At 40.9% G+C, this 234,022-nt stretch overlaps 2 protein-coding genes across 5 annotated transcripts; one reads left to right on the forward strand and one right to left on the reverse strand.

The window, feature by feature from the left end:
* Positions 1-46,621: 46,621 nt before the first annotated feature.
* Positions 46,622-187,572, reverse strand: stk11 (serine/threonine kinase 11). Of its 3 annotated transcripts, none has more exons than XM_063032486.1 (10): positions 187,132-187,572; positions 144,638-144,721; positions 140,418-140,507; positions 137,953-138,085; positions 134,026-134,162; positions 133,274-133,401; positions 127,969-128,026; positions 120,308-120,504; positions 100,474-100,707; positions 46,622-52,382 (listed from the first exon to the last, which is right to left on the reverse strand). In XM_063032486.1, exons 1-9 carry the CDS (start codon positions 187,491-187,493, stop codon positions 100,493-100,495), a joined length of 1,404 nt encoding a protein of 467 aa, XP_062888556.1. In that variant the 5' UTR covers positions 187,494-187,572; the 3' UTR covers positions 46,622-52,382; positions 100,474-100,492. The 3 variants fall into 3 exon arrangements, with proteins under 3 accessions (XP_062888556.1, XP_062888557.1, XP_062888554.1); XM_063032484.1 differs by having other exon boundaries at positions 46,624-52,386; XM_063032487.1 differs by lacking the exon at positions 100,474-100,707 and having other exon boundaries at positions 46,623-52,386.
* Positions 72,398-100,466, forward strand: LOC134337458 (uncharacterized). 2 transcript variants are annotated; one of them, XR_010016007.1, is made up of 2 exons: positions 72,398-72,603; positions 99,232-100,466. XR_010016007.1 is itself a non-coding variant. In XM_063032488.1 (2 exons), the coding sequence occupies exon 2, from the start codon at positions 91,908-91,910 to the stop codon at positions 92,778-92,780; it is 873 nt and encodes a 290-aa protein (XP_062888558.1). In that variant the 5' UTR covers positions 72,398-72,603; positions 91,388-91,907; the 3' UTR covers positions 92,781-95,226. The 2 variants fall into 2 exon arrangements, 1 of the variants encoding a protein (XP_062888558.1); XM_063032488.1 differs by lacking the exon at positions 99,232-100,466 and adding an exon at positions 91,388-95,226.
* Positions 187,573-234,022: the final 46,450 nt, after the last annotated feature.

A 234,022-nucleotide genomic window follows, 5' to 3' on the forward strand; every position in this document is an offset into this window, starting at 1 on the left:
AAGGTTACCAAAGATGATTTCATTCAGCACCTTGGAAGAAAGGATGGGAGAGAGAAAGATCAGTGGCAAGTCAGTGCAGCGGTTAGTGCAGCCGCCTCACAGCTGCCGAGTCCTGGGTTCAATATTGACCTTGATCGAACAATCTCTGCAAGGCCATGGAGGGTTCTGCTTGCTGCTTGGATTTCCTCCCACGTCACAAAGAAGTTCTAAAAACTCAAAGTTCAAAGTAAATTTTATTATCAAAGTACATATATGCCTCCATATACAACTCTGAGATCCATTTCCTTATGCATGTACTCAGCAAATCTATAGATTTGTAATAGAATCAGTGAAAGATCAACCAGAGTGCAGAAGACAACAAACTCTGCAAGTGCAGATATAAATAAATAGCAATAAATAATGAGAACAGGAGATAAAGAGTCCTCAAAATAAGCTCATTGGTTGTGGCAACATTTCAATAATGCAGCAAGTGAGTGTAGTTATATCCTTTTATTCAAAAGCTGGGGGGTAGCAACAGTTCCTGAACCCGGTGGTGCGAGTCTTGAGGTTCTCGTATCTTCTACCTGATGGCAGCGGTGAGAAGAGAACATGTCTTGGGTGATGGGGATCCCTGATGATTAATGCTGCTTTCCTATGACAGCATTTCATGTAGATGTGCTCAATGGAGGTAAGGGCTTTGCCTGTGATGTACTGGGCCAGTGGTGGGGAGGGCCTTACCCATGATGTATTGGGCAGACGTACCATTTGTAGGATATCCCATTCAGAGGCATTGACGTTTCCAAACCAGTCTGTGATGCAGCCAATCAATATACTTTCCACTACACATCTATAGTAATTTGTCAAAGTTTTTAAAAAGGCTCTTTTGCTGCTGTAAATGTCAAAAACCCAAAGGGGAGCTGATGAGAAAATGAGTTATAAGTCAAAAGTGAGAATGAAATTGAGAGAATTGCTCTGTTGGAGCTGTCATGTGTTGAATGTCCCCTTATATATAAATAGGTAGGAATGGTAATCAGAGATTAACATCTTGGCAGCTAAAGACATGATCAGAATGCTGGATGGATTAAATGAACAAGTATACATATTGAAGAGTAATTATGATGTACTGAGATGGGAAGGGGCAGACATGGGAGGAGCATCAAGAAGATAAGAATTTTAATCATCTGGGCGCAGTATGCACAGAGTGATTGGGAGCAGGACTCAGTAGGTATTTGTACATGGACAGCAGAGTTCTGGAAGATCTCAAGTTCATGAAGAGGAGAATGAGAGAAGCAGGTCTGGAGGGTAAAAGAAAACTCACAGATCTGGATTACAAGGTCACCATTGAAGTTCAAAGCATTTGTAACTTCGGAAGTTATTTCACAGAAACAAAATTAAGTCATTGACACCAAGATGAAGATGAAAGTGAAAGCTTAACCAGCGAGGTTGACCTTGAGCACAATGAAGAGATGGAGACACGCTAAGATTTAAGAAGGAATTACAGAGTTGATAATGGGGCATACACAGCCAGTATTGTAGGAACTCTGCCTCCGACAATAACAGGGTTGGAACGGGTTACGGACAGAAGTCCACGGAAGGTGCTTAAGCCCAAGAAGGAGAATTGTAAACATGACATCCCAGTGGGCTGATGTGGTTGATGACTTGGTACTGAGAACGTAAAAATTGGTGGGAAGTCTACCGTACGTTCTCCCCGTGACTGTGTTGGTTTCCTCTGGGTGCCTTGAACATTGAATCACAGTGGATCTAATTTGGTTTTTTTGAAACTGATCAACAGAAAAGACACTTCTGTGTCAAAGTGAAATGAAAATATAATGTGAACCTGCTTAAAGTGAAACCTTTTGCATCCCAATATATTATAAGGAAATATTTCTGTACGCCTCTCAATCACACCAAAGCCACTCGGCATCTAAACTTGAACTAAAAGAACAGGTGGATCTCTTGCATAATTATACTGCTTCTACCAACTTCCGTACTGGACACTAAGTTCTCTGGCTCTATATTGGCCCATGATGAAGCTGAATGAGTTTACAAATCTCGGCAGCCTTTTCCAGTCCTGGGCAGTGCCTCCCTCCAATACCAAGCAACTCCAGTTAGAATGCTCTGCATAGAAATATGTAAGTTCTAATTTTCTAATTTAAATTTAAAGTTTAAATTTAACTTAATTTAATTTAAATTGAAATTTTCTAATTGACATAAAAGGGGGGAAGCAATGAAAATAAAGACAGAGAACAAAAAGATAAAAGAGAAAGAAAAATATTTTTTTCATTTATATTTCTACAGAAATGATGCAATAATCATCATCATCATGTGCTGTTGGCGATCATAGTCTTTGACCTTGATTGCTCTTGGCAAATTTTTCTTCAGAAATGGTTTACCATTGCCTTCTTCTGGGTAGCGTCTTTACAAGATGGGTGACCCCTGGCTTTATCGATACTCTTCTGAGATTGTCTGCCTGGCATCAGTGATCACATAACCAGTACTTATGATGTGCACCAGCTACTCATACGACCGTCCACCACCTGATCTCATGGCTTCACATGACCCTGATCTGGGGGCTAAGCATGTACCACACCTTGCCCAAGGGTGACCCGCTGAGTCGCAGAGGGAAGGAGTGCCTTACACCTCCTTTAGTAGAGATGTATCTCCACCCAGCCACCCAAATTATTGCATGCAATAATAATAATTAAAAACTGAAAAGCGTGTCCTTATGTGCAAAAGTTAATTCTCAGTACTGGAAAGGTGGTTTGGTAGTAATCAGGCATCAATACAAAATTGCTTAGGCTGGAATGGATTATTTCTAATATTCTTGTTGAGTTTCTTCAGTGAGTTTAGAGCAGCAACTTTGCAGCTTTCATCAAAGTTGACTACAACAGGGTGCAAGAATCTTGATGAACCGGTCAGTGTTGTCCACTTTATGCATTACTAAAGGTGATTCTTCTCCCCTTCAGCGTGAAGTCCAACTGTATTAAGTTTAATGTGACCCCATTGTGAAAGACATTAAAAGGCTTTTTCAATCTCTAAACATCCTGCCTAATGTCTTCAAACATCAGTGTAATTCTTCTTACTGCCTAGAGCCATATAAGCACACCATTTTGTGTCCAGACAAGATATGAGATTGATAATTTGATTTTGCTGTTGTCACTTACTGAGGTGCAGTAAAAAACTTGTCTTACATACTGCGCATACAGACCGGTTCATTACAACAGTGCATTGAGGTACTACAAGGTGAAAGAATAACTAAGTGCAGAATAAAGTGCTATGGAGACCGTGCAGTTCAGGTACCACAATAAGATGCAAGGTCAGATCGATAATGATTGTGAGGTCAAGAGTTGAGTTGGGTTAGTGGGTCTACAACTAGAGGTCATGGGTTAAGGTGAAATGCATGAGGGAAAACTTCACTCAGAGGGCCGTGAGAGTGTGGAACAAGCTGCCAGCGCACATGGTGCACACGAGATCAATTTTTACTTTTAAGAGAGTTTGAATTGGTACATGAATGGTAAACGTATGAAGGGCCCGGAGCAGGTCAATGGGAATAGGGAGTTTAAATGGTTTGGCACAAACTAGATGGGCTGAAAGGCCTGTTTTTGTGCTGTAGTCTTCTATGACTCAAAGAGTTCATCTCATTGTAAAGAAGTATCATTCAATAGTTTTACAGCAGTGGGATAGAAGCTGTCCCTGAGCTTGGTGATACGTGCTTTCAGGCTTTTGTATTTTCTGCCTGATGAGAAGGGAAGAAGAGAGAATACCAGCTGCTTTACCAAGGCAGTAAGAAGTATAGATAGAGTCAATGGTGAGGAGGCTGGATTTTGGGAGGTACTGAAATGCCTACAGTTTATTGCAGTCATAAGTAGTGTAGTTCCCTCACTAGGTCATGATGAATTGCGATAAGGTGTTTTTTTATGGGAAGGAGTGGGAGAGGGGAATTAGGCATTTACATTCACTGACCCTTCACTAACCATTCAATATTCTTACAACAGCAACACACAACAGAGGCTGTCCTTGATACCCTGGTGGTATATACTTACATGCTTTTGTATTTTCTGCACAGTGGGATAAGAGAGAATGTCTGGGGGGTGGGGTGGAATCTTTGATTATGCTGGCTGCTTTACAGAGGCAATGAGATATAGACAGCGTCTCTGGAGGGGAGACTGGTTTCTTTGATGTAGTAAGCTGTGTGCGTAACTCTCTGCAGTTTCTTGCAGTCGTGGGCAGAGCAGCTGCCGTACTGAGCCAGATAGGATACTTTCAATGTGTATCGATAAAAATTGCTGAGGGTCAAAGGGGACATGCCAAATTTCTTTAACCTCCTAAAGAAGTAGAGACACTGGTGAGCCTTCTTGGCCTTGGCATCAATGTGATTGGACTATTAATTAGGAACTTGAATCTTTCCACCCCCATCACCCAGGTCATGCCTTGTTCTCATTGCTACCATCAGGAAGGACATACAGAAGCTTAATAAGGCACACACTCAGTGATTCAGGAACAGCTTCTTCCCCTCCGCCATCCGATCTCTGGATGAGCATTGAACTCATGAACACTACCTCACTACTTTTTAATTTCTAATTTTGCACTACTTATTTAATTTAACAATTTTATATATATATATACTTACGGTAATTCAGTTTTTCTCTGTTATTATGTATAGCATTGTACTGACAACAAAATTCATGACGTTGCTGGTGATATTAAACCTGATTCTGATTGTTGACCTCAGCACCATTGATGTAAATAGGAGCCCGTGCCCCACGCCCTTCCTGAAGTCAATGACCAGCTCTTTTGCTTTGCTGACACTGAGGCGAAGGTTGTAGTCATGACACCATGTCACTAGGCCTTCTATCTCCTTGTACATTTACTCATCATTGTTTGAGATACCACTATGGTGGTATCATCGCAAAATCGTGGATGGAGCCGGAGCAGATTATGGTCACACAGTCATGAGTTTATATGAGTCGAGTGCAGGCTGAAGATGCCCCCTTGTGGGACACCAGTGTTCAAACTAATCATGACAGAGATCTTGCCACGCATCCTTACTGACTGTGGTCTGTTGGCCGGTAGAATCTGGGATCCAATTGAAAAGGGAAGTATTGAGATCCAAGACTCAGAGTCTGGAGGCGAGTTTGTCTAGAATTATCGTACTGAACCCGCAATCACCATTGTGGACGTAATATCAGTCTTTCCGAGAGTCAACCCGTGGAAGCAACTGGTCTGCATGGTGTCCCTGGTTGCACCCTTAGATCCAATGGTGACCAAATGACAAGGGTACTTGCAGACATTTTTAACCTCTCCCTGTTTCAATGTGAGGTTCCCCAACTGCTTTCAGAAGACCGCTATCATTCCAGTACCAGAGTAAAACGAGGTAGCCCATGCCTTAATGACTACCGCCAAGTGGCTCTGATTTTTACCATCATGAATTGTTTCGAGTGGCTGATCGTGGCATGCATTAACTCCAGTCTCTCAGACAGCAGATCTATGGCAGATGCCATCTCCCCGATCCTACACTTGTCTCTGGAGCATCTGAACAGTAAAGATCCTTACGTTAGACTATTACTTCAGCTCTGCCTTCAATACATCATCATCATCACGAGCTGTTCTGCATGATGTGGGTGATCAACGTCTTCCTCTCTCTATCCATGACCACAGTTGCTCTTGGCAGAGTTTTCTACAGAAGTGGTTTGCCATTGCCTTCTTCTGGGCAGTGTCTTTACAAGATGGGTGACCCCAGCCATTATCAATACTCTTCTGAGATTGTCTGCCTGGTGTCAGTGGTCGCATAACCAGGACTTGTGATGTGCACCGGCTGCTCACACGACCACCCACCACCTGCTCCCGTAGCTTCACATTACCCTAATCAGGGAGCTAAGTAGGTGCTACACCTTGCCCAAGGGTGACCTGCAGGCTAGCAGAGGGAAGGAGAACCTCACACCTCCTTTGGTAGAGACCGATCTCCCCTCCACCTCCTTTTCAATTCATCAATGCTCAGAAATAGTTACATAAAACATCAAGCACAGATATTATGAAAAATACCACCAAGTTATGCTGCTATGTAAACCATCAACTGGTTAGTCCAGCCCTTGTCACTATGTATGATGGCTGCTGTATATTTTCAGGCTCTCCCAGGAATAGTAATAGATACATTAAAAGATTGTTTTGATTTATTTAATTTAAATTTTATTCATTTTTAAAGCCAGAGCTGCAAAGGGCTTGGAAGTCCTTGTCCAGGATTCCCTAAAGTTAACTTGCAAGTTGAGTCGGTGAAAAGGAAGGCAAACACAGTCTTAGCCTTAATTTCACAACAACTAGAATATTAAAGCAAGGATTAATGCTGAAGCTTTGTTCAGACTGCACTTGGAGTATTGTGAGCAGTTTTGGAACTCTTATCTAAGAAGGGATGTGCTAGCATTGGAGAGGGTTCAGAGGAAGTTCGCGAGAATTATCCCGGGAATGAAAGCGGTAAAGTATGAGGAGCGTGTGATAGCTCTGGGCCTGTACTCACCGGAATTTATAAGAATGAGGGGGATCTCAAGGTCCAAGCAGAGTGGACGTGGAGAGGATATTTCCTCTAGTGGGAGAGTCTAGGACCATAGGACACAGCCTCAGGACACAAGGACATCTCTTTAGGACAGGGATGAGGAGGAATTCTTTTAACCAGAGAGTGATGAATCTGTGTAATCCATTGCCACAGATTCTTGTGGAGGCCAAGTCTTTGAGTATATCTAAAGCAGAGGTCAAAAGGTTCTTGTTTAGTAGGTGTGTCACAGGTTAAGGGGAGAAGGCAAGAGAATTGGAATTGGAGGGATAGTAAATCAGCCATGACAAAATGGGCAGACTCAATGGGCCAAATGGCCTTTTTCTACTCCTATGTATTATCATCTAAAACAAAGACCGATATGGAATCAAGGGTTCGAGGGACAGTCTGGAGTGGAATTTGGTCAGAAGACCCGACGAACGAGCATGATGACCTTCTCCAATTGCTGTTTCTTACCATCTCTTTCTCCCCCTTGAATGTGCAAACAGTCTCACTAAGTGCAGGAAAGTCTGAGCATTCACTTAGAGACAGTTCCAGGGAAGATTCAGCTCAATATTGTATTCTTTTGAAGCAAACCCATTTGGGATTTAATAAGAGTTACAGAATTACTTAGCACTGAAATAGGCTCTTCGGCCTACCTCGTCCAGGCTGATTGGGCCCACATTTGGCCCACATCTCCCTCAACCTTTTCCATCCATGTACCTGTCCAAATATCTATTAAACATTGTTATTGTACTAGCTGCTACCACTTCTCCCTGCGGCTCTTTCCACATACCCACCACCCTCTGTGTGGAAAATGTTACTGGACGGGCCCCCTTTAAAAGGGGGTGGTATGGTAGTATAGAGGCTAGCGTAACACTATTACAGCGCCAGTGACCCGGGTTCATTACTGATACTGTCCGTTAGGGGTTTATACATTCTTCCCAAAAACATGTGGGTTCCCTTGGGGTGCTCCAGTTTCCTCCCACATTCCAAAAACGTACAGGTTAAGTTCAAGTTCAACTTTAATTGTCATGGATACCCATGAAAACAACGTTTCTACAAGGCCAAGGTGCAAAACACAGTCCCGACAGTCGTACACAGGTTAGTAGGCTAACTGGTTACAAAGGTGTAGTTGGACAGCACGGCCTTGTTGGGCCAGAAGGGCCTGTAACCATATAACCATAACCATATAACAATTACAGCACAGAAACAGGCCATCTCAGCCCTTCTAGTCCATGCCGAACTCTTACTCTCACCTAGTCCCACCAACCTGCACTCAGCCCATAACCCTCCATTCCTTTCCGGTCCATATACCTATCCAATTTAACTTTAAACAACAACATCAAACCTGCCTCAACCACTTCTGCTGGAAGGTCATTCCACACAGCTACCACTCTCTGAGTAAAGAAGTTCCCCCTCATGTTACCCCTAAACTTTTGCCCTTTAACTCTCAACTCATGTCCTCTTGTTTGAATCTCCCCCATTCTCAATGGAAAAAGCCTATCCACATCAACTCTATCAATCCCCCTCATAATTTTAAACGCCTCTATCAAGTCCCCCCTCAACCTTCTATGCTCCAAAGAATAAAGACCTAACTTGTTCAACCTTTCTCTGTAACTTCGGAGATGAAACCCAGGCAACATTTTAGTAAACCTCCTCTGTACTCTCTCAATTTTATTGATAACTTTCCTATAATTCGGTGACCAGAACTGTACACAATACTCCAAATTTGGCCTTACCAATGCCTTATACAATTTCAACATTATATCCCAACTCCTATACTCAATGCTCCGATTTATAAAGGCCAGCATACCAAAAGCTTTCTCCACCACCCTATCCACATGCGATTCTACCTTCAGGGAACTATGCACCATTATTCCTAGATCCCTCTGTTCTACAGCATTCTTCAATGCCCTACCATTTACCATGTATGTTCTATTTTGAATAGTCCTACCAAAATGTATCATCTCACATTTTTCAGCATTAAACTCCATCTGCCATCTTCAGCCCACTCTTCTAACTGGCCTAAATCTCTCTTCAAGCTTTGAAAACCTACTTCATTATCCACAACGCCACCTATCTTAGTATCATCTGCATGTTGTATCTCTAAATAAATAAACCTTTCTCCTTTCACCTTAAATCTATGCTTTCTTGTTTTCTCTACGCAACTCCCTTGTCCATTTGTTCCCCCCCCATCCCTCCCCACCGATCTCCCTCCTGGCATTTATCCTTGTAAGCGGAACATGTGCTACACATGCCCTTACACTTCCTTCCTTACCTCCATTCAGGGCCCCAGACAGTCCTTCCAGGTGAGGCGGCACTTCACCTGTGAGTTGGCTGGGGTGATATACTGCGTCCGGTGCTCCCGATGTGGCCTTCTATATATTGGCGAGACCCGACGCAGACTGGGAGATCGTTTTGCTGAACATCTACGCTCTGTCCGCCAGAGAAAGCAGGATCTCCCAGTGGCCACACATTTTAATTCCATGTCCCATTCCCATTCTGATATGTCCATCCACGGCCTCCTCTACTGTAAAGATGAAGCCACACTCAGGTTGGAGGAACAACACCTTATATTCCATCTGGGTAGCCTCCAACCTGATGGCATGAACATTGACTTCTCTAACTTCTGTTAATGCCCCACCTCCCCCTCGTACCCCATCCGTTATTTATTTATATACACACATTCTTTCTCTCTCTCTCTCCTTTTTCTCTCTCTCCTTTTTCTCTCTCTGTCCCTCTGACTATACCCCTTGCCCATCCTCTAGGCTTTTTCCCCCTCCCCGGGCCTCCTGTCCCATGATCCTCTCATATCCCTTTTGCCAATCACCTGTCCAGCTCTTGGCTCCATCCCTCCCCCTCCTGTCTTCTCCTATCATTTTGGATCTCCCCCTCCCCCTCCCACTTTCAAATCCCTTGCTCACTCTTCCTTTAGTTAGTCCTGACGCAAGGTCTCGGTCCGAAACGTCGACTGTACCTCTTCCTAGAGATGCTGCCTGGCCTGCTGTGTTCACCAGCAACTTTGATGTGTGTTGCTTTCTTGTGTTAGCCTCCCTGGGAATAAGACTGTGATGGTAATTGTCTTACTGTTCACATCAATCTTCCTTAAGAGACAAGAGGGAACATAGCCCATGTTACCTGGAACTGTGAATTCCTTCCCCTGTGTGGGAGTTAATTGGACAGGCACCATTGCACCTGAGGTATACTGGGTTAATGACTTTATCACACTTGTTAATTAATTTGTCTCAAATGGACAGATTCAGTGACTACTGTTGAAAGATTTCCCACAAGCATTGCCACTAGGGCTGTCATTAATATTTAATAGTTAAGCACAAAATAATCATTGGAAGTCAGCAAAATCACAGATCCAAGGGAAAAAGGCGAGGATCTATGGTAACTAATATTTAAATAACTGTATCAATGGCAACAAAGAATTTAAATCGGGTCAGCAATAACATTTCACACATAAAAGATAAGAGCAAGGTCAGGAAAGAATCATCATTTCCTGTGAGCATCGGAATATGGCGTCACAGTCGTGAAGTGGTGAGTGCGATGCTTCACAGCACCAGTTGTAAAATCGATCGCGGTTCCATTCTGGCTGCCATCTGTAAAGAGTTCCCATGTTCTCCATGATCAAAAAGGCAAGATCCCCACCAACCAGACCATGCTAGCTTCTTGCACTTACTGTCAGGCAGAAGGTGCAAAAGCCTGAAGTCCCAAACCATCAGGTTCAAGAATAGCTATTTCTCTTCAACCATTTGGTTCTTGAATCCATCTGCACAGCCCTAATCACTACTTCAGTACTTCTGTGACCACTTCGCAGTACAATGGGCCATCATTTTGTTTCTTCTTTTGTGTTCTTTCTTGCATAATTTAACTTTTTTGTGTTTACTTGTGAATTTTGTGCTTCTAATGCTAAGTGCCTGTGATGCTGCTGTGAGTGTTTTTTTAAGGAACCTATGCATACTTGTACTTACAGCACATTTATGACATTAAATTTGACTTTAACTTCAAGGACTTGAGGGCCTGAGTTGAAAAAACATCAGGTTTAATATCACCAGCAGATGTTGTGAAATTTGTTGACTTTGCAGTGGCACTACAATGCAATCTTCTTCTTTTTCATGTGCCTTGTGCATTACACGCTTGGGAGATCATAGCTTTCCACATCGAACGATCCCACACGGCGTCAATGATATCTCGCACACTTAGATCTGTTAGTTCTTTCACAGTGTCCATATATTTTCCTCTTTGCCTTCCTCTTTGCCTTCCTCTTCCGCGTTTCCCAGGCATACTGCCTTGTAATGTGAGGCATTCTATTTCTCCCTTTCTGATGACATGGCCCAGGAATTTAAGTTTCCTCTCATTTAATGTTCTCATTAAAGGTCTTTTCGTATGGGCACGTTGGAGTACTGGCTCATTAGTTATAATGCAATACATAGAAAAAAAAATGTGAATTACAGTAAGTATATATACATTAAATAGTTAAATTAAATGAGTAGTGCAAAAATGGAAATAAAAAGTGAAGTTGCGTTTATGGGTTTAATGTCCATTCAGAAGTCGGATGGCAGAAGGGACGAAGCTATTCCTGAATCACTGAGTGTGTGCCTTCAGGCTTCTGCACCCCATTCCTGATGGTAGCAATGAGAAGAGGGCAAGCCCTGGCTGATGTGGACTTGATTAGACAGACTCGGACCCTATTATCATCATCATCATTATGTGCCATGTCATATGCCACAGAAGATCATGGTCTTTGACCATGATTGTTCTTGGCAAATTTTCCTGCAAAAGTGGTTTGCCATTGCCTTCTTCTGGGCAGTGTCTTTACAAGATGGGGGACCCCAATCATTATCAATATTCTTCAGAGATTATTTGCCTGGTGTCAGTGATCGTATAACCAGGACTTGTGAAATGCACCAGCTGCTCATACGACCATCCACCACCTGCTCCCAGGGCTTCACCTGACCCTGATCGGGTTGCTAAGCAGGCGTCCGAGGATGACCTGCAAGATGATCTTATAGAGGTGCATAAAATCAGAAGGGACACAGCATAAATGCACATAGGGCAAGGGAGTATAAAACTAGAGAGTATTGGTTTAAAGTGAGAGGGAAAAGACCACTCACACCTTAGGAGACCTCTGGGGCAATTTCTTCACTGTGAGATTGGTGAGTATGTGGAATGAGCTTCTAAAGGAAGTTGTAAAGGCAAGTACAATAACAACAATTAAAAGACATTTGGACAAGTATGTAGACAGGTAAGGTTTACAGGGTTATGGATCAAATACAGGCAAATGGGACCAGATTGGTGGACACCTTGGCTGGCATGTTTTGAATGCCACCAAGTTTCTACAGATGTACTCTGGAGAGCATCCTGACTGGTTGCATCACCATCTGGTATGGAGGGGCCATGGCACAGTACTGGAAAAAGCTGCAGAAAGTTATAAGCTCAACCAGCTCCATCATGGGCACCAGCCACCCCAGCATCCAGGACGCCATCTTGAAGGAGCGATGCCTCAAAAAGGCAGCCTCCATCATTAAGGACCCCCATCACCCAGGAGATGCCCTCTTCTTCATTGCTACTATCAAGGAGGAGGTACGGGAGCCTGAAGACACACTCAATCCTTCAGGAACAGCTTCTTCTGAACCACCACCAGTTTTCTGAATGGACAAAGACACTACCTCAGTATTTTGTTTTTCTCTCTCTTTGCACTACATATTTAATTTAATTTTTAAAATATATTTCTGACTGAAAGTTATAGTTTTTAAAATGATGTATCACACTGTACTGCTGCTGCAAAACAACAAATTTCACAACAAATGCTGGCGATATTAAACCCGATTCTGATTCTGATCTCAGTAAAATTATGCCGTCGTGTACTACCCATTGTCACCCTGGAGTAAAGGCACTGGCTGTCGACTCTTCCCTAACTTTTTGCCTCTATGTCATCTATCCCTTTTGTAATTTTATATGTCGCTGTAAGATCCCCTCCCATTCTTCTGAATTCCGGCGAGCTGTGCTTGTGGTATTGGGAAGCCGGGTGGCTGTGAATAACACGCACGTCAGACAGAGGGGTGAGGAACAAACATGCAGCGTATAATTTTGCTCGTAAGTCATCGACCCAGAATGCCCTCTGACATTACCTTCAGCACCTAACACACAGGAAAACTTGACTGCAAACTGCAAAGGTCAAAATGTACAGGAATACATAGCACAGCAAGCATACTTCCAGGTGACTCAACCTCTCTTTACATACTAACTCCCTCATCTCCAGAATCAACAGCTTCTTCCGAACCACCATCAGTTTTCTGAATGGACAAAGGACCCATATACACTACCTCAGTATTTTGTTTTTCACCGCCTCCACAGCCAGTATGTCTTTCCTCAAGTAAGGAGTACAGAACTGTATGCAATACTTCACGTGCGACCTCACCAGTACCCTGTACAGCTGCAGCATAACCTCCATGCTCTTAAATTCAAAATAAGGAACTTACCATGTTGGTTACAAAACCTACTCACTTCTTGCGCACATCGATAGTGCGATGCATTGAAGAACTCGACACAGGCACTGATGTCCACCGAGATCCAATTCACGCCTGGCTTCTGTTGTTCATGATTCTCGTTCATGTTGGGATATCACATTCCACTCTCTGACCGTTGCTGCTGAAGTAGCTTTCTGACATGCCGGCAGGGAATGCTGCTCTGTGACTTGAGGGGATGTGTAAGGATTCTGACTGGCTGAATCACCGTCTGATCTGGAGGTTCCAATGCACAGGGATTGGAAGAGGCTGCAGAGGGATTGTCGACTCAACCAGTTCCACCCTGGGCATAACCCCCCGCCCCAACCCCATCTTCAAAGGCAGTGCTTCAAGAATGCGGCATCCATCATTAATGACTCTCACCATTTGGGACATGCCCTCTTCCCGTTACTATCATCAGAGAGGAGGTACAGGAGCCTGATGGTCCACCCTCAATATTTTAGGAACAGTTTCATCCCCTCAGATTTCTGAACGGTCCATGAACGCTACCTCACTATTCCTCTTTTGCATGGCTCCTATATTCATTTCTTATTGTAAATTATAGTAATTTTTCATGTCTCACACTGTATTGCTACCGCAAAACAACAAATTTCATGACATATGTCAGTGGTAATAAACCTGATTCAGAAACGTCCATCCACCACCTCACCAGGTCCCTCCGAAGTAACTCTCAACTTTTGACAACTCATTTTAATGTTAAACTAACAATACTTTCATACACACAGTTGTCAGCATCTGTGAGCTCCATATTAAATGTGATTTGAGGAATACAATATTCAATCATGTACAAAAAAGATCTAGTGCTTTTTGGGACCACCTGATGAAGAAAACCATTGAAATAAAACTAGAGGAAAATAATTATAACAAAGACAAAGGTCCCATCCTAAGCAAGAACTGGAATTTGATTGTAAACAAGCTGGAACAACAGAAACATGATTGGATGAGGACTAACCAATCAGGAGGGATGGACGACAGAATATAAATACCACCGGACAAGACACGCCCAGACAACATCCCTGATGAAGATGGCAGAGTTTGTCATCAAAACGTCAGTTAAAATCGATATCTGCACCTGGCTGGAAGCCTGAGAAGAGTTTATTCTTCATTCATGTATATTGATATGGTAGCAAGGTAGTTAAGTTACTGGACTGATATTTAGTGTGATCGGCTATTGATCAGGGTACATGGGTTCAAATTACACCAGACCAACTAAAATAATGATTAGAGAGGATGCAAAGGAGAAGGCTTTATATCCACAGTTATTGGAAGACAATGCCTCTGTTGGAATTTAGGAATGTGAAAGGAGATTTGATGTAACAAGAAATCCAACAGAATAAGCAAAGAGCTCAAGAACTAAGTGACCTAGATCGAGGTTAATCAGTGGAGAATTAAAGGGGAGTTGAATGAAAAATTAATATTGTCATCAGAAAATAGCAGGGATCTAGAATTCACTGCCTAAAAGAAGGAGAAATACTCTTTGGAGGAACACCTGGAAAGCTGTGATCAAGAGCTTGGAAGTAGGATGAATTCAATTAGGTTTTAGCTAGGTGTTATCAGTTACTCCGATTCTGTGTTTCTGTTCTGATATTATAATTACATATAACAAATATAGAGCCAATGAAACTAATATATATATAAGATACAAAGATAGATTATTAATATCATATATACATAGCATATACTGTATATAGTATGTTATATATAAATAGTATATATACTGTATACTATACAGTACTGTGCAAAAGGGGGTGTATGAGGAGTCTAAGGAGGGGTTGCACCTCTGGTGAAGGGGCTTGTCGTGTCCATTCCAGGGCAGCTCACCAACCTTTGGTCCCCTCTGGATACTCAGCTCTCACCTGCGACTCCAAGTAGCTGTTTTCATGTGACAGCGGCCACACCCTGGTACACCGCTACAACAGGCGGGCTAAACCAGGTGAGGGTAGCCTGTGGCCTCATATCCCGGTGAGTTAGGGACATGCCTGTCCCAGCATGCAAACTTAGCTCTGGTGGTCTGGGCGGATGAGATATACAGTGGTATGCAAAAGTTTGGCACCCCTGGTCAAAATTTCTGTTACTGTGAATAGCTAAGTGAGTAAAAGATGAACTGATTTCCAAAAGGCATAAAGTTAAAGATGACACATTTCTTTAATATTTTAAGCAAGAAAACTTTTATATTTCCATCTTTTACAGTTTCAAAATAACAAAAAAGGAAAAGAGCCTGAAGCAAAAGTTTGGGCACCATGCGTGCTCATTGCGGCCAAAAAGTTCTGTTTTAACTTCATCAGTCCACAGGATTTGTTTCTAAAATGAATCAGGCTTGTTTAGTTGTTCCCTTGAACCTTTTGAATAGATCTTTTTGGTCACAATGAGCAAAGGTATGTTTGGAGAAAAAAGGATGCAGAATTTCATGAAAAGAACACCTCTCCAACTGATAAGCATGGGGGTGGATCGGTCATGCTTTGGGCTTGTGTTGCAGCCAGTGGCACAGGCAACATTTACTGGTAGAGGGAAGAATGAATTCAATTAAATACCAGCAAATTCTGGAAGCAAACATCACACCATCTGTAAAAAAGCCGAAGATGAAAAGAGGATGGCTTCTACAACAGGATAATGATCCTGAACACACCTCAAAATCCACAATGGACTACCTCAAGAGGCACAAGCTGAAGGTTTTGCCATGGTCCTCACAGTCCCCTGACCTAAACATCATCGAGAATCTGTGGATAGACCTCAAAAGAACAGTGTATGCAAGACGCCCAAGAATCTCACAGAACCAGAAGCCTTTTGCAAGGAAGAGTGGGTGAAAATCCCCCAAACAAGAACTGAAAGACCCTTAGCTGACTACAAAAAGCGTTTACAAGCTGTGATACTTACCAAAGAGGGTGTTACTAAGTACTGCCATGCAGGGTGCCCAAACTTTTGCTTTGGGCCCTTTTCCTTTTTTACTATTTTGAAACTGTAAAAGATGGAAATATAGAAGTTCTCTTGCTTAAAATATTAAAGAAATGTATCATCCTTAACTTTATGCCTTTTGGAAATCAGTTCATCTTTTACTCACTTAGCTATTCACAGTAACAGAAATTTTGACCGGGGGTGCCCAAACTTTTGCATGCCACTGTGTATATATATATATATATATATATATATGTGTGTGTGTGTGTGTGTGTGTGTGTGTGTGTGTGTGTGTGTGTTTGTGTGTGTGTGTGTATGTGTGTTGTGTGTATGTACAGAACTCTTTGATACTCCCTGCTCATGCTTGAGTGTCTTTCTTCAGGGTAACTTTACAAGAAATGTATTAAGAAAGGGACTGCTAAGCAATGATTGGAGGAGTAATGTTCTTCATGCTCCATGCGTCAGACTCTTTGACTAGGGTATCTAAACCAACAGGAGGAAATCACATTTTTCTTTTCCTTTATTGCCGACGTAGAATGAGTCACAGCTGCTGACTGAACTGATTGCAAAGGCTTGAAGGAGATGATGTTTTCTTGCTGTCTTCGACACAGCATGAGTCACGGCGATTCATTAAATAAAGCAACTCTGAGTTGATAATAGTCAAAGTGCTTTTTGCTATCGTGATCCAGCTGAAAATGAAATATTTTTCTATTGCTTCTTGGGAGCTTCAATCACCATAAAATGAGGTCACCTTTTGAAATGAAGATGGACAGAATACAAAATCCTTCCATTTATGTTTGAAAAGGAAGGATTTAGTCAAAAGTTGAAAATATTCGAGAGTACGGTTAAAAAAAAAAGCCACAAGGAAATAAACTGATGGTTAGATGAGGAAAAAGGTTATTTCAGTACTTATAAAGTACTGTAAGAGTTTATGGTCACAGACAGATGAATCCAGTAGCTTTTGATCCTCAACTCCCCTTTAAAACTCCTTTCACATTAAACCCTATACCCTTGTTTTTGACAAGGAGAAAGATTATGACTCTCTATCCTACCTATAGCCCGTATAATTTTATATACCTCTATCAGATCACTCCTCTGCCTTCTTGATTCCAAGTAGAAACAAACCCAGCCCATCTGATCTCTCACTGTAACCGAAATCCTCAAACATCCAGGCAAATCTCCTCTCCACTCGCTCCAGAACAACCACGTCCTCCAGGATGGCACGGTAGCCTGGTGATTAGCAGTGCCAGTGACCCAAGTTTGTTTTCCGCTGTTGCCTGTAAGATCTCCCTGTGACCGCATGGGTTTCTTCCGGGTGCTCCAGTTTCCTCCCAGAGTCCAAAGCTGTACGTACCGGTTGGTAGGTTAATTGGTCATTGTAAATGGTCCCTTGATTAGGCTAGGATTAAATCAGGGGATTTCTGGGCAGTGCAGCACAAAGGGCCAGAATGGCCTATTCTGTACAGTATCTCGATAAATAAATAAATAAATAAATAGATAGATAGATAGATAAATAAATAAATAAATAGATAAATGGGTAAATTTATGTTTTTCAATATGTAATTGCATAAATATGCTTAAATCTAATTTAATTTGATTTTAATTATATTGAATTTTTATGCGGCATTTTCATGTTTAATTATAGTGAAGGTTGTTTCTGTTTAGTTAAAGTCATATGCACAAGTACATAGGTGCAATGGAAACATTATTCATGGCAACTTAACATAGCTTATCGTTATGCACAGGATATCTTCATCACAGGCAAGACCTTCATTGATTGATCATCTGTTATTGCTCCAGGATTAAAGGGCTGGGTAGATTATCCGGGAGCACTGCGGTCGGCCATATTGGTCAAAGTAAAAGACTAAGTCAATTTTATTGTCATTTGCACATATATGCACAGGTAAAATAAAAAAAACTTCCTTGCAGCAGCACCACGGGTACAAGCTTCACATAAGCAGCAATCACATGATGAACATATATTATACACTTTTTTTTTACAAGAAAGAACACTACTAGAACAAAGTAAAGTGCCCAAGTGGGCCAAATGGTCAAGGCACTGCTACTGTAAGTGATCAGGGTTGTTCCAGTTGGTTTGAAAACCAAAGCAGCTGTTCTTGTACATGGGGTTAGCTGTAAGAAGGTGGCATGGCCCGGAAGGAGGGGATCTTCGATGACGGATCCTGCCTTCCTGAGGCAGCAGCTCCTCTAGGTGCTTCCGATGATGGGATGCGATGTGCCCGTGGCACACTGGACTGACCCCTCCGCTCACTGAAGCTTCTTACGTTCCTCTGCAGTGCAGCTGCTGTGCTAGACTGAGATGCAAACAGTCAGCACACCTTCAATAGTTCATTCGTTCATTATGTGCCATGGCATATGACGTAGGCGATCATGCCTATGATTGTTCTTGGCAGATTTTTCTACAGAAGTAGTTTGTTATTGCTTTCTTCTGGGCAGTGTCAAGACTGGTGACTCCAGACATTATCAATACACTTCAGAGACTTCCTGCCTGGTATCAGATAACCAGGACTTGTGATGTGCACCAGCTGCTCATATGAACATCTACCACCTGCTCCCATGGCTTCACGTGACCCTGATCGGGGTCCAAGCAGGTACCACACCTTGCCCTGCGGGCTAGCAGAGAGAAGAAGCACTTCACACCTCCTTATCTCCACACCGCCATCCATACTTTCAGCAGTACATCTGTAAAAGATTGTTAGAATGTTCAATGACAACCCTCCTAAGAAAGATACTGGTACACCATCCTTGTGATGGCACCTTTATGCTGGTTCAAAGACAGATCACTGGATACGTTAACATCCAGGAATTTAAAACTGATGACTCTGTCTACTGCCGATACCCAATGCAGACTAGCATTTGTACATCTACAGAATACATATTTTTATCTGTTAATATTGTATTATATGCTGTATGCAATATGGGTATTGTGTTTAGCACCATCACTCCTGAGGAATGTTGTTTCACTTAGCTGTCTACAGACGCTCTGTTAATTGACTATAAACCTGAATTTGAACGCACGTTCACCCTCCTTTCCCATGCTGACAGCTTTTTAGTTTTACTGTTACTGAGTGAGAGGTTGTCGTTGTGGCACCAGCCAGCCTATCTTACTCCGACATGCTGACTTATCTCCACTCTGATTCGTCCAACAGCAGTGATGTCATCAGTGAATTTATATATGGCTTTTAAAGTTAGACATAGGCAACTCAGGAGAGGATAGAAGGTATCTAACCCCAAAGTCTGTTTTTTATTGTCTTTTACAATCCAATAGTTTTACAGTCACCAGTACTGTTACAAAAAATTTATAATTGGAACCGGATTTGTAATTGTAACTGGATTTGCTATTTACGAACGCAAACACGGGGAAATCTGCAGATGCTGGAACTTCAAGCAACACACATTAAAGTTGCTGGTGAACGCAGCAGTCCTGACGAAGGGTCTCAGCCCAAAACATCAACTGTACCTCTTCCTAGAGATGCTGCCTGGCCTGCTGCGTTCACCAGCAACTTTCATGTGTGTTGCTATTTACGAGTTTGAATTCCACAGTTCTTCTCAGGATTCAAACTTAAGATTATGGAATGTAGAATGTAGAACAGTACAGCGCAGGAACAGGCCACAATATTGTGCTGCACCTATTAAATTAGTAACCAAAGGGCCAACTAAACTGATCTCTTTTGCCTGCACGGTGTCCATATGCCTCCATTTTTGCCACACAAAGCCATGCTGGCACTCCCTAATTAGGCCATGGTTTTCCAAATGCTCATAGATCCTAGCAGTCAGTCTGGATAGATCATTGAGTACTGTGAAAAAGGCGTACGTATATATATACATACTCTAGCTACAGTGCCTAAGACTTTTGCACAGTACTGTAGTTGTCAATGTGGAGCGGAGAGTGAGTTCGTAAATCTGGTGAGAGCAAAGAATTTTGGGAACGGTGAAGGTGGAATACCGCAGGAGAGGTGAGGGACAGGTGGCAGAGAAGGAGTGCCAGGGATAGGGAGGGTGGCACAGGTGCAGGCACACCCAGCCCCGAGACTCCAGGCAAGGGAATTTAATTCCAAACAATTAGTTTTTTGATCACTATGGAATGTCTCTCTGGTGCATCCCATTCCCTCTCCTCCCCTCTCCTTTCCCCTTTTCCCAACCATGATACCCTTTTCCCTGCCCCCTTCCCACTCTCAGTCCACAATAGAGACCCATTTCAGAACCAAGTTTATCATTACTCATATTTCTCACGAGTGCGTAGCAATTAGTGCAACCCTGTAACAGCTTGGAGCAGAGTTAGGAGTTCCCTGGCTATATGTATGTGCCCGAGACTTTTGCACACTACTGTAGATTTAGACCTATAATGTTCGGAAATGCAAGGGGAATTTAAATATTAGTGCATTCAACAAGTTTGAAGGTACTTAAACTCACAGCCAGTGAGCTACATTAAGTTAATGGAGGTCTAAGACCATTTGAAGCTGCAACTGTTTCTCATTTGCTTTATTCTTGTGCTATAATTACATGACCAAGCTTAACGTTGACTAGTTTGTGTGTTTGTTAATTAATTACTTCAAAGTGACCTATAAAATGAAGAAAATGGAAGAAATTGCCTTTGCTTAAATTTACAAATTAGAAAATTACTATTTTAAATCTGTGAAGAAGAATCAGTCTGAGAAAATAGCAGTGATGCTACAATGGAGTAAACTTCCACAATTCAGCCTCTCCACCTCTAAGCACCACAGGAATGAGTCACCAAAGTCTTCTGTTGAAAAAAATAGAATTGTGGATTTTACCATTAAGGTTTCCCAGAAACTCCACAGTGTCGTTGTCCCACTCAAAGGGCAATGGAATGGAGACGTACTCTCACTGTCCACTGAGCGTACGCACATGGTCTTCTGCTCTTGTAGCCTACCCACGTCAAGTTTCAACAAGTTGTGCATTCACTGAAGCCTTTCTGCACACCAACTTTTGAAATGTGTGATTAACTTGAATTACTGTCGCCTTCCTGTCAGCTTGAACCAGTCTGGCCATTCTCCTCTGACCTCTCTCATTAACAAAGTGTTTTCACCCACAGAACTGCTGCTCACTGGCTGTTTTTTGTTTTTTTTTACACACCATCTTCTGTAAACTCTAGAGACTATTGTACGTGAAAATCCAAAATTGGTATGATTACATAGAAAGTGTAATGCAAGCAGACAATAAAGAGCAATGCCAAAATGAGGTAGATTCGAAGTCAAATGTCCATCTCATTGTACTAGGGAAGGATTCAATAGTCTTATGACAGTGGAATGGGATCTGTCCTTGTTCTGTGTGCTTTCAGGCTTTTGTATCTTCTGCTTGTTGGGAGGGAGGAGGAAAGAGAGTGTCCAGAGTGGACGGGGTCTTTAATCATGTCGGCTGTTTTAATTACGTTGAATTGTAGACTTGGCCAGCTTCATCTTACACACCATGAGGACATCTTCAAAAGGCAGTGCCTCAAGAAGCTGGCATCCATCAGTGGGAACACTGAACCTCTTCCTGTTGGTTCTCTTCATCCCTGTCCATTTCTCTGAAGTCCTCCGACTTTTCCAGTACTGATGAATGTTAATCCTTTTCCTCCACAGATGTTGCCTGCCATGCTGAGAAAAAAATCACTTTGTTCTGTGCCAAAAACCTCTATAATTTCTCTGTGACTCCCGACTGCAACTGTGTGGCACAAGGCCAAGTGATTAGGACGTTGAGCTCACGATCTGAAGGTCTCGGCCAAGGCAACGTGTTGCGTCTTTGAGCAAGGCACTTAACCACACACTGCTCCAGTCCACCCAGCTGAAAATGGGTACCGGCAAACGCTGGGGGTTAACCTCGCGATAGACTGGCGTCCTATCCGGTGGGGGTGGGGGGGAGTCTCGTACTCTCAGTCGCTTCACGCCACAGAAACTGGCATAAGCACCGGCCTGATGGGCCACAAGGCTCGGGATGGACTTTGACTTTGACTGACTGCAATTAAAGGAAATTCCAGCAATGTTTTCCATTGGACAGAAAAACATATTGGAATTCCTATAGCGGAATCACCGATCACCATGACATTACCCAATCATAACAGACAAGAGAATAAACACTGAAAATTACACCAGATCATATATGAACTGTAAGCAAATTTCAGAACCAGAATCATTTGTTATCACTGACATACACTGAGTGGTAGGTTTATTGGGTAAGCCTGCTCGTTAATGTAAATATATAATTAGCCAATCATGTGGCAGTAACTCAATGCATAAAGGCATGCAGATATGTTCAAGAGGCTCAGATGTTGTTCAGACCAAATATCAGAAAGGGGAAGAAATATGATCTAAGTGACTTTGACTGTGGAATGATCGTTGGTGCCAGATGGGGTGGTTTGAGTATTTTAGAAACTGCTGATCTCCTGGGATTTTCACACACAGTGAAAACAGTGAATTTACAAAGAATGATGCAAACAAAATTGTAGCAGCAGAGATGTGGTTTTTGAGGAAGATGCAAAGAATATCATGGACGAAACGAATATCTAGCAAGGATGTCATGAACAGAGCAAACACAAAAAGAGAAATAATGTATGAGATCATGAAACGGCAACGTAACTTCATTGGACATGCGATTAGGAAAGAGGAGTTAGAATGCACAGTAATTATGAGAAAGATTGAAGGGAATAAAGCAAGAGGAAGACAAAGACAAATGATGATGGAGGCAGTGGCCAGAGAACTGGAAATGAATACCAATGAATTGATCCACTTGACCCGAAACAGGAGTGCATGGGCCATGGCAGTCAAAGCTCAAACTGGGCACGGCACCTGATGATGATGATGATGATAATGATGGTGCAAAAAATGAGAAAACATTCAGTGAGTAGCAGTTCTGTGGGTGAAAGTACCTTGTTAATGCCAGACTGGTTCAAGGCAACAGTGACTCAAATAGCCAAGTGTTACAGCAGTGGTGTGCAGAAGAGTATCTCTGAACGCACAATATGTCGAACCTTGAAGTGGATGGGCTACAGCAGCAGAATACCACGAACGTACACTCACTGGCTATTTGATTTGGTACCTCCTGTACCTAATGAAGTGGCCACTGAGAGCACATTGTGAAATTTCTTGTTTTGCAGCAGTAGTACAGTTGAAGACATTGTGTCTGACTTTGAAAAATTTAGTCCTTCAAAGATATCTTCACTGTGTGAATAGCAACATTTTTGATGGTGTTAATGTAATTCATTCCTTCCCAGTTGATGCTCTAGCAGGTATTATTACAAAGGGAGATTACAGTGATTACTTGAAATGATTACAGGTAAATTTGCTGGCTGCATGAGGAGAGTTAGAGATCCACTTTCAAGATCTTCCAAAATGTTCTCACTACATTGCTGTTTTTGTCAGCCGCTCTTTCCTTCACTCCCCACTAACCTTATGCTGGCTCATCAATTTCTGGCAGGGAAAATTCATAATTATGAATTTCAGACAACCTGCTCTCTGTCTATCCCTCAAAGTCAAAGTAAAATTATTATCAATGTATGTATCTCACCATATACTGCCTTGAGATTTGTTTTCTTGTGGACATTCACAGGAAAATAAAGAACTATACATCAACAAGGAATGACAAACAACCAAGGTACAACAGAAGATAAATTGCACAAGTAAAAACAATAATAAATATTGAGAACATGAGTGATAGAGTTCTTGAAAGTGAGTCCACAGGTTGTGGAATCAGTTCAGAGTTGAGGTGAGTGAAGTTATCCATGCTGGTTTAGGAGCTTGATGGTTGAAGGGCAATAATTGTTCCTGAACCTGATGATGTTGGACCTGAGGGTCCTGTACCTCCTTCCTGATGTAGGAGCCTTGGGTTTTCATTCTTTGGTCTGTTTTATCTCCCTCTCACACACTCCCAACAACCACCCCCCTCCCACCCCCACCGGCCCCTGTCTCTCAGATTCCTTCCTCCCCCCCAAGCTTACAATCTGTCCATCACCCATATACTCTCTTCCCACTGAGTCCTGCCCCCTCGCTCTTCCCATCTGCCCAATTCACCTCCATGCTCCACCTTCCTTCCCATCATCTGCAGTACTTTTGTTGCCTCCACCTATCACCTCCCCACCTCAGTCGCTAACTCCGCCCTTCACTCCCCGCCCCCCCCACCATCTCTATCTGTCAATCAACCCTTCCTTACCTGGACCCACCTATCACCTCCCAGCCTCAGTCGCTAACTCCACCCTTCCCTGCCCACATGACCCCATTTGCCAATCAACTCCTCCTTACCTGGATTCACCTATCTCTTGCCAGCTCTTCCCACCACAGCCCCTCACCTTTTTACACTGGCTGTTTTCAAGTTACTCTTTGAATCAGGCTGAAGAGTTTTGATGTTAACCATCCACATGCAACCACACCCTGAGTTCCTCAAACATTTTGCGTGTGGTGCTCCAGATTTCCAGCACCTGCAGAATCTCTTGCGACTACCAAATGGAAGTTTTTTTTTGCCTGCTACGGCATTGGAGGTGCAAGCTGATAGTGTAACCGGGAATTAGGAAGAAGCATACAACAGCAGTCAGGAACTAACAAGCACAGACAGGCTTGGGCGGGAACAAGTTGATATGGACAATAACCACCTGGAACAAACAAGTACAGGTAGGAGACCCTTGCAAACAGTATTAATTAAACTTAAAGCTGAGAACAGCCAGAGGAAGGACTTGGAAGGAAGGTGCATGAGAGTGAGTGATTTAATTCTGTAATCAGGGACAGAAAGAAAAATAAAGAGAGGGAAAGAAAAACTTGATAGAATGCTCTGTTATTCAGCCCAGAGTTTAATCTATGTTGGGATTTGGGAGGAATGATTGTAACCTTCCTTTCCCCAAGTATATGCACTTCAGTGACACTCAACCTGTACACCGCCAAATGAAACAACTTTCCTCTGGACCAAGGTGGACAAACAGTGCATATAACTCACACATGTAACACGTTGAATGCATTATAATTATAATAACACACACAAACTGCTGGAGGAACTCAGCAGGTCAGGTAGCATTTATGGAGGGGAATGAACAGTCAACATTTTGGGCCAAGATGCTTCATAAGGGCTGGAAAGAAAAGGGGGCAGAAGCCAGAATAAGATGGTGGGGGGGGGGGAAGAGTGAGGGGAAGGAGTACAAGCAGGCAGGTGATAGGTGAAACAGATGAAGTGGAAGGTAGATGAAGCTGGATAGGGACGGTAGGTCAGATTGCCAACTGTCCCATATTTGCTGGGACATCCCGTATATTCGGGTAAATTGGTTTGTCCCATACGGGACCGCCCTTGTCCCGTATTTCCCCCCGCTAAGGTAGAGCGTTTCTATGAAATTGTTCGTAAGCTGAAATGGCGTAAAGCGAAGCAATTACCTTTAATTTATATGGGAAAAATTTTTCAGCATTCTCAGACCCAAAAAATAATCTACTAAATCATACCAAATAACACATAAAACCTAAAATAACACTGACATATAGTAAAAGCAGGAATGATATGATAAATACACAGCCTATATAAAGTAGAAATAATGTATGTACAGTGTAGTTTCACTTAACAGAATCAGGAAGATTAAGCCAAAACCGATTCGTAGAAAAAAATCGGCACGTACACGTATGCACACGTCACGCATGCGCACACAGGTGCCCACGCAAGGCTTCATGGTCATGGTAGTCTTTCTCGGGGTAAACACAAGTGTCCCGTATTTGACTGCTACTTTTGTCCCTACTGGTAGGTGGGTTACCTATCTTCCCTTTCTGGCTTCATCTACGCACCCACCTTCCCTACCTGTAGTTGGAATTAAGTGGTAAACAGAGCAGAGAGTATTGATATTGTGCACAATGGAATGGTGGAGCAAACTCAACAGGCCGAATGCCCTGATTCAGCTTTTACGTTTATGGGCTATGGCTGTCCTTCTATCCTGTCAATCCTTTAATCACCCCATTTCATTGCCGGAAATCGGCGGGGGAGAGAGAAGCAGCCCTCCGGTGAAAAATGATATCATATCCGTTAAATAGGGGCCGTGGACAATTCTGATTTGATGGAGATGGATGTGAAAGCACAGAGGAACATCTGGAGAAATTTCTGAAACGCTCGTTCGCTGCTGTCGTTACTGCGTGGTCGGGAATCTTTCGGAGGGAAGGCCTCAAAATCCCCGGCTTTGCCTGCTGTTGGCGACTGAGATGGAGGTCGAATCGTTCGGATAGAGATGGCGCTCAGTACTCGGTGTCGGAGGGCTGATCAGAGCTCGAAGTTTTCGGATGACTCAGAGTCGGACCGTGGTCAGGTATGGCAGGGAGAGTTTTTCTTCCTTCTCCCGTCTCCCGTCTGCGTGAGATGTGGGGCATTTGAGGGTCTTTGAACCTTTACTGTGCTCATGGACTTCTTCATCAGGTTATGGTATTGTTGCACTGTTGTAACTACATGTTATAATTATGTGGTTTTGTTAGTTTTTTCAGTCTTGGTCGGTACTGCGTTTTGTGATATCACACCGGAGGAAATATTGTATCATTTCTTAATGTATGCATTACTAAATGACAATAAAAGAGACTGTGTGTCTTCATAATCTAAATTATCCAGTATTATCTTCCGATCTGGTGGGTTTTGATAAACACAAGAGATTCAGCAGATGCTGGAAATCCAAAGCGACACGCACAAAATGCCGGAGGAGCTCAGCAGGTCAGGCAGCGTCCATGTAAATGAGTAGACAGATGACTTTCCGGGCCAAGACCCTTCTTCAGCCTGAAAAGGAAGGAGGAAGACGCCGGAATGAGAAGGCCGGGGGGGGGGGAGGGGAAGGTGATGGGTGAAGTATGGTGGGGAGGACTGCTTGGGGCCTTACAAACTCCTTACAGACAGCGACAGGAAATGAACTGTGCCGCCCCTTATTCGGCTCAGGATATCAAGGTGAATTTCAGCTCTATGAACTAGTAGTCATTGTGTATTTCTTTGGCAGAATATCTGTTTGTTTATCTGCTTATTTATTTTTCTGTTTATCTATCTATCTATTTATTTATAGGTAGAGTGCGAAATAGGCCCTTACGGCCCAACAAGTTGCATTGTCCCAGCACCTAGCCTAGTCTAATCACAGGACAATTTATAATGACCGAACAACCTACTACCTGGTATGACTTTGGACTGTGGGAGGAAACTGGAGCATCTGAAGGAAAAGCACGCACTCATGGAAAGGACATACAAACTTCTTACGGAAAACAGTGGAATTGAACTCTGAACTCTGACGCCTCATGCTGTAATAGCATTGCACTAACCAGGGGCGGTGCTGAGGTGGTGCGTGCTGGTGCTATAGCACCAGCAGAAATTACAATAACACCACCATAGCACCACCAAGAAATTACCTGAAATTTGACATTCAGGTTGCAGCTGCTTTGCTTTCTCTGTATAGTTTTGAATACGGCTTATTTCTCCAGTTGGGCGCCCCTAATTACCGTAGCACCCACACAGCAATGAAGTTATAAACTCTGTGCTGGTCTAAGGTCCGATCCACTCTACACTTCTGCTTATTCATTCGTTGTCAATGTCTTGCCGTTGCTGTCCTCACTCAGATCAGTTAAGCTGATCTAAGATCACTTCAGGTGGTGATGTCACTCACTCTCACTCACGCGAGAGATTGATAGTATACATACTTTGCGCAGGATCCAGGTGCAGATCCATGGTTTCGCGAGACTAACGGACGCAACACACACATATTGTGCTTTTACAAGCTAGCGTGGGCCTGGCACGTGCATTATTTTGGCCGGCATGAAAAGTGGATCGATGTTTAGTGAGAAAACAACCTCATCCAGAGGAATCAGTGGTGTCTCAGCCTAGGCCTGTCTTAATTGAAAGTGACATGCAGAAAGAAGTAAGTGGGGATGAGGACGACAACAGTTCATTGAAGGAGTGTGAGGGTGAAGTAGAGGAACAAGAAATGGAGTGGGATTCGGAAGAGAACGTGGATGAAACTGCTCTTAGTGCTAGTGGGAATACTGTTAGTGATGTTAGCCAGCAGCCTGAGGAAGGACCCAGTTGGCTAGCATTGAAAAAGTACCCTTCGCAACAGTCCGGCAATCAGCAAAGGAGTTTTATTCGTGGCTGGTTTGACCTGTACTCCTGGCTGGAATATTCGATCATGAACAAAGCTACATTCTGCTTTGCATGCAGACATTTCCTGTGTGGAAGACATGGGTTCCATTCTGAGTCTACCTTCACTGTCACCGGTTACCACAACTGGCAGAAAGCTACAACAGCTTTCAAAACCCACCATGTAAGTGCAGTTCATAAATTTGCTATGGAGGCATGGACCGAATTCAGATTGAGAACATGCAAAGATTGTCCAAGAAAATCGTGAGTATATGAGAGCAGTGATTGAGTCTCTACGCTATACTGCGTGCCAAGGCATTGCTCAGCGAGGACACCGGGAGGATGATGGATCTGGCAATAGGGGAAACTTTGTTGAGTTGCTCAGTGTAATTGGACAGTTTGATAAGACTGTAGCTAAAAAAAATAGAGGACAATTCTGGAAATACAAAAAACACCCATCATGATATCCAAAATGAAATTATGGGTATTATGACAGATATGATCAGACGTCAAATAAGTGCAGAAATCAAGGAAGCTGGACATTTTGCCATCATGGTGGATGAAAGTAAAGACTTGAGTAAAAAGGAGCAAATGTCAGTGGTGGTGCGGTATTTGAATATCGAAACAGTGCTTGAAGAATCTCTGCAGCTCAATGGAGTAATACATAAATTTTGTGGCTACCTTTAATTCCTCCTTTTCCCCAGTTTAAACGTTGAATTTTTAACTTTTATTTCTCGGATCTTAGAGGGGAATAGTTGTCATTATGTCATATCCATTAAGAAGTGGAAAGCAGCTCTTTGAATCAATGGAAAGGGAAAAACTTTGAAAGAAAAATCAGAAGATATGCCTGTCTGGGCTGAGCGTTTGGAACGTGCGTTGGTGGCTCTCGACAACAAAATGGACAATAACACTTCTGAGTTGAAGTCGTTCCGACAGAGTTTTCTGACTAAGGAGGAAAGTATTATTTGCTTGAATACTGAGTTTAAAGAATCAAAACGTCAGAATGTGGATATTTCAACCCGCTTGGAACAGGCTCAATGCAAAATTGTCGATTTAGAGGTGAAGTCTCGTCGGAATAATATTTGAATTGTTGGACTGAAGGAAGGTTCTGAGAGTGGGAATTTATGGGACTATTTTGCCAATTTGTTTCAATCTCTGTTGCTGGATATTCTACCTCAGCCTCCCGATATTGAAAGAGCTCATAGAATTTTCACTTCGAACTCTCAGATTTCAGGTAAACTACAGGCAATTTTGGTCAATTTTCTTCGCTTTAAAGTTAAGGACCAAATCATAAAATATCCAAGGAAACAGAGTTTTTAAATTTAAGGGTTCGGAGATTCGTTTTTACGAAGACTATCCACAGGAAGTTATGGAACAGCGGATCAAATTTGTTCCAGCTATGAAGATACCCCATGCAAAGGGATTATTTCCATCACTCCGCTACCCTGCCCGATTAAAATTATTTCCTAAAGATTCTACTCCATGTGTTTTTTTGGATTCCCAAGCAGCATTGGACTATGTTAATTCTATCTTGGAGGTGGCTGAAGGGTGAAGGATATTAGGTTTGCTGAATAATTTTCTGAAAGAAAATAGGCCTTGAAGATTTCTGATATGTTGAAGATATCCTTTGATCGATGGACTATTTAAAGAGGAGGAGAATTTCTTGGTTTGACTAATGAATAACTTTCCTGAAGCCCACAATCTTTTTATGAAGAAACAGAGAGAACTGGAACCAACTGCACAGCCCATGGAGTTGAAGAAATTGTCAAATACACGCTGGGCATGGCAGTATACAGCTTTGTGGGCTATAAGGAAATCACTCCCTGCAGTTCTAGCTACACTACAGGATATTATGGGTCAACCAAATGCATGGAGGAAAACGGAGGTCAGAGCTGTAAATGGACTGATTGACGAGCAGTCTGCTTTACTTCTCACTCTGTTTGACAATTTATTCCGAGTCACCAAGTTCATGTCAGACCAGCTACAATCACCCATTTTGGAGCTTTCATCCGCTGTGGACTTGGCTCAGTTTGTTATCGATGCACTCTCAGCAAAACGGGGAGAGGAATCATGGAGTGAAATTCAGGCAAGAGCAAGGAACCTGTGCGTCAAGGCCGGTACACAGAGCAGACCACATGAAAGGAGACCGGCCCAGCCACCCCGCCGCCTACATGATTTTGTTGTTGAGGCCAAAACTGAACGCACACCTGTCACATCCTCTGATGACCTTCGCAAGCACTGTTTCTATCCAGTTATAGATAGACTTCTGACTGAAATGAAAAGACGGTTCTCAATTGAAAACACAAAATATTCTGCAGATGCTGGTGTTAAAGCAACACTCCTTCTCCTTCTTCTTCCCGCCCTCCCCCCAGCTTCTTTAAAGGGCCTCTGCCCCTTCCCTCTTCAATCCTGATGAAGGGTTCTGGCCCGAAACATTGACTGATCATTTCCACGGATGCTGCCCAACCTGCTGGGTTCTCAGTTGAGACTGGGGGTGTTCTGACTGGAGTCTCAGCATTGAGTTCCAAACACAAGTTCTTCCTAGACAAGAATTGTCTTTGGTCAATGGCCTAATACTATGGAGTGACTGAAGTGAACCTGATTGCAGAGCTACATCAGGTTCGGCATCTGCTGGAAACAAAACAAAAGCAAGGACAGGCAGTGAATGACACAGTGGAATTTCTAGCTCTAATGAGACCCTACCGCGATGCATTTATAGATTTATACAAACTAATCTGCATATCACTGACTCTGCCTGTGACATCTGCCTCATGCGAACAGAGTTTCTCTTGCCTCAGACGCTTCAAAAACTACCTAAGGAATAGCAGCGGCGATGCTCAGAACAGCAACTTGGCCCTGTTGGCCATAAACAGCCGGAGGACCAAAGCACTTGACATCCAGAAAATCATTGATGCTTTCACCACCAATCACAACAACAGACGGATTGTGCTTCTCTGAAAACATCAATGGTGACTGCAGCTGATTTTTTAAAAAGTTGGGCCAAGACTAATGCTGATTATTATTATTATTTTGTGGTGGATACCCCATAGTCCTTATGTTTCCTGCAAATCCTAAAATATTACATTTACTGCTATTAAGCCTATTAGTTTTGCTTAGACTTCCAAGCGGTGATTCTGTTGATTTTTGTTTTAAATTCAGTAGCTGAATTAATTGAGGTATTGCATGGTCAGAGTACCATTTGTCCAACTCCTGGTAAAGCCTTGCATCTGTTGGTTGCCTTATTTGACTTTAATAACATAATCATAGTCATAGTCATACTTTATTGATCCTGAGGGAAATTGTGTTTCGTTACAGTTGCACCAATCAAGAATAGAGTAGCGGTGTATCTTTTGGCATTGTCTGTCTATGTAATGTGAATAGCAGTGGACATTGTAGGTTAGTGTTGTGTTTTTCAGTTGAAAAGCACGCATTTGACGCTGATTGCGGGATTGGTGCGTGATTCACGTTGTGCGCTGTGGGTCGGATGCTCTGTTGGTTTGTTTGTTTATGCTCTGTGTAGCCCAGGTTGTCTCCGATGCTGTTAACACTGTCACAGTTCACTTCTTTATTATATTTATCAATTGCTGTTGCTTGTGAATCATCATTGGCATTTATAGTAGGCACATAATGCTTGAAACTGACTTTTGAACACCACGCGTCTGGCCTTGCGAATACATATTACCATACAGTACATCGTTCAGCACCATCACTGAATAATTCAGCCCCACTGTAGCACCAGCAAGAAAAAATCTCTGGCGCCACCACTGGCACTAACCTTGGCACTCCTATATCCCACAAGGCTGTTGGACGTTAGCTCAGATGGAGTTCGTGTTATTCTATCTTGTTATTCCGCCTCCAAAAAAATGGAAAAAGTTTAAGTGACTTAAATCCTCTCTGTTTCAACCCCAGGGAGCTATAGACATCATTTTATAGTATTTTGCAATGAATCCACGTAAGCTAAGTCTATAGCAAATACTTTAATGGTGAACAAAACTGAAGATAATGGGAATACAAGAAATCAAGTAACACACAAAATCCTGGAGGAACTCAGCAGGTCAGGCAGTATCTATGGAGAGGAATAAACAGTTGATGTTTATTCATTTAAATCAAGTTCCTTTGTAAGTGTAAATGAATATTTTCTTTTCAAAGATCAGAATTAATAAATCATAGATTCGTAGAAAAGCCACAGCATAGAAACAGGCCCTTTGGCCTATCCAGTCTGCACCGAACCATTTAAGATGCTTAGTACCCTTGACCTGTACCCAGATCTTAGTCCTCCATAACCCTCCCATCCATGTCCCTATCCAAACTACTCTTGAACATTGAAATCACATCCACCACCTGCACTGGCAGCTCGTTCCATACTCTTATCACTCTCTGAGTGAAGAAGTTTCCCCTCATGTTCCCCTTAACATTTCACCTTTCACCCTTAACCCATGATCTCTGGTTGTAGTCTCACCCAACCTCAGTGGAAAAGTCTACTTGCATTTAGCCTATCACCTGCTATATCGAATCCCTCCCCCCCCTCCCCACACCTCAATCTTTTATGCTCTAGGGATTAAACTCCTAACATATTCTATATTTCAATCAAAAATGTTGGGTATAGGAAACTCCCTCTGCGTCCATTCCATCTAGGCCTTTGTCGTTTCAGTTTCAAGTAGGGATATGCTGGGTTTGGATCAATTGAGTTGCCAGTACTAGTATATCAGGCAAGGACAGAGTTTGGAACACTGGTTAATTGTACACCTTTTGAATAAAGTCTGGTTATTACTCTTCAACCATCAGGCTCCTGAACCAGCATTGATAACTTCATTCACCTCAACATTGAACTAATTCCTCAACATATGGATTCACTTTCAGGGTCTCTACAGTTCCTCTTCTCTATATTATTGATTGACTGATTGATTGATTTATTTATAATTATTTGTTCTTTTTGCATTTGCACAGTTTGACTTCTTTCACACACTGGTTATTTGTAAATTTTTGTTTGTCTGTAGTTTTTCATTGATTCTGTTGTATTTCTTTGTTCTACTGTGAATGCCTGCAAAAAGTGGATCTCGGGACAGCATGTGATGGTACACACATATTTTGATAATAAATTTACTTTTAATTTTGAACTTCGATTCCGATTTCCATGTGGATCTGTGTCTGTTGAATAGCATTGCTGAGTAGCTTCCGCTGGCTTGTGGAAAGATTTAATTTAACTTTAAGAAAGTAATATTGCTACTTCAATAGTATCTGGTGAATCCATTTCCTTTTCAACCGGGTTCAATACGGCAGATAATTCTACTGAAGAATCTTGTGTATGAAGGGTTTTGAAAATAGTGAACCATTAATCAATGAGTTGACTTTTACATATATAAGTAGGACATTTGGCATTTCCCCACTGACCACATCAATTTTCACTAATGCGCCATAGAGATCATCCTATCCAGATGCATCACAGCTTGGTATGACAACTGCTCTACGTGTGACAGCAAGAAACTGCAGAGTTGTGGGCACAGCCCAGCACATCACAAAGACTCCATCCAACCATAGACTTTGTGTACACTTCTCGCTGTCCCGATAAAGCAGTCAATCAAAGATCCACCAACTCAAGGCATCTCCCTCTCCTATGTAACTAAAGCCCGAAAGCATGTACCACCAGGCTCAAGGACAGCTTCTATCCCATTGTTAGAAAACTGTTGGATGTACAATAAGATGGACTCTTGACCTCACAATCTACCTTGTACATTATTGTCTGGCTGCACTGTACTCTTCTCTGTAACATTAACACTATATTCTGTATTCTGTTACTGCTTTTTCCTTGTATTACCATTGCGTACTGATGTAATGAAACACTTTTCCTGTACCTCAGTACACTTGACTATAATAAACTAATTTCATTCATTATGTGCCATATTGTATGACCTAGGCAATTATTAACTTTCCATGACTGTGATTGTTCTTGGCAAATTTTTCTACAGAAGTGGTTTGCCACTGCCTTCTTCTGGAACTGTCTTTATAAGAAGGGTGACCCCAGCTGTTATCAATACTCTTCAGAGATTGTCTGCCTGGTGTCAGTGGTCGCATAACCAGGACTTGTGATATGCACCACCTGCTCGTATGACCATCTATCACCTGCTCCCACCCGTGGCTTCATGTGACCCTGATCAGGGGGCTAAGCAGGTGCCACACCTTGCCCAAGAGTGACCTGCAGGCTAGCGGAGGGAAAGAGCACCCTACACCTCCTTTGGTAGAGATGTACCTCCACCCACCACCCTAAACCAATTTACCAAGTGAAAGAAAACGATGTACACACACCAAATTCACGGGTACATGAAGCCATTGGCCATTAAAATCCTTTGACTGTGAACTTTCACAGTGTTCATAATGGGTTAATTCATACTAATGCCCAGCTGACAATTCGGTGGAGAATTTAAGAGAGCTACAGCCTGTGAGCCAGCACTTTCTTGACTTACACACCTGTGCGAGACAACATAGGAATGAAGAATGTACTGGCAATTAGATCCCAATGTATTTGATGTAATGAGCTCTTTGGTCCTGTGCAGTATGCTGGAGAGCATTGGGCTTTGAGATTTTTAGAACACCTGTATTGGTTAGTTGTTCTTTAACTAGAGTCGTTAATTATTTAGAGTTCCTTGTGTGTTTCTTGACTGACTCATTCTTTGTAATGTGATCTACTGATGCTTTCTGCTTATGCTTGTTAACCATTTTTTGATAGGCTCAGGAATTCCATGTATTGTATTATTTAAGTGGTTGCCTGATTAGTGCTAATCACGGGGTCCTAGTTTTGAGAATGTTACTTCTCGCGGGATCACTCAGCTGAGCCACCTATGCTCCTTTGGAATTATTATGAATGAACTCTCTTCGCCATCTCTACATTGGAGTCTGTCTTTCCTCCACACTTGGGTTCCGATATCGCCAACGCATATCATGACACTTGACCTCTTGTTCTGCCCTGGACTCATCAATGAATTGAGGATAGTATTGGATCATCCTGAAATGAAGGGGCCAGTTGCGGATTCATGGATGAGAGGATGTCCTATCAAGAGTGGCTGAAGAAGTTAGGTCTATATTCTTTGGAGGACAGGAGAACAAAGGGCAATCTTAATGAAATACACTTAATTAGGTACATCTGTTCATTAATATAACTATTTCATCAGCTAATCATATGGCAACAACCCAATGCCTAAAAGCATGTAGTCATGGTCAGGAGGTTCAGTTGTTGTCCAGACCGAACTTCAGAATGGGGAAGGAATGTGATCTAAGTGACTTTGGAGTGATTGTTGGTGCCAGACAGGGTGGTTTGAGTATTCCAGAGATTGGTGATTCCCTGGGATTTTCAGACACAACAGTGTCTAAAGGTTACAGGGAATGGTGCGAGGAACAAAATAACATCCAGTGAACGGCAGTTCTGTGGGCAAAAAGCCTTGTTGATGAGAGAGGTCAGAGGAGAATGACTAGACTTGTTCAAACTGACAGTAACTCAAGTAACCACGTGTTACCACAGTGGTGCGTAGAAGACCATCACTGAATGCATAACACACTGAACCCTGAAGTGGATAGGCTACAGGAACAGAAGACCACGAGCATATACTCAGTGGTCACTTTATTATGTGCAGGAGGAAACTAATAAAGAGGCCTCTGAGTGTATACAATATGCTTAGAGTCCAGGATGCCGAGCAGATGCCGAGATGCTTCCTCTACTGGAAGAACCTCAGATATGGGGACACAGTTACAAGGATGGCAGGGTCATTAATAAATCTGTGGTGCATCAGAATCTCTTGCCGAGCTTGACGAATCAGTGGGTTTTTCATTCCCAGCTCGCCGTGGAGGCTAATCATTGCAGGCAACTAAAGAGGACGTAGATCTGTTTCTGAAAGATCTGTGAATTAAAGGTGGTCGGGAACCAGAACAGGAATAGCTGAGGTATAAGGTGAGACAGGATAGGCTGGAACTTCATTCTCTGGAGTGTAGGAGTCTGAAGGGTGGCCTTATAGAGCAGGGATGGCCAACCTGGAGCCAATTGGCCCCTTGCTTGTAGTGTTAGTCCATGGCATAAAAATAGTAGTCAAACCCTGTTATAGAGGTACATAAAACCATGAGGTGTGTACATAAGGTGAATGGTCACAATTGTTTCCTCAGGGTAGTGTAGAAGTAAGGGGTATCTATTTATTTATTTGTATTTAGAGATACGGCGCAAAACATGCCCTTCAGGCCCAGCGAGACGCACTGCCCAGCAACCCAATGATTTAACCCTACAGGACAATTTGCAATGATCAATTAACCTACTAACCAGTGCATCTTTGGACTGTGGCAGGAAACCAGAGAACCCGGAGGAAACCCACACGCACACAAAGAGGACGTACAAACTTTCTGACAAAGGACACAGGAATTGAACTCTGAACTCCGATGCCCAGAGCTGTAATAGCACTACTGAGGCATGGGTTTAAGGTGAGAGGGGAAACACTTAAGGGGGAATCTGAGGGACAACTTCACATAGAGGTTGGTAAGTGTATGGACCAAGCTGCTTAAAAGACGTTTAAATAGGTACATGGATAAAAAGGGTTTTGACAAAAATGGGCTAAACACAAGCAATGGGACTAGCTCAGGCTGATATCTTGGATGGCAAGGTTGAGTTGCACTGAAGGGCTTATCTCCAAGGGGACTATTGAACAGGATCGAAATAAGCTGCAGAAAATTGTAAACTCATTCAGCTCCATCATGGGCACGAGCCTCCCCAGCATCCAGGATATCTTCTAGGAGCAATGCCTTAAAAAGGTGGCATCCATCATTAAGGTCCCCCATTACCCAGGCCATTCCTTGATCTCATTGCTACCAGCAGGAAGGAGGTACAGGATCCTGAAGGCACACCCTCAGCAATTCAAGAACAGCTTCTTCCGCTCTGCCGTCAGAATGGAAAATGAACCCATGAACACTACTTCATACATTATTTTTATTTTTAGGTTAGATTATGAGGACACTCAGTCCTCGTTTATTGTCATTTAGAAATGCATGCATGCATTAAGAAATGATACAATGTTCCTCCAGAGTGATATCACAAAAAAAAACAGGACAAACCAAAGACTAACACTGACAAGACCACATAATTATAACATATAGTTACAGCAGTGCAAAACAATATCATAATTTGATAAAGAGCAGACCATGGGAACAGTAAAAAAAAGCTACTTATTTGATTTAACCATGATTCACAGTTCTGTTCCTCTATTATTATGTATTGCATTGTACTGTTGCCAAAAAGACAACAAATTTCACGCCATACACCAATTGCACTAAACCTGATTCCAAAGCTAAACTAGTTTGACATAAGAGATTTCTGTAATTTAAATTTTGTTCATTGTTTTTAAATATCTATGCTTTTAAAACCAATAAGCGAAATAAAAATTACCAGAAAAAATCATTTAAAAATCTATTTATCTTCCGAGTTAATTTAAAATAATATTTATTAAAATAAAGAACTGAACAAACAAAGTGACCCACCGACAGTTCCAGACGCCAAGGGCTCTTTTCAATTCTTTCTAAATATCTTTAGTTATCCGAGACGTTCAGAAACAATTGAAAAAGTACTTGGAATCCAGAGCTAATTGTGGGTCGGTGGGATTGTCTGACATGATCTGTCTGTGGGACAGATTCCTCTCATAGACTGTTCCACTTTGCAGGGCTTTACATTTGTTTGGAGAGCATGTAGTTACAGGACTGGATCAGACATAATTCAGTCCATTGCTAATCACATTATTAATCTATCTCAAACTGCAGAAATTTGTTTCAGAAATAATTTCTTGAGCACTTTGATGTGCTAAATCTTTATTCAGTATAGCTTTAAAAAGTGATGGAAAAAATTGATGGAAGAAAAAGTCATGGTCGACAGCACATGACGTTCATGAGTTACGTCAAGGGATGGACAGGCAAAAGTTCTGAAAAGCTTATTAGAAATTCTCAGATTAAAGTCAGATGGAAGACCATGATTGCCCACGTCATACAACACAGCACATAATGATGATGATATACACACATAGAGATCAAAATCAGGTTTAATATCGCCGGTACATGTCGTGAAATTTGTTAACTTAGTGGCAGCAGTATAATATAATGCATGATAATATAGGGAAAAAAAGTAAATCGATTATACTAAGTATATATATGTATATTAAATAGTTAAGTTAAAAATAGTGCAAAACAGAAATAATAAAGAAAGTGAGATAGTGTCCGAGGGTTCAATGTCCATTTAGGAATTGAATGGCAGAGAGGAAGACGCTGTTCCTGAATCGCTGAGTGTGTGTCTCAGGCGTCTGTACCTCCTTCCTGATGGTAACAATGAAAAGAGAGAGCATGTCCTGGGTGGCGGGGGTCCTTAATAATGGACTCCATCTTTCTGAGGCTCTGCTCTTTGAAGATGTCTTGGATACTACGAAGGCTAGTACCCGAGTAGGAGCTGACTAGTTTTACAGCTTTCCATTGCTTCTTCCAATCCTATGCAGTAGCCCCCTCCCCCATACCAGACACCGATGCAGCCTGTCAGAACGATCTCTATGGTACATCTGCAGAAGTTTTAGGTGACAAATTAAATCTCCTCAAACTCTTAATGAAATATAACCACTGTCTTGCAGATTAATAAGATTAAGTTTACGAGAGGCAGAAGATGGTTAAAATCATTCTGGCCATGGTGGCATTTCAAAAACAAGAGGGCATAGGTTCAAGGTGCGGGGTAGCAGTTTAAGGAGGTTCTGAGGGAAAAGTTTTTTTTTTATGCAAAGAGTGGTTGATACCTGGACCGCTCTGCCAGAGGAATAGTGGACATAGATACAATAATTATGTTTAAGAGTCATCTAAAGAGACACTTTAATAGGTCAGGCATAGAAGGATATGGACATAATACAAGCAAATGGGACTAGAGTAGATGGTGAAAAGGACAATACGGACAAGGTGGACAAGGGGCACATTTCTGTGCTGGGTAACTCTAATAGAACCAATCTCTACATTTGTGGATTTCTTTCTCTCATTTGCAAAGTCAATGTCAGCCACTTGATTAAATGATCTCAAATTCTTTGGGAGACTTACTATAAGTTGAAACAATATCGAAACCCATTTTAAAAGGACATACTCATTATTTACCTCGATGTAATGACTGCATCTTCAAATGGTTGTTTCTTAACAATGAGCTCTGCAGAAAGATGAGCTCAGAAATTAGACAGACCAGGCTGTGAAACAAATGTGGAGAATGCTTCAGAGAAATTTGAAGTGCTTAATGACCTTTCACTTAGCAACTTTTTGACTGACTATGGATTTATTATCAGCTGCTTTTTGTCCCCAGATTCTGTTTTGTATTCCAGACTTGGGACGGCATGGTAGTGTAGTGGTTGGCACACTATTACAGCGCCAGCAAACCGGGCTCAATTGCTGATGCCACCTGTAGAGAGCCTGTACATTCTCCCCGTGACTGCCTGGGTTTCCTCCGGGTGCTCTGGTTTCCTCCCACAGTCCAAGTCTGTACAGCTGAGTAGGTTAATTGGTCACATGGGTGTAATTGGTTGGCGTGGGCTTGTTGGGTCAGAGAGTCCTGTTACTGAGCTGTATCTCTAAAAATAATTCAACAGTTTCCCACATGGATCACAAAATCGATTACCTCTGGCCCATTTTCCTCTAATATGTTAATTGAATGACATCTGGGGGTTGTGGGGTGTGCAGCAGAGTCCACATTTTGATACCATCTCAAACACGTACATTTGCTGTGGAGTGTTCGGTGCGGGTCCCTCTTGCCCTTAGGATTCTAATGTGTCTGTAAAGCCTGTGAGATTTATTGCCTCCTTCTCTGGTTGGATTCCATGTTTTCACCGGGATCCCAAACTGCTCTCCCGCCTCCCTCATTGTGATTTCATGTTCCACTTTCATTTTCTATCAGATTCCATCTTCAGACCTTCGTCACCTCCAGCCTTCACCTAGACCAAAAGAGTAGAGGGGAAATAGCCAGCATAAAGAAGTGGGGGAGAGGGGCGCAGCAAGATCTGGCAAGTGATTGGTGGATCCAGTCGAGGAAGGGTGATAGGCAGATCGACTAGGGAGGGAAGGATGGGAATAAAGAGAGAATTTAGGTGGATGCAACCAAGAGCTGTGCTCCTGCTCTTCCACTGCACTCTCAACTCTTGCATCCCCAAACCAGTGCTAAAACCCATCGATTCTATTTGTCACACAATTTCCATTGAAAATAACCCCATATGGATGCATCATGGCTTGGTTTAACAACTGTTCTGCCCAAATTGCTTACTTACTGCCCATTATGCTGCTGGTGTTCAGGGCAGCAATGAAGGTCCTCCATCTCAGACTGCATAGAAGGATTCTTCTTTGCTGTTTCTGTAACATTGTGGACTGGTGGGCCACTCTTAGTCCTGGCCTCTACCCTTTGACCTGCTTGGGATGGGTGACCCTACCAAGAGCCAAAGCACCAGGCTCTGACTCCAGCCAACATAGCTCTCCAGATCATTGAGGCATGCAATATTTCAAACCCTACGACAAAGGTCATGGTCCTGTTGGACATATTCTGTCCAAGACTGAAAACAATTTGAGAAAATTATGTGTTCAGTCTAGTCCATTGTGAAAGCCAGCCTTCCCTCTACTGAATTGGTCTACAGTTCCCTCTGCTTCAGGAAAATGGCCAACATGATGAGAAAACCCTCGCACCCTGGTCATTCTCAGAAGATACAGAAGCCTGAGAGCACATAACACCAGACTCAAGGACAACTTCTATCCTGCTTTTATAAAACTCTTGAACAAACCTCCTGTGCAATGATGAACTGCTGATTTTTCTATCTAACTCATTGTATGTTGTGGAATCGACAGTACCATGGAAAGATGGTGTCGAAGAAGCTTATGAGAGGAAAAAGACCAAGTACTCTGAACTGGCAACTGAAGCTGCCCAGAATGGCTGGAAGACCAAGATTTTCCCTGTAGAATTGGGATGCAGGGGATTCGTTGCTACATCTACGACCAGTCTATTGAAGAAGATGGGGGTGAGGCGTCACTCCCTCCAACAAGCAATCAAGTCCTTGTCAAATGCAGCAGAAGAAAGCAGCAATTGGATTTGGATTAAAAGGAAAGACAACAACTGGGCTGCAAGATGAAGATAGGAGGGTATGAGGGGGGGTGTATCTGGGATACCGGGTAGCACCGTTAAGCCCTCTGGAAACGTCATGGGCTTATCAACAAAACGTCAAAGAAGGAGGGTGCCCACCTGATGACCCCGATGATGTACCTACCCTCCCTCCTTGTCACCACTCCAAGCCCACTGCCAACATCGAGAGTGCCAACTTACCACAGGGATTGAAACATCAAGTCCTAGTAGCTCTACTCTACTAACCCCTGCACCTTATTTGACTGCCTACACTGCACTTCCTCTATATTCTACATTCTGTTACGGTTTCCCCTCTGTGCACTTGTGTTTAGAATAATCTGTCTGGATGGTATTCAGGCAAAGCTTTTTACTGTATCTCAGGACGTGTGATAATAAACCAATTATTGATTCCTTCTGTAGGAGCCATGTACCTGTTTTCTATCTGAATTGTATTTTGTGCTAATTATGTTTATTATGGGTAGTTAGTCATGTGGGTTGGGGGTGGTAGAGACGAAGAGTTTAGTTAGGTATTCATGCTTTGTCTTTGGGGTGCTAGTCTAGTTAGTCTAGAGCTGGGAGTGAGCTAGAGGTGGTATCTTTTTTGTTGACCACTTAGGATCACATAAGACCACTTAATTACATTTAAGAAAGCTTAAGCATGCTTAAAGTTGCTTGAATAGACTTAAATATGTTTGAATATTCTTGAATACATTTAAGAGCACTTGACTTAAGTATGTTTAATATGCTGAGACCGTTCATTTTTTTATATCACGAGTTTTAGTTTCATTAGCTTTTACCACTTCAAGATTGTTTGTTTTGCTAATTTCTTAGTAGAAGATTGAATGTATTCTTCGACTTTGGAACCCTGTTGTTGGGTTGAAGAGCATGTCAAACAGGATCAACACTCCCCCAGTCCACTGTAGATTTGTTCGAGTATCTGCAACATTTTCCAAATATTCATCTCCCCACAGAAACCCCAATCCAGACCAACCATCTGCCACTTGAACCTCACAGTTCAGCGCTCACCCCAAAAAATGACCCATTTGACTACCTGCCCCCTTTATATTTTATTTTACTTAGAGATACAGCTGGAACAGGCCCTCCTGCCCCATTGAGTTGCACATCCTGCAACCCACTGATTTAACCCCTAGCCTAATCACAGAGTAATTTACAATGACCAATTAACCTACCAACCGGTTCATCTTTGGACTGCAGGAAGACACTGGAGCAGCTGGATAAAACCCACACTCACAAAGGAGGAACGTAGAAACTTAATTACAGTGGACATCATAGTTAGGCTCCAAACTCCAGCATCTGAGCTGTAATACCATCGTGCTAACTGCTATACTACCATGGCACCCTCAACATCTCTGAAACCCCAACCCTTCTCTATCAAGACTCAGATCTCAAATGATTTGATTTCCATCATGAAGTGCTTGGCCCGAAACATTGACGCTTTAGTCCTCTCTATGGATTCTGCTTGAGCCGCTGAGTTCTTCCAGCATTTTGTGCGTGTTTTGCTCTGGATTTCCAGCATCTGCAGAATCACTTTGTTCTCATCTGATTTCCCTTCTGTGTTTGCACTGGGCAATGTTGTCTTCAATCTCACACTCTACTTAATTTTGCTGAGATGAACCTTTGAACAAAACTAAAGCAGATAGCATTCACTTTCTAGGCATTAATAATTTAATTCTGGCCCATTAATGTTCCAGCACCTAGTACAAAATGCTAAGTAGCCATTAATATCATTTAGAGAAAAATAAGTTTAAACACAAAGATGCAATATTAAAATGCAACCAGGGTTGACACTTTAACAGTCAGCCATAACTATTGTTAACAACGTCAAATGTCTTTACAATGACAGCCTTACTAAAACAAATGATAAAATGTTGACAGGCTTCTCGCCTATTAAACAACATTGGCCATACGGACTTTGACATTCAAGTTAATTATTTACTTCCAGTTTCTCCAAATTCATTTAATTTTAATGGAGACACCGAGCCATGCATGATTTCCCTGACATTGTCAGTCAGCAGCTCCTCCAGGGCTTAGAATACCAGAAAATGTTATACATTTAAAACAATAATTATCTGCAATTTTAATTGCCTTCTCCTTGCTGTCTAGAGGACTTTGCTGCGTGCAAAAAGACTGCTGCCTTTCTCATAAAAGACGCTTTGAGATATTCCTGAGAGATACAATAAAGCATTGCACAAATGTACTAATTTATTAAAAGCAACCAATGGCTAATATCTCTTCCGAAGCAGAGTGACAAGTGAACAAATTTGCTTTAGAAAATCGCGTTTGCTCAAAACCACATGCTAAAATAACACTCTGCCAACTTGCCAGTTTTTTTTCCGCAGCTAGATATTATCTGATCAAACATTGCAGTTAGCTCCTCTCCCCACCACCTTCTATCTATTACCTCAGCCACCGCACAGCACTGCAAACACATCAGAACACTTTTTATAATGCTGTTTACATTGTAAATACATGTATTTATGCATTTTTGTACACTTATTCCATATCTGAACTTGTAACTTTATTTTTATTCTTCATAATTGTTGAATATTGTTGTTTTTCTGTTGCACATGTTGCCAACGCACCACAGCAAATTCCTAATACATGTAAATTTACACTCAATGGCCTTCTTTATTAGGCATCTCCTGTACCTAATAAAGTGGCCACTGACTGTACAGTATGTTCATGGTCTTCTGGTGCTTGTAGCCCATCCACTTCAACATTTGATACATTGTGTGTTCAGAGATGCTCTTCTGCACACCACTGTTGTAATGCGTGGTTATTTGAGTTACTGTCGCCTTGAACCTGTCTGGCCATTCTCCTCTGACCTCTCTCATTAATGGGCATTTTTGCCCACAGAACTGCCACCTACTGCATGTTTTTATTTTGTTTCTTGCAGCATTCTCTGTAAGCTCTAGAGACTGCTGTGCATGAAAATCCCCAGGAGATTGGAAGTTTTTGAGATATTCAAACCACCCCATCTGGCACCAACAATCGTTCCATGGTCAAAGTAATTTAGATCACATTTATATCCCATTCCGATGTCTGGTCCGAACAACAACTGGACCTCACCTACCTCTCCCGGTTCTCCAAGATCCCCCTGTATCTCTAACTATTCAATTACCTGCCAATTATCATGTATTCCAGTAGTTCCCAAACCTTTTTGGGTTACAGTCTCCTTGGTCCCAGACCACATCCCCAGCATTCCCTCTCAATTTCTGACCATTACTTAAAATCTATAAAAAATTTTGAACCATGATGCACAGTGAAAGAAAATAGGGACTGCAAATAATCGTGAAAATTATTCAAATCTATTTAAAGCTACAAATAAAATTATTTCCTTATTTAATTACAGTAAAAATAATTGCCACGAAATTAGTAGTCCAACTATTCATTACTTCATTGCTTGTCTGCCTTTCAATGAGATGGATGGGCTTAGCGCAGTGATATCAGCTTCTCAACATCAGGATGAATGTCATTCTGAAGTAGTCTCAGTTCCCCATGTTCAGTAATTTGCCGTCTGTTTCATCGCTTTAAAAGAAGTTGAATAACTGCACTGAAACTTGCTCCACTAAATACGATGTTGGAAAGGCAATATAGAACATCTTGACCTTTTTTCCACAGTGCAGAATAGAATTGAGAGATTTCTTACTGCAACAAAAAATCTCCACATGAGTTTTTGAACTTTGGCTTCAGCTCAAAGTAATTTTGTAGCGAGATCAGTTCTTCCTCCATCCTTCTGTTAATTCCTCTTTACAAGTGTTCAGGAATGGATTTATTACCCAATCTGAAATTTAGACTGAGAGGAGATCCTGAAATCTCTCTGACATGTCTTTATGCAGCTCGTGCAGGCGGGCACAGTATACTTGAAGATCATCTGGTACTCCTTTTTTTTCTAACTCAGAGAGGCTTGGAAATTGGAAAAGGTCAAGACAGTGAATGTTGCACTTAAATAGGGTTAACTTGGACAGAAATGTGGAGACGACTGATTTGACTTTGTTAGGTTTCACATCATTTCCTTGCAAATGAAGACAGATTTCATTAAACTTTGCTGATAATTCTGGCAAATAAGCGATGTCATGTCTAATATTAGTGGGTTGATTACTGAATGAAGCAACTGAGTCTTCTAAGAATTTTATCAGTTTCAAAGAGCGCATAAAAACATCTCAGAGTTCTCAGAGTTTCCTTTTGAGAGCCATCTGACTTCTGTGTGCAACAGCAAGTGTTCAAAATGTTCATCATTTTCAATACAAAACTCTCAAAATAGTCTAGAATCGAGAGCATGGGACTTGATTTTAATTATCATTGCGATAACAGTAATGATTTGTGCAACTGATCACTTAGGTGTTTTTGGGGCAAGATGTTGTGTGTAAATTACACAGAGAATGATAAATATGTTAAGTACAGCTTTTTCCAAGGAAGTACTAATATCATGGTGGCATCCTGTCATTAACTGTGTCCCATCTCTTGTGCAAGCAAGAATATTGGTAAGCGGAAATGTCCTTTTCTTTGAAAAATTGTTCATCAATCCAAACTATCGACTCTCTTTCCATATCTGTTTCTAGTTCACTTGCAAATAACAACTCTTGAACCATGCTTTAATCTTTTATAAAACAAACATAACCAAGAAGCTAAGCAAAGTTGAGCAAATTCTCTCGTCCTAATTATGTTGCACAAAGTGTCTTCCACATTCTCAGACATTTCATCTATTCATCTTTGAACAGAGTTGTTGTTAGGCAGGATTGCTTTAATTACTTGTCTGGTGACTTATGCAAAACCATACTCAGAACCTCACTTACTGCTGGCAAAGTAAGTTGTTCTCCAATTATATGGGCTCTCCAGATTTAGCAATTATATAGAAACATAGAAACATAGAAAATAGGTGCAGGAGTAGGCCATTCGGCCCTTCGAGCCTGCACCGCCATTTATTATGATCATGGCTGATCATCCAACTCAGAACCCAGCCTTCCCTCCATACCCCCTGACCCCTGTAGCCACAAGGGCCATATCTAACTTCCTTTTAAACATAGCTAATGAACTGGCCTCAACAGTTTGCTGTGGCAGAGAATTCCACAGATTCACCACTCTCTGTGTGAAGAAGTTTTTCCTAACCTCGGTCCTAAAAGGCTTCCCCTCTATCCTCAAACTGTGACCCCTCGTTCTAGACCTCCCCAACATCGGGAACAATCTTCCTGCATCTAGCCTGTCCAATCCCTTTAGGATCTTATACGTTTCAATCAGATCCCCCCTCAATCTTCTAAATTCCAACGAGTACAAGCCCAGTTCATCCAGTCTTTCTTCATATGAAAGACCTGCCATCCCAGGAATCAATCTGGTGAACCTTCTTTGTACTCCCTCTATGGCAAAGATGTCTTTCCTCAGATTAGGGGACCAAAACTGCACACAATACTCCAGGTGTGGTCTCACCAAGGCCTTGTACAACTGCAGTAGTACCTCCCTGCTCCTGTACTCGAATCCTCTCGCTATAAATGCCAGCATACCGTTCGCCTTTTTCACCGCCTGCTGTACCTGCATGCCCACTTTCAATGACTGGTGTATAATGACACCCAGGTCTCGTTGCACCTCCCCTTTTCCTAATCGGCCACCATTCAGATAATAATCTGTTTTCCTATTTTTGCCACCAAAGTGGATAACTTCACATTTATCCACATTAAATTGCATCTGCCATGAGTTTGCCCACTCACCCAACCTATCCAAGTCACAATTGCTTGGTGCTGGTATAACTCCATATTTCAGATACGCCACACTATACTGACTACACCTCTTTTTTGTTTGGTCAGCTTCTGCCATTTTCATTATGGATTAACGACCATGGTCAATCGCCTATTGTTAAGTCCAACCTCAAGCGCTGAAATGGGGGTAGGCATGTTCATGAAACTAGTACGTAACTCTTTAATATGTAACATTTCATTCTTAATATCAAATGCACAATGGTGACATGAAATGACATGATATTCCAAAAGGAATCCTTAACACCAAACTTAAACCACAGAATACGGCAATGCTCTATTTAGAATGAAGCTTTGAAAGAAATTTTGGTGCTCTCTTGTTTTAAGTGTGGAAAGAATACCACAGAGAGGCATTACCTTGCCGTATGCTTCTCCTAACACATTTTTGTTCAATTCCTATATGCCTTTTCAGGGTCTGGTATCATGTTCTGAGTAATCCATTTCCTTCTACCATCAGATTTCTCAACAGTCCATAAACACTACCTCTCTGTACCTTTCCTGTGCTCTTTTTTTTTTGTAATTTATAGTACATTTTTTTAGTATTATTAAGGGTTCCACCCATCCACCCAGCATCCCTTTTGACTTTCTACCATCAGGCAGGAGAGTACAATGTATAAAGACAAGAACGGTCAGAGTGGGAAACAGTTTCTTCCCTCAGGCCCTTAGGCTTTTGAGCACCCTGCCACATTGTATTTGAAGTGTCACCAGTTAATTTGTTCTGTAGCCAACAATATTTAATTTATTCCCTTTACTTTGTTTATTTATGTGTATTTCATTTGTAGATTTTACTCTTACTTTAATGTTATTGTGTGTTCTATGTGTACTACTGTGCTTTACACCCTGGTCTGGAGAAATGTCTCATTTGACAGTATACATGTACATAGTTAAATGACAATAAACTTGCCTTGACTTTTATGTCTTGCACAGTACAGCTCCCACAAAATAACAAATTATGTGATGTATGTCAGTGATAAAAAAAATGTTGATTCTGATACACAAACATGAGAAACATCCATGGACGATGAATCCTAAAGATAAAACCTCACATGACCCCGTACATTAGAGGTAAAGCCCTCCCCCGCTCAGCACGTCCACATGAAACACTGTCGTAGGACAGCAGCATCCATCATCGGAGATCCTCACCACCCAGGCCACGCTCCTTTCTTGCGACTGCCATCAGGTAGAACATACAAGACCCTCAGGAATCGCACCATCATGTTCAAGAACAGCTAATACCCCACAACCATCAGGCTGTTGAACAAAAGGGGATAACTACACTCATTTGCCAATCCACTGAGACGTCCCCACAACCAGTGATCTACTTTTAAGGACCCTTTATGTTGTTATCTCATGTTCTCATTATTTATTAATATATTTGGGGACTGGTGAGTCCTGGGCTGGACATCCTGCTCATTTAAGGAAGGTGAAACATCTTCTGTAACTTCTCCTTTCTGTGACCATAGCAACACCTTCATGTGTTGTCCCTGTTCTTATTGAGTTTGTCGTGTCATGGCACAACTGAGTGTCCAGCGGGCAGGCTGGGCTCATCAACCTTGGCTGGCAGCCAGCCTAGGAGATTCCAAACCCGGGTAGGTGGGACTCATTGGCCTTGCCTATTCAGTGTGTCTAGGAGAAGGAAAACTCCAATACTCAACCTACAGCCTTGCGGACGTCGCAGCTCGCTGTGCCATTGTGGAACATTCCTTGGCCTACAGAGCGGAATCAGTCCACACGCACCAATCCTCACAATAAACATGCGCAGTGCAAGTAGGGAGCAAAGCAATGGAGAATTTATTTTCTCTCCTGATCTTCACAAGTGAAGAACCAGACATCATTAATATGTTTCGCATTTGCAGCTTGTTGTCTTCTGCACTCCAGTTGGTCTTTCATTGATCCTGTTATAGATTCAGGACTCAAAGTAGATTAAAATAATGTATAAATTATACATTCTTGAGATTTCTCTGCTTACAGGCAGCCACAAAACAAGAGGCCCAAAAGAACCCAATCAAAAAAAATTAAAGACCAACACCCAATGTGCAGAGAAAGAGAAAAAAACCCACAAATCATGCAAACAAAAGAAGCGATCAACAGCATTCTGAACCCGATTGAGTCCTTAGATCTGAATCCCTGGAGCAACCAGAAGTAGACCCAAAGCCTCAGGCTCAGGTCATCCTATTAGCGGAGCAAATCGCTGCAAAGCTCATAGACACGAAGCACATAGCTGGGGCAGCCTCGCAGCCTCAGAGTGAAATTGGCCCAACCCTTACCTCTGGTCCACGAAACACTGACTTTCCAGTCTATCTGGGCTGGTATTTCAATTGTGCAAACAGCAGACTGTGCCTCGAATTAGGACCCAGGTCCTGCCGCAGCGAAGCGTCCTGGGCCTAGACCTCACAACCCAGCCCGAAGCTGCTCTCGACCTCTCCAAACCAGCTCGGTGCTAAGAGAGATCCAGCCTCACACCCGGGTTAGCTGAATGGGCATCGAAAACCCTGCCTTGACTTCTCCACTCTGAATAGCTCAATCCAACTTCTATAGATTTGCAGAGCATGCCTTTGAATCTCAGGGTTCTATATAGTGACATATATTTACTTTAATAATAAAGTTTACTTTAAACTTTGAAATATTGTACAACATAATTGCAATCTACATTGAATATCAGACCTCCATTAATCTAAAAGAAAAATGCTTGTTGGATTTTGTCAACATTTTAAATTCAACAAGTGAAATTTGATACAATTAAGTATTACTTTTATCCTGTAAACTCTCTAAATCTTGAAAGCACACGGGTAGCTTCTGCATAAAAGCTACCACTTGTTGAGGGTGTTTTATGTCATCACAAAGGCACTGCCCCCCTTTCTGATGTCAATGACCAGTTCTCTCGTTGATATTGAGAGATAGCTTGTTGTCATGACACCAAGTCACTAAGCTTCTCTCTCCTTCCTGTCCTCTGACTCATCGCTATTTGAGCTGCGGCCCACGACAGAGGAATCATCTGCAAATTTGTACATGGAGTTGGAGCCACATTTGAACACCCGGTAGCTGTTGTGTGCTTCTTCAACAATTTTTGCATTTTCATTTTTGGAATAGAATATGGGTGGGTGTGGTGGTGGTAGAAATTAAAATGGCATATAAAGGTTACTTTTAAATGCAACAGACTGTGCCTTCTGTAAAAATTTTTAAAAACAATATTCAGGCTTCATCTTGGCCAGTAATGGGTTTAATGGTTGTCGTCCAGGAACTGAATTAATTCCCTCGCACAGTTAGCAAATAGTTTATTCCCTAGAGTAGCTCTTATTGACTCCAAGAGAGCAAAAGGTAAGCACATACCTTCTATTTCTAGTGCAATGCAAGAAGAAATAGGGTGCAGATTTAAAAATTCTACTCAGTGTCTCCATGATAATAACACTGGCAGCCACTTAAGTAAAACAAATCCACTTAGTGTCCACTTTATTAAATAAACCTGTACACCTGCCCATTAATAATGCAAATATCAAATCAGCCAGTCATATGGCAGCAACTCAATGCATAAAAGTGGTTCAGTTGTTGTTTGGACCAAACATCAAAAAGGGGAAGAAATGTGATATAAGTAACTTTAACTGTGGAGTGATTGTTGGTGCCAGATGGGGTGGTTTGAGTATTTTAGAAATTGCCGATCTCCTGTGACCTTCAAGTGCAACAGATTGCACAGCTCTAGAGCAGGGGTTCCCAACCTGAGGTCCATGGATACAATGCTTAATGATATTGGTCCATGGCATAAAAAGGTTTGGGAAACCCTGCTCTAGAGTTTACAGAGCATGGAGCAAAAAAAAAGAAATAAAAGAACAGTAAGTGGCATTTCTGTGGTTGAAAACACCTAGTTAATGAGAGAGGTCAGAGGAGAATTGCCAGACTGGTCCAAGCAGACCGGAAGGTAACGGTAACTCAAACAACCACACATTACAACAGTGATCTGCAGAACAGCATCACACACAAAATGCTGGAGAATTCAGCAGGTCAGGCAGCATCTACGGAAATGAATAAACAGTTGAGAATTCAGGCCGAGACCCTTCTTCAGGACTAGGAACAAAGGGGGAAGACGCCAGATTAAAAAGGTTGGGGGAGTGAAAGGAGGCAGGCTAAAAGGTGATTGGGGAAGCCAGGTGGGTGGGAAAGGTCAAGGGCTGTAGATGAGAGAATCTGATAGGAGAGGAGTGTGGACCATAGGAGAAAGGGAAGGGGGAGGCAATCCAGGGAGGTCACACAACACGTCGGACCTTGAAGTGGATGGGCTACAGCAGTGGATTCTTTAGGTATACCTAATAAAGTGGCCACTGAGTGCAATGCTTTGGTACCACTACAGTGTTTTAATATTTCAAAGAAGAGCCAGGACTATCATGCACAGAGGCTTCATTAGGAAATAATGCAAGAACTGGCAGCCATAAACACTTATGAATTGCATTGGTAGACCATTGTAAGACAGCCTGTTACAGAGAGCTTTTATTGTCACCAACACATAAATTGAATGTATTACTGCTCACGCAGCACCTTGCCACGCCCGTAATCAATCCAACAGTGTTGCAAAAGTGATCCAATCCCCAATGCTGACTGCAAATCATTTACCTGTCATCTCTGAACCTTGGAAACATCCTGGTAGCCTCTGCATAAATGCAGCAGATGTCTGACTGTGTGTTTCATCATCAAAACCATTTTTTTTTTGGCATTCTCATTTTGGAATAGAATACCGTGGAGGGGGGCAGAAATTAAAATGGCGTGTAAAGCACAGGAGCACACCGCAAATTATAGGAATGCTTGTGTCAGTATGCCTAACAGGTGGGAAGGTAACCGTGGGATGATTTGATAAATGAAATTATTTGTAACAGTGACGTGACTGAAGCTGGGATAAACTGGCAGTGGAAAGAAAACACTGTTCAGAATAGGCCTCAATAAACCGAGGCCCTTTCTTATAGCTCTTCATGATTTCAAAAATCCTCCCAAATGGTACATTTAACTATACACGTGTTCCTGTCACTGCCAACTACAAGTGGCAGCAAGACATTTTCATTTGGTAAATGTTGAATTTCGTAGTGAACCTGCTACAGAACAACGCAGGTTAACATACACGAGGTTTTTCAACCCATCGCCCTTTATAATATATTCCCTTTCTCCAAGCCCTTTACAGCATGCATTTACACATCACAATGTGTACTATACTGCAGGTACAGTATAAACAGAAAGTAGTCTAAAACATAAAGTGCTTCTACTTGGCTTTGCACAAAGTTCTAAATATCCATGGTTATACGGTTTTCTCAAACTCAGGTTTGGTGTAATAAGTAGCTGGCGTTGGTTGGTTGGCATGCCGTTTTCTTTCGGTAGGAGGTTGGGTTCGTTTCTTATTCGTTCACCGCTTCTTTCTCCTCTTTTCCGTTGCTTGCTTCCGGTGCTGGTCCACACAAGAACAAAGGCAGCAGCAGCACCACAATCCCCCGTCTTCAGAACTAGCTGCAACAAATTGAGAGAAACGTGTGTGAGTTAAAGGTGCGCATCGATCAGCAATGGATTGGCTTCGGTGTCGGTTGGTGATTTATCGACAGGGTTTAAGAGAAAAACAACTCTTTTCATGCCGAGTACATATGACCTAGTATTGACTACCTGTGAGAGAGGGGAAACAGATTCAGTTAAAAGGGAGTGGGATAAGTCCTCAAACACAAGAGATTCTGCAGGTGTTGGAAATCCAGAGAGCAACACGCACAAAATGCTGGAGGAACTCAACAGATAAGGCAGTATCTATGGAGAGGAAAAAACAGTCAACGATTCAGACCGAGACCCTTCATCAGGACTTTGTATAATGACGAGCCTCGGCCTAAAACATCAACTGTTTATTCTTGTCCATACATACTGCCTCATCTGGTGAGTTCCTCTAGCATTTTTATGTGACACTTTTATGTACTTGACAAAGAATAGCCCTCCCAACCACAGAGCACTTCTACGTGAAATGCTGTCATAGGAAAGGAGCATCCATCATCAGAGATCCCCACCAGCCAGGACATGCTCTCTTCTTGCTGCTGCCTCAGGACTCACACCACCAGGTTCAAGAACTGTTACTACCCCTCAACCATCAGGCCCTTGAATAAAAGGGGATAACTACATTCCACTTCACTTGCCCCATCATTGAAATGTTCCCACAACCAATGATCTCACTTTCAAGGACTCTTTATCTCATGTTCTTGTTAGTTATCGCTATTTATTTATATTTGCATTTGCGCAGTTTGTTGTCTTCTGCACTCTGATCTTTCACTGATCCTATTATAGTTACTATTCTATAGATTTGCTGAGGATGCCCACAGGAAAATGAATCTCAAGGTTGTATATGGTGACATATATGCACTTTGATAATACATTTTACTTTGAACGTTGAAGTTTATTGAGGAGAACCATGGAAGAGGACTGATGGGAACTTTGCTACTAGAAGCCAAGTACAACATACGCTCAATGGCCTCCTTAATGCTAAATGAATACCTTGACTGTTATATTTGGAAGTGCGGGCACGTGGCCAAGTGATTAAGGCATTGGACTAGCTACCTGAAGCCGAGCCCCAGCCGAGGCAGCGTGTTGTGTCCTTGAGCAAGGCACTTAAGCACACATTGCTCTGCGATGACACTGGTGCCAAGCTGTATGGGTCCTAATGCCCTTCCCTTGGATAACATTGGTGTCATGGAGAGGAGAGATTTGCAGCATGGGCAACTGCTGGTCTTCCATACAACCTTGCCCAGGCCTGCACCCTGGAGAATGAAGACTTTCCAGGCGCAGATCTATGGTCTCGCAAGACTAACGGATGCCTTTTTATATTTGGAATTAAAAGTCCTGTATCATCAGTAATCTGCTATGGATTTCCCCTTGTACTACCTTGATGTGATGAGGTGAAACGCTCGGACACAAGACCTGCATGACCCGCTGAATTCCACCAGAATTTTGTGGGTGCTACCCTGGATTTCCAGTATCTGCAGAAATTCTCCTGTTTACAAAGTGCTTCCACCTTATCTTGGTAGATGACAATAATAAACTAGTTACTAATTACCCTAAGCTCATGATGTGCTGCAGGAACCAATAATAAACAGCATGGCATTTAGTTTTGAACGAAATTGGATACCTTCAAGCATTATGGCTAATGACTGATATCTATTCAGCTAGCCGATGCCGAGTTGTTATTTTCAGATCAGTGTGACTGAAGAAAACCCGAGTGGTTATCTGATGGAAATTGTATGAGAGTGAACAGAAGATGAGAGTTCCCAACCTTGTTTATGCCATGGACTAATACCATCGAGTAAGGGGTCCGTGAACCCCAGGCTGGGAATCATGAGAGACTATCTTTTGTTAAAAACATCCACCACAACCAAACTCAGAAACAGGACTGAATTAAACTCAGAGAAGGACACCACAATATATTTGACAAGTTGGGCATGGTTTACACATTTAAAAAAATATATATATTTTATTTAGAGATACAGTGCAGTAACAGGCCCTTCTGGCCCAATAAGCCTATGCATGTGACCAATTGACCTACTAACCCGTAAGGCTTTGGAATGTGGGTGGAAAGCGGAGCACCCGGAGAAAACCCAGATGGTGACGAGCAGGACGTACAAACTCCCTACAGACAGAGGCAGGGATTGAATCTGCGTTGCTGGCGCTGTAATAGTGTTACACTAATCGCTGCGGTACCATGCGGCCCTTCTTCACAGCCGAACACAGTTCAATCCGTGCCTTGCCTCAGCAAGACCCTTTCCAAGTGATATGAACATTTACAATGGAAGCCGGCATGTAGAGAAAAAGCTAAGGGTGTGCGTATGTGTTTCATACAAACATTAAAAGTTAAACTGTAAGACACAGTAACTCCACAAAGAGGATATGCAAAGGAGAAGTGTAAGTTATTACCCAGCTGAAATTCTTATTTCTTTTAGATTATGAGAACACTCAGTCCTCTTTTATTGTCATTCAGAAATGCATACATGCATTAAGAAATGATATAATGTTCCTCCGGAGTGATACCACAGAAAACAGGACAAACCAAAGACTAACACTGACAGAACCACATAATTATAATATATAGTTACAGCAGTGCAAAGCAAAACCATAATTTGATGAAGAACAAACCATGGACACAGTAAAAAAAAAGTGTCAAAGTTCCCGAGTTGATCGACTCCCGAGTCCCTGATAGCAGGCGGCAAAAGGGAGAAACTCCCTGCCATAAACCTCCAGGCACCGTCAACTTGCCGATACCTTGGAAGCAGCCGACCACAGCCAACACTGAGTCCATCCGTCCGAAAACTTCGAGCCTCCAACCAGCCACTCCAATACAGTCTGCCGAGCGCCATCCTCTGCCGAGCGCCTTCGACCTCGCCCCGGCCGCTGAAACAAGCAAAGCCAAGGATTTTGGGGCCTTCTGCTCCGGAGATTCCGGTTACCACACAGTAGCAGCGGCAGCGAAATGGGCATTTCAGAAGTTTTCCAGATGTTCCTCCGTACTCTTACGTCTGTCTCCATCAAATCAGGATTGTGCACGGTCCGCTACTTGACAGATAACAGATATTCATCACCGGAAAGGCCGCGCGCCCAACTGTTGTGCTGCCATCTTCTCCTCCCACATTTTATTCTTCTTTTAATTCCTCAGGTAAATATCTCTCAAGAAAGCCAAATACCAGGAGCTGGTGGAGCAGTGCCAGAGACAGGGGTGGAGGGCACAATGTGAGTCTACAGAGGTGAGGATACGGAGGTTTTGGTAGTTGCTCACTGTGCTGAACCTACTCTCTCCTTGGAATTACGGGGGCTGCAAAGGAAAGAGTCACTGGGATCATAACAGAGGCTGCTGAGCGAGCCTCCAGATGGTTATGAATCAAGAGGTGTGACCTGTAGACCAGTGCTGCTGGGACATAAGCCAGAGTAAGTTCAGCACTGGCTGGGTTGCCTGGGCGAGAGTGTCTGATGTTGAAAGACCAGAAACACCCAGTGACCCCGGGTTCCATCACTGATGATATGTCCCAGTGCATCCTCGGATGTGTCCCAGCATCAGAGTTCAAATATACAGCCCACTTTGTGCTGTTCTCAAGACAGATCCATTTCCAAAGTAGTAAAATACAGCAAGATAACTCTGGGACTTGGAAAGAATCACGGCGAAGCCATCTAAAGGCGGCAATTTCAATTACTTGGCCTTCAGTGTGAGTGGATCCTAATGTCATAGCTGTGCCAAGCCAAGTGGAGGCACTTAATAAATTATATTTGACACAGTTTAATACCTTTCTCGTTTACAAATTGCAGCAGAAATCCAAGTAAGGTCATAACAAAAGCAACCCAGGCCGGCTGGTGGCGCAACAACATCGGCGACGGACCCGGGAGTGGAGGTTCCCGAGTTTGAAACCAGTCGGGTCCGCTCCCGAGCATGCTTCCCATCCGTGCCAGGTTGAGTGTCGAGAACGCAACTCGACCTCGTAAAACAAAAAGGGAAAATACGCGAAAATGTCTGTGTGAGGAGTGGCCCGCCACACAGTCTCTCTCTCTCCCTCTCCCTCTCCCCTCCCTCCCTCTCCCCCCTCCCTCCTCCTCCCTCTCCCCCTCCTCCCCTCTCCCCCCTCCCTCTCCCCCTCCCTCCCCCTCCCTCTCCCCCTCCCCCCCTCCCCCCCCTCTCCCCCTCCCCCCCTCTCCCCCTCCCCCCCTCTCCCCCTCCCTCCCTCTCCCCCTCCCCCTCCCCCTCCCTCCCTCTCCCTCCCCCTCCCCCTCCCCCTCCCTCTCCCCCTCACCCTCCCTCTCCCCCTCCCCCTCCCCCTCCCCTTGTAAAAATGTCTGTGTGAGGAGTGACGTGTCACACAGTCTCTCTCTCTCCCTCTCGCTCCACACCTTGTAAAAGCCATGAAGAATCCATCATCACGGACGCACGCACGGACCCACACACGCAGACGCACGGACCCACACACGCAGACGCACAGACTCGCATGCACGCAGGCACACGCAAAAAAAAAGAAAAGCAACAGGGTAGCGTAGAGGTTAGTGCATTGCGATTATAGTGCCAGCTGCAAGATTGGGATCAACTCCTGCTGCTGTCTGTAAGCAGTTTGCACGTTCTTCCCACACGTGGTTTCCTCCCAGATGGTCTGGTTTCCCCTCACATTCTGAAGACGTATGGGTTAGGGTTGGTGAGCTGTGGGTGAGCTACATTGCCACCAAAAGCCTGGCGACCCTTGCACAATCCTCGATGATTTGATTAGCACATTCCACTGTATGTTTTGATGTATATATGTGACCAATAAAACTAAACTTTAATCTTTAATCTTCGGACCAGAGTTTGTTTGCCAGTTGCAATATACACTTGAGGCTGCTGGTAAAAGGAGGTTTAACTAGTGACTGTTCTTTCAACATTGAATGTACAACAGTATGGCACAGGAACCCAGCCCTTTGGCCCAAACTAGCTAAAAAGTAAATCAAAAAAACCCCGAAACCTAATTCTTCCTACCTGCACAATGTCCACTTCTCTCTATCTTCCTTATATCCAAGTGCCTATCTAAACGTCTCTTAAAAGCCTCTAATATATTTGTCTCTATCACCATACCAGGCAGTGCAATCTAAGCATTTACCACACTGAGTGAAAAACTTACCCTCATATCCTCTTTGAACCTACCCCCTCTCACCTTCAATGCATGCCCTCTGGTATTAGATATTTCTACCCTGGGAAAAAGATACGGTCTGTCTACTCTATCTATGCCTCTCCTAATCTTACAAATGTCTATCAGATCTCTCCTTAGCCCTTGGTGCTCCAGAGAAAGCAACCCAAGTTTGTCCAGCCTCTCATGATAGCACATGCCCTCTAAACCAGGCTGCATTTTGGTAAAACTCTTCTGCATCCTCTCCAAATTGATATTTAACTATATCCTCAAATTAACTGTTCTTTTAATGCATCCACATAAATGTTACAAGAGGTGACTTCCCTTCATTCTTGCATTGAACTGTATCAATCTATTGAGAAAACTTCTGCCCAAGAAATCCGCAGCAAATTATAAGCACAAGAGATTCTGCAGATGCTGCAAATCCAGAGCAGCACGCACAAAGTGCTGAAGGAAATCAGCAGGTCAGGCAGCATCTATAGAGGGGAACAACCAGCTGAAGTCCAGCAGTCCCAGCAACTGTTGCATTTCCTTTGTGTTATTAGAAAAGGTAAGGCAACCATTCAAATTTACTTGCTTAAAATTCATTAAACTCCATTATCTTTCAAAGTTTAAAGTGCAACATACATTTATTATCAAAGTATGTATACTATATATAAACTTGAGATTTGTTTCGTTACAGGCAGCCACAATGCGAAGAAACCCAATACAACCCGTTAAAAATTGACAGTTAAACACCCAGTTGTGCAGGAAAAGAAACTAATTGTGCAAACAGTAAAAGTAAGCAAATAGCATTCAGAACTGAAGTTCACAGAAGTGAGTCCACAGCCAGTTCGTTGCAGGCCGTGACATCAGGTCAGGGCAGAGAAAAGTAAACCTTCTGCTTGAAGGGGCGTCCATCCGAATCTCTAGCAATTTCTTATTCCACCAATGTTACTTGTTCTCCTGCATATTCGCAACATTTTCAGTTTCTATATTAGATTTCTGATAAAGGCAGGAATCCCAAGTGACAAAATAATGAAATGGAAAATATTCCACTGGTAATTTGTCTTGTGAAATGAATACAAAAATATTCAAGCACCCAGGATAGAGATGCTATCTGAATAATTGCATTCACTATTCACCCATGGATTAAAATTAATTTACCAGACCCAGAAATAAGGCTGAGTGCTCTTTGGATCTTTGACATTAAAGTACATTTATGATCAAAGTAATGTATGCAGCATAAAACTCTGAGATCCGTCTTTCCACAGCCAGGAAACAAAGTAACACCATGGAAGCCGTTCGAGAGAACATCAAACATCCAGTGCGCAAAACTAAAGAACAAATCACGCAAAAGGCAAAAAAATGATCAAAAACACAGAATATAAAACATGAAACCACATTGAAACAGTCAAGAAATGTTCAGTTTAATTCGATTCAGTTCAATTTGGTGCTGTTGCAGTTCATTGTCACAGATATTAAAGTTTTTATGTAAAACTACCAATCTTCTGAAATATTCAATCACTTTCAACAAAAACATTACAGGTGTAGGTGTCTGAATACCCACAATCAATATTTTAGGAATGGTGTCTTCCCCTCTGCCATCAGATTACTGAAGAGTCCACAAACTCATGAACACAATTTCACTATTCCTCTTTCACACTAATTATTTATTAATTTACTTTACTTTATTGTCACCAAACAATTGATACTAGAGCATACAATCATCACAGAGATATTTGATTCTGCGCTTCGTGCTCCCTGGAGTACAAATCGATAGTAAATACTAAAAATTTAAATTATAAATCATAAATAAAAAATAGAAAAATGGAAAGTAAGATAGTGCAAAGAAACCGAGAGGCAGGACCAGATATTTGGAGGGTACGGCCCAGATCCAGGTCAGGAGCCGTTCAGCAGTCTTATCACAGTTGGAAAGAAGCTGTTCCCAAATCTGGCCGTAGGAGTCTTCAAGCTCCTGAACCTTCTCCCGGAGGGAAGAGGGACGAAAAGTGTGTTGGCTGGGTGGGTCGTGTCCTTGATTATCCTGGCAGCACTGCTCTGACAGCGTGCGGTGTAAAGTGAGTCCAAGGACGGAAGATTGGTTTGTGTGACGTGCTGCGCCATGTTCATGATCTTCTGCAGCTTCTTCCGGTCTTGCACAGGACAACTTCCATACCAGGTTGTGATGCACCCGAGAAGAATGCTTTCTACGGTGCATCTATAAAAATTAGTGAGGGTTTTAGGGGACAGGCTAAATTTCTTGCTTTATTTATTGTAACCTTTAATAACTTATTATGCCTACATTATACTGCTGCCACTAAACTACAGATTTCATGATTTATGCCAGTGACAATAAACTTGATTCTGATTTTTTTAAAATTCGGCCTTCACAAATACAACAAATAAATCGGCATGCCACAAATACTTCTTATATTTTAAAACTGCAATTTGATTAGCTGCTTGGCCGGCTTTACGTCCTCACACATACTCTAGCGCAGATGCCCAACAATAGCGGATATCAGGAAAGATCAAATCCACAGCACAAGGAGTGCCAGATGTTTGCATGCAGCTTTCCCTGATGTTCAGCCGTTCACTGCAAAAACTCCAGACCAAATGCACAGTCTGAAGCCGCAGTTTTCAATGATCAGTGAAAATGGTGAGATGAAACAAATCTCAGATATTAGAGTCATAGAGAAGTACAGCACAGAAACAGGCTCTTCGGCCCATTCCATCTGTGCTGAGCCATTTAAACTGCCTATTCCTATCGACCTGTCCTCCACATTCTGCCCTGATGGTTTGATTTCTAATACTGCGTTCTCAGCAGCTTGGTAGTCATAGTCATACTTTATTAATCCCGGGGGAAATTGGTTTTCGTTACAGTTGCTCCATAAATAATAAATAGTAATAGAACCATAAAGAGTTAAATAGTAATTATGTAAATTATGCCAGTAAATTATGAAATAAGTCCAGGACCAGCCTATTGGCTCAGGGTGTCTGACCCTCCAAGGGAGGAGTTGTAAAGTTTGATGGCCACAGGCAGGAATGACTTCCTATGACGCTCTGTGTTGCATCTCGGTGGAATGAGTCTCTGGCTGAATGTACTCCTGTGCCCACCCAGTACATTATGTAGTGGATGGGAGACATTGACCAAGATGGCATGCAACTTAGACAGCATCCTCTTTTCAGACACCACCGTGAGAGAGTCCAGTTCCATCCCCACAACATCACTGGCCTTACGAATGAGTTTGCTGATTCTGTTGGTGTCTGCTACCCTCAGCCTGCTGCCCCAGCACACAACAGCAAACATGATAGCACTGGCCACCACAGACTCGTAGAACATCCTCAGCATAGTCCAGCAGATGTTAAAGGACCTCAGTCTCCTCAGGAAATAGAGACGGCTCTGACCCTTCTTGTAGACAGCCTCAGTGTTCTTTGACCAGTCCAGTTTATTGTCAATTCGTATCCCCAGATATCTGTAATCCTCCACCATGTCCACACTGACCCCCGGATGGAAACAGGGGTCACCGGTACCTTAGCTCTCCTCAGGTCTACCACCAGCTCCTTAGTCTTTTTCACATTAAGCTGCAGATAATTCTGCTCACACCATGTGACAAAGTTTCCTACCGTGCAGTGCTTACTGTCCTCCTAGCTCTGAACCAAAAATAAATTACTTTGAAACATTGCCAATATGAAAACAAAAGGTTACAAACTTTAATTTAGCAGTATGGAGTCCAAATGTGTACTAAACCTTCTCACAGCATAAAGCTACAAGAATTCTTCAGCTGTGAATTCAATATCGACAAGATGAAGTTAGCTCACCTACCGACACATTAATCAACAGAGCAATATATAACTAGCTGCACTTGCTTGGCAGAAGATTGTCTAATGCATTAATTAATTTTTAAGGAATAGTTTCCAAGGGGACTTTATTGAACCTTATTGAATTTTGAAAGGCACAGGTAGAGTGGGCATGGAGAGGATGTTTCCAATAATGCGAGAGTCCAGGACCAGTGGGCACTGACTCTGAACAGAATGACATCCCTTTACAACAGAGATGAGGAAGAATTTATTTAGCCAGAGGGTGGTGGATCTACGGAATTCATTGCCACAGACGGCTGTGGGGGCCAAGTCATTGGGTATATTTAAAGCAGAAATTGATAGGTTCTTGATTAGTCAAGATGTCAAAGGTTATGGGGAGAGGGCAGGAAAATAGGACTGAGGGGGATAATAAATCAGCATGATGGAATGGCAGAACAGACTCGATGGGCTGAATGGCCTAATTCCTCCTATGTCTGATGCTCTTATGGTTTTACTTTGGAAAACGTTGTGCCTTTTATCATTTTCTGCATTAATAGAAATCTATTGGATTGATCCACAAAAATATCACTTGTGTTAACCATGGCCTAGTCAAGTTTTGGGTCAAGGGCTACTCCAGAGATTTAGTGTCAAAATCTAACCCAAGTCCCCAGTGCATTATTGAGGGAGTGTTTCAGATTCCCGGAAAATATTTTAACTGAGTACCCAGTTAGCCTTCCCCAATAGAGAAAAATTAATTCATCTGTCAATAGTCCAGAGAGCTGTAGAGGTACCCAGATCAACCTGGCTGACACATTTTCTATATTACAGCAGTGGCAACATTTCAAAAGTAGCTCAATTGCTGGAAAGTAGATTGGGGTGACAGTGTTACGCAAAGCAGAGAAACACTGAAGACAATCAAATTTGTTTCCTGTGAATGTACGTGACAAACTAAAGATTTAATTCTAACCTTTGCAAAACATCAATGAGAAGTAGATACTTACATTCACATGGAAAATGATTTAGTATGTTTGAGACTGAGATTAACATAATGTTCACAAGCTCAAAGTAAATTATTATTGAAGTACATATATGTCATCATATTCAACCCCGAGATTCATTTCCTTGTGGGCATTCACAGTAAATACAAGGAAGGAAACACAATAGAATCAATGAAAAGCCGAACACAATACAGACAGACAAAACCAATGTGCAAAAAGACAACAGACTGCACATGCGAAACAGAAAAAGCACAACATAATAATATTAATAAATAAATAAACAATAAATATCAAAAATATGAGATGAAGAGTCCTTGAAAGTGAGCCCATAGGTTGTGGGAACATTTCAATGATGGGGCAAGTGGAGTTGAGTGAAGTTACCCCCTTTGGTTCAAGAACCTGATGGTTGAGAGTTAATAACTGCTCCTAAACCTGGTGGTGCAGGTCCTGAGGTGCTTACACCTCCTTTCTGCTGGCAGCAACAAGAAGAGAGCATGTCCTGGGTGGTGAGAGTCCTTGATGATGATAAAGCAATAAAAGGAAATACAAAATGACAAAAAGTAAAATCAAACAAATAAAATACATGAAATTCTGACAGGACTTCATAAGTTAAATATAGGAGAGTTATGAATGAAGGTAGGCAATTTAAAATACTTGTATTTTGGTGTCATAAGTAATACACTACGGCACTCTGGAAAGGCAAGATGAAAGATGCATTTATCTTTTCAGATGTCTAACGTAATGCTTGGTCATGGGTCTATTCTAAAATACCCTGAGCATCTGAGCAACATTATCTGGCAGAAGTGACATCATTTTAATGATGGTGGCATAATTTTAGAGAGTGGTGGATGCATGGAACGTGGGGTGGTGGCAGAGGCAGTTACATTAGGGGTATTTAAGATGGACAGGTACAGGGATGATAGAAAAATGGAGGGCTGTGGAGGAGGGTAAGGTTAAATTGATCTTAGAATAGGTTATAATGTCGGCTGAACTTCGTGGGCTGAAGGACCTGTTGTGTTCTATATTCTATGTGAAAAGAATAAAATTAATATTCTCTGATAAGTCTTGGTTTTCCAGAAATTAAACCAAATATGCATACTGCCATGGCGATGAGCCTCTTGCTTGGAAACGACTTTCTGAAGATTCTACAGGGTTGTGTGTTTTCACACTCAGCAGTACCCTCTGAGACGATAAATCACAGGGAGGAGCTACCTGGCAGAAATGCAACTTGTCTGTAGTTTTGATAATGAGGATACATGCAAGGAATAGCTAGATATGGTACTAGACTCATAGAGTGAGACTGAGGAATGGTCTAGGTTTCATCTATGTACCTATCCAAGAGTGTCTTAAATGTCCCTAATGTATCTGCCAGTACCACACACCTTGGAATACATCCACGCCAACCAGTAGGCACTCATCCCCTATTAATCCCATTGCCCAGCCCATGGCCTGTGCTAGCAAATTTCAAATCCTCATTTAGAGAATTTTTTCTTTTTTTTTTGAGATACAGTATGGATTAGATCCATGTGGCTCCAGCCCAGCAAACCCCGATTTAATCCTAGCCTCATCACACGACAATCTACAATGATCAATTAAACAGTAGGTCTTTGGTCTGTGGGAGGACATGCATGCAGCCACGGGGAGAAGGTACAATCTCCTTACAGGCAGCGGCGGGAATTGAACCTGTGTCACTGGACCTGTAAAGCGTTGTGCTAACCACTCCACTACCGTGCTGCTCTAAATGCTGGCAGTGGCTCTGCTTGCACCACTCTCTCAGGAAGCGCATTCCAAGCTCTCACCACTCTCTGGTTGAAGGTCTCCCTCAGATCTCTCTGCTGAAAGGTTTTAAACCTCAAACTTCCTTAAGAAAAATAAAATGTGATCTAAGTTACTCATTAGGAGCCGTTTTATTGCATACTTTTTCTTCCCAGGAAGAAGAGGTAAAAAATGCATGAGGAACCAGGAAGATCAGAGATCATCTGCATGGAAGACAACAGAAGAACGGAAACAGGCAAGTGTTGTTGAACAACCGCGGTTCACTTTGGTTGCTTTCATTCTTCATCTGAAACAAACTCTTCCAATCGACCCAAATTTTTGATTCAAGTTCTTCGCAAAAGCTGTTATTTTCTTGTGAAACAAATGCAAGTTAACAAGTTTAACTCTGCAATGATGGTGCAAAATTGTAGCCACCCATGAGAAAAGATGCTTATTCAATTACTGGGTGTGTTGTTAGAGACAGCAAGTTTGACAGAGACAAATTTTGAGCTCTTTATGCCTAACATATGATATTATATAATTACAAAGATTTATTTGCTTTCTTGATGTCTTGTACATATGCACACAGTACGATTGCATATACGCACTGGACAACTGGGGGTTGGTCTCATTTCTTATAATTGGATCCTTTCAGGTTCCTAGCTCTGTGACTGCCAGTAAGCAAACAAATCTCAAGGTTGTATAATTTAAACATTCTTTGAAAATAAATGCACTTTGAAATATCTTTGAGCCATTCAACGCAATGGCCATTCTACCAGAGGATCATAAACACAAGAGCTTCTGCAGATGCTGGAAATCCAGAGCAACACACACAAATTGCTGGAAGAACTCCGCAGGTCAGACAGCATCAATGGAAACAATTGCCGAGACCTGAAGAAGTTAGAAATTCAAAGTTCAGAGTACATTTATTATCACAGTATGTACACATTATACAACCTTGAGATTCGTCTCCTTGCAGGCAGCCACAAAACAAAGAAACCCGAAAGAACCCATTGAAAAAGAAAAAGGTCAAACACCTAATATGCGGAAGAGAAACAAATAGTGCAAACAATAAAAGTAAGCAAAGAACATTTAGAACTGAAGTTCATGAAAGTGAGTCCACAGCCATGAAGCCAGTTACGGACGAGCCAGGAGCCTGCTCGTTGCAGGCCACAGCCTCAGTTCAGTGCAGAGATGAGTACACCTCACCGAGCACTGAGCTGAACGTCGACCCATCCCTCTCCTCTGGCTCCGACACCCTGACCTTTTCAATCTGGCCCAGTACTTAAATTGGTGTCGTTACTCACTCCTGCACCCAGGCCCTGCCACTCCAATACGCTCTCGGACCCATAACTCACTGCCCCGACCTTTCCAATCTGGTCTGGCGCTTAAGTAGGTCAGAGATCGGCTCTTGGGTCCAGGCCCCAAGGGTGTCAGTCGGACACTGTTTATTCATTTCCATAGATGCTTTCTGACCTGCTGAGTTCCTCCAGCACTTTTTCCATGTTGTCCTACCAGATGAGTGATCTTCATCCTGTGTGGAAGTTTGCAAAGCCGAATTCTTCATGATTGCTAGTCACTTTGTTCTGAATTGATCAATCAGCCAGGCCTTAATTCATACACCTTCAAAACAAAGTTAGATTCGACAATCGAAGGATTTTAAAATCACAAGCCATGTTATGTTGTTGCAATAGACTCAGCTGCTATAGATACGGGATTCTTTGATACAATCCAACAGAAATCCACCAAATTCCCTTCAACCACATTAAGCAACTCCTAAACACTTACAACTGCAATTCTGATCAAAAATCTTCAGACTGAGAGGCCACCTCTGATTTATTCTCCATAGATGCTGCCTGACCTGCCAAGTGTTTCTTGCATTCTCTGTTCCTATTTCAAATGCATCACACCAACAACTCCACTGTTTTTCTCAGTTGATGTGCATATAAAGGATTAGCTTTATTTGTCACACATACATTGAAATACACAGTGTAATATGTCGTTTACATCGAATCAAATCAGTGAGCATTGTGCTGGGCAGCCCACAAATGTCAACAGGCTTTTGGTGCCAACATAGCCCGCCCTGAACTCACTAATCCTAAGCGTATGACTTTGGAATGTGGGAGGAAACCAGAGCACCTGGAGGAAACCCAAGCGGTGATAGAGAGAACATACAAACTCCTTACAGACAGCAGCAGGAATAGCGTTACGCTACGCTACAGTGCCACTCCTCTAGTGGCGCAATGGTAGCGTAATAATCCAAGCGCTGATTAACGTTCAGATTTTTATTTTTAGGCTTTTAGGAAAAAAAATAATCTAATATTAAATATATGAAGGTTGTAATCGGCATGCTAAAAGACAGCTCCTTAGGAACAACTGTTATAGAAACAGGACACAAACAGGAAACACAAAACAAACGATTGAAAGATAGTAAGGCTGCAGCTTTGTCAAAGAATCTTTATTAACCTCATGAAGGTTTTTACAAGGTGCCTTATTTTTTTAATGTAATTGCAAATATATCACACCTGTAGGTGGGGAATTGTCTCGAAAAGGAGGACTCATGCAGATTTCTTCCTCGGGTTCTTCCACTAGTGGACAGGGAGGGGCTAGGTTGGTGCCCCTCAATTTTGTAGTGGGGGGGCACATGAGTGGCAGCAGTCCTATTGTTTTTAAGAAATGTAATGAAATGCTACTTACCATATTGACTGTGAATGTAAGAAAGTACAAAGTTCAAATTTTATTACAGGAGATTCATTTTCCTGTGCGCATATTCAGCAAATCTACAGAATAGTAACTATAACAGGATCAGCGAAAGATCAACCAGAGCGCAGAAGACAACAAACTGTGCAAATACAGATATAAGTAAATAGTAATAAACAACAAGAATGAGGTAATGAAATAAAGAATCCTTGAAGTGAGATCATTGGTTGTAGAACAATTTCAATAATGGGGTGAGTGAGTGTAGTTATCCCCTTTTATTTAAGAGCCTGGAGGTTGAGGGATAGTGACGGTTCTTGGACCTACTGGAGTGAGGCTCGTGTACTTCCTACTGCTGGCAGCAGCGAGTAGGGAGTACGGCCTGGCTGGCTGGGATCTCTGATGATGGGTGCTGCTTTCCTGTGACAGTGTTTATGTAGATGTGCTCAATGGTTGGGAGGGCTGCACCAGCGATGTGCTGGGTCCAATCCACTACCTTTTGTAGGATTTTCTGCTGAAGGGCACTGGTGTTTCCATACCAGGCTGTGATGCAGCCAAGCAATATACTCTCTACCGCACATCTATAAAAGTGTCAACAAACAAGGCATTGTGCAGTTTATTCTTGTAAATTTTTTTTTATTACGAATGAAGTTTATTTTGATTATAAACAGTTTTCTTCCTGGCAGTGCATAATGTACTGCAGCAATATCACCAGAGTATCTTTTCCAGTCACTCCCTATGGCAGAGAGGTAAGTTATCACAGTACACTGTTGGACGAACATCAATTACACTAAAGTAGCTACCACCATTGTAATGAACAACACTGCCAGTAATTGGGAGAGAAATAAAGATAGGAATGAGGTTTCAATCATAGTTCCAATTTACTAATGGACCTCATCCACAGTCCTGGCAGTGGAAAATCTAAAACATGCAACACAATGGAACCACTAATATGTACTGACATCACTATGATTTGTTAATGGAGCTCAAATTGTCAGTCATTGTAGACAGTCCAAGCACAGAAGTAGTGTGAGAATAGGAAGTCAAGCTCTGTGTCAATATCCATGGATCGGTGTCAACACGATTTCCAGGATTTTTTTTAAAACAGTTTGTTCATCACAATAGAGACAGCTGTCAATACTTAACCTTATGTTTAACCTTGGCAGCTGACGAGCAGCAGCAGCCTGCTGCAATACTCTCAGTGGCCACTTTTGGAGGTGCAGCAGCCTACCAAATAAACCCAGTGCGGTCTTCTGCTGCTGTAGTTCATCCGCTTCAAGGTACACTTGGCTGTGAATTCTTTCATTAACAAGGCACTTCTGCCCACCAAACTGCTGCTCACTGGACGTTCTCTGCACCATTCTCTGTAAACTCTAGAGACTGTTGTGCGTGAAAATCCCAGGAGACCAGCAGTTTCCGAGATACTCAAACCACCCCATCTGGCACCAACAATCATTCCACAGTCAAAGTCACTTAGATCGTATTTCTTCCACATTCTGATGTTTGGTCAGAACAACAACTAAACCTCCTGACCATGCCTGCATGCCTTTTCATTCTTCCTTTTTAATTTCTTTCACTGACTCTGTTATGCTTGTTATTCTATTATGGTTTTGTTGAGCATGTTTGCAAGAAAATGAATCTCAGGGTTGTATCTGGTGACATATGAACTTTGATAATAAATTTAGTTTGAACTTTGATGTATTGAGTTGCTGCCACATGATTGGTTGATTAGATATCTGCATAAGGTGTACCTAATAAAGTGGTCACTGAGGGTATCGGTCAACAGCATAAATGAACCGCATAAATCAAGCCACTACAGCTCACCCCTCCCCAACAACCTGGAACTGCCAGAAGACCAGGAGTTTAGAGCTCACACCTCAGCAGAATTACAGTGCGACGTGTGACTTCTCTATCACAGCCTCTGAATCAGAATCAGGTTTATTATCACCAGCATGTGATGTGAAATTTGTTAACTTAGCAGCAGCAGTTCAATGCAATACATAATATAGAAGAGAAAAAAAAAATAATAAATAAAACATAATAAATAAACAAGTAAATCAATTACGGATATTGAATAGATTATTTAAAAATGTGCAAAAACAGAAATACTGTATATTAAGAAAGTGAGGTGGTGTCCAGAACTTCAAAGTCCATTTAGGAATCAGATGGCAGAGGGGAAGAAGCTGTTCCTGAATTACTGAGTGTGTGCCTTCAGGTTTCTGTTCTTCTTACCTGATGGTAACAGTGAGAAAAGGACATGCCCTGGGTGTTGGAGGTCCTTAATAATGGACGCTGCCTTTCTGAGACACCGCTTCCTAAAGATGTTCTGGGTACTTTGTAGGCTAATGCCCAAGATGGAACTGACTAGATTTACAACCTCCTGCAGCTTCTTTCGGTCCTGTGCAGTAGCCCCTCCATACCAGACAGTGATGCAGCCTGTCAGAATGCTCTCCACAGTACAACTATAGAAGTTTTTGTGCGTATTTGTTGACATACTAAATCGCTTCAAACTCCGAATAAAGTAAAGCCGCTGTCTTGCCTTCTTTATGACTACATCGATATGTTGGGACCAGGTTAGATCTTCAGAGACCTTGACACCGAGGAACTTGATGCTGCTCACTCTCTCCACTTCTGATCCCTCTATGAGGATTGGTATGTGTTCCTTGGTCTTACCCTTCCTGAAGTCCACAATCAGCTTTTTTGTCTTTCTGACATTGAGTGCCAGGTTGTTGCTGCGACACCACTCCACTAGTTGGCATATCTCACTCCTGTACGCCCTCTTGTCATCACCTGAGATTCTACCAACAATGGATGTATCATCAGCAAACTTGTAGATGGTGTTTGAGCTATGCCTAGCCACACAGTCACGTGTATACAAAGAGTAGAGCAGTGGGCTAAGCACTAGAAAGTTGAGGATCCAATTACAGAGGGAGGTACAGACTCCCAGGTTCTGCAACTTCTCAATTAGGATTGAGAACTCCTATCAATATGTAGAATTTGGAGCATACAGTACTGTGCAAGTCTTAGACATTATATATATATATATATACACACATTATATACACATATACACATATACACACACACACACACATTTATATTAAATAGCTAGGGTGCTTAAGACTTTTGCACAGCACTGTAGTAATTTTATGTATTTAATTGTATTGCTGCCACAAAAAAAAATTTCATGACGTATGTGAGTGATGATAAACCTGATTCTGATATGGGTCTCTATTGTGGACTGAGAGTGGGAAGGGGGCAGGGAGAGGGGAATCATGGTTGGGGAGGGGAAGGCGGGAGGGGGAGGAGGGAGCACCAGAGACATTCTGTACTGATCAATAAACCAATTATTTGGAATCAAATGAATTTGCCTGGTGTCTCAGGGCTGGGTGTGTCTGCACCCACACCAAACCACCCGTCCCTGGCGCTCCTTCTCTGCCGCCTGTCCCAAATCCCTCCCGCGGCACTCCACCCTGGCCATTCCCAACATCTTTTGCTTCTGCCAGATTTTCAAACTTGATTTCTGCTCTACATTGACAAAAACAGTACTGTGCAAGCCTTAGGCACCCGAGCTATATACATGTACCGAAGACTTTTGCACAGAACAGTAGAGCGCAGGAACAGGCCCCTTAGCCCATCATGTTGTACTGAACTAATCAAACTTGTAATAAAACTAATCCCTTTTACTTGCACAGTGCCCGTATTCGCTGCACATTCTTGTGTCTATGTAAGAACCTCATTAACATCTCCATTGTATATAATGGGGGGATGGGGGTGGGGGGGAAATTAGGTCAGGAGCTAACTAACAGAGATGCTGCAAATGCTGGAAATCCAGAGCAACACACACAAAATGCAGGAGGAACTCAGCAGGTCAGGCAGCATCTACGGAGGGGAATAAACAGGCAATGTTTTGGGCCAAGACCCTTCTTCAGGACAATTGATATTAAGAACTTTTACAATATTAACAATTGATATTGGTTAGAGGGACCAAGAATAATGTGACCAAATTTGCATTTGACACAAAGATTAGATTAGATTAGATTATGAGGACACTCAGTCCTCGTTTATTGTCATTTAGAAATGCATACATTAAAAAATGATACAACTTTCCTCCAGAATGGTATCATAAGAAAACATAGGACAAACACGATGGATGGGTTTGTGAGTTGTGTGGAGAACAGGATGGGACAAGAAGTTGGCAAGTGAACATTATTGACGGAAGTTAGGAATATATTCAATTTGGATAGAATAATGATCATGGAAATAAGTTAAACAGAGTGAAATTGCAAAATGCTGCGGTACAAAGAGAGATGAAAATCCAAAAAAAATGAAACACGGTTTGCATGCAGATACAGCAAGTATTTTAGAAGCTAACAAAATGACAGTCTTTTTTGCAAGACGGACAGAGTATAAAAGTAGGAACATTTTAGTGAAACAACTCAGAACATTGGTGAAGCAGCCATTGCAGAACAGAGTGCAGTTTGTAGAAATGGACTAAGTTGCTTTGGAGTGGTAAGGTTGATCACTGAGATGAAGTATTTAGGTTGGCACAATAGTGTAGTGGTTAGCATAATTTTATTACGGCACCAGCGACCCAGATTCAGTTCCTGCCACGGTCTGTCAGTTGATTATATATCCTCCCCGTAATTGTGTGAGTTTCCTCTAACATCTCAGAGGTGTACAATTTAGGAGGTCATTGATCACGTGGGTGTAATTGGGTGGCACAGGCTCACTGAGCCGGAAGAGTTTGTCACTGTGCAATCTCTAAATAAAAGATAACTTACTAAATAAATAAAAATAATATAAAAGAAACAATCGTACAAAGAGATATTGGGCTCTATACACAGAGCATGGAAGAATGAGAGGTTGTCTTACTGAAATGTAAGATACTGATGGGGTTTAACAGAATGAGTGTTAGAAGGATGCTTCCTTTAATAAGGGCACCTCAAACAATGGAGCATCGGTTAGTCTTGCGAGACCATGGATCTGCGCCTGGAAAGTCTTCACTCTCCAGGGCGCAGGCCTGGGCAAGGTTGTATGGAAGACCAGCAGTTGCCCATGCTGCAAGTCTCCCCTCTCCACGACACCAACGTTGTCCAAGGGAAGGGCATTAGGACCCATACAGCTTGGCACCAGTGTCGTCGCAGAGCAATGTGTGATTAAGTGCCTTGCTCAAGGATACAACATGTTGCCTCGGCTGGGGCTCGAACTCACGACCTTCAGGTCGCTAGTCCAATGCCTTAACCACTTGGCCACGGGCCCACCCAACAATGGAGCAGAGTTTCACAGTAAGGGTGAGCTCACAGAGAGCGGTAGGCAGTGTCCATTATTCAGGGAGCGGTGTCTCAGAAAGGCAGCGTCCATTATTGAGGACCTTCAGCACCCAGGGCATGCCCTCTTCTCACTGTTACCATCAGGTAGGAGGTACAGAAGCCTGAAGGCACACACTCAGTGATTCAGGAACAGCTTCTTCCCCTCTGCCATCCGATTTCTAAATAGACATTGAACCCTTGGACACGACATCACTTAAAAAAAATATATACAGTATTTCCATTTTTTGCACGTTTTTTAATCTATTCAACATATGTATACTATAATTGATTTACTTATTTATTTATTTTCTCTTCTAGATTATGTATTGCATTGAAGTGCTGCTGCTAAGTTAACAAATTTCACATCACGTGCCGGTGATAATAAACCTGATTCTGATTCTGCATCGACTGGGATTCTGTTCCCACTGCTGCCTGTAAGGAGTTTGTGGATTCTCCTTACGACCATACTGGTTTCCTCCGGGCGCTTCTGTTTCCTCCCACATTCCAAAGATGCACAGGTTAGGGTTGGTAAGTTGTGGGCATGCTATGTTGGTGTTTGGAAACAGGGCAACATGTGTGGGCTGCCCCAGCACATCCTTGGAAGTGTTGGTCATTGACTCAAATGACGCATTTCACTGTAAATTTCAATGTACACGTGACCCAAATAAAGCCAGCCTTCTTTAAGGCAGAGATATTGTAATTCTCTACTGTACCTCAGAGAGTTGGAGGAGCAAAGTTACTGAATGTTATCTTGAATCCTCATAAATTACAGATCTCAATGATCAATTCCTACAGAAGCAATTTTTCCCCATCAATTCCAGCTGCCCTTAATTGAAGGGAAGGTGTGGAATACAAGCGCTAATTTGTGAAAGAAAAGCCTCCCTCCCTGATTCAACCCACACAATACCCTTGAGCTAATCTTCTGATATTTCTCCCACACAATGAACGAACATTTTGGCCTGATTGCATATGACAAGCAAGAGCGAATTCTCTCAGCATCCTTGATAACCTGAAAATTATGAATGTGCGACACATACAAAAATTACAATGCTTTTTCATAGACTCATTGATAACAACAGCAAGGAAAAAAAGGCCTTCAGCCTAACGAATCCATACTGACCAAACCAATTTAAAATAATCCTCAACCTTCACATCAATTCCACCTATATTCTATCACTTTTTCCGTAAACTTGGAGGCAGGATTAGAGTGAAACATTTTTCTAAATGTTAAAGCACATGCATTTTTATATAATTCTTTATTTTTATTGAATTGCTTACTCGTTATAATTGTTGAATGTTACTATTTCGCACCAACACACCACATGCCAATGTATATGGGGAATAAAGTTGGTCCTTGATGAACAGCATTGGGAAAAGTTGAGAAACCAGAGCAACCGGAACATTAAGGAGTCGGTGTATACCACACTCAAGACTACCCTGCCATACAATAAAATCATGGTCAGTCTGATCTTACCCTCAAATCTACATGGAGCACTCTCAGGAAAGCAGAATCCATCATCAAGGACCCTCCCCCAATTTCAAAGTTAGCTGTCTTCTCGCTTCTGCCATCAGGAAGGAGGTACAGGAGCTTCAGGATTCACACCACCAGGTTCAGGAACATTTATTACCCCAAACCATCAGGCTCTTGAATCAGAGGGGATAACTTCACTCAGTTTCATTCACCCCAACACTGAACTGTTCCCACACCTATGGACTTAACTTCAAGGATTCTTCATCTCATGTTCTTGAAATTAATATTTATTATTTGTTATTATCATTTTGCTTGTTTTGTTTCTTTGTATTTATTGTGAATGCCCACAAGAAAATGAATTTCAGGGCTGAATATGGTGACATACAGTATTGTGCAAAATTCTAAGGCACATATATAGCTAGGGTGTCTAAGGTTTTTGCACAGTACTGTATTTAACAACGTGGAGCAGAGAGCGAATTCATAAATCTGGTAGGTGCAAAGGATGTTGGGAATAGTGAGGGTGGGGTGCCGTGGGAGGGGTGTGGAACAGGTGGTAGAGAAGGAGGGCCAGGGGCGGGATAGGAATGGCACATCCCTGAGACACAAGGCAAGATCATTTGATTCCAAACAATTGGTTTATTGATCATTACAGAATGTCTTTCTGGTGCTTCCCGCCTCCTCCCCTCAATACATAAAATTACTACAGTATTGTGCAAAAGTCTCCCACAGTCCTCCATCCTTGCTATTTCCAACATCCTAGCTATATAAATGTGCCAAAGACTTTCACACAGTACTTTGTTAATAACTTTACTTTGAACTTCTGAACAAATCTACCTTCTTGTATGGTCCTCATAACCGTCCCAAGAATCAAAAACCTATCCCACTTAACCCTGAACGTATAAAATATGTCAGCATTTTGGGGCACAAAATTCCAAACACTGATAGGCTTACCAGAGCAGAAATTTGTCCGTATTTCAGTCGAGGTGTTTAAAAAGATCTTACTTAAAAACTGAAAATGCAGCAACTAAAGCACAGATGCTACTCAACACACTGACAGCAATATAAAGTTTCAAATCAATTTCTGTTTATCAGGATAATTAGAACTAAAAGAAACTTTAGAGGAAGAGAAGGGGCTGAGGGCAGAGAAAGAGAGAAATATGGTGAAGACCAGCAAAGAATCAATGGCAAGTTGTAATGGTGCCAGGTGATGGAGTCCACCCAAACAAACATGGCTCCGTCAGCCTAAATATCACCAAGGATCTCACGTGGTCTGTACGTACCGGCTGTGTGGTGAAAAAGGCACAACAGCACCTCTTTCACCTCAGACTGTTGGAGAGGTTTGGTATGGGCCCCCAAATCCTAAGAACTTTCTACAGGGGCACAATTGAGAGAATCCCGACTGGCTGCATCACTACCTGGTATGGGAACTGTACCTCCCTCAATCGCAGGGCCTGCAGAGAGTGGTGCAGACAGCCCAGCACATAATAGATGTGAACTTCCCACCATTCAGGACACTTACATAGACAGGTGTGTAAAAAGGGCCAGAAGGAGCTGATTCACCCCAACCACAAACTATTCCAGCTGTTACCATCCAGGAAACAGTACCACAGCATAAAAGCCAGGACAACCAGACGCCAGGACAACTTCCACCAGGCCATCAAACTGGTTAATTCATGCTGATATGATTGTATTTCTATGTTATATTCCTATTATTATAAATTACTATAAATTGCACATTGCACATTTAGATGGAGACATAATGTAAAGATTTTTACTCCTCATGTGTATGAAAGATGCAAGTAATGAAGTCAATTCAATTCACTGCAGTGTTTACAGATGAGTTGGAATATCGATAGTTCCTACATGCCCTTACAAAGAATTTTTGAAAAAGTATAGAATCAAAATTACTCAATTAATTTAACTGACAGAGAACTGGAGTCCATACATCGTCATGTGTCTGCCAGCTCCTAAGACAGCAACCCATCGATCCGATTTCTCCATCGTCGCCTTATACAGAAATTTTGTTGTTTTGCAGCAGCAGGACAAAGAGATCAATATTACTACAAATTAAAAGTAAATAAATGGCACTAAGGGATAATAATATGGTAATTTTTTGTTTGCTCAGTTTCACCATCATTCTGTACTGGTGATTGTTCGAGCCAAATGATGACAGAGAAACCTGTGTGGGAGAGTCTATAAAGTGGAAAGGCCATTGCACTGGGGAAGTTCCAATCTCTCGACCCCAGTGGTACGAGCAAGTGTCACAAACTGGGGTCTTCCTTGGCTGCAGTGGACGACCATGACATGTTCTATTCCTTGTCATGCCTTTCGGTCTCTATGGTGCGTATCATCCTATAAACTGCAGTATTGTGTACAGTTCTGGTTACCATCCTACAGGAAGGATGCAATAGTGATAGAGAAAGTGCAGAAGAGATTCACCAGGAAGCTGCTTGGAATATTTATAAGAGGAGATTGGAAAAGCTGAGTTTATTCTATCTGGAACATGGTAGGCTGAAGGGTTATCTCATAGAGGTTTATAAAATTATGAGGGACACAGAAAGGACAGATAACCCACAAGACCATAAGACATAGGGGCAAAATTAGGCCATTTGGCCCATCAACTCTGCTCCACCATTCCATCATGGCTGATTAATTATCCCTCTCAACCCCATTCTCTTGCCGTTTCCTTGTAACCTTTCAAAGGACTCAAAGTAAATGTATTATCAAAGAATGTATGTAGTATACAACCCTGAGATCCGTCTTTTCCACAGACAGCCATGAAATAAAGAAAACCGTAGAACACATTCAAAGAAAAACATCAAACCCCACTCCCCTCGACCCCTATGCACAAAAAACAAACTGCACAAATGGCAACAAAAAAAAAACACAGAATATTTCAGATCAGCTTAGTGTTCGTTATCTGCAGGCTGCCCCAATTCAAAAAGCATCCAAAAATAGCAACAAAAGAGTGACTAGAAAAATAAAACACATCATAACATGAATTAGAGTTCAACCTACAAACTGCACCCATTAAACCTTGCTCCGGCACCATCCTCTAACAGCATCAAGAGAGAAAGAGATATCATTCATACACAAGGATCTTCCCTCGGGAGCAGTGAGAGGGAGAGACCATCACACGCAGATTTAAAGTGAGAGAGGAGAAACTTAGGAGATCATATGCTAAGTTTTTTCATGTGGAGTGCGGTGAATATCTGGAAACAGCTGTCAGAAGTAGTGGTGAAGGCAGTAGATTGACAACATTTGGATAGGTCGATAGAACATGGAACACTACAGTACAGGAACCCGTAGGTGCACAGCCAACACCAAAATTCACAAAAGGTTAGTTCTGACACATGTACATCGAAACATAAAGCAAAATGTGTCACTTGTGTCAGTGACCAGCTCAGTCCGGGGATGTGTTGGCGGCAGCCCAGAAGTATCGCCATGCTTCTGATGCCAATATAGCATGCCTACGACTCACTAACCCTAACCCACACATTTTCGCAATATGGGAGGAAACTCACGCAATCACAGGGAGAACGTACAATCTCCTTACAGGCTGTGCTGGGAGATAAACCCTATCTTACGGTTGTTGCTGAAAAGCATTACACTAACCACTACTCTACCAGAGCACCCATCAGTACAGATTTAAAATGATCAAATACAGAGAATATATTTCACTTCTAACATAAGCCAAATTAACATGCCAGTTCATCCTTACACCTGGCACAGGAAAACAGAACATTTCTTTCTTTAATATCAAGTTGCTTTGTATTTAAGTTTGGCTTATTAGCAAAACTAATATGAATGGAAATTGGTCAAGGTTTTTGTTTCAGAAGGCTGGCCTTTATATTGCAAATGTCAAAGAAACAAAAATGTGGACAGAAAGACTGTGGTGAAGCAGGTGCATGAAATCCCTCCAACTGCTTCTCATTCACTTGGACTGGACAGCCACTGCTGCTTCTATAACTAGTCAATGCTGTAGCAGATTTCCTGTAATACCAGTCACACGTAGTGTATGCAAGCACAGATGAGAGATAAATCCCCTTCCAGTCTTCGCTTCTGCCTGCCGAGAGCCATCTGGACTTTCGCAGCACAGCAGGGCTGAGATCAAATACACAAAATGGACAGGAGCCTGAACTCATACGCAATTGCATCCACCCCCTGCTACCACCCCAACCCTGCACTATAAATTTGTGATCATTTTCAATAGGGAATGGATATCATCACTCGGGTTCCCTGGCGTTCTCTATCATGTCCCCAATCAGGCAAATGACAGAAGGCAAATTAGAGAAAACATTGATTGGCACAGTGCCCATGCCATAAATACCTAGGTACTGATAGGAACAGCTTTCATGTTGAAAGCAATCTTCTAAAGAGAGGAAATAATGAAAACTCATCGGTAATCCATTAAATCAGGGGTTTAATGCCCTGGACCAATACCATTAAGCAAGGGGTCCATTAGATCCCAGGTTGGGGACCCCTGCATTAAATGGTATTCATATCACTTCTTTTTTCACTTTCCAAATACTCATTAGATCATAAGATACAGGAGCAGGATTAGGCCATTCAGCCCATCGAGCTGGCTCCACCATTTCATTATGGCTGATCCAAATTCCCTCATAGCCCCAATGTCCTGCCTTCTCCTTGTATCCCTTCATGCCCTGACCAATCAAAAATCTATCGACCTCTGCCTTATATATACCTAAAGACTTTGCCTCCACAGACACCTGTGACAAAGAATTCCACAGATTCACCATCATGGCTAAAGAAATTCCTCCACATTTCCATTCTAAAGGGACACCCCTCTATTCTGAGGCTGTGTCCTCTGGTCTTAGACTCTCCCACAACAGGAAACATCCTCTCCACATCTACTCTATGGAGTTCTTTTAACATCCAGTAGGTTTCAAATAGGTCACCCTTCAATCTTTGAATTGTAGGATATTTTGGATGTAGGTTTTCATACATGGCTGTATAGTTAGATAGATTTCAAAACAGAAAATGCTGGAAACACTCAGCAAGTCAGGCAGCATCTGTGAAAAGAGAAACAGTTAATGTTTCAGGTCCTGGAACCTTTGACAAAAATAGATGTAGATCATCTGGAATGAAAATTATTTTCTGTGTATGGTATTGAATATTATCAGACATGCTATAATTAAAGGTTTCAGCACAAAAGTTACCAAATTATTCTCAAAAGTAACAAGCAAACTTTTCATGGCATTTATACATGAGGTATATAGTGCACTCAGTGGTCACTTTATTATGTAATCTAGTGTGATCTTCTGCTGCTGTAGCCCATGCACTTCACTGGAGGTGACAGCAACTCAATGCATATAAGCATGTTGGCATGGTCAAGAGGTTCAGTTGTTCAAGCCAAACGACAGAATGCAGAAGAATTGTGATCTAAGTGACTTTGACTATGGAATGATTGTCGGTGCCAGATTAGGTGATTTGAGGTAATCTCAGAAACTGGGGATCTCCTGGGATTTTCATGCATAGTCTCTAGAGTTTAGATAGAATGGTGCAAAAAACAAAAAAAAACATCCAATGAGCAGCATTTCTGTGGGTGAAAATGCCTTGTTAATAAGAGAGGTCAGAGGAGAATGGCCAGGCTGATTCAAGCTGACAAGAAGGTGACAGTAACTTAAATAACCACATGTTATAACAGTGGGGTGCAGAAGAGCATCTCTGAATGCACAACACATCAAACCTTGAAATGGATGGGCTACAGCAGCAGAAGACCATGAACATTACTCAGAGGCCACTTTATTAGGTAGAGGAGGTACTTAATAAAATGGCCACTGAGCATATATGCATATAACAAGAAACTTAAACCTTGAACTCAAACCTATACAAAATTAAAACAGGTTTCTTTGAAGGTTTTCCAATCACAAATAAAAACATAAGCAGACATCATTAAAGTCCAAGTTTCACAACAGTTTTTTTTTTAATTTTTAAAACAATCCAACAATATGTTTTTAAATATAAAATTTGGAAACCTCAAGTAAGCTGAAACAGCAGGTTACATCTCTGTGGAGTAACGTGAAGTTTAGAAGTTTGCACAAATTCAGCATGTCATCCAAAACTTTGACAAATTTCTATAAATACACTGTGGAGAGTATCCTGACAGGTTGCATCACAGCCTGGTATGGAAACATCAATACCCAAGAATGGAAAGTGGTGGACACGGCCCAGCCATCGCAGGAAAAGCCATCCCCACCATTGAGCACATTTACAGGGAGCGCTGCCACAAGAAAGCAGCATCCATCATCAAAGACTGCCAGCCAGGCCTTGCTCCCTTCTCACTGCTACCATCAGGAAAGAGGTACACGAGCCTTAGGGTCCGCACCACCAGGTTTAGGAACAGTTATCACCCTTCAACTACCAGACTCCTAAACCAGCGTGGATAACTTCACTCACCTCAATACTAAGATGATTCCACAACCTATGGACTCACTTTCAAGGACTCTACAACTCATGTTCTCAGGATTATTTATCTTTTTCTTATTATTAGGTTTTTTTGTGTATTTGCACAGTACATTTTCTTTCACACATTGGTTGTTTGCCAGTCGTTCTGTGTAGTTTTTCCATTGATTCTATTGATTTTCTCTGTTCTGCTGTCAATGCTTGCAAGAAAATGAATTTCAGTGATATCTGCGTACTTTGATAATAAATTTACTTTTAACTTTGAACCTAACAATGTTTCTTTTTAATAAATTGGGAAATCTCAAGCAAGCTAACAGCAGATTACAACTCAAAGGACTAACGCACCATTCAGTGGAAAAGTACAAGTGAATTCATTTGCTACCTCTATGGCAGAGCAGGAACTGTCTTGCAGCGTCAGCAAAACATGTAATTCATCGGCTGGTACATCAACACAGCTTGGTCTGCTTTGTTTCCATCCAGGGGGTCAGTGTGGACATAGTGGAGGATTACAAATACCTGGGGATACGAATTGACAATAAACTGGACTGGTCAAAGAACACTGAAGCTGTCTACAAGAAGGGTCAGAGCCGTCTCTATTTCCTGAGGAGACTGAGGTCCTTTAACATCTGCCGGACGATGCTGAGGATGTTCTACGAGTCTGTGGTGTCCAGTGCGATCATGTTTGCTGTTGTGTGCTGGGGCAGCAGGCTGAGGTTAGCAGACACCAACAGAATCAACAAACTCATTCGTAAGGCCAGTGATGTTGTGGGGATGGAACTGGACTCTCTGACGGTGGTGTCTGAAAAGAGGATGCTGTCCAAGTTGCATGTCGTCTTGGACAATGTCTCCCATCCACTACATAACGTACTGGGTGGGCACAGGAGTACATTCAGCCAGAGACTCATTCCACCGAGATGCAGCACAGAGCGTCATAGGAAGTCATTCCTGCCTGTGGCCATCAAACTTTACAACTCCTCCCTTGGAGGGTCAAACACCCTGAGCCAATAGGCTGGTCCTGGACTTATTTCATAATTTACTGGCATAATTTACATATTACTATCTAACTATTTATGGTTCTATTACTATTTATTATTTATGGTGCAACTGTAACGAAAACCAATTTCTCCCGGGATCAATAAAGTATGATTATGACTGTGACTGTGACTGTGACTGTGACTGTCCCAAATGCAGTGACCTGGACTCAATCTAATATCTAGCGCTTTCTGTGTGGTGTTTGCATTTTATCATTTGACCATGTGAGTTTTCTCCAGGTGCTCCATATCTTCACACATAGATTCATTGGCCACTGTAAATTGTGCCTAGTGTCCAGGTGAGGAATACAATCCGGAGGAAGTTGATGGGGACATGGAAAGACAAAAGTAGTGTAAATGGTGAGCAGCTTCAGTTTCCTAGATGTCAACACCATGGTGGATCCATCCTGGATCAGGTACATTGATACAATCAAGGCGACGGCACATCAGCAGCCCGACTTGAGTCTGATGGACAATGGAGAGCATTCTGACTAGATGCATCCCATCGCGATATGGAGGCTTCAATACAGAGGACCACAAGAGGCTGCAGAGGGTTGTAAACTCAGCCAGCTCCATCACAGGCACAACCCTCCCCCTCCACTGACAACATCTTCAGGAGGCAGTGGCAATCATCACTGAAGACCTTCACCATCTGGGACATGCCCTCTTCTTATCACTACCATCAGAAGCCTGAAGACCCACACTCAATGACTCAGAGACAGCTTTCTCCCCCTCGGCCATCAGTTTCTGAATGGTCCATGAAACCCATTTCCTCGTTGTTGCTCTATTTTTTTTATTATTAGAGGTATAGCAATGGTAACAGGCCTTCAGGCTCAGGAATCCGTGCCAACCCAATACACCCATGCTACCAGTAAACTTACTGATCTGTGCATCTTTGGAATGCGGGAGGAAACTGGAGCATCGGGAGGAAACCCACGCAGTAAATGGCAGAACATACAAACTCCTTAAAGACAGCAGTGAATTTGATATGCGCAGACTCATGGAGTAATAATGCCCATTTCTGAGCTGATTCAAAGTTCTAAGTAACTTTATTATCAAAGTACATATATGCCAACATATACAAGCCCTGGGATTCATTTTCTTAATAATAACCACAACAGAATCAATGAAAGACCACACCAACTTGGGCATTCAACCAGTGTACAAAAGACAATGAACTGTATTAATACAAAAAGAAAAAAAAAATAAACAAATAAGCAATAAATATTGAGACCATGAAATGACAAGTCCTTGGAAGTGAGCTCATAGATTGAGGGAACATTTCAGTGATGGGGCAAGTGGAGTTATCGCCTTGGTTCAAGAGCCTGATGGTTAAGGGGTAGTAACTGTTCCTGAACCTGGTGGTGTGAGTCCTGAGGTTCCTCCATGATAATGTGGAAGCAACATGTGCAATCATCTAAACTTCGAAATGCAAACTCAAAGTACAAGTCAGGCTCTGCAGTTTGTCTTAAGAGTAAAATTCAGCAGTGTCAAGAAAATCATTCTCCCCTTCTGACGGGAAGTTAGACGTCAATAATACAACCTTAAGTGGTCTGGGAGGAGTCTGCATGGTCCCACTGTGTTTGTGTGGGTTTTCCTTGAGGTGTTCCCGTTTCCTTCCACATCCCAACAAATGCCGATGTTGATAGCTTATTGGCCAGTGTAAATTGTCCTGGCAATGGTGAGTAAAGGAATCTGGAAAGGGCTCAGGAGAATTTTAGGAGAATAAACTGAGATTAATGTAATTGGGTACTTGATGGTGGTCAGGGATTTGCTGGACACATTTCTGTACTGCATTCTCGATGACTATACTATTTTCTTTATACGGTATATTTTGCCGATTAACCAAAGTGGTTTTTAGTTCTGATTTAGTGAATGTAATCTCATGACTTGAAGCCTACTTCAAAGCATTTACTTAACTCCACCAAGCAAAGAAAATGCATTTTTGTAGGATGTAGTTATCCCCAAAGAAATTCAGTTTGCCTTTCCACGTCCTAAGCTATTAAATTACTAATTCTTAATAAATTAAACATTTTATCTATCCCTAGTTTCACGCTTTGCAATATGGCTGTGAAAAGCTTTTTCACAAATCCCTCTTCTCTAAAAGGGAGAGGGAAAAGATGCAAGGAGATTAACTCTCGAAAAGTGACCTTGGAAAAATTGTCGAAACTCTCTCCGAGTGAGTCACTCACACAGCACCACTACCACCGCATTAATGAGCAAGTGCCAGAGGAAATCTTGAAGCAGGATGATATTTTTCTACTCTCCTTCAAGATTCAGGTTTATTTGTCATCTGTACATCACAATATACAGTGAAATACGTCATAAACACAAGAGATTCAGCAGACACCGGAAATCCAGAGCAACACACACACACACACACACACAATGCTGGAGGAACTCAGCAGGTCAGGCAGCAGCTATGAAGAGGAATAAACAGTTGACATTTCGAACCAAGACCCTGCATTGTTTGCGTTAACAACCAACACACCCAAAGGTGTGCTGGGGCCAGCCCTCAAGTGTTGCCACACATTCCAGTGACAATATACCATATATCCAATGTTCAAGAAGAACAACACGGAACACAATCAACAAAACAACAACAGCAAAACAAGCTCCGTGTTCCCTCCCACCTGGTACAAACACAGTCCTTTTACCCTAGACAGGAACTCTGCCTCCAGCAAGCTCAGACTTCCAGACATTGGGCTTCGATTTCTCCAGTGCTCTCTCTGAGTTTCACACACTCAGTAGACTAAGCATTAATCTTCTGTACATCTTAAGTTTAACGAAGTTATCCATTTTATAATAACCCTATGGAAGACACACAAGCAGTGCAGCAACAGGAACTAGTACCACCTGACGCTGCCCGAGAATCTAGCAAATTATATGTGTACTGTATCAGATGGATTGCTGTAATTGCACAATTTGTCTTATTATGCACAATGGCTGTTTATCAGTCTCTGTTGTGTAGTTTTTCATTGAACCCACTATGTTTCTTTGTATATACTATGAATGCCTGCAAGAAAATGAAAGTATATGAAGACATATACATACTTTGATGATAAATTTACTTCTGAACATTTTGAACCATGATGTACAAGTACAAGGACATGAATAAGAGGAGAAAGATGCTGGAAATACAAATTTAGAACCTTAAAAAAATGGAGTTAAGGAAATACCCAGCACAATGGGCAGCATCGTACAGAAAGGAAAAGAGTTTTTATTATTACAAACTGAAGTCCTTTCATGAGAACTGGTCAGCTGTGATATGAAATGGAACAGCAGTTTATCTGAAATTGTTGAATTTGTTATCAGGTAGCGAAGGCTGCCACAGGCTGTGTTGAGCTTTGTTGGAACACTGCCGAAAAGCAAACCCAATGGGAGGAAGGAGGAGAGGGAATTCCTGGGGTGGCTGGGTGGAGTGTTTCATTCTGCTGGTTGCTTTACTGAGGCACCAAGAAGTATAAATACGAGAGCACAGAGGGGTGCAACACGCACAAAATGCTGGAACTCAGCAGGTCAGGCAGAGTCTCTGGAGGAGAATAAACACAGAGGTTTCTGTTGTACGCTGAGCAGTGTCCACAACTCTCTGAAGTTTCTGGCAATAAATTCAGTGGGAGCATCATGACATTACTCTCCTTCCAATCTCTGCTGCCCTCCAACTCTTCGATCCTCCTTCCGCTCTCCCTACCCTTTTAATTCTGGAGTCTTACCCCTCCCTTTCCAGTCCTGACAAAGGCTCTCAACCCAAAACACTGACTGCTTATTCATTTCCATAGAAGCTGCCTGGCCTGCTGAGTTCCTCCAGCATTTTGTGTGTGTTGCTCTGGATTTCCAGCATCTGCAGACTTTCTTGTGTTCACTCTCCTTCCTTTCCCAGACTCTCTCATCACACAGACAAGCAGTCACATACATCTTTACAAAGGTTCAAAAGATGTAAAAATGGCTGCAAGGAGAAATGGAAACAAACCATCCAAGGGGAGGGAAAGAGGACAGCTGATAACTATTTTAATAAGTAGAGTCAGTGAATACAGATGCCCACTTCCTCTCTCCCACCCTTTGACACAGAAACCATCCTGCCTGGATGCATCGCAGCTTGGTACGACAACTGCTCTGCCTGTGACCACAGGAAACTGCAGAGAGTTGTGGACACAGCTCAGCACATCAAGGAAACCAGCCTCCCCTCCGTGGACTCCGACTACACTTGGTAAAACAGCCGGCATAATCAAAGATCTCACCCACCCCAGAATTCGCTCCTCTTCCCCCTTCCCATTGGGAACGAGAAGTCTGAAAGCACATGCCACGAGGGTCAAAGACAGCTTCTATCCTGCTGTTATAAAACTATTGACCGGTTCTCCTGTACAACTATATGCCCCCTTGACCTCATGATCTACCTTACTGTGACCTTGTACCTTACTACCTGCACTGCAACTCTATTTTTTTTAATCTACAGCGCAGAATAGGCCCTTACACCCCTCAAGCTGTGCTGCCCAGCAACCCCCAATTGAACCCTAGCCTAATCACAGGACAATTTACATTGCCCAATTAACCTACCAACCAGTACGTCTTTGGAACTGTGGGAGGAAACCAAAGCACCTTGTTCTGTAGGTAAAAATTCCTTGTTTACTCCTTGTTATGAAGGAGTTTGGGGGAGAATCAGAAGAAACCCGCACGGTGAATGTACAAGCTCCTTACAGGCAGCGGTGGGAATTGAACGCGGGCACTCTAGTTATTGTTTTACCTTGCACTACCTTAGTCCACCTTTGTAATGAATTGATCTGTAAGGATTGCATGCAAGTCAAATTTTTCACTGTACCTCAGTACATGAGACTATAATAAATCAATTTATCAATTTCACCAGTTTGTAAAAGAATTATTCAAAGTAAACTACAAACTTGATTAGTACCTGCAAAATATCAGAATACAAAATGAAGACATTTACTTTCTTGTTACCACTGGCAGATGCCAACAGCTATATTTCCTCTTTTTCAGTTATAATAAACTCCAAGGCAGGTATGAATTCCTTTTGGTGTAAAGTCCCATCAGCACTCCTCCCGACCTCCCCTTCCCTCTATTGTCTATTCCTCGACTTAATATGTAGTTATTTTATGTAAATTATAATCATTACATAATGTAATTAAATTCTAAAATCTCGGTTTGCTGATAAAATACATCGATTTCTCTTGTTGTAGCCATCTCCAATTCTTATTAGGATAGTTCTGTGGTGGAGGTTGACTTGGATGCAGTTATTCAAGCCCTGCTCTCAGCTCTCCTCTCCTGACATCTGGCATCTCGCACAGATGATTCAGACAGCACAGACTCATTCATACATGGTGCTACAGGTCTCAGTATGACTAGGACCCAAGTCCATAGATAATATTTGTCTCATTCCACCAAGATGCAACACAGAACGTCATAGGAAGTCATTCCTGCCTGTGGCCATCAAACTTTACAACTCCTCCCTTGGAGGGTCAGACACCCTGAGCCAATAGGCTGGTCCTGGACTTATTTCCTGGCATAATTTACATATTACTATTTAACTATTTATGGTTTTATCACTATTTATTATTTATGGTGCAACTGTAATGAAAACCAATTTCCCCCGGAATCAATAAAGTATAACTATGACTATATTTATTTTCTAATTACCAAAAACAAATCTGGCACCCACAAAACCACTCTTCTAGATTCAGATAACTTGAGAAAATTTTACTTGTTTCCACAACTTAAAAAAAAAAGTGAAAACAACAGCATCAAATTGTCCGAAAATGTATGTTTTGAACTGCAGATGGCAAGCAGAGTACAGCTTTTCTCTGCATTTCAGCACAGGTTACAATAATAAACCAATTATTAATTAATAACAAAAAGATTTACGGTGATATAGTGCTTTTCGTGATATTAAATATTTTAGACCAGTTTCCCTCCCACTGCCTACAGACATACCAGATAGGTTAATTGGTCATTGTAAATGACCTTGTGATTAGGTTAGAGTTAATCACAATAGTGGAGTTTCTGGGGTGACATGGCTCAAAGGGCCGGAATGACCTACTCTGTTTTGCATCATTAAATAAATAAACAGCTGTAAACTTCAAAGTAAATTTGTTATCGAAGTACATATATGTCATCATATATAACCTGAGACTCATTTTCTTGTAGACATACTCAATAGATCCATAGAATTATAACCATAACGGAATCAACTGAAGACCCCTGCAACTTGGGCATTCAATCAGTGTGCGAAAGACAACAAACTGCAAGTACAAAAAGAAAAGAAATAAACAATAAATATCCAGAAAATGAGATGTACAGCCCAGGAGTCCTTGACAGTAAATCCATCGGTTGTGGGGACATTCCAATGGCAAGTGAAGTTGAGTGAAGTTATCTCATTTTGTTCAAGAGCCTGATGGTTTAGGGGGTAATAACTGTTCCTGAAGCCGATGGCTTGAGTCCTGAGGCTCCTGTACTTTCTTCCTGATGATGGCAGCAAGAAGAGAGCATGACCTGAGTAGTGGGGGTCACTGCGATAGCGCTCTGTGCAGCTGTGCTCAATGGTGGGGAAGGGTTTACCCATGATGGACTGGGCCGTATCCACTACTTTTTATAGGATTTTCCATTCAAGGACATTGGTATTTCCAATGCCTTTCAGCAAATGAAGTGTAACTATTCTACTGATATAGCCCTCTATTAACTTGAGTGTATTTGCTGAGACTGAACAATTTATGCTTATGGCATTTTTAGTCAAATTATAAAACATATAACTTGCCCAAGTAAAGTTATTTGTCAGTGATAGTGATTAAATAATGGATCAATTGACCAAATTGCATGCTATAACAGCATTTATTATTTCACCCCCAGTCTTTGGTTTTAGTGTTAATTATTTGCTGTTTTACTCATCTGTTACAACTTCTGTATATAATACAGTTTATGTTCGGTAAAAACTATGCAATATTTTGTACAAATGATCGCCACAGTCGCAAACGTCCTAACTCTTAAAAGAAAGATTAAGCAAGGATTAAGCTACATTCAGTGACAAGGAAAATTACCATCAGTGGCCACTTGATTCGGTCCATCACCAGGTTCAGGAATAGTTATTACCCTTCAACTATCAGGTTCTTGAACAGAGGGGATAACTTCACTCACCCCAAACAATGAACTGTTTCTACAACCTATCTTCAAGGACTCTTCATCTCACGTTCACAATATTTATTGTTTATTTATGTTTGCTTCATTGTATTTACTGTCAATGCCTGCAAGAAAATGAATCTCAGAGTTGTATATGGTGACATTTACGTACTTTGATAATGAATTGACTTTTAACCTTGGACTTTAATGTAACTGTCCAGTATCAGACTTCTGAATGGCTCAGGAATCCACGAATACTAACTTCCTATTCTTCTTTTGAACTATTGTTGTAACTTATAATTAATGCCCTTTACTGTATTGCTGCCTGAAAACAACAAATTTCATGACACATATCAGTGATAATAAACCTGATTCTGATCTCTAAGCCTTTAACCACTGCTCAGACATTGAGTGGACCCAGAAGCTGAATCTGATAAGAGTTATGGACAGCAAAAGAATCAAGTGAGGAAAATGGTTGAGGCACAAGATTAAAGTCTTAGTAAATTATACAACAGGTTCAAAAGGGCTACAGGGTGTATTCCTGCTCACATTCCATTTGCTTTACTACAGACACAAGTCTTAAAAGGTGCAGTTCAGCACTTTGTACAAATAGAGGAAAACTACCTACACGTAGGAAACAGCGCAAACTCTGAACGATGAAATATTCAAGTTATTGCTATCTATCAGAAAGTGACATTAACTCATTATTATTCATAGCTTTAACAAAAAAGCTAGACATAAAAATAAAATCTGTCCACTGTCTGACTGTCCTAGAGTGGGAAGACGAGGAAACTGAAACAGGGGACGAGAGATACTGCAGATGCTGGAAGCCTTGAGCAACACTCAGAATGCTGGACTAACTCCTGACTTGCTGAGTAGCTCCAGTATTTTGTGCGTGTTGTGTAATAAGAAACCAGCTCTACAGAAATTGGAGAGGGTAAAAGCAAAGAGCAGTGCTAAAAGATATACAACTCGTTAATTAGGTTACAATCAGATCATTAGAGTTATAGAAAAGTACAGCACAGAAACAAGCTATTCAGCCCACATGTTGAACCATTTAAATTGCCTAGTCCATTAGCCCTGCACCCCGACCACAGCGATCCCCTAAAGCATTGAAATCGAGCTTGCATGCACCACTTGCCCTGCCAGTTTGCTGCCAGGTTTCAGCACTCGCATTTTACTAAGAATATTGAGGCAAAACACTAAGATGGCACCAAGCACTAGATTAGTTAATTCTCATATACGCCAGGATGCAATGAAATTCCTTGTTCAAGTGAAGCTCAGAGTATATGTGGCAATAATAAATACACCAACGACAACAAACCAATGGATGGTGTAAAGTACAGTTGTGTGGAAATTGGGGGGGGGGAAGGTGGGGTTAAATTATAACAGCAGATTTGAGGAAATGGGTTATGTTAATTTGATCAAAGATAATTTAAGATGCTTGAAAGTCATGAAGGTTTTGTCATTTAAGAACATAAAATAGTACAGCACAGTACAGGCCCTTCAGCCCACATTGCTGTGCTGACCATCAAACCCTGCCTCCCATATAAGCCCTCACCTTAATTTCCTCCATATACCTGTCTAGTAGTCTCTTAAATTTCACTAGTGTATCTGCCTCCACCACTGACTCAGGCAGTGTACTCCACGCACCAACCACTCTCTGAGTAAAAAACCTTCCTCTAATATCCCCCTTGAACTTCCCACCCTTTACCTTAAAGCTATGTCCCCTTGCATTCAGCAGTAGTGCCCTGGGGAAGAGGCGCTGGCTATCCACTCTATCTATTCCTCTTAATATCTTGTATACCTCTATCATGTCTCCTCTCATCCTCCTTCTCTCCAAAGAGTAAAGGCCTAGCTCCCTTAATCTCTGATCATAATGCATACTCTCTAAACCAGGCAGCATCCTGGTAAATCTCCTCTGTACCCTTTTCAATACTTCCACATCCTTCCTATAGTGAGGTGACCAGAACTGGACACAGTACTCCAAGTGTGGCCTAACCAGAGTTTCATTACATTGCGACTCTTAAACTCTATCCCTTGACTTATGAAAGCTAACACCCCATAAGCTTTCTAACTACCCTGTGAGGCAACTTTCAGGGATCTGTGGACATGTACCCCCAGATCCCTCTGCTCCTCCACACTACCAAGTATCCTGCCATTTACTTCGTACTCTGCCTTGGAGTTTGTCCTTCCAAAGTGTACCACCTCACACTTCTCCAGGTTGAACTCCATCTGCCACTTCTCAGCCCACTTCTGCAACCTATCCATGTCTCTCTGCAATCTTCGACAATCCTCTACACTATCTACAACACTACCAACCTTTTTTAAACTTCTTGTGAGACTGTATGCTTTTAAGATTGCTGAAAGAATAAGAGAAGCTGGACTAAAAGCTTAATATCAGTCGGTCCCAAGCTACAAACTGCCAGGAAATAAGCAAGAAGACATAACTTAATCTCCCCCTTTACTGCGCCCCCACTCAAGTGACTAGTTACCATAATAAATGCACGTAACACAGAATACAATGCAGATAGGGAACAGACGCGTGGCTCCTACAATTCCTTTATGTAGTTGAGTAATAATTTGGGGTTCCTTTACTAAGGATGCTGAAAATTAGTTTATCACCAAGACATACTTTAATCACTGTGAGTCAGCAGTCAGTGAGTCATAAATGAATAGGGCAGAAGGATATAGAGCCAGTTAATAGTTTGAGTTTCATTACACTGAAAACAAACAATTGAAATAGTTTAATGAATTGCCTGCTAGTGTTCCCACACATGCAATGTCTTATTTTTAATTCAACATTTCCAGAGCTTCACAAGTGCAATCAAGTGGTGAGAGCATAAAGCTATACAGCAAGCAAAGAGTCTCTGTAGCCCATCTCATCCATGTTGATCAAGGTGTTTTTCTAAGCTGCACTTGGCTCATATCCCTCTTAACTTTTCCCTATCCATGTACTTGTCCAAAAAGTTTTTAAACATCATGGCTAGTTCAGTCAGGAATCAAGACCAGATATGTACATGGGTGAAAACTTTTTTTTAAAACTGAAGACAGAGATTACTAAAATCTGTAATGTTATTTGCAGATAAAGTAGCTCAGCACTGAGTGCCAGGTATGCCAATTGTATAAACTGTACTAAAAACATGGGTCTTGGTTTAACCATAATCTTGGTTTAGCTGTTTCTGGGCATAAACAGCTTCATTGTTTGAAAAATTGTGTAATGCTTAGTTTCATCCTTCTGATTTGACCTTCCTCTTAACAGAATCTGGTCAATGGTTGAGTTCTGATCCCAAAAGAAAAGAGTTCGTCCGCCTCGAGCAATTTCGCCAAATAAACCTTCTGAACAGAGAAGGCAAAATCTTTTTCAGCGTGTTGGCGCAAAGGCTTACAAAGTATCTGAAACAAAACCATTTCATTGATACATCAATCCAAAAGGCTGGCCTAGCGGGTTTCTCGGGATGCCTTGAACATACCAGCGTCATATGACATCAAATCCAGATGGCTAAGAAAGAAAGAAAGGATCTGCATGTCCTGTTCCTCGACCTGGCCAATACCTGTGAACCAGTTCCTCATTCCCTACTGTGGACTGCTTTTGAATTCTTTCAGGTGCCTGCAATAACAAAAAGTCTGGTAAAACTCTACTTCCAGGATCTGCAAGTTTGTCTCACAACATCAGATTTCACCACAGCGTGGCAACCACTGGAAGTAGGAATCATGGCGGGGTGCACCATCTCCCCATTGGCCTTCACCATGGCAATGGAGTTCATTATCAGAGCCTCAAAATGGGTTGCAGGAGGAAAGCAGCTATAGTCGGTCAACGGCTACCACCGATACGAGCCTATATGGACGATATAACAATACTGACGACGACCGTACCCTGCACCAAGAGACTTCTGGAAAAGCGTCATCAAAACGTCACATGGGTGAGGATGAAGATCAAGCCCAGCAAGTGCAGAAGCATCTCCATTGTCAAAGGTCAAGTCACAGATAAAAGATTTCATATTGATGGGACACCTGTCCCGACCGTGTCAGAAATGCCAGTGAAGAGCTTGGGTCAATGGTATGATGCTAAACTCAAGGACACTGAGCAGTTTAAACAACTAAAAAAGGATACCATCACGTACATAGCTCGCATCAACAAGACCTGGCTGCCAGGAAAACTCAAGCTGTGGTGCTTCCAGTTCGGCATACTCCCAAGACTCATGTGGCCTTTAACAGTGTATGAAATCCCCATCAGCAAGGTGGAAAAGCTCGAAAGAATGATCAGCACACATGTAGAACAGTGGCTTGGACTCACACGATGCTTAGGTCCTGTTGGACTGTACGGAAACGGCAAATTGGAATTACCAATTGCAAGTCTTGTGGAAGAATTCAAATGCACCATAGCAAGATTGGTCATGACCCTCACTGAATCTGAAGATACTGTTATTCGAACAGCAGCCTCCCATGTGGCAATGGGGAGGAAGTGGACTCCATCTGAAGCCATACAGAGTGCTAAGTCTGCTCTTTGCTTCAGGGATGTGGTTGGCCAAGTCCAACATGGGAGAGCCGGGCTCGGGCTCATCCCAAAAGCTCCTCAGTGGCACAAGGCAACATCAGTGCAGAAGAGACGGCTCCTGGTGGAGGAGTTGAGAAGACAGGAGGAGGCAGAGTGAAACGCCAGGGCCGTCTCAATGGCCAAGCAGGGCCACTGGATTAATTGAGAGAGCCTGGAAAAGGGGAAACTTAGCTGGCGTTACATCTGGGAGATGGAGGGATCTTGGCTAAGTTTTGTCATCAGAGCCACTTATGACCTCCTACCCACACCCCAGAACCTGAACCAGTGGTGTGGAGAAGACCTCGCTTGCTTTCTTTGTCAAGCACCTGGATCACTAAGGCACATTTTAACAGGATGCACCACGAGCCTCACCCAGGGGCGGTACACTTGGCGGCATAACCAAGTTCTCAGACAGCTGGCAACAATCTTGGAACAGAGGCGAATCACATCAAATGCTCTCCCACAAACATCGGCAGGAAATGTCCACATCACACGATTTGTACCAGCAGGCCAACCTCTAGAGCACCATATAACATCAAAAGATGTAAGCGTTCTGCAGGTTGCTCAGGATTGGAGAATGGACGTGGACTTGGAAAAAAAAAGCTTGTGTTTCCCCCAGACACTGCGGCTACAACACTCCAGCCAGATGTGGTCCTGTGGTCCACAACAGCCAAGCTGGCATATGTTGTGGAATTGACAGTACCATGGGAAGATGGTGTCGAAGAAGCTTATGAGAGGAAAAAGACCAAGTACTCTGAACTGGCAACTGAAGCTGCCCAGAATGGCTGGAAGGCCAAGATTTTCCCTGTAGAAGTGGGATGCAGGGGATTCGTTGCGACATCTACAACCAGTCTATTGAAGAAGATGGGGGTGAGGGGTCACTCCCTCCAGCAAGCAATCAAGTCCTTGTCAAATGCAGCAGAAGAAAGCAGCAATTGGATTTGGATTAAAAGGAAAGACAACTGGGCTGCAAGATGAAGACAGGAGGGTATGGAACTGAGGGGGGTGTATCTAGGATGCCAGGTAGCACCGTTGAGTCCTCTGGAGACACCGTGGGCTGATCAATGAAATGTCAAAGAAGGAGGGTGCCCACCTGATGACCCCGATGACGTACCTACCCTCCCTCCTTGTCACCACTCCAAGCCCACTGCCAACATCGAGAGTGCCGATTTACCATAGGGATTGAAACATCAAGTCCTAGTAGCTCTACTCTACTACAAGCAGATAACTCAAATATTGCCAATTATTTTAAAAAACATTTACACCAGAAATTGAAAGACTGAAATAAAGCTTGCTGAAATGAAACTGGATAATAATTTATCATCCTGACATTCTTATACAAAATGGCTGAAAATTTTAAAAGCTTTAATTGGAACCAGCAGCAGTGTAGTTCTTCCCAGGGATAAAGACACTCATATCGAGACACTATAGTGTTTAATTATTTCTTTAATTTTGTGCTCAGGGATAATGTTACATTCCCACTTCTTATTTTCAACGGCTGCATCAATAGCACAATGTGTATTAAATCTCCCTTTAATCTGCCCCAAAAATCCACTTGCATCCTTAATTTCACAATGACAATTCAATGTCACTACTTTCAGTTTAGAAAACAGGAAAAATTATTATCAAGCCCAATTTGCTTATCAATGCAAACTTGATTAATCTGCAAACTAATTCCAGATGCCCACTTTTTCACAAGCATAATATTTTTTGTTTTTAAGACATTGAACAGAGTTAAAATTAACACCTGACCTAGCATTCAATTGCTATTTGGAGAACAGTTCTAAACTTCAGCTATTCGTTGGATATAGAGGTTTTTCTGACTCATTTGTTCACAGGACCCTCAGGTCTTATTCTCTCCAACCAGAGGAAATATGTTTATTTATACCTTATCAGTCTCTCTTACAGTCTTAACAACCATGACCAACTCCCAACAATCTAAATTGAACAAATACAACCCAATTCATGCAGTCTCTCCTTATTCCACAAGATGAGGTATTATAGCGATAAATCTACGTAGAACTATTTGCAACTCATAAAGCTAAAGCAACTTACTCTAGGTACAGCGCCTAGAATTACTTACAATATATAAACACAAGAGATTCTGCAAATGCTGGGAATCCAGAGCAACATACACAAAATGCTGGAGGAATTCAGGCCAGGCATCATCTCTGGAGAGGAACAAACAGTTGATATTTGGGGTTGAGAACCTTCATCCGGACTGATGAGTCTCATCCCAAAAAATCAAACTGTTTATTCCTCTCCATAGTTGCTGTTCTTCCGGCATTTTGTGTGCATTACTCACAATATTCCAGGTTGAACCGTGGTCACCTGCAGTCCTCGCTAAGTGACATTGCCAATCGGCAAACGGATTCAGAAATTAAAATAAAGTTTGTCAATTACGTTACCTTTGTAACTCTCCTGTGGCAGTGCGGCGCAGAGTCAGTTGCAAGCTTTATGCCACTTAGCTTTAGATACTGTACAATTATAATGGTGCTAGCTAGCTAACTAGCAAATAAATGCCACAATAAACTTGTTCTGTTGACCATAATCAGAATGAGACATTTTAATAAGCATTGCCACATCACATATTTCATACAAGTTATTGAAGTTAAAAAAATTAATAGTAAAAGTGTGCCAATTGTTAACCAATATATAACATAATTAGATCTCACATTAGAGAAGAACTTCACAGAATGCAAAGCATTTTGAAATGCCCACGGATCACGAAGATGCTTATTAAAAGGTGAATTGAGAAATTAAGAAAATTCATTTTCCCCAAGCATTCTTACTTTCTGATACAGGGAGTTCTCACTTCCGAGGATTTTAATTTTGCTTGCATAATTTCTTTAAAATTACAGACAGCTTAAAATGAGGGAAGTTCTTGGGATTTCTGAAAAATCATGACTGAACATAATTGTACTTCATTGGATGTCTTGGTTTGTAACAAGAATTATCAAACATTTGTTGCTGTAAAAAACTAAATTACTGATAAATGGCAAAATTTGATTTTTATTCAGGATGCGCTGGTAGCAGCGATATGGGTCTGAAGGTATCAATAATTTCATATTAATACACCAAAGCACAGCAATGGGTCTAGGCAACACTCATGCTAACATGACAATAGTTCATCCTGCCCTCTTCACTCTTTACTTCAGAAGCACATGATTCTAGATATAATTATGACCTCAACAGAGAAAAATAAATGTTCAGACTTCAAAGGTTATTTCACCTGTGATATGTAACTTCAACAAATACTTCAAGTAAAAAGCTTATCTTAAGAAGTCAAACGGACAATATTTCAAATGCAGCTATGATGTATATTATGAGGTTTTGTGTTGTCCATGGTGTACAACCGTATTGATTCACTCCCTAATCTGTTGTCTCTCAAAATACTGAGGAAATTGAATTGAGTTATTCTTTAGAAGATGCTGCCTACTCAGAACACAGGATAAAGCAATTCCATTTTTGTAGCACTCTTCATATCTGTGTTAGTGTTCCACAGACCCAATTAAGTATAGATGAATGTGGCAACCAGTTCTGTCATACAAAACAATTTAGGAAAAATAGTTGAGGAGTGAAAATAGCAGAAACCATTCTGTTCTTCAAATACCGCTCCTGAATCTTCTACAACCAGAAACAGGTAAATAAGGGCAATATACCTTGCACATAAGTGCCATGGAAAATATTTGGTGCACACAATCTACAGGAAACCAGATGCCCAGTGCTGGTGAGAGTTGGCAGGACAGACTGAAGTTCATTAAATGAGTAAGGAATGTCAAGATAAATAACTTTTGCCATTTATTTTAGATATAGTCTGCAATAATTTTTGTGTGTGTCATTCACTGCTGACTTCAACGCATTTCTTAATACAACTCAACCAATGTGCTTAAAGGAAAAGTCCCAGCATGGTATGCTAGAATTCCTCCTGCTGGCATCTGCTCATCTCATCTACAATGGAGCTAACCATGACTGTTGTAATTCAACATCTGGATGCTCAATTTTTCAAACTGTCAATACCTTTAAGAACTATTTTGGATCATTTTATTCAATCAAAAAAAGTTCAATTTCAGAAGCTTACTTGTTGTTCTGTAATCTTGCTACTGTCATGCATTTCCTTGCAAACAGAGGAGACCTTTCTGTGTGATTGCAATGGAGATGGTTGAAATGTCTTTTATTTAAATAATTCCAGCATTGCTGTGCCTTCTAAGTATTACTTAATGCACTTTTTAAAAAAAATCAAGCCAAGACCTTTGGTACAATAGCCCACACCTTGTGATCAGATAGTATGTAAAATGTTGCAAAATAATATGAAGCTGGCTTTAAAACTGAATATGCAACTACAAAAAGGTAATTAAAGCACAGTGCTTAATGATGAAGTATAGCTAGCTGTTATCAATGAAACATTCGCTACAAGGGAAACCAGAGTTGTGGAGACTGACCTACACTTCAGTGTGGTTTATTAAAATTACTTCATGCACCACTAACCAAAGTTTTAAAAAAACAAATGCTTTATTGCACAGCTTAAAGCACAAAACTAAACAAATCTACATTTAGAATTAGCATTTGTTCAGTAACTTTACAACAAGAACTAATTTGAGTCATTAATCACAGTATTTGTATATGAAGTTGTGGTTATTCGTAGGACAATTAATTTGAACTCAAATTACTTTTGCATAACATTTGTATTCATTACTTCACTCACATCCTTGTCTAAAATACAAATGTCAGTTTACTGAACCAATTTCATTAAACCCTATATCTGAACCATCTTGAAAATAGACTGAAGCTGTACTAAAAATGGCAGCAAGCTGCATCATTTTGTACAGTAAACTTTAGTTTGATTTAACAACAGCTGTTAAAATTGAAATCCGTTTGGGGAGGGAAACAAGAACAGAGCTGAGAATCTTGGAAAATTAAAGTTGCTCTTAGCTGATAGAAGGACATTCAAACATATTTTACAGCAATAATGAGAGCATCAGCTATTTTCAACGGGGATGGTGAATAATTCTACAACTCCTTCCACCTTTCAAAGTTAAATCACTGAGATTTTTTTTACAATAAAAAGAAATTTAAGATGTCTCTAGAATATCTATGGGTAACAGACTTCTGCCGGATGCTCTGGATTGGATGCACTGACAGAGTTATTCAGGAGTTTTTTAAAAAATTATTTGTTCAGAATTATTCCTTATGTTTTGGCCAATTCCAGAAAATATTAACATATGCCACATTACTACTGATGGTTTCCATCAATAAAGAGTAAACTTACACAAATCAACCAACTTTCCTCACAGTTTGCCTTACAGCAAGGGTTCCCAACCTTTTCTATGCCATGAACCCTCACCATTAACTGAGAGGTCAGTGGACCCCAGATTGGGAACTCCTGCCCTATAGAAATATGAAAACCCTGAATATCATTTGCACTTTAATCAGTTACAGTAAAATGTTAAAATATTTAGTTGCAGGGTCATGAAGACAAGAATAGCTTTTTTAATATAAATTTCCAATGAAGTCCATAAATACACACTCTTAGTTATTACAAACGTGGGTGCTTTTGAATGCAAAGGGCTTTCAAGTCATTTTATTTAATTTAATACAACACCTGCAAAAACAAAAATATAGGCAAAATCATTTAAATTATTAACCAAATTTCTACAAAATTTGAATCAGTGTGACTTTTGGGATTTTAGCTATTGTAGCATGCAGACTACTACTGTCACAGTACAACACTAGAAGAATGGGGAAAAGTTGTTTTAATATTCTTTTACACTAATTAGCAACTGTGACAACTCTTTAGGAAGCACTACATAAACACACATATGCAATGGTGAAGACACCTCACTAAATTGTGGTTAATAAATATAAATCAAAGATAAAATACAATGGCATTTCTGTATGAAATTATACAAAAACAAAATGGTGTTCATTTACAAATAATTTCCATTTAAAGTTTTTAAAAATGGTCTTCAAAGCAGCTGTGAACTTTCAATCACCAACTATTTTCTACTATACAATTTTTCAACATATCAAAGTAATGATTTTTTAAAAAAATTATTTGCCAACTTAAAGGAGCAGAACGTCCTGGGTCATGGCTGGATTGAGGCAGGACACCCTACATATGATTATAATGCTAAAGGCGAGACAAACATAAAAACAAACCAATCAGCAGGCTTTGTGTTCAGATGATACTGGCATGTCAATTCATAGAGAAGAGACCATTGTAGCAGTTTCTAGGTATAAAATGGTAATTCTTTGATGGAGACATGCAGAAACTATTAAAGATGTTAATTAATAATCAGGTAATAATATTAAATGGTATTTTAACAAGGGCAAGAAGTAATCTGTTAAAGAAAGTCAAAACAAATAACGTACTGCTCCTTTAATACATTCAATTTCATTTTAAAATTACAATCCTGCACTAAAGAATTAGAATCCCGAGAATAAAAGCCATGGACCTCACAATATAGAGGAGTTCCTACAAGACACTTTTGTTACAGGTTACAAGATCCAAAACAATCAGATATTCAACTCTACCAATCAGATTGATTATGTATTTCTTCGTATTTCAGGATGGCAGCTGCAAGTTACAGTACTCAGGACTTGTACATTGGGTGTTACCCCTAGAAGGTTCATGTGTAGCACCAATGATGTCTGCTATGTAAACACCACGTATATCTCAAATCCTCCAGAAGTGTCAGTCTGGTTTAAAATGCAACTGGACCATGAACAATTCTCCAGGTACTTTACACTGTCGTGAGAGAGTGCGATAGATTTTAACTTTCACCATCAGGCCACCATTAGTTTGCCATTTAACACGTTGCTGGATTGAACTTTTTACTGACTTCAAGCAGACTCAACCGGGTGCATATCTGACAGCTGCCCCTCAATGGGCTGTTTTCCACCCAAAGTTAAAATCCATCACATCATATTTAAAACATTGTTTTAAGCAGTTAGACATCATACTAGCTCTCTGATAGCAGGAGCTTATGGCATACTGCTGACTTCAAATGTAATGATAGATCTTACTAGTTGTTTGAACACTACAGATGCTCTTTATACATAAACTTTTACATACAAGGAAACCTAAGCTACAGGAAATTGAGAAAAGAGAGCTTGGGAGAGGGGATGGAGTAACATATTTGTAACTAAGAAATTGTAAAAGTACAAAGTAGACTTTTTACCTAAAATTCACTTTATAATGAATGGGATTGATTGTTTTTTTAAAAAAATGAACTGAAATAAAAGTAATGCTATTCCACCACAAGTTCTAGTTTGTTTACAGAAAAATAAAATTCACCTTCAAGTGTACAAAAAAATACTGAGAGAAACAAAGGTTGTTCTCAAAATATGTGAACAAAGGTTATAAGACAATAATCACCCAGTGCAAAATACAAGTGACCAAATATATATATATATATATATATATTTACTTCTGCGAAGTTTCAATGTATTGATCATATCATACTACAATATTGTACATTGTAATACGAATATGGCAAGTGGTGACTTTGTGTTGGGTTTCCATTCAAATATAGTTCAATTTTACCTTTTTTTATTATTATGTTTGAACTGGAAAGGCATAGTTTAAAACCATCTGTCACACTATTAAGTGACAGTTAAAAAAAGTCAAGTTCATTATTATAGTCATATCTCACAGAGACTAATGACTGGCCCTATTCTGATTGCTATGAATCAATGCAAAGTCTCTATTCCTTCATAAATGTATATACATAATTGGACTGTCACATTAAAGTGTGCACTTAAGATAGAGTCCAGTTCAAATATAATTTAATGGAAGCTCCAGTACATACCACAGAGTTTACAGACGGGTCATTGTTGTTTACATGCAGAGAGTTTCCGAACTTTGCTGCTACTGGTGGAGGCTTTGCGGGATGGATTGGAAGAAGAGCTTGACCTCCGTTCATTTTTGACCTTGCTGTTAAACTGTCCTGCCTCTGTACCATTCATGCACATTGCTTTGTGGCTGCCTTTGCTCCTGTTTTGGCCGTTTTGCTCAATCTCTTCTTCAGGCACCTGCACCTGTCCTGTGAAAATAATAGATTATTTTTTTGAGAACTGGGAGGCAATTCTAAGTGGCTTTTTTTTTCTGTGGGTAGAAAAGTAAATCACAAATAAATGGACCATCCAAATGGCACATAATTTTGGAATTAAAAGAGCACTAAAGGATCAACCACAGCAAAGCCATTCTTTAAAAATATCCACTGTCCTGATTAAACAGCAGAGACAAGTGGACATTTGAAGGACTTTAATTAGGCAAAATGCTAATTAATTGCTAACCTGTGAGTCACTTTTCAAAATAAACTAGTCAAACTGAGCATCTGTAAAACAGATACAGAATTTTACGCCTATTCTAACTATCAAACAATATCAATACTAGTCATCAACCTCAAATCCAGGGATCGCCTCCAAAGCATTTTCAAACTCACTAGAACTTCTATTTAGAAAATATAATTTTGAGTTAATTTTCTTTGGATATTCACTTTTGAGAAATAAAAGTAATACTTGGAGCATTAAGCCAAAAGGGAATAGACTTATGCAGAGTAACATGCATCTGTAAAATACAGTAGTCAGTTTTCAACTTTGGACATCCAATAGAAAGCACACTGATTTTAATTTCTGCTCAAAGGAAAAGTGGAACAAGACTCACAATTCAGAAGGTGTGGAGAGCAAATCCAATTATTGGACATGGTGGAGGGGGTGGGAGGAAGGAAGAGATCAATTAATTAAATAAAAATGTTGCATATACAGCTAGCAGTAGTACTGGCTACAGTGAACCTAGTGGGGATTATTATAAAAGCTTGTCTCATTCTGTGATGTTGATTAAGGAACCTGTTATTCTGTTCCAAAATAGTCCTAAATGTGACTTTAAACTCTTAATGTGGTTGATTCGTTACTGCCCTTACAGTGTATTCAATTCAAAGGTAGTAAAAGCCGACATTGGCAGCAAGGCTCACTTCCTAAAGATCAATATCAGATCTGTGCCAGCTGTGTGACTGGACAACAAGTTTGGAAAAAAATTGGAGGCATCTATCATATAAAACATTGTTTTACTAACTTTTTAAGTGCATGCCAGCCCAAAAAAAAAGCCACTGAAATTGATTCCACTTCTCTCTCTATCATGCCAAAACTTCTGCAATGTGCTTGAAATGTTTTAGATGCTTCAAATGCTTCTGTTTTCAGGCAGTTTCTACATTTTTGCATTTAACTGAATTTTCCTGACTCCCCTTTATGGTGGCACAGTAACATGGCTAGCAGAGGTACTGGTGCACAGCTCCAGTGACTGCGTTCAGCCCTGACATTTGGTGTTGCCTATGTAGGTTGCATACTTCTCCCTATGAATTTCCTCTGCAATCTTTGGTTTCCATCACAAAGATGTGCAGATTGGTCAATTAAGTTGGTAACTACAAATTGCCCATGGTGTGCATGTATGTGGTATAATTTGTGGGGGAGATAATGAGAACAGGGGCATAAAAACAAAAAGCAACTCATGAAGAATTAGTGTAGATAGATTAATAATAGCCAATGTGGACTCTAAAGGCTTGTTTCCAATGAATTTTATTTTAAATCAATATCCCTTATATATTGGCCATTCAGGTCCTTACTAACAAAACCTCAGTGTTACATGAGATTAAATCTCCTGTTTTCCTTCCATAATGAAAACAATATATCCAACATTCTTCAAAACTAATCTTCTCCAATTACCGCAATACACTCATAAATTACACCTGCATTCTTTCCAAGGATGTTAGGTCCTACTGTACAGTACATAAAATGGTGTACAATGCTCTAGCAGTGACCTAATTCCAGTGTGATCTCTGCTCTTTGTCTTTTATGCCTCAGGAAATAAAAATATCTTGTGTAACTTTAATGGGCAAGTTAGAGTTCATCCATTATAACTAATCCAAAAACCTACTTTTGCTATCATTTGATAATCTGTAAATCACACATAATCTTCTGTAATCACAAATTGCAAGATAATTCATGATAGTTTCAGGTTCTAAATTCATAAAATTATTTAAAGCACTAAGTGCAGAAAAATAGTCATCAATCAACCAACACCAGGGACCCAATGAATGGTATCCTTGCAGGGATCATTGTATTGCATTTATTCTCCCTAGTTTAAAACCTAAACACAGAAATTATTTCACAGATACATTTTCACAAAACTGGAATCATATGTGTATGATTTATTTAACAATACTGCAAGATGGCACTGGATAACAAAGATTTTGCCTCTGGAATACTTTTGGGATTTTGGGTTGCTGATCATGTAAATAACCACGCAATTTCCTGATCACACACCATTTTTTTAAAAATCAGCTGTATTTGTTATTTCAATTCAAATTCAAGTCAGAATAACTGATGCCAAGATTAAGGAAAGTATCAAACAGGAAGGACATCAATGACAGGCAACTCAAAGAACTTCTAGGGGGACTGGAGAAAATCTCATGGAAGGCGCTCATGGATGTTATAGAAAATTTGCCTGGCAACTACAGATCACCAAACTACGTGCAGCCAGTTGACAACATGCTTCAAGCATACAAAATCATGAAGTGCAACATGTCATTATAGATTCATTTTCTGCATTTCAATTTAGACTTCTTCCTGGCAAATCTTAGTGCTGTCAGTGACGAGCACAGTGAAGCTTTTACCATGACACTACAACCATGGAGAAATGGCATCAGGGCAACTGGAATCCATCAGTGCTGGCTGATTACTATTGGACACTTAAGTAAGAAGCCTCAGACACTGAGTACAGTCGAAATTCATCAACAAAACACTTCGAGCTTTGCAAAGCGTCAGCACTGTTATGCAATTAAATGTATTATATTCAATAAAAGCTAATCTCTTGTTTCTTCAAATTCCTACAGGATACAAGTAATCTGAAATTATACTTGTGTTCAGCTTCAAGTCGTCTATCATAAACTAAAGAAAAAACTGAGGAAGCAACACTTTCAAAAAAAATTGTTGTCCAGTGCAGTCAACAGAAATAAAAAAACATCAATTCTACTTGCCTTGCAGAGAATGAAGTGGACAACTAATAATCACTGGGATAATTAGAATAGATGATGAAAGATGATGGAGTCTGGATCTTGGGGTAATGTTCTCTAATTCCAGTCTCACCAGCCAGTGTCAGCCATTTCAGACCAATAAGAATAAATTCATTCAATGAAGTTGGCAAATCTTTGAACGTTTCCATTGTAGAAAATGGTAGCTACTCAGCCAGAGGATATTCAACATAGAAATTGATAAGTTTTGGAAACAAGACTCAAGAAAGTGGACACAAGGCAAGGAAGAGGAGATGTAAAATAAGATCACCAGAAGTATGAAGGTTGGGGAGGTTACAGAGCCACATGCCCAACTTCAGCTGATGACACTCATGGAGTCCATCATCACACTGCTCTTAGAAGCATTTAACAGACACAACTATACATAGAATCTTACGATATTATATCAACATAGTGGAGTCTACTGATGCAAGTAACGTGCTGATTGGAAAATACATTGTATCTTTCCCACAAGAGGATCCAAGGGAAGACCAAATCATTTAAAAAGTGCATCATGTATTTGACTTATTTCACCCTCCAAAGCATCCTGCTCATTGGTGTGACTTCCAATTCAGCCAGACAAAATATATACCCAACTGTAAAATTCAATATTTAATCATAGTGCAGCAAACGACATGATTTTGATAGCATTCCTAAATCGATGCCAATCATCAACCATTATCCAAAAGACGAGCATTTGGTTCATTTGTTCCGATTTAATTGAATCTACAATTTTCACTATTTACTTCCAAATATGTATGTGAGTGAATTCTGCAAAGCATTAAAACCACCAGGAGTCAGCAGGTCAGGCAGCATCCACAGAGGGAAATAAACAGTCAATGTTTCAGGTTGCGACTTTTTATCAGGATTATTCATCTTCCTTCATAGACGCTGCCTGACCTGCTGACTTCCTGCAGTGTTTTGTGTATTGTTCAGATTGCACGATGTATTACAGATCATTTTTCAGAATTGAAGTCAACCTCACCATGCAATTTCATATAGACAGACTTTATATAGAAGAGTTGCACGCTGTACGTGAAATTTATTAAATGCTACAATCTTTTAAAGGACAGGGTTAGGTTCACTGTTCGGGAAAGTGTACACTTTTGAATTTTTAATTTTAAATGTACGAATTCCGTATGGTCACACAATTTTGTGTTTGTCAAAGAATGTTAATAAATTACATAAGCTCGTTAACAGTTTCACATTTAGTTTAACTATAGCTAATAGCTCGTACAGTATTAAATTGTACTCCCATATATTTTTCCATTCACTCGTAAGCCTCTTCTTCTCTAGAGTAATGCAGCACAGCCTGCAGTTTCTTTGCAAGTATAACTTTCTACGCTACTATTCTCATGCAGATTTTGGCACTTCTTCCAATGCCTCAAAGCCTTTGTGTAAGATTTTATCCGAATATCTTTGCCTCTCACAGTTCTCTCAAAAGGCAAAATCTCCATTGTAACAATGTTGGGATTGCTCTTGATTAATCGCAGAGAGAAAATAATAATTGCACAGTCAAAAACTGAGTTTTATGCACAATGGACTGGAGAGGGTAAAGGCATCAATTGAAGACACATGATATGATTTTTTTTAAGAAGATAGAGGTAGTCTCTGTTCCTGAGAAATGTCCATAAGCTTATTTGTGCACAAGTCATAAATACCAGGTTTCTATATACACCAATATTGTATTTCTCTACATACATTTACTCTAATCCTTTCATTTCACTGAAAATTCATCATAACAATACCAGTACTTAAACTAATGGTATATATACCACATTTTGTCATTAATGAATAACATATAACATTTTATTGCAATGTAGAAAATGTTTTTAAAATGTGTGGGAGAATTTGCGTAAAGTCAGATTTCTATAATCAGGTAATCTGTAACCCAGGAAGCCCCATATTCGGATATTTCCATTCCAAGAAAGATTCCTCTTTTCAACAGGAAGTACTCTATTTCTTTAGAGGTCTCAAAGAAGGAAATTACAGGAATCTAAAGTTAGCAATAATTTCATGAAATTAACCATGACATTATCAATTAACAACCAATGAAACTGGTCACTGTGAATAATGTAACAACAAAATCTAAGAGACTAATACGGTTGCAACTGTAGCACAGCTACTGAACTGAGACATATATTAGTAAGAAATACTTTTAAAAAACTTGTGCAATGCTTTGTTTACTTTGGCAAGATTAGCCATGTATTTAAGGTAATTGAATATGCAATTATGACAAAATCAACTAAATTATAGTTAATGGTTTTACTGCCCACATAAATCAGAAGAGTCATAATTAGAATTTTAAAACTATGCTTAATTATAGATTAAACTTCAAGGAACTCAAGGAAATAATGTCTTCTATTTACAAAAGAACAGTTCAATATTTGGTAATGATATACAATAGTAATGCAATGTTTGAATAAACAGCATAATTAATAATGCTTCAGGATCAAAACTTCAAAACAGACTGTTTTGATGAGAAATTATCTCCATCTCGCTGTGGTAACTGATTAGTTATCTCATTCTGAAAAAGCTTAGCAAATAACATTTTAAATAAAAAATTAAACCAAAATACATTCAAAGTATGAACTACTTTGTAAGTACTGTCACTGCTATGTAAAGCCTCGTTACATCAGATTTCAGAACCTTGCTTACCTGGCTCCAAGAATGTAATAAACAAAAGCATACTCAGGCTTGGATTTCTGAACAAATGCATAAAAAAGACACTTGGCCCATTTCTGACACCTCCTTCCCCTTTCTCAATCTCTGTCTCCATCTCTGGAGACAAACTGTCTACTGATATCTTTTATAAACCTACTGATTCCCATAGCTATTTTGATTATACCTCTTCTCAACATGTCTCCTGTAAAAATGCTATTGCTTTTTTCAGTTCTTTGGTCTCTGCTGCATCTGTTCCCAGGGTGAGGCATTCCTCTCCAGGACATCAGAGATGCTCTTCTTCAAAGAGAGGGGTTTCCCTTCCTCCACCATTGATGTTGCTCTCACCCACATCTCCTCCATTTTCCAGACATCTGTACTCACCCTATCTTCCCGGCACCTTAACAGGGATAGAAGTCCTCTTGTCATAACCTACCATCCCATGAGCCTCCACATCCAACACATCATTCTATGTAACTTCCAACATCTACAAAGAATTTCTACCACCACGAATCAATTTCCTGGCACTTATCCCTGCAAGTGGCCAAAGTGCTACATCTGCCCATTCACCTCCTCCCTCACCTCCATTCAGATCCCCAAATAGTCCTTACAGGTGAGGCAACACTTCACCTGCATATCTGTTGGGGTCATCTACTGTATCCAGTGCTCCTGATGTGGCCTCCTCTACATCGTAAATTGGAGAACTGCTTTGTCAAGTACCTCCACTCCATTTGCCAAAAGCAGAATTTCCTGTTGGCCAAGCATTCTAATTCCTATTCTGACATGTTGGTCCACAGCCTCCTCTTGTGCCACGATGATGCCAATCTCAGGGTGGACAAACAATACCTTATATTTCATCTGGAAAGCCTCCAACCTGATAGCATGACCATCAATTTCTCCTTCTGATAAATGTTATTGCTCCTCCCCTTCTTTTCCCCACTCTGGCCTCTTACCTATTCTGATCTGCCTATCAACTCCTCCTGGTTCCCCTCCTCCTTCCCTTTCTCCCATGACCAACTCTCCTCTCCTATCCGATTCCTTCCTCTCCAGCCTTTTATCTTTCCTACCCACCTGGCTTCATTGATCACCTTCTAACCATCCTCCTTCCCCTCTCCCCACCTTTTTTATTCTGAAGTCTTCCCCCTTCCTTTCCAGTGCTGAAGAAACGTCAACAGCTTATTCATCTCCATAAATGCTGCCAACTTGCTGTCCCTCCAGCATTTTGTGTGTGTTGCTTTAGATTTCCAGTATCTGCAGAATTTCGAGTTACTAAAGCTAGATGTTTTCTCTTGCATTAATTTCATTCTTCTCAACTTGTTCAAAGCAATCAATCCAATGGCAAAGCACTCAATTTCTGTAGCAGAAGATTTTTATCATAAGGTAATTAATAGTTTACAGAATGAGCAACTCAGTCAGGTCTGCCAACAGTATTCAACTGCCTTTGATCTATTTCCCTCACTTATCAAAAAATACTGGTCCTAGTTTTGAAAACTGCAGATTAGTTAAGCTTTAAAAATAGCCTTTTGGTAAAACTGTTTAGAATTCCATTATCCTATGCACACAAAAAAAACTTTCTGATTACGCAGATGGCAATTTTTCAAGACGCACATCCAGTAGTAGAAATCTGGCTGGTTTGTTTGGCTTCAGAATGAAAAAAAGTTATCCTTTTCATCCTCACAACCTTCATTAAAATTGAACATGACAACATTTCTGAATAATAAAGTGGTAATTTTATGTTCAAAGTAAAATTTATTGTCAGAGTGCGTATATATCTCCACATACAACCCTGAGATTCTTTTTCCTGTGGGAATCTATAGAACAGTAACTATAAACAGGACCAAGGAACAACAAACTGTGCAAATACAAGTGTAAATAAACAGCAATAAATAAAGAGTATGAAATAACAAGTTAAAGAGTCCCTAAAGTGAGACCATTGGTTGTGGGAACACCAGAAGTAAAATGAGTGCAGTTATCCCTTTTGTTTAAGAGCCTGATGGTTGAGGGGTAGTAACTGTTCTTGAACCTGGTGATGTGAGTCCTGAGGCACTTGCACCTTCTAGCTGATGGCAGCAGCAAGAAAGGAGCATGGCCTTGGGTGGTGAGGATCCTTGATGATGGATGCTGCTTTTCTACGGCAACATTTTTTGTAGATTACTCAATGGTTCAGAGGGCTTTACCCATGATGTACTGGGCCAAATCTGCTATCTTTTGTAGAATTTTCCTTTCACTGGTGTTCCCACACCAGGCAATAATGCAGCCAGTCAGTACACTTTCCACCAGTCATCTATAGAAGTTTGCCAAGGTTTTTGATGATATGCCGAATCGTCGCAGACTGCTGAGGAAGTAGTGGCACTGTTGTGCTTTCTTTGCAATAATATTTATATGGGTCCAGGACAGGTCCTCTGAGATAGTGACATCCAGGAACTTAAAGTTACTGACCCTCTCTACCACCTCCCAGCCTCTGATGAGAACTGGCTCATGGACCTCTAGTTTTGCTCTCCAGAAGTCTACGATTAGCTCCTTGGTCTTATTGACATTGACTGTGAGGTTGTTGTTATTATTACACCAATCTGCCAAATTTTTAATATCCCTCCTGTATGCTGATTCATCACCACCTTTGATACGGCCCACAACAGTGGTGTCATCGCAAACTTGTATATGGTGTTGGAACTGTACTTAACCACACAGTCAAAGATGTAAAACAAGTAGAGCAGAGGACTAAGCACATTTTAAAATCAAAAATACATTTCCCCCCAAATAACTATAAGCAAAGTAAACTTAAGTATTATAATTAATATAACCTAGAAAGGTTGCTGAGCACTATTGCTATGAATTCTGGTCAAAGTTTTGTCTCAAAATTGTTACTAATTGTTTTTATCTTGTGTTAATGCCTACAACATTTTGCATCCTTTTTAATCCTGGGTGCTAAAAACCAGTACAGCTTTGTTAGTCCATTAAGACAAGATACAATCATTGATCTATGAGAAACTAAATATCAATCGCTGCCTTGAGTATACTTGGTGTCCAAACCTCCACAGCCTTTTCAGGTGGAAAATTCTGAAGGCTTTAATATTCACAATCCACAAGATGAATTTTTCTCATTTGAGATGAATGTTTAATGTCATACTTTGAGACACTGATTCTAGATGGTTCGTCAAGAAAAACTTCACTTTTTTCTTCCCCTGCTGTATTTCAGGTGAGCTCCCATAATGATTTTAAATTAAAAACTCTAACATACATACTTTAGGAGGTCAAGTGAAAGGAGGAAGTGAACATTTAATGTTAGTCCTCTTAATATCATGGAGGTACAGAGGGATATTGGGGTCCAGGTCCATATTTCATTGAAAGTGGCTATGGTGGGAAAGAAGGTGTATGGAATGCGTTCCTTCATTAAGTACAAGAGTAAGGAATTCTTGATACAGCTACGCTAGTCAGAACCACTAGAGGTATTCTGAGCAGTTCTGGTTGCTCCATTATACAGGATATGGGGACTGCAGAAAGGGCACAGTGGAGGATTATCGGGATGCTGCCTGGATTAGAGGGCATGAACTATAAAGAAAGATTGGACAAAGTCGAATTGCTCTCCTGGACTGAAAGCTAAGTGGAGACCTGACGGAGGTTTTAAAATGGTGAGAGGCATGGATAGGGTAGACGGTTGGAATCTGTAGAAATGTCAAACATCAGAGGACATGCTTTCAAGGTTAGAGGGGGAAGTTTTAAAAGCAATATGAGAAGCAAACAATTTTTTAAAAAATATAAATGCAGAGATCGGTAGGTCTCTGGAATAGGCTTCTAAAGTTAGTAGTGAAATTAAGCAGTTTGGAGATTAAGAGGCTTTTAGATAGACAGATCAATGTAAGAGGAACGGAAAATGCACAAAAAGAGGACATTTAATATAAATTGGCAACAAAATCTGTATAACAAGTGCTGTGTTAATTCTATACAAATACATTCACTTAATACCTCCTTGGGCAATTGGATTCTCAATTTCCTCACTTGCAGATCACAGTCAGTTCAGATTGGCAACAACATCTCCATGATCTCCATCAACACAGATGCAGCACAAGACTGTGTGCTTAGCACCCAGCTCTACTCGCTTTACACTTATTACTGTGTAAGCACAGATCCAATGCCGTATTCAAGTTTGCTGATGAGATCATTGTCATAAGCAGAATCAAAGGTTGTGACGAATCAGAATATACCAGGGAGATTGAAAATTTGGCTGGGTGACGCCACAACAATGACAACCTCTTACTCAGTGTCAGAAAGACCAAGGAACTGATTGTTGGCTTCAGGAGGAGGACACCGGAAGTTCATGAGCTAGTTCTCCTCGAGGGATCAGCGGTGAAAGGGTCAGTGTTCCTCAGTGTCATCATTTCAGAGGACCTGTCCTGGGCCCAGCACCCAAGTGTGATTACAAAAAAAGCACAGCAGCACCTTTACTTCCTTTGGAGCTTGCAACGATTTGGCATACCATGTAAAACTTTGACAAACTTCTATAGATGTGTAGTGAAGAGTATATTGACTGGCTGCATCATAGCCTAGTATGGAAACACCAATGCCCTTGAATGGAAAATTCAACAAAAAGTAGTAGACACAGCCCAGTCCATCACAGGTAAAACCCTTCCCACCACTGAGCACATCTACACGGAACGCTATCACAGGAAAGCAGCATCCATCATCTGGGACCTCCACCACCTTGGTCATGCTCCTTTCTTGCTACTGCCATGAGGAGGTGGTACAGAAGCTTCAGGACTCACACCACTAGGTTCAGGAACAGTTATTACCCCTCAAACATCAGGTTCTTGAACCAGAGAGGATAACTTAACCCAATTTCATTTGCCCATCAGCAAACTGTTCCCACAACCAATAGACTCATTATTTATTGTTTATTTATTTATCTTTCTTATTTTCAGTTTGTTGCTCTTTGCACATTGGTTGTCTGTCTTGTTGGGTGCAACCTTTCATTGATTCAATTGTTTCTCTTGGATTAACTGTGTTTGCCGCAAGAAACTGAATCTCAGGGTTGTATATGGTGACATACATGCACTTTGACATTCAATTTACTTTGAACTTTGGGGACAACAGTAAAATTCCTCTATTACAGATCACATAGTTCCTCTACCTGTACACAATATTCTGCATTCTCAGAAGTGGCCTACATAATTTCAGGAAAACACTTTTATTCTTGCACTCAACTCTTCCTGCAAAAAAAACTGTATCTTCTTTGCCTTCAAGACTGCCTACCAGAAAGTTAGTGTTTAGACACTAACACCATTCAATCTTTCTAAGCCTGCTGGTATTAAATTATCAGATGCCTCACCAGCTAAAACTGCAAAACATTGGATTTATTTTTTTTTATTTAGAGATACAGTGTGGAACAGGCCCTTCCAGCCTAATGAACTGTACCACCCAGCAACCCACCAATTTAACCCTAACCTAATCACAGGACAATTTACAATGATCAATTAACCTGCTAAGCAGTACCTCTTTGGACTGTGGGAGGAAACTGGAGGAAACCCATGCGCACACGGGAGGTGCGTACAAACCTTCTTAGAGGTCGCTGGAATTGAACTCCAAGCTCTGAGCTGTAATAGCACTGCGCTAACCACTACACTACCATTGAGCCCCTTTTCTTTGTCTGCAGAAGTGGTAACCTCCACTTGAGGTTTCAAGTGAGAAGATTTTCACAGAAAACTACTCATTTTCAAAAGAAAGAGAAAAAAAAAAGTCTAGGAAAACATACACAAACAAGGTGACGTTCCTGGATTAAAGAGTTTAGATCCTCCTTTGGTACTTGAAAAGAAAGAAGACAGGAAGTAAAGAACATTTACTATTCTTATTTAGCTGTTCAGATTGAACTTTACACAGTGAATATCAAGAATAGAGTTTAGAATTCAGGATTCAGATTTATTTATTGATTGAGCATCGAAACATACAGTGACATATGTCACTTGCGTTAACAACCAATACAACATAAGTACATGCTGGGGGCAGCTCACAAGTGTTGTTACACATTCCAGCACCAACATAACATGCCCACCATGCTTGGTCGAACAGAACACAGAACATAAAACGTAAAGAGCAAAAAACTAGCTACTTTTAAAACCAAGATAAACCAATATTCTTGCAAGTAGGTCAAGGGTGCTCCAACAGTCGCATTATAGTTCTTTTTTCTTCTTAAAGTTAGTTTAACATGTAGCAGTCAAATTACCAAGAAATGGCCATCAGATTTTAGAAATGTGGGAAAGCCAGAAAACAGAGGAAGTTCCCAGCCTATAGTTAGAGAGGAGGACAGCAAGAAATTTGGTGCACATTGGTTATTGCACTGATCCCGTATTCAAAAATAGGCGAACTATACATGAATGTTAAAGGTCTATTGTAGCTTTACAAATGAAGCTTGCCGTGATAAAATTAACAGGCAATTACTCTACCATATGTAGAAAAGACACAAAAGATTGAATCCTACAGGAAATCTTTTAACGGTTTAAGTTGCACTGGTGATGCCCAGTGACTTCTATTGAGAAGCAAAATACAAAACAAAGAGAACTACTAAACAGCTTATTAATAACACTTCATTAAAAATGATCACCGCCGATAATGAAGAGGTGCGCAGAGGTGGAGAAAAGGGGAGACATTCATGAGGAAAAGTCTTGATGTCCAATAGATTTAAGCACAAGGCCAAATTGGAAAGGACAGGTATGGGCCAAATCGTGGCGGCAGGGTCCAGGGCCCAGAGCTGTCTGAAAGGGAGAAATGACCCGATATTTGGACGATTTAAGCGTCAGGCCAGAATGAAAAAGGTCAGGATGTCAGGATTGACCGGGGGCGGGGGGGGTCCAGATTTGCTTGCTGCTCTGTGATGTTTACGCAGCTCTTCACTGAACTGAAGCTGTAGCCTGCTCCAGCTGCAGTGATGCCTGGCTCCGTGACTTGTTAAACTCCAGTTCTGAATGCTATTTGCTTACTTTAAGTATTTGCAAGACTTTTTTTTCTCTCTGCGCATTGGGTATTTGACCATCTTTTTTTTAGTGGGTTATTTTGGGGTTTCTTTGCTTTGTGACTGCCTGTAAGGAGACGAAGCTCAAGGCTGTTTAATGTATACATACTTTGATAATAAATGCACTTTGAACTTCGCTCACAAGTTGCTTTTCAGGAAACAAGAACATTTTGAAGAGTGGTACTTGTTGGAAGGTGACACTCTTTTCAATGCACTTCAGTAAAACTCAGGACATTTACCTATCTGAAATTCTATTCATCACAGACCACCTTATCCCAAAGTATTCCCTTCCAAGCTTTTACCATGTTACATTATTATATCCTCAGTCCGATCTAGCGACAGTAAAACATTGGGATTTACTTTGAAATTCCAGTTAGTTGATATCCAAAGTTGATATAGGACAGTTGTCAAAAAGCAGATTTTCAGTCACACAGAAGAAAAACATGATCAATATTTGCAGGTGAAATTTTAGAAGAATAACCATCCCAGAAAATTCAGAAGACAGCAATTAAATATCATAGCAATGGGCAATCAGCCAATGTAACTTACTAAAGGAAAATGCAACCATCTTGAACAAAATTAAATGTAATACATTTTAAAGGCTTGGTTTAAAATAGCCAGTCAATCTTTTGCAGTCCTGCTAATAGGCACATTTCCACAAGTCAAATTGGCATTAATGTGGTTTTTGGATTACTACTTGCATTATTTGCATTATACAGGCCATGTTGACTATAGCGCAATTGCAATTAGGAAAACAGATTTAAAACTGTGCCAAAACTTTCTATTATTTGAGGTTTCTCAGGAACATAACTATTGCGTTATAGTAAAACTCGCAGTTTGCTGAAACTTCTATTATTTGATGATTCTCTAAACAAATCCTGATCTATCAACAGATCTATGATAATGTACAATGAACTCAAAATATAATCACAAATATATCCAGCTCTATTTTAAACAGCAAAACATCATTGTGTCGTACAGAAGCTGCAAGGCATCAGACCACAAGACAATACAGAGGTTAGTAAAAACCAATGAGAGGATCACTAGGGTCTCCCTCCCCTCTTAGTTGTGTCATTTACCAGGAGCATTGTATACAAAGGACCTGAAGCATTATTGAGGATCACTATTACCCATCCCACAATCTCTCTGACCCACCACTGTCAGGAAAGAGGTACAAGAGCATCAGGACTAGGACTGCCAGTCTGAGTAACATCTTCCTCCCCTAGGCTACGAGACTAATGAATCCCCTGCTACCACTGAGGTCTACCTCACTAGGACAGAGAGCTGTTTACTGTGTTTTTTTTAAGCTGTTTACCAATGTGGTGCACTTCACATGCATTTAGAATTTTATTTTATTAACTTATTTGTGGTAATATTGTGTCATGTCTGCTGTGTGTGATATATATGCTGTGGGTCAGTAGTCTATGGGAAGGTTGGTTTGTTTGGTTGTAGGTAAATACGTACAGTCAGATGACAATAAACTTGAACTTCAGATTTGTAACACTAAATTTTCCCCCATGAAATAAAATAATACACCACTTCTCCTGAGTACCTTAGCAAGATCACAACTTCCATTCATATACACAACATACACAATATGACCGACACATCCCAAGATGGAGCTTATCAGGAATTTTATCAAACAAAAAATTGACACCGGGAACCACTGACACAAATGATCAGAGACTTGGACAGAGGTAGATTTTAGGCATTGTCCTAAAAGAGGAAAAGAAAAGCAGAGAGATGATGCAAGGAATTTCCAGAACTCCAGATATATGCTGTTAGGAACACTAGAGGGAGCAATTAAATTTGGGGACATTCAAATGGTCAGAATTACAGGGGGTTAAGAACCAAAAGTGGCCATTGATTTAGATAGATGTAAAGCAAAAGTGCTATTTCCAAACAAAAGAGTATTTTAAAAACAAGATCCTCAATGTTGATGAGCAGAGGGATCTTGGCGTCCAAGTTCGTCGCTTCCTGAAAGTGGTTGCACAGTAGATAGAGCGGTTAAGAAGGCATATGGACACACTTGCCTTCATTAGACCAGGCATTGACTTCAAAAGTCCAGGAAGTTGTGCTGCAGCTTTATAAGACTCTAATTGGGCCACATACGGGGTGGTGGTAGAGGCAGAAACACAGAGCCCTTAAAAGGATGTCTAAACAGACACATCTTTGGAAGGATATGGCCATTGTGTAGGCAGAAGAGATTAGCTTAGTTAGCCATTTGATTACTCATTTAATTGGTTCAGCACAATATTGTGCACTGAAGGGCCTGTTCCTGTTCTATGTTCTAAGGTGTTGGCTAACAAGTACAAGGAGTAAGTAAGCAAGGCTTCGAAGCAAATTAGAACATGGGCAATTTTAGACGAATACAGGCCTATGGAGAGTACACCAGCTAGATTAGTCAGCAGTTTATACTGAAAGTAGAATGGCCTGGTAGAACTTTATGTAGCCCGGGAGATTCATTGCCTGCCATATCTGTTAAAGAGTACCAATTAGACTTGAGGAAAGTTGTCAATGTACAGAGTTCACTGTGAATATCAATCATGCAAATATGATATAAACCCAAATGGATTGCAACAACAACAGATATATTAACAATTTATGACAACTAAGTATCAAATTTCATCCCATTCTAACTCTAGGACATAAGATAGCATAATTTCCAGCAAAGTCTACTTCACTAATTTTTCTAACCTGATTTTCTTCCAGATCAGTATTATTATCAAGCCAAAAACCCACAAGTTTGCCACCAATCTGAGAGAAGCCTAATAAAACTATATTAGTAGGTTTCCTAACAGCTACTAGTTTGGTTAACTGAAGACTATAAATGTCCAATACAATCTAAACCTGGCCCAAGAAGTCATTTGCAAGATGCCTTTAAAGATGGACAATTGGGAGACTTCCGGTAGCGCTCATGGAGTGAAGTCGCGTTCTTGACTCGCTCCATTACCTCTGAGTTTTTTCTCTCTATGGTCAGCTATACTTTAATTAACTATTAAGGCATCAATTTTTACAATACTTTGAATTAAACTGAATTCTCTGACAATTGGATGGAACTTAGATCTGCTATGTCTAAGAACGGGAAAGACGGCAAGGATGGTAAACCTCCGGTTAAACCGAAAGCTACGGATCTCCCTCCGACTGAATCACCGGTGACTTTGGAAGCTATATCGGAGTTAATTCAGAGGGAAATTTCAACCTCTGTTAGGGAGATGATTCGTACAGAAATTATGGGCTTTGTTAAAGACCTGATTCATATGGAAATCTCAACTAAGTTCCAGAAAATTGCCGATTTAATTGATAAGATGCAAACATGTATTGCGGAACATCAGTCGGCTATATCTGGTCTTCAAAAATCCGCGCAACAAAGTGAGCTTAAGATGGGGAAAGTCGAAGAAACAATTAATGTAATGAAGAAGAAACTTGACTTTTTGACTTTTAAAAACTCTGACTTGGAATCTAGAATGCGACGGCAGAATTTACGAATGATTGGCGTCAGGGAAGCCGTGGAAGCTAACAACCCTATGAAATATTTCTCTCAACTTTTAAAAGATGCATTCCCTACTGTATTTCCTGACCAACCACCGCTACTGGATCGTGTTCACAGAATCCCATCATACTCGTCTAGGTCAGATAGACCTAGGCATGTTATCTTACGTTTTCATTACTTTCAAGATAAGGAGAGACTGTTTCGATTCGCTCGATCTAAAGGTTTCATTGATTTTTCGGATCTTAAGTTCCGATTCGTGGAAGATTTCAGTAAACCAATCTGGGACCAACGGGTCCGTTACAGATCCGTGATGTCGGAATTCTATAAGATGGATTTAAGACCAGCGCTGCTGTACCCTGCACGTCTAAGGATTCGCATGTTAGATGGAGCTCTTCGTTTTTTTGATTCTCCATCGGATGCCCAGAGTTATCTGGATCAACTTTCATCTTCAACATCTTAATTGCCTTTTTTTAATTTTCTCCGTTGATCGGAGGCTGTGAATTGGTTGGTTTTAACTTTTCTGTGCCCTATTTGGGCAGAAAAGTTTACTTTCGATTTCTTAATATGGCTGCTAAACTTTCTTTTTAACTGCGTCATTTCTTTCTTTTCCCAGGGGATTCTGGGTGGTTACTTCCCTTTTGTCATCTTACGTATTTCCTGTGCGGCCTTAAATTTTGTAGTTTTTTTTAAATTTTATTCTGTTTTGCTTTTTATAATCATTTTATGTTAATAATCCTATTTTTTTTGTTGCTGTGTCTATTCATGAGTTTGAGGTTTATTGTGGTTTTTTTTAATATATACTTTCCGGCTTTTGTTCTGTTCTGTGTGTATTTTAATTGAGCTAACTTTTTTTTACTTATTTTTTACTGTTTTACAATTAGCTGATCCTTTTCATATTTATACCTTTTTTTTAGGGAGCGTATACCGGAAGTCATGGGGGTAGTTTTAGCGCTTGCTTCTTTCTGGCGGGTCTGCTTTAGATTTCGCCTTGGGGTCCTGGGGTGGGGGGCGGTGGGAGGGGCTTCACGTTTTAGTTTGTTTCTCTTTGGGCTATATACATTATTGAAGTATTGGTTACGTCCTTTTCCCCGGTATCTTTTGTATGTTCTGTTTCCTCTCCGGGTCTGTGGGTCGCGCCTATTGTCAATCCTCCTTGTTATGGGTTGACTTTAGGATTTATGGAGTCTATTATTAATTTTGTCTCCTGGAATACTAATGGTCTTAATCATCCTATTAAAAGGAAAAAAGTTTTTAAAGTGTTCCGGAGACTTAAAGCACAAATTTTATTTTTACAAGAGACCCATGTACGGAGGGGGGACAGACTACGTTTTTTCAAATTTTGGAAGGGACAACAATTTCATTCGAACTCCAATGCTAAGATTCGAGGCGTCTCTATCTTTATAGACTCCTCAGTTACTTTTATACAACAGGATATTATCTCTGATCCGAATGGTAGATTTTTATTGGTTAGTGGTTTATTATTTAATAAAAAAGTAGTTTTGGTTAATGTTTATGCTCCTAATATGGATTGTCCGGAATTTTATAAATCATTGTTTGATCAGTTTCCGAATTTGAACGAGTTTTCATTGATTTGGGGCGGAGATCTTAATACCTGTTTATCTCCAGCTTTGGACCGTTCGGCTCCTTTACGGACTTTACCTAATAAATCTGCAAATTTGATTAATTTTTTCCTTTCTGATTCTGGGTCGACGGACATTTGGCGTTTTCTGCATCCTCAGGAAAAAGATTTTTCCTTCTTTTCACATGTTCATCATTCCTATTCAAGAATTGATTATTTTTTCATTGATTCTCGTCTCATTTCTTCAGTGATTAAATGTGATTATGATTCTATAACCATTTCGGATCATGCTCCACTTAAGCTTTCTATTAAAATTATGGCCAATATACCAAACAATAGACAATGGCGTTAAAGATGGACAATTAAAACAGGCCTTTTCGCCCTTCTCAGCTGTGCCGAACCATTTTTCTGCCCAGTCCCACTGACCTGCACCTGGACCATATCCCTCCATACACCTCTCATCCATGTACCTGTCCAAGTTTTTCTTAAATGTTAGAAGTAAGCCTGCATTTACCACTTCATCTGGCAGCTCATTCCACACTCCCACCACTCTCTATGTGAAGAAGCCCTCCCCGCCCATGTTCCCTTTAAACTTTTCCCTCTTCACCCTTAAACTATATCCTCTGGTTTTTTCTCCCCTAGCCTCAGTGGAAAAAGCCTGCTTGCATTCACTCTATCTATACCCATCATAATTTTATATACCTCTATCAAATCTCCCCTCATTCTTCTACGCTCCAGGGAATAAAGTCCTAACCTATTCAACCTTTCTCTGTAACTCAGTTTCTCAAGTCCCTGCAACATCCTTGTAAACCTTCTCTGCACTCTTTCAACCTTATTAATATCCTTCCTGTAATTTGGTGACCAAAACTGCACACAATACTCCAAATTCGGCCTCACCAATGCCTTATACAACCTCACCATAACATTCCAACTCTTATACTCAATACTTTGATTTATAAAGGCCAATGTACCAAAAGCTCTCTTTACGACCCTATCTACCTGTGACGCCCCTTTTAGGGAATTTTGTATCTGTATTCCCAGATCCCTCTGTTCTACTGCACTCCTCAGTGCCCTACCATTTACCTTGTACTTTCTACCTTGGTTTGTCCTTCCAAAGTGCAATACCTCATACTTGTCGCAGATCACATCAATTACATTCGCCAAAAAAAGCAATCCCTGCCTCCTTTGGGAATTGATGATTTATCAGTCTAGTACTAAGTACTTCACCAAATGTGTCAGAAGAAAAATTATTTTAATGAGGCTTATCCCAACAGAAGACTTCAAAAACAATGCAGCTTTTGTGACAACTTCAGAATTGTTCTTCACCTCCTGAACAGAGATGAGGACCTTCATTTGACAAACAAATTGGATTGACGAGATTTGAAAATGTAACTAAGATGTCAACAGCTCATCAACTGCATATTTTTCAAAAGATCCTCAATTTACAAAACCCAAGGAAATTGAATAAACTAACTTTCAATCACGAACCACAGGAAAAGTTTATTGTATGTGCAAGTGAAGTCAAAGCCAGAATAAATCAAGACAACCACAAATGGGATTGTTCAGGTGAAAACACTACTAACAGAAACAAATATTTACAGCAATTTCATTTGAAATGCCTTTTAAAATAGCAGAGGGATGATTAAGCATTGAGCGTGCTATACCCACACAAATGAAGTACAATTTCAGTGGCATCCAAGTACCAGAAACGCCTATGCAACTTCAGAAAGCAATGTACGATATTGAAGGCCACAATGTAAACATTATAACTCGGACCAAGCTACTATGAAATTACTATACTGCTTAATTTGAGTATGAGGGCAATATATAGGTAACAACATACCCGGTACTGTAAAATCCTGAGTATAAATTATTTCGTTCTCCACATCTTCACTGTACAGATCTTCTTCATCTTCATTATAACCATGCAAGTCTTCCAGGTAAGGCACCACTGTCATACTTCTCCATTTGTCCTTGGTCTCTGGGCTTGGAGGAATAGGAACCGGATTTTCTGTCTGAGGATGTTTTTTTCGAAACCAACTGGAAATTTCAAAAAGAAAATAATGTTACTTTTGTTGAAACTGATGACTTTGCAAGTTTCTGTTTCTTTCCTCTTCTCAGCGCCACTTCCCAACCCATCCTAATACATCGGTAGAGCTTTTCCATTTCCAAAAAACAGCAATTCATCTATATTAAAATGTGATCAGTCTTTATTTAAAACTTGCATTGAAAAAAAGCAACCCTGCAGTATAATGGAAAGACTTGCACTAAATAACCAGAAAATGGGTAAGATTCATAAAACCTTAAGGAAAATTTCTTAGTAAGTCAATAATCCAGTTTTGAAAGCTATTTTTAGCATTGCAAAAATATACGAAGCCAACTGCAGCAAAAATGTGAAATTCAAATGTAGAATGTCTACTTTCAGTTAACGTCCTCATTTCTTGTCTGCTCAGTTCAAAAAGCAATGCCTCAAAAAGGCATCATCCATCATTAAGGACTAACTTCACCCAGGACATGCTCTCTTATTACTACCAGAGAGAAGGTACAGGAGCCTGAAGACACACACTCAACATTTTAGTTACAGTTACTTCCCCTCCACCATCAGATTTCTGAACGGACAATGAACTGACACAGGAACACGAGCTCACTATTTTTGCAGTACTTAATTACTTCATTTTTTCATTTATATATTTCTTAATGCAATTTGTAATTTTTAATGTATTGCACCAGAAAACAAGAAATTTCATGACATATGTAGTGATATTAAACCTGATTCAATGAAGCAGCTAATAACTTTAAAACATTTTAAGATCAGGTGGGAATACAGTTCAGATTTCAAAATATGATACTTCATAATTCTGCAACTTTAGGCAATCAGCTCCTTTCATCAATTCTAACCAGCAACTTTCTGATTTTGACGCTCTCCTGGTCAATAGAAATATTTTCAGTCAGAAAAGAGGACAGGTCATTACTTCCAAACTGACTAATGGGCATCTACCTGTATTAATCACATCTTCCATCAGTCGAGGCACTGAAGCCCATAACCTTCAATACCCAGGCATTTCAAGCAATCACCTCGACACCTCTTTTGAATGCTGTTGGCAACTCCACTTTGGCTACCTTCTTTGGATCTTCAAATTTAAAATCTTCCTTTCAACTCCTCTGTAGAGTGCCAGATCCTGACTGCCAATTCTCCACATCAGCAGAATGACCCTTGTTTCAAAGCCTAAAGAGAGATGGTACTAGTGTGCTTGAAGAACAAAATTCCCTTTTTAAACCTAAAGTTCAAATTGAAACTTATGCCATTCACCTCTCTTTGTAACATCACCTACAACCAATTCTAACATTCATACTTGGAAGGCTCATGGCAATCATGTTGAAAAGCTGATTTTGGGAAGAATCAAGTGATGGTTGAATGATTTTTCTTAATTGTTTAAAAGAATATTGGGAACTCTCCATATTATTCTTAACTTTGTATCAACCCCACAATGGAGAGAGAGTGGAAGAATAAGAAAATCAGCCATGTAAGGGATCTATATTTTCTATCACAAGTTTAAGCTGCACAGTCTCATGATTAAATAGTTATGCTCTGCACTTCTTCCTCCCAAAGAGTAAAGAATACATTTGACTAAAGAATAGATTTTATTATTCATCTTACAACTTGAAACACACACACACACACACACACACACACACACACACGATGGAAAGTAGAACACTATTTTTGGATGCACACTTGAAAAGGATTATTTCAGTAGAAAACAAAACAGCATTACATAAAGATTTTAAGCAAGTTTTGTTTCATTATTTGTCTACAATTAGCATTTCAAACATCTTCCTTTCTTGTCAGAAGCACAAAAATTCCCTGGAGGGTAAATTATAGTACTCAAGCCTGCTCCCTTTGACTGATTTATAGTGCTAACATCAATCTGACATCCCGTGCAAGACTCCTTCATTTTCTAGTCGCTCACTGTAATGCCTCATCGACTAATTCATTCACCCTTGGGCTGACATCCCTCATGCAGGAAGTCAGTGATTTTAGAAGTCTTTTCTTATTTAGGGACCTGTACAACCAGCTGGCTTTTGATGTACTGTAAGCACAGGAATTAAGCATTTATTTTTCAAGCAACAGACACTATTCTACATATTTTCCTTAGAACCATAGAACATTACAGCACAGAAACAGGCCTTTTTTCGGAGAATGTTTAGACAAATATTTAAAATTCCAAGTATATGAGTGTAAGATAAGTTATAGAAAATATGCATATACAGGCTTTGCGAGTAGTAAAACACATACACCAGCATTATAGTTCAACTCAAGAGCTATATTCTGAGGACTAGTGCCAGGCTTTAGATATTTCAGAAAGGAAAGGCAGGGAAGCAAAAAAGGTGGTGGCATTGCACTGTTGATCAGAGATAGTGTCACAGCTGCAGAAAAGGAGGAAGTGATAGAGGGGTTGTCTACAGAGTCTCTGTGGGTGGAAATTAGGAATAGGAAGGGATCACTAACTCTACTGGCTGTTTTTTTTATAGACCACCCAACAGTAACAGGGGCATCGAGGAGCAGATAGGGAGACAGATTCTGGAAAGGAGTAATAACTACAGGGCTGTTGTGGTGGAAGATCATAATTTCTCTTTTAGAAGCTTTGTGTATGACACATGGCTCCGAGGTTGTAGACCTAATGGGTTTTTTCCCCTCACTTTTTCTGCTTAGTAGGGTTTTTTTTATTATCACAAAGTTTTTTCAAACTTTAAGATACTGTTTTTTCTCTTTGAGATATTGCAAGTGTTCTTAATTTGATGTACTTTGTTATTTCTTTTGTATAATACAACAATAAAAATATTTGAAAAGAAAAAAAAATTCCCAGATATTGATTGGCACCTCCCTAGAGTGAGGGGTTTAGATGGGGTGGAGTTTGTTAGGTGTGTTCAGGAAGGTTTCTTCACACAATATGTAGATAAGCCTACAAGAGGAGAGGTATCGGGAAATGAACCTGGTTAGGTGTCAAATCTCTCAGTGGGAGAGCATTTTGGAGATAGTGATCACAATTCTATCTCCTTTACCATAGCATTGGAGAGGGACAGGAACAGACAAGTTAGGAAAATGGTTAATTGGAGTAAGGGGGAAATATGAGGCTATCAGGCAGGAACTTGGAAGCATAAATTGGAAACAGATGTTCTCAGGGAAACATATGGAAGAAACGTGGCAAATGTTCAGGGGATATTTGTGTGGGGTTCTGCATAGGTACATTCCAAGGAGACAGGGAAAGGATGGTAGTGTACAGGAACCATGGTGTACAAAGGCTGTTGAAAATCTAGTCAAGAAGAAGAGCTTACAAAAGGTTCCAAAAACTAGGTAATGATAGAGATCTAGAAGATTATAAGGCTAGCAGCTAAAAGCTTAAGAACGAAATTAGGAGAGCCAAAAGGGGCCATGAGAAGGCCTTGGCGGACAGGAAGAAGGAAAACGCCAAGGCATTCTACAAGTATGTGAAGAGCAAGAGGATAAGACTTCAGAGAACTGGACCAATCAAGTGTTGAATATGTTGAGTGAACTCGGCCTTTTTCCCTTGGCGCGACGGAGGATGAGAGGTGACCTGATAGAGGTGTACAAGATGATGAGAGGCATTGATCATGCGGATAGTCAGAGGCTTTTCCCCAGGGCTGAAATGGCTAGCATGAGAAGGCATAGTTTTAAGGTGCTTGGAAGTAGGTACAGAGGAGAAGTCAGGGATAAGTTTTTTTGTGCAGAGAGTGGTGAGTGTGTGGAATGGACTGCCGGCGGCGGTGGAGACGGATACAAGAGGGTAGGCATATGGAGCTTAGAAAAACAGAGGGCTATGGGTAACCCTAGGTAAGTTCTAAGGTTAGGACATGTTCGGCACAGCTTTGTGGGCCAAAGGGCATGTATTGTGCTGTAGGTTTTCTATGTTTTTAATGTTTTTCTATGACTGCTGATGAAAACTGGAATTGATTCTCTTAAAATTTAAATGACTGGAAGATTATATGATTGTGCTGTTTAAAATGTAGGGAAATGATAGATAAAGTGAAAGAATTTTATTTGGTGAAGCAATCAGAGCAAGGAATCAGTTGGGAATGAAATTGTGGAACAAATTTGCCACATAATGAGAAAAAGCAAAAATTTTGTGAAGGTTGAAGATTCCAATTCAGTTGTAATTTTAGATGTCAAGGCCAAATTTTGTCATTAGATAAATGTTATCAGGGAACAGAGGCAGATAAATGAAGTTGTAGAAAAGGCTGAAAGATCTGTAAGGCTTACTCCATTTACTAAACATAAGAGATTCTGCTGATGCAGATCTTGAGCAACAGACACCAAATGCTGGAGGAATTCAGCAAGTCTGGCAGCATCTATGAAGAGGAATAAACAGTTGTTGTTTCAGGCCGAGATTCTTCATCCGTACTGCAAAGGAAAGGGGAAAGAAGCCAGAATAGGAAGATAAAAGGGAGGGAAAGGAGTACCAGCTGGCTAGTGATAAATGACTACTGAGGAAACTATTTCCTATGTTGTATTAGAGTTTCTACGATATTGTTAACAATGAACATACATCTCTTATTTGAACAGATCATCTTTCCATTCTCATTCCCATCCCATTTTCCTACCAGTTACAAGTTTTAAAACATTTAATTCCTATAACTTACTTTTCAAATCTTTTTATCTCATTCAGTTTAACTAAGATGCTGAGATTCTTCTACAACTAAACCAAACCAACAATAATTCAAACTTAATTTAAAATCCATGCTCCTTTGAAAAGCTATCTACAGTATTTGAAACCACTTGTTAAAATAAGGCACTCACTCCAACAAAAATCTTAAAGGTTACTCAGGCTGCCTCAGTAAACAGTACTACTGACAGCAAAGTAAAAGTAACCCCCCGCTCAGACATGCCATCTGGTAAACAACAAGACTGGCTCTAAATATTGCTCAATGGCAAATTAGGGAAAGAGCTTCTGTTAACTTATTTATTATTCAGCAACTGTCAGTCAATTTTCATTTCATCCATCCTTCTCTGTCAACCAACTGTAGCTTCTGAAAACCAATTAGCTGATATGCAACTCTGTGTGAAACCACTAAGCCACAGGAGATGGTTAAAAAGAAACCTTTAATCTAAAAGGGCATGGTCTAGAATGTGTGCAATTTCTTAAGTCTAGGTTTGGTCCTTAAAATGTATTACTTTTTCTTGGAAAGGGTGGGGAGTAGGGAGTGAGGAAACTGGACAAGGTAATTATTCATCATTGCAATTTGCTAATATAGTGCGATAAAAAGGATTAATATCTTCAATTGAATGTTTTTAAAATATCATGAAATTGCCCACTTACACTCTGTGGGCAATTTATTAGGTACATACATCCTGTACCTAATAAAATGGTCACTGAGGGTAGGCTCATGCTCTTCTGTTGCTGTAGCCCATCCACTTCAATGATCATCATGTTCTGTGTTCAGAGATTATATAAATAAATGCTCCTTATTTTTACACTACCTATCCTAGGGAAAAGATTATGACCATTCACCTTATCTACACCCCTCATGATTGTATATACCTCTATAAGGTCACCTTTCAGACTCATACACTCCAGAGAAAGAAGTTCCAGCCTATCCTGTCACCTTTTAACTCAACTATTCCTGTTCTGACTCCAGATCACCTTAATACACTGATCTTTCAAAAACAGATCTACTTCCTCTTTAGATGCCCCTAATGATTAGCATCCATGGCAATCTGGGAAAGAAACTTCCAGTGATTCAACATGCTGTGCAAGAAATGCAGTTTTATTTGACCCTGCCATCCTTGCAACAGTGTCCCCATATTTGAGATTCTCCCAGTAGTGGAAACATCTCAGTATCTGCTCCGGCCTGGACCATAAACATGTTGTACACAATCAGTGGCCACTTTACTAGTTACTTCCTGTATAGAATAAAGTGGCTGCTGAGTATGTTCATGGTCTTCTGTTGCTGTAGCCCATCCACTTCAAAGTTCGACGCGTTGTGCATTCACATCTGCTCTTCTGTACAGCACTGTTGTAATGAGTGGTTACTTAAGTTACAGTTGTCTTTCTGTCAGCTTGAGCAAGTCTGGTCATTCTCCTCTGACCTCTCTCATTAACAAGGCATATTTGCCCACAGCACTGCTGCTCACCGGATGTTCTCTATGTTTTTCACACCATTCTCTGTAACCTTCAGAGATGGTTGTGTTTGAAAATCCAGGAGATCAGCATATCCTAGGAGACCAGATGTTTGGATGATTTAAATGCCAGGCCAGGTGGATTGAAAGGGCAGGGTGTTGGGACCAGAGGCGAGGGTCGGACTGGTTCTGCTTGCTGCGCCGTGACGTTAACTCCTTTCTTCACTGCACTCAGGCTGTGGGCCTGCTGCGGGCTCTGCAACTCTTACTCCACTATGATGCCGATGCTGTGCCCTGCTCCGGGCTTCATACCCAAGGACTCGTTTTCATTCTAAACGCTACTTACTTAGTTTTTCTTCTCTCTCTATCTCTCTCTCTCTCTTTGGGTGTTTGTCATTTTTTTTAAGGTTCTTTGCATTTCTTGGGTTTTGTGGCTGTCTGTAAGGACGTGAATCTCAAGGCTGTATAACGTATACATACTTTGATAATAAATGTACTTTGAACTGTATCTGGCACCAACAATCATTCCAGTCAAAGTCACTTAGATCACATTACTTCCCCACTCAAATGTTTGGTCTGAACAATAACTGAACCTCTTGACCAAGCATACATGATTTTATGCATTGAGTTGCTGCCACATGATTGGCTGATTAGGTATTTGTATTAACAAGGTGTACAGTGTACCTAATAAAGTGGCCACTGAGTGCAGAGGAACACTTTAATCAAATATATCAACAAAAATAAAAAAGGATTTTTTTGGAATCAGGAAAATATGTAAAATAATGAACTCTCATCAACAAAGAGTAAGGGAATATATTGATAGGCATGTTGAAAAATAATACTCCATTGAGATGATATCTTTAAGCATCAAATTTACAGCTGAGACCTAAATCAGGCCTAGCGTGCTTTTCTGATCTTCTGCATTTACGCTGGTTTATTAACAGTACCAGTGCATAAGCAGGAAAGGTTACAAGGAATCAAGATTTATCCACTACGGTAGGGGCAAATGGGTCCCAAAAAAAAAAATAACAAATTAAGATTAAAGGATGTAACTTTAAAACAGATACAGTCAGAATTGGTACTAGTTCAATAGGCCAGATGACTGCCCCCCCCCATACTCTTAATTTGTGTGGATCTAATAAACTCTAATTTGGAGTGGAGACAGTGATTTTGCTGGACAGGCAGCAACGATGCAAGCTACTGTGGTGAAAAATGAGAATTAGCACTAGGATCCACTAATGTGCATGCAGACACTAATCAATGAAAGCCTCAAGACAACTCCTAAAAACAGATTTTATTGTGGCAGAAAGTTTGTATTTATTACTAACTTTAGAATTTACCTAATTTGCTTATGTTAAGAAACTTACTTGTGCTGTCTAATCTGTTGTATTGAAAACCTTTTCACAGGATCATATTCAAGCATTCCTGCAAGGGCAGATAAAAATGTGTTAATAATAAAAATAAAACAACAATGATTTACTTCAAAAACAGCAGAATTTCTTTCTATCTTAGCAACATACTACTGTGGAATTTATTGAAATTTGCAATTTCTAGGTCACTGTTACAATGCTGTAGCACAAAATGAAAAGGAAGCAAGTAAAATTGCATCTCTCCAGTTTCCCGAGAGTCTGATATCATCGTATGTTATACTTGCAAAAGCAATGAAAAGACTGGTTGCCAAAGTTCTGTGTTCCCATTAAAACCATTGGTAATAATTCCAAATTAATAAAAGAAATCAGTAGAGCTGCTTAGAATTGTAAATAATAATGGTAGTAAACATCACATCAATATTTTTTAAGAAAGCAAGAAATTGTCAACACCACAATTTAATGGGATTTCATTAACCTAGGAATAAATGCATTTACCATGTAGGGAGTTACTTATTTAATTTTAAAGAATGAATTGTTACTGTAAGACTTTAAATCATACAAAAGGTGAGTCAGTTTTATTTGTAGAACTAAAGGGATCAGCAGTTGATTGAAGTAGGATTGGGTTCACTTTTAATTGCTAGTTTTCCATAATCCTTCAGAAAGCAAAGAACTTGCTTAGGTTCAAACAATCCAGCTTATCAAAAATGCAAGATAGATCACAAAAGTAAAATACGGATTAACAACACAAGAATAAACTGCAAGGCTGTACTAGGTAGTCAAAATAATGCACAAAAGGTACATTACAAAAACAATTTCTCCAACTTGCAATACCAACGCCATCCAATATTCAAGATGTCTGAGTTGGACTTTTATTCCTATAATTTTTATAAAGTTGTTATACAAGAAAATAATTAAAAACTCTAAAACCAGTGCCGTTTCATAATCAGAATGATATTTTTCTACATGCAGCAATAATCGTCAACTAAATTTAATACAGATAACAAAGCAAAAGATATGAAGGCAGCTGTAAGGGTTGATAGATATAAATGAATGCATTTCTTAGAGCGCACCCTTACATTCATGCTGTTTTGCAACTTTAAACCTTTTGTATATTTTGAAAGAATCTTAAAAAGTAGTAGATTTAAAAAGACAAATCCTGTTTGATAGATGCCATCTTTCAGGGTGCTATGTATGGAGTAACTCACAGAGAAAGATTAACATGTACATTGGAGATAGATGCCATCTTTCAGGGTGCTATGTATGGAGTAACTCACAGAGAAAGATTAACATGTACATTGGAGAAAGAATAGAAGTATATTAAATCAGAGGAAATACAATTAACTCAAGTGAAGCATAAATATTGGCAAAGATATGCTGGGACAAATATCCTACCTCTGTGCTTCAAATACTGTGAAAGATTTACTTAGGTGTAATCTGATTTGCTGCTAAGGAGAAGATTTACAAAGACATATCACATGAAAAAAAACAAATCACACATTTCTATGAAATTTTAGCTCATTTTTCTCTCATTTTTTCGTGAAGATAGCACCAGTAGACAACATGACCAACATCAATGTTCTGCTGACAGTTCACAAAACTATCTCTTTTACTACTACTTTTTTTTTTAAAGTATGATTCTACTACTAAGCTGTGCGCAATTGGAAGCTGTGATTTACATTCTGATGGCATGTTCTGGAGCTGATTGAGCGATCTGGCGCTTTGCTGCCTCTGAAGAATGGCCTTGCTAGCGGCACTGTGCTGTACTCAACTAAACTAAATACTACTGGTTTGCTGTTTGACATTCTATGTGTTGTTCACTCGCTTTTTGCTATTTGCGCAATTTGTTTTTTTTGCGCAATTGGGTGTTGATGTTTTTTTTTGAACGGGTTCCATGGTGCTTTTTGTTTCGTGGCTGCCAGGTGGTGGACGAATCTCATAGTTGTGTTCTGTATACATACTTTGATAATAAATATAACTTTGAATCTTCGCCAGCACACATTACAATATCCTCTGAACAATCACATTAATGCTATTCAGGAGAGCAAATCTGATTTCCAAATACCCTCTGAAATAGCAATCCTAGAAATCCACTCTGTCCAAAAACAATTACAGATAAACCATAAATATGAGTCTACTTGGTGATACAGCATCCTGCAAAATAAAGGAAACTCACTCTACATACTTTGATAAGCTAATAAACTTCAAGACGGTTTTATTTTTAGTAAATAGCATATTTAATCCTAATTCTGGTAAATGAAGGGAAAGAAAGAGCCAACAAAATAAAAACTGTCTTGTACAGTTATTCAATAACACAATAATTAATAAAAGGCAAATTTACAGAGTACCTTTCCACTACCTTTTCTTATAATCTTAAACACAATTCAGAAATATTTTTCAATACTGAAGCAATTCTTACCAACAAGACTCCCCATAAATTATATAGGCACGCCACCTAGTGTTCTGTGTCAGCTCTACATCTTCTGCAACTGGATCAAAACTGAAATAATCTAAAGTTTGCATTCCATGCATTGCTTAAATATTCTGAGTGCTCTAATGCCAAACTGCATTTCAATATACAAGACTGAAGCAGGTGAGCAATAAGCAAGCATATATAAAAAGCAAAAGAATACTGCCCATGAATTGCTTACCCGTGTGGCCAGGGATAACATTTCTGGCATTTGAATATATGCCACAAGAATTATATTACTGTTCAATCATATTAATTTTTATAAACTTTATTCAAACTGGAAGAGGACAAACTTGTTACTTTGTAGATGTTACAGATGCTGCATTGGAACATCCAGCATCCCTTGGAGCACAGGAGAATGAGGGGAGATTTCATAGAGCTATACAAAATAATAAGTGGTATAGATAGGGTAAAGGCGAACAGGATTTTTTCCCCACTTGGGTTGGGTGAGACTAGAACTAAAGGTCATAAGTTAAGGGTGAAAGGTGAAATATTTAAGGGAAACACAAGGGGGAACTTCTTCACTCAGACTGTGGCGCAAGTGTGGAGCGAACTGCCAACGGAAGTGGTAGATACAGGTTCAAATACAAATTAAACGTTGTAAAATACATGGATGAAAGGAGTATGCATCTTTATGGTTCAAGTCAACACACGCAAAATGCAGGAAGAACTCAACAAGTCAGGCAGCATCTATGGCAATTAATATACTTTTTGACGTTACGGGCCAAGACTCTTTTTCTGGACTAGAAAAGAAGGGGGAAAGATGACCAAATAAAAAAGGTGGGGGGAGGGGAAGGAAGATAGCTGGAAGGTAATAGGTGAAGCCAGGCAGATGGGAAAGATAAAGGGCTAGAGACTGATAAAGGAGAAGAGAGTGAACCTTGGGAGAAAGGGAAGGAGGAAGGGACCAGGACAGGGGGGTGATAAGCAGGCGAGAAGAGGAAAGGGGCCAGAGTGGGGAATCCCAGATCACAGGAAGGATACATGGCTGTGGTAGCCAGTACGGGTGAGTACATGGATGAAGCGTCAGAGGGCAGCAGAGATCACAGAGAGGGTGCAGATGGAACAAGGCAGAATAACAGTTTGGCATGAACTACATGGGGCAAACAGCCTTGTTCTGTGCTGTGGTGCTCTATGACCCTGCAATGCATTTTTGCCTGCTTTTGATCTGAGGGACTCAAGCAGGCAGTATTCAGCGCCCATCCTGAGAACATTAAGCTAACTGTTAACCGTGGAAATGAAGTTACAATTGGCACAAATTGGGAAGGGGATATCTTAGTACTCTTGAAACCAAGTTCTGACGGATTGTGATAAATTTCTTAATAATAAAGAACAAGGTAGAAACTGAGAAATTTCACATAAAATCTCAGCCATTATATTATAAACACTCCAGAAAATATGTTTATTAGCATAAATAACTACATTTTCCTCGTCAGACCTACATTAGCTTGTTGGTGCATCTTAGGGCTGTTGCTGCCACTAAACATGTTTTATTAACCTTTATTCAGGTTGAAGAGACACGTAATAGTCACAACAAAGTCAAATTTCGAATGGACTTCTCACAGCTGTAGCAAACCACAGATGCTGAAACTCTAAAACAGACATGCCAGAGGCCCTCAGAAGATAAGACAGTGCAATGGATGAAAAAAAACTAAGTCAGCAAATCATCAACCTTAGAAGGATAAACAGATCAAAATGCTAAACAGACTGCAAGACAATAGTCTTCATCCACCAGTAAAACTTTAAGTGAACAACTCCCAAAATTATTCAGGTGACATATTTAAATTGCCCAAACATAGATGTACTGTTTCACAGTGTAAATTTTATTTTTTTTACTATGAGATTTAAATAACAAAACTGTATTTCACTATTTCAGATAGTTGTATTGAGACACAAGAGATTCTGCAGATGCTGAAAATTCAGAGCAACACACATAAAACACTGGAGGAACACAGATGCTGCCTGAGCTGCTATGACAATGAATAAATAGTCAGTATTTCAAGCCAAGGTCCGAGTCCCGATGAAGGGGTTTGGCCCGAAACATCGGCAGTTTATTCATTTCCATAGGTGCTGCCTGACTTGCTGAGTTGCTCCAGCATTTTGTGGCTTGCACTGTATCGACAGATTTTGTTTTAAGTAATTTTAACCAAAATTCTTGAGCTCTGAAACACAAATAATGTTCATTTTTACATCTAAGCTATTGGGAGCTGCTTGGATTTTGCTTTACAAAAAAATTTTCCTGGAATATAAATTATTTCTCTATCAAGAAATACATAAAGCTTTATTTTAAATTTTGAAAACATTTACGGACTTAACAATACTTCATGCCCCCTGCTGCATCTTTACAGTACTGCTTTCAGTCTACATGCAAGGGATAAACAATACACTATCCTTCACTTATCTCAAGTATAGCCCCAAAATAAATATTCATATTTAAACATATTCAAAGCTGGAAACTTATTCAACATGATGGAACAATTTAACATTCGGTTTATTCCCTCCAAGAAATCTTTACCTTTCTTTTGTTGATGTAAACCAGCACTTCCCCCAATTTCTACTTTAAAAATATTATGATTTTTGTTAAAGTTTTATAACAATTTTACTTGCCAAGAAATTGAATCATATAGCTTCTTACATTGTGTGATCATGTCAAACCCCACCTTCCCCCCCCCCGCCCATTATACTCAATGGTGTTCCAGGTACAAAACAGGTATCACTCAGAAGAGAGTGATGCTTAAGCTGAATAATTTGTGGTTGTGACAGTCTGGAAGCAAATTGAAAGTTCGTTTCCAGGTTTTCACAGGTTTTCACAAAGCTCTATTTTTCTGTACTTACCTCGTAATAAATCTGTCAACAACGGTCCACATTCTTCTGGAATGGTATACTCCCCTTTCCCTATGTTTTCAAATAATTTGTAGATGTTATCCCCCTCAAATGGATAAAGACCAGTTGTAATATTGTATCTGAAAAAAAAAGACGTTAAAGGGAGTGTGTCACAATATGCAACTGCCCAAAACTTCAGTGGCAATTCAGTGCCCTTTATACTGCAAATCTGTAGCCTAATATATTAATATATGGTAAAACAAGTATGCAGATTTCTTTTTAAACAAGCTGAAATAAAATTAAGAGATTAATTTGCAAGGATTGAAACTTTCAATGTCTCCACCAGATTTGCAGAATGTACTTTGGAAAAAAGAAATACTAATTCATCACTATAGTAGGCTATTCTCCACGGTTTTGTTATATATCTTTCAGTTACTGGTAAAATTCAGTAATGTGAAGTTTAATTGAGCATATAAAATGGATAAACTGAAAACTGCAGATTCGAGGAATGTGACGAAAATACTCAGCAGGTTACACACCATCTGCAGAGAGAGAAAAACCAAAGATAACGTTCCCGGGCAAAGACCTTTTATCAAAGCCTGTTCCGAAAAAAAGGTTAGCAATACAAAGCACTTTAGTAATCAAAAGTTGGTTAAATATTTCCGTAAGGGAGCTTCAGCTTTAAAATGCTGATAAATTACCCTGCAAAATGCAGATTTTTTTTTACATTTTATACATCAAAAGTTAAGTAGAACATTTCTTACAATGTCACCCCTGCAGACCAAATGTCCACCTTGAACCCTGAAAATGTATCTAGTCCATTTGCAATTTCTGGAGGCTGGAATGCTGGTGATCCTTGACTCGTCCTACATGTATCATCCTCTGCAAAAGGGTGTAATGCCTGAAATAACGAGAATTGAAAAGTTATTCTTTTTAGATAAATGTGGAAAAAGAAAGGCACATTAGAATTCATGATGTTCCATTTTCAACAACAAATCTCATCACATTACAAATTCAGTTCTCAGTTGAAATATTTAAAATCAATGTGCAACACTTTAAAATATTGAAAAACAAACAAAATGCAAACTTTGCTGTTTTTTTTTTAAATGGTGGCCTCTGACCAAGGGCAAAATTAATGCTCTGCCTTCACTTTAAAGACAGAAAAGAACATATTCTCCCGGTTTAACTAATAAAATTATGACACTAAAAATGTAAATCTGCAGTAAGCCATTGATCTTTTGAAGTAGACTATTATGAGCTCTAGGAAAAGTGAACCAGTCACCAAAAACTGAATTAACGTTTGAACAAGCCTGACATATAAGATACATTTAGGAGTCATCCATAAAATAAAATAAAAGATCATTCAGTTATAGCAATCCCTGAAACCAGATTATATGGCAGTTTTTCCCCTAGCATCACAAAACTGAAATTTGTTTCAAATTGGAGTAAATCATAATTGCACATTTCGACATCAAATCACTCCAACTGGAGAGCTCAATTGCTCACTTCCTAGCGTAGGGTTTTTAAAACTCTTCCTCCTTTAATCAAAAATAATGTCAAAATCTGCTCTCTAAGTACTTTCTGAAGGCACTGCATTTGGCCTTAAACCAACGCATTCCAGGAACTTTGAAACAAATTTGTCCAAGAAAAATACTTCCCAAACTTCAACAAAAATAAGCATACTGTGAAACGTATCAAAGTCCAGTATAGATAATTGCAAGATGAATGATTTGCTGACCAATTATTTGCTGATTTTCTTAACTTTAACTTTAGTTATTCTTTACATACTATTTGGTACCTCTTTGAAAGCAAAAATCAGTCTTAATTGAGGCAATGATCAAGTACATTTATTTTAGCTAAAAGAACATTAAAAGGACTCCAACCACAACAATGCAAGGTTAGAAAGAGAAACCATGCTTCGCTAATGAAGAGATAAATAAGACTTCTTCCTCTTCAACTACTGAAGAACATCGCTTGTAGACATCGGTTCAATAACAGTATAATTTCACCAATCCTTCACTGACTCTGCATTATCAGTACGAGTACCCAGGATGCACTTTTAAATGATATGCAGGAACAATTTCATTCAAATCACATAGCACCTGAAACACTCAGCAGATTAAGCACCAATTGTAGAAACGGGTATAGACTGATACTTCAAGTGGAAAATTCTTCCTTCTGAGTCCCTCTTCAGGTCTTCAACCTAATTTTTTTCCCCTGCCTCTTTCCACGAATGCTGCTTGACCTGCTGAGTGTGTTTCCAGAGTTCAGTTTCTATTTCAGATTTCCAGAATCTGCAGTTTTTTAAATTCTGACCTTTCTACAACCTGTGGGATAAAATTGATAATATAGGTAGATGCAGAAAAAGGAAGAAAAGGTGCAAAAAAATTAAGCAAGACATTTTTATTTTGAGAGGATCAGTGGTGGTTTTGAAAGGAAGTGATCGAGAAAGAATGCTGGAGGTATAGTTCAATTTTCAGAGGTTTTTATGGCAAAGGTATTGGAGCAGGAGATGGGTTTAATGGAACAAAATTAGTTCCAAAAATAAAATGAGAATCGAAGGAAAGACATGGGATCAGAACTAGAGCAAGAGCCAGAGGACAGGGTGGAGAAGGGAACTGGTGATGATAGGATTTAATAGATTAATGGGAAGAAATAGAATGACTTTGTAACAAGGAAGGCCATGAGCTCAGAGAAAAGTGAAGGGACAGTAAATGAATGAAAGGAGCCCCTGCACTGCAGCACTGAACCCTCCAAAACTCATCATTAACCTTCCCCTTTCTGTTCCCCCCACCTTCATCAAGCAGAAGATACAAAAGCCTAAAAGCACATACCACCAACTCCCAGGACAGATCCTACCCTACTATTATAAGATTATTGAACAGTTCTCTTGTACAAAATATTACTCTTGACCTCACAATCTACCTCATCGTGGCCTTGCACCTTATTGTCTGCCTGAACCAATGTTCCCTGTAAATTTATTTATTTATTTATCTTACCGCTGCAGGGACCACCACAAAGCAGTAAAATTGCTCTGAGCAGGATTTTTTTTAAATCATTATCTTTATTTATTTTAAACACACACAGCCTGAAAACTGCAATGCACTGTAAATGTTTTTAAATATGCATACCATGAATATTTAGAATGAAAATTGAAAAATTACACACTTTTGATTTTATTTATTATTTGAAGGGTGTAATGAAATACAGTACAACAAAAAATCTTTCACATTTTGTAAACTTTTTCTTGTCTGTCTTTAGTCCAGCTGGGTGGCAACAAAGGCTATGTGTGTGGGAGCATTTCAGTTACTGCGCGGCCATGCACCCGCACAGCTTAGCGGGAACGGTGGCCTGCACTAAACTTTCTGTGTACCTGTAACTTTATTTTGCATTCTGTTGTTTATCCTTTGTACTACCTCAAGTACTGATGTGATGGAATGATCTACATAGATGACATGCAAAACTAAGCTTCCACTGTGCCTCAGAACATGTGACAATAATAAATTAATTCACCAATTTTTTAACAAAAATTTGTAGAACTAGAGTAGAGGCGAGTCATCTTCAACCCAATGGGGACTATTAAGAAAATTCAAATTGCTGAAAACAATTTCAAGGTGAATCCCTTGGGAAAAATTCTTTGTAACAAGTTTTAAAATAGATCAAGCACTATTCTTTGAAACTGTACATTTTATTTTCATTAATGCAGTTGCTGAATTTGGGAACAGGGCTTCACTGTACCAAATACAGTCATCGGTGGAATCGGCCACTAGCAAGTTCTGAGTAAGTAGCACTGCACTGAGTAGCCCCTTGTCAATTCTCTGGGAGCTGCCTTCCATTGAAAGATAGAACCTGGAACCATATTGGATGAAACAGACTGATCTGTGTGCAGGCAACCAACAAGCTTTGATGGTTTGCCAGTTCAGTGGAAGATCCTCCCTAATTGAATCCTATTCTTAAAGGTTTATAAGTGGAAAAATAATTAGATCACAATAAAAGAACAAATTAATGGAAGTATGGAGACTATTACCAAAAAAATCTTCTGGGGGACCAAGGACAAACTAGCTATTTCTCATGACTATGGCAATTATCCAAATTCTGAAGAGTAATTTTTCCTCAATTCATGAGATTTAAGTCTACAGAGAATCAGGGAAAATGAGGACATCAAGGACTTTACAAGCATCTTACAAAGCTGAAAAACACCAGGAGTCAAACATGGATGCATTGTTGAGCATCTTTCTTGATCCAAAGCTGTAGCACCTGGACTTAATGACCATAACCTGATAAAAATGGTAGCAAAACTATCAATACAGGTGCAATGAGCTAAGTGGCTTCCATCTGTGTTGTTATTCTGCCTTGCTGCCACGAAGGACACAACTTCCATTGGAGATGACACCAAGGTTGGGTCATGTTATGAATAGTGTGAAAGGTTTTGCCTGAATGGGACTATATAGTTTTTGGCAAAATTACAACTCACTAATGATGTCCACAGTTAACAATGTTCTGAATTTTTATTTTTCTTGAGGTAGATAGAATTATTGAAGATGAAAATGCTCCCTTGGTTTATTAATTATCATGACACACTACATTAAACAGTGACTTAGGAATGGAACCACATTCAAAGAAAATAAGTAGCAATTGATATTGGGATGCACTTGTACAATACAGTACACAATCTGAAGAAGGATACATACTTCAGCTACTCCTAGGTCTGAGATTTTCAAAGTGCCATCCGTCGTTAGCAGAAGGTTCCCTGGTTTAATATCTTTGTGGACTATCCCTTGACTGTGCAAATATTCTAGACCATCAATTAACTGGCAGAAGTACCTGTGAAAATTATTTTAAGAAACAAACATATTACACAGCAACAGCTGATGAAAAGATGTTTTGGCCTTTAGAGCGTAAATATAGATGAGAAGTACCAATATTTACTAAAACAAAAATATTCTTATATAATGGCTAAGAATATGCATGAGATATAAAGAAATAATTACATTCCCCCCGTTTCTGTTTACAATATATCCATTGGTAGGGGGCCTTAATCAGTTTCATTACAGCAAGGTCTATATAATAGAAAAGCAGATCTATCCTCCAGACATAAACAACAATTATTTACCATTTCTATCACCTTCACTCTTGTTTATATTTAACATTACACAAGCTCGTTTAGAAGTTAGCAAGATTTATTTAGTGAACCACTGAGAATATTTTTATTTCTAGGTAAAATCAAACACGGCATCAGCAACAAATGTCCTAGGACAACAGCAAGGACAAAACAAACCCAGAAAAGGTCCATAGTTTTAATTATTTATTAGTAGTCAGAGATCAATGGAAATGCAGATTCATTCTCACTGTTCTTGATGTTGTAGAACAGTGGCAGAACTCAAGATAAGTACATTTTCACAGCAAGAGAGGTACCAGAATAAATCAATTGTCTGCTCATCATGCTGCTCTTTTAGTACATTATCCAGAATATAAATGTCCAGGGTTTTTATGTTAATCATCTAGTAATAGAACTCTTGATTAATTGGCATTAATAACCAGCACCCATTTGGCACAGTCTCTGCCACATAACATAACTTCTACTGTATCATGCAAAGTTAAACTGAAGTGATTGAATTAAGCAAGTCTGATGAGAATTGTTCACTTGTGTGTGAAGTAAGCCAGAGACTCATTCCACCGAGATGAAACACAGAGCGTCATAGGAAGTCATTCCTGCCTGTGGCCATCAAACTTTACAACTCCTCCCTTGGAGAGTCAGACACCCTGAGCCAATAGGTTAGTCCAGGACATTGCCTGGCATAATTTACATATTACTATTTAACTATTTATGGTTTTATTACTATTTAATTATTTATGGTGCAACTGTAATGAAAATCAATTTCCCCCAGGATCAATAAAGTATGACTATGACTATGACTAATATAATGATTTGTATCTGATGACATCATACCAGGCATTTAATAGTCTGCTTTTGATAAGACTGGAAATACATTTAAGTATATGCAAAAATACAATAATGAGCTCGAAATACAAGGTACTACCTATTGCAGCAACATTATTATCAGTAGATACTGTGTTATGAAGTGAACTTGCCAGTACAAGTGGTGCACGCGAGCTCAATTAGCAGTCAAGAGAAGTTTGGATAGGTAGATGGATGCTAACGGTATGGAGCACTATGGTCCTAGTGCAGGTCAATGGGAGTAGACAGTTAAAATGACTTAGCACAGACTTAGAGGGACATGTTTCAGTGCCGTACTTTTCTATGACACTAACTCAGAAAGTAAAACGTGTGGGATAAATTTATGTGAATAATTAACCCCATTGAGAGAGTATCCACAGCAGATCTAAATTTCCAGCCATCAGTCATATATGTTGGTAACAAGATAGTGCCTTGTATTATTAATTCTCTCTGGGTAATAATCACCTACACTGGAAGATCATAATAGATTCTATTTCATGCACTTCTTTTGTCCAGTAACAAAGTGGATATATTAATATTTTGTTATGCATTCCAGCTATGTATATTAAACTTTGCTTAGCCAAACTTAAGTGTGTTAATTAAATTGTATAATCATTCATTCTATCATGTCCTGCATTAGCCCATTAATAATTATTTTGAAACCCAAGGCTTAAAACAAAATGAGAGCATGATGAATTAAACTTTGCAAATCTATATTCAAGGGGTAAATTTTTAAAATAAGGATAAAAGTGACAACAAGCCAACATTCAAATCAACTGAAATTCTTACAAATACTTTAAAACTGATCCCTCTATTTCAGTGGTGACGGTCAACAGAACATCAAACATTTAGGAAAATGTTCTGCATTGAGATAACATACAAGAGACCAAATTTCATGATATATGCCAGTAATATTAAACCTGCTTCCCATTTTGATTCTGACCTTTGTTCTGGACTTCAATTCTGAGTCAATAACTTGACAATGTTATTGACATGGCACTTTAAATGAAAAATGAATTGTGTAAACAACCTAGTTTTTTTTAAGATGACTTTTTTCTGGTACTCAAACTTTCTAAAATGTAAGAACAAAGAACAATAAATTATGGGGGAACCAAGTATTTGAATGCCAGATCCAAAAAGATATGTAAAATATGCACGCTTAGAAGTCTTTTATAGCATATAATTAAGGTTACCTACCCATGAGCTTGAAAGACTGGAAATTTCTTATCATTGACGCTGTCCAACATTTCTTGCATTCCACACACACAATATTCCATTACCATATACGTTGGTCAAGTCAAGGAAAGAGTGGCACAAACTTATGACCAAATCAAACATTCGGGCATCTTATGTAGCTAAACAGCTAATATGTCATGACTTAAAAATATATAAATTTCACATCACTCAGTCAGTAATAAAAGGGATCTTGAAGGATCTGATTAGTCAGATCGCTCGAAGCTGCCATACAAGTTAAGGGCTGGTCAGAAGGTGTATAGTACATTGGCTTCATTAATCAGAGGACTGAGTTTAAGAACACAAAATAATCTGTAGATGTTAGGGTCAAAGCATCCTCCTGACAAAGTGTTCCGGCCCAAAACGTCGACCGATCTTTTCCACGGATGCTGCCCGACCTGCTGAGTTCCTCCAGCTTGTACTGAGTTTAAGAGCCATGAAGTAATGTTGCAGCTCTATAAAACCATGGTTAGACCACACTTGGAATAGTGTGTTCAGCTCTGGTTGCCTCACTATAGGAAGGATGTGGGAGCTTCAGAAAGGATACAGAGATTAACCAAGAAGCTGCTGGGACCAGATAGCATGTCTTACAAGTATAGGTTGAGCAAGCTAGGGCTTTGGAGAGAAGGAGGTTGAGAGGTAATTTGATAGAGGGGTAATAACGATTTTTCCAAGGGCCAGAGACATGTCCCAAGGGTGGAAATAGCTAATATAAGGGGACAAAATTTAAAGGTGACTGGAGAAAAGTATTGGGGTTATGTCAGAGGCAAGTTGTTTTTTTTTTCAAAAACACACAGTAGTAGGTGCGTGGAATGCCTTGTCCTGAGTGGTCCAGAGTGCTGGTAGAGGTCGACACCTTCAGAACAATTAAAAAACTTTTAGAAAGGCATGTGGATGATAGAAAAATGGAGTGCTATGTCAGAAGGAAGGGTTGGATTAATCTTAAAAGGAGATTAAAAGGTCGTGGGCTGAAGGGCCTGCACTGGGCTATAATGGTGTATGTTCTAACGTAATTTGTTTCTTTATTATGTAAAGCAAATGTGCAAGTAGTAATTATTTTGGCATGTGCTGTCATCTCATCCTTTATGATTTACAATGTTAAAACTTGACAGTCCTTAAAACTTGCTTGAAGTTAACTAGTTCTCTTTGAAATATGGAGGACAGCATGTGTATAAACGTCTCTCTCCAGCAGGTTTCATCATGATCATCATGACTCCAGTATTTTTACTATTTTTTAAATGTTTCTTAATTATACATATGATTTTTTTGTCTTCTATCGCTGAGCAGCAGTGAACCATCTGATTGGCCTATCAGAATTACCTCTGGGAACTAATTGACTTGATCAGCATTTCTGATCTGGTTATTGTTCACGATTGCATTTAATATACAAAAAAATTACATTGTTTCAAATCATTGGAAGGATGAATGGGAACAAATATTTGCACTTGAATAATGGTTTTATCGACAGAACATTTCATATGTCATGCAGAAGCAGAGTGACATGAAACATCACCAATAAAGGGCACTTCGTGAATATTTCAAACTAATCCAATTAATTTAAATGAGATATTAAAATTATAATAAGTACAAAAGAACTGAATGAGCAATCACAAATCTTCATCAATGAGGATGTACAGGAGCCTGAAGACCCTCACTCAATAATTAGGAACAGCTTCCTCCCCTTCACCAAAGTTCTGAATGATTATGGACCTGTACCTTGTTGATTCATTTTTTGCACTATTGAATTTTGTAATTTATGTATTTGTGTGTTTGCACTGTACTGCTGCTGCAAAACAACAAATTTGTGTCAGTGATAATAAACTTGATTTGAAATCTGTTTCTATTTTACAAGAGTTGTGTATCTTTAAGAAATGCTTTTCTTTCACATTAAATTGGTAGATATTTTCTGCTTGAATACAATTTCAGTTCACATCCAAACCCAGGAAGACATGCAAGGAGATATCGGACCAGGTTTACCATGAAGACATAAAATCTTGAAAATTACTCCATGGAAATGCCCTTCTGCAACATATCCCCAATGCAGTTGTGACTTGTCTAAACAGTTGACATTATAGATGCTCCCTGACTGCTGATTTCCTCCAGCATTTTGAATGTACTGCTCTGTATTTCAGCATCTGCCAAATCTTTTGTGTTTGTGACTTGTCTAAGGAGACTTCTTTAGATGATCTCTGCCCTCTGGCAACTGGAACTGACCTACTTAGTTTATCAGATGCTAAAATTCTCATCAACGCCAAAATGGGATGTATAATGCACCAATACAAACAGACTTTTCAATATTTTTCTGCAAGTAATTTTAATACAGGTGCACACACAGGACGAATGGAGAAAACAAAACATTGTTTAAAAAAGTCACTTTGAAAGAATTGCCCTGTACATATACAATATTTAAAATTAATTTCTCAAGGCCAAGGTAATTGTCACTAGTCCTTATCTTGTGGTAATAATTCAACTGCATCATAATTTCAGTGCTTTTACAGCAAGAATAATGTGCAGGCAATCAAAATTTACATCAAATTGCAGATTTACTCAATGTAGAGTCAGAAAAGTGTGCAACAAGCATAGTCACAAGTGTAGTCACTAGCAATTGCTGCTTGTTTTATAGTAAAACTGTCAATGCTTGCCACCTTCAATCTATCAATACAGCTTCAAATTATAGATTTTTTTGAACATTTGAAACTAGCTTAGTATAGCTAACCTTTTAAATAAAAAGCAACTTAGTAACTATTTCAAACAGAAAACTTATTCAAAGGTATTCATTTCATATTCAGTCAATAAAGAAAATCTTAAGTTAAAAGTTGCAGGGAACCATATATCATTGTAATTGTATTCGAATACAATTAGAATGAGGGGTGGTCTCCAGATGGTAAACACTGAGCTGAACTGAATATGCCTGGACTTCCGATTTTATGTTTCATATTCTGCGTTTTTTGCTTTTTTTTGGTTGCCATTTGCACGATTTTTTTGCGCGAGGGAAGATTTGATGTTTTTTTTAATGGGTTCTACGGTTTTTCTTTGTTTTGCGGCCAACTGTAGGGAAGATGAATCTCAGAGTTGCATACTTGCTTTGATAGTCAATGGATTTTGAATCTTTGAAACAAATACTCATGCTAGGATGGGATCTTAAAAGGTAGAAAGCTCTGGACAAGGTGGTCCCAAATTTGCTGACACAAATCTACAGAATCATTCACTATACTCCTCCCCTAAACTCAGTGTGGGAGTGCTGAAATAAAATAGGAATTTGGTGAAATTCTATACCATTTCTGCTATATATCTGTAAATTCACTTACTTGAATAAAGATGTAATGGTTGTGAAAAGATAAGACAAAATTCAGCAAAGTAATACAACTGACAAAGAAGAGTTCGACATGCTTTTAGTTATCAAAAAATATTTACAAACAACTTAGCATTTTTTAAAATTGTTAATTATTAAAGTTAACTCTTTTAGTTCTGAATGCTTCCAACCATTAGGGACTTCACAGATGACAAAACCAGGAGGATACCTTGTTACCTGCATTCCTGGATTGTTCTCATCAACTCACACAGCATCTATGACATTAACCAGGCCCTGACGTTGCTCCAAAATGTAACCAGTTAACTTTGAGCAAAGCAAGTTCAATTTTGTTTGATCATGAGAGGGCAAGAGCATCTTCATGGCAAATGTAGGAATGAGCAAAATTGGAGCTACTGTTTTACTCAGTCATGAAACTCTATTGGAAGTTAATGTATCTTCATTTCTGAAAAATTAAGAATGAGATTAATATAGGCAGATTTTTATGTATTTTCAATCACTTATGGTGATTAAACATCAACATCTACTGAAAGAAGAATCTACAAAAAGTACGTGAATTGTCAACTGAAAGTAATGGGGCATTTACAAAGCAAATATTAAGTGTACTTGACTTTGATGATGAAGAAAGCATAAGGAAATGTTCATTTAAATGCATGGGAAATTAGTGTACATTTTTGGCTAACTTGGCCATATATCATTCAAATTTCCAGTATAATAGCCAATAGTTCTCATGTTTCAACGCATCATTTTGTATATTACTTTGTTTACTCCGATCTAAAGAATTATGGGCCTCAGGTAACCCATGAACTTATAATTTAATGTACAAGTCTACTTTGAAGAATTCAGCACTAAATATGCCACACAAAAAGGATATATCTTTTGTTTTTCATCATTATACAGCACATCTACCAACTGGATTACATTTTTGTGTCGTAGTCTCCTGAGCAACTGGATTTCCCTGTAAATAAAAAAAAAGTGATTTTTAAAAAAAATTGTTTTACATTAGTATGGTCTTTCCTCTTAAGGCTATGTCAATAAATATGTTAGTCCAGAATCAGTAGCCAGTGGCACATGTTTGGTGTCAATTAAACATCGTGCTTACCTGCTCTGGACTCTCTGGCATAAGAGTCCAGTTAGAAGCAAAGCAGAGAGCTAGAAACACATCCCGAGATGTCCAAGTTCATATGGAAGTGCCAAAATTATTCATAGTTACAGAAAACTGATAGAAACCAAATACTCACTGCCAACAAGTTGCCACAAAAATCTTTTTTTTTAAATTTTGAGACAATAAAGTTCAAAAATAAATATTATGTGCTCAAACAGATGTTTTGTTCAAAACTTGGGTTTACGGTTTATATTAAATACCTCTTGCAATAAGAATTTAGTTGCATTTGTAAACATCATTCATTCTTCCCAATTAGTGAGTGGCTACTGCTGCATACAAGTTCCTAAATAAGGAAGCTGCACACATTATATTAATGGCATATAATAATTTTTGCTTTTAAATAATACATGTGATGAACAAGAGTAAGATCAGTCTGCATCCAGGTAGTACATAAATTCAAAGTCAGAAATGATGGTGATCCCAAGATAAATATTCCAAAACCTGAAAAAATCTGAAATCCAAAACACTTCCGGTATCAAACATTTGGGATCAGAAGTACTCAACCTGTAATTTGTTTTGGTGGTATTGGGTTAAATATTGAAGGTTTTTCACTATAAAATGTATATTATTTGAACCACAGCTTCTATGAGGCAAATGTAGTGTAACCCTGAAATGCAATACAAAAATTAAATGACATCATAAAACCACCAAAAGTTAAAATGATAAAATATTTTAAAGAAGCATAAAAGGAGGAACTGTGTGCGGCAAGAAGGGTGAAGTAAAGTGGGAATGTTAATGAAAGGGTGGAAGGGAGGAAAAAATTAAATTACTAATAAAAGATAATAAAGGAAACAGGAATAGTTAATAGGCCAAGAAAGAAAAGGTGAGGCAAGGGAGGGTGCAAATAATAGCAGCAGAACCATTAGTTGAAATTTTAACTCAGTATAAAGTCCAAAAGGCTGTAAGCAGAAGAGCGGAGACCCTTTGAGTTTTATTGAAGCATGCTCGAAATCAAAGTCAGATAATCGGACAACCAATAGATCAAAGTTATGTTGCAGACTGAATGATACTCTACACAGTAGTCAATGCTTTTCCCTTTGAAACTACAAAGAGTATACCAAGTTTAAAGTTCAAAATTGAAGGTAGTGCAAATAAATTATGATTTCAGCTGGGAACCTTTAGTGAGAAGAAAGACTAGCGGTGACAGAGGAAGCTAACCGAATGGAGCAAGGTATCTCAGAGCAAAGGGATAATGACATTATGCTGGAAGTAGCAGATATGGTTAAGTGAAATGTTTTGAAGGATATTCGTTACCCTAGGTAATTTCTAAAGTAAGTACATGTTCGGCACAGCATTGTGGGCCGAAGGGCCTGTATTGTGCTGTAGGTTTTCTATGTTTCTATGTTTCATTGGCCCATTTTATTGCCCTTGTTGATGTAATGAGGGGAGGGAACATTGACTCAGACCATGAGAGGCCTGCATTGCGCATTCATGCCTTACAAGGCACAGACTGGAAGTCTGTGTGGGGCGCCACTCCTTGCACAGACACTACGGCAGTGGTCCCCAACCACCAGGCCGCGGACCAGTACCAGGGCGCGAGGAAACGATATGATTTGGCGATATGAAATGATACGAGTCAGCTGCACCTTTCCTCATTCCCTGTCATGCATTGTTGAACTTGAAATAATCTACCAAATCATACCAAATAACACATAAAACCTAAAATAACACTAACATATAGTAAAAGCAGGAATGATATGATAAATACACAGCCTGTATAAAGTAGAAATAATGTATGTACAGTGTAGTTTCACTTAACAGAATCAGGAAGATTAAGCCAAGACCAATTTGTAGGAAAAAAAATTGGCACATACACGCATGCGCACACAGGTGCCCACGCAAGACTTCATGGTCATGGTAGTCTTTCTCGAGGTAAACACAAGTGTCCCGTATTTGACTGCTACTTTTCTCCCTTATTTGGGAGTGAGAAAGTTGGCAACCCTACTTGAACACCCAGCCCCCCTCCCCCACCCCCTGAGTCAGCTGGTTCGCAATACAAGAAAGGTTGGGGACCTCTGCACTAGAGCAATGTGTGGTTAAGTGCCTTGCTCAAGGACACAAACACGCTGCCACAACTGAGGCTTGAACTAGCGACCTTCAGATCACTAGACGAACGCCTTAACCACTTGGCCACGTGCCCAACACTAAGATACTCAACAGTGCTGTTCAGGAGGAATTTGCAAGATCCAAGTAAAGACGCAGGTACTGTGAAGGCACAATATATTTCAAGTCAACCTGGTCAATGATTTCATCTCTCTTGTTGGTATGTCAGAGGTTTGGGCAGAGTGACCTAGATGAGCAACTATATGGGGTACGATGTGGCATAGCGGTTAGCTATTACATCTCAGGGTGGAGTTCAGAGTTCAATTCTGGTATCCTCGGTAAGAAAGTTTGTACATCATATGGGTTTCCTCCAATAGTTCAAAGACATACCAGTTAGTAGGTTAATTGGTCAAAGATTCAAGATTCAAAGATTTAAAGGACATTTATTTTCAAAGTATATATACAACCCTGAGATTCATCAATGTAAATTGTCCTGTGTAGGCTAGGGTTAAATCAGTGGGCTGCTGGGCAGCACAGCTCGAAAAGCTGGAAGGGCCTGTTCTGCGCTGTATCTCTAAAGTAAATAGTTTTTTTTAATTCTATAGATAACATACATTGAAAAAGTATGCAAAAGATATAGAAAAAGTTTTTTTCTCTGTTTTCCATAGATTTTCTTCAGCAATAACTTGGTTAGGAAAATAAATAACTAAAAAAAAGTAAGATAGTAAGATCGCAAACAACAGGAATTCTGCAGATGCTGGAAATTCAAGCAACACACATAAAAGTTGCTGGTGAACGTAGCAGGCCAGGCAGCATCTCTAGGAAGAGGTGCAGTCGACGTTCCTGACGAAGGGTCTCGGCCTAAAACGTCGACTGCACCTCTTCCTAGAGATGCTGCCTGGCCTGCTGCATTCACCAGCAACTTTTATGTGTGTTGCTAAGATAGTAAGATAAACTTTTGCCTTTACCCAAACACTTGGACTTTTATTACCCAAATAACCAACCCTTGATTAAAGGAAGAAAGCAGGAGATTGATAAGATGAAAACTTAAAACAAAACAGATTTCTCTTATAAAACCAAAAACAATACACTTCAATTATTAACACAAGAAAGTCTGCAGATGCTGGGAATCCAGAGCAACATACACAAAATGCTGGAGGAGGTCAGCAGGTCAGGCAGCAATGACGGAAACGAATAGATAGTTGACAATTTGGGCTGAGACTCTTCTTCAGGACTGAGAAGGGAGGAGGAAAACATCATAATAATCAAGTGGGGAGAGGGGTAAGAGAAGGAAGCTAATTGGAAGATGATAGGTGAAGCCAGGTGAGTGGAAAAAGTCAAGGGCTGGAGAAGGGGAGGACAGAAGAGGAGAGTAGATCATGGGACAAAGAGGAGGAGGAGGAGGGGACCAAGGAGGGAAGTAATAGGCAGGCTGGAAAGGGTAAAATGTCAGAGTGGGAAATATAGGAAGGGGTGGGAATTTGTTTACTGGAAGGAGAAATCGCTATTCATGCCATCAGGTTGGAGCTACCCAGACAGAATATAAGGTGCTGCTATTCCACGCTGAGGGTGGCCTCACCCTGGCACAAGAGATGGCCATGGAGCGACACATTATTACACATTTTTAAGATTACACTAAAACCCTTTTCTTCAAATTTAACATTGCCAAAGTATGCTTTCATCCTTCCTTTCAGGAGCTACATCCTGTTGGAAAGGCATTTATCCAAATTGTGCATTTAAACTAAGTCAAACAAGAAAATGTAGTTAAAAAGCTATCAACAGTTCAGTTTCCATGCCACAAGAGAGCAGTAAAAGAGCATCCTATTCCATGAGAATTTAAAACCAGTAATGAACTTTACAATGGAATCAACACTAGAAATGACTCACACATTATGTTATACTTAAATGTGTGAACGAGGAGGTCTAGTAATTAAAGGATTAGGACAAGATGTATTTTTAACCACATGTTTCCTGTCACTCTGGATCTTGCATACTTTCCAACAGGCAACTATAGTGCAACTTGGTTTAGGAGTTCCTCAATTACATGAAATTTTGGTGGGAAATTTACAGAGTACAGATCTTCTTTATATTGGATAGTTGTTTTGCAGACAGGATTTTGACTTTGAACATAAAACTGTACAGCACAGGAACAGGCCCTTCAGCCCACCATGTTGTACTGAACCATTTAAATTAGTAATCAAATTGCCAACTAATCTCTGCTGCCTACACTATGTCCATATCCTTCTATTTTCCTCATATTCATGTGCCTTTTTAAACATCATTTAACGTAGATGCCTCTACCACCACCCCATTCCAGGCACCCACCACCCTCTGTGTAAAAAAAATTGTCCCTCACATCTCCTTTGAAATTACACTCTCACTTTAAATACATGCCCTCTACAATTAGATACTTCAACCATGGGAAAAAGATACTGTCTGTCTACTCTAGCAATGCCTCTTATAACCTTATAAACCTCTATCAGATCTCCCCTCAGCCTCTGCCATTCAAAAAAAAATAAACCAAGTTTGTCCAACCTCTTGATTTGGTACAATCTCTCTAATTCAGGCAGCATCGTGGTAAACCTCTTCCACACCCTCTCCAAAGCCTCAATATCTTTCCCGTATTGGGACGACCAGAACTACTGTATATGCCTAACTAGAGTGTTATGAAGCTTCAACATAACTTCCTGACTTTTGAACTCAGTGCCTCATCAAATAAAGGCAAGCATGTCATATGCCTTCATAACCACCCTATCAACCTATAGTATGTAGCCACTTTCAGGAAGCGATGAACCTGGACCCCAAGATCCGTTTGCTCATCAACACTGTTAAGGGGCTTGCCCTTAACAGTATACTGATTCCTTGCACTTGATGTACCAAGGTACAACACTTCATATTTGGCTGGGTTAACTTCCATCGACACACATCTGCAATTTACCTATATCCCGTTGTATTCTGTAACAATCTTCTATGCTATCCACAACACCATCAATGTTCATATCATCTGCAAATTTACTAAACCAATCATGTATATTTTCATCCAGGTCATTTATACAATCACAAACAGCAGAAGTCCCAGCACAGATCCCTGGGAGATGCCACTACTCACAGACCTCCAAGCTAGAATAAATCCTATCAATCAGTACCCTCTTCTATTATATGGGCAAGCCAGTTCTGAATCCAAATGGCCAATGCACCATGTATGCCATGTATCTTAATCTTCTGGTTGGGCCTAACATGAGAGACCATGTCAAACGCTTTACTAAAATCTACGTAGACAACATCCACAGCTCTACCTTCATCAATCACCCTTGTCACAAAACTCAATCAAGTTAGTAAGACACAACTTGCCCCCTCCCCCTCACTAAGCTATGCTAACTCCCTCTAATTAGGACATAGTTTTCCAAATGCTCACTAATCCTATCCTTAAGAATTCTCTCCATAACTTCCCTACTATTGATGTGACACTCACTGGTCTATAGTTTCCAGGATTATCCCTGGTTTCCTTCTTGAAAATGCTTTTAACATTCATGTTTGTTTGATTGACATTCCTGTCAAACACTAATCAACCATTCCAAAAATAAGTCAACGTCTTTAATAATTTTTTCATAAAAAGTAGGCACAACTTCAGCAATATTCCTTAATCTATGTATCACAATGTGACAGCATTAAACTCTGCTTATTCATTTTCTCCCCAGTTATTTGATCAACTAAATAGAGTTGGGAATTTTAAACTAAGTCTTTAATATTTACTTCTTCCACTTGCATCAGCCACTCTGTCATGTCTTGATAAGTAATATCTCCGAAAAAGTACTTCCTTCTATTATTTCGGAAGACCAAACGGGTTTTATTAAAGGTCGTTACTCTTTTTATAATATTCGTACATTGTTAAATATCGTTTATACTCCCTCACAAAATGTTCCTGAGTGTGTTATTTCTTTAGATGCCGAGAAAGCTTTTGATAGAGTAGAATGGCCTTATTTATTTAAGGTGCTTGAAATGTTTAATTTTAGCTTGAAATTTATATCCTGGATTAAACTGTTATATCACTCCCCTGTAGCCTCGGTTCGTACTAACTCCTTAAACTCACCTTTTTTTCCTCTCTTTCGTGGTACTCGACAAGGCTGTCCTCTTAGTCCCCTATTATTTGATATTGCATTAGAACCTCTTGCAATTGCTATTCGAGAATCTTCAAATATTACTGGGATAACTCGGGGATTAAAGTCCCATAAATTATCACTCTATGCTGATGATTTACTTTTATATATTTCTAATCCTGAGAGATCCATTCCTGCTGTTTTAGAGTTATTAGCACAATTTGGTCTTTTCTCAGGTTATAAATTAAATCTTAGTAAGAGTGAACTTTTTCCGATTAATAAACATCTTCCCTTATATTATAAATTTCCATTTAAATTGATTAATAATTACTTTTCATATCTTGGGATTAAAATTACTTGTAAACATAAAGATTTATTTAAGACTAACTTTTTACCATTAATAGACCATATTACTCAACTTTCATCTAAATGGTTTCCCTTATATTTAACTTTGATTGGTCGTATTAATGCAGTTAAGATGTTTTTTTTGCCAAAATTTTTATATGTGTTTCAGGCATTACCAATTTTCGTTCCTAAATCTTTTTTTGATAAAGTTGACTCTAAAATTTCTTCATTTATTTGGCAGAATAAGAATCCGAGACTGGGTAAAATACATTTACAGAAAGCTAAGAGAGATGGAGGTTTAGCATTACCTAACTTTAGATTTTATTATTGGGCTATTAATATTCGACATATGAAATTTTGGTTACTTGACCGGGACATACTATCTATTCCTAAATGGGTAGCATTGGAATTACAATCTGTTCAGGGTTATACACTTGGTTCTATTTTAGGTTCCTCTCTTCCTTTTGATTCGAAACGTCTTAAGCAGGTCTCTAACCCGATAGTTAAATATGCTTTGCGCATTTGGTTTCAATTCAGAAAATTTTTTGATCTTAATCAATTCGGGTTAGCGATTCCTATTTTAGGTAACATATTTTTTCCTCCCTCTTTTACGGATCGCGCTTTTCAAACTTGGAAGACTAAGGGTATTTTACGGTTTTTGGATTTATTTTTAGATGGTTCCCTTATGTCTTTTGAACAATTATCTAATAAATATAACTTATCAAGAATACATTTTTTTAGATATTTACAAGTTAGAAATTTCCTAAGTACTATACTTTCTTCCTTTCCAATGCTTCCTCCTATATATATTTTAGATTCGATAATTAACCTTAATCCATGTCAGAAAGGTGCATCGGCTATGATTTATAATATTATTATGAAACTTAGGAAAGCTCCATTTGATAAGATTAGGGTAGATTGGGAACAGGAATTGGGGCTTACCATTTCTGTGGATGATTGGGGGCAGATTTTACAATTAGTTAATACTTCCTCTATTTGTGCTAAACATTCCCTAATTCAATTTAAAGTGGTTCATAGAGCACATATGTCCAAAGATAAGTTAGCGCGTTTTTACTCGCATATTAATCCTTTCTGTGATAGATGTTCGGGGCAGATAGCCTCTTTAACTCATATGTTTTGGTCTTGCCCTACTTTGGAAACTTTTTGGAGAGATATTTTCAATATTATTTCTAAGGTATTAAATATAGATATCTCTCCTCACCCTATTACTGCTATCTTTGGACTACCTAAAATTTCTAGTAATCTTTCCCCTTCAGCCCGTAGAATGATTGCATTTCTTACTTTAATGGCGAAAAGATGTATTTTACAACATTGGAAAGAGCTTAATGCTCCAACTACCTTTTTTTGGTTTTCTCAGACGATTTTATGTTTGAATCTGGAGAAAATTAGAAGTAACCTTTATGATTCTTCATTTAAATTTGAACAGATTTGGGGACCTTTTATTCGATATTTTCATTTAATGTAATATTTACCCTTCTTGTTTTTTCTTCACTGTTTTAATGGAGGTCGGGATTGAGGACGTGATTTTAAGTTTAACTCTGTTTGGTTTCAAGTTAGCCCATTGCTTTGCTTTGCTTTTAGTTAGTTGCACGGTGGGTTTTTTTTTGGGGTTTTTTTTTCTTTTTTTTTCCATTGATATATATAAAATCTAGTATACTATTATGTTATCTTGGTTTCTTATGCTTAAATTACATTGTTTGTAGTATTTTCTTTTTGGTATTGTTATCTTTTGGAATTTTATTATACTTTAACATTGTATTAATGTTTATATGGCTTACCTTTTTTGTATACTTACTCAATAAAAAGATTTAAAAAGAAAGAAAGATAAGTAATATCTCCTCCGCATTGATGTTTGAATTACTTCACTGCCCTTTCCATTTCCCAAACCAAACAAACCACGTCTCGCCAAGTGGTTGTTGCCATTACGTTTATTTTGCTCACTCAAACATTTTGAGGATTTTCAGTAGAAAAATCAAATGTGCAGCTTTTCTGGAGTTCAGTTCCTCAAAATGTTTTATTTTGTCATCACTGGGAAAAGTCCATTTGTTTATAGCTGGGTACCATTTCCTATTCATATGCTTATGATGAAATTATGCAGGAGCAAATTCCATCAACTGTACCTCTTGCTACATATACTTGCAGCTATCAACAATCGCTAACATGAATTGTACTGGACATAATATTCTCCACTACAACCTCAAAATGCAAACCCTTACACCTTAACTCTACAATTGTCACATACTGCCAACCACTACACCACAAGAGCAACATCACTATCACCCAAAACACAATGAACAAATATTAAAACAGCTCTCTTTTTTGGGGGAACATTTTGCACATAGACACAGTGATAGCCAGCAGGGTCCAGAATTTGCGATATCCTCTTACCACCACCCCTCATGGGGGAAAAAGGATTTGCTGAACTGAAGCTACCATTATGGAGATAATAGGGCTGAAACCATAGAAGGTGACAGCAACTGCATTCCTGATATAAAAACATAAAGTGTCAGCAAAAGAACCAAGTACAGTCAGGGTTAGGAAAAAAAAAACACAGAGAAAGCGAGAATGGGGTAAATTGGGAGGAGAAAGAAGTGAAAGGATAAATGATTAAAAGGTATAATAAGCATAAATGCAGAATAGTTATCTAAAGTCACTGAAGAAATGTTTCAGGCTTGATAGAAATCTTCCATTTCAGAAATGTTGCTTCTATGAAATTATTAATGTTAAGTCTGAATAGCTACAGTAAGTCTATTTGGAAGAGGAGATATTATTGAACAGAATCTAGCACCCCCAGTCATGAGCACCAGACTAGCTTGCCGGTTAGCGCGACAGTATTTCAACTCGGGACATTCCAGAGTTCAATTCCGGCACCGTTCAGTAAGGAGTTTCTGTACACACAACTCCACCCCCACCCATGGAATGTGTGGATTTTCCCTGGGTACTCTGGTTTCCTCCCACAGTCCAAAGATGTACCAGGTAGGTGAATTGGTCATTGCAAATTGTCCCGTGATTAGGTTAGGATTAATCAGGGTTGCAAGCGCAGGGTGGCTCGAAGGGCAAGAAGGACCTACTTACTAAATAAATGCCCAGAAGTTGCAGCCCAGAATTAATGTGCAACTCTATTCATGCACTTGTCGATCCAACTTTAATTCAGTAATTAATATCTCAGTTTCCACCACACCATGAGTAAACACCACAGATGGTGCTGAAGTGGAAGATCAGGCTCTATCATGCAATCAGTTGTTCCCTTCAGTGATGAAGAGGCCCTAGGGCCGCACAGCAATCTGACAATCTGCCCTCAGGAGTTTTCCACCAACGATGCACCTTGTGACTCTGGTATAAAATTCATGGATATTTAGAGAGTAGGCAGCCAATGAATGCCACAGTGCCAGGCAAGAAGCAGAAGACCACTGGTGCACGAGGCAACAGCTCTGGACTGCTCTGGAGTATCTCTGCATTATTTGGAGGTAGGCTTCAAAGTGTGTAGTGATCTGGTGCTCAACTTGCCAATTATTTTTCCAGAGCACCTAGACACTGCCTAACATGAAAAATTGAGGAGAAGAACATTCCGAGTGGGAAGTAGGATATACCCAAATTGCACCTTTGTAAGCTGACAAGAACACTGTAGTAAATTTATAAAATTTATGAGAAAATGGAGACAAATAACAAAGTGGGTGGGGGAAGAAAGGGGTGCCTTAAAAATGCAATCAAATTGTTGCTACTAGTTTCCAGCAGACAGAAGGACATTAAAGGCGGCACCATCCCATTGGTACTCCAACCACAACTAGCCAGGTCTGGAGAAAGCTTCTTGGAGGTCAACACAAGGTTTGCAACCACTACATAGAAATGAAATGTTTCAATGGGTCCAGAAATTATTATCCCTGCAAAGAATCTAAATCAATGTTAAACTTGCAAGTTTTCCAAGGACTCAAATAGTCAACCAAGTTATAAAGAGTCAAACATTAACACTCTCGGGCTCACTCTTTTGGAAGATTCATGTTTGTATATAACATATGCCTTAAGATTCTAATTGGGCAACAAAATAAAAACAGGAATTTTTTTCAATAGTGTTTAGCTAGCATCATCATTCAGGAAGGGGTTACATTCCTAGAAAATGAGCCACAAGGTGTTTCTCCATAATTCAAACCCATGTTATCTGAACATACATCAAGATACCCAAATGGATATTTTAAAAAAACCTAACTTTGTGTTGTTTTATTTAACTTCCATTACAAACCATCACCGCTGTCTCCTCACCCCCATCCCCAAAAGCTTCAAATGAATTCCATGAGATTTAAATGGGTAATTTATGCTGAGTTTCAAATTTTTGGGTAGTAATTTGTGAATTCTATAAGGGTAAATTTCAATAATGCAAAATACCTTCATGCAGAGATCACCTCTAACAGCAACAACTTGAAATATTTGTTCCTCATCTCTAGCCAATAATTGGCTGTTGAATTTAGTTGCAATAACATGTTACACTTGCCTGGAGTCCTAATACAGTTTTTTTTAAATTAAGTATTAGCAATATCAAAGCTCTGCTGCTTTTTATGCAACACACATCAAAGTTGCTGGTGAACGCAGCAGGCCAGGCAGCATCTCTAGGAAGAGGTACAGCCGACGTCGACTGTACCTCTTCCTAGAGATGCTGCCTGGCCTGCTGCGTTCACCAGCAACTTTGATATGTGTTGCTTGAATTTCCAGCATCTGCAGAATTCCTGTTGTTTGCTGCTTTTTATGACTATTTTGGCCATATTAAAAATTTCCACACTACAAAATTCATGTTGAAAATTACTGGCAGAATTTCCGTCTTTTATAAATTTCCTGTATTCATCTGTATTAAGTTGAGCTCAACTCGTGCGTTATCCCAAGGAAAAAGATTAATATTTAATATTTTATTTTGCTAGATTCTACAACATGGAATGAGTTGATTCACACAAGCCATTCACACAAATGCAAGTATTTTCCCTGCTGTGATGGTTGAGATACATCATAATGTGCCACTCTGTTAATGGACAGAGTACAATAGTTTGCTATTCTGCTGATTCAGACTGTCAGTTCTATTTTGCATTAGCTACAAAATGAAAAGAAATTTTGATTACCATGTTCCAGTCTGAAACAGTCTATTAATCCAGTAAGCAAAATACCCTGCTAGGGCCTAGAGCAGGGTCCAGCCCACTTTTCTGAAAAGGAAGTATCCAGTAGAGTGAATTCATGCTGGCAAAGGATATCCAATGCAAATATGCATTTCTGTTGAAACAAGCACCAGAATGTTGCCTGATGTTGTCTTTTGCATCACATGCACTTTCCATAAAATTTTAGTTGAAAATATTATGTTTCATAAACTAATTAAAATGTGCAAACTGGAGAAGGAAACTAAAAATGGACCACTTTTATTACTTTAAATTATTCCACAACAGGAGCTATTTACAGTATAACATTTTTCATTCTGGAGTCAATGCCAAAATGTTACTTTTCACATAACAATATTACATAATACATAATATCAATTTTAATGTACGAAACCCAAAAGAATATAATAAGTTTTGTTATTTTTAGTTAGGTTTGGATTTAGATTTTAGCAAGTACTAACACACCCTAAAGCTAGAAAAACTTAGCATGTCTTGAAGCATTCTTGGCGGAATTAACAGCATGTTTTCAAAATAGATATTACAAGCACAGGCTCAGTTTTTGTTGCAGCAGTCTTTCTAATGGTATGCTCTGCCGGACATATTCCTTCACAGTTTCAAATCTTTCCCCTACAATCACTACTAATAAAGTTTTTAATATTGAAGCCACAGGATTATGTCGGATCTGAGATCTCAGTTTATGACAGAAATTATGGTTTAGCTCCTTAACCAAAGAGATTTAAAGATCAAGAAAGGAATAGTGAGGATGAAGTCAAGTCAAATTAACTATAGGAATGAAAACAGAGAGAAACTAAAGGCGCCAAAAAAAAAATCAAAACTGAATTTGCAAGGAAGAGGAAGAGAGAGGAAGAGCAAGAGTGAAAGTAAGACCTTAGCTAAATTGCATTCATGAAGAACTGGCACAGCCTTAGCAGACAGAAAACTCTGCCACTAAGTGGAAACATTCTGTAAGGGTATTTTTTTTTTAACTCCAATCACAATTCCAACTGCTGGAATGAGTCTTTATAATTTTACTGTTGAGTACTTGCATTTAACTGTAAGTAAATGGACCAAACTTGCAAAGACAGCAAATGCTTGAAACTGAAGAGGCAAGTACAGGCGAGAGAGACATCATGGTGGCCAAACATTTTAATTCCAATTCCCATTCCCATTCCAACCTGTTGGTCCACGGCCTATTCTTGTGCTATGATGAGACCACACTCAGGGTGGAGGAGCAACCCTGAATGGAAAATCCTGCCTGACTAACCTACTGCAATTCTTTGAGGAAATTACAAGCAGGGTAGACAAAGGAGATGCAGTAGATGTGGTGTACTTGGATTTTCAGAAAGCCTTTGACAAGGTGCCACACATGAGGCTGCTTAGCAAGATAAGAGCTCATGGAATTACAGGGAAGTTACTAGCGTGGGTGGAGCATTGGCTGGTCGACAGAAAACAGAGAGTGGGAATAAAGGGACCCTATTCTGGCTGGCTGCCAGTTACCAGTGGAGTTCCACAGGGGTCAGTGTTGGGACCACTGCTCTTTACGATGTATGTCAATGATTTGGACTGCAGTATTAATGGATTTGTGGCTAAATTTGCCGATGATACAAAGATAGGTGGAAAAGCAGGTAATGTTAAGGAAACAGAGACCCTGCAGAGAGACAGTTCAGAGGAATGGGCAAGGAAGTGGCAAATGAAATACAATGTTGGAAAGTGTATGGTCATGCACTTTGGTGGAAGAAATAAATGGGTAGACTACTACTTAGATTGGGAGAGAATTCAAAATGCGGAGATGCAAAGGGACTTGGAAGTCCTTGTGCAGGATACCCTAAAGGTTGACCTCCACACTGAGTTGGTGATGCAGAAGGCGAATGCAATGTTGACATTCATTTCTAGAGGTACAGAATATGACAGCAGGGATGTGATTTTGAGGCTCTATAAAGCACTCGCAAGACCACACAGAGTATTGTGTGCAGTTTTGGGTTCCTTATTTTAGAAAGGATATACTGACATTGGAGAGGGTTCAGAGAAGATTCACGAGAATGATTCCAGAAATGAAAGGGTTCCCGCATGAGGAACATCTGGCAGCTTTTGGGCTGTATTCCCTGGAGTTCAGGAGAATGAGAGGATCTCAGAGAAATATTCTGAATGTTAGAAGGCCTGAACAGATTAGAGATGGCAAGGTTATTTCCCATGGCAGGGGAGTCTAGGACAAGAGAGCACGACTTCAGGATTGAAAGACACCCATTTATAACAGAGATGCGGAGAAATTACTTTAGTCAGAGGGTGGTAAATCTGTGGAATTTGTTGCCACGAGCAGCTGTGGAGGCTAAGTCATTGGGTGCAGTTAAGGCAGAGATAGATAGGTTCTTGATTAGCCAGGGTATGGGGAGAAGGCAGGGGAGTGGGAATGACCTGGAAGAATTGGATCAGCCCATGATTGAATGGCAGAGCAGACTCGATGGGCCGAATGACCTGCTTCTGCTTCTATATCTTATGGTCTTAATATCTTATATTCTGTCTGGATAACCTCCAACCTAATGGCATGAATACTGATTTTTCCTTCCTGTAAACAAATTCCCACCCCCCCTATTCTGACCTTTTACCTCTTCTCGCCTGCCTATAACTTCCCTCTGGGTTCCCTCCTCATTCCCTTTTTCCTGTGGTCCACTCTCCTCTCCAATCAAATTCCTTCTTCTCCAGCACTTTACCTTCCCCACCACCTGACTTCATCTATCACCTTCCAGCTAGTTTCCTTCCCCTCCCGCCACTTTTTATTCTGGCATCTTCCCCTTTCCTTCTCAATCCTGAAGCAGGGTCTCAGCCCGAAATGTTGACTGTTTATTCGCTTCTATAGATGCTGCATAACCTGTTGAGTTCATACAGCATTTTGTGTGTATTGCTTGGGATTTCTAGCATCTGTAGATTTTCTTATGTTAGGACAAATTACCAGTTTTGTAAGGTGAAAAGTCGATTAGTCCAAATCATGCAGCATCATCACATTTCAATTCTGGATGACTTACAGTAAAATCACTCTATTATTGGTATTGGAGCAGTCTGCAAAGAGTCACCACATTCACATGCCCTCTTAGTGCCATGGTGAGTGTAGACATCTAGAGTTAATTCAATTTTGTGAATTTTGTGAAAGCTACTTTCAATAACTTCTCCTAGTGACAATGACTGAAAATTTTAAAAATCTCCAAGAGAAAATGTACTCAAATAAATTGTTGCAAAGAAATGCAAGGCTATAGGATGTCATAATTGTAATTGCTCAAGTTATATGGTCAGGAAGGAAGACCTCACATACCACCTCCAAGAATGAAAGAATGCAAGTACCTACATTTCGTATTATTATTGCTTCCACTGAGTGTCTGAATACTGTTACGTACACGCAACGGTTTAAATGAACCAGCAGCAATAGAGCATACCTGGAGTCTGGTTTTGATGTTAAAACCACTATTTATTGGTAACTACTTAATATAGTAACTTAAACCAGGTAAATCCAAAGTCAGCAGTAATATATATAACTCGTTCAAGCTCGGGTGGCAAGATTTAAAGTCTTACGATGGTAATGTAAGGAAGTTCAGTTCAATGCACGGAGTTGGTGGGGGAGAGAGAGGTGTTTGTAAGCCGAGGTGAAATCCACAATAGGAGAAGAACGAATTAACAGGTGCCGTTGGTCTTCCGTTATCGGACTCCGAATCCACTCTCGAGTTAGCCAAACGTAGCTCATCACAAAGGGGACCGTCTTTGAGGGAAAACTACCACCCAGGCAAGGGTAGGCACACCGGTAGCCTCCACAAGATCAGCCCTTCTACACACCATGATAGCCACTGATCAATTATCCTGATCGATCCTCAATCCACCCTTGTGGGTACTTGAAAGTTCCACCCAGTAACTCTTCTGTCACTGGCTTCCTTACGTTGACCAGTCGCCTTAATTGGTGTTCCACTCTGTGTCCATGAGAGTCATCCGACCTTGCTTAAATAAGCACGCTGTGAAGCAACTGTAAACTTCGAACTGCCCATCACATAACCACCTCTCTCTCAGCATAGCAACCCAGAAGCAGGTAGCAGTACTGTAGTCAGTTTCTCTCTCTCTCTCTCTCTCTCTCTCTCTCTTTTAAAGGCACAGTCCATGTCCGTCACAATACTGAATATTATTTTTAAATGTTTGAAGGTGAATGATGGTGCAGTGAAGTTAAAAATGGAATCAAATTCTAAAGATGAGGCAAAATTGAAGATACAAATCAATTTGCAAATTAAATCTAGGAGTGCTAAATAAATGTTGAGTCTTTTTAAAAACTACCACATACATGAAGGTTTTCATGTACCCATATTATTGAACTTGGTCAACACACATCAAAGTTGCTGGTGAACGCAGCAGGCCAAGCAGCATCTGTAGGAAGAGGTGCAGTCGACGTTTCAGGCCGAGACCCTTCGTCAGGACTAACTGAAGGAAGAGTGAGTAAGGGATTTGAAAGTTGGAGGGGGAGGGGGAGGGGGAGATCCAAAATGATAGGAGAAGACAGGAGGGGGAGGGATGGAGCCAAGAGCTGGACAGGTGATAGGCAAAAGGGGATACGAGAGGATCATGGGACAGGAGGTCCGGGAAGAAAGACAAGGAGGGGTGGGGGGGGACCCAGAGGATGGGCAAGAGGTATATTCAGAGAGACAGAGGGAGAAAAAGGAGAGTGAGAGAAAGAATGTGTGCATAAAAATAAGTAACAGATGGGGTACGAGGGGGAGGTGGGGCCTAGCGGAAGTTAGAGAAGTCGATGTTCATGCCATCAGGTTGGAGGCTACCCAGACGGAATATAAGGTGTTGTTCCTCCAACCTGAGTGTGGCTTCATCTTTACAGTAGAGGAGGCCGTGGATAGACATGTCAGAATGGGAATAGGATGTGGAATTAAAATGTGTGGCCACTGGGAGATCCTTCTTTCTCTGGCGGACAGAGCGTAGGTGTTCAGCAAAATGATCTCCCAGTCTGCGTCGGGTCTCACCAATATATAGAAGGCCACATCGGGAGCACCGGACGCAGTATATCACCCCAGCCGACTCATAGATGAAGTGTCGCCTCACCTGGAAGGACTGTCTAGGGCCCTGAATGGTGGTAAGGGAGGAAGTGTAAGGGCATGTGTAGCACTTGTTCCACTTACACGGATAAGTGCCAGGAGGGAGATCAGTGGGAAGGGATGGGGAGGATGAATGGACAAGGGAGTTATTACACTTATTAAGGGAGCCCTTACATTTCCTCCCTTACCACCATTCAGGGCCCCAAACAGTCCTTCCAGATGAGGCAACACTTCACCTGTGAGTCGACTAGGGTGATATACTGCGTCCGGTGCTCCCGATGTGGCCTTTTATATATTGGCAAGACCCGACGCAGACTGGGAGACCGCTTTGCTGAACATCTACGCTCTGTCCGCCAGAGAAAGCAGGATCTCCCAGTGGCCACACATTTTAATTCCACATCCCATTCCCATTCTGACATGTCTATCCACGGCCTCTTCTACTGTAAAGATGAAGCCACACTCAGGTTGGAGGAACAACACCCTACATTCCGTCTGGGTAGCCTCCAACCTGATGGCATGAACATCGACTTCTCTAACTTCCGCTAGGCCCCACCTCCCCCTCGTACCCCATCTGTTACTTATTTTTATACACACATTCTTTCTCTCACTCTCCTTTTTCTCCCTCTGTCTCTCTGACTATACCTCTTGCCCATCCTCTGGGTCCCCCCCCACCCCTCCTTGTCTTTCTTCCCGGACCTCCTGTCCCATGATCCTCTCGTATCCCCTTTTGCCTATCACCTGTCCAGCTCTTGGCTCTATCCCTCCCCCTCCTGTCTTCTCCTATCATTTTGGATCTCCCCCTCCCCCTCCAACTTTCAAATCCCTTACTCACTCTTCCTTCAGTTAGTCCTGACGAAGGGTCTCGGCCTGAAACGTCGACTGCACCTCTTCCTACAGATGCTGCTTGGCCTGCTGCGTTCACCAGCAACTTTGATGTGTGTTGCTTGAATTTCCAGCATCTGCAGAATTCCTGTTGTTTGCGTTTTATTGAACTTGGTCTTTGGTTTATTATCTTTACTACTGTTTGTAGTGAAAAAAAATTACCCTGAGATAAGGAACTCAAATCTTCCCAAGAGGAAAGCTAAAGAACAAAAAGGGGTTAAATAAAAATCACCTAACTTTCTTAGTTAATTTTTCCCGGTGATTTGATAGTGTCATCTCAACATACATTTCCATTGTATTTGTATTTCAACTGAATCCATTCTGTCATGACAATTTTCCTTTTAGTTCAAATGAAAACTATTAAAACATTCAGAACTATGTTTAAAAATTCTTTGGCTTTAACAGCAAATAAGCTAAACTAACACTCCTCAACAAATGGTGGTCCGTAACCAACTGATGGTTGGAATACAACTTTGCAAGTACCCAGGTAGGAAATAATTTCTAAATACAGTATTATTGGATTTTGTTATAACTTTTACTGATGCAGGATGAAATATAATGCAGTGAAACACACAAATTAAGAGCCTCAAACCTACTCTGCCAGTTAATAATTCAGTCACGACTGGATTGTCTGAATTACCTGGTAACCCTTCACCCCTTTATGTATCTATACAGCTCTTCCATAGAAACTAATGCAAGGACTCAGCTTCAACCACCCTTTAAGGAAGAGGAGTTCTAAAATTTACAACCCTCAACGAAAAGAAGTTTTGCCTTAACTCTTATAATTGGACAAACCTTTATTCTAAAAGTAGTGACCCACAGTTCTAGATTCTACCAACACACATCAAAGTTGCCGGTGAACGCAGCAGGCCAGGCAGCATCTCTAGGAAGAGGTACAGTCGACATTTCAGGCCGAGACCCTTCGTCAGGACTAACTGAAGGAAGAGTTAGTAAGAGATTTGAAAGTGGGAGGGGGAGGGGGAGATCCAAAATGATAGGAGAAGACAGTGGGGGGAGGGATGGAGCCAAGAGCTGGACAGGTGATTGACAAAAGGGGATATGAGAGGATCACCCGCCTCCTGTCCCATGATCCTCTCACATCCCCTTTTGCCTATCACCTGTCCAGCTCTTGGCTCCATCCCTCCCCCTCCTGTCTTCTCCTATCATTTTGGATCTCTCCCTCCCCCTCCCACTTTCAAATCCCTTACTCACTCTTCCTTCAGTTAGTCCTGTCGAAGGGTCTCAGCCTGAAACGTCGACTGTACCTCTTCCTAGAGATGCTGCCTGGCCTGCTGCATTCACTGGCAACTTTGATGTGTGTTGCTTGAATTTCCAGCATCTGCAGAATTCCTGTTGTTTACGTTCTAGATTCTACCTCTCTCTTTCCTTAATAGCGCAGTTTCAGCAAGTAATTGAAGACAGGAAATGAAATGAACTTAGCAGAACACACACAGAAAATGGTCAAGAGTATGGGAGGAAATGTCAGCAATTCTGCACATAAACAGCATTTCCTTCCAATAGCACTAGCAAGCTCAGGATTTCCCCACACATTTAAATCACAAGCTTGCCAACAGCATTTATTCTTGTAACCACATTATTAATGTGGCTCGTCCAATTTGCCTACTAGTCAGTAGGAACCTCCAAGTCATTGATGCTGTGATCTCAATAGTGGTAATGTCATTTTGTATCAGTAAAGATGGTCAGACTCAATACTGCTGGAGACTGTCACTGCACACTATTTGTGTATCACAAGTGTTACTTGCCAGTTATCAGTTCATGTCCGAACATTCCCTAGTTCTTGCTATATGCAAACCGAGATGACTATTTTCTGTAGGGTTACAAATACAACTAAACATCAGACAATCATCAGCTAAATCACCCTGACCTTCTGATGGAAGGAAGATCATTGGCAAAGCAGCTAAACATGATTGGGCCGAGGATAGCATCCTGAGAACATCCTAAGATGATGTTTTGTATGACGGACACAAAAATATAAGTACAAAGGAGTAGAGCCTTAGTCTACTCAAAATCTTCCTTGCCATTCAATGTCCATGGCAGATCAATGCTATCATCAGCTCCCCTTCTTTGACAGTAGGAGGCAGATTCCAGTGTTGCAATTTGGTTAAAGGCACAGCCGGCCCTGGAGGACAAGCCTTTGGAAGGTAGCTGAGATGTCATCTGGCCTCACAGCCCTTTGCTATGCATATACAGTGCTCACAACAATTTCTTAATATTATACAGAACAGATCCAATTGGCTAGACTAATTTCTGAAATGGTGGGGATTTTAGGGGGGGGGGGACGGGACTACAATGAATTATCCGCCTAGCAGTTTTGACTTAGTGTGGTTTTAAATGCTTCAGCATTTATACATTATCCTCTGCCATTAGAGAAGATGGAGCTGTTCTTGGAACTCTCTTCTAGAATTGCTTTGAAAGAAATAAATAGCATTTACTCAAAGGAACCTTAGATCCATCACAGATCTTATGATCATGTTTAGAGGCAGACTCTCCAATAACAATACAATACAGAATGTTCCAGTGAGAACCCCAAGGTTAAAATGCAGTCCAGTCATACCAAATGTTCACAGTATTGTAGTAATTTTATGTATTGCACTGTACTACTGCAGCGAAAGAAAATCATGACATGTAAGTGATGATAAACTTAATTTTGATATGGGTCTCTATTGTGGACTGAGAGCGGGAAGGGAAAATGTAGGGGGGAATTATGGTTGAGAAAAGGGGAAGAGAGAGGGGAGGGAGTAGGAAGCACCAGAAAGACATTCTGTAATGACCAATAAACCAATTGTTTGGAATCAGATGACCTTGCTTAGCGCCTCAGGGTCTGTACCCGTGCCATCCACACCCATGCCCCGGCACTCCTTCTCAGCCACCTGCCCCACACCCACAACCAACCTCCCCCCCCCCACGCTGCTCTACTCTCACCAGTGCCATCATTGTTTCCTCGTGCCAGATTTACAGACTCTCTCTCCAATGCACATTGTCAAATACAATACAGCAAAAGTCATATACAAGACTTTTGCAGAGTACTTTTGCACTGTACCAAGTGAGGTTCCTCTTACGCATTCAGTGGCCTTCATGCACAAGCATGCCACATGCATTAAGGACAGTGACAACATTTCCTATTGTGGAAATTGTGTTATACTTAATCTATCCCATTTATTCTTAGAATTAATGTATAGAACAATGTAATTTCTAGTCCAATATTCCTTGGATCTCCAGTCACCGTGCTCAATATATTGCAGCCTTTTCTGGCACATATTACAAATGTCAGGGAGAAACAGAACAGCCAGCTGTGCAAAACCATTTTGAGATGGAAAGTAGACAGAATTAGATTAAAGAGCTGTCAAGAATCTTCAAAGTTAAAATTACTTAAATTTGGTTAGCCTCTGGTACTTCATCAATAGCAGGACAAATGCACAGTCATATATCCTGGAATAGGAAGAACACTTCAGTAAATGATAGGGATTATAAACAGGAAAGTGAATGAAAAAGACCAAAAGATATAGAAGAATTAGGCCATTTGGCCCATCAGGTCTGCTCTGCCATTTCATTATAGCTGATCCAATTTTTCTCTCAGCCCCAATCTCCTGCCTTCTCCCCATATTCCTTCATGCCCTGAACAATCAAGAATCCATCAACTTTTGCCTTAAATATACATGAAGATTTGGCCTCTACAGCTGCCTGTGGCAAAAAATTCCACAGATTCAACACTCTCTGGCTAAAGATATTCCTCCTCATCTCTGTTCCAAAAGGACAACCCTCTATTTTGAGCCTATGTCCTCTGGTCTTAAACTCTCCCATCATAGAAAACATCCTCTCCACATCCACACTATCAAGGCCTTTTGCCATTCGATATGTTTCAGTGAGGTTGCCCCTCATTCTTCTGAATTTCAGTGAATACAGGCCCAGAGCCATCAAAGGCTCTTCATATGACAAGCCATTCAAACCTGGAATAATTTTCATGAACCTTCTTCAGTTTCAGCATATCCTTTCTAAGGGGCCCAAAACTGCACACAATACTCCAAGTGACCAGTGCTTTTTAAAGTCTCAATATTACACCCCTGCTTTTACATTCTAGTCCTCTTGAAATGAATGCTTACAACTGCATTTGCCTTCCTTTCCACAGACTCATCCTGAAAAATTAACACTTGGGGAATCCTGTTCAAGGACTCTCAAGTCCTTTTGAGCCTAGCTACTTGTATTAGCTCTCCATTTACAAAACAGTAAACTCTTTCACTTCTTCTACCAAAGTGCATGACCATACATTTTCTGACAGAATATTTGGATAAGTGCATGACCATACACTTCACAACAAAAAAACCAGAATGAATATTTGGCTTTGGAAATTATTATGCCTTTATACTGCATTAGTGCATAAATATTTGTTTCAACTGCACCTAGCTAGAACTGAAACTCAACAAGAACTGTAAGATACAAGAGATGAGGCTTCTTCCATTCAAAAGCATTTGACAAGTATTTAGAGAGAAAAGCTATGGGTCTTGTTTGATAAACATGCTGGACAAACTATGAATCAAGCACCTTTTCATTAAAAAGTAAAATGAAACAACATAATACCTATTATTAAATGTCAATGTAAAATAGAAAACCAAAATGGGATTTCAGTCACAATTTATTCTGTAAATATTTTAGAATGATTTGCTGCTTTGAATTCACTTGAGACTCATCTCTGAGATTACTGATCCCTATAGATCATTTAAAAACAGAATTATGCACAGCCTATTAAAATGATAATAATGGGATTGAAAATGGAAGAGGTTTTGTTTTACTGTGTAAAGTTACAAATCCATGTGCTTTTCTTTAAATGTCAACTTAACTATAAGCTAGTAAAGCAGACAAAGCCATAACATCACCAGCATCATATAGCTCCTCTTAACTATCTAAAATAATAACTCACTAACCAGTGTATGTCAAAACATGTTAGAATATATACTACATAAACAAATTCAGACCGCAAAAATGGGCAAAACCATGACACGATACCAACAATATTATGAAACAATTCACGAACATTATATTTAAAACTCTGAATCTAATTTCCTATTGTTTGTTAAGACAACTCTGGTTTTGCTAACACATCAACCCATGATTTTTAAAATCTCCACTATACAGTAACTTCTAATAAATCAATACAATTATAACACTAATTTACTTGCAATAATACCCATAGACACTTGTATTTCAATAATTCTGCTGTGTAAAATATTAAAAGAAAATCCCATGAACCCTGACAAGAATACAGTAAATACAAAGATGCTAGATCCCGGCTCTGCCTGCAAATCTTCCCAAGTTCCAGACCTCAACACCAGCCCGCAATGCAGACCGCAAACATTGTACTCTGTAAACCAACCCATTTGCAATCCAAAATCCAACTCATATTCTCAACAAATTAATGAAGCAAAGAACAACTGGATGGTGGATCATCAGAGTTTATAAATCACAATAAGATGTGCAAGAGTTATGATAATTTATAAAATTTGCATTGATGGAAATTCCAGACCTTCAGAGATCTAAAAAAAATTAAAATCTAGTGGACAGGCTTCTAACAGAACAGAGAACAGCCAGAACAATAAGAAAAAAAAAATTCTTGAAACCTTTTAAGTATTACATGACCAATGTTGATTAGTTTTATTTCTTTTTTGTGCACTGATCTGAGCAAGGTGAGGGTGAAAATAGAAATCAAATACTTAATTTACATTTTGATTTTATTATTCTTGCTAATTTGTATTTGACAGCTGAGGGTGGGAATAAAATGATTTTATGTTGCAGATAAATGATTCTTTCCATGTATTCCATTTGAAGTTAACCACCTGCAGTGACATCGGATACAATGGAAAATGAACATTAAAGGTGCTACAACTCAAAGCTGTAACAAGATGGATAGAGGCTGAAGAGAAAACTTATTTAAAATCTCATATTTTGCTTATATAGTTATATTCCCTGCAGGAAGAGTACTTTAAGATTTTCTGTTATTACCATCTTCACAGGCTTTGTGCTAAAGAGGCATGTCTTCAATCAATATGGCAATGATCTCCAGGGTCTTTGAAAAAGAAACTTAATTAGATACTTTGTTTAGATAGTATTGTTAGCTGTTTATATATCACTTGTTTTTCCACAGAAAGCATAACATACTTCCAATGGTCTCCAAAGGGCTAATTTTAACAGGGCTTGGTGTTAATATTCTACAATGTGCCGGCAGTGAAATGGGGTTGTGAATAAGTTAGCACATTTTCTTCTGTTGATTTGCAACAAGTCTTAAAACAAACTCTACACAATGTAAATCTCAAACCTATGGTATTAGTTGGCAAACTGAAGTGAAAGCATGTTTATTATGGGGGGGGGCGACACATAGGGTGATGGTTCACCAGTGTCATTTTATATCTGACCATCTTGTCGAACTTGTTTTTTTCTGCTTGTTGCCCTTCTGGAATGTGTCTTATGTTGCTTTCAATTTGCAGAGCTGCCTTTGTGTAGTTTTTGAGACTGGAAATGATATTTTGAGGTAGGCAATCATTTGTTGAGAAGGCTCTCCTGCTCTGAATAATCCCAAACAAATAGTTAACAATATCACTGTACAACAAAGATTTTGCTTCCTGAATACTTTTTGGGTGTATGTTAAACATTTTGTGCTGCTCATGAAAATCACCATGAAATTTCTCTCACATATCATTTTTTTAAATTGCCTATATTTGTTATTTCAATTCATAATTCAAGTCACAATAATTGATGCCAAGATTAAGGATGGCATTTTTGTTGGTCCACAAATCAAACAAGTCATCAATGACTGGCAATTCCAAGAACTTCTAGTGGAACTGAAGAAAACTGCATGGAAGGCATTCAGGACATTCAACGATATCGTTGAAATTTTTATTGACAACTGCAGACCACCAAACTATGTGCATCTGGTTGACAACATTCTTCAAGCATACAAAATCATGAACTGCAACATGTCACTAAAGATCCTTTTTTTTTGCATTTCCATTTAGACTTCTTCCCTGCAAATCTTGGCACTGTCAGTAACAAGAATGGAGAAAGGTTTCACCAGGATATTGTGGTCATGGAGAAATGGTATCAGGTCAACTGGAATCCATCAATACTGGCTGATTGTTGTTGGACACATAAGCGAGAAATCTCAGACAATTACTACAAATGAAAATCATCGATTTTCACAGTGTGTGTGAGTGGCTCAGGGTAGGAGTGGAGCTTTGAGGCTTTGGCTCAAGAGGCTTCGGCAAGCAGAGGCTGAGGACGAGCCTGCTTCCAGTGAGGTAAGGCCCGGTAAGTTCCTTTAATTAATTTAATTAACTTAGGAGAAGGTAATGGAGGCAGCAGTTAGGGCAGTCGAGTGCTCCGAATGCAGTAGGTAGAAAGTCAGGGACAGCACAATTGTCCCTGATGACAACATTTGTAAAAGGTGCATCCAGCTGCAGCTCCTGACAAACCGAGTAAGGGAACCAGAGCTGGAGCTGGATGAACTTCGGATCATTCGTGAGGCTGAGGCAGAGGCAGAAATAGAAATAGAAATAGACAGGAGTTTCAGGGAGATAGTCACCCCTAAAAGCCAGGAAGTAGGAAGCTGGGTGACTGCCAGGAGAGGGAAGGGGAGTAGACAGAATGAGCAGAGCACCCCTGTTGCCATTCCCATCAATAATAAGTATACAGTTTTGGATACTGTTGGTGGGCACGACCTACCAGGGACAAGTTGTAGTGGTCATGTCTCTGGCACCGAGACTGGACCCTCAGCTCAGAAAGGAAGGAGGAAAAAAAAAAAGAGGAAAGCAGTAGTGATAGGGGATTCGATAGTTAGGGGGACAAATAAGAGGTTCTATGGGAGAGATCGACTGGAGGGGTGGACCAGAAAGTGGCAGATGAAATTTAATGCAGACAATTGTGAGGTGTTGCATTTTGGAAGGACAAATCAAGGTAGGACATACACAGTAAATGCTAGGGCACTGAGGAATGCAGAGGAACAAAAAGATCTGGGAGTTCAGATACATAATTCCCTGAAAGTGGCTTCATAGGTAAACAGGATTGTAAAGAAGGCTTTTGGCATCCTGGCATTCATAAATCAAAGTATTGAGTATAGGAGTTGGGATGTTATGGGGAGGTTGTATAAGACATTGGTGAGGCCAAATTTGGAGTATTGTGTACAGTTCTGGTCACCTAACTATAGGAAGGATATCAGTAAGATTGAAAGAGTGCAGAGAAGATTTACTAGGATGTTACCAGGTCTTCAGGAGTTGAGTTACAGGGAAAGATTGAACAGGTTAGGACTTTATTCCTTGGAGAGTAGAAGAATGAGGGGAGATTTGATAGAGGTTTAAAAAATTATGAGGGGTATAGACAGTAAATGTGAATAGGCTCTTTCCACTTAGATTAGGAGAGATAAATACGAGAAGTCATGGCTTTAGGGTGAAAGGGGAAAGGTTTGGGGGAACATTAGGGGGAACTTCTTCACTCAGAGTGGTGGGAGTGTGGAACGAGCTGCTATCTGACGTGGTAAATATGGGCTCACTCTAAGTTTTACGAATAAATTGGATAGGTACATGGATGGGAGAGGTCTGGAGGGTTATGGACTGGATGCAGGTCAATGGGACTAGCGGAATAATGTTTCGGCACAGACTAGAAGGGCTGAATGGCCTGTTTTCTGTGCTGTAGTGTTCTATGGTTCTAAAACAATTTTAGTTTAGTTGAACTATTGTAAAGCGTCAGCACAGTTATGCAATTAAAAACATTATATTTGATAAAAGTTAATTTCTCTTCTTCAAATTCCTATGCGATACTGTACTAGTCTGAAATTATATTTGTGATCAGCTTCGAACAGTCCATCATAAACAAGTCCGAGGAAGCAACACTTCCAAAAAAATTTGTTGTCCAGTGTATCCTGTGTAATTTTCTGATTTCTCCATTTATTCCAGTTACAAGTAATCTGATAGTTCTTTGCATTTTTTTATGTTTAGTGGAATCCACAGGCATGTAGATTAATATTTTGGCTAATTATGAAGCGTAAGGAATCTTGGGCAATGTTATTGGCCAGGGGTCCCCAACCTGGGGACCAAGGATCCCTTTGTTAATGGCAGGCATCCATGTCATGAAAAAAAAAGTGGGAATCCCTGTTATAAACAGAGGTTTACAGTTTCCACTACATATTATGCACCAACATTTGATGCTTTCGGCCTAGAAGAAATGAGAGGTTTCTTCCTAGTGCAGGAAGAATATGTCTGTTCTGTTGTATTGTAATTGCGTTGATAGATTTGAATGTATATGCCTTTTATATGCTCAAGGAGGGATTTTACAGCCACTGCTGGGAAAGGGGGAAATTGGATTTAATGGGTTATACTATATAACCGTTATCAGAATAATTTAGAAACACAAAATCCTTAAATACTGGTTTTAAAATATTAATTCACTCGACCAAATCAGCGGCAAAATATTTATCAATTACTGCAGACTAAATGGAATAAACAGAACAACAACAGCTTACTCCATAAAAACAAATGCATTAATGAATCATGAGTTAAAATTCTTCCGCAAGCAAGTAAATAAAAGCAAGTAAATTTTCAGAATGGGAAGAACAGATCATCTTTTGCATCTTAAAGGTTGTAAAATTAAAAATATTTATTTTAAATGCTACTAGCCCTATAACAATAGACATCAGTAAGCAGGGCAATATTTTTAATAGTTATACCTTCAGTAAATCAAATTATTATAGGAGTGTACAAAACAGTTTTTAAACTAAACAAGGATCATTAATGATTAGGGGAGTTGTATTCAGAAAGGCCATGACTAGCTAAAACATAAATGTATTGCAATTCTCAATTAAAGACCATTATTTACACTGGTAAAAATTTGTCAACTCCCGAAGAAAATAATAAATTGCCGAGACCAATGTTTAAACGATTTGCTACAGCTTACAACAGGGCAACTTTTGGCATAATCGAAGTGGATCTTCTTTTTTCGAAAATATTAGTGTAATGTTTTGCAGTCTACCAATCTTTAATGTGTGGATCTGAACCAATAAAGCTTGCATTCTGTTGAACAGCATGACACCAGTGTCAAAAGTCGATTGCTTTCAGCTGCCCTGGCATTGTCGTACCAGGTGTTGAAATAATCAAATTCAGATCAGACAATACTTGTATCTTCAAGCAAAGTCCTACGAACCATGTTACCTAGGACAACTCTTAAATAGACCAAACTTTCACTTCAGAGGAGTGAAATATTCACATTCTCCCAATTGTATTTTATGTTTTAAGCAATGGATATGAATTGATGAGTATAATAAAGCTCAAGTAGATGAATTCATGTATTCTTAGGGTCCTTGGCTTTCATTACCACAATAAAACCGTTCCACCACCTTGTGGCATCCTTCATCAAATTACTCAGCCTGAAATAAATACTTCTTCAAGCAAGGTATCCTTCCACAGATTTCTGTAGGCATTATCGTTTCTTCTAAAAAAATGTACCAATTCCATTTCTCAACACTGCATGAAAGCTTGGCTTTGAATAAAACTGGGCAAAATATTAAAAACAAATCCATATCATTCCACCTTAGATCACTATATACATGCACAAATATTTCCACAGACCATATCCATGCCCTTTTATCTGACTATACACAACGCTGCCTACTTGTTACCTGAAACAGGTACAAAAGACAATACCATAGAAACACACAATGACTTTCTTGCTGCAAGCACATTTTTTGAATCATTCAATCCTTCAGTCTGGGTTTATTGAGTTTAAAGACTCATGTTTATGACCCAGATTCCCAAGGTTATTATTTTCTGATCTGCAAGTTACTGAAACATAAGCTTATATATATTAATTTTAACAAAATAAAAAATAAATTATAAAAGTAAAAATGACCTATCATGAATATGCTTGTTTGTGATCCAAAATGAATGAGCCTAGTCCAGTTAAAACCAGTGCTTAATGATTCAGGCTATGTTCCCAGACCTACTGATAGAGAATTGTTGATTTGAGAAATTTGTTCATGCATAAATACTAAGAAATTCAAAATAATCAGAAGATGGGTGACTCACATTTTGGGAGGTGTCTTTTGAAACCAATAATCATCATACCCCCATTTCCCTCTCTCCATTTTCAGAACCTTGCCCTCATTCTGCTCATTTTGGCTTGCATCGCTTTAAACTTGCCTGATAGGTAGGCAAGGACAAACTTTTTGCCAGCTAGTGTTTTCTGCAAAGAAGCTTCTATTTATGAACAAGAGCCACCATCATTTATTCAACCCAATACTACAATAATTCATCACATATTAAATCATATGATACCTTCCTCAATCTAAGTTGCCAGGAAATTTCTACATTTGCAAAATATTAATCCACACAAACCGATTGTGTGTTTTTGATCACTGCTTGCTGCAAATACCTTGTATGAAAATAGTTCAGTAGTCTCTACATGTTTAATGGAATGGCAAAAAAAACTTTGTCCAGTGGGAAATAAAAGGGAATGAAGCAAAATCATTGTGGAACAATGACTTTTTCAATTCAAAGTTGGAACTGCAGAATTTCATAGCCTCAACAACTCAGTTTTGATCCTCACACAAAAAGGTTCAAGTTCAATTTATTGTTATTCAACCCTACTCAGGTACACTGCCAAATGAAACATCGTTTCTCCAGACCAGGTGTACAATACAATGTATATAACTCATACACACAAAATAATAGTACCACAAATAAATTAATAAATAGGTGCATTTATGACACAAGTTAAAAAGTAAACAGTATAACACTACTGGTGCTTCATACGTGATGAGACCTGGGTGATAGCAGGGAGGTCAGTGGTCTGACTGCCTGAGGAAGAAACGGATTCCCATCCTAACAGTTCTTGTCCTAATCCTACAGTACCTCCTACCTGATGTTAGGGGCCCAAAAAAATTGCTGAACAGTGGGAAGGCTCTTTGACAATGCTAACAGCCCTATGTACACAGCACTCCAGATAAATAGCTTTTGATGGGTGGAAGAGAGACCTTGATGATCAACTCAGCAGTCCTCGCAATCCTTTGTAGGGCCTTGCAGTCAGATGCCTTGCAATTCCTGTATCAGGCATTAATGCAGTTGGTCAGGACACAAGACATGCTCCATGGTGCTCTGTAAAAACTGGTTAGAATGGGGGGGAGGGTACAGCTCACTCACCTCAAACTCCTCCAGAAGTGGAGATGCTGCTGCACGTTCCTGCCCACCCAAAGAGGTGGTGTCAAGGGCCCTGGCGTGAACTCAGCAAGTCAGACAGCATCTACAGAGGTGGATGCTGCCTGATCTTCGGAGTCCCTCCAGCATACTGTATGTGTGGTTCAAAATTTCCAGCATCCGCAGAAACTTATGCCCCGGTTTGATTCTGCTCTCTACTGCTTTTTGTGTGGAGTTTGCAGGTTTTTCCTGTGGCCAAGGTGTTAATTGCAGGTTAACTGATCACTGTAAATTATCCCTGGTATCAGTGCTGTTGCTGTTAATGGGTAATTGAGAGAAAATAGCTCAGGGGAAAGCAAACAAAAGAGATTGCTCTGAGAGCTAGCAAACTAAAAAAGCCAAATAGACTCTTTCTATGTCTTCAGGAAATATGAAAGTAGAGGAAATTTTACTCCATATCCACGTAAAGCTTTTTTGTACTTATATCTCATCCTCATCAAAATATATCAATCAATTTCATAGTGATCACATCCCTCCTTTCAGCAAAAAACTTCCAATAATTAATGCTTAGTAACTGTCACCCAAAAACAATTTGCAAATACACAAATGATGTATAATAACATACAAAGTAACAACACAAAACATCTAAAAGCACTTAAAAACTGAAAAGAATCCAATGAAGAGTGGGGAGGTTGAGGAAAATAAAGATTCTGACAGCAAATGCAGGCTGAAAAGAGAATGCAAGGGGAAGGTGGGGGAGAAAGCACTACAGGCTGGAATTTACACTTGAAGTTATATAGCATAGTTGATATTAAAACATAAACCTTGAAATCAATGCATACAGACTGGAAGCGAATAAAGTACAGGAGTGAAGTGTGAAAAACAAAAACAATAAGTTCTGAACAGAAACCAATTAAAAGACTGAAACTCAGGATTTGTGGTTATAAAGCAGATGTACAAAGATTTTATCAGCTGTAGTGCTGTGTAGATGAAAATAACAATCTTGGTTGGAAATTGGTTTCAAAGAAAGAGGCCATTTAACCCCTCAAACCTACTCCAGGATTCTGTGAAATCATGACTGACCTACAATCTAACTGCTCATAGAACTGTGGTGTAACAAATCATATTTAATCTAGGTGCTTAGTCAGGGAGAAGATTGGAATCAGAAGCCAAGGTGAGGGAGTTTCTAGAGAATTCAGAGTTGTTTCTGTAAAGCCTACCACTAGAATTGAACGGTATAGTGGCTGAAGTATCAAATGATAAAGACAAACACTTGTTAAATACACATGAAGAGAGAGCCACACTGTATATGCAAATAATAATCGGCAAGAGTCATGGCCATAGTTAAAGAACACACACTCAGTTTCTGCCCACAGATAAATTTAAAACTGTTTTGAAATGTATCTATACTGATACTAGATTAACTTTCACTTGACTGAATGCAGAAGAATTTTGAAAAAAAATTGGAATGATCATATAAACAGAATAGCACAAGTCCAGCAAAAAAAACCAAATGACTCAATTAATCCATCTTGATAAATTATATTGCTATAGAACTATTTAATTAGATGGCTCCTTTACACACAACAGCTGAATTAAGAAACAAGAACATTTATATATAGTCTTAGAACTGTGAAACAAAAACAGTTCAGTTCATGCAGTTCAAGAACACTATACAATACACTCCAGAGGGTCAGAGAAAATCAGCTTTATATTAATTTTAATACTGTTACACAGCTGTCAGAGAAGATTAACAAGTCTATTTTAAAAGCTTTCAGCAGCAGTCATTACAATGTTGTATGCTGTTAAATTTTCATTGAAGGCTGAAATGATCATATAGAATCTGTAATTATGTATCAAGTCATAGTAGAAGCGAATCAGTATTGTTTTAAAGCAGATCTGGTTTGCGTGGTTTGGTTCACATAGATTCATTATTAAGTGTCAGAATGACTGGTCAATATGTTAATAATTATTATAACAAATGGTAAAACAAAAGAGTCGCTCTAGAAGAAAATTTCTTTTGACCAAAAGTCTGCATAGAGTCCAAAATTATTTCAATTACAAGAGAATGACTTCTGAAGATGTCTAAATGAATTTCCTTCAAAAAATATGTTCAACAAGTTCAAAACAAAGGCACCATTTTCTGTAAACCCATCATTCAATTAGTATATCTCGACAGAAGAACAAAGATGTACATTTTAAACAACACCAGTTTGAACATTTCAAAGCACTCTAAGCTATGTATTTAAGTACTCTTGCAAAACAGAAAATGCTGCAGTATATTTGCTCACACAAGGTACAATCAGCAGTGCAATTATAGCCACATATGATGTTTTAGAGACAGAGATGGAGGGGTAACCATTAGACAGAATGTGAAAACATGGATTCTTCTGCATCTTCCTAAGAGAGCAAAGTCTTATTTTAACAGTGTGAGTTCCACTGTTGTTCAGTACCTCTTCATTCAGATGCAAAAGAGCATCATCTGGACATGAGCCAACATGAACCAACACTACATCAAGCTCCTCCAGCCATGTGGAGCTCGTCAACTTCATCAACTTTGCCCCCAGCTTCCACTCTGCCCTCAAATTTACCTGGTCCATTTCCAACACCTCCCTCCCCTTTTTCAATCTATCTCTGGAGACAACTTATCTACTGATGTTTATTATAAACCCACTGACTCTCACAGCTACCTGGACTATACCTCTTCCCACTCTGCTACTTGTAAAAATGCCAACCCCTTCTCTCAATCCCTCTGTCACCACCACATCCACTGTCAGGATGAGGCTTAACATTCCAGAACAAAGGAGATGTCCTCCTTCTTCAAAGAAAGGGGCTGCCCTTCCTTCAGCATCAATGCCACCCTCAACTTCATCTCTTCCATTTTGTACACGTCTGCCCTCACCCCCTACCACCACCACCTTACCACTGAGAGGGTTCCTCTTATCCTCACCTACTGCCCACTAGTCTTCACATCCAACACATAATTCTCCGGATCTTCCACTATCTCCAAATGGATCCCACCACCAAGCACATCTTTCCCTCACCCCCCTCCAAACTTCCTGCTTTCCGCAGGGATTGCTCCCGACACAACTCCCTTGTCCATTCGTCCCTCCCCACTGATCTTCCTCCTGACACTTATCCTTGCAAACAGAACAAATGCTATATCTGCCCCTACACCTCATCCCTCACTATTATTCATGGCCCTAAACAGTCCTTCCAGGTGAGGCGACAATTCACCAGTGAGTCTGTTGGGAACATCTACTATATCCAGTGTTCCCGGTATGGCCTCCTATACATTGACGTGGCCACACAGCTTGGAGGAGCAACACCATATATTCCATCTGGGTAGCCTCCAACCTGATGGCATGAACATGGACTACTCAAACTTCCAGTAATGCCCCCACCCACCTTCAGTATTCCCCAATCCCTCTTCCCTCTCTCACCCCATCTGCTTACCTGCCCATCACCTTCCTATGGTGCTCGTCCCCTTTTTCTTTCTTCCATAGCCTTCTGTCCTCTCCTATCAGAACCCCCTTCTCCAGCCCTGTATCTCTTTCACCAATCAACTTTCCAGGTCTTTACTTCACCCTTCTCTACAACCCCCTCCCCAGTTTCACATATTGCCTTGCGTTTCTTCCTCTCCTCTTCCCACCTTCTAATTCTGACCCTTCACCATCTTTTTTCTCCAGTCCTGATGAACGGTCTCAGCCTGAAACGTCGACTGTACTCTTTTCCATAGATGTTGCCTGGCCTGCGGATTTCCTCCAGCATTTTGTGTGTGTTGCTTGGATTTCCAGCATCTGCAGATTTTCTCTTGTTTATTAATCAAGACATGCATCGTGAAGACAAGCCTCAAATGTCAACAAGAAAGATATGATCATCAGAAGGGAACTAAAGATAAACTATCTAAACATATTCATTTGCAGCAAGTACCAGGTGGATCAATGGTTTATAGAGATCTTAAAGAGCAAATAGGGTTTGGATGTCCTACAGATTTGAATATTTTGGGCAATTCACTTGTATAGGAGAGGATGAGGGAAATGCAGGGATTATTCTGTTTTTCTTTACACCAATTAGCTATGAACTGGATATCACTGCCAGCAAGGTTAAGGGAACCAATCAGTGGTTATTGGACAGGCACTCAAGAGACAATTTTCAGAGCCAAACCGAAAGAGTGCAGGAATGAGACTAACCAGATTGTTGTACTAGGAACTGGCATAGACTCAGCTGGCTGAATGGGTCTTCACACTGCCATAACAATTCTTTGACCAATATTTCACAGAATGCATCTCAGGAAAAGTGCCATTAATCGATCTTTCTTTCCATTTTTCATTCACTCCTTCATCTTTTCTGTTGCAAAACCCGTTCGATTTAATACTCAGAGATCAAATTAAATTCTAATGCACTTCATATTGCAATTAAACAAAAATGAAAATGCATTTTTAATCATTAAAGTTGTATTGAATCTAAACAATTACATATTTACACAAAGTGGATGTACCAAAAAAAGCAAATTAACCTAATTTATTCTCACACAAATAGGATTCTCAAGCAATATTTTATTTTCCTGCATAATCACCTTCAGAATGCTACATCTGTCTTTAGATGTTACTTCCCTCAATTACACTGCATTGTCATGATAAACAGATTTGGTAACAGAATCAAAGACTGTTTAAAACTTTGGAGATCATTTGGCCCATCGTATTTCTATCAGCTCCACACAAGAGCATTGTAGCTATTCTCAAATCTTCCATAGTCCTGCATATTCTTTCCTTTCAGATACTTGGGCAGGTATACATGTACTGATACATGTATCAATTGAATTTGCCTCTACCACTACCACAGACTGTGCATTCTAGACCTTTGCCACTCTCTGTAAAAAAGTCATTCTTTGTGTAATTTGGTTTATTTTGTCAAACAACCCTCAATCTATATCACCTAGTTCCATCAAAAAAGCTCCCCTTTCAACCCTGCCTGTATTTTCAAATGCCATTTGGAAATCCACATATACTACAACAACAACCTCTTTTCCATCATCCAGCCCCTATGCAACTTCATTCCACTTTAAACAAATCTAAACTAACTTTCCCCTAATCCATCCACATTTGCCCAACTGACTGATAATTTTATTCCTGATCACGATTTCCAAAACTTCCCCACCATACAGATCATCAGCATTGCTCTGCTTCCTTAACCTCATCAAGCTCTACAATACTGCAAGTACAACATCATGTTGAGAATGAGTCAGAACTTCCTTCACTTTGGCTGAGAAATTCTTCTGCATTAAAAAAGACTGTTAAAGCAGCACTGCAAGAGAAACCAATGCCAGCTTTCTGTGAGAAAAAAATAAATATTTTAATGTACAATCAGCATTAGAAACTGTGCATAAAAGCTGCAGGTTTCTTCTAAAATGCCGAGAACCAACTTTGTTTTGTGAGTTCCTACCATGGTGGAGTTCTAATAAGAATGGTTTCCATTTCAAGTGATTGAGAATAGCAATATGCACCTCCAATGGTTTGTGAGGCATTGTACCATCAAAAGCAGTCATCTGCAACTAGGATTACTGGAAGGAAATGATTAGCAAGTAGATGACAATAGAATTATTTTTGAGGATTCCAGGCGTGGTTTTAATATCAGATTCCTTAACAGTGGTTGAAGTAAAGTTGGAGCCTTTTACTAATGTTGAAGCCTGGACTTCAGCCTCCAGAAAAGCCTGATAATGCATTAGACTCCCTGCATTCGTAAAGTTCTATAGAATTTTATAACAGCAACTTCACATCCTTTGCTTGGAGAACTACACTAAAAAGTATTAATCATGCAAATACACAAGAAAGTGTACAGACACTGGAAATCCAAAGCAACTCACATATAAAGTCCTGGAGGAACTCAGCAAGTCATTCAGCATCTATAGAAATGAATAGATAGTCAGTGTTTCAAGTCTTCAGGGCTGAGAAAAAAGGGGGAAGATGCCAGAGTAAAAAGATGGGGGGGTGGGGAAATAGATGCTAGCTGAAAGATGACAGGTGAAGCCAGGTGGGTGAGAAAGGTTAATTGGCTAGAGATGAAGGAGAGAAGACTGGACCATAGGAGAAAGGTAAGGAGGAGAGGACCCAGGGGAGAGTAAAAGGCAGGCAAGAAGAGGCAAGAGTGAGAATAGGGGAAGGGGGGGCAAGAAATTTGTTTACTGGAAGGAGAAATCGATATTTATACCATCAGGTTTGAGGCTACCCAGGCAGAATATGAAGGTGTTGCTCCTCTACCCTGAGGGTGGTCGCATCTTGGCACAAGAAAAGGCCATGGTCCGACATGTTGGATGTAGTTGGAGCCTTTATCAGTTGGCTTTCATATAAAAGTCTGCCATGCAGTAGGTAAGACACTGTGCTACCAAAAAAATAATCATGCCCTTCCTTTGAGCCCGCGACATAGAAACTGTCCAGGCCTCTCCTTGGGCTGAACTGAACAGTGCACAATTTTCATAAACACACGGGGTTCTGCAAATGCTGGAAATCCAGAGAAACACACTATATGCTGGAGGAGCCCAGCAGGTCAGGCTGTATCTATGGAAAGAAATAAAGATTTGATGTTTCGAACCGAGACCCTTCATCAGAACCGAGGGAAAGGAATAAAGAGTCGATGTTTCGGGCTAAGACCCTATATCAGGACTCATGTGGTCCTGATGAAGGGACTTGGCCCAAAACATCGAATTTTTATTCCTTTCTATAGATGCTGCCTGACCTGCTGAGATCCTCCAGCATTTTATGTTTGTTTCTCTAGATTTCACTCCAGACATCAGCTTTCGACCAAACATTTTCAAAAGTTGGAAAAGAGGCTACTAAATTACAAAGGAATCACAATGAACAGAAGTCTGGAAATGAATATATCGTACCAATAATATTCTGGCAATTCTGATCATACCACTTCTAAGTTTAACCAAGCAATGGTAAATTGAAAGTACTTTAAAGACATTCCGAATTAGCAGTTCATCAGGCACATAAGTGCACATTTTTAATGTCAGCAGTTTTTGAATACAATAAAACCGTTCTAGAAAAAGTTTAAATGTTCTGCAAAAAAATGATACCACTGCATGACAGTATTAAACAAGGGTAACAGTGGGCCAGATCCTGTACACCTTGTTTCCCCCTAACCAGCATATCTGATCTCAGGCGCCATGTCCAAACTTAACTACACTCCCCAACTCATCCATCACCCCAACCTTCTGCATCAGTACACAATATTTAAGTATACAGAAGTACAGTTAAACACACCTGGGATTGGATACAGGGACTGATCGAAATATATCTCAGAACACTTACACCAAAAAAGGAAACTAGCTTTGAGAATAGTGTATAGAGAGCTGTGAATGTGAAAACTTGTCACAAATTTATTGATTTTAGTGACACGTGACATAAGGAAGGGGAAGAAAAGGTAGAATATGAAACATTGCAATTTAAAAGGCTAAACCACAAACTCTGCAACAGGAGATACATAGGAAAGCTCAGAAAGTGGAAGATGAACAGGACTTCACGGTCACACACCTGGCAGAGCCACTGCCTCACACCTTTACTGAGAAAGGTTCAATATTGACCTTTAATGATTCCACATTTGGTCTTTGCACCCTCTCTCTGCAACTTCTTGGGTTTCCTTCAAGTAACCCCGTTTCTTCCTGCATCCCAGGTCGGTAGGTGAAATAGCCATTGTAAATTATGTCCTGTGTGCAAGTTCGTGATACAGGTCTTAAGCACAAGTATATAGCTAGGGTGCCGAAGATTTTTACACAGTACTGTATTTGTCAATGTGGAGCAGAGAGCGAATTTGTAAATCTGGCGGGAGTAAAGGATGCTGGGGATGGTGAGGGTGGAGCGCCGCGGGAGGGATGTGGGACAGGTGGCAGAGAAGAAGTGCCAGGGCAGGGCGGGGTAGCAAGGGTGCAGATATAGCCAGCTCTGAGACACCAGGCAAAGTCATTTGATTCTAAACTATCGGTTTGTTGTTCAGTACAGAATGTCTCTCCGGTGCTTTCCCCTCTCCCCAACCATGATCCCCCTCTCCCTGCCCCCTTCCCACTCTCAGTCCACAATGAAGACCCATATCAGAATCAAGTTTATTGCTCCTCACATCATGATTTTTTTTGTGGCATCAGTACAGTGCAATACATGGAAATTACTACAGGACTGTGAAAAACTCTGAGGCACCCTAGTTATATGTACATGCCCAAGACTTTTGCACAGTACCATAGACGCTGAGGAAGTTGATAAGGAAGTGCGTGTCCAGTTTTGAATGCACTCTTGATGGTTAGTACCGATTTGGTGGGCTAGAAGGCCCATAAACTGTATATGCAACATGAATCCAGGATTCGACAAAAACTTTGATTTAGCAGCTTCACACAAATAGTGAATAGACAGAAGAGCGGGTAGAGTGCACATAGATTTTTTTTAAAACAAAGGAAGCTCTTCACAAAAAGAGACAAGAACTTATTATGAATAAAAGTCAACGGCCATTCAGATCTGAAGGAGTGCAGAGATCCCAATATATTACATAGCTGCAGGAGGTTACAGATATCAGGAGAATTGAGGTCACAGTTACAAGCTTAAAGAAGCTTACTTCCAGTAAGATGGTGGTGCATTCGGATATAGCGGACTCTCAAGGGCCAACCAAAGATGCTTTTTCTCTTTGTTAAGTGTGTGTCTTTTATGATTGCAACACTGTGCAGGGCTCCAAGAGTTTCGGGTGCTGTGGATCTACCCCATCAGTGAGCTGCTCGTTGATCAGAGGAGCCGGCCAAGGTGCCCAGGATGTTGTCAGTGGAGCCAGCCAGCGTGTCAGAACTGGAGCCAGATTGGGTTCAGAGAAGCTGGCCTAGGTGCAGACCGTGTTGTTGCCTGCTACTCGAAGGCATCAGAGTTGGTGCGCAAAGGTGGCATGCAGTGTAACCGTGAGTAATTGTCTTGGCCTTTTGCCTCGCGATTATAAGACCCTGTTGGATATTAATAACATAAGACACCGTAGACCTGTTTCCTTGTTTGGTGGTGCGACAGGTAATGTGGAAGTTGCATGGCCTTGGCTGCAGCAAGGACTAGGCCTCAAGCCTCGGGCTTACCTGCTGCTGCAGTCCAGCAGAGGCACACCAAAGGCAGTATAGCATGCTGTCAGTACTTGATTAGGGGATGGCCTCTCCCTGTTTGATGTTGCCCTCCAGTGTTCAATCTGTTGAATTGATAGGTTGGATTGTAGTGGCTACACACCACTGGTAATCTGTACAATCAATATGTGGGACATGTTGCTCAGGGTCTTGAACTATATATATGTTTTTTTATGCTCCCCATTTTGAATGTGCAGTGTATGTTCTCCATCTTGGTCCCAGAGGAATGCTGTTTACTTCAACTGTATTTATGTATGGTTGAATGATAATTAAACTGGAATGTGATTTGATTTGAAATATGATAAGTTAACAGGACATGGTGATATTCATGGCAATATGAAGGCTTTGATTCAACTGAAGTTTGCAGAGGATGGTAAGCAAAAGGCTCCTCAAATATTGACATCTAGTAGAATACCCACATCTGGTGGTTGAGGATTTCAGCAACACGTGGTATGAGGCAAAGGAAGATTAAGTATAAGTGTATTAAGTGTACCTATGCTCTGTCCGCCAGAGAAAGCAGGATCTCCCAGTGGCCACACATTTTAATTCCACATCCCATTCCCATTCTGACATGTCTATCCACGGCCTCCTCTACTGTTAAGATGAAGCCACACTCAGGTTGGAGGAACAACACCTCATATTCCGTCTGGGTAGCCTCCAACCTGATGGCATGAACAGTGACTTCCCAAACTTCCGTTAATGCCCCACCTCCCCCTCATACCCCATCCATTATTTATTTATATACACACATTCTTTCTCTCACTCTCCTTTTTCTCCCTCTGTCCCTCTGACTATACCCCTTGCCCATCCTCTGGGTTTTCCCCCCCTCCCCTTTTTCCTTCTCCCTGGGCCTCCTGTCCCATGATCCACTCATATCCCTTTTGTCAATCACCTGTCCAGCTCTCGGCTCCATTCCTCCCCCTCCTGTCTTCTCCTATCATTTTGGATCTCCCCCTCCCACTTTCAAATCTCTGACTAGCTCTTCTTTCTGTTAGTCCTGATGAAGGGTCACAGCCCGAAACGTCGACTGTACCTCTTCCTAGAGATGCTGCCTGGCCTGCTGAGTTCACCAGCAACTTCGATGTGTGTTGCTTGAATTTCCAGCATCTGCAGAATTCCTCGTCTTTGCGTTAAGTGTATTGAATTAGTTTAAATGTTTTTTCTGTTATGCTATTGAAATCCCAAGTACACTTTTAATCACCAAACCACAGCACTAAATGCCATTTTTAGCATGAAACAACACAAAATTAAAGCTCCAAAACTGACAAGCAGCTCTAAAAAAAATGTACACCTACACTTTTCACTTCAATTCCTTACTACAGAGCAGAGACTATAACATGTTTATAAAGTAACTAACAAATAATTGTAAGTTTTAGCTTGCCAAGCATCTATAAATTGAAAAAATCTATGCCAAAACATTACAGATAGTCACTTTAGGAAGAGGAAATAATTTGAATTAACTATTACTTGACAAAAAAGGATACTTTTTTATAAAATGTTCAATAACATGAAACGTGGAATGCATGTTGAATAGTCAACAACCTAAGTAAAATAAATGTGATGCATTCATAACACCAAGAATTAACTGCACCAAAATCAAAAACACTCAAAGACTTTTCTCCTGTCACTATCCACAAATCATCTATACTTTGCTCTTAAGTTTGAAAGTCAAAGAAATCCTACAGACACAATTCCTCATCAACCTGTCAAAAACCAGTCTGGTACACTCTCAAGATGAGACAGTCATAAGATTATCAATTATATAATAACCTATCAAAGGCTAAGAATTCAGCCAAAATAATAATGTTAATTACAATACTTAGATTTAGTTCTCATAAACACAAGAGATTCTGCCAATGTTGGAGATCTTGAACAACAAACACTAAATGCTGGAGGAACTCAATCAGTTAGGCAGCAAACAGTCAACATTTCAGGCTGAGACCCTTCATCAGAACTGGAAAGGAAGGGGGCAGAAGCCAGAATAAGAAGAGAATATGGGGTAGGAATACAAGCTGGTCAGTGATAGGTGAGACTAGGGAGGGGGAGGTGGATGGAGGAGGGGATAATGTAAGAAGCTGGAGGGGATAGGTGGAAGATATAAAAGGCTGAACAAGGAGGAATCTGGTAGGAGAGGTCAGTGCACGATGGAAGAAAGGGAAGGAGGAGGGGAATCAGAGGGAATTGATGAGCAGGTGAGGAGAAGGAATGTGAAGGTAACCATAATGGGAAATGGAAAAAGAGAGGAGAGATGAGAAGAGATTACTGGAAGTTAGAAAAATCAATGCTCATGCCATCAGGTTGAAAGCTACCCAGGCAGAATATGAGGGGTCACTCCTCCAACCTGAATTTGGTCTCATCACGGCAGTAGAGAAGGCCTTGGATTTACATATCAGCATGGGAGGGCAAAGTCAAGTGGGCTCTCATTTATTTTATGTGGGAACTGTCAAATTTGGCAAGTAACTACACTGATCTTCACCAAAAACATAATTTTTCCACAAGAAATGTTTACTCACTTCTAAATATTTTGTATTGCCATTAATTCTTCAAATAAATAGCAATTTAGTGACAATATTTTAAATAACAAAAAGGTTGTAGGTTGCATGACATGTGACTGAATTTAGCTTTTGTTTTTAAAATTAAAAGGAAGTGGCAGGAAGTAGTAAATACATTATGTTACTACCTATTCACTTTCACTGTCGTTAAGGCAACAATGACTGTACACTATTGAGAAAAATCATCTCTCTCCAACTTTACAGAAAGTAGTTGGTTCAATGGAGATAAGTGAATGGTGAAAAATAAATGTAAGGAACATATCACACAAATTAACTTGGAAAACACAATTGCCCTATCATTTGCTTTTCCCCATTCTCGTAAATGTTGTCAACTTATAAAGTCCAGTAGCAGAACGTGATTATATTGGCCTTTCTCACTTCTGGTAAACGGCAGAGAAAGAAATAGAGAGAGAGAGAGAGATACACAAAAGCACCAGCACACTTGTGCACTTTGCTCCAGTTATGAGAACGTCAAACCCAACAACGAAAATGGATACAGCCACAGCGACCAGTGCTTCACCTCTCCAAGACTCTTATAACTGAGCAAGGCCAATCTGAGAGTCACAAATGCGTAGATGAGGTGTAATGTTTGGGACAGTGGTGGGGAGGGGGGGAGTTAGAACTATGATGGGATCGATTGCAAGGACTTGAGGTGCGGGCTGTCAGTGGACAACACCTTCGTTCCCAGGGCCTCCTCGTGTACACGGTGTCTGCACTTCCAGCCACACTTACTTTTTGACATTCGCTTCCCCATTCGGGATCCTCCGCAGCTTCTTCTTCTTGAGGATCTTCACGGCCCTCCTGCACAACGTCTCGGAGTCCAGCATTTCCTTGACTTTGCCGTAAGAACCCTCGCCCAGCAGGTCGCCCATCAGGTACTTGCCGATGATCTTAGCTCTCTTTTTCCTCGGCTGGTAGATCACGTCGGTGGAGTCTATCCTGTGGATGAAAGTGTCCACTCCCATCAGGTCGTTCTCACTGATGTAATCCACCACCTCGTCCATCTCGAGATAGTCTCTGAAAGCTGCCAAAATGGGCTCGGAATCCTCGGGCTCCTCTGGCTGCTGTTGTCGTTGTTCCGCTCCATGCAGCATCGCCTCTCCCTCCCTCCCTACCGGAGTTCAGTTGTTAGGCAGCCGCCATTTTGTTTACCTGCCCCTGCACAACTCCGGAGTTGCTGTCGTGCGTCACACCTTAAAACCCGCCCTCCGTCTCCCAATCCGCAATGCCCATTGGTCAAACTGCCTCTCGATCACCCTCATCACCGGGAGACCGGATTTAAGGTCCCGCCTTCGCCCACAGACTATTGCTGCAGCCTCACGTCAATTACTCCCGTTACCTCACAACCAGCAGCAATGTTTCGCCCCCTCTCCGCGCTGTTGAACGCTATTGGCTGCTCGCTAGGAGAACGACAGCGTTATGCGTCAATTATTAGCGTGCTAGCGAATCGGATTGCTCTGTCTATTCTGAAAGCCCATGGTTCAGTGGGGTGTTTCACATGGAATGTCCCAGTGGTAGGAAGAGTGATATTGGTCTGGTCCTTGTCCAGGCGTTTAATATAGTTATAAGGGACTGAAGGCGTTATTTTTAGATGCCTAATACTGTCAGACTTTGAACTGCATGCCCTCTAAGTTTAAACGTTTTGTCTATAACCTTTACTAATATAATTGATTGCTGCAAAACATCAAGTAAATGCAAAATGTAAGGAAGAAACTACATCACAAATTAAGATCATAGTGAGTCTGTTGATTAATGCACCCCGCGGGCAAAACACAATCCTAGGTGATCAATGAAAATAAGCTTTAAAGCTGCGTTGCAGGAAATCGAATATATAAATAGAAAATGTTGGAAATGCTCGGCAAGTCAGGCTGCATCTGCGGGAAGAGAGTTAATCGTTTGAGATAACCAATGTTTCTTAATCAGAACTGAAGTTTTACGGTGAATGAAACTAGTTTATTCCTGGCATTCAGCCTGAGAACGACCCGAGCTTAGCCCCCGTCCCCCACCCCCTACTGCTGAGTAGACAGAATTTGTTACCTTCCAGCAACCAATTAGCAAAAATCAACGGATGCCAGAAATGTGAGGTTTTAAATATCAGAAAATGCTAAAAAAAATATATATATATATAGTCAGCAGGTTAGATGGCACCGAAAAGAGAGAAATAAATATATGCATTAAACTGTGTCTGCCAAAAGTTAGGGACCAAGCGAATTTCAAGTTCAAGTTCAAGTTCAAGTTTATTGTCATCTGGCTGTACGTACAAACAACCAAACAAAACAACGATCTTCTGGACGAAATTTGAGTTTTCACTGGCTTAAGCGGCGATCATTCGGTTTTAAGTATGGGTTCCACAACTTTTACTAATGCTGCATTGGATTTTTCAAAAAAATCAGTAAATGGCAGAACCTTTAGGAACACTGATGAATAGGGGAATGTTGGGTTTCATCTCCATAGCTGCCTGAAAGTGGCAACACAGTAGATAGTATGGTAAAGAAAGTGTTGGACATACTTGCCTTCATTGATGACAGTGTTGAATATAAAATCAGGAAGTTGTATTGGAGCTGTATAGAACTTTGATGAGGGCACATTTGGAGTATGGTGTGTCACGGCATTACCAGAAGGGTATGGAGGCTTTGGAGAGAGTGCAGAAGAGTTTCATGAGGATGTTGCCGGGATTAAAGTTCAAAGTAAATTTACTATCTAACTACTTAAATGTCACCCATATACAATCTTCAGATTCATTTTCTTGTGTGAATACTCAATAATTCTTTAGAATAGTAACCATAACAGTCAATGAAAGATTGCCAACTTGAGCGTTCAATCAGCATTCAGAAGACAAAAAAACTGTGCAAATATGAAAATAAATAAATAATAATAATAAATAAATAAGAATAAATACCAAGAACATGAGATGAAGAGTCCTTGAAAGGGAGTCCTTTCATTGTGGGAACATTTCAGTGATGGGGTGAGTAAAGTTATCCCCTTTGGTCCAGGGGCCTGAAGGTTGAGGAGTAGTACGGTTCCTGAACCTGGTGGTGTGAGTCCTGATGTTCCTATACCTTCTTCTTGATGGCAGCAGCAAGAAGAGAGCATGACCTGGGTGCTGAGGGTCCCTGCCAATGGATGCTGCTTTCCTGTGACAGTGTTTCATGTAGATGTGCTGAATGTTTGAAAGGTCTTTACCCATGATGGACTGGAATGTATCCACTACTTTTTGTAGGATTTTCCTTCTCTTTAAGGGCATTGGTGTTTCCATATCAGGCTGTGATGCAGCCAGTCAATATACTCTCCGTCATACATCTATAGAAGTTTGTTAAAGTTTTAGATGCCATGCTGATTCTCTACAAACTCGTAAGGTGGTAGAGGTGTTACCCTGTTCTCTTCATAATTGCACTAACATGCTGGGCCCGAGAGAGGTCCTCCAAAATAATAACACTGAGGAATTTAAAGTTGCTGACCCTCTCCACCTCTGATCCTCTGATGAGGACTGACTCATGGACCTCCTGGTTTCCTCCTCCTGAATTCAATTATCAGCTCCTTGGTCTTGCTGACATTGAATAAGATGTTGTTGTTATGGCACGACTCAGCCAGATTTTCAATCTCCTTCCTATATGCTGATTCATCACCAGCTTTGTTGATTAGGAAACATTCAACGGATAGACAAACTTAGATAGTTCACTTTGGAATGTCAGAGGCTGAAGGGAGACCTGAAAGAAGCAGATAACTTTATGAGAGGCATAGGGAGATAATCAGGGTCTTTTCCCCGGGATGGAAATGTCAAATACTGGAGGACACAGATTTAGGATGAGAAGGGAAATATTTAAATGAGATTTATGTGCCAAATTTTTTTTTACACATGGTGCAGTAGGGTGCCTGGAACACACTACCAGTGAGGTGGCTGAAGCAGACACATCAAAGTTGCTGGTGAACGCAGCAGGCCAGGCAGCATCTCTAGGAAGAGGTACAGTCGATGTTTCGGGCCGAGACCCTTCGTCAGGACTAACTGAAGGAAGAGCTAGTAAGAGATTTGAAAGTAGGAGGGGGAGGGGGAGATCCGAAATGATAGGAGAAGACAGGAGGGGGAGGGATGGAGCCAAGAGCTGGACAGGTGATTGGCAAAAGGGATATGAGAGGATCATGGGACAGGAGGCCCAGGGAGAAGGTAAAGGGGGAGGGGGGAAACCCAGGGGATGGGCAAGGGGTATAGTCAGAGGGACAGAGGGAGAAAAAGGAGAGAGAGAGAAAGAATGTGTGTATATAAATAAATAAATAACCGATAGAGTACGAGGGGGAGGTGGGGCCTTAGCGGAAGTTAGAGAAGTCAGTGTTCATGCTATCAGATTGGAGGCTACCCAGACAGAATATAAGGTGTTGTTCCTCCAACCTGAGTGTGGCTTCATCTTTACAGTAGAGGAGGCCGTGGATAGACATATCAGAATGGGAATCGGATGTGGAATTAAAATGCGTGGCCACTAGGAGATCCTGCTTTCTCTGGCGGACAGAGCGTAGGTGTTCAGCAAAACAATCACCCAGTCTGCGTCGGGTCTCGCCAATATATAGAAGGCCACATCGGGAGCACCGGACGCAGTATATCACCCCAGCCAACTCATAGATGAAGTGTCGCCTCACCTGGAAGGACTGTCTGGGACCCTGAATGGTGGTAAGGGAGGAAGCGTAAGGGCATGTGTAGCACTTGTTCCACTTACAAGGATAAGTGCCACAAGGGAGATCTGTGGGGAGGGATGGGGGGGACGAATGGACAAAGTAGTCGCGTAGAGAGGGATCCCTGTGGAAAGCGGGGGAGGGGAGGGAAAGATGTGCTTATATCCCTTTTGCCAATCAACTGTCCAGCTCTTGGCTCCATCCCTCCCCCTCCTGACTTCTCCCATCATTTTGGATCTCCCCCTCCCCCTCCCACTTTCAAATCTCATACTAGCTCTTCCTTCAGTTAGTCCTGACGAAGGGTCTTGGCCCGAAACGTCGGTTGTACCTCTTCCTAGAGATGCTGCCTGGCCTGCTGCATTCACCAGCAACTTTGATGTGTGTTGCTCGAATTTCCAGCATCTGCAGAATTCCTCGTGTTTGCGTGGTTGAAACAGATATGGTATGGTCTCCAGAGCTCTGACTGTTCTGTTTCGAGATAAATAACTCCTTTACTTAATGTGAAATTCTAATTTTCTCTCACTTGAATAGAAAATATTGGCATTGGTATTTATTATTACATAAAGACACATTCAAAATTATTCCCATTCCTGTTTCGATGTGTCGGTCCATGGTCTCCTCCTCTGTGGAGGAATAACACCTTATATTCTGTCTGGATAACCTCCAACCTGATGTTATGAGTTTCGAATTCTCCTTTCACTGAACAAATTCCCCCTCCCCCCCCATTCCCCACTCTGACCTTTCATTTCTTCTCATCTGCCTATTACTTCCCCTGGGTTCTCTTCTCGTTCCCTTTCTTCTATTGTCCACTCTCCTCTATCAGATTGTTTCCTCTCCAGCCCTTGACCTTTCACACCCACCTAGCTTCACCTATCACTTTTCAACTAGCCTCCTTTCCCTCCCCCTACTTTTTTACACGAGCACCTTCCCCCTTCCCTCTCAGTCCTGAAGAATGGTCTCGGCCCAAACATCAACTGTTCATTCATTTCCACAGATGCTGCCTGGCCTGCTGAGTTCCTCCAGTGTTTCGTGTGTGTTGCTTTGGATTTTCAACATAGGCAGATTTTCTCGTGTTCAAAATTAGAATCTGGGTGATTAAGAGTAATTATGTTGTGAAATTACATCAAAGTTGCTGGTGAACGCAGCAGGCCAGGCAGCATCCTTAGGAAGAGGTACAGTCGATGTTTCAGGCCGGGACCCTTCGTCAGGACTAACTGAAGAAAGAGTTAGTAAGAGATTTAAAAGTCGCCAGGCAGCATCTGTAGGAAGAGGTACAGTCGACGTTTCAGGCCGAGACCCTTCGTCAGGACTAACTGAAGAAAGGGCTAGTAAAAGATTTAAAAGCTGCGTTCACCAGCAACTTTGATGTGTGTTGCTTGAATTTCCAGCATCTGCAGAATTCCTCATGTTGTGAAATTAGTTACTTTTGTGGCAGCAGTACAGTGCAAAACATAAGAAATTGCTATAAGTTAGAAAAATCAATAAATAGAGCAAAAAATAATGAGGTAGTGTTGATGGGTTCATGGACCATTCAGAAATTGGATGGTGGGGGAAGAAGCTGCTTCTAAAGTATTAAGTACTATGTACATCTTCAGCCTCCTGTACTGATGGTGGTAAGGAAAAGAGGGCATGACCTGACTGAAGAAGGATCGAAATGATGTATGCTGCCTGCATAAAGATGCCTTTTGAAGATGTCCTCGATGGAGCGGAGGCTTGTCAAGTTTAATGGCATTTAACTATATACATATATATATATTATATAAAACAACATTTCTCCGAACCAGGGAGTACACGTAACAGGCAATAACTTGAGAAAGTGAGGATAACTTCTACAGATGAATTATGCATAAATAAACAAAATACAGTGCATAAATCAAATATTATGTTACATAACAGATTAACCAGTGACACTCTGAATGCGATACGGCAGGGACTTCGGAAACCTAATGGCCTGAGGGAAGAAACCGTTTCCCCTCCTGGCTATCCTTGTAATTATGCATCGGAGTCTCCTGCCTGATGGTAGAAAGCCAAAGAGGGTGCTAGATGGATGGATGAGATCCTTGATAATACTAAGAGCCCTACGAAAATATCCCTGATGGATGGTAGGGAGACCGCCATTCTCACAGTCCTTTGTAAGGACTTCCGGCCCAGTGCTCAGCTGCTCTCATACCAGATGCAGCCGGTCAGGATGCTCTCAATGGTGCTCCTGAAAAATTGAGTTAAAATACGGCATGGGAGGAGCCCGCTGCTGTGCCTTCTTGTTCAGGGAGGTGATTTTAAGGGACCAGGTGAGATCATCCGTGACGTGAACTCACAGGAACTTGGGGCACTTATCCTTCTCTACGGAGAAGCCATGTATTTGCAGAGGGGGAAGGTTCATCTTCACCTTCCTGAAGTCCACAATGATTTCCTTGGTCTTCTCCACCTTCAGGTTTAGGTTGTTCTTCTCACCCCAACCCACCAGCCGCTCCACTTCCTCTCCATACTCTGTCTCATCATCATCGCTGATGAGGCCAGCTACTGCTGTGTCATCTGCAAACTTAATGACACAGTCCGAGGTGAACCCTGTGACCCTTCATGCAGGAGCAGTGTTCTGAGCACACAGCCCGACTGAAGCCTTTCTGTTGAGAAGTTACAGAGGGAGGTGTGGAGACCAGCGAGGACAGTTTGTCCCATCAGTTTCTGGGGCACGATGGCGTGCCCAAGATGGAGCTGGCTGCGTCTACAACCCTCTGCAGCCTCTCTCAATCCTGCGCACTGGAGCCTCCATACCATACCAGGTCGTGAAGCAAGCAATCAGAATGCTCTCCACCGTATATCTGCAGAACACTCTGGTATGATTCATCCATAGTGCAATTAACAAAGGGGATGTGAGGCAAAATATCAAGTTTCACATTTGAATTGCAATCCAATTAGAATGCTATTGAAATTACATTGTCACATTTAAAATAACAACCACAATTTTGAAGAAATTAGTCATTTATATATCTTCCAATTTGGCAGATAAAATGATGAAAGTCCAAGATACTGAGGTCAAGTATCCTGTTGTACAAAAAGATTTACATATCCCAATGCGTAATGGAACTGTTCTCTGCTGTCCTGAGATGATGGTATCATATATAGTATGGTTAATATAACATTCATTTACAAAGTAATTTCAGTTTTATATGTTTGCTTGGATACAAATCATTAGAATGACATTCTTCTGCCTCATAATTCTCCCTCTTCAGCAATGTAATCAGGTTCATATTGGATTCCGGTGATGGAATATAATCCGAAACATTAACACATTAATCTTCTTCTGGCTATTTCTGTTCATCATCAGCATTGTTTTTACTGAGACACTTCATAATCTCCTTTTTCTTCTTCACTTGCATCACATGATGACAATTTTATCGACCTATAATTACAGTGCTGGACAGAAATATTAGTCACATATCCTAGGGTGCCTAAGACTTTTGCACAGTACTGTATTTGTCACGTGGAGTGAAGAACGAGTTTGTAAATCTGGCAGGAGAAAAGGATACGCAAAGATGAGGTAATCTGCAGGAAATTCGAGCAACACACACAAAATGCTGGTGGAACACAGCAGGCCAGGCAGAATCTATAGGAAGAAGCACAGTCGACGTTTCAGTCCTTGGTCTCGGCCTGAAACGTCAACTGTGCTTCTTCCTATGGATGCTGCCTGGCCTGCTGTGTTCCACCAGCATTCTGTGTGTGTTGTTAGGAGAAAAGGATGTTGGGAACAGCAAGGGTAGAGTGCCATGGGAGGGGTGCAGGACAAGTGGCAGAGAAGGAGTGCCAGGAGTGGGGCAGGGGGTGGGGGAGGTTTTACAGATGCAGACACGCTCAACCCTGAGACACCAGGCAAAATCACTTGATTCCAAACAACTGGTTTATTGATCATTGCATAATGTCTCTGTGGTCTTCCCACACCCTCCCCTCTCCCTTCTCCTTTTCCCAACCATGATTCCCCTCTCCCTGCCCATTTCCCACTCTCAGTCCACAATAGTGACCCAGATCAGAATCAGGTTTATCATCACTCATATGTCATGAAATTAGTTTTTTTTTGCAGCAACAGCAGTACAGTGCAATACATAAAATTACCACAGTACTGTGCAAAAGTCTTAGGCACCCTAGTTATATATATGTGCCGAAGACTTTCATATAATGCTGTATGTCAAAGTCAAAGTAGTGGTAATTTTCTTTTCTTATTTTATTTTTTTGTTTCCTCCTTCACATCATAATTTAGTAGAAAGTAAATGAATCTCTTTTTCAAAGTTCAAAGTAAATTTATTATCAAAGTACATATATGTTACCATATATAATCCTGGGATTCATTTACTTACAGGCATATGCAACAAAACTATAGAATAATGATCATACAGAGTCAATTAAAGATCACACCAACTTGGATATTCAACCAGGATGCAAAATGCACAAAGAAGAAACAATACTATAAATAAATAAGCAATAAATATCAAGAACATGAAATGAAGAGTCCTTCACAATGAGTCCATAGGTTGTGGGAACATTTCAATGATGGGGCAAGTGAAGTTGAACAAAGTTATCTGCTTTGATTCAAGAGCCTGATGGTTGGGGGGTAGTAACTGTCCCTGAACCTGCTGATGTGAGTCCTGAGGTTCTTGTACCTTCTTCCTGATGGCAGCAGCGAAATGAGAGCATACCCTGGGTGGAGAGGTCAGTGATGATGGAAGGTGCTTTCCTGCGTCAGAATCTCAAGCAGATGCTCTCAGTGGTTGGGAGGGCTTTACTCCTGATGGACTGGGAGTATCCACTACTTTTTGTGGGATTTTCCATTCAAGGGCATTGGTGTTTCCATACCAGGCTGTGAAGCAGCCAGTCAATATTCTCTCCACAACATATCTATAGAAGTTTTCAAAGTTTTAGATGCCAGGCCAAATCTCTGCAAATTCCTAAGGAAGTAGAGACCCTGCCACACTCTCTTTGTAATTGCACTTAAGTGCTGGGCCCAAGACAGTTCCTCTTCTTGCACTTCTTGAAATAGATATGGGGTGGTGAATTAAAGGGGATAATATTCTGTAGGTGTGAGAAGGATGTATTCGTGATGCCAGCATTGTTTTTTCGCACAGAAAGTGGAAGCTGTGTGGAGCATGCTGCCAAGGATGGTGGTAGAGGCAAATACATCAGGGATACTTAAGGAAGTCTTAAATAGGCAAATGGTGACTGGCTGCATTATGACCTGGTACGGGAACACCAACGCCTTTGTGCGGAAAATCCTAGAAAAGGTATCGGATTCAGTCCAGTACATCACAGGTAAAACCCTCCCAACTGTTAAGCACCTCTACATGAAACATTGCCGTAGAAAAGCAGCATCCAGCATCAAAGATCCTCACCACCCAGGCCATGCTCTTTTCTCACTGCTGCCATCAGGTAGAAGGTACAAGAGCCTCAGGACTCACACCACCCGGTTCAAGAACAGCTACTACCCCTCAACCATGAGGCTCTTGAACAAAAGAGGATAGCTACACCCACTTAAGGACTCTGTTACATTGTTATTAGTTTGTTTACAGTTTATAGTTCCTGATGTTTACAGTTTACAGTTACTGTTCTATAGATTTGCTGAGTATGCCCATAGAAAAAGAACCTTAGGGATGTATGTGGTGACATAATAAATTTTATTTTGAACTTTGAACATGGATGACAAAAAAATGAAGGTCTACATAGGAGGGAAGGGTTAGATTGATCTTGGAGTTGGTTAAAGGGTTGATGTAACATTGTGGTCTGAAGTGTCTGTACTGTGCTGTAATGTTCTATGAAGCAAAAATCTGTCAGTAAATTAGTATAGGAGAGCATGCAGAGAGCATCGTTGCACTGAGCCTTGGTAATGTGTAGGGAGAATGCACAGATGATGGATCTATATACTGTACCTGTGCCAGGTCGATTAGCTTTGGTGAGTGCACAGAGATTCAAACTGAGAAATATCCACATGGGCAGTGGGTCAGAGGTGCAGCACAGATCCCTTTTGCTCGTCGTAAGGTGAATGTCAGTTTTTGCTTACCTGGGAATTCTCTCCGTTCTAAATCAAAAAGGTTTCAGGCTGCGGTCCCGCTTCAGGGCCATGAGCGTACAAACCTGAGCCAACAATCCAGTTTAGTACTGAAGGAGAGCTGTACAACCGACAGTGCCGTGTTTTAATCTGCCTTCCTAGATGGATGTAAAAGAACCACTGTACTGGGTCAAAGAAATTGGTGTCTTGGCCAATCATGGAGCAACTGTGGATTGGAATAAAGAGCCGAAACGTTCCTCCAGCATTTTGTGTGTTGTGTATATTCCTCTGACATACCCCCTATACTTTTCTCTAAACACATTACAACTATGACCCCTTGTATTATCCGTTCTTAAGAGATGTCCAGAACAAATCTCAGGAAGCTTAGCAAAGCAGTCCATTTTGATTTGCTCCTCATAAAACAGCCTAAGCATAAATTCCTGTCAGAGAGTCTACACTGGCTGCAGTGTATACTACAGACAAAATGCACCGCATTTACGTACCAAGGTGTCTCCAACAGCACCTCCCAAACCCATGACCTCTGTACCACCAAGAAAGATTTATGGAAATGCCATCACCCACAGGTTCCTTCCCAAATAATGATGTTGCTGGTACTTTGTGACCACTGAGTATAAATCTTGGAATTCCCCACTGATAATTCCCCACCTTATGCGCACTTTTAGTGCGCATGCACTGGTCGTGCATGCAGCCTGTTACAGCCGTTCCAGCCGTTCCAGGTCAGTATTCTTACTTATTTCTTCTTACTTTTTAACTTACGTTATGTTTTGTATTTTTTTTTGCACGGTAAGACATCGAAGCTGCACCCTCTCTACTATGCTGGTAGAGAGAGTTTTATTTGGGTTTTTAGCGCTGGAAATAGTTACATTCCGACACATCTCATTAGCGGGACAGAAGCATGGTAGAATTGTGTATTCCAGAGATCAGCTGATTGAGCTTATGCCGGCCGGTTTAGCGAGCAGAGCGGCGGACACCCCTGCTGAAATCTGGAGGAAAACACACAGAAGATGTAGAGGGGGATCACAACGTTGGGGAAAGAGGACCGGGTCGAGACAACAGAGACTAATGGAGAAGCGGAGTTCAGTGGGTAATAAAATGGACGCGTTTACGGCGCTAGCCAGGCGTCAGAGAACATTTCGGGAGTGCAACGTTATGTGTTTCACTGGAACGGGGCTGCACGAGGACATACCCGATCAAAACTTCTCCATGGAGGGCTTCCAGACAGTTCGGGCTGACCGGAAGTGCACTGAGAGCGGTAAGCGTAAAGGAGTTGGGTGCTTACTGTTCTGGTTAACAACAGATGGTGCAATCCGGGTCATATTACGATCGAGGAACGTGTTCGTAGACCGGATATTGAACTTTTTGCTGTTGGACTTCGGCCATATTCCACCGAGATACAACACTGGGTGGCATGGGAGGTTGTTCCTGCCCGTGGCCATCAAACTTGCAGCTCCTCCCCTGAAGGGTCAGACACCCTGAGCCAATAGGCTGGTCCTGGACTTACTTTCCATCTGGCATAGTTTATATTTTGTTGTTTGATTGTTTGTGGTTTTTGTATTGCTATATTTATGCTCTATTCTTGGTTGGTGCGGCTGTAATGAAACCCAATTTCCCTCGGGATCAATAAAGTATATCTATCTATCTATCTATACAAGTCTGTAGTGCCTAAGGCTTCTTGCTTAGGTTTCCAACAATAATCAGCCAGCACTGATGGATTCCATTTACCCTGGTACAGTTTCCCCATGACCACAATGTCCAGGAGAAACCTTTCATTATTCTCGTCACTGGTAGCACCAAGAATTGCAGGGAAGAGGTCTAAATGGAAATGCAGAAAATTAACCTTTAGTGACATGTTGTTTTTCATGGTTTTGTATGTTGTCAACCAGCTGCACATAGTTTTGTGCTCTGTATTTGCCAAGAAATTTTTCAACAACATCCTTGAATGCCTTCCTTGCGACTTTCTCTGGTCCCAGTAGAAGTTCGTCAAATTGTCTGTCATTGATGTCCTGTTTGATTTGTGGACCAACAAAAATTCCTTCCTTGATATTGGCATCAGTTTTTCTGACTTGAATTATGAATTGAAATAACAAATGTAAAAAGTGGTGAGTGACAGGGAAATTTCATGGTGATTTTCATGATCAGCAGCCAAAAATCCATAAGAAAAACCTAGGGGTATTCAGGAAGCAAAATCTTTGTTGTCGAGTGTAATAAACCTGATTTTGGTACTGACTGAACTGCTGTTATGTTGGATGTACTCATCTTCACATTCATACCAAAACCAGATCTGGGCCCTCACAAAAATGGTGAAATTGGACAAAAGCAACAATGCAGCAACACTGGGATGTAAAATATCCAGAAATCGGCATTAAAGGTGAGCTACACATTTCCCTCCGGGACTAATGTGTTAAAGCACAGGAAACCTTACAAATCCCTCCCTCAGCACTTCTCTAACTGAAATCTTGTATAACTCCCTTTTTATTTTCTATAAAGTGTATTCAATGACTGCAATATCACAACAAACCCCCATATACAATGTTCAAGACTACATTAAAATGCACTACTTACAAATACAAGAGATTCTGCAGATGCTGGAAATCCAGAGTAGCACACACAAAATGCTGGAGGAACTCAGCAGGCCAGGCAGCATCCATGGAAATAAATAAACAGCTGATATTCGGCTGAGACCCGTCATCAGGACTGGAACGGGAGGGAGAAGAATCCAGAATAAGAAGGTAAGGAGGAGAGGTGAAGGGGAAGATGGGTGGCTGGGAGAGAGGGGATGAAGTAAGAAGCTGGGAGGTGGTAGATGGACTAAATGAAGGACTGAAGAAGAAGGAGAAGGAAGAATCTGATGGGAGAGGGCAGTGAATACTGCAAAAAAGAAAGCAAAATAGTTGTGTGGTGTTCATGACCCATTCAGAAATCTTTTAGTTTAGGAAAGGAGCTGTTCCTAAAAGTTGCGTGTGTCCTCAGGCTCCCGTACCTCCTTCCTGATGACAATAATGAGAGGAGGGCTTGTTCTGGATGGTGAAGGTCCTTAATGAAGGATGCTGCCTCCCCAGCAACACACACAAAATGCTGGAGAAACTCAGCAGGTCAGGCAGCACCAATGGAAAGGAATAAAGATTCAACATTTTGGGCTGAGACCTTTCATCAGGACTGGAAAGGAAGGGGAAGGTGCCAGAATATAAGACGGGCAGGAAGGGGAAGGAGGATAGCTGGAAGGTGATTGGTGAAGCCAGGTGGATGGGAAAGGTAAAGGGCTGGAGAAGAAGGAATCTGATATGAGAGTGGACCATGGAAGAAAGGGAAGAAGGAGAGGCACCAGGGGCGGTGATAGGCAGGTGAGGAGAAGTAAGAGGCCGGAGTGGGGAATGGGAGAAGAGGAAAGAGGGAAGGGAAAAGAAAAAATATTACCGGAAGGAGAAATCAATCTTCATACCATCAGTTTGGAGGCTACCCAGACAGAATGTAGGGTGTTGCTTCTCCATCCTGAGTGTGGCTTCATCATGACAGAAGAGAAGGCCATGGACCAACGTGTCAGAACGGGAAAGGGGATAGAAGTTAAAATGGTTGGGGAATAACACCTTATATTCCGTTTGCATAGCCTCCAACCTGATGGCATGAACATCGATTTCTTGAACTTCCGGTAAAGACCCCCACCCCCACCCCTCCTTCACTGTTTCCTAACCCCTTTTTCCCTCTCTCACCTTATCTCCTTGCCCACCAGCCTCCCTCTGGTGCTCCTCCCACCTTCTCTTTCTTCCATGGCCTTCTGTCTCTTTCACCAATTTACTTTACAGCACTTTACTTCATCCCCTCCCCCTTCAGGTTCCACCTATCACCTTGTCTTTCTCTCTCCCCACCTTTTAAATCTACTCCTCAGCTTTTTCTCTCCAGTCCTGCCGAAGGGTTTCGGCCCGAAACGTCAACTGTACCCTTTTCCATCGATGCTGCCTGGCCTGCTGAGTTCCTCCAGCATTTTGTATGTGTGTTGCTCAGACTTCCAGCATCTGCAGATTTTCTCTTGTTTGAGGTTAGCCACAGGAAATTCTGCTTTTAGCAGATGGAGTGGAGGTGCTCAACAAAACAGTCCCCCAATTTACATCAGGTCTCAACAACGTAGAGGAGGCCTCACCAGGAGCACCAGACACAATAGACAACCCCAACAGGTGAATTGTTGCCTCCCCCTTCAGGGTGTTGGGGGGCCTGAATGAAACTATTAATAGTTTCAAATTAAAGTACTGTTGTTACTATCTGCAAGACACTCAAGTGTCTGAGGGGCCCTGTATATCTCTCTTTCCACATTCTGACAATGTTTTCTCTCTCCACAGATGGTATCTGACCTGCTGAGTTTTTTTTTCCAGCGCTTTTGATTTCACTGTATGACAACCCCAGTGTTACGCTGCACTTATATCTCTACTGATTCTGAACAGGAGAGAAGATAACATTTCAATAATTTTGATGAAACTTTATCGATATTAAAGAATGACTATGTTGCTTTCTCCTTTAATACCACCTAACCCATTGAGCTTTTGCAGAATTTTCTATTGTAATTTCAGTTTTTCAACATACGCAGCTTTTTTTGGCTTTATGTTTAAATGATACACTACCCCTATTTAAGTTTTTCTTTGAAATATAGAAAGTGCACCATATGGTTTAGGAAACATAGATAGATTTGAACAGGAGTAGCCCATTTACCCAATAGAACCTGCCCCGCCAACTTAGTTCCTAATATACCATTTATACCATGCATTTTATGCACTTTTTTGCCAAAGAAATTTTACAGCTTTCATTACGTGAATATTTCTTTATTACGTGGGAAAATCCTGCAAAAAGTCATGGATGCAGTCCAGTCCATCACAGATGAAGCCCTCCACATCACTGAGTGCATCTGCATGGAGTGTTGTCACAGGAAAGCAGCATCCATTGTCAGGGACCCCCCACCACCCAGGACGTGCTCTCTTCTCACTGCTGCCATCAGGAAGAAGGTCCCACACCACCAGGTTCAGGAACAGTTATTACCCCTCAACCTTGAACCAAAGGAGATAATGTCTCTCAAATTCAGTTACCCTATCATTTAAATGTTCCACAACCAATCGACTCACTTTCAAGGACTCTTCATGTTATGTGTTTGGTAGTTATTGCTTATTTATTTATTATTATTATTTCTTTCTTTTTGTACTTGCACAGTGTGTTGTCTTTTGCACACCGGTTGAATGCTTAGGTTGGTGAAGTCTTTCATTGATTCTATTATGGTTATTATTCTATTATGGGTTTATTGAGTTTGTCCACAGGAAAATGAATCTCATGTATTTTAATAATAAATTTACTTTGAACTTTGAACTTTAGCATAAAAGTATATGAAACTTCAGCGATCACAGTGAGGAAAGGGTTCTGAATGTGTGGCTGCTATATTTTTTTATTGAGATACAAATCAGAGTTGGCCCTTCCAGCCCTTTGAGCCACGCCATCCAGCAGCCCCCGAGCCTAATCACAGGACCATTTACAATGACCAATTAACCAGCCATCCAGTGCTTCTTTGGACCATGGGAGGAAACAGGAACACCCGGAGGAAACCCATGCAGTCACGGGAAGAACATGCACACTCCTTACAGGCAGCAGCGGGAATCGAGCCTGGGCTGGTACTGTCTGATGAAAGAACATTGACCTGATACATTAACTCTGTTTTTCTCTTCACACATGATGGCTGATCTGATGAGCATTTCCAGCATTTTCTATTTTTATGTCGCATCTCTATTTCTTTAGCAGAGTCCAAAATGCCATACTGATTAGAGCTTGCCCATTTTGAGGAAGACACATTTATACCTCAATGATTTCATATCCTTTGTAGGAATTGATGACAAAGTCAGAAGCTTGAAATATTTCCTTTACTTCCTGGAAACTATGCAGAAGATAGGCACGGCTCCTGAAGCTTTTTCTAGGTTATGGCTTGCTGCCGCTCTTGTGCTGCCCGAATATAACATGTGTGCAATGTACAAGAGGTATCTGCCAGATTAATCTGGATCACATTGAAAGGCACCATCAAAGCAGTCAAAGCTTAAGCATTTTTATCACCAATGCTGTTCAGACCATCTGTGTGCGCAATATAACTCCTAGCTGGATTATTTTGTTGTAAGACACTTAGCAGCAATGCATTGAAAACTAAAGGCTAGAACTTTTAAATTAACATTCAACTTAAATAATTTCAATTGCCGTATGTGGATAAATTAGACATTCTAGATACAACATGTTATAATAGTTACCCGAGGTGAAGGTTAAAGAAATTTTCATCATCAACACAAGAGGTTCTGCAGCTGCTGGAAATCTTGAGCAACACACTTTAAATGTTGCAAAAACTCAATGAGTTAGGCAGCATCTATAGAGAGGAATAAATAGTCATTGCTTTGGGCCAAGTCACTTCATCAGGACTGGAGATGAAGGGGAAGGAGCCAAAATAAGGAGGTGGGGGAGGGGAAGGAGCCCAAGGGGGCAGGTGATAGGTGAAGCCAGGTAAGGGGGAAGGTGGGTGGTTGGGTGGGGTGAGGGGATGAAGTCAGGAGCTGGGAGGTGATGGGTGGGAGAGGTAAAGGGCTGAAGAAGGAAGAATATGATTTATTTATTGAGCTACAGCATGGAATAGCCCTCCGAACCATAAGAACATAAGAAATAGGAGCAGGAATAGGCCATCTGGCCCATCAAGCCTGCTCCACCATTCAATAAGATCATGGCTGATCTGGCCATGGACTCATCTCCACCTACCTGCCTTTTCCCCATAACCCTTAATTCCCCTACTATGCAAGAGTCTATCCAACCTTGTCTTAAATATATTTACTGAGCTGGCCTCCACTGCTTCATTGGGCAGAGAATTCCAAGATTCACCACCCTCTGGGAAAATCAGTTCCTCCTCATCTCTGTCCTAAATCTACTCCCCCCGAATCTTGAGCCATGCTGCCCAGCAATCCCCTGATTTAATCCTAGCCTAATTACGGGACAGTTTACAATGACCAACTAACCTACCAACTGATACACCTTTGGAGGAAACTAGAGCACCTGGAGGAAACCCACGTGGAGAATGAACAAGTTCCTTACAGAGAGTGGCGGGAATTGAACCTGGGCCGCTGGTACTGTAGAGCGTTGAGCTTACAATACGCCACCGTATCGCCTTGCAGGACAGAGGAGAGTGAACCTTGGGAGAAAAGGAGGGAGGAGGGGCTCTAGACGGAGGTGATGGGCAGGTGAGAAGAGACAAAGGGTGAGGAGAACCAGAGTGGGAAATGGAAAAAGAAAGAAGGGAGAGAGGGGAAAAATTACAGTTTCTGCAACATTTTGTGTGTTGCTCAAGATTTCCAGCATCTGCAGAACCTCTTGCGCTGATGATGAAAATTTCTTTAACCTTCAGCTATGGTAAGCACTATAACATGTTGCATCTAGAACATCTAAATAATCCAGGTACGACAAATGAAATTATTTAAGTTGAATGCTAGTTTTAAAATTCTAACCTTTAGTTTTTGATGCTTTGTTGCTCTCAAGGGAGTTACCATGAGCGGCTTACAACAGAATTACCCCAGCTAGGAGTTACAGAGCACTCGCAGATGGTTTCAACGGCACTGGTGATGAGAATGCTTAGGCTTCAACAGCTCTGATGGTGCCTTTCAACATGATCCAGATTAATTTGGCAGATAGAAGTTAGAGAAATCAATGTTCATGCCATCAGTTTGGAGGCTACCCAGACAGAATATGAGGTGTTGCTATTGCAACAGTTTGGTCTCGGCACGATGGGAGAGGAGGCCGTGAACTGACAGGTCAGAATGAGGGTGGGAAGCCGAATCACGTTGAAATGAGTGGTCACTGGAAAATCCCACTTCTTGTGGTGGATGGAGTGAAGGTGAGGACAAAGCTCTCAAATGATGATTGTAAAGTTCCGTCCATGACAGTAAAATCCTGTGAAATTGATACTGATGAAAGATTATTGACTGAAGATATCAATTCTTAATGAACTTATTGAAATTTACTGAATACTGAAAGGCCTAGACAGAGTGGACGTGCAGAGGATGATTCCTATGGTGCAAGAGTATAGGGCTGGAGGGCACAGCCTCAGAATAGAAGGACACCGCTTTAGAACGTTTGGAATTCATTGCCACAGATGGCTGTGGAGGAAAAGTTATTGGGTATATTTAAAGCAGAGGTTGATAGGTTCTTGATTGGTGAGGACATCAAAAGCTACAGGGAGAAGGCAGGAGAATGGGGTTGAGAGGGATAGTAAGTCAGCCTTGATGGAATGGCAGAGTGGACATGATGGGCCAAATGGCCAAGTTCTGCTCCTATGTCTTACGGTGTTATGTCCTTATACTGTAGCTGTGGTGAGGTAGAGATAGGAAGAGTCAATGGGGAAAGGATTTGGAATGGTGAATGACTCAAAGCAGATAGAGACAGAGTCCCAGGCACTGGTCCCAAGGCCTAGGACTGGGAGGGATTGCTAAAGAAATCACACATAGAAGAATTTATCTGGATCAAATGGATACTTTGCACTTCTTCTAACAATTACACTGAGGCATGCTCCAATTCTCAAGGCACAGGTCAATGATACATGTGTAAGTGTTGCATATCATGTGACATCACCGCACGTGCTCAGTGACCTCCATGTGTGCATATGTCAAATGTACAGAAGGACCAGAATAAAAATTCCGAAATGCACGACCGGGGCACTGGCTACCTAATCAAATTTTTGACAACATTTGACTACATAATCCTACATGATAGAATTTCCAGGCCTCAAGACACTGGAAGTTTCAGTCTCTAAACACCTCATGCCTGAGAAAAACAGCAGCAGTCACTCCACTCCTTACTCAATATCACACATAAAAATTGCTGGTGAACGCAGCAGGCCAGGCAGCATCTATAGGAAAAGGTACAGTCGACATTTCGGGCCGAGACCCTCCGTCCTGACAAAGGGTTTCGGCCCGAAACATCGACTGTACCCCTTCCTAGGGATGCTGCCTGGCCTGCTGCGTTCACCAGCAACTTTTATGTGCGTTGCTTGAAATTCCAGCATCTGCGGATTTCCTCGTGTTTGCCTTACTCAGTATCTTGGCTGCGTTTGAATATGGCCAAAAATCTCAGATCTTCAATCACATTTTTTTTGTAGAAAGACCAAAGCAATGAACAATGCTCCATAATTTTCTTCCGTAAAAAACAGCTGGAAAGGTCAGATAAGTGGAAGGAGTTCTTTGGTAATACCAGGGCCTGATAAGAACTGATTTTTCCACAATGTTTACGTCTATCATGGTTTCCAGCTGAGATCAACCACTACATTTTACTCAATATGAAACAATGTGCGATCTTATCAGGCTCCTGGTGGTAAGAACATTTCATTATGGCTTGCAGCAACTGCACATAGATGAACAAACATTTGGGATATTATTTGATCTACTTTGTGGCAATCGATTGTACAGCTGTTACTGTCAAAACTGTTAATAAATGGATTGTCAATACAATGTTACATAGTCTCATTCATTCTAAAGTAATTCATGAACTTGAACTTCCTTTTACTGTTAGACCAGCTAAGACAGATACGGCTTTATAAGACTGTCGGTGAACATGTATAAACTGGTCACATAAAGGCTGTTAATTTCAATGGCTGATTCAGAGCAGGGCGATGGTTCTGTAGATAAAGTCAAACATTCAAAGACCACCTTTAACTCTCATCAAGGAATATTGAGCAGGCGAGGTAGCTGACCGGAAAGTACGGTCACCTGGGTTTATTTATTATTTTCAGAATTCAAAAGTTCAAGTGAAAATACAGTATGGTCTATAGGTGGTGGAAGACATGTTCTGGATTTTTAATAGGGTCTGAATTTATGTTGGGCCTTGGAGAGAGTGTGTGTGAATAACCTGTGCAGTTTTGATTTCCTGAAAATTATATACAGTAAGGTATTTGCCAACATGGAGCGGAGAGCAAGTTTGTAAACCTGGCAGGAGCAAAGGATGTTGGGAATGGCGAGGGTGGGGTGCTGCAGGAGAGGTGTGGGACAGGTGGCAGAGAAGGAGTGCCAGGGCCCTGGGGTGGCGTGGCTGCAGATACACCCAGCCCTGAGACTCCAAGCAAGGTCATTTGATTCCAAATTGATCACTACAGAATGTCTCTCCGGTCCTTCCCACTCCCTCCCCTCTCCCTGCCCCCTTCCCACTCTCAATGGAGACCCAAATCAGCATTAGGTTTATCGTCACTCACATATGTCATGAGATTTGTGGGGTTTGTTGTGACCACAGTACACTGCAATACATAAATTTACTGCAGTGCTGTGCAAAAGTCTTAGGCACCCTATATACATATATGTGCCTAAGATTTTAGTACAGTACTGTATATACCATGTGGAAATGATGGGGATTCATTAGATTGGTTTGGGAGTTACTTTATGAGGAGTGATTGAAAGGCCTGGTTAGAGGAAGAGAGTGCAGGACCAGAAGCCACAGCATCAGAATTGAAGGATGTTCCTTTAGAGCAGGGATGAGGAGAAAAATTCTCATTAGCCAGAGGATGGTGAATCTGTAGAATTCATTGTCATAGGTGGCTGTAGAGCTCAAGTCTTCAGGTATATTTAAAGCAGAGGTTAATAGGTTCTTGATTAGTCAGGGTGACAAAGGACACAGAGAGAAGGCAGAAAGATGGGGCTGAGAGGGAATATAGATCAGACATGATCGAATAAATGCCTTTTTCTGTTCCTATGTCATATGGTCTATGGGCTCTTGGTGTAATGAATACTTAAATTAGAGAAATTTGTGAGTATAATTTAAGATAAATTTATCAGACGATAGAGTGGTTATGTGGGATGTTACTGCAGCATATTTTAAGAAGCCAGCGACTCTTCCAGCATCTGGGGTCAACAGCTGTGCAGGAAGTGTCTCCAGCTGCAGATACTGGAGACCTTGTTTCAAAGCTGGAACTCTGCTTCGGTTATTCCAGAGTATCTGACAGCCTGAGATCATTGCGTTCAGTCACACCCCAGGCTAAGAATGCACAGACATAAAGAGAATGGATTAGAAAGATTAGTTTTATTTGTCCCATATACATCGAAACATATAGTTTATTTATTTGTTTATTAATTGAGATACAGCACGGAATAGGTCCCTCCAGCCCTTTGGGCTGCGCCACCCAACAGTTCCCCGATACAGTCCTAGCTTAATCACGGGACAATTTACAATGACCAATTAACCTATCAACTGGTACAGCTTTGGACTGTGGGAGGAAACTGGAGCATCTGGAGGAAACCCACACTGTCACGGAGAGAACGTACAGACTTCTCATAGGAAGCAGCGGGAAAGGAACCCGGGTCACCAGCGCTGTAAGGCGTTGTGCTAACCACCACGCTACCTTGCTGTCCTAAAGTGAAAAGCGTCGTTCGGGGGATGAGCTGGGAGCATCCCGCAGACGTCGCCACTCCTCTGGCACCAACATAGTATGCCCACAACTTGCAAACCTAACCTGTATGTCTTCAGAATATGGGAACAGGAGCAGCCAGAGCACATGGTGGCAGGAAGAATGTAAAACCTCCATACAGACAGCAGCGAGGATTGAACCCCAAACCTACAGCTAGCCTGCTGGAAGGTATTACGCTGATGACCCTTTAGCTGTGTCATTCTCACCACTGCTCTGACTGGGTGATTGTCAGGTGAAGCAGGTAGTGCAGGAATCTCTTGATGCCAGACCTCTCTCAAACCAATCTACCATTTAGACCACAAGACCACAGGACAAAGAAGCAGAAGCCGGCCATTCGGCCCATCGAGTCTGCTCCGCCATTTTATCACGAGCTGATCCATTCTCCCATTTAGTCCCACTCCCCCGCCTTCTCACCATAACCTTTGATGCCCCGGCTACTCAGATACCTATCAATCTCTGCCTTAAATACACCCAATGACTTGGCCTCCACTGCTGCCTGTGGCAACAAATTCCATAGATTCACCACCCTCTGGCTAAAAAAATTTCTTCGCATTTCTGTTCTGAATGGGCACGAAGAAATTTTAGGAGACAACTGGATGATGGCTCCTCACTGTTTGTAACAAGAGTCAGGTCCGTGTCCCTGTCTGTGGATCCGCCGCACAGCAGGTGAGGACGGAAAGTGGGAGAGCTGCAGAGACAGGGAATTGAATTTTAAGGGGAACAGAGGCATTTCTGCCTCCGCAAATGTGTCTCCAGGAGAGCATGTTGCCTCCTTTGCATTAGGTTCAAGAATGTCATTGAGTAACTACAGTTCATGGTGGAGGGGGAGGGTGAACAATAGAGGTGCAGTCAGTGGGATCCCAGTAATCCCAGACTACTCTTAGTGGACAAGCATAGCAATAGGAGGATAGGTGAGATGGTAATTCAAACAATTAATGTTAGGTATAGATGGCTGGGGTGGAGATAAGTCTTTACCAAAGGAGGTGTAAGGTGCTCCTTCCCTTCGCCAGCCTGCAGGTCACCCTTGGGCAAGGTGTAGCACATAAGAGCAGGTGATGGATGGTCGTATGAGCAACCGGTGCATATCACTAGTCCTGGTTATTCGACCAGGTAGACCATCTCTGAAGAGTAGCGATAATGGCTGGGGTCACCCATGCTGTAAAGACGCGGTCCAGAAGAAGGCAATGGCAAACCACTTCTGCAGAAAAATTTGCCAAGGACAATTATGGTCATGGATAGACTGTGATTGCCCACGTCATACGACATGGCACATAATGATGATGATGAATGTGAGGAAAAGAAATACAACCGAAAGCTGATAAGTTCTCTGGAATGATAGAAAGGATACTAAAAAAAATGTGCCTACAGAAGTAGTGGATGCACTTATTGTAATCTTCTGGAAATCCCTAAATTAACTGTGCTAAATGTATGTGATGGCAATATTAAGATTTAGAGTTCCTCTTCAGAAATTCACATGAAGAGTTCAATGGCCAGTGGAACAAAGTCCATTGAAACTAAATTTCAGAAATGAAGCTCAACAAGCTCACTAAACTGAATAAGGAATCGAGGACTCTACCAATGGGAACTAAAGGAGTTTGTTCAGTTATGTCCCTTAATTTAATATTGGTATTGTTTTATTACTGTCACATGTACAGCGAACAGTGAAAAGCTTGTTTTGCAAATGAAATCATTGCATGGTGCATTCAGGTAGAACAATAACACTGCAAAATAATGGACAAAAGGAAGTAACACACATAAAAATTGCTGGTGAACGCCGCAAGTCAGGCAGCATCTCTAGGAAGAGGTACAGTCGACGTTTTGGGCCGAGATCCTTCGTCAGGACTAACTGAAAGAAGAAATAGTAAGAGATTTGAAAGTGGGAGGGTGATGTCTACTATAAGCTGACGGACTCTCACAGCTACCTGGACTATTGCTCTTCTCACCCTGTCTCTTGCAAAAATGCCATCCCCTTCTCGCAATTCCTCCGTCTCCACCACATCTGCTCTCAGGATGAGGCTTTTCATTCCAGGATGAAGGAGATGTCCTCCTTTTTTAAAGAAAGGGGCCTCCCTTCCTCCACCATCAACTCTGCTCTCAAACGCATCTCTCCCATTTCACGCACATCTGCTCTCACCCCATCCTCCCGCCACCCCACAAGGAATAGGGTTCTCCTTGTCCTCACCTACCACCCACCAGCCTCCATGTCCAACATAAAATTCTCCGTAACTTCCGCCACCTCCAACGGGATCCCACCACTAAGCACATCTTTCCCTCCCTCCCTCTCTGCTTTCTGGAGGGATTGCTCCCTATGCGACTCCCTTGTCCATTTGTCCCCCCCCATCCCTTCCCACCGATCTCCCTCCCAGCACTTATCCTTGTAAGCGGAACAAATGCTACACATGCCCTTACACTTCCTCCCTTACCACCATTCAGGGCCCCAGACAGTCCTTCCAGGTGAGGCGACACTTCACCTGTGAGTTGGCTGGGGTGATGTACTGCGTCCGGTGCTCCTGATGTGGCCTTCCATATATTGGCGAGACCCGACGCAGGCTGGGAAACCATTTCGCTGAATACCTACGCTCTGTCCGCCAGAGAAAGCAGGATCTCCCAGTGGCCACACATTTTAATTCCACATCCCATTCCCATTCTGATATGTCTATCCACGGCCTCCTCTACTGTCAAGATGAAGCCACACTCAGGTTGGAGGAACAACACCTTATATTCCGTCTGGGTAGCCTCCAACCTGATGGCACGAACATTGATTTCTCTAACTTCCGTTAATGCCCCACCTCCCCTTCGTACCCCATCCGTTATTTATTTATTTATCTATCTATCTATCTATCTATCTGTTTGTTTGTTTGTTTGTTTATTTATTTATTTATTATTTCTCTCTCTCTCTCTCTCTCTCTCTCTCTCTCTCTCTCTCTCTCTCTCTTTTTTCACCCTCTGTCCCTCTCACTATACCCCTTGCCCATCCTCTGGGCTTCCCCCTCCCCCTTTTTTTCTCCCTGGACCTCCTTTGCCAATCACCTGTCCAGCTCTTGGCTCCATCCCTCCCCCTCCTGTCTTCTCCTATCATTTCAGATCTCCCCCCCCCCCACTTTCAAATCTCTTACTAGCTCTTCCTTCAGTTAGTCCTGACGAAGGGTCTCGGCCTGAAACGTCGACTGTACCTCTTCCTAGAGATGCTGCCTGGCCTGCTGCGTTCACCAGCAATTTTGATGCATGTTGCTTGAAATTCCAGCATCTGCAGAATTCCTCATGTTTGCGGACAAAAGGAAGTGCAGTGCAGGTAAACCATAAGCTGCAAGGTCATAACAAGGTAAATTGTGAGGTCAAGAGCCCATCTTATCATTCAAGAGGTCCCTTCAAGAGACTAATGACTGCAGGATAGAAGCTGTTTTTGAGCCAGGTGCTATGTGCTTTCAGGCTTTTATATCTTCTCACTGATGGGAGGGGGAAACAGAGAGTGTGTCTGCAGTGGTTGGGGACTTTGATTATGCCGGCTGCTTTACTGAGGCAGCAAGAAGTATGGTCGTCCTGACAAAGGGCCTCAGCTCAAAACATCGACTGTACTCTTTTCCATTGATGCTACCTGACCTGCTGAGTTTCTCCAGCATTGTGTGTGTGTGTGTGTGTGCTGCTAAGAATTATAGTATACAGCTTTGACCATGCTTTTACCTTAGTAACTCTAAATCAAAAATATAAACACCAAAATTACTGTATATTTTGATGGCACTTATTAAATTCTAACTATGTGTTTTAATCTTTGAATTCAGATTTACTGTGTCCATGAAATAGATGGACTGGAAATTCATTTATACAACTCCAAAAAAAAATCTGTTTTAAGCTGTTGAAAATCAGCTTATCCTAAAATAGAGCTGGATTGCCCCGGTTCTGGATGTCTTGGTTTCTGGATCTTGGCTGCAAGATTACAAGCTTGGAGGTAATTTCTGAATCAGTAAAGGGTTGGAAATCCACACAAAATCTGACTGTCCAAACTAAATCAGGACTGCCAGGAATTATGCCTGTGGTTACAGAAGCTGCCCACCAGGCAATAGGACAGGGGTTAAATGTCAAACCAGATGCTCAGATAGAGTTGTTCGTTACAGCATTTTGCCAGGCTCCATTCCCAACACTGATTTTTTTTTAACTGATGTTTTCATCCATATGACCAATGAAGAAAATATGAAAGACAGCTTTTCTTTTTTGCTGTTTTATGCCTCTGAACAAGAAGCATCACAAGTTAAGTACAGAATCAATAAATCATTAAGGAATGCAGAAGTGCTGGAAATATTCCAGTAATTGGATGGCTGGCTCTCATCTTGTTCAGCATGCAACACCATTGAAGATAACTCCTGTAGGACAGAGCAAGGGCAGCAGATCTGATCATTCTGGTCTCAGTTGTGAATGGGATCATTCAGGGCCCCAAACAGTCCTTCCAAGTGAGTCTGTTGGGATCGTCTACAGTACCTGGTGCTTCCGGTGCAGCTTCCTTGGCATCATTGAGATCTGGCGTAGATTGAGAGATTGCTTTGCCTGCCACAACAGGCTTGTTTTCACTGTAGCCACATATTTGAATCCTAGTCCCCATTCTCATTCCAAAATATTAATCCATGGCTTCCTCTACAGCTATGATGAGGCCACTCACAAGGTGGAGGAACAACACCTCATATTCCACCTAGGTAGCCTCCACCTGATGACATGAATGGCCATTTCTCTAACTTCTGGTCATTTCTCCCTTCCCTCTTTTTTTCTTTTTCCCTCTTACCCCTTCTTTTCTTCTCACCTGCCCATAACTCCCACTGATCCTCTTTCTTTCCTTTCTTCCATGGTCCACTCTCCTTTCCTTTCAGATTCTTCCTTCTTCAGCCCTTTATCACCTTCCAGTTTCTCACTCCATCCCCTCCTCCCCCACCCACGCTTACCCCTCACTTGGTTTCACCTATCACATGCTAGTTTGTCCTCCTTTCCCTCCCCTCACTTTCTTATTCTGATTATTTCCCCCTTCCTTTCCAGTTCTGATGAAGGGTCTCAGCCTGAAATGTCGACTGCTTATTCCCGTCCATAGATGCTGCCGGACTTATGTTCCTCCAGCATTTTGTGTGGGTTGACAACAGCAGTTTTCTTGGAGAAAAAGTGGTGGACAAATGAAGGGTTGCTGGTTATACAAGCAGAAAGAGAGCTTTTATGCAATTTTGAGGATTGGTTTCCTCATTCTCTCCTTCTCTCATTCTAAGAGACCCCCACAAAACTATGAGCAAATTACCAACAGGCTGGACAGATGAGCCTGAATAATACAATCCTATCTGGAATGTAAATTCAATTATTTAAATCAATGTGGAATTGAGAAGTTGTAAGTGGTAACCATGAAAGTAACTGAATGCCATTGTAAACACACCTGACACCTGATTCACAATCAAGTGCTGAGGGATGAAGATCTGGCATTTTCATCTGCCAGATATGACACTCAATCCTGGGTGGTGGATGGAGATACGTCTCTATCAGAGGAGGTGCTAGCCTGCAGGTCACCATTGGGCAAGATGTAGCTTCTGCTTAGTCCGCTGATCAGGGTCACGTGAAGCCATGGAAGCAGGCGGTGGATGGTCGTATGAGCAGCTGGTGCATATCACAAGTCCTGGTTATGCGACCACTGACGCCAGGCAGACAATCTCTGAAGAGTATTGATAATATCTGGGATCACCTGTCTTGTAAAGACACTGCCCAGAAGAAGGCAATGGCAAACCACTTCTGCAGAAAAATTTGCCAAGAACAATCATGCTCATGGAAGGACCAAGATTGCCCATGTCATACAACACAGCACAAAATGAACGAACGGCAATCCACAGCAAACTGATTGGGTGAATAGACTGTGAAACTCAGATTACTGGGTAATATGGTGTCTCAGCTCTGAGAACTGTTTCCTCATGACTCTGCTGACTGGGGTCCATTCTAACCTCTGGTGCTGTCTATGTGGAGTTTGCCTGTTCTCTCTGTGAATGCATGGGTTTCCCCTTGGATGATTCGATTTCCTCCCATCCCAAGGACACGTTGGTAGGTTAAATGGTTGCTGTAAATTATGCTTGGTGTAGATTAATAGCAAATAGGAGTTGTTGGATGTGTATGAGGGAGAATAGACACCAGAGACTAAAGAGGCTCCCAGAAAGTTTGCATGGACCCAGAAAACTGAATGATCTTTATTTTGGTGCAGTCTCAGGGTTCGCTCAATCTTGGTGGCCAATGGTGATATTCATTTTTGGTTTAATATTTACTGGCACCCTTTGGCTCCTTTTGTAGAAATTTCTGTAACTTAAGTTGTAACTGACTTGATCAGGCCAACAGCCTAATTGTCTGTCTCATATCACAGACAGCAAAGTGACCAAGAGGTGGATATTCAGAAAAGCTCTCGACACACAAGGGCCATCTGTGAACAATTACTATTACAACAGATGGCTGTGGAGGCCAAGTCATTCGGTATGTTTAAGGGAAGGTTGATAGGTTCTTGATTAGTAAAGGTGCTACAGGGAGAAGGCAGGAAAATGTGTTTGAGAGGGATAATAAATCAGCCATTATGGAATGTCAGAACAGACTCAATGGGCAGAATGGCCTAATTCGGTTCCTATATCTTATGGTTTTCTGGTCTTATAAAGGCACGTACTTGATAATGAGTTGTAAATGTTGGCCATGTCAGAAACAATCAACACCACCCAAGATTTTTCCTGGGCATCTGAGAAACCCAGAGGGTGTAAGAGTTGCTGAATCAATTCTTTTTCAGGTCATTTATGAACAGTACTCAAGAATTAACAAATTGAGAGCCCTTCTACTGACCACGCATAACAGGTAAAGTATCTGCTTTTAGTATGAGCAGAGTTTCGAATACACCAGAGATTTTGCAGGTGCTGAAATCTTCAGCAACACACACACGATGCTGGAGGAATTCAGCAGCTCAGCTAGCATCTATGGAGGAGAGTAAACAGACGACGTTTTGGGCTGAGACCCTTCATCCGGACTGATGAGGGCATCCCAGAAGTGTCGCCATGCTTCTGCGGCCAAAATTGAATTTTCACAACTCAGTAACCGTTACACCTTTGGAACGTGGCAGTCCTGGGGAAGGGTCTCGGCCTGAAACATCGACTGTGACTTCCTCTCCATAGATGCTGCCTGACCTGCTGAGTTCCACCAGATTGTGTGTTGCTGAGCAGAATTTAAAAACAGTTTCCCAGTTGTTAGCAACACACACAAACATTGCTGGTGAACGCAGCAGGCCAGGCAGCATCTCTAGGAAGAGGTGCAGTCGACGTTTCGGGCCAAGACCCTTCGTCAGGACTAACTGAAAGAAGAGATAGTAAGAGATTTGAAAGTGGGAGGGGGAGGGGGGAGATCCAAAATGATAGGAGAAGACAGGAGGGGGAGGAATGGACAGTTGATTGGTAAAAGAGCTGGACAGTTGATTGGCAAAAGGGATATGAGAGGATCATGGGACGGGAAGCCTAGGGAGAAAGAAAGGGGGAGGGGGAAGCCCAGAGGATGGACAAGGAGTATAGTGAGAGGGACAGAGGGAGAAAAAGGAGAGAGAGAAAAAAAATTAATGATAATGATAAAAAATAAATAACGGATGGGGTATGAAGGGGAGGTGGGGCATTAACAGAAGTTAGAGAAGTCAATATTCATGCCATCAGGTTGGAGGCTACCCAGACGGAATATAAGGTGTTGTTCCTCCAACCTGAGTGTGGCTTCATCTTGACAGTAGAGGAGGCCGTGGATAGACATATCAGAATGGGAATGGGATGTAAAATTAAAATGTGTGGCCACTGGGAGATCCTGCTTTCTCTGGCGGACAGAGCGTAGATGTTCAGCGAAACGGTCTCCCAACCTGCATCAGGTCTCGCCAATGTATAGAAGGCCACATCAGGAGCACCGGACGCAGTATTTCACCCCAGCCGACTCACAGGTAATGTGTCGCCTCACCTGGAAGGACTGTCTGGAGCCCTGAATGGTGGTGAGGGAGGAAGTGTAAGGGCATGTGTAGCACTTGTTCCTCTTACAAGGATAAGTGCCGGGAGGGAGATCGCTGGGAAGGGATGGGGGGGAAGAATGGTCAAGGGAGTTGCGTAGGGAGTGATCCCTGTGGAAAGCGGTGGGGGGTGAAGGGAAAGATGTGCTTAGTGATGGGATCCCGTTGGAGGTGGCGGAAGTTACGGAGAATTCTATGTTGGACCCGGAGGTTGGTGGGGTGGTAGGTGAGGACAAGGAGAACCCTATTCCTAGTGGGGTGGCGGGAGGATGGGGTGAGAGCAGATGTGCTTGAAATGGGAGAGATGTGTTTGAGAGCAGAGTTGATGGCGGAGGAAGGGAAGCCCCTTTCTTTAAAAAAGGAGGACATCTCCTTCGTCCTGGAATGAAAAGCCTCATCCTGAGAACAGATGTGGCGGAGACGGAGGAATTGCGAGAAGGGGATAGCATTTTTGCCAGAGACAGGGTGAGAAGAGGAATAGTCCAGGTAGCTGTGACAGTCCGTAGGCTTATAGTAGACATCAGTAGATAAGCTGTCTCCAGAGATAGAGACAGAGAGATCAAGGATGGGGAGGGAGGTGTCAGAAATGGACCAGGTAAACTTGAGGGCAGGGTGAAAGTTGGAGGCAAAGTTAATGAAGTTAATGAGCTCAGCATGTGTGCAGGAAGCAGCACCAATGCAGTCGTCGATGTAGCGAAGGAAAAGTGGGGGACAGATACCAGTTTAGGCTTGGAATATGGATTGTTCCACAAAGCCAACAAAAAGGCAGGCATAGCTGGGACCCATACGGGTGCCCATGGCTATACCTTTAGTTTGGAGGAAGTGGGAGGAGCCAAAGGAGAAATTATTAAGAGTAAGGACTAATTCCGCTAGACAGAGCAGAGTGGTGGTAGAGGGGAACTGGTTAGGTCTGGAATCCAAAAAGAAGCGGAGAGTTTTGCGACCTTCCTGGTGGGGGATGGAACTGGACATATGAACTGGACATGCATGGTGAAAGTAAAGCGGTGGGGGCCAGGGAACTTAAAATCATTGAAAAAATTCAGTGTGAGAAGTGTCACGAACATAGGTAGGAAGGGATTGAACAAGGGGGGATAAAACAGTGTCAAGGTACCTAGAAATGAGTTCGGTGGGGCAAGAGCAAGCTGAGACAATAGGTCTACCTGGACAGGCAGGTTTGTGGATCTTGGGTAGGAGGTAGAAACGGGAAGTGTGAGGTGTGGGAACTATAAGGTTGGTAGCAGTGGATGGGAGATCCCCTGAGCGGATAAAGTTGGTGATGGTGTGGGAGACAATTCCCAGTTCTTATCTTAATGTGTGCGTATATAATTGGTGACAGTGCTTACATTGCCTTAAGTCTCATACAGGACTTTAAATGTGGTTAATAATTGCTAGTTATTACTGGTAATAATTCGTTTCACATGTTCACACTTGCACTTTGATACAAACACAGTGGAGCGAACAGTACAAAATGGAACCACCTGTATGCTTGTCTGAGTACCCATGACGGAATTTGAAATGTGATTTTAGTAACTGCTAAACCACTGAAACACTGATAATAAATAAGTAATAGATATAACTACAATTAATCATCGTCATCATGTTGTGCTGCGTCGTATGACGTAAGCGATCATGGTCTTTCCGTGACCATGATTGTTCTTGGCAAATATTTCTACAGAAGAGGTTTGCCATTGCCTTCTTCTGGACAGACGGATCACCCCAATCATTATCAATACTCTTCTGAGATTGTCTGCCTGGCATCAGTGGTCACATAACCAGGACTTGTGATATGCACCAGCTGCTCATACGACCATCCACCACCTGCTCCCGTGGCTTCACATGACCCTGACTGAGGGACTAAGCAGGTGCTACACCTTGCCCAAGGGTGACCTGCAGGCTAGCAGAGGGAAGGAGTGCTTTACACCTTCTTTGGTAGCGACCTATCTCCACCCTGCCACCCATAAGCATTTAATAGGGGTCGCAAGTAAAAAGATTTAAAGATTGGTGTTATTTGTCTCATGTAGAGTACATCGAAACATACAGTGAAATGCGTCATTTGTGCCAACAGCCAACACAGTCTGAGGATGTGCCGGGGGGCAGAGGCAGTGTTGCCATGCTTCTGGTGCCAACTTAATATGCCTACAGCTTAATAACCCTTACCAATCAGCAGAAGGTGGGAGGAAACCAGAGCACCTGGAGGAAACCCACATGGTAATGGGAAGAACTTGCAAACCCTTAGAGACAGCAGCGGGAATTGACCCCCCAAACTCTGATCGCTGGCGCTGTAAAGTGCTACGTTGACTGCTGCCCTCTACACTGCTGTACCACCTTGAAGAATGGCATGCATTTAGTAGGACTCAGCGTAGCCTCATGCTACCCACACTCCGGAATGCCAGAGCCGTTACTGTACGGGTTTAAGAAGAAGCTGAGGGATTATAGTCAGTCATTTTCTTACTGAGGAGAATATTTGGAGGCTGAGTCACCCATCCCACTTGCTCTTTTACGTATCCTGGTAGCTGGATCAAAAATTGGGTATGCTTGTAAACAGCTCAGCAACCTTGTGCTCAATGGTTCACACAAAAAAAAACAGGAGATTTGCTGATCCATGTGTCTCTGGCACTTCCATTTATAGCTTGGTTGCTAGCTGACCGCAGTTAGATTCAGTACCTTCCTTGGCCTTATCTTGCATTCCTGCTCTATGCAGCACATTATCAAAGTTCCATTCATATAAACAACTTTAATGACATTCCAAAGTACTTCTGAATCACTGTTATAGAAAAAGGGAAATGCACTCAGTGGCCACTTTATTAGGAACGGGAATGGAACTTGGTGTGGTCTTCTGTGACTGTAGCCCACCCACTTCAGGATTGAATGTGCTGTGCATTCAGAGATGTCCTTCTGCACATCACTGTTCATTATGTGTGAGTTACTGTCACCTTCCTGTCCGCTTGGACCATTCTCGCCATCCTCCTCTGACCTCTCTCATTAACAGGGGGTTTTCACCCTCAGAACTGCCGCTCACTGGAATTATTTTTTTGCACTATTCTCTGTAAACTCTAGAGATTGTTGTGTATGAAGATCTCAGAAGATCAGTAGTTTCTGAGATACTCAAACCTCCCCATCTGGCACCGACTATCATTCTATCATGAAGATCACATTTCTTCCCCATTCTGATGTTTGGTCTGAACAACAACTGAACCTCTTGACCATGTCTGCATGCTTTTATTCATTAAGTTGCTGCCACATGATTGGCTGACTAAATATTTGCGTTAACAAGTGGGTGTACAGATATTCCTAATACAGTGGCCTCTGAGTGTATGACAAGAGGATTTGGACTTCTAAACTACACTAGATAGTCATAGTCATAGTCATACTTTATTGATCCCGGGGGAAATTGGTTTTCATTACAGTTGCACCATAAATAATTAAATAGTAATAAAACCATAAATAGTTAAATAGTAATATGTAAATTATGCCAGGAAATTAGTCCAGGACCAGCCTATTGGCTCAGGGTGTCTGACTCTCCAAGGGAGGACTTGTAAAGTTTGATGGCCACAGGCAGGAATGACTTCCTATGACACTCTGTGTTGCATCTCGGTGGAATGAGTCTCTGGCTGAATGTACTCCTGTGCCCACCCAGTACATTATGTAGTAGATGGGAGACATTGTCCGAGATGGCACGCAACTTGGACAGCACCCTCTTTTCAGACACCACCGTGAGAGAGTCCAGTTCCATCCCCACAACATCACTGGCCTTACGTCTTGATGTGTTTCTCTGAAGGATTTGTATATGGTGGCATAGGAAAATTCAGTTTCAGTAGCACCGTTGGCACCTGTTAAATGGAGAATTGAACAATTTCATTGAAGAACAGAATCACTGACAATGCAGTTCTCCTTCATACGCGGCGCACTATGGTGTCGGTATCTCTTGTTGGACCTTCTGCCCTGGAGGCAGGAGTGAGAAGGGTGAGCCGCAAATTGTCCGCAAAAAACTCCAAAGCAAATGCTTCTGCTGCACTGGAAAGCACAGCCTGAAACAAAAGCTTATTGGAAATGCCCAGATGATAATTTTAAAATAAGCCATGATTGAAAGGCAGAGTCGACTCAATGGGTTGAATGGCCTAATTCTGTTCCTATGTCATATGGTCTTATGGAATGCTTTGTAAAGTTAACAGTCAGAGAAAGGAAATAGTAGGACGTATTTTTAATGTACTTGGCTATAGAGTAATATTGTTTTAATGTACATAATTAGAATTTTGCAGTCTAACACTGAAAAATAATTTTCTCAACACTTGTTAGTTTTCTTTGGAGTTTACTACTTCTCATTATTTTAATAATAGAATGCAGGTTCAGGCAGCGTCTAAGGAGAAAGAACTAGAGTTAACATTTCAGAATTAATGCAGAGCATTCTTCCTGGTTTGTACCAGAGTCTGGGGAACCTCCTTCATGGTGATGACCAACGAATGAGTCCTGAAGATCAACGCCCATGATAGTCAACCCTTTAGCCTCGTATTTCACATCCCAACCTAAGGACAAATGGAATTATTCAATAATTTGAAATATATAATATTGGGTGGCAGGATGGTGTGGAGGAGAAACGTCTCTACCAAAGGAGGTGTAAGGTGCTCAGTCCCTCTGCTAGCCTGCAGGTCACCCTTGGGCAAGGTGTAGCACCTGCTTAGCCCCCAGATTAGGGTCACGTGAAGCCATGGGAGCAGGTGGCGGATGGTCGTCTGAGCAGCTGGTGTGCAGCACAAGTCCTGGTTATGTGACCACTGACGCCGAGCAGACAATCTCTGAAGAGTATTGATAATGGCTGGGTTCACCCATCTTGTAAAGACACTGCCCAGAAGAAGGCAATGGCAAACCACTTCTGTAGAAAAAATTGCTAAGAATAATCATGGTCAAGGATAGAGAAGGAAGTCTATGATTTCCCATGCCATATGACACGGAACATAATGATGATGATGAATATAAACACACAGCCAATTCTGAATTCAGTGCTAAATAAGGGATGGATAACATTGATTAAATTATCCTGAATTGCAAGGAATAAGAAAAACATTATTTTCAGAAATTATCATGAGAACAATATTACTGGTTTAACTTGATCCCTTTGTTCTGATTTCTGGCATCTGTGAGTCTAATAGTAAAAGACCTGTCATCATTTTCAATGTACCGGTAATGTGCTGACACAAGAGTGCGAAGGATATATTCTCACCTGTCAGGGCTCCTGTGTTCATAATCAGAAAGTTTCTTCATGCTGTTCATACTTAGCATGATGTTCACTCAGCGTTATTTGACTTTCAAACTGATGTATTTGGCTTTCTTGTATCTCCATCCATATCATCAAGCAAAGTCAGATATCCATTAGAAGTACTGGATGATGAGTTGGTAATGGAAGGCTTTGACTGCAAGTGATTAGAACCCAGTGTCCCTGCAGTTAGTCTAAGTCATTGCTGTTTATTGTGCTCTTAGCTTTGTAATCTATTAAAGTCATAGCAGCAGAATTAGGCCATTCAGCCCATTGAGTCTGCTCCACCTCTCCGTCATGGCTAATTTATTATCCCTCTCAACCCCATTCTCCTGCCTTCTCCCTATAACCTTTGACACCCTTACTAGTCAAGAACCTCCAATTTAAATATAACCAATGACTCGGCATTCTCAGTCGTCTGTGGCAATGAATTCCACAGGTACCCCACCCTCTAGCTAAAGAAATTCCTCCTCATCTCTATTCTAGAGGGATATTCTTGCAATATGAAGCTCTGCCCTCTGGTCCTGGAATCCTCCACTATTGGAAACACCTTCTCAATGTCCACTCGATCTAGGCCAGGGGGTCACAACTTTTTTTTTTATGCCATCGACCACTACCAGTAACCAAGAGGTCCGTGCAACCCAAATAGGAAGCTTTTAAATCCACAACAAAAGTTGCTGTTTGTCATAGATATTAATGAATTGGATAATAATATTGTGAACTGGATCAGCAAATTTGTAGATGACACCTAGATTTGCGGGGGGCTGTGGTGGACAGCGAAGAAGGCTATCATGGTTTGCCTCAGGATCTGAATCAGTTGGAAAAACTGTCTGAAAAATGGCAGATGGAATTTAATGCAGACAAGTATGAGGTATTGCACTTTGAGAGAACAAACCAAGGCAGGACTTACACAGTGGATGGTAGAGCACTGAAAAGTGTGGTAGAACATAGGGATCTTGGAATACAGCTCTATAATTCCTTGAGAGTGGTGTCACGAGGTAAAGCTTCAAAGATACAAAGTTCATTTATTATCAAAGAATGTATACCGTATTCAACCCTGAGTTTCGTCTTCCCACGATCGACCATGAAACACTGACACACCATGGAGCCTGTTCAAAGAAAACATCAAACCGCAGAGTTATTGGAACAGTCTAGGAATATTCAGTTTAGTTCAGTTCAATTCAGTTTAGTGCTGTGTCAATCAGTTACTGCAGATAGTTAAGGCTGTCAAGAGAGCTTTTAGCACATGGGCCTTCATAAATCAGAGAACTGAGTACTGGAGTTGGAATGTTATGTTTCAATTGTATAAAACATTGGTGAGCCCATATTTGGAGCATTATGTGCAGTTTTGCACACGTACCTACAGGAAAGATATCAATAAGACTGAAAGAGTACAGAGAAAATGTTCAAGGATGTTGCTGAGATTTCACGATTTAAGTTACAGGAAAAAATTGAATAGATTAGGATTTGGGGGTAAATATGGTGTGTAAGACAAGCTGAGTATATTGTCATGTGCACAAGTACATGTAGGTAAAAGTTTGACTAAGAGCTTGCAGCAGCATTCCGGCACATAATGTAAGAGGCAAAACATTCAGAATTAAAACATAAACAGGTTATAAATTATACGTAAAAGATCAGAATCAAGTTTATTATCACTGATATTTATTGTAAAATGTGTTGTTATGCAGCAGCAGAACAGTGCAATACATAAGAAAATTATCATGTTACTGTAAGAAATACATTAAAAACAGTGCAGAAAGTAACATAGTGTCCCTGCACAACATCCATTAAATGGACTTCCTGTTCTCCTTGTTCTGTTGACAATTACAGGGTCTGTTCAAACAGTATGTTCATATTTATTTAAGTTGATTATTGATGTTTGCACATGTGACTGTTTGTTAACTGTTGTTAATTGTTGATTGCACTAATTTCTTGTAAATTATTCATTGCTATTTTATTGTCTGTTATGGTATTGTTATGTGCTTTGTGTTTGGCACTGAACCACAATCAATACTTGCAATAAAGTGATTCTGATTCTGATAGTGATCATGGGTTCATCGTCCATTCAGAAATCTGATGGCGGAGTGAAGAAGCTGAAGTAATGAGAAGGCATGTACTCGTTGGAAAGAGACCATAATTAAGGAATCCACCTTCTTGAGGTATTGCCTATTGAAGATGTCCTTGATGCAATTTTATTTATAGGCTTCCGTTAGTCTCGTGAGACATGGATTTGCGCCTTGGAAGGTTTCCAGTGCGCAGGCCTGGGCAAGGTTGTATGGAAGACCGGCAGTTGCCCATGCTGCAAGTCTCCCCTCTCCACACCACCGATGTTAACCAAGGGAAGGGCATTAGGACCCATACAGCTTGGCACCAGTGTTGTCACAGAGCAATGTGTGGTTAAGTGCCTTGCTCAAGGACACAACACGCTGCCTCAGCTGAGGCTCGAACTAGCGACCTTCAGATCACTAGACGAACACCTTAACCACTTGGCCACATGCCAACAATTATGCAATAATTAATAATCATAATGATAACTAGATGTCAACAGTGAAGCATTGAATGCCTGGCTCAGAGATGGAGATCTCTTCCCAGAAACAGAAGGGTTTTTTTTTGTGGCAATACAGGATCAGGTGATGAACACAAAAAATATCAAAACTATATAAAAAAGACCATCAATTTCAGGACGATAAATGCAGAAAATGCCATGATAACCCAGAAACAGTCCTGCAGCAGTTTAACCCAACCTGATTACTTACACAGGCACAATCAAGAAGCAAACATCATTCACCAAAACCTTGCAAAGTCACTACAGTTGAGAAATGAGTGTGCTTGGCTATGCGCATAACTCAGATTTTACCAGTTTGAGCTGAGAAAAAAATAAAAATACAACAATAATAATAATAATAATAATAATAATAATAACTCTATTTATATAGCACCTTAAGTTCGAATCCAGCCGGCTCCCCTGCACGCTTTCCATCCATGCTGGGTTACGAGCTGGTGATCTCTTTGGAGACTTACCTGACAGAAGGCAATGGCAAACCACTGCTGTAACTTGCCTCATACGCGGTTCCCCACTACGTCAGAGAGGCGTGGAGGGAAATCGTCTGCTAACAGGAGAAACTCCAGATGTGACATATCTTTCCTTTTTCATACATTAAAATGCAGGATCAAAATGCTTTACAGAGATTGTAAAGATAAATCAAGAAAAATACAAGACCAAATTAAAAATCATAAGTAAGGACAAACATTATATAGAATAAAATGTAATTGAATATACCAAATTACAGTGGCATGCAAACAGTTCTATTCAAAAGGTTCAAAGGAACATCGAAACAAGCCTGATGCATTTTGGAAACAAGTCCTGTGGACTGATGAAGTTAAAATAGAACTTTTTGGCCACAATGAGCAAAGGCATGTTTGGAGAAAAAAAAGGGTGCAGAATTTCATGAAATGAACACCTCTCCAGCTGTTAAGCACGGGGGTGGATCGATCATGCTTTGGGCTTGTGTTGCAGCCAGTGGCACAGGGAACATTTACTGGTAGAGGGAAGAATGAATTCAATTAAATACCAGCAAATTCTGGAAGCAGACATCACACCATCTGTAAAAAAGCCGAAGATGAAAAGAGGATGGCTTCTACAACAGGATAATGAACCTAACGAAACACACCTCAAAATCCACAATGGACTACCTCAAGAGGCACAAGCTGAAGGTTTTGCCATGGCCCTCGCAATCCCCTGACCTAAACATCATTGAAAATCTGTGGACAGACCTCAAAAGAGCAGTGCATGCAAGACGGCCCAAGAATCTCACAGAACCAGAAGCCTTTTGCAAGGAAGAATGGGCGAAAATCCCCCAAACAAGAATTGAAAGACTCTTAGCTGGCTACAAAAAGTGTTTACAAGCTATGATACTTGCCAAAAGGGGTGTTACTAAGTACTGATCATGCAGGGTGCCCAAACTTTGCTTCGGACCCTTTTCCTTTTTTGTTATTTTGAAACTGTAAAAGATGGAAATAAAAAGAAGTTTTCTTGCTTAAAATATTAAAGAAATGTGTCATCTTTAACTTTATGCCGTTTGGAAATTGGTTCATCTTTTACTTGCTTAGCTATTCACAGTAACAGAAATTTTGACCAGAGATGCCCAAACTTTTGCATGCCACTGTATATAAATGTAACCAACACCAACAAGCATTAAGTAATCCTATAAGTAAGCCGAATTTTAAAAATAGATTCTTAGAAGTGTTTTGAAATGTTTCACAGTACTAGCCTGGTGTATCTCAGTTGGTGGAGTATTGTGCAAGAAAATAATATAATTAGAACCAAAAAAAACAGAAGTTCCTTGTGGTGCAAAGGTGGTCAAAGTGTTGCTGTACTGAAATAGTGATTAGGGTTCTGCAGGTTTATTCAGGAACTGAATGGTTGAAGGGAAGTAGCAGTACCTGAACTTGGCCATGTGAGATTTTATCTTTCACAATCCCCCTTGTTATGATCTTGCATTTTATTGTTTACCTGAACTGCACTTCCTCTGTAGCTTTTACACTTTATTCTGCGCTGTTACTGCTTTACGAGGGGTGATTGATAAGTTTGTGGCCCAAGGTGAAAGGAGATGAGTTATTATCTTCAAACTTTCTGCATTTTCACTCAAGGAGTTAAACTGCACGTGCATGTAACAAGAGCAGTATAACTCATCTCCTTCTACCCAAGGCCACGAACTTATCAATCACCCCTGCTGTGGACCACCTGGAGGTCCAAGACGCTCTCATTACACGCAGATACAGTTAAACTCTTTGAGTGAAAATGCAGAAAGTCTGAAGTTAATAACTCATCTCCTTCTACCTTAGGCCATGAACTTATCTATCACTCCTGCTGTGAACCACTTCTACAAAGAAGGGATTCGTATGCTCCACGACCGCTGGACTAAGTGTGTACATGTAGGAGGGGACTATGTTGAAAAATAAATGTGCTAGGTTTTCTAAAATTGACTCCTTCTACCCGAGGCCACGAACTTATCAATCACCCCTCATACCTTGTTCTACCTCAATTCACGGTGTAATGATCAAAAGCAGAATCAGAATCAGGTTTAGTAACACCGGCATATGTCATGAAATTTGTTGTTACGTGGCAGCAGGTTCATAGATTCAGTGTCCATTCAGAAATCTGTTGGCAAAGGGGAAGAAGCTGTTCCTGAATTGTTGAGTGTGTGCCTTCAGGTTCCTGTGCCTTCTCCCTGATGAAAAGAGGGCATGTTCTGGGTGATGGGGGGTCCTTAATGATGGATGCCGCCTTTTTGAGACATCGCTCCTTGAAGAAGTCTTGGATGCTAGGAAGGCTAGTGCCCATGAAGGAGCTGATTGAGTTTTTAACTTCCAGCATCTTGTTTCAATCCTGTATATTCTCCCCCACTCCACCCCTCACCCTATACCAGACGGTGATACAGCCAGTTAGAATGGTTTCTACAGTGCATCTGTAATTTGGTTTGTCTAAACAGCTTTAACATAGAAACATAGAAACATAGAAAATAGGTGCAGGAGTAGGCCATTCGGCCCTTCAAGCCTGCACCGCCATTTATTATGATCATGGCTGATCATCCAACTCAGAACCCTGCCCCAGCCTTCCCTCCATACCCCCTGATCCCCGTAGCCACAAGGGCCATATCTAACTCCCTCTTAAATATAGCCAATGAACTGGCCTCAACTGTTTCCTGTGGCAGAAAATTCCACAGATTCACCACTCTCTGTGTGAAGAAGTTTTTCCTAATCTCGGTCCTAAAAGGCTTCCCCTTTATCCTCAAACTGTGACCCCTCGTTCTGGACTTCCCCAACATCAGGAACAATCCTCCTGCATCTAGCCTGTCCAATCCCTTTAGGATTTTATACATTTCAATCAGATCCCCCCTCAATCTTCTAAATTCCAACGAGTACAAGCCCAGTTCATCCAGTCTTTCTTCATATGAAAGTCCTGCCATCCCAGGAATCAATCTGGTGAACCTTCTTTGTACTTTGGTACATTGGTACATGTGACAGTAATAAACCAACACTAACTCCTGTTGCCTGATGGTAGCTGTGAGGGAGGGCATGGCTCGGATAGTGGAGGTCTTCAATTATAGTTGGTGCTTTTTTGAGGTAATGTCTTATGTGGATAATTTCAATGGTGGGGCAATGTAATGGCGAGGTATTGGCCTGAGTCCCCTGTTCTCTGCAGCAGCTTATGTTCCCACATGCTTGAATTGGCATACCAGACCATGATGCAGCCAGTCAGGATACGTTCAACAACACATCTGCAGAAGTTTATGAGAGTGTCTGGTGACATGCCAAGACTCCTCAGAAAGCAGAGCTGCTGGCGTGCTTCCCTTGTGATTGCATCTGAATATTGGGCTCAGGACAGGATATCTCATACTGTATGTTCATACCCAGGGACTTACATCCGGCTCAGCAGTGGATTTGGATCCTTGGGTGGTCCTGCCCTAAATTCACACACCCTCCTCGAGCTCCTCCCACTGACCACCCCACAAGTTAAGAGTGCCAGCAAAATTTAGACATATCAGCCCGCTTATAAAAGCAGCATGGAAATCATATACTGTCAGCTATAGAAGTCTAGTGTAATTGGTTTTGGAGAGGGTCTGGTTTATTATTAAGGAGGCGTAGTGAAAATCATGGCTTGAATACTCTTCAGTGAAATAAGGTAGAATAAAGTGTACCAGCTGCAGAGAAAGTGCAGTGCAGGTACAAGGCCATAAAGAGGTAGGTTGTGAGGTAAAGAGTCCAACTTATCATTAATTAATATGGGATTTTTACAGGTCCATTCCAGAGGCGCGTGCAAGCACTTCAAAAGACAGAGGATGCCGGTAATTAAGCTGTAAAGATATGTAAAACTTCTGCAGCAAACATGTTTTACCTCAGTGGGTTGGTGTTTCCTATATGGTCTATGGATATTACTTAACACATGGACGAAAGCAGAAAATGCTGAAGGCACTCAACCTGTCAAGTAGAGCCATAGAATTATACAATATGAAAACAGGCCCAACTTGGCCATACCGATCAATGTATATGGCCCACAGCTCTCTAAGTCTTTCCCATCCATGCACCTGTCCAAGTACCTTTTAAATCTTATCCCACTCACTCCTCCTACCTATCACTGTCTGTGTGAAATACTAGGCCCCTTAGGGCAGCACGACAGCATAGCGGTTTGTGTGACAGCACAAGCAACCCGGATTTATTTCCCGCCACCATTTGTAAGGAGTTGCACGTTCTCCTTTTGTGTCCGCGTGGGTTCCCCTGGGTGCTCCAGTTTTCTCCCATGTTCCCGATTCATAGGCTTAGTGGGTTAATTGGTCACATGGGTGGAATTGGGCAGTGGGGCCTGTTGGGGCTGGAAGGACCTGTTAAAGTAAAATGTAAATGAATAAAAATAAACCTTTCCCCTCTCAGCTTAAATCTAGGAAAAAGCCCGGTGTCTATGCCCCTCATGATTATATACACACTTATCAGGTCGTCCCTCATCCTCCTTCACTCTCCCCAAAACAGAATATCTATCTAGTCTCTCCTGATAACCGAGGACCTCCAGTCCCAGCAATGCCCTTGTGATTCTTTTCTGCACTATATCTGGCTTAATCTCATCCTTCCAATAGTTTGGCAACCAGATCTGCTCATAATATTCCTGATCTGGAATGTTGAACATCTTGGTCAAGAACTTTTCATCAGAACTCCTTTCCCAACAACACTGTGGGACTACCTCTACCAGGAGGACTGCAGAATTTCAAAAAGGCATGTCACTGCCTCCTTCTCAAGGGCAATTTAGGATGGGCAATTAATGCTGGTCTTCCCACATCCCAGTAAAGGATTTGATAAACATTATTGATAAAGTGGCTACTGGCTGTACGTTTGTGGTCTTCTGCTGCTGTAGCCTATCCACTTCAAGGTTTTCTTGTGCTGTGCATTCATAAATGTTCTTCTGCACACTACTGTTGTAACATTGTTATTTGAGTTACTGTCGCCTTCCTGTCAGCTTGAACTAGTCTGGCCATTCTCCTCTGCTCTCCCTCCCTTTTTCAGCAAGTCACTTTTGCCCACAGAACTGCCACCCACTGGATGTTTTTTTTTGTTTTTCACACCATTCTCTGTAAACTCTGGAGAATGTTGTGCATGAAAATCCCAGGAGATCAATGGTTTCTGAGATACTCAAACCACCCTGTCTGGCACCAATAATCAAAGTCATGTAGATCACATTTCTTCCCCATCCTGATGTTTGGTCTGAACAACAACTGTACCTCTTGATCACGTCTGCATGCCTTTATGCATGGAATTGTTGCCACATGATTGGCTGATTATTCTTTATTATTGTTCCTGTTATGTTTTGTAACTTCAAAACATTAAACTAAATAGAGGAAAACAAGAGAGCTGAGAGGTGTGCGTCTTAGTGCATGTTTACTTTAAACAAGGCATGCACGTATCACATGGTAGCATCATTACATATACAATTCACTTATTTCTACATATAACCCATAATTAATTATTTAGAAACATAGAAACATAGAAAATAGGTGCAGGAGTAGGCCATTTGGCCCTTCGAGCCTGCACCGCCATTTATTATGATCGTGGCTGATCATCCAACTCAGAACCCAGCCTTCCCTCCATACCCCCTGACCCCTGTAGCCACAAGGGCCATATCTAACTTCCTTTTAAACATAGCTAATGAACTGGCCTCAACAGTTTGCTGTGGCAGAGAATTCCACAGATTCACCACTCTCTGTGTGAAGAAGTTTTTCCTAATCTCGGTCCTAAAAGGCTTCCCCTCTATCCTCAAACTGTGACCCCTCGTTCTGGACCTCCCCAACATCGGGAACAATCTTCCCGCATCTAGCCTGTCCAATCCCTTTAGGATCTTATACGTTTCAATCAGATCCCCCCTCAATCTTCTAAATTCCAACGAGTACAAGCCCAGTTCATCCAGTCTTTCTTCATATGAAAGACCTGCCATCCCAGGAATCAATCTGGTGAACCTTCTTTGTACTCCCTCTATGGCAAAGATGTCTTTCCTCAGATTAGGGGACCAAAACTGCACACAATACTCCAGGTGTGGTCTCACCAAGGCCTTGTACAACTGCAGTAGTACCTCCCTGCTCCTGTACTCGAATCCTCTCGCTATAAATGCCAGCATACCGTTCGCCTTTTTCACCGCCTGCTGTACCTGCATGCCCACTTTCAATGACTGGTGTATAATGACACCCAGGTCTCGTTGCACCTCCCCTTTTCCTAATCGGCCACCATTCAGATAATAATCTAATTCAGATAATAATAATTTAAACAAAGAAAACTGAAACAACTTATTTACAAAATTACTGAAATATTAAATACACAACACTCCTTCCTGCTTAGCTATAAATTCCAACTCAATAGAGAATTCATCTCAACTATATACACAGGGTACTATATAACATCGCTACAATATACAGACATACACAGCAAAGTAATTTTTAACATGTCCCATGCAGACCTGAAGGTTTAATCGCTGTGGAGGATTTCTTACTCTTGTGGGATAACATCTTTCCTGACAAGGGAGGTCACTCTGCCTGGCAGGTGAGACTTGTAGCTGTGAAAATAATCTCACGTACTGGGGCGTCCTCCATGGTGTTGTGAGAGTTGAATCTGAGACTTCAAGGAATGGTTCTGACAGCTCTGGACATCTTCCTTCTCTTTCACTTTTCTTCTTCTAGTTTGTGCAACTTGATCTTGGGAAGATGCATTTAGTTCACTGGAGTACTCTCTTATTAATCCTTCAAAGACAAGAACATGAAATGTAGTGAGTCCATTGGTTGTGGGAACATTTCAATGATGAGGGAAATGAAGTTGAGTGTAATTATCCCCTTTTGTTCAAGAGCCTGATGGCTGAGGGGCAGTAACTGTTTTTGAATTCTTGTTCATTTAAATAATTCACTACAGGCTATATGTAAAAATATATGAATTGCATACATCATGATGCAACCACGTGACATGTGTGTGCTTCGCTTTAGGTAAAGAACAGAGTTAGACTCGCATTCCCCACTTCCTTGTTTTTATTTTGATTAGTTTTATGTTTCGGTGTTATAAAACATATACACACAATCACTAAAAATAACAAAAAAAATTAATTATAAATATAAAAACACAACGTACAAGTATCTGTTATATAAAGAAACTGGTTGTATGTACACAAAATGCTCTGGTAATGTGTATGTAATGGGTTTGGGGGCGTGGATTAATGGCTGGAGGTGTCGATCAGCTTGATGGCTTGGGGAAAGCAACTGTTTTCGAGTCCAGTCGTCCTGGCATGGATGATGTTTAGCCTCTTCCCTGATGTGAGTGTGACAGACAGTGCATAAACAGACTGGGTGAAGTCCTTCAGGATATTTTTCCAGCACCTCTCTGTCCTTCATAGTAGGTAGACTGGTGCTGGTGATGTGTTAGAAGGTTTTAATTAGGTTTTAACTACCCATTGTCGAGCCCTCTGGTCTGCCACAGTGCAGTTTCCATGCCACACAGAGACAAAGTATGTTAGATACTCTCAACTGCTCAGCTGTAGAAGTTGTGAGTATTGATGTGCAGAAACCAAGTATCTTCAGCCTCTTCAGAACATAGAGGCATTGGTAAGTTTTCCTGACTGTGGGGGATATGTTCTGGGACCATAAGAGGTTGGGTGAGGTGTGAATTCCCAGGATTTGAAACTGCTCACTGCTGCCCCACCAATCTAGTGTGAGTGGTGTATGCTTTTCTTAAGTTGATACCCATCTCCTTTGTCTTCTTGACATTGAGAAAGAGGGTATTCGCCTGGCACCAGGTGTCGACTTCTTCCACGTCCTCTTTGTAGGCCACCTCCTGATTGTTGATGATGAATCCCACCACCGTTGTGTTATCGGTGAACTTGACAATGTGATAGCTCAGTGTCTGGCCAGTGTCTGTTATAAGTGACTTATAACAGCAAGGAATGGCGAGATGAAGTTGGAAGTCAAACTCAAAACTTTGAGAGTTCTGCATTACATTAAATGCATCATTAAACTTTGCAACAAAAGCAATACCCAATGCAGGATATAGACGAGAATGGGAAGAGCTTGCTGTTGACTATCACAGTATATAATTAATTGGTTTAACCTTTAACTTCAGATTTATTTTGTGGTGGCTGCATTCTCTGCAACAAAGACAAAACAATTTACTTTTATGTGCTTGCAATCACTTTGCACTGATAGTAATTGTTTAGTCCCAACGAGGAAATGTAGTAGAGCAATTTAAGCATTTTTTTTTTGTTATTGAACTAATAGATTTGAGTTAAAGTAGAAATGTCCTCATAGAGATTCTAATATCACGGATCAGCTTTAATCACCATATACCTTTATATGTATTAGGAATTTGCTGTGGTGTGTTGTGGTGTATTAAACTTTGTAAAAATATTAGATGGAAGTCTGAACAATTCCAAGTGACACTTTAACTCTTTGTGAGCTCGCAGCATGTAAGGTGTCCATACAACTTATACACTGTAGATTTGCTAAATGTTTGCCAATAGTGGCTGGATTCTTTCTGGCCTCAAGGCACCAGTAGCATAAGAACAAACAACCAAATAGCTTGTCTGTCTCTGCGTGCCTCGCTATGCTTGTGAATTGAGCCCCTATTTATTGAGACAACTTTTGCTCAGTTCTTGGGACTTCACCTAGACGGAGAGATCATGGTCTGTGTCTAGGATGGGCTCAGGGTGATTTCACGAATCAGAATCCAGAGATCCCCAAATGACAGTAACAATCAAATGGAGATTATGAATCGTGTGCCCTGAAATCTTTGTACCCTATTATGTAGTATTTAGTGGTACTTACTTGTGCTTTCTGTTTTATGATAATAAATTAGGCTTAAGTTACTTCCTAATGCTTGTACACTTATTGCCACATTTCCTGGAATCTTGAATTGGTTTAAACTTTGGGGTCTGATCAACCCAGCCCACTACAGTTAGCATGACATGCAATGTGAAAACAACATTCAACAATTATAAAGAATCATGTAAAATATAACGTTAGAAGTTGACATGATATGGAATAAAAATGTGCATAAATACATCGATTGTTGTTCCTCTTTGTGCGTTGTGGTGCACTAGATGACAACCTTACCATTTCTTTAGCATTCGTCTGTTTTTTTATGAGGCCGAGTTGCGGGCTCAACGCTCAACCCAGCACGGATGGAAAGCAT

This window comes from Mobula hypostoma, chromosome 24, assembly GCF_963921235.1.
Source record: "Mobula hypostoma chromosome 24, sMobHyp1.1, whole genome shotgun sequence".
In the NCBI taxonomy this organism is placed as follows: Eukaryota; Metazoa; Chordata; class Chondrichthyes; order Myliobatiformes; family Myliobatidae; genus Mobula; species Mobula hypostoma.

Bases quoted from the DNA above. Each gene is read 5' to 3' on its own strand.
- stk11 (XM_063032486.1), bottom strand. From the start codon at position 187,493: ATGCTGCATGGAGCGGAACAACGACAACAGCAGCCAGAGGAGCCCGAG. The intron at 138,086-140,417 runs GTAGGTAACCTT...TAATTTTCACAG, and splicing joins CCAGTCTTTCAAGCTCATGG to GTACTTCTGCCAGTTAATTG. The intron at 128,027-133,273 runs GTAAGTACAGAA...CTGCCCTTGCAG, and splicing joins GTTGACAGATTTATTACGAG to GAATGCTTGAATATGATCCT.
- LOC134337458 (XM_063032488.1), top strand. From the start codon at position 91,908: ATGGGTTGCAGGAGGAAAGCAGCTATAGTCGGTCAACGGCTACCACCG.